The sequence below is a fragment of the Mastigoproctus giganteus genome, chromosome 6, assembly GCF_048544385.1.
Source record: "Mastigoproctus giganteus isolate SK-2022 chromosome 6, ASM4854438v1, whole genome shotgun sequence".
Taxonomy (NCBI): Eukaryota; Metazoa; Arthropoda; class Arachnida; order Uropygi; family Thelyphonidae; genus Mastigoproctus; species Mastigoproctus giganteus.
The window spans coordinates 219,783,961-220,072,318 of NC_143580.1; the positions used below are offsets into that span (position 1 = coordinate 219,783,961).

A 288,358-nucleotide genomic window follows, 5' to 3' on the forward strand; every position below is an offset into this window, starting at 1 on the left:
AACCTACATTTCAACATTTTCCAAACAACAATAGAAAAGCAAACGAAGAAACGGTTTCTTCTCATAACCCCTTCCCATATAAATACCACCAACCCTTCCAGAGGAACAAGGAGTGGAACAGAAAACAGGGGCTGGCCCATCAGGGTTGAATGCCATCCAAGTATCTGGAACTCCAACAGGAATCCTGGCTCAAGACCTGAAACCGGCTCATCAGTAATCTAACCTTCACCCTAAGGCGTCCATTTAGTCAGGGAAACCTCAAACCGGATCTTACCACGTTCTTTTATAAGGCTAGACAAGTTTTTATAGTTTTGTATTGCTGTGCAGTTAGCACAAGGCAATTACCGTATTATTTTCAGAGCCTGATATAAAACTACATTCAGTAGTTACATTTTCTGTCAACAGATGGCAGCTCTGAACCGATGTATAACTTTGGGTTTCATTGTTCGTGTCTGATAGCGCTCTCACCGAGTATTTGTGGTTAATTTAGAGCAGAAAAGAGTATTTATGCAAATGCACCATTGAGTTGAATAATGAAGGAGAAGATCACGATTCTCAGATTGCAATATGATGCAATAATATGATGCAATACGATTAAATCTATACGATTTAACTGCATAAAAGCCATTGCTGTCACTAGAACTCCTGTGCCGTCCCTTTTTTGATCCCCATTTTATATTTTAAATAATTTTATTAATCTTCTCTTAATATTAAAACTGCTTCAGAATTTTTATCTTCAAATAAGTTTAAATTATAAAATGTATTTTTATTAATAGTCGATAGATGGCAGCACTTGCACCGACTCATAATTAATCAGATTTTTATGATTTTAACAATCAATAAAAATCGTTGTTAATCACTGATTGGTTAATAACTTCAAATCTAATTAATAACAGGCTTTTTTTTAGTTTTTCAGACTCTTACTATTAAAATTTATGATATTACTAATATTTTTGTACCGAATATAATAGAATTTAATACTATGGCAAATGTCTCAAACGTCTTTGATGACTGGTGTCGCCATCTTGTATCACATTTTCAAATTAAAGATTTAAAATGTCAAATTTATTTTTTATCAATTAGGTTTATGGACGAGTTTTTCCTCTTTTACGGGATGAAAAACCCGATATTTTTTGTATACCACATTGTGGACCTTGGTCATTTAGGATAATCGAGTCTAAATGTATTATATCTATGTATAAAAGGGAAGCTGGAAAAAGATACTGAGATTGGTCCATCGGATAGCAATCTAAAGGGCATTAAACGCTTCCTCTGGCTGTTCAATGGATTGAAATCTAGTGAAGTGGAAGTTCATTGCAATAGGTTGAATTCGCTCTCATCTTCCTGGTACCTTCAGCTAACTCACTGATTCACAGACATAATTTAGTTCGCAAAATGGTAGCGCCACCGTACAACTACTCAAGTTTTGGCGAACTGTTAGTAGATCGCAGAAGAGTATTTCCAAGGATATGCTGACACAGTTGCAAGTTCTAATATATTTTCGAGTGGTTGCAAAGCGGACTTAGATTGCATGCTGGAAGTGTGAACCGTTTTGTGAGTTGCATAATGGCAGGTTTGAAGACCAATTTTTTGCTATTCTGTGGCTGACGACTCACGGTCTTCATCTCTTCTCCTGTGTTCATCCAGAATCACCTGGGCCTTTGCAATTTACTCTGGAATGGTGGAGTCCCTCAACTGCCTAGGATGCGAGTATTCAGCCACTTTGTAATTACTGCACATGTCCGAACTTGCAACTGTCTCACTAATTTCTTAGGGATGCACCCTCCTGTCATCCAGTGAGTGTATACACTAACATGTGTACACTCACTGGCGAAAAAATTAGAAACCTTTGTTCAATATTTAGCAGAACCACCTTTTGCCAGAATTACAGCCTGTGGACATCGTGGCATGGATTCCACTAAGTGTATGAGAGAGAGCGAGGAAGTCTAGCTCTAGATTTGACCATTCTTCCATCAGCATATTTGTCAGATGCTTTCTTGGTTGGTAGAGAACTGCGAAGTGGACATGCTCTTTCCATGAGATATGGAGAATTAGGCGGCCAGAGTAGATTTTGGAAATATTGGGAATGTTCCTCGAACCATTCGGATACGATTTTTACACAGTGGATAGTTGCGTTGCCATCTTGAAAGAATCCATCACGAAAGAACACATTGGTTACCATGATACCACCTCCAGCCGCTTCAGTGTTGGACACAAGACTTCTCCCATGACCGAATCCACTAAGAACCCCAGGAAAACGTACAGGATTTATGTGACACCAAGGACTCTTGATCCACGTGACAGCAACTTAAAGTTTCATACTCTATGTTTAATTGTCTGTTGACACCAATCTTAAAAGATTTCGCATTTTTTGGCCAGTGAGTGTACTTTTTAGTAGTATTAAGTAAACAATAAATTTAATTTAAAATATATTATAAAATTCTCTTCACATTAAGAGTGTGGAAATGAAATCAAAAATCGAAAGCAGCTAATCAATATTTGAAAATACCATTTCTCCAGAAGCAGCCATTGTCTTCAATTGCAATGAAGATTTTAATTGCAATCTACGAGGGGAAATCAATGATCAGAAGACACCACGAACGCTTAAAGTGCGAGAAAACGCGGGAGATGCTTACATAGGATTAATTATCACTATTAAGACAAGCAATGTTTACTTAAAGACAAAAGGGGCCATTTTATAAGATAATGGAATCCTCTTTGGAATGGTCCAAGATGGGTAATGAAAGATAAACGTAGATATACGATAGTTTGTATTCTGAGCAGATGTCGATGCTTTCCTACCCATCCCCCCTCTCTCTCTCTGTGTCTCCCCTCTGCTACCCAAGCCACCATTATGCAAATTTCCTTGTACAAACTATCTGTTCAAACAAAGTTTCTTCTGTTTTTCGCTTCTCCACCAGGTGGTCCACATGTGTTGTTCGTGTAATGACAGTTTTATGGCACAGTTCCGCTACTTACCGATAAACAGCTGCATCCCGATGAACTGCTGTAGATGTAAATCTCGACATCAGATGCTCTGTGCATTCCTAAACAGACAGCCGGCCCTTCTAGTAAACCCACTTAACCAAATGTGGCACACGTCCCACTAGAATGCTTCGGTAACTATTCTGGTGACACAAAAGTAATGTGTACTTCCTCTAGAAAAGTCTGAGGTCCCGGCACCATGGATTAATTTTACGCTCACAACAGAAATCAATAATCAGACGATTATGGAAAGAAATCGGCCAACTTCTTCCTAATGACCTCTGATCAATGCGTAGGTCAAAGTTTGAGTCAACTCCAGTTAAACAAAAAATAAATAATTGTCAGAATAAACTGGAAGTTGAGCTGTTACATGCGGACGGACATACTGAAGACAATAGGCACATTATGCATATATGCTAACGCGCATAATTTCGTTAAATAAAATTAAAGTTTTGAAAGACAAAAACTAAAAAAAAAACGCAAATAGTAAAAAAAAAACAATTAAAAATTTAGTAAAAAAATTAAAAAAGCAAAGTAAAACTTTTTTTATAAATAGCTTATTAAAAGCTAAGAATTAAAACTAACTTTGTTATAATAAAATTTTATTAAAAAGATTATTAGATAATTATTTCAGTATTAATTTTATTAAAAATTATTTCAGTATAATATATCTTAATTTAATAGTATTTATATAAAATATATAGTAATGGCATTTAGTAGTAATAATATTTAATAGTATTTATATAAAATATATAGTATATATTTTAATAAAAAGAGATAAATAATTTTATTACTTTAATTTAACGTAATAAAATATTTTATTAAAAATAGTATTAAATGCTGAGAATTAAAATAAATTTTAATACAATGAAATCTTTAAATAAAAAGATGTTTAAAACCGAGAATTAAAATTAATTTTAATATAAACTATTTAAATAAAAAGGTTATTAAAGCAGAGAATTAAAATTAATTTAAAGTAATAAAATATTTCATTAAAAAGATTATTAAAACCGAGAAGTAAATTAATTTTAGTATAAAGATCTTTTATTAAAAAGATTATTAAAAAGCAAGAATTAAAATTAATTTTAATATAATAAAACGTTATAAAACAAAGTTTAGGAAGAATAGATAGCTGAAATTAATATTTTAGCAAAAAGCTTATTAAAACCAAGTGTTAAAATTAATTTAACATAATAATATATTTTATTAAAAATATATTAAATGTTAAAGAACATTTATTACGATATATATTGCATTAAATTAATTTTAATTCTATTCTCTGTATTTTATTAAATGCTAAGCATTAAAATTAATTTTAATTTTAATATAATAAAATCTTTAAATAAAAAGATGCTGAAAACCGAGAATTAAAATCAATATTTATATTTTAAACGATTATTAAATTCGGTATTTAATAAAACGATTATTAAATACCGAGAAGGAAAATTACTTTTATTATAATAAAATCTTCTAATAAAAATTTTAGGTAGAATAAATAGCCGAAAAATTAATATTTTCGTGAAAAGTTTATTAAAATGAAGTGTTAAAATTAATTTAACAGAATAAAATAATTTAATAAAAAGATATCAAATGTTAAAGAAATTTATTACAATATTTGTTGTAATAAATTAATTTTAATTCTCAGTATTTTATTAAAAGCTAAGGATTAAAATTAATTTAATATAATAAATCTTTTAAGAAAAGATTATCAAAACCGAGAATTAAAGTTAATTTTAATGTAATAGAATCTTTAAATAAAAAGATGCTAAAAACCGAGAATTAAAATTAATATTTTAATAAAACGATTATTAAATACCGAGATGGAAAATTACTTTTAATATAATAAAATATTTAAATAAAAAGATTATTAAAGCAGAGAATTAAAATTAATTTAATGTAATAAAATATTAAAATAAACAGATTATTAAAAACAAGAATTAAAATTAATTTTTAATATAATAAAATCTTCTAAAAAAGTTTAGGTAGAAGAAAAAGCTGAAATTTATATTTTAGTAAACAGTTTATTAAAACGAAAAGTAAAAATTAATTTAACATAATAAAATAATTTAATAAAAAGATATTAAATGTTAAAGAACATTTATTACAATACATGTATTGTATTAAATTAATTTTAATTCTCAGAATATTATTAAATGCTAACAATTAAAATCAATTTATTCTAATAAATCTTTTAAGAAAAAGATAATCAAAACCGAGAATTAAATTTAATTTTAATATAATAAAATATTATCATAAAAATATTACTAAGAAGCAAGAATTAAAATTAATTTTAATATAATCAAATCTTCTAATAAAAAGTTTTGGTAGAATAAACAGCAGAAATTAATTTAAAAAAGAAAATAAAAACCGTGTTCCTCAAAGTGAGTTCTTTTATAGGGTCCTTATTGTAGATAAAGCCCCTAAAAGGCCCTAGATAGCAAATTCAGGTAATAAAATTGCTGACTGGCCAGAATTCGACCTACGCTATGGACGGGCCAGAAATGCACCAACAATACTTCTTAAGTGCTGACTACATTAAAACGTTAAGATTCTACAAGCATTGCTGTGTGCGCATTCGCTTTCTTCTGAGATGGAACAGAATAGAAGATATCTGAGAGAGAGAGAAAAAAAAAACTTTTTCTCTCTCTCTTCTTCTCCCCACGTGGAGGCTGGAAGTGAAAAGAAAGCAAATCGACCACATCCCTGTATGAGAACGAGCCACAGGGGTAACAAAAGACTCAAAGAATTGATGGTGATTTCCATGTCTTTGGTCTCAGAAGGGAGTGGCAAGAAAAGGGGAAGTAACGAACAGTTCTTCCGTAATTGTGGTGTCGGCGCGTTCGATTTGAATAAAACGTCTCCGCAGAATGTATCAACGTGTTCGTCAGAGGGGAATAGAAGAGCCAAAATAGAAAGGAATTGGCAGCGAGTAAGAGTGTCTTATTTGTCAAATATGGGCACTCTTTTTCATCTGACTCTTTGGAGACGTTTTCATCGTTTCCGAGGGGGGTGTCGTCAATGCGTTTCCAATCTGGTGTGTCGGGGAAAAGAAGAATAAAAGGAAGTGGATGTGCATTAGACACGATTCCTTACATTTGATGGCAGGTGAGTGGAATTTAATCGAATTTGGAAAGTCATTGGAAATTAGTTCGTGGGACTGTCAATTTTATTGAGTTCTGTTTTTTATACTCTAGAACGGCTACATAGGCTCGGAGGAGTTTACATAATAGCGAGAATACGAGAACATCACCATGCAACTATTCTGAATTGGCAAAGTTATGTGCTGGCAAATAAACGTATACCGTACTTTTCGGACTATAAGACACACCTTTGAGCAGAACTTTGCACTTCTTTAAATAGTTCATCTTCAGTGCCATCAAGCGCACTGCTGATTCCATATTTCTTGAAAGACTTGAAAAAAGTAGGTTCCTTTCATCTTTTTTTTTGCAATGAAGGACAGGTTCTAGTGAGATGCCTTCGAACCATACCATGAAGAGGAATTTTAGGTAACATTTCCCCAAAATAAAGGGCGCCTTACCCTCCCCCGAGACAGACTGACTCAGCCACACTTTAAAAAGACCTATAAAACTTGCGTCATTGATGCGATTCGAACTCAGTCTCTTCCATCCGATGTGGGAAGAACGGTAAATATGAGTCTACTTTGCATTAGGAACACCTACCCAATATGCCATGAGGTCATCTCTTGCCTGTAATATACCACGTACACGTTTTGCCAAGGACTGCACAAGGGTGTCCTGTGGTAGTGCTACTCATGCGTTGCCCAATGTGTCCAGGAATATCCACACATTGTCAGGTGGGGTCAGAGCATCGAATGCGCTTTTCAAGTAGGTCCCAAACATGCTCAATTCGTTTGAGATCAGATTAGTTCGGCTCCACGGGAGGATAAACAATTCATTATCATATTCCTGAAACTAGTTAGCAACATGCTGGACCTTGTGGAATTTGTCTTGTTGGTGGATGCTACAGATGTGGATGCTGGTGGATGCCAAAGGTCATGTGGCTGATTGTTTGACTACTGTTGAACAAGTCACGCTAGACTCGTGACACCACAACGGAAGCACTTATCAAGTTGGCTATTATCGAGATATCCCCATAATCATTCCACGTTCGAAGTCTTACAAATATCCCCCACAATCTTATATCAGCCGGTCCCGACTTTTAGCCTTCACCAGCATTAGAGACCAATCCATTCCTATAGAAGTGTTAAAGTAAAGCCAACTGAGTAGCTAAGTTGATCTAAAATGCTAGATATCTGAAGACCATTGATATGATGGATTGAGATTGTCAAGACAACGGAAAATTAGCTTACAAGCCAAAGAATTTTTTTCTTTTATTGAAATTAGTAAAAAAGTCATTATGTTATAGAAAAAGGTGTTAATAAGTTCCGGTTATCGCTTCAACTTCCGGTTCTGTTATCGAATCTTGGAAAGTTAGTGCCATCGATGTTTGGTCCATCGATCGTGAGTTCCCCAAAGCCATCAGCCTCAGTGGATAAAAGAAATCATATTAAAAAAATAATTAACCCCCCCCCAAAAAAGGCTTCCCCCATCGAGTTTCTGTTTATACTGCGATGAATGTTAAAAGGAAGATTCCATTAGTAGCTTATAGGCTTCCAGTATAAATGATCCATCTGTCATACGCAGTGGCGCGAATAAAAAAGGCCCCATTAATAATGTCAGGCTATCCCATAATGGCCATCAGATGAGAAGAAACGGCCCTCTTTCATTAACGAATCCTGCTTTGCTTAATGATGGAATAGTTCCTTTTTGAAATATGCGCTGAAATGTGCCCCCAACCCTCCCCACGGTTCCGTTATTTTAACAGCCAATCCATGTTTATGAGGTGGAACATGCATTTCGCTTACAGGTATTGTGCAACCTCTCCTCATTAATAATTTGCATAAATGTAATTCCTTTCAGAAAGTTTACATTCGGAATGATGAAGCAGATAAGGAAGCATTACATCTCCCTTATTTAAATTTTATTTATTCTGTTTATTTAACTTTTAATCATTAATAAAGTGAAAGTTTTTTTCGATCTTTGATACTCAGTACTCTGTTTTCAAATTGTTTTTGACGTTCTGTTAGTCAACGATTGATGATGTGATCTGCAAAATTCTGGAAAATGTCTGAAGCTGACGAAATGTGAGAGCCTTGCAAAGATTCGTACATTAGGAAAGCAGGTTGACATTGTCGCACTTTTTGTGATTTTGCCAAATTTAATGACGTATGAGTATTTTTGGTATGGTAGAATCGGCGTCCTCTCCACACCGGATGGAAAAGACCCGAATTCGAGTCCCATCGATGACGTGAGGAATTGTTATGGGCTTTTTTCACAACGTGGCCAAGTTAGTCAGCCTCAGGCGATGGTAGCATGACTTTTTCTCCCGGAAACTTGGGTTCTTTATATTGCTTCTTGTACAAAATTCAAGAAGCAATATGGCCTTGGTCGCTAATACTCCTTAAACCCAACACCACCAACAACAACATATAACAAATGACGATCTCTTTTATAAGATAAGATCTTAAGTCCATATAAGAGATCTTATATGAACTTCAAAGACACCACGTTTTATATCCTTGCTGAAATGCAAAATATTTCCATTTACCAACGCAGAAATCAAATTGATGCGTGCGAAGGAGATACAGCCATTGTGTTTGATAGCCCAAACAGCCGCACAACGCTATAACCTTATCTTTCCATTGTGCGTGGCTTTATCAAAACAACCCCACATTCCTTTACGCCAGCATGAACCGAAATCTTTGAAGCGTTAAAGAGATATGGCAGATTTAGGGATGCGTCTTCATTTCTAAACTTATGCGCACAGCGGTTCATGTTGTACACCATCAGAAGCACTTTTAATTAAACCCTACTATGAATACGAGTAGCCATAAAAATACAAAGGCACAATAAGGCGCGAATTTACTTAAATTTGCTGGAAGATTGAAGAAAAGGCAAAGAATGGCTTTATCTTCTTCGAATGATCCTCCCGAATATTAAGTGAACTTCATCTTTAATGAGCATTCTCAGATCCTAATTAAAGCAAAATATTGTTTGATATCATAAAAACACGGCTGGAAATTAATAAGAGGGCCGGTTAATGTCTCATCATTTATATGAGGTACACATCTAAGAAACCCAACCCGTCTTCTGGGACTCATGCAAGCTCAATCAGAAAGTTCGCATTCTCACTAAGAAAGAATTTTCATTTCGGCTTTAAATATTCGAGACGAAACAGTACTCGCATGTTTGTGTTTACAGGTATTTGTATAAATCATTAATCATGAGTGAGCATAATCACGAATTCATGAAGATCTTTAATTGAATCAATGGAATCATGAAAATCACTAAATCAAGAAATCACAAAAATAGCTGATGAATCAAGAACCATGAAAATCTCAAAAATAGCCGATGAATCATGGAAATCTGAAACGAATCATGAAAATCTGAAACGAATCATGAAAATCTTAAATGAATCATGAATCATCAAAATAACAAATGAATCATGAATCATTAAAATCTCAAATTAATCAAAAAAATTGCAACCAAATCATGACAACAGCAAAAACAGCCCTGATTTATAAAATCATCAAAATCATCACCGAATCAAAAATCATGAAATCATCACCGAATCAAAAATCATGAAATCATCACCGAATCAAAAATCATGAAATCATCACCGAATCAAATAATGAAGCCATAACTGAATAACGAAAACCTCTCTAAATCGTGAAATTAAAAAAATCATCTCTAAAGCATAAAATCTTTCAAAACGATTCATAAAATCGATAAATATATGTTGCTATTCAAAGTATTAAAATATAATCAAAAATGTATTTAGTATTTAGTATTAAAAGTATTATAATATAATCATCAGCGATCATAATCATGAATTCATTAATATCTCTAATTGCATCAATTTAATCATGAAAATCATCACTCAATCAAGAATCACGAAAACAGCTGCTGAATTATGAAAATCTGAAATGAATCATAAAATTGCAACTGGATCATGTGATCACGAAAAACAGCTCTGATTTAGGAAATCATGAAAATCAACTAATCACGAATCATGAAAATCATCACCGAATCAAGAATCATGAAATCATCACAAAATGAAATAACGAAGCCATAACTGAATAACGAAAACCTCTCTAAATCATAAAATTAAAAAAATCATCTGTAAAGCATAAAATCCTTTAAAACGATTCATAAAATCATTAAATATACGTTGTTATTCAAAGTATTAAAATATAATCAAAATGTATTTAGTATTAATATTAAAAGTATCCTAATATAATCATGAGTGATCATAATCATGAATTATTAATATCTCTAATTGCATCAATTTAATCATGAAAGTCATCACACAATCAAGAATCACGAAAACAGCCGCTGAATCATGAAATTGCAACTGAATCATGTGATCACGAAAAACAGCTCTGATTTAGAAATCATGAAAATCAACTAAACACAAATCATTAAAATCACCTAATCATGAATCATGAAAATCATCACCGAATGAAATAATGAAATCATAACTGAAATATAAAATTATGAAAACTTGCTAAATCATGAAATAATGACGTCGCAGCTGAATAATGAAATTGTGAAAACCTCTCCATCGTGAAATTAAAAAAAAATCATCCATAAATCATAAAATCGATTCAGTAAATCATTAAATTCGTCACGTTACCTTCGATGGGACTTAAATTCAGGCCCTTTCCACCCGGTATGGCGAGGACGTCGATTGGTGCTACCCACGAAGGGCATGAATTCATAAAAATCTATAATTGAATGAATGGAATCATGAAAATCATCATTCATCACAAAATCATGAAAACAGTTGACAAATAATGAATCATAAAAATTGCAAGTCAATCATGAAATCAAGTAATCATCACGATAAGCAAATTATAAAAATTTGCTAATCATGAATTCATGAAACTTGCTAAATCATGAAATAATGAAGTCACAGCGGAATCATAAAGGAAAACCTAAATCGTGCAATTAAAAAAAAATATTTGTACTTTTATTTAATTTTACAAGGTTTCACAGTAAAGTTCCAGGACCGGTGACGTAACTAGGGTGAAGCAGGTGGCACACGTGCCTCATCTCCAAATTTAGTGGGTTCCATTTTTATGGTTTTTTTAAAGAACAGTTTTCAAGGGGCGCCATTGTTTTATTTGTTCAGGGCGCCATAAACCTTAGTTCTGCCTCTGTCCAGGACTAACTCAATTTGAAGGGAACCAGATGTTAGAAAGGCAAAAAAGCACTTCATTTTTCAAAGTAACCACGTTGCCCTCACCTGAGACCGTCTAACTCAGCCACTTTGTGAAATGTGGTCCATAAAAGTTCCTCACGTCATCGACTGGACTTGAACTCAGGTTTTTCCCCACCGGGTGTGGGGAGGATCATAATCATACCAACTGTGCTACCCACGAGGGCCGAGGAAGTTAAATTAATTTGACTTTTTAGAAATTTAATTAATTTAAACTGTTTATTTATCAGAGCACAAAAGAACAATAAAATAAATGATACTCTCTCTCAGTCCGATATTCCAATATCAACAATTTAGCCTGGAAGTTGGGACTGTTAAGTTTAATGTGGAATTTATATTTCCTGGTTTGTAGTTTCACCATCAATGGATCGGTTAGTGAAGTAATTCTAATTGAATTATACAGAGTCCTAACAAATCGGACAATTCTCAATAGCTGCAACGAACTTAAGAACTTCAGGGACAACAAGCAATTCAAAGCAATCAATGGAGAACGAAGGGCGTTTGTGAGTATAAAATTAGCCTTATTGGCGAAAGCAGACAAATTTCCATCGTGCAATGGAACAGTGAAGAGATTTGTTCTGATATCAATTAATATCAAAGACTCACTCTGCTCACCTTTTGTTCATCGGGTCCCGGAACAGTCTCTCCATGTAATTGATGTCCCATTTGGATGATGGAATTCTCTTCTATGCTCTGTGTGTGTGTATTCGTTGTATGCACTGCCTCACGTAATTAGGACCGGCTAAGTAAACACCATCTTTTCCTTTCATGAGAGGAGAGCGTCGATGTTCAGCGATGAATTAAGTTACTCCCTACACCTGGGCAACGCATCAAATTCTCGTTCTGCCTCGCTGGGATCTATTTCATCTGACTGTGTCGGACTCCCTGATGAAAACGGACTTAATTAATTAGGAAAACAATCGATAGAAATAATCAGAGAATAGATACAGACTGGGATTGGCCTGCAGTAGCCCCAAAGAAACTCATCCCAAGAATCGTCAGTGTTACACGTAGTTATGAATACGATTCGTTGAGTTAGCACCCCTGAAAAACACCCCAGTAATATCCTTGCCTCATCCAAGGGATTTGAACTCGGATGTTTCCCAAGATTGGCGTTCAAATTCCTTAGATCAGCGTGCGCCAGCGTATATTCATAAAGCGCCAACAGAAGAATATTAAAACAAGATTGAGTGTTTATTTACCAGGTTTCGTATAAGGTCCTCGATACCTTCTCTTTGTCTCCTTTATATCTTGTTGGAATTGCTCATTTGGTTTCTTTTTAAAGAAACCAACATTTTCCGGAATGAAAAACCTACGTTGGAGGGGGAAAAATGTATCTTCCAGATCAACTTACATCCTAAATTTTAAAATTTATTGAGTAGATTTCGAATGGTACTTTCATGATTGACATCTTCCTTAAGGGTGTACCTAAGGAGTTTCAGATTAGATAAACTTAAAAAAAATGGAGTTCGTGTTCAGTACTGTTCTTAAATTTTATATTTATGTAGTCTTAGACACTCCAAGATACCCACAATGCATTCAGTGACCACTGAATCATGTCCACAAAACTAATACCTTGTTAGGCCACTGGTCTCATGGATAACAGCCGCTATTCGCCAAGGCATTGACTCCTCTAGGTGTCTGAATAGATTCCACAATGTCAGAATTGTTGGATTGAAGACAAGGGAATTTGGAGGCCAGTCAAGATGAATGATATTTACACTTTGTTCCCCGAACCACTGGTGCTTGGTGCTGGCCGGATGACACGGCGCATTATAATCTTGGAAGATCCCCTTTTTTTTTTTCGGGGAAAAATGCAACATGGTGGGGTGTGCATGGTCTCCTAAGAGCTGTCTATATCAATAAACTTAGAAGAGTTCCAAAGTTGGGTGTTTTCGATATGAACGCGTAAATTATCTCATCCAACATCCCCATATTTTTGGATAAAGAAAGTTGGGGGCATTTCTAGAAGAGAATTTGGCGAGTAAAAAGAAATAAATGCTCTGCGCGATTATTCGTTGTAAAACGAAGTACCAGAATAGAATTCTTTAACACTAAATACAGAAAAACCTCAAAAATACAGAACCTACTGTCCTTGAACGCCGGTTTTTGCCAGTTCTTTTATCTTATCAATTCTGAATCCTAAATAGATTGAAATAAATCTTTGATAAATTGTGTAATGGAAAAGCTTAAAAAACATCAATTGTGTTTTGATTAGCTGCGAATTGCCCTCCCAGTGTTAATATTTTAATGCCCCCCCTTTAACATTTCATCTGCTTTATAAGGAAGGCAAAAAACGCCAGAATTTCACTTGAACGAGCCCGATCATTTCAGGATTCATTTCTTCCATTTGCTGTAAATTCCGTTGAGTTCCCCCTCCTGTTTGCTGTCCCCCTTTCATTTTGCGCTAACGGGAGTTGAGCAATCGTTTCATATTTGTCTGTTTTTCTTTCATTCTGTCGAAGTAATTATTTCTTAATTTTGATCTCCATTCCGGCGCTATCCACTAGCTGATGTCCAATTACACTGTTCGTATTAGATAGCCCTTTCAGCGAAGGAAAGAAGAGCGCAGCAGTGAACCGTGAGTTGTGTTAAGCTTGTGAATTTAATTAAATCTGCACAGATGGAAAGAAGAGAGCGAAAAGGCATCAGAAAGCGAAATGTATTGCTTCCATTATGTACTAATGCCTTGTCAACGTTTATTATTAGAGTGTGTGACTCGGTCTCTGTACAGATTCGGATGCGAATGAATATAAAGTGTTAATAAACATCGGTTTAATGGTGTCTATCTGCTAATTGCTATTAGGGTAATGGGCTCTTTGAAGAGAGGTGTGAAGAAAAAGAAAACTTAATTATCAGAACTCCAGAAAATTATGTGGCGTCATAATCACTGCGGATGATTCTAGGATTACCTGCACACTCTTTTGAAATGATTATAAAGTTGAAATATTGACTTATAAAAAAGGTTCTGCCAAGTTTTCAGGTGTACCCGTATAAAAACCACATTGTCTTCCAGCGCATATGCTCTAGTGGGTAGCATAGGCGGTAGAATCGCTGTCCTTCCCCACCGGGTGGTAAACGCCTGAATTCGAAGCTCGGCAATAAAGAGGGGAATTTTTTGGGGCTTTTTGACAATGTGGCCGAGTTAGTCGGTCTCAGGAGAAGGTAGTATGGTTTTCCTCCAGGAAAATTGGTGTCTCGTCCAGCAAACAGAAAATCGACCTCAGAACACACGCAATTGAGAGACAATATACATGGAGGAATATTGTCTTAATTGATGAAGCTCCTTCCTAAAACCCTACTACATCAACAACCAGCACGTATTGCATGCTTCACTCTTGGATTTTAAAGTAGTGGCAGAACGTCATGAAAACGCCCAGTGTCACAAAGTACGGTAAGGTGGATTTGGGAAGAATAACATGACGAACCATTTTCTGCTGTGTCTAAACCAAAACACTGAATTTTTTTCCAGAAATCACCAAGGTATGTCCCATGTCTCCTACATGGTTCTTCTCCCCGCCTGCACGCAACTTTCATGCTCACAGGACACGGATCCATCATAGCCAAGCTCTCAACGTTCGAATTATCAAAAACCTCCCACTGCCACTGTGGAGAGCAGGAGAGTTGATGTAATTCAATGTGTGACTTTCCCTTGTACGAGGACCTTCGCTGTATCCAGATTACCAGAATTAACTTTAATTCAAAAGACCAGGAGCACTACTCGTTGGACAGCGACAGAAAGTATACAAGGTCTTCTCGCAATACTGCCAGAAGCTCTTCACAAGAAGATCTCTATCATTTGAACAACAACGACTAAGACCAGAAAGTTCAGACCAACCTCGACCCTCCAACCAGACATCTCATACCAACCAAGATCAGCAACGGGGGTATAACCCGCTAAAAGTGAACTTGCTAAGTGGCGGTCAAGGCCGAGCAACCTTGCTTGGTCTACTTTACTTTCTCCTTTCCTACACCCCACTCCCCTAATGGAGATATCTCCATCTTACCTTGGGGATGCCTCCCCTCTACATCCCAAATATTTCTAACTGTTCCCTCCCCACTTAACATCGCCTCTCCCCACATTCCAACTTTTTTTTTTAACTTGGTCTTCGTCCAGGAGACTCAGGCGTCCCTGGCGGAGACCAGCCTGGATTACACCCTAGGGGTTTGAACAGGCAACATGGGATCCCATTAGGGATTCTGCGGCCAAAAGCCAGTACACAGCAACAAGAATCTAATATAATGCTGCTCACATTTCTACGCAAAATACTTTTGTCTGGCTTCTACAGTGTATTGTATACTTCACAAGAGTACTTATGGGGTGTGGGAACCCACCGGTGGCACCCCCCTCCCAAACACTATGTACTATATCCAAACCTAAACCCAGAATCAAGCCTAAATAAAATTTTCTGGAGTACCAGTAAAAAAAATCAGATATTGAGTAGAGACATTTTGTAAAATTCCCAGTGATTAAATATTGACCACCTTTGGGATGCTTTGGATCAATAAATAAGAGACAGAACTGGAGGGAACGTCCACAGAAAGAAAGTGTACCCTCTTTGGTTGATTAATCCTCAATGGCATCGAGGATTAATCAACCAAATCTATCAACCAACTACATCCAGGATTAATCAACCAAATCTACCAACCAACTACATCGAGGATTAATCATCCATTAATCAACCAAACAGATGGAAGTCGTAGTGCAAATTTTATTAAAATTTTATGATACACGATAAAAAGTTTTGTCAAATTTTTCGGGGTACCAGTGAAAAAACTGCACCATTATGGAAGTAATCTTTGTTTACAGTAACTTTCATTTCATCTGATCCTTCATACAAATGTCCGATTCGTTTCTTAACAATTCTGAAGTGCATTAATGCTTTATTCAACCAAATCTTTGCCAAAAAACAGAGAGAATCCTGCTGCATACAAAGCTTGTTCCTGGCTGAAATGTGGAGATTATACAATCGATAACAGACTCTGTTCCAGTGTAGTCAAACAAAGAGCGTCAGCACACACACATATGATTCATAAATCACCAGAACCATCCACATTCTGACGGGTTGGAACAGCGCTCTCCTTGCTCCTAAATAGTGGCCATGATTACCCAAAAGACTTCTCCACATTTCATTGCAAACAACTACATATTTGAACGAACAGCATTTTATAGGAGACGCGATATATTTTAAACTTGCAGGAGAACAAAGAAAGCAGTTTTTCTTAAAGACAGTCTAAGAGTCAAGACCAAAATATCGACCAAAAATTTTAAATTCTGTCGATGGGAACTATTGCATAGAAGAAAATACAGCAAAGGGAAAACAAAAGGAAAAAGGAATTTAGTCCCAAATTCTTGTTCCACAAGAATTTGGGACTAATTATTGGAGTCCAAGATGAACTTGCCAAGATGATTCTTGCCAGTAACCATTTGACAAAAACTGAACCATTTTTGTCACTAGGTGGCAAGAAATGGAACAATGTACGCATGACAGATATTGCCCAAATAATATAACTGTTGGGTGTCAGTAGGCTGCGTTTCATTTAGATTAACTAATGGCGGTTATTATTTAAATCTCAGTGCTAATGGATGATTGAGTACAATATATTTTCCATAGCAACTAACCACTATGGTAACATTTATGTCACTCCTGATCAGATCACCAACACGAGGGACTGAATCACTGGTTTTGAAGTTGACTGATAGGGGCAAGGGTCGTGATCTGACGCTCTTCGAAGAGGAATGACCCTTAAATGGGTATCTGATTTGTGGAGTATTAGTGAAGGGTTGTAGTTAAGGTGTTCCAAGAGTGGACGATGCAGCAGTCGCTGGGCCAATGCGGATTCCCACGCTTCATTGATGGTCTTAGTGAAAACAGGCTGCCCCATCTTGTACGAGCCGGTAGATGGAAAACAGTGGGATGGCTCCCATTAGGGGCCCTGCGGCACAGCACACGACACACACTTTTGATATTCATAGAATTCTGTTAACTTCACACGAGAAATGATGGCGCAGTTGTAGGAAACCATTAGTGGCGCACAAACCAAAACACTATGCCACTATGACCATGGACTTTACTACTAGGGGACGACTAACAGTGTTTCCAAGACAACGATTCCTCCTTCGCATGGACCACCGAAGTATGTGCCCAGTCATGGTACCCATACTTTGGGCCACTCATCTCGAAAGACGCCTAAAGTTTACTTCTGAATAGCGTCAGCCACTGACTACTGGAAGAAAGTTTCCTTTTCCGATGAATCACGTTTCCTGCTATGCTGTGTGAACGGTAGATGGAGGGTACGGCTACAAAATGTGGAGAGGAATCATTTCAATGTCCTGGTCGAACAGAAACAGGAAGATGGCTGCAGTGTTTTCGTATGGGGATGTTTTCCTGGGAATCTTGGAGCCCTTGTACCCCCAAACCACACTCTAAAATGCTGAAAAACTACCTGTCCGATGTGACTGATCAGGTATACTCCTTAATGGTGACTGACTTCCCGGATGGCGCAGATGTGTTCCAGTAGGATAATGCGCCCTGGCACTTTGCCGGTATTGTTCCAGAGTGGTCTGTCGAACACGAAAGGGGTGTTCCAGGAGCTACCTTGGTCGCCAGATTTGAAGGATATGAATTCTGTGGTGAAGTGAATCGACAGATCCGGATTTCGGATCCTCCACCACTTGCTATCGAAGATCAACTGGTATTTTTCCATGGTGCAACATACTTCCTGCAACTTTCAGAGACCTTATCCATGCCTTGCCGCAATTTACTGACTCAGTAATTGTGTCCATAAATATCGAGTATTCTCTGGTTGGTTTGCCCGACCATAAATCCCAATCTCTGGATGAAAAACCACGAAAGCCTGTTGAGAGACCGAAAAATTCTGCCACGTTGTGAAAAAAAACCCCCAATAAAACTTTCTAGCGTCACTGACGCGATTCGAACCCACGCCTTTTCCACCCGATGTGGGGAGGAGGGTGATTATAGTCACTGTATTACCCGCGAGGGCCCTTTACATAAGACCGACCCGAAGAGATCTGCCATTTTTCAGCTGTTACTTCGATGTTGTCCATAAAGATCATTGCAAATTAATTTTATATTTCGTGCGAATTTAGCACTTTTTGTTTTTTTTAAATGTTCAAAATTGAGTTGGAGAAAATTTAATGGGTACTCTTTAAGGTGTGATCATTGAATGAAAAATGAAAGCTAAATTCAAGAAAACACTTCTTATTTCCTCTCTCTCTCTCTCTCGGTCTTTTTTTCCCTTCACTTCTTTAAGAACTTCGTCACTTTGAACTCCGAAGTTTCCCTGACTCTAAATTCATCCATCATCTCTTCCATCCCGCATAGAAGCTATCAGATCCTGCCTCTTGAAGCGCCACTTATTTTTCAGAGCCTACATGCCGGGTTTCTACGTGGTGGGTTGGCCCACCCTTCTTTTCCGTATCCTTCATTCGCTACTGCCTACTCACATGGCAATTCTATAGAGAAACTGGTGTATCAGGTGGCATTTTCGTCTACTTAAGAATTCTGCAAGAAAATCGAAATGGATCCTTTTAAAAGATTTTTTTTTTCTTCTTTTTCTTCTTCTTCTTCTTCTTCTCCCATTTACATCCCTCAATTCTTTTGGTGGTTATGGAGTTCAAAACTTTGGTAATCTTTAGTGAAACGCCCATTAATTGGAATTAAGGAAAGATTAAACTTTGATTTTGAGAGACAAAATCCAAGGATGGAGATTTGGTATCATTTTATCCGGTTGCCATGGCAACCGGATAAAATGATGCGAACGGTTTTCCTTTTAACAAATACACTTACAATGCTTTTTGGGATCGATCGGTTGTTATGTTTACGTGCAGAGTGATCAGTTTGTGTACACTACATAGCCAAAAGTTATGTCACACTTTGATTTGAATGGACACGTTTTTTTCCATTATTTTCCTCTACAGTGGTGAATATCTTTGAAAGAGAAACTATGAAGAAACTGGCCCAGCGAAGAATGATTGACAACCACAAAGAGCAACAGCGATCTTTCTGGCGATATGTGGAACTAAAAAGCTTTGATTCCATAAAAAACCAATAACTTGTTGAGTCATCATCATCATCATCATCAGCCATTTTTAATCCATTGCAGGATGAAGACCTCTCCAGCAAATTTCCAGTTCCTTCTGTTTTGTGCAATGGCCGTCCATTTGTCTTACTGTCATGTGCTGGAGGGATTGGTCTTTTCCTCTTGACGCTGACCAGGCGTCTTGAAGAGAGCCATTCTACACGTTCGTTGCCATCTAAATGACGTAACAGGGCTTACCATCGAGAAGGTGTGCATGAGTGGATTTTGGGGAGGCAGGCCAACCGGACTTCTCCTAAATCTTCTGTAATAGAAAGATATTGGATTCATCAGTGTTTTAGACAGAGTGTCTGATAACACACAGAATGCCTCTTCCCCTCTAAGCCCCCTTTTTGAGTATTAACCAATAAATTTCCCATAATTGATCCTGGAGTTATAATTTTGTATATTTTTCGGTAGCTCAGAATGTATATCTGTCCGATATACATTCTGAAGAGAATATGTGGTGGTATGTTCACTGTGTTCCTCGAACCACTCTGGCACAGTGTGAGCCCAATGACAGGCCCCATCATCTTTTTGGAAGATCCCGTTTCTGTCCAGGAAAATATGCAACACAACAGGATGCACATGGTCTCCTAATGAGCTTCCTGGACTAACGTCATCTATGAAACGTTAATCCATAGGCAACAGGGGTCCTAGTTCTTGCCAACAAAACATGTCCCTTATTAAGCAACCACCAGCACCTTCTTGGTTGGTGGGCATCCCGCATGATAAGTTCGTGGACTCGTGCTGCTTGCGCCACACATGAAGGCGTCGGGGCTGGCGTGCTGCACCAAGTAATTGGATTCATCTGACCAGCACACTCCTTTCCTGTCCTCCAGTGTCGAACTAGCGTGTTGTTGACACGCTAGTTGGACACTTTTTCCAGAAGCTTAAAATATATATCTTATGAATGATTTCGTTTTTTGTTGATATTTAGGGCATTTTATAAATAAATATCAGTAGCGGAAGTTGCAAATCGAGCATGCGCTCATTGTCACTTAGTGAAATCCTGGATATTTTACATAACGCAGTGGGGGATCCTTACAAGAAAATATATTGTAAGAGACAGGCGCATAGAGGAAGAAGCAAGGAAGTGACCCATTGATTTTTTCTTTTGTGAATTTTAACTTTTTTCTTTGGTATTCGACTTTAAACCCTCCAGCGAACATCACGTTTGAGCCAGCAGGTAGATCATAAATCTTTCGAAGATTCGAACAATGAAAAAAGTGAGACCCCGAACTAGCACACACACCTTTATTTTTGGCTTCTCCTGACTGTCCATGGCACATCATAAATCACAGAGAATTCCAGCCTGGTCTTCACTATCACTTTGCTAGCTTACAACTTCCGAAGTAAAAAAGCGATTTTACATACGCACCCACACCGGTGGAACCAATAAAAAAAAACACCCACCATCGCCATGGTAACAAGAGACACTTGTTCTCTCTTTCGAAAAGGCATCTTGGTGTTTTAGTGGAGAAAGAATTTCATCATTGACCATTTGCAAAACTTGGAGTAACAGATAAAGAATTCTTAGAAAAAATATTGACTTTTCCCAACTAGGATGCTCTCATACTTTTGGAAAGGAAGTGTAGATGTAGAATCACCGAAAGAGATCCAATTAACTGGTAAATTTTTTGACTTCGATGTCTCCTCGGTCAGATAAAACTATTTTTAATGCGTCTATTTGGAGGTATGCAAATGGGCTCTGCTCTAGTGAAAAGATTTCAGTCTCTTGTCTTCAATCGTACCATCCATCTTCATTTCCTTGAACAAAAGAAGAGTCTGTCTGCTCCCCTGTTATTTTAAGATTACGCTCTTTCGGCTGTATTTGGCTGTACAATTATTTTTCATTTGTAAAGGTGAAAATCGATGTTTTGTGTCAAGATACAGACATTTGCTAATTATGCTGAGAGAATGCGCCCAATTTTAGATCGATGGAGGAAGGAAGAACGAGGTTGAGATAAACAGATGTCGAAAAACGTGAAATGCTTTATATCTGAATTTGCAAATTTCAAAGTTGAAAATTTTAGCAAAGAATGAATCAAGACATTAGCACAGGCAAAGTGGGAAATGATATTATAAACAGGACTGGGTTCAATTGCTGTACGGGAGGCGACTAATGCCATGAGGAGTCGTATTTTGCTGACGGACGCGAAACGCTTGCCTTTCAGAGCTTTCTTCAGACGTGGAAACAGGAAGAAATCACACGGGGCTAAGTGCGGTGAATAAGGGGACTGTGGTAGAATCTCGGCACCTATTGGCAGTGATCACTGCCTGCACAATATTAGCCGTATGGAGCCTGGCATATTCTTCACGGAGCAACCACTTCACACCGGAATATGGCCATCCCATCAAGACAATCATTACCATATGCTTCATTCATCTCTTTAACTGTTTCCGATATATATTTAAGCTCCTTCTGCCACAATAACGAATCACATATTGTTGTTCAATCTGTATGTCCGACATGATGCTTGCTTCAAAACCATCGTCAGTGACACGCGGATAAAAAAAACCTCTTCACGAAACACTAGCTCGCTCGACAGTTACTGGCACGAGCACACAGAGTCTGCTCAGTAGCCATCAGGGAGAGCCCCCAGTGGCAGTTCATGCAATAAACAACAAAATCTTGCGAATTAAATTATCACCCTCGTACTACTGCGAAACCAAATTGTACCACGCTAAGTAACTCTATCTGAGGTAGATTTGATTATTCTGGTTTGTCGTTTAGAACTGCAAGTGTATCACAGGAAACCAAACTAAATAACATTAATTGTACCACAGGAGAGACCTATGGTAACAAAGAAAAATGACTGTACTACAGGAGAGACATTTGTACCACACTAACTGTACCAGAGGAGACCAAACTTAATAACATTAACTGTACCACAGCAGAGACCAAACTAAATAACATTAACTGTACCACAGGAGAGACGAAACTGAATAACATTAACTGTACCACAGCAGAGACCAAACTGAATAACATTAACTTTACCACAGCAGAGACCAAACTAAATAACATTAACTGTACCACAGGAAAGACCTATGGTAACAAAGAAATATGACTGTACTACAGGAGAGACATTTGTACCACACTAACTGTACCACAGGAGATCAAAATAAATAACATTAACTGTACCACAGCAGAGACGAATGTAAATAACATTAACTGTACCACAGCAGAGACCTATGGTAACAAAAAATTTGACTGTACTACGAGAGAGACATTTGTACCACACTAGCTATACCACAGGAGAACAAACTATGCAACTTTAATTGTACCACAGGAAACAGACTTTTGGTAACAATGAACTTTAAATCTAGCGCAGGAGCGACAACTGTACCACACCATAACTGCACCACAGGAGATAACAACTGTACTACGGGGAGACCAAACTGTCACACTAAGGAACTGTACCTAAAGTAGACTTCATTAGTGTGGTACAGTTTGGAACTCAAACTATACCAAAGGAGAGACCTGTGGCATTAAGGAAACTGAAGTGTGCCACAGAACAGATCTATGGTATCAAGTCAAGGAACTGTAACTGTAACACAGGAGAGACCAAACTGCACCACACTAACAACTCTAACTGTACCACAGGAGAGACCAAACTGCACCACACTAACAACTCTAACTGTGCCACAGGAGACAAACTAAGGAACTTAAAATGTACCACAGGAGTGACTTATGGAACAAAGAAAATGTAACTGTACTAGAAGACAGACAATTGTTCCCCACTAATTGTACCACAGGTAACCAAATTAAGGGACTATAACTAAACCACAGGAGACCAGACGAAGGGACTATAACTATACTACAGGCAACAGAACTGTGGAACTCTAATTATACTACAGACGAGACCCGTAGAACTAAGATACTTGTAACTGTACCACAGGAGTGATCTGTGGTAATAATGAACTTTAACTTTACCACAGGAGCTTCAACTGTACCACAGGAGCTTCAACTGTACCACAGGAGAGATCAAACTGCCACATTAAGGAACTGTAGAACTGCAGTAGTGTTTGATCTCTCCTGTAGATAAAGTAGAGCTCATTGATGTAGTATGTTTTGGAACTCTAACCGTACCACAGGAGAGATCTGTGGTACTAAGGAACTTGAAGTGTGCTACAGGACAGACCTTTGATACAAAGTAAGTGTAATTGAAACACAGGAGAGACTAAACTGTAACACACTAAGTAACTGTAACACAGGATAGACCAGACAGCACTATACTAAGGAACTCTAACTCTACCACAGGAGACAAACTAAGGAACTCCAAGTTACTACAAGACAGAACTGTGGTACTAAGGAACTCTGCGTAAGGTATTTTGCTCCTTAGTGTGGTATAATTTGGTTTCTGTAACTCTATTTTAATAGAGAAAATCGAAAAGCACAATCGAATAACCAGAGCTTTTCAACCAGCAATATGGGTCTAATTTGGCCTTTTCAAAACGATGACCACTTCCAGTCTAGTTCTGTATCCAGCAGGATTAAGTTGTCACCATAGTAACCCGATTACATCAAATCATCAGTTAATTAAAAAAATTAATAAAGTCCAATCTTCTGATCGATGGCATAATCACGACAGGACTTCACCAGATAATAATTGAACTGTTGCAATGAATCCCCAAACAATAGGCAACCATGGAGTAATAAATTCCAAGCCAACAATCTCGATGCTTTAATTAGATAAAAGAGAAGTACCAAACAATCTCTCCATTTACTCAATTAAGTACAATATTTAAGGATTTAATACCAAGGCTTAAGGACCTTTGTGAGCGTTGTTGAGCTGAGGTTCCATTACTTTTTTTTAAGGTAGTGCAGGAGTGGCAGATCTTGACAACGTCTCTTGGTTTCTTCGTTTATGGCAGCAATTACCATGGCCGTGTCGATAGTCGGTTATAATCACCATCATCCCACCCTGGAGTGTTCATCACTCGGGCAATCTCCATTCACCACCCACTGGCATCAGTTGGATGGCGTCATTGGGTTATCAGAATTTCGTCTGTCATCACATTGCGCGACTGAGAACAAAGTAAATTAAATTTGGATGGTTGTTTGGGCAAACAGTATCTGTAATAAGGAGAGTCTGTTGGATCTCAAGCTCCATCATCTCCCATTAAATGGCACTCGTGACAACGTTTATTAAGTACAACTGGATTCTGGCGCGAGAGACAAAGGGCCCTAATAGAATCTAATAAAGGGCGAAGAAAGATGCCTGCCCGAAAGAAAACAGCTTTACATTCTTTCGCTCATAACTCCAAGCGCCATCTTAATGGCAGTTTGCGTTTGATGGAAGTTACGTTGCGATACTTTTTGGTCGCTCTTCTGTTCAGTTTCAAGACGTTAACTGTTGCCGTTAAAAATAAATTAATTAAAATGTACACGCACTTTTCAAAATGTTAGGAATGCCTCGGTAGAGAATTGATTGACTTTGCGCATGGATAGTGGGCATCTCTTTTTATGACATTAGGGCCTGGAGGGCCTGGAGGCCCTGGTTATCCATCGTTTGGTGTTTGCATGCGTCATAGAAAAAATTATTAAATATATAAATTAAGAAAAATAAGAGAAGAAATTAAATAAACACGGAGAAAAAAGAAATAAATAAATCGAGGCCGAAAATAAATTAAAAATAAAGGGAGAAAAGAAAAAAAGAAAGAAGAAAGACAGAGAGAAAGGAAGAAAGAAGACAAAAAGAAGATAGAAAGAATTTAGAGATAACGTATAAATGAAAAGTTAAGAAAGGAAGAAAGAAAACAAAAGAAAAAGAGGAAAGAAGGAAAAAAAAAGAAAGGGAAGAAATTGGTCAAGATAGGAAACAATGCAAAAGAAACGAAAGAAAAAAAAAGAAAGAAAGTAAAGGAAAAAAGAAAAAAAAGTAAAAAAAAAAGGAAGACAGAAAGAATTGAAAAAATTGACAGAAAAAATTCTTAGAATCTAAGGAAAACGTAAAGAAAGGGAAAAGTGGAAAGAATAAAAAATGGAAACAAAAGGATGAAATTGAGCAAGATAGGCAATAAGTCGAAAAGGAAAGGGAAAAGAATGAAAGTAAATAAAGAAATTAAAGAAAAATGAAAGATAGTAAAGAAAGAAAAAAAGAAACAGCATAGAAAGAAGGGAGTAAAGAAAAAAGTGGGAAAAGAGGAAAGAAGAAAAAAGAAAGGAAAAAGGAGGACAGAAATAATGTAAGGATAGAAAATAACGGAAGAGTAAAGAAAGAAAGAAGGAAAACAAAGAAAAAGTGGAAAAAAAAAGAAAAGAAATGGAAGTTTTTGAAATTCATCGGGAGTTGTTTCCGTGTTTGCTTTTCGAGTTGTGGAAAAGTAAATCAGAGCTTTCCATGTACATGTAGCACCAATAAGAGTAAGAGTAATAAGGCAGCAATGTGTACGCTTACCGCTTTATTTACACTATGCAGAATAATAAAATGCCACGGCTTAATCTTTCAAAGAAAAAAAAAAAAACAGAAATAATTAAAGGAAAACGTAGACTAGTTCTTCAGAGATGCGAAAAATGATTTTAAAAACGGCGATCGATCTTAAATGCCGAAACAGACGGTAATTATAAGACAAATAAGATAAAATAATAAAGATCTTGCTTTATTACCTTGCTTGATCAGTACAGAAAGAGAGAAAGGAAGGGAAATCTTAGGATCAGGTGTTTTTGGTGGAGAAAGTTACTGAAAAGTTGATTATTAATCCAGACGAATTTTCAACTTTATTGATTCCACCTCTGTACCATTCAAAGTATGATGGAGACCTGTACTCTTCGAAGCTCTTTCTGTTTCAGATCTCTCAACGTATTTATTATCCCTCTAGATCTGTGTGGACTGCCATTGTCTCGATGGAAGACGCCTTTGTGTCTGAGGAGTGCGTATGGTGCTTGGTAGGATGATCAACAAATGGTGGTATGTTCGGATATTAATGGTAGGGCAATGTATAATTAGCATTAACATCCTGGAAGACATTAAATGGTAATGGTCCGAGGGAAAATCCTTGCAGAACATTTCATTGCACATTGCTAAAATGTGATGTCGGCTACCTCCAATTGGCCAGATATTGAAAATCCAATTGATCAATGCGTTCCATATTGTTTATGAATACGAATCCTTTAAGGCAGCCCCAAGTTGGTATATAATCACCTTCCTCCCCACACCGGTGGTAAAAACGCAATTCTTTAAGGGAAAAACAGTTCATCAATGGACTGGAATCTTCTCGCTGTTTGAAAATATTCCAGTGAAAATAGAAGGAAAGAAATAGATTCTTTTTCTATTCTCCTTGCAGAACTTAACACAAACCCCGACAAACTATTAGAATCTGTATAAAGATGCATCACTTCAATCTCCTTTTCTAACTTTAACACACCATAGTCGGTGTGTTAAAGTTAGAAAGTGTACCATGCCTTTGAGACTTCTCTCTATCGTCTTTTACCCCTTCCCAGCCCAGAGTACCAAAACCTCTCTCGAAGAGTTTTTTATTTATTTCTTTATCGCGATAGTTCCAAAAGAAAGCCCATAGGAGAGAATATCGTCAACAGCTTTTCTTTCTATTGCTAACACTTCTTCAGCTGTGTATTAAGAACTCCAGCCTGGTCTCTGGTTGGTGTTTTGGCACAATCCAGTACAAATGGGACTACTTTTTTACCCACCATAACCACACAAACGGAAAGGACTTTCACATAATCGCCACTCTGGTAAGCAGTTATCGAATACCCGAAGGCAGTGCAACGGTCTGAGAGATGATCCATTATTATACTGCCAGAAGGAATAGGAAAGATTGTATAACCTTTTTCGCAGCCTTTTTTTTTTTTTTTGCTCGAGTGTATAAACATGATAGAAAGACTATTAAGGATATTAAGGCGCTATAAATATAACCACCATTCGAGATTTTTAAACTTCTTAAAGCATTTCTTGTGATATGTTTTGTTTTGAATCTCGTCTACAAATATAGCTCCGTCTGTCCGTCCGCATGTAACAATTCGCAGTTTATGCAATTTTATATTTGGGCCTTTTAAAAATATTTGTGGATTTGTTCCAAATTTCATTAGTATCAGAACAATAAAAATTTGGCAATTATCATTTTTTTTTTCGCCTTCAGGTAATAACTCGACTTCAAGTGAACGGATTTTTATGAAATTTGTATTTAGACTTCTTATAAATATTTGAAGAATAACTCCAAATTTCATTAAAATTTGGTAAATAAATCTGACAATTATTATCTTTTTTTTTTTTTCGGTTCGTCCGTCCGCATGTAATAATTCGATTTTCATTGATTGGATCGTAAAAAAACTTCATGTTTACCTCTTTTGGTGCGATTTTCTCGTGTATTAACTGGATTTTATTTTTGTTGGTTGGAGGAATGAATGGATATTGATCAATTTAAATGGATAAAAGCATTACGAAGCTTTTGTTATAATAATCAGCATGGCTGAAAGAACCATTTTCATCTCAATAACCCTATTAGAGACTTTAAACCATAGATTTAATTAAAAACTCATTAAAATATGCAGCCTGTCGCTGGACTCCAGATGTTCTGAATCTTTCTTGGGTACTTAAAAAATCCTTTACTAAACGCTGAAGTTCTTAGGAGATTTTGTAAAGTATTGCACTCATGAATAAACATTAAATCTGCCATGAAATCTATCAGCCACCTAAGGACCTCCTCCCTTTTCTCCTACAATTGACAACTTAATTAAAGTAATAAAGCCTTTCGTACTTTGGTAGCAAATATCGCTAGGTGAAACTGTCACTTGAGGTCGCTATGTGCAGTTTTGCATGAGGGAGTAGATAAACTTTTATAGGAGACAAACCTACAAGAAATTACACACACAACTGTAACAAAGTGGAAAGAGGTGTCTGGGGGAGATGGTACCTCCAGTTTTGACCATTCTTCAATCAGGATGTTTGTCAGCGATGTATTGTGGTCAGTCTGGTCCAATACGATAGAAGGATATTTTTGGGAAGTACCACGACATTCTAATGGTATGAGCAGACCTATTTCATACCGAAATAACGTACCAGACACCATGATACCACCTCCAGCTGTTGAGTGGTGGACATGAGACAGTTTGGGTGCATGGTTTCATGAGGTTGACGTCACACTTTGATCCTACCATGGTGGAAAAAAAGTGTGAATCGAGACTCGTTAGACTACATGGTCTTTCTCCACTCTTCCATAGTCCAGTCTTGTGCTAGTGGACCACACCTGTTGACTCTTTTAGAGCTGCATTCCCCTTTCGTCTTCCACCTTTTTGTGTATGTTTGAGATGGTTGCTATGGACACACCAATGATTTCCTTTGTTTTCTCAATTGTGGCTCATGCTAAACTTTCTGAAAATCGGAAGGATCAACTGTCCTCATGAATAGATCGACTAAGATGTCCCATATTCATCTGATACCATGGAAATTTTGATCAAATCATCTGAGAACTAACATATGCATATCGTACCCTTCATTATCTGTTGCTATCAATTACAAAAGGTTTCTAATATTTTGGCCAGTGAGTGTATTTCAAAATATAGTTAACTAATTTTAATAAAATATTTCTTAAATATTTTATTTCATTAATTTCTGGCTCGTTTAATACAATGTTTAGAAACTTTAATTTAATCACTCATTAAAATATATTTAATAAAATACAGCAAAAATTAAATAATTATTAGAAAGTTAAATTTTTATTTCCTTAATTAATTACTGATTGTCTGAAATATTATTTTTAAAAATATTTCGAATTTGAAAAAATAATTTAAAATTTTATAATTATAAAATTTTAAAAATTTCAATGTTTATTTCCTTAATTAATTACCGATTGTCTGAAATACGATTTTTAAAAATTTTTGAAATTCGATAAAATTTTAAAATATTTTATGTTTATTTCTTTAATTAATTACCAATCGTCTCCATTATTATTTAAAATATTTAAATTTCATATTTAAAATAATAGAATTAAAAATATTTTTAATTATAAAAATTTTAAATTTTTAGTGTCTATTTCCTTAATTACCGGTTGTCTGAAATATGATTTTAAAATATTTAAAATTCGATAAAATAATTTAATATTTTATAATTATAAAATTATAATTTTAAATAAATAATTTAAAATAAAATAATTTAAAATTGTATAATTATAATTTTTTAAAAATTGTTAGTATTTGCTTCCTTAATTACCGGTTGTCTGAAATATGGTTTAAAAATATTTACAAGTCAATGAAATAATTAAAAAGATTATAATTATAAAATTTTAAAATTTTTAGTGTTTATTACCTTACTTAATTACCAATTGCCTGAAATAAGATTTTAAAAAATATTTGAAATTTGATAAAATAATTAAAAATTTTATAAATAACATTTTTAAAATTTTTGGTGTTTGTTTCCTTAAGTAATTTTTTTTTAATTTTAAGTATCAAAATCATATTTTTTTCATTTTAAATTCAAATTACGAATTTGCATTAAATTTTTTTTATTTTCAATACAAGTTTGTATTAAACTACAAAAAGTAATTGAACTTTCCTGTTTATAAGAACTAAACATTTTAAATGAATTATAATTAAAATAAATAGTTATCCAAACATCCTTACTGGTAGATGGCGCCACCATCAATTTCCATACCATCAACAGATTGTAGTCTTAAAACCCAAACGATCACATTAATTGAAATAATGCGCCACCTAATGGTCGCCAAAGGTACCAGATGGGGTAGACAATTGAAAAATGGCAGACATTAAGCATTTTTTATGTCATTTGCACTCAGTGACCACCAGAGAAGTAATTTTTCTTCAAAATAAGCTCAAAAAGCTGTCAAGTGATCTGGAATGGTGCAGCTAGATGGGTTTTTTAGACATCAATGAATTTATGTCGTCTTAGTTTGTGTAAATAAATTGTCCTTACATAAAAGACCATCGATTATTTCGTCTTTAAAACTAATCGAAATAATAAATGTTTCATAGAAGAATCACTACAAAAATAAGCATAAATTATGCAGCGCCCCCTGCATAAAGTGAGGGTTATCCACAAATTTTATTAAAGAATTCTTTATTAAAGCATTGGTAATTATAATTTTCGGGGGGTAAACTATAAACAATGATAAACAAAACTGAATAAAGACTTATTTATCTATAAAATTTCAAATATATAGTAATCGTTAAAATATATAGGGGAGACTCGATAATCCGAAACTCGATATTCCGAGTTAGACTCCCTTGTCCTCTGCTACACTTCGAAGACCTTTCAAAACTTACTCCACCATCCACAAGATATCTTTCGAAAGGAATGATGAATCCAGTGACCAGGATAAATGGATGACTTACTGGGGCACTTGGGATAATTAAGTTCAAACTCGAGCTTCTGACATGTCATTTAAAAGAGTGGTATATACTGGATTCCAGCTACAAGATTTCCACATTTACTATTGCAGAATTCCTAACAATTGTTTTTATTTGAATGGCCTTTTTGGAGAAACTGATATTAGTCACGGTTCAGAAGAGTGGCTTCTTTTCAAAGACAGTTAAAATAAAATATCGGAAAGCTACATTGCTTTGTAATGGAAGTATGCATCCACCAATGTTTTTCACTCTGTTTACGTAAAGAAAACTAAGGAGAAAACTACCCAGAAGGAACTCAATCAAGACGATTGGGTTTCTTCTAGATTTGCAAGGTGATTGCACTTTTTCTGCCTCTGAGACAGCATGCTCTACACTACAGGAGAACAGAATGCTCTTTCAGAATTGAGTTGCAGCCTGGCGCACATGTTGCAAACCTTGGTTCGAAGACCCAAATTTCTGTTTCAACCGCTCCATGTCAAGCTGGAACTGTTCAAACAATTGGTTAAAGCATTTGATTCTCAAGGTGAGAACCTCCACCATATATAGACTATGATGAATGAAATTCGTAGTATTAATTTTGCTGTGTAGTAAAGGATTTTCGTAGTAACATTAATTTTCAGAATAAATCTGGGAGATTTTAGTGAAGGGCATGGGGAGAGAGTCCATTTGAACTTACTGTCAATGGAGAAGAGGTATCAAGAAATGTAGAATGCAGGTATGATGGTTGTTTTTGTTATTGTAATAGGGTTTTGGGAGCATTGACAACTCAGACCATATTTGTCCGTATATATGTCTGTAAATTGCGAGTCTTCTGTGGTCGATTTCTGCTTTTTCTCCCGGAAACTCGTGTTTTTTGACCCGAGTTTCCGGGAGAAAAAAAACATGCTAATCTCACCTGAGACCGACTAACTTAACCCATAAAAAGTCTGCGCGTCATTGAAGGGATTTGAACTGAGGTCTTTCCCACCCGGTGTGCGGAGGACGGACAGTCTACCAACTGTGCTGCCCTCGTGGATATCACAGTTGGTAGATGGGCCACTATATCTGGTTCTGATAACGTGAGACTATAACTGGTTCTGATGATGGGCGACTATATCTGGATCTGGGATGATCACATTGACCACAAAAGAAAAGATACTGAACATTTTTTAAGGAATTTTTTTTGGTTAACTGAACAAGGTTTCTGTTTTTTTAATTTGTGATTTTTAACTCGTTGTTTAGTTGTAACAAAGATCAATACACCGTTGTACAGACGTTAAACATTGTTAATAAATTTGATATCGTCTTATGCTATTCATATTTACTTTTCTTTCATTTCTGACTTAGCTACTGATTCTCCGAAAAATTTAAGGTCATATTCGAAATTACCATGCATCTCAAATTCATAAAAAGATAGCAAGAAACGCAAATAAACAGAAGCATTTTGAAAATTTCTTGCACAATATAATAGAACGAAGTTCGCCTTATTTTCGCCTTTCACTACTTTTAAAAAAATTGAATAGATGAAATTGAGATACTGCTTTGCGAGCTTCTTTCGGGACTGACTTTTACAACGCACATTTTGTAGCTATGTACGAATTTGATAGTGCATGCCAGTGACCACTAACGTTACCTCGACACCACTCTATGAAGTAAATGGCAGTATATCCTTCACTTTCGTTTGTCCCATCTGCAGAATTAAACCAGTAATGATGAATTTCCTGGTTAATTTACTGGAAAGACAGTTAAATAAACCAAAGACAGTTGCAACTCAAGCTGTTGTAAAACCCTTGTTGGGAAACTTTCTAATTATTTATGAAACGTTGTTGATGCTCAAATGAAGCGTGATAAGAAGGAAAAGGCCGTGCATTATTAACCGATCACTAATGGAAGGCAGGGTAAAATGAAACTTATAGGACATACCTCTGTGTATTGTTAAGAGCTAAACAGGAATTCGTGCTCCATTTACGCATCCCCCACCGAGTAACCCATTAGATACTCTTAAAACTTCATACCTGAATGACATTGGTTAGAGATCGCGCATTCCTAAACGAAGCTAGAAAGTCTGTTAAAGAAAGGAACCCGCCCTTGGCACGTGGAGAAAGATATAATAGGATGAAAATGATCCTTTTTCTGCGTTGCACAAAATGCATGCATAATTTATATGTTCTGTCTTATTTCCGTGCCATAACGAAAAGTTGGATTAAAGAGTGAATAAAGATACCATACTCATCTGCATGCCACCCTCCACGAAGACAAAGAGAAGATGTTAAAGCAGCAGGCCAGCTGTCTTTTTGTACGCGTTCCTTAGAACATAAGATGACACAGCCACACGTAGTAATAAGTACCAGAGTAAGAGAATCCTGTTCAAATAAAATAGCCGTTTTTTTTATTTTTTATTCTTGGTTTCTTCTCGGAGGGGGTATCGATTGGTTATTTTACCTTTGAAAAGACGATGAAAAGCAAAATGAGGTCACTCCGATTACACTAGAAGAAAGTTCACAACTCTGACGTCCTCCAACTCCATTGACAAAGTCTAAACAATGGCTAATTAAGGTAGAACAAAGAATCCTCTTAAAAAAAACCCCAGACCTTTTAAGGTGGATAAAAAAATATTCCTCTGTTATTAAAGATTAAATGACACCTTAAAGGTGTCATGTATTTTCGTTGAGGAACGATAGGGCTATAGATAATGGAAACTTAATTATTTCGGGACAAAATATTTACTAATAGAAATAATTCAATTTTAATTTATGTATTCAATTAATTTTCTACTCCAGAACCCCTGCACTAGGAAATCGTCTGTCATTTGGGACAGAAAGTTGGAAATGTCTGACAAAACTACATATAGATGCTTTTTACTATGTTGCCTATTGTACATTTTTAAAATTATGAAAAAGGCATGAGCTAATCTTTAATTTTGGGGTTTCTAATGATGGACAATACTCGGATAAGCTCTCCATCTAGCTTCTAGTCATTTTAAAGGAACATTATCTAGTTCTGATCATTAACCACATTTCCTACCTTTAAATCATCAGACTTTTCACAACAACTTTCCCTCTGCTCCATCATCAATGTCATTAAGGAAATTAAGAAACAGAAGTGGAGTAATACTGACCCCTGAGGGACTCCACTTGCTACACTGGTCATATAAAAACCACTCCTCTCTGTGTCCTATTTTTTCAGTCCGCCCTTGATCCAACGAAGGATCTTACCAAATTGCTATAGTTTGTATAATCACAGACTCTATGTTCTTACCCACCTTACAAGACAAACTCACCAGTCTGTAGCTGACTATCTCTTTAACATCTCCTTTGTGGACTGGAGATGCTTTAGGGCTTCTTCAATTCGAGAGGATCGTTCCAGTGTGTAATTAAGGTCCTGTGGCATCCTCAATGGACTGATTCACTCGCACTGAGCCTTTATATTATAGCAGGAGCATTACTGCCAACTCCTTAACTTCAGTATCTTTTGAGTATTTTCTTGCTGTAAGGTTAGCGATCGGTTGAGTACATCTTCAAAGTTTTCTGAATAATTAATAAGAAAGAATTCCCCAAAAAACTCAAAGAAGCTAAAAAAGAGACACCAACTTGCCTAAGTTATGTTTTAGACAATGAGCAATTGATAGATCTTCTTTTTGGTTTTCATTAAAAAACTTCTTCTTCTAGGATCCATTACTCCCTGAGTTTTTGTAGCAATAGAATATTTATGCAACTTCTTTCCTCCAACAGCCTACAGAGGAACACGAAATATTGATGGAAATTAAAGCATATTTATTAAAACAAAGTGTTTTATCGCCATATGCTACTTGCGTCCCTCTTCAAGTGTTTTATCGATCGACATCTAGAATCTTGACTTTGCGACAATGGATGCGTCCATGTACTAAAATCTTTCCCCTGGGGGAAAAACAATGCGAATTCTTTCTAGAAAGACAAATATTTACTGCTGAGATTCTCATACTTCAGAGGAAAGAAGATAACAGATTTTTGGACAGAATTGGGAGTTTTTTCCAACACCATAAATTAAATGAGATCAAGGCAACACCTTATGTGTTAACAAGTTGCAAAAACTATAAGTGGTACTAATTAACAAAATTCTGGAAGAATGGACTAAGAAGTTTTTCAAGAATTTAATTTAAATTTAGTTTTTGCAGGATGTAAAAGACCATTATAGTTAATAGTGTTCTTTGGAGAGGATCAGAGTCAAAGGAGTCACAAAGATTAGGAAACCCATTAAATTAAGAATAAAAGTTTTGAATTAAAACGGATTTTACAAATGATCGTCAAGATATGAATTAAATTCGAAGAAATATGGATTAAAATTGAATTGGATTAATACGGATTAAAATTGGATTAGTGCGGATTAAAATTGGATTAATACGGTGAAATTGGATTAATACATATTAAATTTGAATTAATGTGAATTAAGACGTGTTAAAATTGGATTGGATGGGAATCGAAACGGATTTAAATTGGATTAATACGGGTTGGAATTGGCTTAATGCATATTCAATTTGAATTCATGCGAATTAAGACAGATTAAAATTGGATTAAAGGAATCGAAACGGATTAAAATAGGATTACTGGGGATTAAAATCAACATATTAACATAAAGTGATCAATGAAATAATTTATGAAAGAATAACCTTTATTTAAAAGGGGATCCATATCTAGGAGTTAAAAATACAAATTGTAATTTTGAAATTTTATACGGGTATCTGTGAAAGAGTCCACTGCTGTTTTTATTCCATAGGGGGCCCCGAAATGCGGAAGGTTGGAAGAACTTTTCATTTTTGTAATTAATATTTGGAGAGCTCTGTAATCATGATATTAAAGCCACTCTAACAGTGTTAACAGAAAAAGAATTAACCGAAGTTCAGTTTGAACTTGGAATTCCTCCAAGTTAATAATACATAACTGGAAAAAGCAGTGTCAATTGTCCTGTGGAAATACTCATAGTGCAATAAAATAATCAGGTAGCGTGCATATTGCATATCCAGGTGGTTCCATGAACCGAAAAAAACCTGCAACTGGTTGACAATTGTACACCAATGAATTGAATTGAATATCTTAGACGTAGACTTTTCTCTGAAGAGGAGTGGTTTCATTTTTCTGGTTATGCGTACGTTCAAAATATTCGTGGGCGCAGTTCTTTGAAACCCCACTCCATTTTTGAAGAACCCTTGCATCCATTTGAAATCGGAGCATGATACGCAATATCAGGAATGTTTACTGTTGGACCAATGTTTTTCAACCAATGCTGAACAATACCAGGAAGTTGTCATCCAATTTGTTATTTTGTTGGAAGACATGAAGGTCCTTGATGGTTCCAACAAGACGGCACTGTCTGCCATGTGGACAGTCCGATTATAAATTTGTTTAAACATTTTTTTTTTTGTTAGTGCATTTCAAAAAGGTTTATGGCCACAACCGTTTCCCTATATTGTCATGCACGATTATATTTTGTGGAATTATTTTTTAAAAATATAGACTTATTTTTTAAAATCAAAACATACATTAAAATCTAAATCAGAAATAATCCACATTGGACACAAATATCCACAAATAATCCCAGAAACCAAATTTTAATGCGGCATACGAATGCAGCCAATGAATAGTTTAATGCCCTTTTATGGATTTTAAATGCTCCATTTCAACAATACTTTGTTCACATTTTTATTAAAAAGGTAAGTTGAAAAAGTTTAAAATCATGAATTTCATGTTGCAATCTATGTTTTCAGTTAGGGAAAGTTAACAATCGTTCGACGAAAGCATTGTTGCAATCTACGTTTTCAGTTAGGGTAAGTTAACAATCGTTCGTCCAAAGCATTGTTACAATCTACATTTTCAGTTAGGGTAAGTTAACAATCGTTCGACCAAACCATTGTTGCAATCTACGTTTTCAGTTAGGGTAAGTTAACAATCGTTCGACCAAACCATTGTTGCAATCTACGTTTTCAGTTAGGGTAAGTTAACAATCGTTCGACGAAAGCATTGTTGCAATCTACGTTTTCAGTTAGGGTAAGTTAACAATCGTTCGTCCAAAGCATTGTTACAATCTACATTTTCAGTTAGGGTAAGTTAACAATCGTTCGACCAAACCATTGTTGCAATCTACGTTTTCAGTTAGGGTAAGTTAACAATCGTTCGACCAAACCATTGTTGCAATCTACGTTTTCAGTTAGGGTAAGTTAACAATCGTTCGTCCAAACCATTGTTGCAATCTACGTTTTCAGTTAGGGTAAGTTAACAATCGTTCGTCCAAACCATTGTTGCAATCTACGTTTTCAGTTAGGGTAAGTTAACAATTGTTCGTCCAAAGCATTGTTACAATCTACGTTTTCAGTTAGGGTAAGTTAACAATCATTGTTCGACCAAAGCATTGTTGCTACTCACCATTTAAATTCTGTAATTTGCTTCTTAAATTATTATGTGCATATATTGTTATAATTTCCATTTTTTTCTTTCGTTGTCATTAAATTTCTGGTAATAATGCAGAAGAAAATTTGTTTAGGAATATCATGAATTGCATCGAACCGATATTTTCTTTTATTCTGTAAAGCGAAAATAGTTAACAATAATGCAAGTTTAAGATAAGATTAAATCACATTTTATATCATTATGCATGATCAGCTCTGTATTAAAGACATCATCCCATCTGTCTATTTTCTAACTTCATTATTATGCGATTAAATCGGGAACCCTGAAAATGTTTATTTATCCATTATCATAACCGAAATCGAATGAAGTTAGCGAAATTTTTTTGTTGTTTCAGATTATATCCGTATTCATTTTTTCACCTTTTCTTAACGGAAGCAGACGAGGGAATGTGGGGGGGGAGGAACAGAAGATTATTCTTCGCATTTCCGATGAAAGTATACGCAGAGTATCGATTCAGGGCGCCTCCATTATGAAAGCGTGAGGAGGTAAAATGTTCACTTAACATGTTACAACAGACCTGCGTAACGTTCAGGAGCGTCAATTCTATCACCAAGTCAAAGCAAGTGCAGACGCATGCTTGCGTCGAGTTGACGAATAGAAAGATAAATATACAGTAAAGAAAGAAAGAAAGTTTGCTATGAGCATGGTTGGACACAAAGGAGTTGGAATGGAGTTTGATATCGAGTCGCTCTCCCTATCTTAAGAAAGTTGAGGGATGTTTGACTATAGAATACACAAAGAGGAGAAAGGCGATAGTAGTAGATTCTGGTGAATTTTCAAAGGAATGGACACGCTTTATAGTGAAATTCCAAACAACATACACGCTTTTGTATATCATCTATTTAAATGTAAACAAGAATTCGTGTATTTTTTATATCACCCAGTAGACTCGTCCATCTAGGTATATCGAGCATGTGACAGAGATCGTTTTTTGAGTCACGTGATATGTCTCTATTTGCCTGGGTTGATGTAGACGAGTGTGGATTGGGTTGTCTGACATCATTCGAGTTCTTGCCTTTTGTACACGTTGTACAGAAACCGCTGACCACTGCACTAGACACCAGGGTAATTAGGGGCGGAATTTGGGATGGAATTTGCAATTAGATGGCGAATAGGGATGGCATTTGTAATTACATGACTATTAGGGATGGAATTTGCAATTAGATGGCGATTCTATGAGATTTTCAATTGATATTTGCTATTACAGCTGCTAGAAATCGTCCTGGAGTACCTATCTGGCGTAATAACACTGAATGGGAGTCCAGAAGGAAGAGATTTTTAGCATTTGGCAGAGAACGTTTTTTGAGTCACGTGATGTGTGTCCATTTGCCTGGGTTGACGTAGACGAGCGTGGATTGGGTTGCCTGACATCATTCGAGTCCTTGCCTTTTGTACACATTGTGGAGAAACCGCTGGCCACTGCACTAGACACCAGGGTAATTAGGGATAGAATTTGGGATGGAATTTGCAATTAGATGGCGATTCTATGAGATTTTCAATTGATATTTGCTATTGCAGCTGCTAGAAATCGTCCTGAATTACCTATCTGGAGTAATAACACTGAATGGGAGTCCAGAAGGAAGGTATTTTTAGCATTTGACAGAGAACGTTTTTTGAGTCACGTAAAATGTCTCCACTTGCCTGGGTTGACGTAGACGAGCGTGGATTGGGTTGCCTGATATCGTTTGAGTTCTTGTCTTTTGTACACATTGTGGAGAATCCGCTAGCCACTGAACTAGACACCAGGGTAATTAGGGATGAAATTTGGGATGGAATTTGCAATTAGATGGCGATTCTATGAGATTTTCAACCTATTACAGCTGCCATAAATCATCCTGGATTACTCTTCTGGTGTAATAACACTGAATGGGGGTGCAAAAGGAAGAGGGTTTTCGAAAAAATTGAAAACACCGCCAGGATGACTGATTTTACGGTTTAAATTTGCAATTAGATAAGATTTTTGCCTGATATCAGCTATTATAGTTGCTACAGATGTGCCAGATGGATAATCCAGATAGTCCTGGATTATCCATTTGGCATCATAACATTGAATAGGAGTCCATAACCAAGGGTTTATTCGAAAAAATCATTGGCAATTTTCCAACTTTCTTCTCGCTAAGTTCAACAGTCATCCATTATTTTTGAGAGTTAGAAAATAATTTGCATCTTAATGAAAGTAATAAATTTTTGTAAATTTTTACAAAATCTTGTCAATTCTATTCCCTGTTTCATTTAAATTCATTAAAATCGGATGTAATTAAAAAGTTTATACATTAATAATGGCGTCACTGTTTCAGACTTATGTGATAGAACGAACGGATTTTGTTGGTTTAAAAAGAGAGAAAGGGTAAGGTTTTCTTTTTTGCAGACTCCACAAATTATCTGTCCAACGTATAATTACGCCACGATTCTTAATTACCTTCACATTAATAATTTGTTGCTGCTCATGACCACCTCTAATAAAAATGGATTGTCCTAGCATTGAGTAATGCGGGGAAATATATCATGTTAGCTAATTTTGAATACGTTCACAAAGTTATTTTGGTTCTAAAAATTAATAATTATTAGCGTGGATTCGGACCGATATTGACCAAGGAAACATTTGTTTTAAAATAAATCAGCCTAATATAATTAAGACAAGTTAGTTATTGTACGCAGTGCTAATTTGTGTGATTAATAGTGAAAAATATATAACTAATCATCTTGTTTCCAATTAATTACTAATTAATTATGCTTCAGAATGCACTAACATCCAAAAGTAATATTTAACTGCACTTTGAACTCAAGAAAGTGAAATGCAACAGGTATTTAAGGCTCTACGTTTTATTATAATCGTAGTATACCGCCAACGTTTTCGTAATGCAATTTACTTAGTTATGAAACACTGTTCATGCCATCGTTGGTGTCAGTCAAACCTGAGAAGGTTCAAACCTAGAAGAGTAATGTATCATAGGACTTCCAGTTAATGACCAAACGCTGTTAATGTACAGGAGTTCTAGTCATTGGGAGAAGATCATTACTCTTTAGGATAGAAAAGGTGAAATGTAAGGGACAAAAAGGGTGGACGAAATATGAAGGAGACCAGTCTATTTCTCCTAATCTTTTCTCTCATTATTTTTCTCCTGAAATATACAGAAGAAAAAGAGAGTGAAGAGCAAAAGACAAAAAATTGTGGATAAAATAAGGACAAAAAAGATCAGGCTATTTTTTACCCATTTTTTGTCCAGTATATTTATAGTGGACAGAAAAGAGTGGGCGAAATATATTGGACAAAAATGAGTGGGTTAAATTTCTGGGGCAACAACAGGCAAAACAGTGGAACATGTGAAATATGGTGAGCACGCATGCTAAACAAAAAATATACCGGAAATAAAAATGGACAAAATGTCTAGGGTAAAAAAAGTGTATGTTAAATATACTGAATTAAAATGAGTACGTGAAATTTCTCGGACAAAAAAGCAAACAGCGTGGTTCGTGAAATATAGTGGACAAAAAAAAAAGAGTACGTTTAATATTCTGAACAAAAAAGAACATGAAATATACTAGTCAAAAAGATATACTGGACAAAAAGAGCGTGAAATATACTGGGCGGAAAGAGTGGATTAAATATACTGGACAAAAAGAGTGAGTGGAATAAATATACTGGACAAAAAACAATGGATTAATATACTGGAGAAAAAAAGAGTGGATTAATTATACTGGACAAAACGAGTGGATTAAGTATACTGGAAAAAACGAGTGGAATAGGTATACTGGACAAAACGAGTGGCGAAAATATATTGGACGAAAAGAGTGATGAAATGAAATGTAGTGGACAGAAAACGCAGAAAACAGTACGTCAATATTCTGAACAAAAGAGAACATGAAATATACTAGTCAAAAAGAATGGAAAATATACTGTCCAGAAAGAGTGGATTAAAATAACGACAAAAAAGAGTGGATTAAAATAACTGGACAAAAAAGAGTGGAATAAATATATTGGACAAAAAACAATGGATTAATATACTGGAGAAAAAGAGTGGATTAATTATACTGGACAAAACGAGTGGCGCAAACATATTGAACGAAAAGAGTGTATGAAATGAAATGTAGTGGACAGAAAACAGTATGTTCAATATTCTGAACAAAAAAGAACATGAAATATACTGGTCAGAAAAGAGTGGATTAAATATACTGGACAAAAAAGAATGGATAATTACACTGGACAAAAAGAGTGGTTTAAATATATTGGACGAAACGAGTGTGGGAAATGAAATACAGTGGACAAAAAACAGTTCCTGCAATATGCCGGCCACAAAAGAACATTAAATATACTGGACAAAAAGAGTGGGTTAAACATTGATAGAAATGAGTAGGTGAAATTTCTAGGACAAAATAGGCAAAAAGAGTAGAGTACGTGAAGTGTGAAGAAAAAGAGTACGCAAAATTTATAGAACAAAAAAGTGAAATAGAAAAAGAAGAGAGTAAGGGAAAGAACGGGATATCCCAAGATAGTCCAGCATCAGTTGAAAACGTTGAGGATGGAGAGAGAGAGAGAGAGCTGACTATCCAACTGGAAAAATCGATGGACCATTTACCTATATATTATTCTGGGTATTGACATACCCTTCCATTTACGTGAGCTGTGTGGAGAGTGATTGGTCCTGTATCATTCTGTCCATTAGGCTGACCAAAGGAATATTAAACACGATTGTTAATTCTTCTCCATACAAGTTGCTGTCCCAACACTTTGGCTCTATGGTCTGCTCCTATCTTCGTGAAAATTGGAGTTTGGTTCGATACCATACTCTTTGTTGAATTTATACGGGATTTGAATTAATTATTGCTCATAAAAAGCCAGAAAAATACACTGTTCAATATTTTTATATCCAATTTATTAGCAAGAAAAAAAAGAACTTTTAGAAGTTATTCACAGCGTAAATGGTAGATTAATCATGCCAGAGAGGTGTGTGTGGAAGCAACATATAAGCCACTATGTTTAATTGCTTTTTTCACAACTACCCTCCATCTACGACTTGTTTGAGTAATTAAGCAACGACCACACCATAACTTCCAAAGGGGCAAAAAACAAGAGATTTATGATCAACTGATATATAATCATCTGAGGTTCGTGCTTTGCATTCTCTCTCTCTCTCTCTCTCTTTCTCTCACTTTGGGCGATCGAAATAACCGACTGATTAAAATAGGATAAATTAATTTTACGTACGATGAATCATTAGTGGCTATTAGCTACATCCAGCTCACTGAATCTCCAGGCAGTTCAGTTATCTACTGGAAAATCCTTTGCCATAATCGGGACTCGTGGGAACAAAAACGCTAATGGTTGTGTGATTTAAATGATTATATTGGCTATTAACTTCTAAAATTGTACATCGAAGTCTGAATCGCTGTGTGTAATAGAGAGAATAACAAACAAAGGATCAGATAACAAGATTTCGAGATTATGTTCAGAATATTAAATGCAGCTCCTTCATGAAAAGAACGTGGTTTCATTGCTTCAATTAAAATGCTCTCCAACTCAATTTCTCTGGATTCTAACCACTTTGGTGAAGATGATGTCATATGATCTAGGTTGATACTCATTTTGCCTTTTTTCGCGCATAGAATTGAGTCTTGGGATCCAGCTGCTAGTTAGTTGGATTCCATTGAATTCGTCTTCTTCATAGTGTGTCAGTTTTTTGGAACCAATCTATTGATGATACTTTTTTTACGTATAAAGCACCTGTGTCATCCCCTACTGTGTTCTTCTGGTCTCCGTTCTATTGATGGATCTCCAAGATGTGCATTTGGGTGAAGCAATTTGAAGTCCCATCGTTCGGCAATAAACTTCTCAGGTGAATTTTTTTCTAAATCAAGTTCTTATCCGAATCCAAAAGACCTTGTGAAGAAAATTATCAATTATCAATGTTATGGTTGGCTGTCAGAGAGAGAAAGAGAAAGGAAAGTTGTAAGATATTATTATATTATGCTCCTAAATTGCGTGTATATTGTAGACGACTTGTGTTCTGCTGGATGAAAAACCGGAGTATCAGGGGAAAGTTACTGTGCATCTCTTGTCAGAAACTGGTTAACTCGGGAATCGTGTGAATAAAATAAATTCTTATCATCTTAATGGCATTCTGACTCAAGCCTTTTTCATATGTGGAAGGACACGACTATAACCACTATACTAATGTGAAGGTGAATGAGAGAACGAAGAGATAAAAACAACTGAAAGGAGAAAAGAGAGACAGAGGAAGAAACAAGAGACAGATAGAGCAAGAAATATAAAGAGAGAAACTGGACAAGCAAAAGAAAGAGGAAAATGAGACAGAGCAGAAATCAAGATAGAGCAAGAAATATAAAGAGAGAAACTGGACAAGCAAAAGAAAGAGGAAAATGAGACAGAGCAGAAATCAAAAAAAAGAAAGAAAGAAAAATAGAGATTGGCAGAAAAGAAACGAGAGTAATAGAAGAGAACGGGGCAGAAAAAAAACAGAGAGAGAAAGAGAGAGAAAAGAAATAACCTCGGGGCTCACATCTGGTGAGTATGGGCATGGCAAACCCAGGGTCCTGAGCTGGATATCAATATCATCATTCTTCTCTTTCTCTGTGATTCCCTTCTACTTCTCTCTCTCTCTCTCTCACACTCAGGGTAACAGAATTTTTTTAGGCTGGTGCAGCATAAGCCTCAGACTTCCTTGCACCATGTGGCCAATAATAATAATAATGAATAGAGAGAGAGAAAAGAAACAGAGAGATGGAGAGGGAGAGAGAAGAACTAGAGGGAAAGAATGATAGAAATTGTACAAGAGGAAGGGAGCAGAACAGACGAAAATTGGAATAAACAATGGAGAAAGAAAAAAGAGTGAAAGAAAGAGGAGAGAAAGAGAGACAAAAATAAAAGAGAGAAAGAAAAAGGGTACAAGAAAACTAGAAAACAAGAGAGAAAATGTAAAAGAAAGAATGGTGAAAGAAAAAAATAAGGGGAAGAGAGAGAAAGAGAAAAGAAACAGAAATCAAAGAGAGAGAGGGGACAAAATGATAGAAGCACACGAGAAAAAATGGGAAGGAAAGAATAGAAAAAAGAGAGAAAGAGACATAGATGGTTAAGAGTGATAAGACAGGAAGGTTAAGACAGAGAAAGAGAATAGATAGGGCAAAAATAAAGAGCGAGAAAGAGAAACAGAAAATAGAGGTGAAACGAATAGAGCAGAGAAAAAACAAGAGGGGGGGGGGGAAATAGGAGAGCAAAAGAAAAAGTGGAATAAATTTCAGAAATCAATTAATTTACATATTTTTAAATGCAACGTCACTGATCATATTTAGGATAAAATGCCTACTTCGGGTCCCTAGGGCCATTTTGTGTAACGCAACAATAGCACATATTTAACTCAAAGGGAGTTTTTAAATCACGTGCTCGATGAAAGGAGTAACGAATGCGGGACACACTGACCCGAACATATGGAAGGCAATATTCACTTCAGTGTGGAATCATATTTTATGCGCCTTCAAATGCACGTGTCTGTATTTAGATGATCACGGAGCTGTCTCGAGGCAGGAGCGAACCAGTGTTGCTAAGAAACGAACCGCATTCACACAATAACAATATTTTGGCTGTTTGCCAGACATCACTTATAAGTTGCCTGTAGCTCTTTGATGGTGTTCCATTCACCATTGGAGGAAGTGATAGCTTCTTGAGCATCGGATCAAACTTTAATGCCCGCGGGGCTCTTTATTCGTGTCACTTTAGTTAAGAGAAAAAACGCCTCGAGAATGACACGACCAATCAGTACAGGCCACAGAACAGGTGAGATATATTACCGATAACATTTTGCACGTCTGATAAAAGTCTAGGGCAAAGGTTCAAGTGAGAGATTTTCTTAAAAAAAGCATAGTTCAAACTTAGAAACCTGCAACTCATCAGTGAAATGTTGAAGTCTTCGCTTAAAAAGTTAAATCATCCAAGGGATAATAGACATTAACTCAAAAGTTACTGTCCAAAATTTAAAACTTACAAAATATACAAGTTAAAAAATATATATGTAAATGAAAATATATAAATTAAAATATATTATCGATTTTAATTTTAAAAGAATAACATTTTTAATTAAAATTAAATATTTAATCTCGACATGTCCTCTTAAAAAGTTAAAACATCCAAGGGATAAAAGCATTTAAATCAAAAGTAACTGAGCAAAATTGAAAACATAAAATATACAAGTGAAAAATATATATAAATAAATGAAAATATATAAATTAAAATTAATCTTGTATTAACGATTAATATCATGATTAATAAAACTCATTCACTTTTAATTTATAAAAGAATAGCTTTTATAAATTAAAATTAAATATTTAACTAATTAAAATAAAGATTAATTAAAATTTAATTTTTTTAAACATTAGCATTAAAATATAACATTTAAATTAACTTTAGAATAATAAAAATATTGAAATTAATATTAAAATAATGTTATAATGTTGAATTTAACTTTAGAATATTATAACATTGAAATGTTTAATTTTACTTTGTTTATTAATTCAATATAACTTGTAAAGTTATATTAAAACAATAGAAATGATATAACATTAGATATAATTTGATATACATTAGATGTTGAAGTTAACATTAAAATATTTTAACATTATAATATTGAAAGTAACAACAAAATATTAATTCGGAATTAACAAGGCAGTTTAATTTTAATTTTAAAATTGATAAAAAGTATTGTTAATTTTATAGTTAGCATGAACCATTAAAGATAAAATATTAAAATCGCAATTAAATGGAAGACAGTTTTAAACATAATTTTTTGTACATTTTTTGGAATGGTTTCTGGAACATTAAAATTACTTTACATTACATTAAAGTTATATTGAAAAAAAACATGGAAAATTTGAAAATCAACTTATAAATATATATTTATTGATGAATGTATGCATAAGCATGTATAAAAATATATAAATTAAAAATGATCTTTTAATTAATATTAATTTCGTAATTATTAAAACTAATTCACTGTTAATTTTAAAAATAATAAAAATTTAGAATTAAAATTAAATATTTAACTTAAAAATTATTTTCGAAAAGTTTCAGTTATTGAAATTTCATGAAAATTTAACTTATTTTTAAATATTGCCGTATAACGTAATAACATTGAAATCAATATTAAAATAACATAATGTAACATTAAATTAGCATTGCAAAATTGTAACATTCAAAGTCACATTGGAATAATATATTATAATGTTGAAGATAACATTAAAATATCATAATGAATATAAATTATTATATTATGTTATATTATGACGTTGGATTATAACGTTATTATAATATTATAAAATATAATATATTATAATAAAATATAACGTTGAAGTTAAAATTATATTATAACATTGTAATATCAAAGTATTAATTTTGGATTAATAAACCTTGGTTAATTTTAATTTTTAAATTGATAAAAAATGTTAACTTTGCAGTTATAAGAAGCATTAAATATGAGCAGGTTTATTGATGTTATTTAAATTTGGTAAGGCACCTAAGTGTTTTAAAATTAATTTATAAATTAAATTTTTAACTAAAATTTTTAACTAAAATTGATTTACAAAAATTACACGAATAAAAAGTGCATCATTTCATTAATTTCCTATTTTATACCAGGTATGCTTTTAAACGATATTTACTCAAATGTTAATTTAATAAATTTTAAAAAGAAAGAAATATTTAAAGTACTTAAATATGAAATTCAGATATTTATTAAAAGATGTGAAAATTTGTAAATCACAAATGTTATGAGATTGCTATTTAAAAGATTTAATTATTAAAAATAATTAAAAGCTTTTAAACATTTTGAAGCAAAATTATTGTGAAAATTATTTATTAATCTATAAATACCAAAGATAAAATTAATCAAAGGAGAATAATTTAATAAAATAATTCTTTGATAAAATGAACTTTGATAAAATAGAAAAACTATCATTTTGTTTAGCAAATTACAAAAATAATGGGCTGAATATATGCTGCCTATCCAAAATATTAGGATCATTATCCAATTTTCATCTGCTTGGTGCCAATATAATATATTGTAATCAGTGATCCAAAGTGGGACAGGAAATCTTTAGATTTTAAAAAGTCAGTAATTAAAAAAAATATATGTATTTGCCATATTACAAATATTATTAATATACAAGCACACTCATCGTTGAAAGAACAAAATAAATTACAGATATTAAGATTCTGTTTCTATTTTGGCATAATATACATTTTGCCACTGTAAAATAAAAGACTAAATGGTAATAAATACGTTTCAAAAATTCAAAAATTCAATCTTCAGTCTATAAATATGTGGAGGAAGTTCTTTTGTAGGGTAAAAAACGCGTTTCTGTACTTTATTCGGAAAAGATTTATTCTGTGATGATAAAAATGATCCCTAGGGTGAAAAAAAGTTATAATTCAAAGTAAAAGAAATCTAATTGTTCCATTAATCTTTTGAATACATATTTTACTTTATTTAAAGATGTGTTTCTCGCTTGTGATAATCCCAAAATGATTCCAAAACGGAATATTATTACAACTTGCCAAATCTTTAGGCTCAGTTTTAAGAGTTCATAATAATAAAAAAAAGCTTTTTGTGCCTCAACTGCTCATTGCCATTTTCTGCGTATTAACTTATCACTACTTATCCAGTTTTAATGATGCATTTATGTCTTACTTAAACCGTTCCTGGTCCCTCTGTGGACAATGAGCATAACGATGAATTATTTCGTTCTTTAAGTGACGCATCCGTTTAGTGGCCTTGGACTTTGTAAAGAACGACAAGATTAATGCGTCCTCTAATAACTCATTTTGGAAACTACTTGGATAAAGGAGACCTCATCACAGACCACAGCCGTTTTCTCAGCCTGGTAGCATCTCCTCTTTCTCCTTCGGTTAGAAAAATAATAATTACACGTTACTTGACATTTTATACTTTATCTTCTGTACTTCATTTTGTTATTCTCCACATCTGCTCTGCTTTCTTGATCTAAAGCAACTAAGGTCGAGAGGCATCAGCATATTTCTAGAGTGGAATTCTATTTAGATATATATATCTCTTAAATAGAAATAAAATTTTCACCCTTCTCGTACTTCATGTATGGAAACACTGCTCAATGATACTTTACCTGTTCCTTCTCCAGTAAGTAGTCTTCGATAATTGGCAATCGCTTCCATGTGTTGTTATGACAACTCACCAGGAGGTAGCTAACAAGTTGCATAATCCGAATATGATTTTTATTTGTCCGTTGTCTCTCCACCACTGACATTATAAACACAGTTAAAGGCGAACGAGATTTTCTCGGTAGCTGAAAAGTTGGGTTTCGAGGCTACACGCGTAGAGTCTCCTAACGCGCTGTAACTTAGCACTAAGTGACACCAGGAAGGCACCTGTCTCCCGGTCAATACCGTGTTTGTGGGCTGTAGGAGCTTTGCACATCACATGGCTATGCGGTGTACAACCGCTAACCTCACAATTGGTAAAACTTGCGCGAGGATTGTTCACGTAGGAGACATAAGAATGTAGAGTTCTCTGAAATCAACCCTCAACTCCTTGTGGTTTGAACTCGCTTCTTTACTCCTCTTTTTCCTGGGTCTTCAAACCTTTCTTCAACTGCTTATGAAGTCTAGTATTTGACACCGATATCAAGAAAGAATCAATATCATCGCAGGAGGAGATGGTTCTTAAAATTTCTCAGGTAATGTGTTTGTTTGTATTCTACTGAACTTAATTAATATTAGATATGCATCCCGGAATGGACTAAGCACCAAATTTATCCATCTAAGGGTTTTATTAACCAATAATGCATTTTCGAATTAATATTAATGAGATAATTCTTTAAATGGAAAGTAGAGGGAGCCACTAAGAGCAAAATCATAATTGATTCATAAAGATAAACAAAACATGATTTTTTGTTTGTTTTTAAAGAGAGATGGCCAAGAATTTGGTGGTCTTTGTTGCATAATGTATAAGGCTACTTTCTGTCGCGATTTTATATAAAAAAATAAGGAGCAACATCTACAAATTGAGAATTATTATAAAACTGTGTTCGGTGGTTTTTACTACCAATCTTTAAAGAGAAAATAGTATTTATTTGGTGGTTAAACGTATATTTGGTGTAATGGTGTAACCACTTGGAGTATGTGCAACGCATTGATATCAGTGAAGATTGCGTGTGGAATACAGATTACTCCCTGGTCGCAATGATTTGAAAATATAGTCTCTTTGGAGAGTTCCGTGTTCACCTGAAACTGAAATGTTTATTTAGGGAACATATCTGATCCGAGAAAATAATGAGAGAAAGAAAGAGGTTTTTCTTGGTTAGCTGTCAGAAACAATACGATACAGTTGATTGTGAAAATGCTTTGCTAATTACTTTCGAATAACAGCGCATATCTATTGATTTTTCTGCCTTTACAGTAACTGTTCTTCGAAAAGTGTTCTAACACTTACATAAATTTAATGCTGTAGCTTGGCTAATGCTTTTCGAAATAATCAATAGCACCGACTGCAGAAATTTTTGACTTCTTTTAAATATCTTTAAAAGAAATATTCTCATTTCTTTCCATCGATTTTAATGAGATTTTTTTTAATTTTTGAGAAAAAATCACAATTTTATTCAGATGTAAAATGCTGTTTCTTAACTAAATCCAAACCAGTTTTCATTTCTTTGACACTGAAAATGTTTATGCTTTAATTCAAATATAAAGGAAAATTTTGTCCATCTCTTCCTATTCCATACGACTCTTTGTCCCATAATGGCCTTTAGTTGCTATTATGCCATTAAACGTCCAACATCCATTCCCGAATGGGTTCTTCTGCGCCATATCATACCATTCATTCAGAAGCATCACGTTGGCAAACATCCACTCCCTCTCACGTGGAGATGAGCACTTTTTTGTCATTCATGAGCAGCACTACAAAGAACTCTCCACATTTGCACAGGCAACCTTCACACAGAATGTCTCTTCTCTCTAGAAACTGAAACGAAAAAAAAAAAAAAAAAACTGCTACTCCAACACCGTTCCACCTCAATGGTCCCCCTCATCCTAAGCCTCTGCCACAGCATCACTTTACCAACCGACTTACTCTCGCCTTTCTGAGAAACCAGAAATGAGAACCGTGCAGGAATCCTCTTCAGGAGTGGAATCTGCTGTTCCGTCAAGGTTTCCTTGCACTTGTATACCCTTGGGTTGGTCAGGTGCAGCGGCCATCTGGTTTGCCAGATGTAGGATGCCAATCTGCCGCTCACCATTGCAGATCTTTCTTGCTCTGCAAGCAGTCTTCCTTTCCCTGGCCTTCGGGGACTCCAAGACCAGTGGTGATTTCTACTTCTCCCTTCCCAACTCTTTTTTCCGCTGGAGGATGCCTTTTTTCCTCATCATCCTCCTTTTGCCTACTTTGACTCCTCCACTTGTACCATAATCCCCACTCTCCCTCCCCTTTTTATGTGGTCCAGACCAGCCAGAGTATGATGAGCAGCCTGGCTCATCTCCCATTGGTGGTGGTGACGAGCAACGTAGGGTCCAAGTGGGGGCACTGCGGCCAAGCAGAGACACAACAACAGAAAAAAACACAATATTACATAAACTAGACACTACACTTTTTTTCCAGGCTTTTGCAGTAGTTCTGCATTCCATCCAGAGTACATACGGCGCAGATGTGGGAAACCCCAGTGGCCCCTGACCCTAAATACTATGCCACTATCACAAGATCAGAATTGTATTGGACTATTTCTAGGAATATGAAGATGAATTGGTCCTACTACGTCGGCTCCCTCATCATTAGATTTCTATCCAATTGATGAGGTGTAATGAACTATTTGGAGAAAAGTGAGTGACCACTTTGTTAGACATGGTTACCTTAAAATGAGTAGGTTTGCCCCATTAGTACTCAAAGATTGTACTCAAAGGTTATATATACTGCCCTCCAAAATGTATCGGGGCACGCCCATCTGATCGTAATAAGGTGTAGTAATATTTGTCGCTCCATAGAACCAATTTCCACTGCTTTCTTTGACCAGATTACAGCATACGTTGCACCATAAAGAGATCGCTGATTGTAGTGGGTAATGTTGGCTGACGTGCCACCGCTCTTTCATGAAAACTAAGGCTGTGAAGTTCCGTCTGTAGCGTATTCTTACAGAGCTTAATCCTTAAACGCCTTAAACTCCTGTTTGATGTTTGCGGGAATGTCTAACGAGATTGTTGTACTATCCATCCTTCCTAGTATCCCCTGGTCAAGTGGTCCCCATATTTTTGGCAGGTAGTGTGATTCCATGTATTATATAAAATTATCAGAAAATCATGGAGTATTTAGTACACCATGGTTAACTTGGAAAATTTTACTTAGGAAGACTTACCAAGGGTATTCATTAATCCTTAAAGATAGTGGCTATTTTTATAAGGATTAGCATTATTTATTGATCAGACTCAAGGTGTTTGAAATAATTTTTAGTATTCGGGAAGAAATATCATTTTGTTTGCTATCTAATTTATAAAACAGCTAAATGATGGATGTTCCTGAAAAGAAATCGGGAATTAACTTCGATAACAAAGAAGTTTTTTTAGATATTCAAAAACGTTCCCTTGAGTCCAAGAGCAAACTCGACTGCTTCTTCAGCTGAGATGTTCATTTACTCGGTTGCTGTCTGTGAAATATTTATAACGAATAAAAAAGAACATTTCCATTGCGCTTCTTTTTTTAATGTACATCTTTCAAAGAGCTGAAATATCATTGGAAAATATTACAGTAAACATTGTCTTGCAGCCAAATTCAGTTTGTTTTTCATCCTGCATATCGACAGAATACAAATACAGATACCTCATTATAATAGGCTGTCTTTTTATCACTTGTTTACAAGACGGATTACAATTGTCAATATAGTTTTTATATTCCTTGTAACCAATCATACTTCCTGTATGGCCTCCAAGGAGTTTACCCAGTTAAAGTTGGCAGCAATGCGAAGATTGGTTTAATGTGCATATACAAGTTTATAGTTGAAAAGTTGGGTTCAGCGTGGGTAGAAACGATACTCAGTGTTATTAACCTTTTTGTCTTAAGGTTTCTGGTAAGTAAAAAATCTAAAATTTATTTCTCGTCTTAAAAATTGAACATGGAAGGAAAATAATTTTCAGACCGAGTAGTTCTCTCTTTTAATTTTTTATTTCTCTGCAATCCCATAAGCAGGAGAAGACTCTTTCGGTTTTTTATGTGAAAGGATTTAACTTCGAAAAGGAATTATTTGATCTTTACTTTCAATAAATATTGCAATCCTTTTATAGGTGATATATATTGGATTTCTTGCTTGGGTTATCTGTTGTATTTGCTTTTTTTGCAGTGTGTTGTTTTATCCACTTTGCTATAAAAGCATGAGTTTGAATACAGCTTTGAGTGGTAAGCTATGGTAAAAAATAATAGAGAAGAATTCCTCCTCTACAGCAGTTGTTACAATCACCATCGTCCCCACACCGGGTGGAAAAGATCCGAGTTCGAATCCTGTCAATGACGCGAGGAATTTTTCAAAAGTGGTCTCGAGCGAGGTTAGCCTGATTTTTTATCCAGAAAACAGCAACTCAGCCACAGAACACACGCAATTTGTAGACATATTATATACGGCGCAATATGGCCAAAATTGTTGGCCAAAGTCCATGGGACCCAACAATTTATGGGTCATATTACACATGGGCAGATGAGTTCATTCTGGGGTTTTTATACATTGATCTTCATTTCTAAATTCATTTTAGTGGGACCAATTGGTGATGTTACCAGCTGCATATTTATTATGGGAGGCATTCCTTTCAAAGACAGTTTTTCATCTGATTATCCAAAACTGAAAAATCAGATGAAAATTTGGAATATCATAAAAAATGGTCAATTGCCAATTTGTTCCGATATCGATTAATCGAAGCAATTGATAATTTGAACCATTAGTCTCCAATTATAATTTTTAATATAGTTGAAATACTATAGATCTTCTTTGATTAAATAAATGAAGTTACTTCCCTGAATGCCTCCCATAATCAATATGCGGTTAGTAACCTCACCAATTGGTCCCACTAAAAAGAATTTAGAAACGAAGATCAATGTAGTCACCTTTATAAAAGAAAAATCTCTTCTGTTTATGAAGCAGATAGATTGGTATGTCCAGATGGTGGAAAAAGCTTCCTAACAGTGGCAATAGGATGTTTTTCGTTTATGCAGAAAATGCCTTGCCTCATTTACGCCTATTCTAATATTAATATCATATACACTGCTCGACATGATTAACAGAACACGTAAAAAACGTAGTGTAACTCGTGTAGCTTGCAATGAAGCGGGACAAAATTTGGCATGGTAGTGTACCACAGAATAATGAGGAGACAGCGAGAAACTTCTGACAGGTATAAGGGACATTTATAGGGATTGCATAAGAACCTCCAACGGCGAACCAGGCTCGATATAATGGAGTCTATGAGATTCTGTGGCAACAAATACCATTCTTTCACCAGGGCAGACTTCAGCTCATCAAGTGACAGAGCAGTTGGAGACAGCGAGAAACTTCTGACAGGTATAAGGGACATTTATAGGGATTGCATAAGAACCTCCAACGGCGAACCAGGCTCGATATAATGGAGTCTATGAGATTCTGTGGCAACAAATACCATTCTTTCACCAGGGCAGACCTCAGCTCATCAAGTGACAGAGCAGTTGGCTGTCAGCATGCATTGAGACGCCCAACGCATGCTCGATCGGATTCAAGACTAGAGGTCGTGCTGGCCACCGCAGTCATTGGAAATCTTTAGTGTCAGTATATTCTCCACCACTTGAGCTTTATATGCAGTGGCATTGTCGTGCATGAAAATCAGGCCAAACTCACCTCTAAAAAGTCGCACATTGTGTTCGAGGATCTGCTCTTGGTACCTGGGCGCAGTTTTGGTACCCCATCTAAAACATGAGGAGGGATGCGGCCGTTGATCATTATTCCGTCCCACACAAGAACATCGCGTTTACTGTAAGTGTCCCTTTCTCTGACGTTGGAGAGAAGGTATCGAATTCCTCGTTATCTCATATGAAATAACGTCTAGATCTGTTTGTATGCTAAAACGGGACTCATCAGAGAACAGAACTGCACCCTTTTTGTCAAGGCTCCAAGTCACGTGTTGATGGCACCAGTTTCGACGAGCTCTGTGGTGGTTCTGGGTTAATGGGATACAATCTTTGCGTAGTTCGAAAGGAGTTCGACAAGGAGACACAATATCTCCGAAGCTGTTTACTGCTGCCCTTGAGGAAGCTTTCAGAAGATTAGACTGGTCGCAGAAAGGAGTCAATGTGAACGGAGAGTACCTAAACCATTTACGATTTGCAGATGACATTGTGGTCATAAGCCACGATCCCAAAGAAATAGAGGAAAATCTTAATCAGTTATGCACAGTTAGTAAGGATTTTGGACTAAAGATGAATATGGCTAAAACAAAAGTAATGATGAACAAGTATGCCACGGAAAGGGAAATAATGATTGATGGAGCAGTAATTGAAAAGGTGGAGTCATATACTTATCTGGGACAAGTTATTAGCTGTAATAATGATAAATGGCTGGAAGTCAAGAGAAGAATAAATTTTGGATGGATAGCATTCAGGAAATATAGTCACATACTGAAGAGCAATATCCCAGTTTGTCTGAAACGTAAAATAATGAATCACTGTATACTCCCCACCATGACTTATGGAAGTGAAACTTGGGCACTCACCAAAAGAATGGAAGAGAAGCTAAGAACTACACAGCGAAGAATGGAACGAATTATATTGGGAATCAGACTGTTAGATAAGAAGAGAAACACATGGATTAGGCAGCAAACTCAAGTAAAGGACATTCTTATCAAAACTAAAGAACTAAAATGGTCTTGGGCAGGACACATAGCTCGAAGACATGATGACAGATGGACTAAGAAAATAACAGAATGGTACCCAAGAGGAGCTAGAAGAAAACCTGGAAGACAAAGGCGGAGATGGATAGATGAAATTCATGAGTTTTTGAGTAGTAAATGGATGGCCAGTGCTCAAAACAGAAGGAACTGGAAAGTTGCTGGAGAGGCCTTCATCCTGCAGTGGATTGAAAATGGCTGATGATGATGATGATGATGATGAACACAGTTGGAAATGTTTTCACCTGTGGCCCCAGCAACCTCAAGAAAAAGTTGATGACAGGATATTATAGAGTTCCGTCTTGCTGTTAGAGACAGATAACAGACTGTTCTGGTTGACGTAGCCCTCCAGCGACCTTGAGCTGTTCTTCTTGTAATAGTTCCTGTCTCCTGAAACTGTTTCCATAGCGCCGAGGAGACACTGCGTGACACATTAAGCCAACGCGCCACCTCTGCCTGCGACTGTCCAGCTTCAAGTCGTCCAAAGGCACGCCATCTCAAAGAATCAACTAAACGACAATGACTTGCCATTCTGAGTATTGGAGATGAGGTTATCTCACTGAGCAAGCCAAAAAACGACGAGAATTGAGTGATGTGGTTGCAATCTGTGTTTTTATAGGAATGAATAATTTGCATACTGTGCGGTTCTGTAAGTTGACAGATTTATTTGTGTTAGATACCATAATTTGCAAGCCAGGATGCCTATTATTTTAAATATTTGCCTTCGGCGACACTGTTCATAATAAAATATTCAAGAAAAACATTTTGTTCTATTAATTTTGAAGAGCAGTGTAGATACAACACGTCTGGAAATGACCTCATAAAACAGCTTGTTGTTTTATGAGGTCTATAATGTTATATGGCCTGTGTAGTGCTTTATGTTTCTTATTTCGCAAATGTTCGTCTTTATATAAAAATCCTGGAAAGATTCAGATTTAATGAAGTTTAATTGGCTTACCACTAATATGATAACCAAACATATTGGTGTTTTATACTTGATATCACTTGAAAAGCTAATCGAAACCTCCTGGAACAATCCATCTGTCGATCGATGAATCTTCCAAAAAATGATTTATACCCTCTTTGACGAGTACCTTTTGCTATTTTTGCAGAAACCCATAAGATTCCAACAGATTACCTGAAGAAGGTCGAACCACAGGTTGGCTGGTGTGCAGGTTTGCTTCGCGGCTTAACGTTGGTAAGACTGCCACAGAGTATCTGTCGCTTCGAAGGCTTATTGTAGCTGAATAGAGGGTGCGAAGGCGTCACGTAGAAAATTTAATAAAATCTGCTCTTAGACTCTATCACCGGCTGAGAATTACACCCTCCAACATTGCTTCCCGCCTACCGATTTTCTGCCTTTCTAAACCTCCATATTGTGTTCCCCGTGTAGAGGGGGGAAAGGAAGGGATTGCAAGGCACATGAAAAAGAGCTCCAACCCATCAGACAACAGATGTTTAACTTCAGGCTTCCTTATTACGTAATATGCGAGGAAGTGTGAGGGATTAGAACGTGTATGCAGATTAAAGAGAGGGTGTTGATGACCCAGCCATGGCATCTGAGAGAAGTGAAGTGTAAAATTGCTTTATTCAATTTTTTTTAAGTGGCAATTTGTAATAAGCCAAAGTGTGTGAAAAGTATCAAAAAATTCCTTTAAATATTCAGCTAATTTAATAGAGTAAATTATCATCGTTAGTGAAGTGAGGTATTTAGCTGGAAATTTAATCCTAAGATGCACTTGAATTATCCGGATGTAGGGGGCGTAATGTGTTAGAGTGCAGCTGTAAAAACTTACTCCTGTACAAACAATGGTAAATGCATGTGGTCCACAGAAGTGTCCTTCAGCTAACTGGCCGCGTGAAGCCTCGTGATGAAAAGTTTGTTTTCGTGGTGGAAAATTTCTTCGTCTGCTACACTTCCGCGTTTGCCTTTTTTGTGTAATTTTTAATTCATTTTTCCCAGCTGGTAAAACAAAATTTTTTTATAATTTTTTAATATGCTTTGTATAATTTAGTTAACTCTTTCGAAACCAAAAATATGTGTTTTTATTTATTTTGAATATTGAGCGCAGACGCTGTAGAATATATTCTATTGGTGGCGCTCTAATTGAATTTATTGAAAGCTAACCAGTAATTATAGTACTTGTCGGGCATATAAAAATTAGGGCGAATTTAGAATTTATTGAAGAAATTATAATTTAGAATTTATTGAATAAATTAGAATTTAGAATTTATTGAAGACATTAGAATTTATCATTTATTGAAGAATTAGAATTTTGAATTTATTGATGACATTAGAATTTAGCATTTATTGAAGAATTTAGAATTTATTGAAGAAATTATAATTTATGGAAGAATTTAGAATTCGAATTCAGAATTTATTGAAGAAATTAGCATTTAGAATTTAACGAAGAAATTAGAATTTAGAATTTATCGAAGAAATCAAAGTTTAGAATTTATTGAGGAAATTAGAATTTAGAATTTATTGAAGACATTAGAATTTAGCATTTATTGAAGAAATTAGAATTTAGAATTTATTAATGACATTAGAATTTAGCATTTATTCAAGAATTTATAATTTATGGAAGAATTTACAATTCGAATTTAGAATTTATTGAAGACGTTAGAATTTAGCATTTATTGAAGAAATTAGAATTTATTGAAGACATTAGAATTTAGCATTTATTGGAGAAATTAGAATTTATGGAAGAAATTAGAATTTAGAATTTATTGAAGAAATTAGAATTTAGCATTTATTGAATAAATTAGAATTTATTGAAGAAATTAGAATTTAGCATTTATTGAATAAATTAGAATTTATGGAAGAAATTAGAATTTAGAATTTATTGAAGAAATTAGAATTTATGAAAGAAATTAAAATTTAGAATTTATTGAAGAAATTAGAATTTATGGAAGAATTTAGAATTTATCGAAGAAATTAGAATTTAGAATTTATTGTAGAAATTAGAATTTAGAATTTATTGAAGAATTTAGAATTCCGAATTTATGGAAGAAATCAAAGTTTAGAATTTATTGAAGAAATTAGAATTTTTATTAAAATTTAGAAATTAGAATTTTTATTAAAATTTAGAAATTAGAATTTTAATTAAAATTTAGAATTTATTGAAGAAACTATACGAAAAAATGTTTTAATTAGATTTCAGAGATTGCCTAATTTCAATCAAATATATTAGTTGGTATTTCAATCTCTATTAATTTCAATGCAATTGCTAATTTTAAAACTTATTTTTGTACGTATCCTTTTGCCAAAACAAACGTCAAAACAATTTCGATGCTTTAACCAAAAATTCTGAAATCTCTAGCACAGAAAATACATTTTTAAAGAAACACACGCAAAATTCTTTATTTTCATAATTCGCACCACATTTATATTCATATAGGTAAATATTTATGACTTATAAATATGTATTTTTCTAAAAGAAAATCCGCAGAATATGTTTTTACAAGATAAAGAGAACGGAAACTATTTTAAAAAGAATAAAAATTCATTCAAAATGTATTTGAAAAACATGACAGTCCACTCTGCGAGAGGAATTATACTCAGTTTTGTAAATACAACAGTGCTTTTAAACCCGATTATAAATAAGCTTTTCGTTTTATTTTGACACTGTTTGATAGATGCATTAAAACAAAAAAAAAAAGTATATTTTCTATCCGTTAGGCTTAGTAAACTCCAAATGCATTTCATTCATTCTTCTCTTGAAGTTAATTTTTATTATCTATAAGGAATCAGTAATTTTTATAAAAAAATAAATCTTTGTATTAATGTGAGACGATTTCTTGAAATTAATTAATTTTAAAGTGTGTTAATTAGCTGCTTAAAAAATGTGCGACGCATTAAATTAGTATAAAAATTTCATGAGGTCCTATTAAATAAAAATAACTGGCAACCTTGATGTTTCGCCAAGAAATTGGTGTTTGCCAAATCTGGCTATGTGCCAAGCAACTGTCAAAAGTACAAATGATCACATTACAAACTAGTTTAAGGAGTAAAATGATTTCATAAACTTTATATTAAACGAGTAAAACACTGTTTACATCTTTAAACATTAGTTCTACTCGTGATACTCTTGGCAACTTGCCAATCTACGTAATGAACTAGAAAATTAAATGTAAAACAATGTTCATGTGGTTGCTATAGCAACAGGACAAAAAAAAAGTGATTTTGTCTCTTTGTAGAAACAAAATAGACGTTTTAGATTGAAATGTTGTTTTTTTGTTCAGGTCTAGGCAGTGACTGTATTATTTATTTACCTAAATACAGAAAATAAATCGAATACTTGCTGTTTTATTCTATTAGGTGTATGCATTTCCCTTTTCTTCTTTTCCTTCTGAATATTTCCAGATCGTTTTAGATTGAAATGTTGTTTTTTTGTTCAGGTCTAGGCAGTGACTGTATTATTTATTTACCTAAATACAGAAAATAAATCGAATACTTGCTGTTTTATTCTATTAGGTGTATGCATTTCCCTTTTCTTCTTTTCCTTCTGAATATTTCCAGATCATTTCAGATCCCGAAGAAAACTTTTTTTGTTCATAGTTTTCTTTCTATGGTTGGCAGAACGCCAAAATGGCAGTCAACTGGATGAAAAGGCTAAATTATAATTTAACACCGATGTAATCTTGAATATAAGGTGAAGGATAAAAGAAATGTCTGGAATTCAATCAACAGTTAGATCGTGTTTTGTTTTTAAAATTCCATTTCGTTTTATTATTTTAATTTAGATTTTCGAATGAAAAGCTGTTTCTTTTTGCTCCTTTTTTATAGTTTAAAAATTATCAAAGTTTGTTTATTGTGGAGAACAACACGTTGTCATGTTAACGAAAGTGGAACTTAATAAAAAAGAACGGGGTGGTTATATGAAATGTCATTAACTTGAAAAAGTTTTAGCAAGTTGTGGCAGTAAATGATATTAGTGATAAGTTGGCGGTTGTGTGTCATCTGCAGCAATGGAGGGGGGATGCTCAAGGCGAATAATGGTATCGTACAGAAAAGGCTTTCAAGTTTTCAAGATAAAGCTTATCTTAGCATGAAGCTTAGAGTCGCCGGAAATGGTGGAAGTTAAATTGATGTTATACACTTATCACTGTCATGCTTAAAGAACCCATTTCGCAAATCAGGGTGATAACACTGTAATTAGCTAAACTACACCTGACGCTCTCTATTATCATTATGTGTGCAGGCGAGAAATGTTGGATCTTTTTTTTTAAAAACCGGCGGATTAATTTAATCCGAAAATATGCACACAAATAAAGGTGACAAAAAGGAGGATGGGTTGAGTAAAGAGAGAGAGAGATTTGATTAAACTAATATTAAATTTTATTTGTAGAGTAGGAACATAAAGTGTTACCATCAGGTGTTCAATGTTTTAAAAAATAGAGTAATTACTCATCGGAATTTCCTAATACACTGCTCGACAAAATTAACAGAACCTTAGAAAACGTGGTGTTGCTTGAGCAGCTTGATGAAGCAGGACAAAATTTTGTACGGTGGTGTACCATAGAATAACGATGAAATGAGGAGACAGAGAAACTTCAGACAGGTATAAGGGACATTTTAGGGGTTGTATGAGAATTAGCAAAAAAGTCCCATTACAGAAGTCGAAACAAGATGGTCGCATGACACCAGTACAGCGTATGATCCCTTCCAACTGCAAAACAGGCCTCACAACGGTGAACCATGCTGGATATAAAGGTGTCTATAAGATTTCGTGGTAACAAATCCCGTTTTTCCACCAGCGTACACCAAGTGACCGAGGAGTTGGCAATCGGCGTGCAATGCAACGCCCAAGGGCGTCCCACAAATGTGCTGGATTTCAGTTTCAAAATATTCCTCCACCACTTGAGCTCTATGTGTGGCTTTGTCGTGCATGAAAGGAAAATCTGGGCCAGCCGCACCCCTACAAATTCGCACCTAGGGTTCGAGAATCGGTTTTCGGTAACTCTGCGCAGTTACAGTACCCCTATTTAATGAGTAACTCTGTCAAAATTGCCTACTAAGTTAGTTCCATATGATATTTTCTTAACAAAACCTCTTTGTCCTTCAGAATGTCATTTCTGTTTAAATGTCCTTGGATTGGCTCTTATTCATTGCACTCTTAATTCTAATTCCTTTCTAAGATTTTCCTTACCACTGTAGTCAGACTAACTGGTCACGCTTAGAACTGCCTGTACGTATTGCCGATACGTTGGGACTTCTTCAATCAAAAATATTTCTTCTGAGTCTAATGATGCCCTCAGAATTGACCTCGATGGTTAAATGAACTCTCTGGCCGCCACCCTCAAAATTCCTGGGTATACGCCATGAAGTCCAGGAACCATACTGGTCTTAATGCTCGAAAGGTTTTCTAATAAACAGTCGTCTGTAATTTTGAAATCACTAATTTTATATGGCTCAAATCACTCACAGGTCCTCTCCTCGGCAGTAAAGACAAAGGCGAAGTACCTATTCAATTCATCCGCTGGGATATCTAAGACTTTCCGACATCCAGTGTACATGGGTTCGATCCGATCCGATTTCTTCTTCTTTGTGTTCACATATGACCTTGTCCCCATTCTTTGCTGTCTTAGTGAGTGCTTTCTCTTTCTCAGCCTTAGCCTCCCTGACTTTATATATGGTACTATTAAAATCAGCGTGTAGCTGTTCTAGGCTTCAGTACTTTTCATCGCTGTGTAACTGTCCCAAGCTATGTTTTTCTAGTCTATTAGACTGGCCAGCTTTGTATTCATCCATCCGAGCATCCTCTTCCTGCTATATTTTCTTAATGGTATATACACTGTGCTGCCACTTTATTAGGTATACCCCTGCTGTGCACACAAATGGTTTGTCCCACAACGTTGCAAGTCACATGGCCACAGTTGTGAATACAAATGCAGCAATACAAACTTTCTAGTATCAGTTAAGCGTACAAACCGTAGCAAGAATGGGGAAAAGGAGTGATTTAACGGACTTCGAACGTGGCATGGTAGTAGGTGTAAGACGTGCTGGACAAAGCATCTCTGAAACGGCAGTTCTTTTGAACTTTTCACTCACCACAGTTTCAAGGGTGTATCGAGAACATGAATCCATGGACCCGTCATGTCTGACGACTACTGTGCAAGGTAGTGGGGGCAGTATAGTGAATGTTTTCTTGGCACACGTTGGGTCAATTGATACACATAGCTTCACGTCTGAATGTCACATCGTACCTAAACATCGTTGCTGACCAAGTGCATCCGTTCATGTTGACAGTTTATCCTCAGTCAGATGGTTACTTCCAGCAGGATAATGCGCCGATGCGCAAAGCCCGAATCACTATGGAATGGTTCCAGGAACATGACAATGACTTTTCTTTGCTGCAGTGCCCCGCTCAGTCCACAGATCTCGGTCCTATTGAACATCTTTGGGATGAGTTGGAAAGGGCTGTTCGCTGCAGGCCGACACCTCCGTCGAGTCTGAAGGAACTACGTGATACACTCATGTCTGCATGGTACTCCATTCCTGCACAACGCTTTCAGCATCTTGTTCAATCCATGTCTAGACGAATTCAGGCTGTTTTGAAGGCTAAATGAGGCTCAACATCCTGCTAGGTAGGTGTACCTAATAAAGGCCGCCGTAGCCTAGTGGGCAGGCGCGCAGGTGTATAAGTACACGTGCCTTGAGTGACCGGGGTTCAAGCCCGTGACTACTGAATACGGTGCTGTTTCTTGTATTCTGTCTATCTTGTGAACTCCTCTGACCGTTTGGTCGTCCCGGAGTATAAACAGAAAATTTATTTATTTATTAAAGTGGCAACACACTGTATGCCTTCACGCCTTCCGTGATTATTAGTTTGCAGATATCTCATGATTCTAATATATTCGCCCTCCTTCTACAATCCACCCAATTAATAGATGCCACATAGCGCCTTAAAATGCTTTAGTCCCCTTTTCTAATATTAAAATCTTTACTGACATAGACCCCTTTTCGGAAATTAAATCCCGTTCCTTTAACCACTGCAACATGTTTCTTCATCTTCCGAATAACAACCTGCCAATGGTTCCTGGACTTTAAACTCTGGAATGTCATCTGATTCGTGAGTAATGAGATGAAGTCTGGGATATTTTTATCCCTGTTGTTTTCTCTAAAGTGCTGGTACATACGACAACCATCTATTTATTTAAAAAATTTGTTCCCCATGGCGAGTTTCTCTTCGAATTATCCCAATCAATTAGGAACAGAATGAAGTCATCCATAATTAGACATTCGCACTGGCTTGCCCATTCCATCTGTGGGTAGAGACTCTCGTCATCTTTTCATAATCTTCTGCTCAATAACTCACTCCCAATCTCATTACACCTTTTCATCCAGGTAACCACATAGATTCTACGCTGGCAGACAAAACATCTGACTCAGCAAAAGCTCTTTTGGCGCTCAGGCTGCCTTTGATAAGAAGCATGACCCCACCTCCCCTTCAATATTCTCTATCTTTTCTAAATACATTATACACACCACAGTGGAACTCATCCTCAATTTCCAGGTTGTACCACATTTCTGTTAGCCCGTCAGCATTAGTTGTCCTAACCAGGAATTCGAATTCAACCATTTTGTTGACAACACTTCTGACATTACTGTAGACAAGTTCTATAATTTACAACCCTGACACACCCCCTTGAAGTTATTTAGGCTTCGCACATCCTGGAAACGCACCCTGGTTCTCGTCCACCTATCTTTATTAAAAAATGTTCCCTCTTTACCAGACAATAGAATCTCTGAATAAAACTAAATCTCCTTCAACCAGAGCGGTGTTCATTTGGCTCTTCTATTCTGGGACCCGAATCAGAGGTGTATCAGTTGTTGAGTCTCAAGATACTTGAGTCCCTGACGAGCTCCCAGTTACATTTATTTTTAGGGCAACCACCCGTTTCTTCAATGACTCAAATTCGTCTAGTAATACTTCAAAGAAAAGAATGGTCAGTCTCTGAAGTTATAATCTCTTCCGAGAAGAATCCCTACTGCAACGACGTACACTAAATCAGGTGGACATAAAGAGGACCCTTTTGGGAAGGAAGATTGTCTAAGAAACGAATGTTGTATCGATTAAATGATTCTTATCGGTTAGATTTATTAAAAACCATTTTCATAATGGGGTTGTCTTACATAAACCGCCATTCCTTACCCCGCGTTGTTCCCATGGCGATCATAACCGCATCGTTGCTGTTGGAAAAATATTTGAAGCAACCCATTAGTGGCAGTGAAACAAACTTTGATACACACCACCAGGGTCTGTCTACAATGTATTCAGTTGCAAGCGCAGTCAATATTCAATCTCTCTTTCTCTAAAGACACTACAATTTGAACTTCTTTGTCCATTACAAGTGACTTTATTCTAAGACACTCTTCGATGATGATGGCTTGTGCTGTTTTTGATTAGCTCTTTAAAGAAACGAAAGGTGAAACCTCACATAGATAGACAACTCTGCATTCAACTTAAGCCATCCTCAGTCTAAGCTCACACATTCTTAAGTAAACATTTCTCCAAGATGCTTGTTTAGTTCAAGTCTTTTTACTAACTCGTTCTCTCTTTCTTAACCGCTGATGGAAGTTTGCCAAGGAAAGAAAGATGGTTATTTTTGTAGAAGCATCTTATGGTGGAAGTGCTAATGTGTATACTTAGATGCCAGATTATTGTAAGCACAAACTGCGTCAAGAGTAACCACAACATCGAGTAGGATTAATTTAATTTATTATTTATACAGTGCGATGCATGCATAACTTATGGAACACACGCTTGTTCATCAATGTCCATGAGTAGAACAGTTCTGAGAGATGCAACTCTAGGGAGTACCAACTACAGTTCGTGGCAGTTATCAACTCTCGCTGCATTTTGTAGAGTAACACGGAGTCGATGGCTTCTGAATATACATTCCCAGAAGGCAGTGCGATTTCTGAGAATAATCCGACTTGCTAAATCGTTGTTGAATAATTTAAAAGACAGGACTGCATTATTCACTAGAGGTAAAGCGTTCTGAGGAGCTTTCCAGGTAGAAGCCCTTTTCCATCTAGTTTGCAACATTATTTTAGCGAAAGACATTATGACTTGTGGACAAAAGAAAGCTAGTTGAAGAGGATGGAACTGACTTATAAAATTTTAATGTAAATAGGGCTTGAGATTCGCTTTTGATGGACTTTGAAACAAAAAGAAATAAACCAAGGAAAAACATGCTGCCACATGGAACACAACTGATCATAGTCCATAATTCACAGAGCCACTCGGCTACTGTCCAAGGAGGTCTTAATAAATTGGCCGGGGAGTGTAGTTTAAGGTACACATTATGGGGTTCAATTCTGGTACATTTAATTCTGATATTGAGAACGAGTCTTAGCTGGAAGTTATGAACTTGCAACTTTTTTGACCCACTAATTTTTCTAATGTTATTTTTCCAGTTTTTATTGACTTTTTTTATTATTCATCGTGGTTTCCAATGACAGTTGAGGTCGATGTTGGAAATAGGTACCATACAATTCATGTCACGACAGCGATATAGATTTGGTCCATCCACTCGTTGCTAAGCAATGTAACCAACAGGTGAATCTAATCCATATCGTTTTTAAGAGTTGTAAAATATCTATAGAACAGGTTTAACAGATCGGTAACCATGGGTAATTGTTTGTTGACATGTAATGCAATAGTTTCTCAACGTCATTCTGGTTCTGGTCGTGAAGATTCGTATTCTATTACCTTGTAAAGAAGTAATGTTTTTGATGATTGGTTGTAGGGTGTTTGGAGCATCAGTGACTAAGGCCACATTGCTCCGTGTATACTGTCTGTAAATTGAGTGTGTTCTGTGGTCGATTTTCTGTTTCGTTAGACGAGTTTCCAGGAGAAAAAACCAAAAAACCATACCATACTCACCTGAGACCGACTGTCTCATGCACGTTATTAAGGCCCATAAAAATTCTTCCTGCCTGTCATTGATAGAACTTGAACTCAGATCTTTTCCATCCGGTGTGGTGAAGATAAATCAGAATGGTTCAGGCCTAGATGGATGTTAGATGATTAATGAGGCTCGTGGCAGAGAAGAAAAATGCATGGGATGCATATAAATTATCAGGTGATACAGAAGTCTATGGTAGATGTAATCTACTCTGTCTATAGTAGATATAATCGAGTCACCAGCGAGGACAGGGAAGCTAAAGCAGATTAGGAGAGATCCCTGGAAAAGAATATCAAAGGAGGTTCAAATGGTGACACCAATGATTACAGACCTCATAGATTAAACTCTCTTCCAGGGAAAATAATGGAGTCACTGGTTAAAGAGGTAATGCAGAATCAAATAGACAGATATGCAATTATAGTGCGCTCACAGCATAGATTTGTTCAGGGGAGATTTTGTCTGACCAATCTCAATGACAAAGGAACTGGATGAAAATAATTATTTTGCTAGCATATACTTGGATTCCAAGAAAGCTTCTGGTACTATCGCACATGGAAGATTACTCTACAAATTGGAGAAGTGTGGCATTAAGCAAAAATTACTGCTATGGATAAATGAATAGTTGAGTGGGAGAAGACAAAGAGTGGTTAATAATGGACGCTGCACTTCATGGAATATGGGTTATTATTGACAACTTTGCTAGCAAGGATAAGAAGGTGATTATCCCATTGAAAAAGGCAATAGTTAGGCTGCATCTTGAGTGATGCATACGGGTCTGGAGGCCTCACTTTAGGAAGGATGTAGAACTGCTGGAACGAGTACAGAAAAGGGCAATGAGATTGGTGAAGGGAACGAAAGAGTGAATCTACTTTACTGATGAGTAAAGTAGATTCAGTCTCTGCAGCGATTCTGTACGTCATCTAATCTGGCGAGAGGTTGGCGCACGGTATCACCCCCAAGCATCACTGAAAGGATCGATATGGCGGTCTAGGTGTTCTCGTCTGGGGAGGCGTTATCTTGGATGGACGTACACAACTCCAGATACTGGAAGGCCGTACTGTAACCGGTGCACGCTACTGTACTGAGGTAATTCTTCCCCATGTGCGTCTGTTCCGAGGTGCCATTGGCACCGAGTTCGTGTTTATGGCTGATAACGCCACAATCCATCGCATTGCAGCTGTTGATATGCTTTTGGAGAGTGAGGACATTGTTCGTATGGATTGGCCTGCCCGTTCACCGCCATCTAAATCCCATCTAACACAAATGGGACGCTGTGGGGAGACGCCTAGCGGCATGTCCACACCCACCAGAAAATGTTTACTAGCTGAAGATGGCGCTGACAGAGGAATGGACGATCTTACCGCAAGAACTTATCAACAACATTGTTGATATGTATGGATGGGCGGTACAAAGCCTGCATCGACATTAGGGGGTGGCCATATCTCCTACTAAGGACCACCTCTTCCGTTTGTTACATCTTTGGCAGTGATGCATCTATATCATGGCAGCCAGTGCTATGTTGCCATTTTTGAATAAAGTCCCTCTGTACTGGTTTGTTTCCTTCATCATTTCTGTACATCACAAGGTTCCTTTGGTATGCCTTTCTCACATCCAGGCTACTCCTATGAGAAGCTTCAGGTGAAAACCTGACTGGTCCTAAAATTTTGGACACCAGTGTATTATTAGTACTGTCACTACTACTAATAATGATAATACTCCAATCCTTTATAATACAATTTAATCTAATCCATTATAAGCTAGTGTTATACAATTTATTATAATCCAATCTAATCCAATCCACTATAATCCAACCAATTCTAATCCAACAGCAACCTATCCAGTATAATTAAACCATTAAAATCCATTGTAATTGAATTCATTTTAATTCAATATATATTTTGCTATATGCCAACGTAATACAATGTATTATAATCCAGTAATCAAATGCTTTTAATCCGGTTAAATCTAATAATTTTAATCCAGTCCAATCTAATCATTTAATCCAGTTCAATCAAATCCTTTAATCTAGTTCAATATAATCCTTTTTTAATCCATTTCGATCTAATCCTTTTAAGCTAATTCAATCCAATCCTTTTAATCCAGTTCAATCTAATCCTTTTAATCTAGTTCAATGTAATCCTTTTTAATCCAAGTAATTCGATCTGATTCATTATTATCCAATCTAATGGAATCCAATCGATTATAATCCCATTTAATCGATTATAATTCATTTCAATTTAATATTTTATAATTATTTCTAATCTACTAAATTAAATCTAATCTACTATAAGCCAATGTAACAATCGATTATAATTCATTGCAATTTAATATTTTATAATAATTTCTAATCTACTAAATTAAATCTAATCTACTATAAGCCAATGTAACAATCGATTATAATGCAGTAATCAAATCCTTTACAATCCTGTTCAATTAAATCCTCTATGATCTTGTTCAGTTTATTCCATTATAATCCACGATAATCCAATGCATTCAAATCCAGTTCAGTCTAATCCAATATAAACTAATATAGTACAACCCATTATAATGCTGTAATAAAATCCTCTATAATCCAATTTAATCTCATTCAATAGAATCCCATTTAATCCAATATTTTATAATCCAATTCAATGTAATCCATTATAATCTAAATAATCCAATAATCAAATTGTAGTATATGATAATCCAATTAATAAATAATATAATCCTGCAATTTCCCGATTCAACGAATTTCAAAATATCCTAATCCCTTCTAATCTTAATCATTTAATTCGATTATAACTGGATTATCATAATCTTTTATAATCGTATTGAGAAAGATTACACTTGGGTTCCTTAGGATTTAATTCCTGAATGTTATAATCTCGTCAGTTATACATTAATTGATTTCGAATTATCTTAATCCAATATTATGTACACTGGTGTCCAAAAAAGTTAGGGAGCAAAAATACAAATCGCATTTTTTGTTTGTTCCTTAGCTTTTCGCTTTCGTCTGTATGGGACGGGGCCCAATGACGTATTTGCTCCGGTTTAAACGACAGCAAAATTACGGACGCCCATTAAAAGCGATAAAACGCAAAATATGCCGTAGGTTTTGTTTTGTTTTGCAGCCGGAGATGGTTTTGGGCGACATGTAAACTGTTATCATTAGCGGCGTTGCACATTCGTGCTTGCACAAACAGTTTCCGTCGATGTCCGTCCCTGTTCGCCGTGACGACTCGGCCTGCATAAAACGTTGTCGGCTGATTATGAAGTTACAATTAAGAGATCAATACTCGCGCTTCGCAAAATGATCGTAAAGAGTGATCGCACGCCCTAGACGTACAGATGACACGCAGTTTGCAGGTCACGTGAATCGCTGAAAATATCTGACGACTCTTCATTTATAATCGGACGCGAGTATTGACGATATCGACGTCGTGTTAGATTCCGCGGGGCCAGTTCTCCGTGGGGCCCTTCCAGACGAAATTGAATAAAAAGTGGAACAATTAAGAGAAAGAGAAATCGTTAAAAGCAGGAAAATTCGCCACTCATTAGAAAAGGTAATTGGGGATATTGATTTCAGTTATCAACTTCTCTCTCTCTCTCTCATTCCTTGATCTCACTCTCTCAATCATTTTTTCTCTCTTTCATTATTCTTTATCTTTCTCTCTTTTCACATGCCTTTCTTTTTATAACCCACTCTTTCTACTTCTTTCTCCCTTTCAGTCTTTCCCTCTTTCTGTCTTTTCTCCTCCCTTTCAACCCTTCCCGCTTTTTGTCTTGCCCCCCTCTCTCCCTTTCAGTCCTTTTCTGTTACTGTGTTTCTCATCTCGTCTCTCACTTTAGCTCCTCTCTCTCTCTTTCTGCCCCTCTCGCATTTTGAATCCTACCCTCTGTGTTTTCTCTCTTCTCCCTCCCCTCCTTTTCAACCGTTCCCTCTTTCTGTTTTTCTTTCGATCTTTCCTTCATTATATTTTTCTTTCTGTCTTTTTCCCCCACTCTCTCTCTCTCTCTTTCATTTTTCCCGTTCTTTGTCTCTCACTCTTTCATTCTTACCGGTTCTGCTCTATCTCACTCTATCATTCTCTGTCTCTGACTCTTTCATTATTTCCTATTCTCCCTCTTTCGCTATTGTATTCTCTCTCTCTGTATATATCTTTCTCTCTTTCTATGACCCTTTCTCTCTCTTTCGCTATTGTCTTCTCTCTCTCTCTCTCTGTATATCTCTCTCTTTCTGTGTGTCTTTAGCCTTTTTTCTGTTTTTCTTTCTCTTCTCTTTCTCTCTGTATTTCTGTCTTTCTCTCTTTTCTTTTTGGGTCTCTTATTCTCTCTCTCTCTGTTTCTTTCTCTTCTCTTCTCTACATTTATTCTCTCTGCTTTTGTCTCTCTCTTTCTCATTTCTCCTTCTCTCTCTCTCTCTCTCTCTTTCCTAATTTCTTATGAATCTCAATACTCCAAGAATACCTGATTAATGGGATGAACAAATAATGAGCGTGGATGAGTGGAAGCCATTTTTGGGGTGCCACATCGAATGCATTCGTTTGTTATTTAGCGAATGCGATTAAGCGAGACCAGACGAAGACGTCTCCCCGAGCGTGTTGTTGGCGGGGGTCAGTTGAAGGCAGGCGTTTGACGAGTTTTGTGTAGCTTTTGCCCGTTTGTTCGGATACCACAAAACCCTCACGTGCGCCATCTGTTTGCCCTCTCACCCCTTTACTCCAGAGAACACGTTCGAGTGTGTGAGCCGTTACTGCCGCCCTCCCCCACCCCCGAAGAAAAACACCGTTTCCGCCACCCCGGAGACCAATACACCCGTAAATTCAATTTCTACGGGAACCGAAGCGGCTACTTCGGGTAATGAGCAACATCCCGCCAGTTCACCTCGCGCTCCCTCATCGTCGGCAGCTGCTCCACACCCGTAATCAATGTCCGCAGCAAAAAGTCCGCTCGGAGGGAACGCTGAACGCGATCGCCGCTGCTGTTGACGAAGTTAAATTTGCTGACACGGAAATTTCCGTGTTGGCCGGGGCGTTATGAAACGAGCCCGCCCCTCCTCTCCCCAACCCCACTCTTAAATAGACGACGAAAACCCTGCCGTGATCGCCACAAAGCAAAAAAACGACGGAATAATTCGGGCGTTTCACTGAAGTGCGATCGTTTGGCGAACGGTTTAATAAAAGACAGAAGAATTAAAGTACACTGAGGGGTTTCGTTGACGGTTGACCTGCGTTGAGGGCGATCACAGTGTCCTCGAAACGTACACTGTTGAGAATAAAAGACATCACAGAGAGAGAGAGAGAGAGAGAGAGATGGAGAAAGCGACATGAGGAGAGAGAAAGAAGGAAAGAGGCAGAAATTGAAAGCAAGGGGAAGAAGAGGAGCAGAGAGACTGAAAGAGACAGAAATGGAGAGAAACAGAGAGAAAGAAAGAGACAAATGGAGAGGCAGAGAGAGAAGAGAAGGAAAGAGAAATTTGGAAAAACAGAAGAGGAGAAAGACAGAAAGTGGAGGAGAGAGAAAGAGAGAAAGACAGAAATAGAGGGATACAGGAAAGAGAAAAGAGAAATTTGGAGAAACAAAGGAGGAGAAAGACAGAAAGGGGATGAGAGAGATAGAAATAGAGGAAGATAGAGTGAAGGAAAGAGAGAGAGGAGAGAAGAGAAAAGAAGAGAAGGAAAGTGAAACTTGGAGAAAGAGAGAGGAGGAAAGAGGGACAGAAAGCGGGGAGAGAGAAAGTAGACAAGAGAGAAGGAAAGAGACAGAAATGGAGAGAGAGGAAGAGAAGAGAGACAGAAGGAAAGAAAGAAAGAGGAGAGAGCCAGAGATGGAGAGAAATAGAGTGAAGGAAACAGAGAGAGAGAGAGAGAAGAGAAAATTGGAGAGAGAGGAGAGAAGAAAAGCGATGGAGAAAAAGAAACAGACATGGAGAGAAAAAGGGAGAGAGAGAGAGAGAGAGAGAGAAGAAAGACAAAGTTGAAAGCGGTAGGGATTAAGAAGAGTGAAAAATTGATACAGAGGGAGAGTAAAAAGAAGAAAGGGAAGAACAAAGGGAGAGGGGAGAAATGTATAGATAGAAAGGTAGAAAAAAGAAGCGAAGGAATGAGGAAAAGAGAAATAATGAAAAACATAGGAGGGAGAAAGAAAGAGAAATGAGAAGAAAGCGACGAAACATGAAAGAGGAAAAAATAAAGAGAGAAAGAGGACTGACAAAAGGAGATAAACAGCGGAGAGAGAGAGAGAGAGAGAGAGAGAGAGAGAGAGAGAGAGAGAAGAAAAGGAGAGTGAGAAATAGAGATATTAAAGAGGGAGAGAAATAGAACTGGGAAAAGGGGTAACAGAAATTGAGATAAATTGTGCGAAAAAAAGAAAATATATAGAAAAAAGAAGATACGGAAAAGAAAGAAAAAAACAAAGAGAAAAAGAGGATAGCGGGATAGAGATAGAGAGATGAAGAAAATAAGAGAAAGAGAGGAAATAAATAAAGAAAAAGAGAGAGAGAGAGTGAAAGGGACAAAAACGAAGCGTAGGAAACAGGAAGAGAGAAGAAAGGAAGAAGAAACAGAGGAAAAATAAAATAGGAAGGAGAAAGAAGGAAGGAAAGAGAAATGAGAAAGCAATGAGAGACAGAACGACAAAATTGAAGAGTAAAAGGGATGACTAACAGAAAGAGATAAACAGAAGACGAGAGGGGGAAACGCAGAAAGAACAACAGAAAAGAGAGAGAGAGAGAGAGAGAGAGAGAGAGAGAGAGAGAGAGAGAGAGAGAGAGAGAGTTTCTGTTCCAGTGTTTTTCGTTATTCAGTGCGGAGGTGCGCAGCATTTACCTGATGCAGATCTGAGTTATAACCGTTTATCCGGATAACGAGATTAAGCAGTGTGAGGGTGACGCTGTGGACCAAACACGCTGCCGTAAGTAGTATCGATTTATCCGACGGTGATTAGCTTACGGATGAAACGCGTCGTGTCTTTTTTTGCGTATTGTTGCAGATCACGAGGTCATGCAGGCCAGAGCACGTTTCCTCTCCCAGTCCCTCTTCATTTTCTAATTAACTTACAAACTCTTCGAGGAATCAGACTCAGCACAGCAGACACTCGTAATGGCCATTTCTTCGATAGAACGAAAAAAGAACAGATTTGCTTCTAACATCAGTTACATCCTAATTCTTCACAACTTAAATCCTGCTTCTCTTCTTGGAACCAGAAGCACCTTTCTAGGGTACACAGACGCAGAACCCTTGGCGCAGACCAAATAAAATCTGCAATCCAAAAGTCAAATCAGAGCTAAGAACAGTCCCAATCCTCCCGGGAATAATTCGCTTCCCACATTTGTACACACTTCCGAAAATACCTCCTTGAAACGCAGTCTTTGTGACATACCACGGACCCTATGATGGTGGCAGCCCACTCTCTCGACCACCAATCACATCTCAGATGTTTCGCAGTTTCAGCAATACTGTCACATTTCACACGGTACCCGACAATCATCCCTTTTCGCAGTATGTCAGATCACGTCCCTTGCCCATGTCGATCTTCTTATTCTTCTTCTAAGGAGGAGGGAGCCTAGTAAGAACCTTTTGAGGTACATCACAACATGATTTATAGCTGTATTGGACCACTATTTAGTATGCCATTTACTTTGATTTTATCTTTCGCTCTCTCTTTCTCATCACTCAAAAAAAGTAACGACAATCGTTTGTAACAAAAATTAAACAAAAAATCACGAAAACATTTTTATATGAATCAGCACCGCACAAAAATATTTTGCTAAAAGATGACAGTTAACACAAAATCTCTGATAAAGAAAAATATTTTGCAACAAAATCACTAATACCTAATTTTTTAAAAACAAAATAGCTATCATCTATTCTCTTTTAACCAAAAATCTAAATTTGAATGTCAATTGGCAAAACTTTTCTTTAGAAAAAACAAAAAATCATATTCGCGCAAAAAGTTTCAATCTTATGCAACAAAAATCAAATTCGAACACAGAATAGTTTCAATGTGCACAAAATAGTTTAAATCTTACGCAACAAAAAATCGCACGCAAAATATTTTGTTTTATGCAACAAAAAATCGTATTTGCACACGGAAATTTTCAGTCTTATGAAAAAACCTTATTCACTCACAAAATAATTTCAATCTTATGTAACAAAAAACTCGTATTTGCTCTCAAAACATTTTCGAGCCTTATGACAAAACTCCTTATTCACAAACAAAATAATTTCAGTCTTATGCAACCAAAATCATAATTGCACACAAAATTGTTTTAATATTATGCAAAAGACTTATTCGAGCACAAAATAGTTCCAATATTATGCAACAAAACATGGACTACAAAATATTTTGTCTTAAAAATGTCATATTCGCACACAAAATAGTTTCATTCTTATGCAACAAAAATCATATTTGAACACAGAATAGTTCAGTCGTACGCAACAAAAGATCATATTCGTGCACAAAAGTTTCAATATTATGCAACAAAACATCAAATTCGACATAAAACAATTTCAACGTTATGGAAAAAATCGTTTGCACAAAAAATGGTGTCAATCTTATGCAACAAAAATCATATTCAGAATGATTTCAGTCTAAGCAACAAAAAATCGTATTAAAGATTGTCAAGAAAAATAGAAAAATTGACACCAAAACGCCATTTTCAAAAGCATTTGAGTTTTTTGTCGATTTTGGGCTCGGCGTTCGTCATTCTTCTGCCTAATAAGGAGACAAGTTGAACGCGCTCACGCGTCGGATCCCCGAGATGTGTAAGCACCCCGAAAGTATGGCAGCTATTTTGACACAGGAGAACGCCTCCTTTCTTGGCAGGGGTGTGCTAAATCAACACGCTCACGAGTCTACATCGAGATTTGACGTTTCCAACTACAGCGGGCGAACATAAACGAGAAATGTTGTGTCTGCTGTTTAAAGGGCGTTTCAACCAAGGCGCACACACTGTCCGAAAAAAGTTAGTGCGCGCTGTTTATTGAAGCGCTCCTTTAGTCAGGAAATTTGCGTCGCTCTCCTTTCCAGAATTAATTTCGCGTCATACCTAAACGGTTGAAATCCCATCCCGTTTCGAATGGGACGTTTGAGGAAGGTTTGGCTAAAGAAGGAACGCTCCTTCGAGTGCCTTTCTTTCGTTGACGCCTCATTTAACTGAATCACAAACTAATGCGCTTACACATCGAATGACGTGATCGCTTCTCTCTCTCTCTCTGTTTTCATATTTTTTTCTCATTCCTCTTTCTCTCTCTCTCAGACTTATTTTGTCTTTCTCGCTCTCTCTCTCTTTCTGTCTATCTGTCTCCCTACCTCCCTATCTCTCTCTACTTTCCTCTCTTTTTCTCATTCTCTCTCACGCGCATTTTGTCTTTTTATCTCTGTCTCTCTCTCTTTAGTTCTTTCGGTTTATATCTCTCGCTCCCTATCTCTCTGTTTTTCTCATTCTCTTTCAATCTTTGTTTTCTCTCTCTCTCTTTGTGTCTCTGTCTCATTTTTTCTGTCTATTGGTCTCCCTCCCTCCTTCCTTATCTCTTTATTTTCCTGTTTTTTACTATTCTCTCTCAAACTCTCTCTCTTTCTCACCCTCATTTCGTCTTTCTCTCTCTGTCAGTGTTTTTTCCCATTCTCTCTTCACTCGCATTGTTTCTTTCTCTCTCTCTGTTTCTATTTTACTCTGTTTTTCTCATTTGCACGCAAACTCTCCCTCTCTCATGCTCATTTTGCCTTTCTATCTCTTTTGTTCTTTCCGTCTATCTGTTTTCCTCCCTCATTCACTATATCTCTATTTTCCACTACTTTTGTCATTCTCTCTCTTTCCCTCCCTCATTTTGTCTTTCTCTCACTGTCTGTGTCTTCCTTTCTGTTTGTCTGTCTTTTCCATCACTGTTTGTCTGTCTCTTTCCCTATCCCTCTATTTTCCTCTGTTTTTCTGACTCTCATTTTTCTTTCTCTCTCTCTTTCTGTCTCTGTCTCACTTTTTTTCTGTCTATCTGCCTCTCTCCCTCCCTATCTATTTTTCTTTCTTTTTCTCATTCTCTGTCAAACCTCTCTCACTCTCAGTTTCTTCTCTCTCTCTCTCTCTCTCTCTCTATATATATATATATATATATATATATATATAGAGAGAGAGAGAGAGAGAGAGAGATATATAACTTCGAGAGAGAATATATAATACACACACATATATATATATATATATATATATATATATATATATATATATATATATATGTGTGTCTCTCTTTCTCTCTTTATGTCTACTCGTCTCCCTATCTTTCTATTTTCCTCTGTTTTTCTCCTTCTCTCTCAACTTCTCTTTCACGCTCATTTTGTCTTTCTATCTCTCTCTTTCCTTCTTTCTGTCTATCTGTCTCCCTCCCTCATCCACCATCTCTTTATTCTGCGTCTACTTTTCTCTCTCAAACTCTCTTTTTCTCACCCTCATTTTGTCTTTCTCTCTCTCTCTCTGTCTCTTCCTTCCTGTTTATCTGTCTCTTCCCATCTCTCTCTCTTTTCCTCTGTTTTTCGCATTCTCTCTCTCTCTCTCGCTTTTCATTTTCTCTCTCTGTCCTCCCTATATATTTTCTCATTCTCTGTCAAACCTCTCTCACTCTCAGTTTTTCTCTCTCTCTTTCTTTCTGTCTATTCGTCTCCCTTCCTATCTCTCTATTTTCCTCTCTCTTTCTCATTCTCTCTGAAACTCTCTTTCTCATTCTCATTTTGTCTTTCCATTTCTATCTTCCTCTCTTTATTGCATTCTCTGACACACAATCTGTCGTCACTTCCTCCTCTATCTGTCTCTCTGTCTATCTGAATCTCTCTCATTCCCATCTCCATTTTCTTCTTCTTCTCATTCTTTGACCAACTCGCTCTTTCTCACTCTCATTTTTTTGCTGTTTCAGGCTCTCACTCTCTCTCTCTTCCTTCTGCCTCTCTCTCATTAGAGAGACTGCATATTCTCCATCAATCTTCAGCTGTTTTCACTTACATTTTTCTCTAGTTTATTCTCGGGACATTTTCTAAACACGCGCTCTTCCTCATCCCTCCATTAATCTGTCCTGTCATTGCAATTAATCCTCAATAATCCACGTTACTCCATAATTACAGTTTTCCTCTTCACTTCTATTTCTTTCTTTTAATCCACTACTATTTTACGTCTTTTTAATCTCTCTCTCCCAACTACAGCGCGAATAAATTTATTCTTACATTATTGCTGTATTTAATTTTGATGTCTCTTAATTACCTTCTTAATTACGTTTTTGCTTCTTAATTTTTTCTCTTCTTTCTTTCCATTCTAAAGTATAAAACTTTTGCTGTACTTTTTCAAATATCCTTCACGCAGTTTCATTTTCTGCCACAGGAAGTTTTTAAAGACTTTTTATTGCCACACACACTCAGCAAATGTAGTTGCCTCACACAGAACTTACAGCAACGACATTAGCACACATTTCAAGAGGACCTAATTAAAGTGATTCAAATCTATTAACAAAAAGATATAATTAGAAAGTAAAAGTGAAAGAAAAAAATAGAAGTCTGAATTTTTTTTCGTGCATAATAGCAATCTCCACCGAGCATCAAATACAGTTCAGATGGGCTCAGAACGTTGGTTCAAAAGAATGATATTAATAATTTGCCTTCATACACTTAGATTTCAGAAAAGGTACTGATAGAAAGACTGCTGCAGGAATTGGAGCATTGTGGAATTAAGGGCAAATTATTGCTAATGATAAAGGGATGGGTGAGTGGGAGAATACAAAGTGGTTATTAATGGACACTGCTCTCCGTGGACTAATGTTATTAGTGGAGTCCCCCAGGGTTCTGTCCTGGGCCCATTGTTGTTCTCAGTATTTATTAACGATATCTATGAAGGTATATGGCTTAATGTCTGTTTTCAGATGTTACAAAGAGTGGAAGGGTGGTTGATGACGATAATCAGGGTATGTTGCTGTAATAAGAACACGAGTTAAGAAAAGGTTTTAGTTCGATTTCTGTCTTGATGGATGAAATTGTTTTGACATCGTTATTTTCCTTTTCACAACGTGGCCAAATTAGGCTGTTTCAGACCATGGTAACAGATCTTCTCCTCCCTCATAAAGCGGTGCGTTTTGTACTTCCATAAAGGCACGATCTGTTGGACATAACCACAAGTGGACTCAAGTGGAATAGACGAGGACCGCATGGATCCAGGAGGACTACCTGAGGAGATTCTGGAATGGATTAGCTATGAGAAGAGAAAGCCGAAGGAAATAGTTGAATTGCCAGGATCGAGAAATCACGATTGCGGACATGTGGACATTTGCGATGGGCAGCAAAAAAGGACAAAAGAAGTTGGTGGCAGCTGTTGACTCATAAGGGACTTTTCAGCTTCGGTATTTCTTAATCGTAATGTTCTTTTTAGTATTTCTTTCTTTCTTTCTTTTCTTTTTCATTTCTTTCTTTCTTCGAATTTTTTTATTTCTTTATTTGTGTTTTTTTTATTTCTTTATTTGCGTTTTTCTTTAATTTTTCTCCCATGTTTCATAGATTCTCTTTCTCTGTCTATTTTTAATCTCTTTTTTCTGTTTCTTTCTATTTAATGTCTTTTTTTTTAACTTTCTCTTTCTCTTTTTCATTTTTTTTGTTTTTGTTTTTCTTTCTTTCTCTTTTTCATTTTATTTGTTATTCTTTCTTTCTCTTGTTACTCTTTTTTCTTTCTTTCCTTTTGTTATCACTTTTGTAGTTCTTTCTCTCTGTTAGTTTTAACAAAAATAAAAACTCTCGTATTCCCTTTTTATAAATCTTATTCTCTCTCTCACTCCCCCTCTCTCCCCTGTTTCTCTTTATCTGTCTGTTTGTCTGTCTGTCTCTCTCTCTCTGTCTGTTTCTCTCTCTCTCTCTCTCTCTCATTCTCCTTGTGTTTCACTCGTTCTCCTTACTTCTTTCTTTCTTTCTTTATTTATTTTCTTTTTCATTTCTTTCTTTCTTTCTTTCTTTATTTATTTTCTTTTTCATTTCTTTCTTTCTTTCTTTCTTTGAATTTTTTAATTCTTTATTTGCTTTTTTCTTTAAATTTTCTTCCATGTTTCATAGATTTTCTTTCTCTGTCTAATATTAATCTCTTTTTTCTGCTTATTTCTCTTTATTGGTTTTTTTCCATCTTTCTCTTTTTTATTTTTCTTTGCTATTCTTTTTCTTTCTTTTCCTTTTTCATTTTTCTTTCTTTCTTTTTTTCTTCTCCTTGTTGTTACTTTTTTCTTTCTTTCTTTTTTTCTTCTCCTTGTTGTTACTTTTTTCTTTCTTTCTCTCTGTTAGTTTTAACAAGACTGACAAAACTGTCGTATTTCCTTTTTATTAATCGTATTCTCTCTCTCTCTCTCCCTACCCCTCCCTTCCCCTCCCTTCCCTCTTTCTCTTTATCTGTCTCTCTCTCTCTGTGCATCTGTTTCTCCTTTTTACTCTCTCTCATTCTCCTTGTCTTTCACTCGTTCTCCTTACCTCTTTCTTTCTCTGTCTTTCACTCGTCCCCTGTACTTCGTTCTTCTTTCTTTCTTTGTCGTTTTCTCTTTATTCCTTCACTGTCTCTGCGAGTCTATCTGTTTCGTTCTCTCTCTCTCTCTCTGCGGGCCTTTTCTTTCCTTCTGTCTACGAGTGTGTGCTTTTGTCCTTTTTTTCTTTCTTTCTATACGCTCCTTTCTTTCTTTGCCTGTTTATCTCTCTCTCTCTCTCTCTCTCTCTCTCTCTCTCTCTCTCTCTCTCTCTCTCTCTCTCTCTCTCTCTCAGTTTCAATGCATTTCATTTTCTCAAGCTACCACGTTCTTTCTTGACACGAGGAATTTTTATAGGCTTTTTACACAGCGTGGCCGAGTTAGTCAACTTCAGGCAATGGCAGAATGTTTTTGTTTTTTGTTGTCCAACAAATAGTCAAATCGACCACAGAACACACTCAGTTTACAGAAAATATTAAGACGCAATATGGTCTAAGTCACTGATGCGCCAAAAAACGCTACAACTTTCTTACTGTCTTTCTTTTTTTACCGTCCTCTCTGTATGTGCCAATTACCCTCTCCTATTGCTTTAATTTCTCTGTTTCATCTCTCCTTTTCTATTGCCAGTTCTTTCAGAATTCTCTTGCTTCCTCCTGGATGAAACAGCAAAATATCACACAGAACTATAAAGCCCAACTCAACTGCAGATAACCATTAATGTTTGGCTATTCAAGAATATCACTTATCTTCCTCCTAACAGATTTCTAAGGATATTTCTGACCTAAGACAACTAATATCTTCTATAATAGAATATTCCTATCGTTCCCTCACTTTTCGTTTATTGAGAAAGCGTTACCTCATCATCAACCACACATAAAAGACTTCCATTTACACCAAAACTTTTCATATTGAGGATTACAAAAGTTTCTCATTTACAAAAAAAAAAAGAATAGAAAGAAAGAAAGATGCTGCTCCACCAAAAGGAATTTATTGATTGCCTTACAAAACATGGTTAAATATCAACATCTTTATGTGTCCAACCATTACTCGTAACCATTTATCATTCGGCACCATCTTCAGAGCTAACATATGTCTTAGAGAAGATTTTCACAGACCTTAGCCATGACACAAGAACTCAAAGAAGAAACACAATCAATTTCTCAAAATGCTCCAGGCATCACTGTGAGTTCACTCACAGTTTAAAGAGTCTTCGCAAACCCATAAAATCGATATTTCAACAAGGTTCTAATCGGTTCCAAAACGTTTAAGTAGAAAAGAGAAAAAAAAATCAAAGTTTCTCATTTAAAAAAGAAAATTCTGTACAGGAATAAACGTCCATTAACAACCGAGAATGAGCAAAGTGTAATTGATATATGTTGGTTGTCATAGAAACAAACACCATAGCAACAGTGGGCATTTTAGATTTCTCATAACTCCAAGCTTATTCTATTAAAACGTTTATTTATACAAATTTTTGCTGCGCATGCGAGAAAATAATAATTTTTTTAGGTTAACTGCTCCATTAACCAACGAACATTATTTAGATTTTGGATTTAAAATATTCTTTGTCTTTATTAGCCAGGTGGCGCTTCGGGAGCTCACGAGATGTGCATATTTCATCTCGTGTTAAACGAGAAATGAAACGAACACAATTAAAACGTGCAGCAGACGAGATGTGCTTTATAATCTCTAAGCGTGGAATTGCAGTGCCATCTATAAATTTTAGTCAAAGACGAGGAACTATTTATTTAAATGCTTCTGTTGGAGTTAAAGGAAAATAGTTATTTTTCAAGAGGGCTTTAAAACAAATTGCCATTAATGGTAAACTATGGAGTCGTTTAAATAAAGAGAAATTAATATTTTAAAATTCAGAAACGCGTTAATATTTAACTTAGCAGTCTTTTGGATATTCAAAAAAATAAAAATAGAGGTGGAAAAAAAAAAAAGAAACGGATTTTCATCCAGAGAGAGAAGTACAACCAACAGAATTGTTCCCAAGAGATGTTCACTGCGAAGAAATAGTGAAGTTTTATATCTTTGTGGTTATGTGCTTGGAAAGAGAGTACGTTAAAGAATTCAAAGCCGCGGTCTGCTTATTTTTAATGTGCTTGTTGTGGATGCAAGAAAAACACGAGTTTTTAGATTACTCCAGAAAACAATTCAAGTGGGATACGCTGAAAAGCACTGAATCTGATCTTCTATCGCGATTTTGGGTTTCGTCTTTTTTTCCTATAGCCTCTTTTCGGATCTCTTTCAGCTTCCAGCTTGTTTACAGTTGAAGTTTAAAATAATGTAATGTTTTTTTTTTTGTCTTGACTTGTGTCATTTAACATTTTGTGCTGAAACCTTTTGCTTTTATGACAGTCTTTAATCTTCGCTACCCTCTCAACCAGCTTTTTATAAATGTCAGGTGATATGTTCCTCCACTCGGCCTTTGACGCAGCCACCAGTTCGGCCTTGTTCTTTGGGCGATCTTGACGTGCACGTATCCGATGATCCACTACAACCCAAAGCTGCTCGATAGGGTTCAGATCAGCACTCTGGGCTGGCCAATCCAGCTTTTCCACACCCATGTCCTCAAACCACTCTTACGATCCGAGCAGTATGGCATGGCGCGTTGTCTTGCTGATAAAGGTATGGGCCTTCCCCGAAGTATTGTCATAATGTTTGAAGTGAATAATTGTCCTGATATTGCGGAGCATTCATGGTTTTGTCGATAACGACTAATGGGCCCAAGCCAAACCATTAATGGAGCCCAATACCACGACACTTCCTTCACCAAAATTCAATGTTGGGAGGATACAATCAGGAAGGAACTGTTCCCCTAGTATTCAGCACACTCGGAAACGGCCATCAGATTGGTAGAGTGCAGCCCTCGACTCGTGTGTCCATACTGTTTCCCACTACCAGTGCAGGATTCGCTCTCCTTACACCATGTTAATCGGCATCTAGCATTTGTTGAGGTGATCAATTCTGTTGGACTGTTGAAGTAATTCTGTTAAACGTGTCATCTTGCATGCCCACTTTTGCAATTGTCTGTTCGAAGCCCTGTGTGCATATTTATAGCTGGTTCTGTGACGTGTTACATGCAATAGGACTTTTTTCCCCATCCATGGAGGAGTACATATACACTGCCCTACCATATTAATGGTAGGGCAGTGTATATTTATTTGCATTTTCTGGAACCATCGGTTACTAAACTAGAGCTATGAATACAGCGAGAGGTGGTATGCTGAGGAAGGTTAAGGTCCGATCCCTTATAAAATTTGCAACGAAACAAAACAAATCCATGAGGATATGAAAGCTGTATATGGGGAGGACTGTCGAGCATATTAGACTATGAAAATTTGGGAAAGACAGTTCAGGGGCGAACAAAGTAGTGTGCATGATGAGCCAAGAGAAGAAAGACCTATCTCAGCCGCAGACTCTGCTATTGTGGCTAAAGCGGAACAGCTAGGTCTTGAAGATAGACGTGTGACTATGAACTTTATTGCAATTAAGTGAACATAAGCCATGGGTCTGTTTGCGCCATAATGGACGAGTGCCTTCACATGTATAAGGTGGCAACCGGATGGGTTCCGAGATTGCTGATATCTGCTGAAAAGCTCCACAGGAAATGGTTGAGATTTTGACCGAATTGTGATGATAGACGAATGCCGATTACTTCTCTGTGACCCAGAAACAAAACAGATGACCAATCTCTAAAAAAGGCAAAGTTCAATAGTCTGCCAGCAAGGTCATATTGTCAGTCTTCTGGGAGACTAAAGGTATCCCAGAAGCTCCAAACTTTTGGCCACCTCGCCGACGGTGCTGCTACTCCTAAGGCTGATCTGAACAGTGGACATTACAATCAGGTGAGAGAGAGAGAGAGAGAGAGAGAGAGAGAAAGAGCAAGTAGTCTTGTTTTCTTGTTGTAATCGTGATGACATTATCGTCGAAGTGGACATTAGCAATGGACTCCCCTAATTTTATCTGTCTTTTGACGTCTGCACCAATTTGAATGCCCATTTCTAATTGCAATCGATAGATAAGACAATTGTGTCTGTCTGAAAAGAAAAACTCAATTACTCGGACTTGTGACACTGCAAAAGATTCTACGATAGGATCGACATAACGCATTCGGAACTGCACTCTTCTGTCGATTATACGAAAAACGTTTCTCTTTTAGAGCAGTCGTGAAGTTTGATGATGGAATCTAAATTCGGACTGACATATTTGTCGCAAATCTATTATATTGGCGCAGCGAAGGCAAAGCAGGGCATTATGGGCGTGCATAAATATTGCTCTTGTTGCTTCTGCGCCCCACACAATTGATCTCAATATTTTATTTCTGCCTAAATATTTAAAAGTGTTCAATATTTCGGTTGCGAATTCCTCGCGTTTCTCAGTAAGATTTATTGACAGTTCGAAGAACATTTTCTGACAAAGTTGGGACGTCAGAAATTGCGCATTATTCTCGCTCCGAGCAAGATGGATTTGCGCGATTTCCGTCTCTTAAGAGATTGTGCGCAAATTTCTGTAATTTCCAGATAAGGGCCGGTTTCAAAGAGAGGATTTTGCCCGAAAAATCGAATATGAGTTTAATTCTGTGCATCGCGTTAAGGATTTCGGGGGAAATGATTCAGTATGCGTCCAATGCACATTTTTTAATTCTTAAGGTTAGCGTATTCGGAGAAAAATATTAAGAAATTTCTGGAAAAATATTAAGAAAATTATGAGAAATCCCGTTTGTGTTAGTAAGCAATTTGTCGATGTCCGTAACTGTTGGTTTCTTATTCTCATCTTTCCAGTGTCAGTATGATGAAAAAAATTGTACTTTTTTATGAAAAGAACAAGCCAGAAATGTATAGAGAAGAGAAGATAGTAAGATAAGGAGAAAGACAAAGAACGAGATAAGGAGAAAGACAAAGAACGAGATAAGGAGAAAGAGAAAGTAGGAGAGTCAGATGGAGAAAAGGATATAGTAAGATAGGAAGAGAGAGAGAGAGAGAAAGAAGATGGCAGTAATATAATTAAAAAGGAGGAGATAGTAAGATAAGTAGAAAAAGAAGAGGAGCATTGAAAGAATGATGGACGTTGAGTAGTTTGGAAGAGAGGAGGGAATTATAGAAGCCAATCACAGATTTAAGATAAGGAGAAAGAAGAAGATAGTGAGATAATAAGAAACCGAAAGGAGATGATAATAATATAAAGAGAAAGGAGGAGTAATAAATAAGGGGAAAGGAGAGCCAGATGGAGAAAGGGAAATAGTAAGATAATGTATTGTAGATGGTTTTGAGAAAGGAGCAGATAGTAATATAACGAGGAGGAGAGGGAGCAAGATAAGGAGAAAAAGAGGACAAGATAAGGAGAAAGAGAGAACAAGATAAGGAGAAAGAAAAAGGAAAGATAGATGGAGAAAGGAGGAGATAGTGAGGTAAGAAGATGAAACAGAGCCAGATGAAGAAAATGAAGATATTAAAATAAAGAGAAAGAGAAAGAAAGGGGAGAGAAAAAGAAAAGATGAGTCAGAAAGAAGACGGAGAGAGAGAGTGAGAGAGAGAGAGAGAGAGTAATACTCTTGATCTGGTTATCAGCAGTGATCATTCGTGTATTAAGAATTTGCAGATAAAGGAACCACTAGGTGGCAGTGATCACAGTGTGCTGAAGTGGGATTTACTCAAAGAGGTAACTACCGTCAGGGGTAAAGGAAAGGGTTTTTGCTTCCGTAAAGGGGAGTACAGTGGTCTCAGACAGTTTTTAAATTCTGTACAGTGGGATCGACTGACGATGTTACAAACAGTAAATTCTAAGTGGGAAGCATTCAAGGAATTAATCGTGGAAGCTACTAGACTTTTCATACCGATGAAGAAATATTGTTCAAGGTTTAGGCCTAAATGGTTATCAAATGAACTAATGAGACTCGTGACAGAGAAGAAAAATGCATGGGATGCATATAAATTGTCAGGCGACGCAGAAGCCTGTAGCAGATATAAGCTAGTCTGTAATCAGGTCACAAAGGAGGTTCGGCAGGCAAAGGCGGATTACGAGAAATCTTTGGCAAAAGATGCTAAGAAAAACAGCAAGGATTTCTTTACTTATATAAACTCTAAAAGGAAGGGGCTGAATATGATTGGTCCACTTGACATCGATGGTTCGACTGTTGATGATCCTGCTCAGATAGCAAACAAACTGAATGAGTATTTTGCATCTACATTCACACGTGAGGAATTATTACAGTTTGAAAATGGAAGAAGGTTATCAAATTGTAGCAGTGTGCTTAATGATTTTGTAATAACTGAGAGCAAAGTGGAGGAGAAATTGTTGAAGTTAAACATAAGAAAGGCACCTGGGGCGGATGGGATCTATCCAGTTATATTAAAGGAGGCGGCAAAGCAACTAAGCAAACCCTTAGACATAATTATGAGAGCAACCTTGGATTCAGGGGAGGTTCCCAAGGACTGGAGATGTGCAAATGTATCCCCAATTCACAAAGGAGGTTCGAAGGGTGACACGAATAATTACAGCCCAGTTAGTTTAACTTCTGTTCCGGGTAAAATAATGGAGTCACTGGTTAAAGATGCATTGCAGGATCATCTAGACAAGACTGCAGCAATAATTCAGACACAGCATGGGTTTGTTAAGGGAAAGTCTTGTCTGACAAATTTGATTGGTTATTATGATGTGGTCACAAAGGAACTGGATGCAAAAAATAATTTTGATATCATATACTTGGATTTCAGGAAAGCTTTTGACACTGTTGCGCATGGAAGACTACTGTACAAATTGGAGCAGAATGGTATTAAGGGTAAGTTGCTACAATGGATAAAAGGATGGTTAAGTGGGAGAAGACAGAGGGTGGTAATCAATGGGTGCTGCTCTTCGTGGACTAATGTTATTAGTGGAGTCCCACAGGGTTCGGTGTTGGGTCCACTGTTGTTTTGTATATTTATCAATGATATTGATGAAGGTATATCAGGCTTAATGTCGAAGTTTGCCGATGACACGAAGGTTGGCAGGGTTGTTAATGACAGTAATGGCAGTGTGCTACTGCAACAGGATCTAGATAATTTGGGCAGATGGGCTAAGAAGTGGCAACTGAAGTTTAACCTTGACAAATGCAAAGTACTGCATATGGGTAAAAGTGACCCCAGAGAAACGTACCAACTGTGTGGTACTACACTTAAGGTGGTAGAAAATGAAAAAGACCTGGGAGTAATTGTGCAGTCAGATATGAAGTTTTCTGAGCAATGTAGACAGGCTGCTAGGGCAGGTCATGGGGTTTTGTCAATGATATATAGGAATTTTGCTAGCAGGGAAAAGGAGGTGATTGTCCCTCTGTATAAGGCAATGGTCAGGCCACGCCTTGAGTACTGCGTACAGGTCTGGAGGCCTCATTTTAGGAAGGATGTAGATTTGCTTGAGCGTGTACAGAGAAGAGCAACACGATTGGTGAGGGGAATGAAGGGATCCTCTTACCAAGAGAGGCTTAAGTTCTGCAAATTGCAGTGGCTGGAGACTAGGCACCCGCGCGGTGATCTGATTGAGGTCTATAAGGCCTTGAATGGGTTGAGCACGCTGAATTCTGATGGGATCCTCCCACTTGTTCAGAATACGAACCTACGGGGACATAAGTTCAAATTAAGAAAGGACAGATGTAGAATAGATGTGCGGAAATTTGCCTTTAGCCAGCGGGTGGTTAATTGCTGGAACAAACTTCCATCTGTCGTTGTGGAAGTTGATAGGTTAAATAAATTTAAGGAGGAACTGGACAGGCAATTGGAGGGTATGGTGTGATTTTTTTTTTTTTTTTTTTTTGGCTGATGCTGCATAAGCTCCTACACTTGCTTTCTTGCATCAAGTGCCACTACTACTACTACTACTACTACTACTGCTACTACTACTACTACTAGAGAGAGAGAGAGAGAGAGAGAGAGAGAGAGAGAGAGAGAGAGAAATGACGGAGACAGTGAGGGTGACAATGATGATGGTGAAGAAAGGGATAAATGAGGAAGAGAAAATGTTGGTTTTTTTGAGTTTGGAGTTAAACAATGAATGGATGTTGACTGATTTGGAAGAAAGAGAGAGAGGGGCTAGGAGGAACTATAGAAGAACAGTGTTCATGGAAGTATTCTCGATAAGACAGAGAAAGGAGATTTTCTAAGAGATGGGTCGTCAATTAACCTGATTACATCCTTTGAATTGAGTCGAGAAGCCCGAGTGACATTTTGGGAGCCAAACCTGGATGTGGGAGGAGTGTTTCAAGAAGGAAGTTGATATTTACTCAACGAGAATAGTTGATTCCCAGTATTTTAGATGCGGAGGAAGCAATATTTGTGATGTATGCCAAGAGAGATTAGAAGTCAGGGTAATTCCATCCCAAAAAAGATACGTGACCTTGTCTAGAAATTTTGTCGTCAAGGATACACATGGGACCATAAAAAACCTTTCTGCGACATATGAGACAGGACTGAGTTCTAGAAGGATTGAAATCAACTAAGTTATCTTTGCTCCACTGGAGGACTGGAGATCAGCATTTAAGGAGTTTGTGGTGGATATTCGAGAAGTTGAAGGCAAGGTTTTTGAAATTCAAAAGTTTATATACAAGAGGAAAAGAGTGGGAGAAAGAACCAAACCTTGGGGAACACTAGTATTAATGGGGAAGTTAGAAGACAGAGAACTGTCTGCTATCATCCCCACTATTCGACCCATGGTAATGTTAAGTGAATCTTCGTAGAGAGTGGGTATCAAGCTTCGTTCACAAAAGACAAGGGACGATTGGATCAGATGTTGATAAGTTGTCTTTTTTTTTATAAAGGACCCCTTGAGTTAACTAGACTAAACCAGACGATAGGACCTGAATATTTCAGTTTTTTCTCATTTCAACTATGTATATTTATTGCATTCAGTGAATACTTACATGGATGCCTGATGCAATAGCCCAATACCCGTTACAGCGACAATGCTCTCTCTCTCTCGTTCTCTCTGTTTGGCTCTTATGCCTTTTTTGCAGAATATGGCTGAGTTAGTCGTTTTCAGGAGATGGTAGCATGGCTTTTTCTCCAGGATTTTTCTTCCAGCTAGCAACAAATCACCACAGAACGCACGCAATTTACAGACATACTAGAAATATAGCGCAATTTGGTCTAAATTGCTGACGAACCTAAAACCCCTACAACAACAACAACATCAACTACTTCTTTCTCTCCATTTTCATCGAATTTTTATTGATCATGTTATTTTTTATAAGAACCAGCATTCTTAAACATGAATATTATTTCGGAGTCTCATTAATCATTTTCTTTTTTATGTAAGTACGTTTGTGCCCTTTTGTATCAGTTTTGAAATTTCCCCACATAGTTCCAGTTTCCGGTTTCAGCCTTCATTTCCTTTGGACAAGGTTTTCTCTCCATTCGCGTCACCCAACATGATAAATGAAATTCGCTCGTGATTTCCGCTAAGAAGACCATAAACCTTCAATTCCATCAACACTTTCTTGCACTCTGACAGCTAACGAAATAAAAATTATCATTACGTGGTCACTGCAACAAAGGTAGATGGGTATACTCAGCGCTGGACCGCGAAAATCTTTTTAAGACAGATCCGAAACTTTTTAAAAATACGATTAAATTTTTGATGTTTACCTTATAACCATGACGTAGTTCATAATTAAAATGGAATTTATCCATTTCCCACTCTTTCAGGAGTCAGGCTGGTACCCACAAAATTCGTCTCCAATCAAATTTTAATGTCTCATCTTCAATCTTCAAGAGAAGATTTAATGTTGTTTACATATTTGTGCCATCCGAGAGAGACAGCAAATCCCAACTTCATTAATAAATTCTGTAAATGCTGAAACCCCAGAGACGAACCCTGTGGAAACCAGGCTGACTGCTTCACATATTAGATCTGTAGGAAAATTGCCAGTCCGAACTAAAGGTGGATTTACAGTTCCATAACATATTGATTAGTACGTAATTACAAACGCTGCCCACGATTTTAGCGATATTTGGGTACAGAGCATTTATCTTGTTGAGAGCATGATGATCAGTATGCAAATAATTTGGAACACTGCAATGCAATAGGGTTATCATACCTTAATGCAATAGGTGAAAACAGTTTTTAAATTCTTATCTGTTTCCTTAAATAGGGAAATAAAATGTACACTATTTTGTTTGACCTCATATAAAAAATATTTAAAATTATTTTTTCAATGCTCATCACGTGATCAGCGAAACAAAGGTGAAATGTTTATGAATAACATGAACCATTTTGTGGCATAAACATTAAATTTTTGATAACATAAACATGAAATCTTAATTAAAAAATAAACATGAAATTTTTCATAAGCATTTCATGTTTATTCCAAAAGTAAAAAAAATTTTCATGATGTAACCATGAAATGTTACAAACATTGAATTGTTATTCCAAGAATAAACATGAAATGTTAATCCAAAAATAAACATGAAGTGTTAATCCAAAAATAAACATGAAATGTTAATCGAAAAATAAACATGAAATGTCAGTCAAAACAAACATTGAATTGTTATTCCAAGAATAAACATGAAATGTTAATCCAAAAATAAACGTGAAATATTAATCCAAATAAACATGAAATGTTAATCCAAAAATAAACATGAAATGTTAATCTAAAAATAAACATGAAATGTTAATCTAAAAATAAACATGAAATTTTTCGTGGCTCAAACATCAAACGTTAACCCAAAAATAAAGTGCAATATGGCCTAAGTAATCATTGCACTTAAAATCCCATCAACAACAAAAAAATAAACATGAAATTTTTTCATGACATAAACATGAAATGTTAATCCAAAAATAAACATGAAATGTTAATCCAAAAATAAACATGAAATGTTAATCCAAAAATAAACATGAAATGTTAATTAAAATATAACCATGAAATTTTTCATATGCATTTCATGTTTATTCCAAAAAATAAAATAAACATGAAAACTGTCATAAGAATATCATGTTTATTCTAAAAATAAAATAAACATGAAATTTTTCATGACTTAAACATTAAATCTTAATCCAAAAATAAACATGAAATCTTAATCCAAAATAGTGCAATATGGCCTAAGTAGCCTTAAAACCCATCAACAATAAAAATAAACTTGAAATTTTTCATGATATAAACATGAAATGTTAATCCAAAAATAAATATGAAATGTTAATTAAAATATAACCATGAAATTTTTCATAAGAATTTCATGTTTATTCTAAAAATAAAATAAAGATGAAATTTTAATCCAAAAATAAACAGGAAATGTTAATTAAAATATAACCATGAAATTTTAATCCAAAAATAAACATGAAATGTTAATAAAAATATAACCATGAAATTTTAATTCAAAAATAAACATGAGATGTTAATTAAAATATAACTATGAAACTTTTCATAAGCATTTCATGTTTATTCCAAAAATAAAATAAACATGAATTGTTTACCGTGACTTAAATCCGTGAAATGTTTATAGGATAAACATGAAATGTTAATCCAAAAATAAACATGAAATGTTGAAATGTTAATCCAAAAATAAACATAAATGTTCATTAAAAAATAACCATGACATTTTTGCGACATAAACATTTCATGTTTATTTTTAGGCAATTCATTATATACGAATTGCCTAAAATATAGAGGCAATTCATATATAATGAATTGCCTATATATTGGTCAATTCATTCCTAGAGAGTGATGCTTTCAAGAGAATTAAAAACAATACAAAAAAAAAACATTTAAGCAAACTTCTGAAAAGTTTACATAAATGTTTTTATTTTCAGTACAAAATCCATCGAGATTCTTATATTCAGATGACAATGATGACCATTTCCATCGACTTCGTCCCTGCCAATTGTACAGCTGTCCCGGATAGCTTCCCTCGTTTAATTCTGGCGACTCTCAACCTTATAGATCCTCTTGTCAATAGCCTGGATTTTAAACTTTGAAAGTAGTATGATCACGGTACCAGAAGAGCAGGCGCAATAAGCGGGTTTGCACATATTCAAAGGACTTGTTCTCTTCAATTTCTTTCCTCAATAATTAATCCTTGGTATTGTCCTCATTTCTAGATTTTGAAGATATTACTTGCACAGTACCTTCTATTTTAAGACATTTCATAACTAGGATTCAGAACTATTTCTGAAATTGAAACTGTTCTTTTGCGCACATTCTGAACGAGACCTCTTCCAAATATTTTGTTACTCAGATGAATACTTTGCTCTGTAGACGTTCCAAAGGACTCTGTATAATTTTTGACTATGAAAGAGATGGACAGAAACAACTGGGTTAAACAAAGTGGTAAATTTTCTCTTTGCAATTATAAAATGCTAAGGGAAATCTTGACATTTATAAATTTTGTTTAGAGGCGGAAACTTGGTGATTATTTATTCTGTTTGGCCACTCTATCCGTGCAGTAAACAGGAATACCCAAATGACAAATGAGAACTTTTCCCCAACACTTCATTCCAGCAATATGTTTGATGGTGATATTACTGTCAGTTTTAGAATAACACGGCGTAAAACAAATGAGTCCCTTTACGAAGAATGCGTTCCTCTTTCTATCTATTCGTGCGGTCTCTGTAGGGAGGGCTCCTCTTTGGTCTGAGAACTCATTAAGACTCCATCAACCGAATTAAAAGTACCGCTGCATTAGTCGCTTTAAAACAAATCTTTTTTGCTCGTTTACTCCACATTGTAACGATCCCCTGTTTGGTGGCAGCTAACTCCGTCCCTGACAGTCTGTGACTGATAGCGTTTAGATTGCTGCCGATTAAGGCGGAAGCGAAAAAAAGCGAAATCCGTTCTCAGCGAACAGCTATCTGATGAGATCGCAACGGTCCAATGGCTCATAATGTTGTCTTTAGTAACAGGAATGGAATTAAAATGAAATTGCGATGGAAATCAATGGTGGTCGCCTTCACAGCTATTAAAGAGAGACGTTTCACGTGATGCACTGTTTAAAAATGTCCATCTCTCGAGTTACCGTTGAAAGAACGTGTTGACATACAATACATTATATGTAATCACTTTTCATAGATTGCGAGAATTTCTCCTCAGGAAATAAATGCCTGGGGGTTCGCCTTTAATGATCATTATTAACTTTTCCAAGCTGTCTAGTTTAGAAGTAAACACCGTAATTTAAATTTATCTGAATTTCTGTTCATTTTATGTGTTCAGTTGGGATATAAACAAAAAGTTTGTAATTAAAACCAATAAAATATAATCTTTATTATTTTTTTTATTATAAATTTGTGGATAATGACAATATATTTGTGGATAAATGATATTTTAAAATACATGACGAAATAATGCAAAACTTGACATTTTCAGTTTCAAAAAAATAAAAAAAATCCGCACGAGACCTCTGTAAACATGACAATTTCAATTTCAACAACAATATGAAAAATTGGGATGTCACGAGACCACGCAAAACATGACAATTTCAACAACAATATGAAAAATTGGATTTTGTCACGAGACCGCGCAAAATATGGCAATTTCAATTTCAACAACAATATGAAAAATTGGATTGCCACGAGACCCTCGAAATATGAGAATTTCAATTTCAAGAACAATATGAAAAATTGGATTGCCACGAGACCCTCGAAATATGATAATTTCAATTTCAACAACAATATGAAAAAATTGGAATGAAATATGACAATTTCAATTTCAACAACAATATGAAAAATTGGATTTTGCCACGAGACCACGCAAAACATGACAATTTCAACAACAATATGAAAAATTGGATTTTGTCACGAGACCGCGCAAAATATGGCAATTTCAATTTCAACAACAATATGAAAAATTGGATTTTGTCACGAGACCGCGCAAAATATGGCAATTTCAATTTCAACAACAATATGAAAAATTGGATTGCCACGAGACCCTCGAAATATGACAATTTCAATTTCAACAACAATATAAAAAATTGGAATGGCACGAGACCACGCGAAACATGACAATTTCAATTTCAACAACAATATGAAAAAATTAGAATGCCACGAGACCCTGGAAATATGACAATTTCAATTTCAACAACAATATGAAAAATTGGAATATCACGAGACCACGCGAAACATGACAATTTCAATTTCAACAACAATATGAAAAATTGGATTTTGCCACGAGACCGCGCGAAACATGACAATTTCAATTTCAACAACAATACGAAAAATTGGATTGCCACGAGACCCTCGAAATATGACAATTTCAATTTCAACAACAATATGAAAAAATTGGAATGAAATATGGCAATTTCAATTTCAACAACAATATGAAAAATATGGAAATTTCAACAACAATATAAAAAATTTGATTTTGCCACGAAACCGCGCGAAATATGACAATTTCAATTTCAACAACAATATGAAAAATATGGAAATTTCAACAACAATATAAAAAATTTGATTTTGCCACGAAACCGCGCGAAATATGACAATTTCAATTTCAACAACAATATGGAAAATATGGAAATTTCAACAACAATATAAAAAATTTGATTTTGCCACGAAACCGCGCGAAATATGACAATTTCAATTTCAACAGCAATATGAAAAAATTAGACTGCCACAAGACACTGGAAATATGACAATTTCAATTTCAACAACAATATGAAAAATTGGTATGCCACGAGACCACGCGAAATATGGCAATTTCAACAATAATATGAAAAATTGGATTTTGCCACGAGACAGCGCGAAATATGACAATTTCAATTTCAACAAAAATAATATATATATATGTATTATTATTAGTTCATCAAACTTTGTAATTTTGAGAATTTTTCTGTTTAAAATTTTAATTATCAAAAAGATTTTAAAAACCTCTCTGATTAAGTTTATACCAAACGATCGATGGAGTATTAAAATTTTTCGAAGAATTGAAAGCAATTTTTCTTCTGAAATAAAGCCCTCTAAAATGATTGAAAAATCGTTTGAATCTCCTTTAAAGGAAACATAATTCCATGGTGTGCTTCGTGTACTCTGGATGCCCTGAATTATGCTCATCAGACGATAAAATCTTATTTTACTTGAAGTTCTATACGTATGAAGGGAAGTTGTTCCAGAAAACGAAAGTTAAAAGAATGAATGAGGAATAAGAAAAGTTGGTTTTTCAGTTTAATATTAGACCGTAAAAGGATGCTGACTGGTTGTGCCACTAGTTCAGAGTGGTCTGCAAGATAGAGGGAAAATTATAGAAGCCAATTCAAATGACTGCTCATGGACGTATTTACAGAAAGGACATGAAGAAGAAACAGAGCGTACATAAGACAGAGAGTGGAGAGATTTTGCAAGAGATGGGTCATTAATTAATCTGACTGCCTTCTTTTGAATGAAATCAAGAAGCCTGAGATATTTTTGTGGCAATGCCCCAGTTGTGGGAAAAGTATTCCATGGTAGGGAGGATTTGCGATTTATACAGAATGAACAATTGTTTGGAAAAAAAGTTAGTTTTAGAAAACTGAGTTTTTAGAAGACAGAACTGAGTTTTTTAGAAGGATTGAAATCAACTACGTAATCATTGCCCCACTGATTTCAGAATTTAAGGAATTGGAAGTGGTCGGAAAGTTGAAGCTACCTGTGCAGAGCAAGGATTCTGAAGCTGGCAGGTGGAATACAAAGTGCTATTATCAGCAAAACTAGGGATAGGAATTTCATTGAATTAAAAAAGGTCATTAATTTACAAGAGGAATAGAGTGGGAGAAAGACCTAAACCTTCAGGAACACCTGAATTCGTGGAGAAGATAGAGAGCCATCTATCATCACACATACTGAGCAGCCAGAGAGAAAACTGGATACCCAATTAGAAAAATTAGATGGCAAACCATAAGATTGATGCTTATTTAGAAGATCTTTATGCCAAACACGATCAAAAGCCTTTAAAATTTCAAGAGCAACTGATTGAGTTCCATCAAAGCTTTCCATTGAATTTTTTCCACGGATGAGTAATATATCACCAGTGGATCGACACTAACGGAATACAAGAGCAACTGATTGAATTTCACCAAACCTCACCATTGAATGCTTTCCATAGATGGGTAATATATCACCAGTGGATCGACACTAACGGAATACATACTGAAGATCATTTATCAGATGAAAAGTTTCTAGATAGTTGGCGGTTAATAGATTTCCTCATTACTTTAGAGTGAGTAGAAGTAAGTGCAATGGAGCATAACTGGATTGGAGGGATTTTTCACCCTTTTTAAGGACTGGCTGTATATGAGCAAATTTCTAAGCAGAAGGTGGAATACGAAACCTGTGGAATACGAAAGTAAAAAAGGTGCACAGAACAAGAGTAAACACAGGAGCACAGATTTTTAGAACAATTGTAGAAATACCATCAGGACCTGGAGCTTTCTTATCATCAAAACTGTTCAAAATTCTTCTGATATCCTTTTGACGGAAAACCACAGGAGGTTTTGAATTGAGTGTACTGGGATGGTAGGAGATGGTTTAACTAAATAATTAGTACACGAGTTAGAAGAAAAGTGGTTTGCTAGCAGGTCGGCTGAAGTGGCAATAGAGTCATTCGGTTTTTTTACAGGGGTGGGAATGGAGATGAGCAAAAGTTGAGTCCAATAGCTTTGGCAAGAGACCAGAATGCTCGAGTATCATTTGGACAAGAAGCAAGTTTTCTACTAAATGAACAATCTGTGCGAGATCATTAGTAATTGCAAAAGCCTCAGCATCTTGACCATCTGGGTCCGTGTGACTAGAAAGCAGAAGCCAGCTGGAGTTGTGAACATTAAAACTACCAAGGAGCATTATCTCACTGTTAATAAAGTGGGACTGAAGAAAGTCAAGTTTAAAGAGAGGAAGTCAAAGGAAGGTGGAATTGGGGGAACGATAGAGGCAACAGATGAATTTTACAGAACGGTAAAGAGAGATGTTTAGCGAAAGAAGATTCCAAATTACTAATTTCTGACAGGGAACATCACAATGGACTTATGTACAAGTACCATCTTTGAAGCGGATGGAATCATATAGCGAATAATTCGGACAACTGAGATGGGCAGTGGTTGAATCAACCAATAATTGAAATTCTGTCAGAAAAAGCACGTGGGGTTTGACAGCCTGTAAATGTAAATGGACATCATTGAATTAAAACTGAGAAACGTATACAGTATACCACAAAAATAGGCAAGAGGGCTAGATTCATTGTTCCTGGAGATATTTTAATGATGGTGACTTTTTTAAATATAAATATGTCAAGATGGCTAGGTTGGTTCCATGAAAATCAGAATTGCCATCATCTGACGCAGCTGAGTGGTTAGAGTAGAAGACAGCAGTACACACGTTTGAGTTGACCGTAGTTTGAGCCCCCGTACCCGGTTTTTGTTTTAGGGTTTAGATTCGTCAATAACTTAGGCCATGTTGCACTGACCATATATCTGCAAATTGAGCGTGTTCTGTGGTTGATTTGCTGTTTTGTTGGAAGAAACCAGAGTTTCCGGGAGATAAAACCATGATATCTTTGCCTGAGACCAACTAACTGAGCCACTTGTGAAGAAGACCCATTAAAATTCCTTGCATCATTAATATAATTTAAACTCAGGTCTTTTTCACCCAGTGTGATGAAGATGGTGATTATTCCCACTGTTCTATCCACGAGGATCTAAATAATAACAGATATTGTATATCAATGCCTTATGGAATATCTAAAATTTATTTCTTTTTATTGTTGTCTGCTGGAAAAATAAAGAATGCTCAGCAAATCGAGTACCGTTCAGTAATAATCAAATTTTTGACCAAAGATGGCAGAAATGCTGGAGAAATCCATCGAAGAATGCCACTGTTATGCTACCGTTGCAAGATGGTCGGCAGTGTTCCAAAGAGGATGGAAGTTAAGGATGATCCAAGTCAGTCACAAAAGAAACAAAAATATAGGAGAAAGAGAAAGAAGAGAAAGTCCATAATGTTTTCCATGGAAGCATTCTAATACATGAGTATTTCGGAATGTTCACAGTTTGTGCAAGATGGGTTCCCAGACTCTTTTCCATTCATGACAAACATCTGAGTCACTTAAAGAACATTTTAACATTAATTTTTGCCAATCCAGATAGATTTTTATTCCATTTGGTGACTGGTGATGAAAGTTGGCTCCATTTTTATGATCCTAAATGTAGCGGAAACAGAAGGGATTCTATCTTCTAGGACTCACTATCAGTTGGAAAAGCGTTGCCATCAAATTTTTCAAATTTCTGGGACACAAAAGGATTGTTGATTGATTACTTTTTACTTGAAACCACAGTAACACCCATATGTCATAGTTAAAAGGTGAAATTTAAAAACAAAAATAGAATGAAAGTTGGGACATTGAGTTTTGCTTTTTATCGCAATGCATCCATGCATAAAGTAGGGGTTTCACATGTTAAATTCATGAACGCATTGTATATTTATCAATGATATTGATGAAGGTATATCAGGCTTAGTGTCCAAGTTTGCAGATGATACAAAGTTTGACAGGGTTGGTAATGACAGTATGTTACTGAAACAGGATCTAGAAAAGTTGAGCAGATGGGCTGAGAGGTGACAACTGAAGTTTAACCTTGACAAATGCAAAGTACTGCATATGGGTAGAAGTAACCCCAGAGAAACGTACCAACTGTGTGGTACTACACTTAAGGTGGTAGAAAATGAAAAAGACCTGGGAGTAATTGTGCAGTCAGATATGAAATTTTCTAAGCAGTGCAGACAGGCAGCTAAAGTAGGTCATGGAGTATTGTCAATGATATACAGGAATTTTGCTAGTAGGGAAAAGGAGGTGATTATCTTTTTGTATATGGCAATGGTCGGGCCACGCCTTAAGTACTGCATAGATGGAGGCCTCATTTTCTGAAGAATGTTGAGTTGTTCAAGTGAGTACAAAGAAGGGCAACAAGATTGGTGAGGGGAACGAAGGGGTCCTCTTACCAAGAAAGGCATAAGTTCTGAAAATTACAGCGTCTGGAGACTAGGCACCAACGAGGTGATCTGATTGAGGTGTATAAGCCCTTGAATGGGTTGAGCACGCTGAATTATGATGGGATTCTTCCTTTGCGTTGATTGCTGGAACAGACTTCCATCTGTTGTTGTAGAAGTTGATAGCTTAAATAAATTAAAGGAACTGGACAAACATTTAGAGGGAATGGACGTCTGAAATGTTTTTGTTTTTTCTTCATTTTTGGCTGATGCTTCATAACCTTGCTTTCTTTCATCAGATGGCTCTGCTACCACTACGTGGATATGAATAATTAAACCAGTTTCCTTTGGGCCAGATCTGGTTCCAACTGACTTATATGTTCAGTTACCTAGTTTCGTTCTCGTGGAACTAATTTTAAAGATGGTGAACAGCTAAAAGCAGTTGTGGAAATCTGGGCTTTCACATTAAATACAAGTGTATTGAACTTCGAAGTGCATACCTTGATAAATAATTCCAACAAAAGATGGAATTTTGTGCTCCATCCTCAGAACTCTTTGAACTGTGTGCATTACAGCCATTATTATTAAGGAGATTTAAATAAACATTTTATCCATTACTGTATCCGAACAATGGAGTGGAGTTTAAAGTTAACTCAGAGACGAAGCAATTTCCACTCGGAGACCTCCAGCGATAATAAAGCGAAGCGAACATCCAAAGACCTCCGGAAACACGTAAATACCAACAAGAAAGAAAAAAAAAGGAGAGGGCATTGTTAATCGCCTCGAGTTTGACAATAACCCGGGAGCTCTTTGCTACGCCAACTAATTTGACTACGGTTTCCCACCCGTAATATCATCGCACATGTGCGCGTGTACCCCCAAAGGTCCTACGATCGTTTATCAACGAGGCAGCGCGCGTGCGGACAGCGAAGCCCGCACTTCCCCCATCCACCCGTGTGGCGAGAGGAGGATTGGGCGTTCCCTCAGGCAAAAGCGAACCAGAGAGCGAGCGACGGTAGCGCTTGGGGCGCATGTGATCAGTTCCATCTGGAACGATGTGAGAACCGCGCGCAGGTTCGGCCGAGTTTCCCGATTCTGCCCCTCCGCTTTCGTTTGTACACAGGTGAGCGGCGAAATCAAGGGGGATATCGTAATGGAGTGAAGTGGGTGGTGTGAAGGACAACTACCAGTGTCAGGGGTCACTTAATGGGGCCTTGAGGCAGACGGTGCGTCTATCGACTGACGGCTTCAAGGCCATGGGTACGACAGTCGGCTGCTATAACGGTGTGCTGATGTCTTACGGTTCGTATGGAGATCGGCGGATTTAATGGCAGAGGTAAGGTTCTTCGCGTTCTTAGATGTCATTACCTTCAATGCTCAGACACCTGTTAATGTGGGAGGGATGTTCTTAGGTTAAATGGATTCTGTACATCTTTCTTGCCAATCTTTCATTGGAAGGGATGTTCTGTTAGCAGAGAGCTGTTGGATCGTTAGATATGTGCTTGGTATGCATGTCTTCTGTTCCTCTCTCTCTCTATCGATCTACCCCTTTCTCTAATTGTCTATGGTACATGTATATTATCTTGCAAAACTATTGAAAAATTATGTAGATTAACGTATACTGAATAAAACATAAATATTACCAGTTGGAGACGTTCGTGGTCTGATTACAAAAGATTATGCAAGGCCATTTGTTTTGTTTGGAAAAATTCTTGCCACACCGTGTTCAATGATTCCACCATGTTTATATAAACATTGGAGGATATGCCTGTCCTCAACCGCCCTTGTTGTCAAAAATTTCATCCAGGAGCTTCAGGACAACTTCACCTCCTAGTGAATGCTCTAACCAATTCTCTAGATTTTTCTCTAAAAGAGTATTGGAAAATTTGAATCTTGCGAAACTCCAAATAAATGAAATAATAGAGCGAATAAAAATTCATCCTGTATATCCAAATGATGTTTTGTTTATTTATTTCATTCAATGTATTCCCTCAGTTTTGGAAACAAGTAGAAGTCGTTAACATTCAGTTTGGTTAACTGTGCTAGATTCTTAATAGTTCTGATGACAACTTTTGGTTGAGTTTCCGTGTTTTATGGACTTTTCTTGACTCCTTCAAAAGCCTATACGAAAGAAAGACATAAAAGGAGAAAAAGAATAAAAATTAAATTAGATGGATAGAAATTTCAAAATACCTGTGTTGTATGCAAAGGAGAATTTAAGGGTTTTCTATATTTCAAGATAATTGAACATTAGTTGTAATTGTAATTGAACATTAATTGAACAACAGTAATTGAACATTAATTGAACAACAGTAATTGAACATTAATTGAACAACAGTAATTGAACATTAATGACATTAGTGGAAGAAAGTGACTCCCAAGTCACTTTCTTCTCTCACCATCCCTGAAGTCTGTCTAGGTCACTCTGGAGAAGCTCTGCTTGGCCGTGATCATTAACTACTCTACCAATCTTTACATCATCTGAAATTTAACCCATCTATTGGATTCATGGAATACTGTTTCCATTAAATGTACAGCTTGGTCAGTATCCAAGGATGATATCCACAAGCTGATTAGTAGAATCTTCTCAATCCCAAGAGAATTTCTTCGTAGATTGCTGAAGGCATAGTCAACCAATTATTTCAAAATTCTTATCTTACTGTTTGGGTGTGAAATGACGATCCTCAGGTCTCAGTTTTTGTCTTTAAGAAAGTATCGGTGTGAACTGATACTTTTCTTGAGTTTTTTGAACTAGCAGACCAATCCAATTTATGAGTATTATTGATACACGGTTTAAAAAGTTGTAATATGTCTTCGTAGTCACTTGGAGCGTGCGAAGACATGCACCATTATAACTCCCAACACGGCAACGCTTCGTGTCACCATGCAATGATTGTGAATACGTGACTTGAAAGGAAACACATTGTAGTGGCCAGCACAGACACAACCTCAACCCAATTTAAAATCTTTTGAATGGATGGGAACTCAGAATTAGGGCAAAGCCAAGACGTTCCCCCTTTCTTTAATGGAGCTCTTGCATGCTTTAATGGAGTGTAGTGCCACCAGCTATCAGAAATTAGTTGAAAGTCTTCGATGCACAGAAACAGTCCATTAAAGGTAGTATCCATAAATGTGCAATGTAGTGGTATCCACAAATAGTGGCGTAATGATTGATTGGGAAAAACCCAAGCATCTGGAAGTAGTATCATGGGGAATGTTTTGTTGGTACGGACTGGGTCCATTGATACCGGTGAAAGGCCAATGTCATTCAGAGAGTTCTACTAAGTAAACTTAGTAGTAGTACTATACTTAGGAGTACTAATGCTTGGGCAAGCATGTCCAAGATCCTCTGCATTGACAAAAATGGAATCTTGGATCCATCATTTTCTGCTGGAATCTGGACATGCGTCAGTGCAATGGAAACATTCTAGTTCATCCCTAGCAAAGAAGTTGAAAGCTGTACTGACAGCATAGGTGATGTTTACTTGCTGGAACTGTCTGGTGGGGGGGGATTCCTCTTTGGCATTTTCAAAGGCCTGAAGGTACGGTAAATACTGAATGGTACTGTTCACTTCCAAGGGACCAAAATCTCAGCAATCGGCCTGAACTGTTGAGACGTGGAGTACTCTGCTATCGCATGAAAACCAAAACAAATTGTCATATTAGGACCACCAGAGAATATTTCTCATCTACCGTGTGTATTATGTCTGTAAATTGCTCTCTGGTCGGTTTGGCATGTTTTATGGACAAAAAAGCTGAATTTTTGGGGGTGGGGAAGCTGCCCTTGCTTAATACCAACTAAATGAGCCATTTAGTGAAAACGCCAATAAAAGTTCCTCCTCTTATCTACGGATTCCAATCCGAGCCTTTTCCACCCTGTGGCGAAGACTGTGATTATAATCACTATGCTGTTCGTGAAGACCATGGAAACATTATGCTGCATACCATAAGTGCAGCCCTCAGGGGTAACAGAGTTGATATAATCACCGTCCTCCCCACACCAGGTGGAAAAGACCCGAGTTCCAATCCCGTCAAGGATGTAAAGAATTTTATGCGCCTTTTTCATAAAGGGTTACTGGGTCTTAGACGAGGATAGCACGTTTTTTCATCCAGGAAACAAGCAAATCCATCACAGAAGACACGCAATTTACAGACATAATATGCTGAGACTTCACAGCCTCAGCTGCATTCATCCTTAAAACCACCATTACCTTTCAGTTTAATAATTCTGCTGATTCTGTTTTACAACTACCTTTGTAGTGTTCCTTTCCTGCTCTTTGGAAATACGTAGTCCTCAAAATCGTATGGAACCCAACAAACTTCTAAATTAATGGGAGTCTAAGTAACCAATGACGTTGCATTTTAAATTGGCGTGATCTTTAAACGACTCCTGGGTATTGTAATTGGAAAAACATGCTAATCAAATCCTTTCTGAACTGAAAATTTCTCAGAACAATCCAAAATCGTGATTTTTCAAACTAAAATTCTTCTTGACAGATACATCTAGAGGTTATTGTGATTGATCACTTCTCTTTTACTGAACACATACGAAATATTACACAAAAAGTCCAGATTTTTACTGCCATACCGCTCTGCATATTTCACTAGAACTGGGGATTATCAAGACCCTTCGGATGATTTACAAATCAGTCATATTCCAGTGACTATCTTTTCTGTTAGCCTACTTAATTGGATTTTGGACTTGGTAAGAGAAATTTTCAGTTGATTATAGTGGTTTAAGAAATGTGTTCTGAAAGGAGTTCATTAGCATGCTTTTACAGTTCTAATAGCATTGAGTCGTTCAATGATCTTTGCTAGTAGAGTCAAAGAAGTGATTATCCCATTGTATAAGGCAATGGTATGGCTGCATCTCGAATACTGTATACAGGTTTGGAAACTTCATTTTAGTAAAGATATAGAACTGTCGAAAAGGGTGCAGAGACTACCAACAAGATTAGTTAGGGCCACAAAGGTATATTCTTACCAAAACAGACTGGAGTTCTGTTAATTGAATTGCAATTTTTGGAAAACTGGCCTCTGTCCAAAGATTAAAGAATATGGTAAATAATTTACTGACTACCTAATAGAATTATTAGCTACATAAGCGCGAGTAGATTTTCTCCTGGACTGCTGTCATTCTTATTGACAAGACATGGTTGGCTAAATGCGAAATTAATCTTTCAACGTAAACTTTCTAATTCTGTTTCTTTCTTTAGTGGCGATCTGGAAACTTCGTATTCTCTTCTCTACCCGTTGCATGTTGATCCCCGTCAACCATTTGTCACTTATCACTAACTTTTCTCCTGGAACGGAAACTCAAGTACCATCTTCTGCCATGAAAACTTTAGTGCCCTTCAAATTTTTGCCAATCCAGTCTTGAAAATCACTGCTCGTCAACGCCATTGAGAACCTCTCTTCTGGTTTTCAAAACCAAACTGTATTTCATCAAATTATGAACTTTTCTCTTGCTATTTCTTCAGCAGCCGAGCACCTGCTTGAGTCTTCTTTTATCTGGAGTTCTTCTTCAACTGCTCTGAGTTCCTGGGGATCCTTTTCCAATTTTGTGGAACTTCGTTACTCCACTTTCAATTGGATAAAACAAGGACAAGATGTTGTGTTGTTCTCGTTTCATTCAGCAAAATCTGGTTCATCTCGGACTGAACTCGGGTTGAACAACTGTATAAATGTTTTTGGAGTAAATATTGAAAAATAAATGCTACGTTTAAGCTAGGTTCTTGCTTCCTTTTTTTAACCTTATTTTGTGACACATTGAGTTCCCAGTTTATTAAGCAATTGTGCCTAATAAATTGGGAACCGAATTAATTCTTTTCGATGATATCTTCTAAAAAGACATCGAACGAAGTTGTCAAGAATCCTGGCTCTTACTGCTGTAGACATACGATTTCTGTAAAATACGAAATGTATAAAAATAAAACAGATGTATTGATCAGAATGTTCCACCAGCCTTCCTATGTGCCAACGCTATGGATAAACTCGCCTAAAATCATCCAGTGAAGAGCATAATCTCCAGTTACAGATTATGCTTGTTACTGGACCAGTCTGTATCGACTCTAAGAGGATCTCGTGTGTTATAACTCTGTTTCCTTGACGCGGTAAAAATCGTCAGAAATATTTTTGAAATTTGGCAGAGAACCTGTTGAAATTGTACCTGTAGATTTTTGAGAAGAGACACTCTTTATCTAAACCTCTACTAAGGCGGTTCAGAACCGTTTCAATCAATTATTATTTCCACTTCTTTTGGACACAGATATATTCATTGGTCAAAAAATTAGAAAGTTTTATTGAGTGAAGGAGAGGCATTTTTTGTCCAAATTACAGCTGGTACGCGTCTCGGCATGGAGTCCATTAGGTGGGAGTCAAAGGAAATCTAGCTCCACTTTTAATCATCTTTAATCATTCGAGGCACATTACCATGTGCCTCGAACTATACAGATAGAATGTTTGTATAATGGGTAGTTGCCTTGTCGTCTTGAATGTATCCATCGCAATCTGAGTAAAATGAAGCATTGCAGAGTGAAGTTTCTCCAATACCATAGCGATATTCATTGAAGGTACAGCTTCTGACTGTATGAGCGGACTCAGTACTCACCAATCGAACATACCCATACCATGATACCACTCCAGCCGCTTGAGTGGTGGACACGAGACAGTCTAAATGCATGGCTTCACGAGCTCACGTCCACTTTCACTGTGGCATTGGTCTAAAAGGTGTAAATCGAGACTCGTCAGACCACGTGATCTTTTTTCAGGTGAAACAGTAGAAATACGACACCTTACCAAAAGTAGGGTTGCGTATTTCTATTATTTGAATCAAAGTGTGTTGATCAACCTTGTCCTTCGGCCGTTTTTTTTTTTTCTTAATGGCTTCAATGGATGCAAATGGGTTCCTTTACGTACACTTTTCAGTTTAGGGAAGAGAAAAAAGTCCCAAGGGACTAGGCCTGAAGAGCAGGGTGCACCTTTACACACACAGGGATTTGTCTTTTGGATAGAAACTGACGAATGGAGACGCGTTTTGTGCTAGTGCATTCTCGTGATGGAATCGTTTGTCTAAGATATTTTAAGTTAAAATTTGTAAGATAAATGTCCTTACCCGGTCCATATTTTCATCAGTTTTCATGGATACCTGACTGCCTGGTTGTTCTTCGTCTCCAACATTCTTTCTTCCTTCTAAAAATCTTTTAATGCCATTCTACCAGAATCAATTGATTAGTGTAATCAGGAGACAAAACATTGTCTCCCTGTTTGCTTCCAGTTGTAGAGGCGTTGACTCAGAAGTCATTCAAGTGAGATCTGAGGTTGGAGACGGAGTTTTCCTGCTGAGGTCCTGGATGTGTTATGAAAAAAATCGTATTTTAAACCTCTTTTGACGGTTCTCGATTGAAGATTATCGACTAACTTCACAGATTCTGACTCAACTAATAATACACAGGGAATTGTGTTTTCAGTTAGCTGGATAAAAGGGGGATAAAAGTGCCATAAGTCGTAATCAGCGAGTGGCTGCTCTTCATTTGCTGTCTTCTAGAAACAAGCAACCTCGAACAGGTTCTTTGGAAAATTGAGGCATATCTTATAGTTCTGCAAAAATAATAAATCTAAATTATTACCTGATAACTGCGAAATAGAAGACTTTCTATGATCATTGGTTGTTGTAAGGTTTTGGGAGAATCAGCAACTCAGACCATGTAATACGTCTGAATTGCGTGTGTTCTGTGGTCGATTTGCTGTTTGCTGAAACCGACTAACTCAGTCACATTGTGAAAAAGACCCATAAAAATTCTTCGCATCAATGATGGGATTCAAATTCAGGTCTTTTCCAACCGGTGCGGGAGGACAATGATTATACCAACTGCTCTACCCACGAGAGCTTCTAGGATGGACTAGCATATAAAGGACTTTATGGCTTGAGAGCTCAGAAAAGTGGTAACTCGATAAGTATATTTTAAAAAATCGATCTTTGAGGACCACAAAATCCACAGAGTAAGAGAAAAACCATGCAGTCCTCATCCGAGACCGAATAACCCAAACAAGTTGTGAAAGAAAGCCCATAAAATTACTAGGTTATTGACAGGATTCGAATTCAGACCTTTTACACCCGGTGTGGAAGACCTTGGTTATAACTACTGGGTTACTAGGGCTTTGTGGGAAGACTGAGGTAAGAGTCTATTACAAGTACATAAGATATCTTAGAGGTCTACTAACAAGTGATAGAAGAAGTGGTCAGGAAATTAAAAGAATGGAAGCTTTTCAGATGTGGAAGACGCTTGAAAGGATAAAATGAATAGAAGGAGGTATTAATACAATCATTTCTACGATGGAGGTCATAGTAAACTCTCTCAGAATCCTGTCTGTAATTAAAGACATAAGAAAACTCTGATAATTAGGAAACATTGTAATTTAGTTTAACTGAAATACTTGATCTAATACTGATAGTTTTAGCTAAGAATTACTGCGAATTAGGAGTATTGATCGATCCAATTCTCTTAAGGGAATTAAGGATTGGAAAGTTAGGAAATACTACAGTTAGAAAGTTGATAAGGCACGCTAATTAACTTAGAGATGTTATCATTATTAGCTGATTTTAAAGATTCAAATGAGTTCCTTTTCTCTTAGCGAATTCTGAATTATTCATGTTAGCGCATCCAGAAATTTCAATTAAATTGCTTGACTCAGAAAGAGGGCATTGGGAAATTTATATAAGATGTTTTAACCTGAGATTTCTTTGCTGTATTCACTAAACCGTTGCTGAACTTTTTAGACTCTTTGATAGTTTCTAGTCTCCTGGAACACCTTCCACAATTTTTGTAAATGTCCTCCAATATTTTCTACCATTTGGTCTTAAAAGTGGTGGCTAGTCCAGCTCTGTATTTTCACACTCAATAATTCAATTCATCCCAGAGGTTCTCTGTAGGATTGAGGTCAGGGTTCTGGGTCGGCCAATCCAACTTTTTGACACACAGGTCCTCAAATCGTCGGTCATAATGCGAGCAGTACGACATGGAGTATTGTCCTGCTGTACAGATATGGGCATGCCACGATGTCCCGCAACAATGTATGTAACCCATTACTGTCCAGTACCTCTAGACAGACCTCAGCATTGTCCAAAACAATGAATAGTCTCAAGCCTTAGAAAACAGCCACAGACCATCACGCTCCTCCGCCAAAGTTCATTCTCGGGATGATAGAATCGGGTAGATAACTTTCTTCGAGCATCCACCACACCCAGACTCTACCGTTATACTGGAAAACTGTGTACTGCGACTCATCCCCTCAAAACACCGCTTACCATTAGCCTACAGTCCAAAGACGGTGTCTGGCATTAGTTGGGGTGATCAGTGGCTTGGAGATTCTTGCATGACAGTGGTAACCGATATCAAGTAGCGTCCTACGCACTGTACTGATGCTGACACATGTCTGAATCATCTCACTGAGGTCCTATGCATGCGTCGACCTGGAGCTTGAGTGGAAGATCTATGGAATCCGTTAATTCCATAGATCGCGGCATCTTGCATTTCTAATTGTGCTCCTGGTTCCTCGAGGGCCCATGAGGATATTTATAGTGGTGTCTGACCCGTGGTGCTGGGTGGGAAGTGACCAAGTATCAACGGAGCGGTGTCTGATATTAATGGTAGGGCAGTGTATATACAGCAGAAGTATCCAGTGTGAATCCGCGAATAATAAGATGTATTATTTAGAAGAATGGGAAGATAATCTCTTTCTGATAATTTAATTTTTTAAGTGAAAACCCTCTCAAATTTTAAGTAAACTTCTTAAATATTTCTTTTCTTGCAAACTTAAAACTATTCCAATGTTCACTACGAGGGGATACTTACCTGACCATGTAAACAACGAGATGTTGACTAGTCCGCTACCCTTGGGATAGGATTTAATTGACGTTTCCCTGGAGGGTGTTAGGAAAACAGAGGCGAAAGAGGTTAGCCATGTTCCTTACGTATTGCTCTCTCTCTCTTGAACTTTTGTCTTGTTCCATTAGCCTTGCTATTTCCCCTTCGCAACCACCCTGAGTAAATTAGCTATAACAGGCACTACACAGTTTTCCTTTTCGCAATGTCTTGTACAAACTGAAGTGTAAATTATTTCCTGCGTGTCCTTGTCTTAATTAACAAGAAAGCAGTCTTTTAATAGGAGTGATTGATTCCTCCAGTGGAGAATAATTTTAAACTAAACATGGTCTCTTCATTTGGTGATGAGAAAACAATGCGTCTTTAAAATTTCCTTATGATGAAATAATAACTCGGAATAATTCTCAGGGGAACTCCTCCTACTCCCTCCACCTGAAGCTAGCTAACTACAGCCTCGATAGATAAAAGCCTTTAGAAATTCCTGCAGTCCACGTGGGACTTAAACTCAACTTCTCGAAACGAATGACGAGTGACAAAACCACTGTATCATCATGGAGGAGTTGATGGGAAATGGACTTTGTTGTAGTATGTCAATTAGAGTGCGCAAGCCAGTTAAATATATAGGCCTGTAATCTATCCATCTCCCGAGGGCAGTAATACAATCGTTGAGCAAAGATACAGTGGTGACCAAAATATAATGCAAGTTACAACCGTTCTGTATTTTGAAATGCAGGTATCCAAATACTTTTGGCAATGTAGTGTATTTCCATTTTTAAAAATTTTCTCTCTTCAATGGTAGAAAATTCAGTAAAGATTTTAACCCTTTAACTAATCATTAAACTAGTTCATAATATCAGTCCTTTTAAAATCATTTACCAACCTCTGCATCCGCCATTACAGACAGATATCGGTGGAACAAAATCCTCCATTAATGGACTTATTTACCTTACAAAAAATTCCATCCACTGCTCTCAGAGATTTGTAAACAAGGCATCCAATTTTGTGATGTCAATGGCAGATCTGTTTTCTTCTACGCAAACCACATTGCTACATCGACGAGTATCTAAGTAACCGGAAATTACATTGGTGTGCTTGCAGGAAACACAGGGATGCTTCTAACGACAAGAAATATGTGGTCCAGTAATCTTTGTAGCTACAGAAACAGGGGTTAGTGGATAGGGAGCAGGTCAGCTGTAGAGATGGTACAGTGGATTCTTTTTCTTTTAAGAATGAAAGAAAAGACATCAGAGAGGTAGACATTAATTTTAAAAATAATCCAAACTATCAGTCCTATTGTGTTATAATCCTATTAACCATAAGTGCCTCTGGAGAATGTATACTAGCTTATCAAAAATATGCAGACAACGCTCCCAATAAAGATTCGGACCTGAATCTGAATGTGGTCCAATAAAGCGCCAAAAAAGCTATCAGGCATCAGTATCTCTTGTAGTCCAATATTCTGGAAGATGATTGAGATATGGAGAATTGGGAAGACACGGTAGATGTTGGAAATATTGGGAATGTTCCTCGAGCCATTCAGATACGATTTTTGAAAGGCGAATAGTTGCCTTGTCGTTTCGGAAAAATCAATCTCAATACGGGTAGAAGTGATGCATCGCAGGTTGAAACTGAAGATGATACGAGAATAAGATATTTATTGGAGGTAAGCTGACCTTCTGACGGTATGAGCAGACCCAATCCGTACTGGAAGAACATACCGGTTACCACGATACCACCTCCAGTCGCTTGAATGGCGGACACGAGACAGAAGACTGGATGCATAGCTTAATGAGTTCATTCTACACTTTCATCCAACCACTGGTGGAAAAAAAGTATAAATTGAGACTCGTCACACCACATGATCTTTTTCCACTGTTCAACAGGTCAATCTTGTCGTTAGCGGCACCAAACTGGATTCAAATCTAAAGAATTAAGCTGCCAGGGTAGGTATAAATCTTGGGAATGTTTCTCGAACCATTGAACACAATTGTTGCACAGTAGATAGTTTCTTGCAAGGTCGATTTTTTCATGATCATAACACCATGCGTTGTCGTCTTGAAAGAATCCATCGCATTTTCGGGTCCAGTTGTTCGAATACGACGGAAATATATTCATTGGAGGTAACAGAGTGAACTTAATCTGTACCAACACAATGTACCCCAATACCACAATGCTATGTCCAGCAGCTTGAGTGGTGGACGTGAGATAGTCTGGATGAATGGTTTCATATGGTTCAAGTCACACTTTACCCTACCATTGGCGCAAATGAGTGAAAATCGGGACTTGTCAGACCGCATGAATTTTTTCCACTGCTCCAAAGTCCAGTCTTGGCGTTGTCGGGATCAATCCACTGGATTGGAGGCAAAGAAAAAGAAACAATATTCAATTCAGTCAACACATGGTGCAAAAAAAGTGAGATTGGTTGGAAGGAAAGATGTTGACAGTATATAAGAAAAGTTTCTTTTATCTAAAGGGTTGTTTACTGTTCATTTTAAATTTCAACTAATCCGATAGAATTAGAGAGCCTATGAAAATTTAAGGAACCGTTGGATAAGTATTTGAATGAACTCAGGTGAAGAGATTTTCTTTAATTTTTTGAAGGTTGGTACAAAGAAGACAGGCTTATTTTCTAAATATATCTGGCTTCTTTCCTTCATTCTATCTTCATCAGTTCTAATATAAATAAACAACAAAATTTCTTCAGACTTGTGTACGCATCTTCTAAAAAAACAGAATTTTCGATCAAATTAAGTTACAGTTTCTTAGATATTTTTCTAATGTCAAAAGTTTGAAGAAACTTGTTTAGGTAAAAAAAATTACCGATATGTCTTTTAGGTGGGACTAATGAAGACATGAAGTGTCTTTTGGTTGGGTAAATTATACGCTTTCTTAAGAAGTTAATTTGGTTAGGGATGCTGAGACCTCAAACTTAAGATGGGAGGGGGAAACAAGTGTATTGATGTCTTTGTCTGCCACTCTAGCATAATTAACTCTAAGTGTTTCTATGATATGTTAAATGAAGACTAATAACCCCAAAGATAAAACCTTCTGACAGATTCTAAATTAAAAACAACCAACAAAATTTCACAAAAAGTAAAATGAATCACACAGAAAGTTTGAAGTCAATTATAAATTCTATGTGAATTTTTTAGGATTATTACAATGTATCTTAAGAGAAAGAGATAGAAGAAATAAAGACACAGAAATCGAGATAGAAAAGAAGAAAAAACGTGTATAAAGATGGAGGAAGGAGAAAAAAGAAAGCATAAATGTGAAGAGGAAAAAACAATAGAAAAGAAGAAAGTACGTATATAAAGATGGAGGAAGAAGAAAAAAGAAAGCATAAATGTGAACAGGAAAAAACAATAGATAAAGGAAAGGGAAAACTACAGATTAAAGGGAACAGAGAGAGAAAGAGAAGAATTCCTCGCTTGGTTCAACTTTAAATATTTCTGTGCATGCGCGTAATATTTAAATGGAAATTATTTAATAATCAGCCCTCGTACAACTCAACGTACTTCATATTTTTAAAAATGGAAATTACGTTGATTATTGGAGACAGGATGCGTATTAAGAGAGCCTGTTCAGAACAAAGTTAATGAAGGGATGGCATACTGAATTCGAATTAGGCATGGCGATTACTCCTGAATATAAAATACCCGCAGTACACTCTTCAAATGCAATGTCTGGAGCAGGAAAATTCCCCGTATTTCAATCAGAAAACTTTTGTTCGAGGCAAACAGCATCTAGCGTGATGCACGCTATTAGCTCGTGCCCGTGACCTCCACTCCCTCTCAACCATCACAACGTCTATAAGAATATAATTGCTGAGATAGATAAAGGATAAACAGGCAGAGAGAAAGCGAGGACCTTCCATAGGCAACATTTTCATCCGTTGTTGTTAAACCACTACCCCTGTAAATCCATCTTCCTCACCAAACACCACAATACTACAGTGAAGCCTACTTTATGGATTTTATTCGAGTGTTCTGTGGGGGTGGGGCGTATTTATGTGGGGTATTATTGTTTTTCTTGGTTGCCCTAATTTTCTTTATATTTCAATTATTATAATTTATCCCCTTTTTTTTTATATGTATATCCCCGTAGTCCAATCCTCCCACTTAGCATCTGACTTGTTTGTTCTCAGAAGATTACCTGACTCGTAGGGGACCTTAATTATTTTAAGTATTTCTCCACAGGATTGGCTGAGTTTCGGAATGACAGACTCCAACACTTGAATGTAAAATAAAACAATGTTTATTAACATATCATACAGAAATTAGCAATAGTATTTGGCCAAACTATATTTGGCTGGTGACTTGTTAATTCATTAACCTTTATATGTGTAAATATCTTGTTCAAACTCAATTGTCTCATCATCAGATAGTCTATTCTAATACACATTATTATTCATTATGACATGGTGTCTCTTCATGTTCTTTACAGGGACTTCAATAGGTCGTGTCATACACCTTACATAGATTCTTCCCACTCTTCTTCTGAACAGTCTGTATAATAAACCAACAACTACCAGCCAATGAACTGGCTCACAAAAACCTTCAGAGTTCGTGTCTCAATTTGTAAAAAAAATTGCATTTATTCAATTAGACACCCTTTCTGCAATCAGGTCAACAGGAAATATTAATCAATTCAATTTAACATTACCCTTCTGAACAGTTAATCCTCTATACCTTTATATATCACTTATTAATTAGCCCCTACTCAAATCAGAAATACTCTCCACAAATCAACTCATAATAAATTGAAATTTCAACCTTTAATTTCATATATATTATAAAAACCTTTCTCAACTTTAAACAATTCTCAGTTATCTATTATAATCACTCCTTCCAGCAAGCATATATATATGAGGAGCTTCACTTCAAATTATAGGCTACGTCCGTCTTAAATACCTTACACTTTTATTCATATTTTCATTACTTAAACCTCCCTCCTTAACCATATATGTCTAGTTATCTTAAAGTCCTCTCCTTAATAAATTAAGTACACCTATGTCGGTAAACTCTCTAGCACTTACGTGTTAGGCCTGGAACTTCCCTCTCTGCTCGGCTTCCTTTCATATCGGTCATTCAGGTACTGGAATGCGGGGGCGCTCATTTGGGGATCTCGGTGATTTATGGTGTTCCCTACCGGGTACTGCACGGCTGGAATCAATCAGTGTTGCATACTCTTTACAGGTCAGCATTTCTTCTTCCGTGGATAGAGGGGTTTTTGAGTAGGTCAATGGTTCGACCACTCATTCGACTGGCTTTGCCTATATAATTCTCAGGGTGTGATTCTTCCTCACTATGGCTTCCATGTTTACAGGTGAACATTCCTACTGGCTGTCGGGATATGCAGAATTTCTATCACTGCTTCCATCTACCTCAGGTCTGCAGCTATCACCCAAACTAGACTGCTGCTCTGCTTTGTATCGTTCTCCAACTCCTTCAAATCATCCTCCAGACCGCTCCGAAAACTTCTTCCGATTCTCACGAAGACTTCTTCCGAATCTCACGAAAACTTTTTCAGAATGCCACGAAAACTTTTCCAGAATCTCCCTCTCAAAATTCCCTCTATTTTCTTCCTGGCCAATAGGAGATCTGCACATCCTTTTTCCTGTGTTCTCATTTGTCTCCTCTCCTCTTCCGTGGGCGGGTCTTCTTTATTCTTTGTGCCCCAACTTCCGTGGACCTCGCACATACCAGAACAATCCAGAAAGAGAAGCGGAAGTTCAGGTCAACTGAGAAGCGTCACAGCTCCTCCCGTGACCTCACGCGCGCACACCTGGTGACGTCGCCCACCTCTAATAGCGTTTCACCGTGAAATCTTTAACAGGGCCAGCTTAAGCACTCTTGGCCCTTTCTATGGTGCATCTGCCTCTGTCTTAATGGGGGATTTGTCATGGTATATTACTTTCACTGACTCGTCAAAGAACTTCCATACAAACAAGCTACAACTACACAAGGAGTGACTGGAAGGTATTTTTGAATTCCAGTGCTACTTAACCCATGTTGTTTTTACCAGAAAACCACTATTCGTACTACAGTTAAATTCTCATAATATTTAACCATTTTTATTAATTAATGTAAGGACGGGTCCTTACAGTTCCTATATTTTTGACAACAGTCAGTAAATAACATTTATGTGTTCCCTTGCAGTTTACAACTTAGCTAACTCTTATTTACAATGACATTGTAGTCATTGTATGAGCGAAACAACCATTTTTTAGTTTGCAAGCAAAGCTACAATTTCTAGGAGAAAAATTTCTGTCTTACCTATCCATGGTACAAGTGATAAATACTCCCACAGTGCCTCCATGGGTTGATAAGCCTTTTGAAAACCACACCTCGTGCTGGCTGCGATAACATACCGTCCACATAATTGTCCCCTTGAGACTGACAAGCATCTAGCATCCCTTATGGACTTCTGGGCCAACCGTTGGCTATTCAACACACATCCTCTTCATTCTAATTGTAATTCCGCTCTCAGAGGAGGAAAGTAGGCCCTTCGTTGTTTTCTTCAACGCTCCTTCTATTTTTATTCTTTTGCTTGAAGTTATCTATCAATCTGTATGAAAATTTTAGAGAAAGTTTCATGCATAGGCATAAATTACACATATAGAATGTGCCCTTATAAGTAAGATTTAATATTTTTATAACTATCATCTTCATTTTCAGATCGTTCTCATCAATTCCCTGTTATTTTCCGTTTTAATTTTGTCTTCAAACCATTTATCTTCAATTTCCATCTTCACTTTTATCTTTAATTCTCCATTTTGATATTCATTTGCATCTTAGAACTCCATCCTAATGATCATATTTACATTCATCTTCAATTGCTGTTTTCGTCTCAATTTTAACTTTGACGCGATTTTATTATCATGATATTCAAATGTTATTTTAACTTAATTTTTGTATATAACTCTTTAACTTCATTTTGTTTTCGCTCTCCATCTTTATCTGCATCGTCAATTTCCATCCTGATTTTCATTTTCATAACCATCTTCAACTGTTGCTCATCTCATCTTCAACTCTACATCTTCAATACTTTCGTTATCTTCAACTCTCCATAAGTCCAGCTCTCTACCTTAAATTTTATGCTACCTTTCCATTTTTATTTTGAATTTTCATCTCTCCATCTTCATTACTCTCATGATTTTAACTCTCCATTTTAATTATTTTAATTATCTTTAACTCTCCATCTGCAGTACTTTCATTATCTTCAACTCTCCATAAGTCACTTTCTATCATAAATTTTATGCTACCCTCACCACCTTTATTTTGAATTTTCGACTCTCCATCTGCATTACTTTCATTATCTTCAACTCTCCATAAGTTCGACTCTTCCATTTTATGCTACACTCTTCATCTTTATTTTGAATTTGTCTTTCATTCGCTGTCATTCTCTTCATTTAGTATTCATCTCTCAATCCTTATTTTCAATTTCATTCCATTATAACCTTCATTTTCCTATTCATTATAATTTTACCATTGATATTAATGTTAATCTATTGTTTATCCATTTTACAAATCGACCATCTACGATGAATCGATTCATGGGCACAAAAGATGGAATTGGGAACTCCACCAGCAGAAAGAAACCAGTCAAAACCTGCATGGAGATGAAAAATGAACTTGGTTTGCCATTCTGTTAATGAATTCACTGAGCTTTGAGAAAATTTCTGGAATTTTTGAAATAGAGTTTGTGATGGAAGCTCTTCTATAACAACTACGATTACAAGACACAAATCTTTGAAATCTTGTAGATTACCAAACATACTGCGAAAGATTTATGGAGCACAGTATAGTATTATTGTACCTTAAATGGTGATTCTGAGAATAAAGGAATAAATCGAAAAAAAGATACGACAACAGAGAAGAAACTGTAAGATGTACCTGCTGTATGGATCCAAAGAAAACGTGGATTACAACAAATATATAACTTGGCAACACTGCCATATAAATGTGATTATCAGAAACTGATTCAGAAAGAAAGATTTGTTGAAACTTGGAGAAGTAAGGGTACGTTATGCGTATTGTCTTTCATTCGCCTAAGAAGTGACTCAAGGAAAACAGACTAACAATCGAATCAATAGTAAAGTTAATAGTGTTTGAAGTTGGACAGTAAGAGGGTGCTGATTGGGGCCGGTGTTTGGACTGGTTTGGAAGAGAGAGAAAGAGAGGTAGATAAATTATAGAGCCCATTTCAGAAGAAGTGTCCATGGAAATATCTACTAAAATCATGCAGCAGAAACAGAACTTCTATGAGACGGAGAGTGAAGAAACTTTCTAAGAGATGGGTCATTAATTAATCTGACTTCACTCTTCTGAACGGAGTCTGGAAGCCTGAGAGAGGTCATTGGAGCACTGCCACAGTGTGGGAAAAGCGTCTATTAATTGAATGGATTGCAGAGGGATGAGCGAATACATTAGAATCATGAATTACCTTCGAATAAATTATCACGGAAGCCATGAACACATAAATACCATTAAGAAAGTACAGCAAGAGGAGGAACATTCTGGGATGGATGAATACGGAGCTGACGAGTATAATATAGTAGAAAAAGACAGCGTGGGAAAGTTACAAAGCGATGAAAAGTAACGCAGCATAGAAGAGCTACAAGTTGATCTGTAATAGTACCACAGATAAGGTCAGTGAGGTCGAGGCTCAGTATGACAGAGCAGTGGCTAAGAGAGCAAAGAAGAGGGACAATGAGTTTCTATCTATGTAAATAAAACAAAGAATAAAACGAATCGGTTGAACCCTTGTACACTTGGTGTGAGAAAGTCTTAGAGAACACAGCTGATGGTGCTTATGAATTGAATAGGCGATTCGCATCAATCTTTGTTGGCGATAGACCCTTTATGCTGAGGAGAAGATACGAGTGAGGCTGAACCATTTCGAAATTACAGATGACTGTTTATTAGAAAAACTTTTCAGCTTAAAGACAAGTGAGGCTCCTGCAGTTGATGGCATATACTCAATAATTTTTAGGTAGGCGGCAGAAAGTGTATTAAACCACTGAGGTTAATTATTAGTATTAGTATTAGTAATGGCCGCATGGTGCAAGAAAGCCTATGGCTTATGCTGCACCAGCCAAAAAAAAAAAAAAAAAAAAAAAAAATCCGAACAAAACAATGATAAAAAAATAATAATAATAAATAAATAAATAATAATAATTAATAAAAAAAGGAAATTAAACCTATCATCCTATGCGCTTCGCTTACCCGAAAGTACTATCCAGATGACCTTTGAATCTCCCCAAACTGTCGGCCTCTACCACCCATGAAGGCAACTTATTCCAGTAATTTATAACTCGCTGGCTAAAATAAAACTTCCTGCAGTCCAATCTAAACATTTCCCCCCGTAACTTGAATTTATGTCCCCTAGTTCTAGCATCATTTATAATCTTGAAAAATTTGTCCTCATTCATTTTACTGATGCCTCTCAGAGCCTTAAACACCTCAATCAAATCTCCTCTGCCGACCGGGCTAGCTGGGTGGGTCAAGTGCCTGCCTAGCAACCCAAAGGTCGCGGGTTCGATTCCCGCCTCGGGCTTGGATCAAAGTACTGCAAAAAAACCTTGGGAGGTGCATTATGGCCACAGAAGCCTATGCGCCAACAACTACCAAAAAAAAAAAAAAAATCTCCTCTAAGGTGTCTAGTTTCCAAACTCTGCAACCCACATATTCGAAGTCTTTCTTCATAAGGACGCCCTTTTGCCGATCTCACCAGCCGAGTTACCCTTCTTTGCACCCTTTCAAGAAGCTCCATGTCTTTCTGCAGGTGCGGTCTCCATACTTGAACACAGTATTCCAAGTGTTGTCTAACATAAGCCTTATATAATGGGATTATCACGTCCCTATCTCTACTTGCAAAAGTTCGATAGATCATCGATAGGACACCATGGGCCTTCCTTGCAACCTGTTTACAATGCTCAGAGAATTTCATGTCTGACCGTATCGGAACACCCAAGTCCCTTTCCTCCAGTACTGGGTTTAGTTGAACTCCACCAAATAAATAAGTTATTTTGGGATTACTGTTTCCCAGGTGTAATACCTTACACTTTGTTGGATTAAAGCACAGCTGCCATTTTTCTGACCATTCCTGAAGTCTATCTAGGTCTCTCTGAAGAAGCTCAGCTTGACAGTGATCATTAACTACTCTACCAATTTTAACATCATCTGCAAATTTAGACATCACGCCCTCTATCCCTTCATCAATGTCGTTTATGAAAATTAAAAACAACAGTGGTCCTAATACTGATCCTTGGGGAACCCCACTTCTTACATCAACCCAATCTGAGGAATAGCCATTTATCACAACCCTCTGCCTCCTGCCCTGAAGCCATCCTTCTATCCATCTAAGGATTTTCCCAGTGATTCCAACCTGTTCCAGCTTATAAAGCAACCGCTCATGTGGGACTGAGTCAAAAGCTTTGCTGAAATCTAAATAAACAATGTCGAAATTATTCCCTAAATCCAGCTCGTGAGTGACCCTTTCGAAATAGCGAACCAGATTTGTTAAACATGATTTTCCCTTTACAAAACCATGCTGAGTATCGTTGAGAATTTCAATTCGATCCAAATGATCCTGAATTCCACCCTTGATCATTGCCTCCATGATTTTCCCTACTACTGAAGTCAGACTGACAGGTCGATAATTTCCAACTTCACTTTTTAGAGCCACCCTTATGTATGGGAGATACATTGGCACTTTTCCAATCCAAGGGAATCTCCCCAGAGTCTAGTGATGCTCGCATAATTAGCCTCAATGGTTCAATGAACTCGCTTGCCGCCTCTCTTAAGATTATAAGATTATATTCCATCAACTCCAGGAGCCTTACTGGTCTGTAGGCTCGAAAGTTTTTGCATTAAATAATCTTGCGAAATTTCAATATCATTAATTACATATTTTTAACTTCGCTCCCACAATTTCCCATTGCCACAAAAGGCTTTTCATTTGTAAATATCGATGCAAAATAACTGTTGAGTTCATCTGCAACGGCAGCTGGTGTATTTATTACTATCCCCTTTCCCTTACGTAAAGGTCCGATCTGGTTTGTCCTAATTATGAGAACATCTTTGGACTCGGGAGAAATTGCTTTGGATTGGGGAACTGCCAATGAATCTGTATTGCATAAAGGCGCTTCTATGACTGAAGTCGGTAACTACAGATCAGTTCTTTTGTCTTCAATCGTTGGAAAATTCTTAGAGGCAATGATTAAGAGTGCAATCCAGGGACATTTAGAGAGAAACTACATCTGAAGGACACATAACTTGGTTGTTTTAAGAGAAAATCATGTTTTTCTAACCTATTAAGCTATTTTTATACAGTTACTCCTGGGCTGCATGTGGGGAACAATTTTGACATTATTTATTTAGACTTTAGCAGGTGAAGAATGAATCCCTCGTGAGAGATTACGGTATCAATCGGAAAATATTGGGATTACTGGAAAGATTCTAAGATAGACTGCAGAGAGAGAGAGAGATGGTTGTGATTAATGAATATTCTTCAGATTGGTATTAGGTCAGAAGCAGGGGTTTCCCCAAGGATCCGGTCTTGGACCACTGTTATTTCTGATTTTTCTAAATGATACCACAAAGAGATAAAGGGCGTGATTACAAAATTTGCATACGACTTGAAGATGGGGACAGTCGTTAATGATCAGTACCGTGCAGTGTTCCTTCAGAATGGCTTTAGCAGGCTTCAAGAATGGTCAGAAAAGTGGCAGCTATGATTTAATGAAGCAAAAGTCAAGGTCTTAACACTTGGGGAAACAGCAACCCCAAATTACTTATACACTTCGTTGAGTTGAATTAGAACAGTAGAGGAAGAATGGAATCGGAGTTACAGAGAGAGGTTAAGCTTTCTGAGCAGGGTAAACAGGCGTCCAGGAAAGTCCATGGTGTGCTGTCGATGATTAATCGAATATTATCCTGTAGAGATAGAGAGGATGTAATCCCACTGTATAAGGCAATTGTAAGACCACATTTGGATTTATGTGTTCAAATATGGAGAACTCATCTGAAAAAAGATATTGAACGCCTGGAAAGAGTCCAGAGATGGGCAACTTGAATGGTGAATCAATCAGCAGAAGGACAACGACATGAGTCAGGACTTCGATTATGTGGGCTACAGAGCTTGGCAACCAGACACCATAGAGGGGAACTGATTAAGGTATATAGGACTCTGAGAGGGGTTAGTAAAACGAATTAAGGCAAAATTTTCACTGTTATAAAGAATTCCAAATGTAGGGCCTTATGATCAAATTACAGGCGAATGAATTTAAACTAGATTGTAGGAAGTTTTCTTTTAGCCAGCGAATCGTTGATTACTGGAACAAGTTTCCTCCGCAGGTAGTTGAGGCTGACAGTTTTAAGAAATTCAAAGTTCAACTGGAAATCTACGTGAGGAGTGAAGTACATAATCTGCATTTTCTTATTTACTCTTTTTGGGCCGGTGCAGCAAAAGCCTGTGGCTTCGTTGCGTTATATGGCTAATATTAAATCATGAGAAAAGAATGCAGAAGTAACTGAACCTTGCAGGAACAACGTCATTAGTGGTGAAGTTAGAAAACAGAGAGCCATCTACTATCACCTGCAGTGAAAGTTTATCTAATTAGAAGACCTTAATGCCAATGGAGATCAAAAGCATTTGAAATGTGAAGAATATTTGCTTGTTTCTCCAAACTTTTCCATTGAGTTTGTCCATAGATGGATAACATAAACCAGTATGCAATTGGATCGACACTGACGGAATCTATACTGGCGATGATTGCTCATATGGAAGGATCTAAAAAGTTTAGGAGTTGGCGAGTAATGGCTTTCTTCATCACTTTAGAAAGAATAGAAGTGCGTGCGATGGGATGATAATTGGATGGGAGGAATTTGTCTCTATTTTTAGAATCTGGCTGTATATGAGCAAATTTCCAAGCAACAAAAGGAACATCAGTGGAATAGGAAAGTGCAAAAAGATGACACAGAACAGAAGTAAGCTAAGGAGCAGGTTTTGAGAACAATTGGAGAAATACTATTAGGTCCTGAGGCTATCTTGTTATCAACATTGTTCGAAATTCTATTGACATCCTTTTGAAGGAAGACCACGGGAGTCATTGAATGGAGTGTGCGGGAAATAGTAAGAGGTGGGTTACCAAAATCTTCACTCTAAAAGGTACAAGAAGCAAGTTTTCTAGTCTTGGTCTGTTCTAAATCTGTTTTGCAAGCTTTGTTTAGGCAGAAAGTGAACTTGGAGATTTGGACGCAAGCCAATTGCGATATGCAACATTCTTATCCTGACCAGCCTTAGCATATTTATTGGAAAACCAAAGTTTAGATAAATGAAGAGGTTTAAAGGTGGAGTGTGGTGTGATGTGAGCAAACATTGATATCAGAAGATTTAACTCAGTAATCTAACAAATAAAGAAGAATAGAAAACTCGCAGGTCATCCCATTTTGTATTTTTGTAATGCCAAACAACAGGAAGCAGAGAATGGTCACGAGAGAAAGGCTTCCATTTGAGAAGAGATTATCACCAAGTTGTGCTTTGAGTCGTCTAGTAGACCACTGGCCTTGACCATATAATTGGAAGGTTTATTTGTGAGAAAAAGACCGAGAGTGTTGCCTGTGTTTAGTCGGTATTCTTATAGGTAAACGAAGTATCTGAGAGAATTCATTAGTAATTGCAAAAGCCTCAGCATCTCGACAGCTGGGTCCGTGTGACCAGAAAAATGGAAGCCAGCTGGAGTTGCAAGCATTAAAATTACCAAGGAAAATTGCCTCACTGTTAGGTAAATTGGACTGCAAAAAGTCATATTTCAAAGAATGGAGTCAAAGAGTTTTAGAGAGCTGTATCCTCTAAATGTAAGGAAGATTGGATTTCGCCATGATATCCACCATAAACTCAAAAGATCAATCACTCTGCATGACGATGCTGATGTAAGGAAGATTGGATTTCGCCATGATACCTACCATAAACTCAAAAGATCAATCATTCTGCATGACGATGCTGATGATCATCATCATCACACGATGGTAATCATATTGCGGGGCATATACAGACCCTATTTATTCTTTCACATTCAAGACCAGGAACAATTCAATTCCTGATTCGGCCTGATTTAATTCCTGATTCAACCATCCTTTATAACATCAGATAGAGCAGATAAACAGTATTCATATATCAAGAAACTAGAAACACTTTTATATTAAATTAAATATTATTTTTTATTAAATATTTATTTGTTTTCTTTTTCATTCCATCCAGAAATCCTCTCTAAATCATTATTTCTCAACATATCAAAGTCACACGATAGTTTGCAATATCTACCAGACATGGCAGAGATGCACATTGCATCTTAACCAATTCTATAGATTTCTTCTGAGATATGAAACCACCTAAATATCATGTTTCCAAAGTAGGTTCTTTCTTTGCAAACATTCCACCAGGGATCCGTGACTATACTTCTGTGTGAGGTTAAGGCTGGAATCTTTGATACGCGATAGCTTTTAAAATTCTTTAGGTGCCACAAACTTCTTTTCAGAAATCGAAATATTGAGTTACGATGCAACTTCTCTTCTTGATAGCTTCTGCGCCCAAAGGGAAGTTCAGAGTCCCCTTTATAATTCAAATTAATTAACCCATTTAAATTAATGAAACCCGCGACCTCGGTAATATAAAATTCTTTAGGAAGGAATGAAAACTTTGTGGATTTACGAGTTACGCTTTTTATTTCCTTCCCTTTTATGCAAATATCTGAATATTTTATGTCAATGAAAGAAGATTTAAAATACAAAGTCCATAATTTGAATTCGTATTTCGCCTTTAAATTAATGGATTTAATTCTTCTATAAATTCGCACGTTCTCCTTCTTATATAAATCTTTTAGTTATGTTATCTTCACTTCTTAATGGATTTTTCTGTGAAAGTTAATACATTTCTTTGTTTTGAGTTCTAATGGTCACCATAAATTATGGACAGAGTTGTATAATTGTTTCTAATACCGTGGGTCATCCACAGTAAGTCATTTTAATGATACATTGCCTTATCAAAATACACTGTTGGACTAAAGTTATAGTTCCTTGGGTGATCTTATGAAAAAGGCCAGCCATTTCTGGAATATACAAATTAGCTCAAGGGTTCCTGAAAATCAGCATCCAGAAGAGGTGGTAGGACTTAACAGGGAGTATCTGAGACATCATGACAATATGGGCTAATGCTCCATCAACGAGTATTGAAGATATCTGTGATTTTACTCGCTGCTGCCCTTGGATGTTTTGCTTGAATCCTGATTTGTTTTCCAGAATAACGATTTCACAATTCATCTAGTAATTATTTTTATGCTAAGTATTCCTTTATTGTCCACAAGTTTACATTTCTCGATACGTACACTGCCATAAAGATAAATGGTAGCAATTTATGTTAATAGTCAGGAACACTTGTGGATTCGAAACCCCATGGGGTTGAATAGGTTATTACAAACTCCCTAGATGCCTACATTTCAATCTTCTCATCTTTCCTGAGAGCTATTCTCCAAAAATACCCGAGTAATGATGATTGCGGAGGGTTGATGTCAGATGTTCCCAGGAACATGTCGAGAAGAGTGTTCTTGTGACAGAGACAAGAGAGTAACATTAGTAATTGAACTACATCATGAAAACAGACCTCGAACAGGAGGCAGAGGCACTTCCTCTCCTTCTATCGATTGTTCTGTTGAACTCCTTTACAAAATGGCTCACGCCCATTAAGATCATTGCAGCGAAGAACATATTTAGATCTGCTCTTAATGAACTATTCTCAGCTAACCCCATTCCTTTGTAAGCAAAGGAAACGAAAGTGTGAGAGATTACAAATATTTTAAAAACCTTGTATTGGAGGGGATTAAATGACTCAAGAAATGCTGAAGTTATAACTAATTGTACTCTCCTTGAATGACCTTTCATGACCTCTGAGAGAGAAAGATGTCTTTTAACACAGAAAAAGTTGGAAATGGTACATTCAGCCTTTCTGAGGCTGGAAAGTTTAGTAGATTGGTTTATTTATGATGCAACTTAACCTATTTTATATAAAAAGCAATCCTTTAATAAAATCTATCAAAACTTCTTCTAAAAACTTGCTTATGTCTTCATCTCTACTCCGAACAATTCTTTGGTTACAAAACTAAATTATTGTGGATTGTAAAGAAAAATAAACAAGCCATCCACATTCTCTTGCGTTTCTTCTTGAGCATCACCTGTTTTCTGAGAAAAATTTCTCAGGTGTTCTAAGCACAAAGGTACGTTGTGGTATTGATGCTCTTAGCGTTTCTTCTCAGTCTAGAGCAGCAAGCTGCCAAATGTAGAGAGAGAGAGAGAGAGAGAGAGAGAGAGAGAGAGAGAGAGAGAGAGAAAGAGAGAGAGAGAGAGAGAGAGAGAGAGAGACACTGAATTCCTATGAGGAATTCAGTATCTGTCTGCACAGTTGGCAGCAAAAGAATCGTCACCATGGATACCAGCCATCTGCATTATAGCACGAGAAGGGTTTCAAGTGGTTATTACAGCATCTCAATTATACTTTGTGGTAGACGTGTTAGATGTTCCAGTATTACCGATATTCTAAAAGTTGGTTTAACATTTCTGTTTTCTTAACGCTGTTTGGACTTTGTATTAACAACGTTATAAAATTTCATCAAATTAAGAACTGTAAAATAAGATTAATTACCGAAGGTATCTGTGGTTTAGGATGACTGCTAATAGAGTAGTTGGAAAATATTCAAAATATTTAAATTAAGTATCAAAGGTCCCAGAGGTGAGCCCTGCGGGACTCCGTAGCATAATTTAAATAAGTACAATTCAGTTTAATCTAAAATAACTTCAGTGTTCCTCTTTTGGATAAATAAAAGACCAGTGGTGATTGAACACCTTGCTATAAACCCAAATTGAAGTTCGTCTTCGATTTGTTCGCCAATATGCAAGTACCTCTCCAGAGCCTCTATATTTCTGTTAACTGCTGATTATTATTGTATCCATAAGTAGACTCATTAGCTATTTTATTAGGTACACCTACTTAAAAGCGTGCAGAACCCATCTTTTGAGTAGAATACAGCAGCGATTGCATACTGGAACATGAACTTGCAATTCCTGTACAGTGGATGATATCGTTTCTCGATGCCAGATGACCTTTTGATGTCAACTTACACATGCTCTGTGGAATTGCAAAACACTGTTGTTTTTGGTTTTTAAATGCATCAGCAACATAGGCTATATTACTCTGTCGTACAATGGCTCTTTAGATGTGAGTATTCATGGACGAATCTGCATGCTGTGCAATATGAAACTCTGGAATAAATCACGAGAACCCTACTCCCTCGACAGAGATCTTCTAACTAGAGCTTCAACTTAAGAGGCGTTTAAAAACCTATCGCAATAGGACCACCCCACCCAATATCAGAAAACTTTTATTCGTCACTCATAAAACAGATTTTAAACAGTCCAGGAGCCAATTACGATGGGTTGTGCACCAGACAAGTCATCAATGCTCTACTTTATGTAGTGTGATGTTTGGTCTTTGGTTTCTGTCTTTCGTAAAATTGGATTCAGTGTTCTACTTAATGTGATGGTGTTTTTATCAGTTGCTCTGACCTCTTTGAACTTCTTGTTGATAATATGCAATTCCACATGTCCATCGCTCTCTTTCTATCAATTTCTGCAGTCTAGCCGAAATTTTCTTGATTAAGATGTTTCCATTTGACAACTACACTGCTCGACAAAATTAACAGAACACGTACGAAACGTGGTGTAACTCGTGTATGAAATAAAAAACGTAAATTAAGTGATGTGGTCGCAACCCATGTTTTATAGGCATGAATAATTTGCATACTGTGCGGCTCTCTAAGGTAGTAGATCGATTTTTATTGGATACTCGGAATTTGCATGCCAGGGCGCAAACAGTTTGTTCTGTTAATTTTGTGGAGCAGTGTACATCAGCTACTGTTGATCTGGAATTGCAGTTACGATGTAATGGCGTGAATATATTGATTGTTAACGTGGACTCCTCTTTGGAAGTCTGTTATCTATCAGCGCGACCTCTGTATTGCATTTCGTTAATCCGTCCTCTTTTATAGACTACTAGAGAGAATTATACAAGGAGTGAGGCCAGCAGTGGGGAAGATGGATCACAAATTAGCAACATATACGACATACCTGATATCCTTCCTGATGAGCAAGAACATGATTTGAAGAAAATGAAGCATCAGAAATCCACAGAGGAAGATGAAGTTACTGTAGAGTTGTTAAAATTGGGAGGAAGAGACATGACACAAAAAATGGCAAGACTCTTCACAAAATGCATTAGAAATGGTGTGGCACCTAAGGAGTGGAATAATGCAATCATAGCTTTTCTGCATAAGAAAGGAGATAAATTGGAAATTATAGACCAATTAGCTTGTTATCCCACATCTACAAGTTGTTCACAAGGCTCATTACTAACAGAATAGAAAGAATAATTGGTGAGAATCAACCGAAAGAGCAAGCTGGCTTTAGGACAGGATTCTCAACTATTCTCAAGCAAATGAATATAAAACACCATTATGCCTCGCATTTGTCGATTAAGAAAAGGCATGTCACTCCAATAAGGCAATGTTTTGGGCATTGGTAAGACAAGGCATAGATACCTCATATATTATGATTTTGAAGAAAATATACGAGAGTGCTACCTCCTTTATTAGACTAGACAAAGACAGTAGCAAATTTAAAATTGAGAAAGGAGTTCGACAAGGAGACACATCTCCGAAGTTGTTTACCGTTGCCCTTGAGGAAGCTTTCAGAAGATTAGACTGGTCGCGGAAAGGAGTCAATGTGAACGGAGAGTACCTAAACCATTTACGATTTTCAGATGACATTGTGGCCATAAGCCATGATCCCAAAGAATTAGAGGAAAATCTTAATCAGTTATGCACAGTTAGTAAGATTTTGGACAAAAGTAATGATGAACAAGTATGCCACAGAAAGGGACATAATGATTGAAGGAGCAGTAATTGAAAAGGTGGAGTCATATACTTATCTGAGACAAGTTATTACTGTAATAATGATAAATGGCTGGAAGTCAAGAGAAGAATAAATTTTGGATGGACAGCATTCAGGAAATATAGTCACATACTGAAGAGCAATATCCTAGTTTGTCTGAAACGTAAAATAATGAACAGATGTATACTCCCCACGATGACTTATGGAAGTGAAACTTGGACACTCACCAAAAGAATGGAAGAGAAGCTAAGAACTACACAGCGAAGAATGGAACGAATTATATTGGGAATCAGACTGTTAGATAAGAAGAGAAACACATGGATTAGGCAGCAAACTCAAGTAAAGGACATTCTTATCAAAACTAAAGAACTAAAATGGTCTTGGGCAGGACACATAGCTCGAAGATATGATGACAGATGGACTAAGAAAATAACAGAATGGTACCCAAGAGAAAACCTGGAAGACAACGACGGAGATGGAGACATGCAATTCACGAGTTCGTGGATAGTAAGTGGATGGCCATTGCACAAAACAGAAGGAAATGGAAAGTTGCTGGAGAGGCCTTCATCCTGCAGTGGATTGAAAATGGCTGATGATGATGATGATGATGATGATGATGATGATGATGATGAAACGGTCCTCTGGTTATGTCTTGGAATATGTTACTCAGCCTTGGATAAGTTCTGTGAAAATCAAACAATTTCTCCTGACATTACCAAATATTTTGATCATATTTGGCATTAAGGTCTGCTAAACGTGGTTTGTCATCCATATTTTGCAATTGGGCATATCTAGTTTTATCTCCGACCACTGCGGGTGAGAGTAGATGGCTCCCTTCTAATATTTTTTCATCTAATGCTAAAGTTCCCAAGGATAATTTCTTTCTCCCACTTTTCACTTTTGTATATTAATAACCGTCATATGCTAACTAGAAATCTTATCCATGGTTTTGCTTCATCCCATCATCCAGTATATCAACAACCAGTTCCTTAAAAAAAACTTAGTGAACTTCAATCATTTTAAAACTCAGTCCTGACTTACCGTATTTCTCACAAGAAGGAGCCCACTGCTCCCACTCTATAAAATCACAAATTCATCCTATCATGAATTTCCCTCCAACCTGGGGTGTAGCCCAGAGTATTTCCTCGCAATCCTAGACTCCATTGAAAAGAGCGCAACCAGACTAATTAACGACTTACCTCTTACAACATCTCTCGACTTTTGTCTCATGGGCCATCAATTCGTACTGCATGCTTTTCCTTAGATATTTAATTGGGTACCGTTCTTTTAGCATCTGTAATTTCAACGCTCTATTCCAAACCAGTTCGAACACGTGCAAAATTTAATCACTCTCCAAATCTAAATCCACAGAACTAACTTTTTGCCTTCCTCATTTATCCCTTCTGTTCTGTGGAACAATCTTCCTTTGCATGTATTATCTTCAAAGTCTAATGTCATCAAGTCTGTCTTAGGATCTTGCAATCATGGTCTTAGTCGCGGATGCTCGGAAAACACTAAAACAACAACAACAACAACAACAACAACAACAACAACAACAACAACAACAACAACAACAACAACAACAACAACAGCATGGCTTGTTCTAAAAGTTCTAAAGTTGTTAGTATTGTTCTAAAGAATTAAGATTAATTTATATTTCTCTCTCTCTTTAAAAATATAGTTCTATCTAAAAATATATGAATATTGAAATTTATTTCGGTATTATTATTCTAAATTCCTTTACTCGAACTTTAATAAATACCAGATAGATAGATCCAGAGAGAAGAGAAGAGAAAAGAGAGAGAATATCGAAGATCTTATCGATACATCTCTTTGCTTTACTCACAAATACCTCACATAATAAGAAAAGTTCTACAAGTAAATGGTATCGGCTTCTCTCTCAAAAGTAGTGAGGATCTTTGGGTGGTTAAGGCATGTTCTGTAATCTTAACACGTTCTCTAGCTCTTCTCAATTTATTGGTCAACACACGTGACCAAACTAAAGGATAGGCTGCGCATTGTTCTTTCACACAAAAGTTTCGACACAAAAACAGACATTCCCCAAACTGTTATTTAGTCTCCAATTCCACACAGCCAACGAACATTTTCTTTGAAGTACTTGGTGGCCAAACTTCAACTGAGCCGATGTTGAGGCAAACACGGAGAAAACAATCGAAAAAACAAAATATTAAGAACAAACTCACCCAAACTACCTAGTCTGGGTGAATAAACTAATGGAAAAATTCAGTAACTACACTCCTCGACAAAATCAACAGAATACTTAGAAAGCGTGGTGCAACTCGTGCAGATTGGGATGAAACGGGACAAAATTGGGCACAATTCTCTCTTCTGATGAGTCCCGTTTTAGCCTACAATCAGATCCTGTACGTTATTTCATCAGGGGACAACGAGGACTGAGGTACCATTACTCCAACATCAGAGAAAGGGGCACTTACAGTGGAGTCGTTTTTCTTGGAATTGTGATCAACAGCCGCACCCCTCTTCATGTTTTTAATAGGGTACCTTAACTGCGCAGAGGTTTTTAGATGCAGAGGAAGCAATATTTGTAATGTCCTTGTGTCAAAAGAGATTAGAAGTCAGGGTAATCTCCAAAAGAGATATATCAACTTGCCTAGAAATCAAAGTGCCACCAAAGATACGCATAGGAGCAGAAGAATCCTTTTTGCGAGATATAAGACAAGACTGGGTTGTAGAAGGATTGACATCAACTAAGTTGCCTTTGCCCCACTGGAGAATTACCTGGAGATTGGCATTTAAGGAATTGGATCTGTTTATGAAAGGCAACGTTTCTCAAACTGGAAAGTGGAATGCAGTGTACTATCACATCATCAAAACTATGGATGGGATTTCCATTGAATGAAAAAAGGTCATTAATATACAAGAGGAAAAGAGCCTTCTACCATTAACTGCAATGAGCGGTCAGAGAGAAAATTGGATATACAATTACAAATCACAATTGCAACCCATAAGAAGAAACTTATTTAGAAGTCCTTTATGCCAAAGGAGATTAAAAGGCCTTTGTAATATCAACAGCCACTGCTTGAGTTTCACCAAACGTTTCCAGTAAATTTGTCCATAGATGGGTAAAATAATCCAGTATGCACCATCGGATCGACACTGATGGAATCCATACAGGCGGTAATTAATCAGAATGTAGGTTTCTTGATAGTTTAGATGTTGGAAAGAACAGGAATAAGTGCAATGGGATGACAATTCGACGGCAAGGATTTGTCATCCTTTTTAGGAACTGGTTGGTTATGAGACAATTTCCAAAGAGAAAGAAAAAACACCAGTGGAACAAGAAAGTTTAAAAAGACGACACAGAACACGAGTAACCTCAGGAGCATGTTTTGAAAACATGTGGAGAAATACTCTCAGGACCTGAAGCTTTCTTGGCATTAAGATTGCTCAAAATTCTGACATCTTTTGGAAGAAGACTTTTGAATTATTGCAGGTGGCTTACAAAGGTCTTCAATACAAGAGTTGGAAGAAAAGTAGGATGCAAGCAAGTTATCTTTATCTTTAGCTGAGGCAGCAATGTAACCATCATATTTAAACAGTGGTTAGAGTAGATACGGGAAACATTTGGGGCCAGTATCTTTGGTAACCGACTAGAATCGATACTGTATGGAAAGAAGAAAGCTTACCCTCTTCAAAATCTCTTTTGTACTGATTAATAACTGCTTTACAATTGTTGCGGTCTTTGGTGTAAGCAGAAAATGAACTTGAAGGTTTGGATACATTGATCAGCTTTAACAAATTTATTGGAAAACCAAGGTATAGATAAGGGACGAGATTTTAAGGTGGAGTGTGGAATAAATGATTTCAACCTTACAAGAATAACTTCACTAACACGATCTGAGAAATTTTACATCCGAAGACTTCAAACAGTAATCCAACCAAGAAAAAGAGGAATAGAAGAATCTAGACAATCATCCCATTTTGCACTCAAACAACACGAGGGTGAGAATGGCCCACGAGAGAAAGGCTCCATTGGAGAAGAGACCATCACTATCTGAGGTTCCTAGAAGACCACTCATCTCGACCGTGTACTTAGAAGGGTTGTTTGTGAGAAAAAGATCAAGTGTGTTGGCTATGTAATTAGGATTGTCTGACATTAAAATCGCCAAGGAAAATTACCTCCAGTAGAAAAGTTGGCAAAAGAAAGTAAAGTTTCAGAAAAAGGAAGTCAAAGTATTCCAAGTGATTAGTGGAGTTCAGAACGATAGAGGAACAGATGAATTTGTCAGATGGGGTTGGTTGGTTGTTGTTGTTCGGTTTTCTAGGAGCTTCGGTGACTAAGGCCATTTTGCTCCATATATAGTGCCTGTAAATTGCATGTTTTCTGTGGTCGATTTTCTGCTTGTTAGACATAAAACCCGAATTTACCATAGAAAAACAATACTACCCTCGCCTGAGACCGACTAACTCAGTCACGTTACGAAAAAGGTCAATAAAAATACTTCATGTCATCGACCTAATTCAGGTCTTTTCCACCCAGTAGGCAGTGAGATTACACCTGTCTGACTATCACTAAAGGTTATTTAAATCGTCCAGAAGAGGGATTGCTAGGCGAAGATTATTAATTCTCCATCAGTCTTGACATCATCTGCAAATTTTGACATCACGCCCTCTGTCTCTTCGTTAATTCATTTTTAAAAAATCAAGTACAATAAAGGTTCCAGATAATGATACTTGGAGAAACCCACTTCTTATATTGGCCCAATTTGAACAGTAATCATTAATCACAATCCTTGCCTCCTACCTGCAACCATCCTGAGATCCATCTAAGAATTTTTCCTGTAATTCCAATGTGCTTCAGCTTATATAGTAATCGCTCGTGGGGCCCTGAACCAAATTATTTGTAATTTAAATCCAAGTAGACAATGCGAAATCACTTTCTACATCCCACTGATGGATGACTTTATCAAAATAGTTTACCAGATTGGCTAAATATGATTTTCCCTTTAATAAGACATGCTGTGCTCCATTCAGAATTCCATTTCTCCGAATGATTCTCTACTACACTCCTGATCATTTATTCCATGATTTTCCTACCACTGACGTCAGACTGACTGTTAGATGAAACGTGTCCACAGATATCCTCACAATTTATCTCAATGGTTCAATGCACTCACTCTCTTGGCTCCTCCTTTAGTAGAACTGGATATGAACCACAAACATAAAGAGCCCTAAGGCTCGAAAGTTATTTTAATAAATAATCTAAAATTTCAACATTTCTTAATGGTATAGATTTAGCTATAATGATAAACTGGTACACTGGTGTGCAAAATTTAAGGACCAGTCCGGTTTTCAGCTGTAGCTTCTCTTAGGAGTGACCTGGATATGGGAAAAACAAGCCAAAGGAACCTCGTGAGGTACAAAAATGATGAAGGAAACAAAACGGTACCGAGGGACTTTATTCAAAAATGGCAACATAGCACTGGCTGCCATGATACAGATGCATCACTGACAAAGATGGAACAAAGGGAAGAGGTGGTCCTGAGTAGGAGATATGGTCACCCCTGATGTCGATGCAGGCTTTGTAACGCCTGTCCGTACTTAGAACAATGTTGTTGATAAGTTCTTGCGGTAACATCGTCCATTCCTCTGTCAGCGCCATCTTCAGCTGGTGAACATTTTCTGGTGGCTGTGGACGTGCCGCTAGGCGTCTTCTCAGAGCGTCCCATATGTTTTCGATGGGATTTAGATCGATGGAACGGGCAGGCCAATCCAGAGGAACAATGTCCTCACTTTCCAAAAGCATATCAACAACTGCAGTGCGATGGGGTGTGGCGTTATCATCCATAAATACGAACTCAGTGCCAATGGTCCCTCGGAACAGACACACATAGGGAAGGATTACCTCAGTACAGTAGCGTGCACCGGTTACATTACCGCCTTCCAGTATCTGGAGTTGTGTACGTCCATCTAAGATAACGCGTCCCCAGAGGAGAACACCTCGACCGCCATATCGATCCCTTTCAGGTGATACCTTGTGCCAACCTCTCGCGAGATTAGCTGACGCCCAGAATTGCTGCTGAGACTGAATCTGCTCTCATCAATAAAGAGTAGCTTAAGTAGAGATTTTGTGGTTGTAACCTTTAGTGTTGGTCCTTAAGTTTTGCACACCAGTGTATAAGTTAAAGCTATCCCACACTTCTAATGCATTCACGCTCTGTGTGAAATTTCTTCAGTTGATAGCAGCCTTGCAGCACCTTAAGCTCTTATAATCGCCTTTCCTGAAATCAAAATTCATTCCTTTAACTTTAACAACTGCTACCCCTCTCCTAATAATCAGCTTAAAATTCCGTGATCACTCCCTGCTTGTGGGTTCTGTACTGTCAACCCTATGATGTCATTTGTTTGGTGGTGGTGATAAGGTCTAGCATATTCTTGTCCTTGGTACTTCTAGCATGCTACAAATAGCAATCATCAAGTTGATTTAAACATTTCGTTTAGCATGTGAGTACCCCTCCCACTTGCTCCAATCAATAAGTGGCAAATTGAAATCGCGCATAATAAGACATTCTCACTTGCTTGCCCACTCCATTTACTTGTAGAAGCTCTCGTCATAATCTTCGGTTTTCTGGTCTGCAATCCAGCGTAGGATCTTATGAATAATTCAATTTCTTCCAGTTTGTACAGCAGCCTTGATAGTATCACAAGCCTTAATAAAGTCTGGATATATAATGTCGAAATTGTTATTTGCACCAACTGCTTAGTCATTATATCATAAAAGTTTACTAGATTCATAAGGCATGATCACGAATCCATGCTGGGACCTACTCAAATACTATTCTTGTCGAGATGGTTCTGAATTGCATTGTTAACCAGAGACTCCATGTTACCCAACTCCTCCTCCTCTCCCGCCTTTGTTGGATTTGAAATATATTAACACTTCTCATGTCCATGGGAATCTTTTCGGAGTCTACTCTTGACACAAATTGACTGACTGCAGCGGTCCCATTCTTGTTTCTTTTTCTCAATTAAAGTTTCATCCTCATCCATTTTGGAATCTTACGATTACGGAACTTGATATACTGGTACAAAAATGTCTTTGGCTTCTGGAGGGGCATTAATCGCTTGAATATTTCCTACAGAGCATTTATGCTCGACACCACACGAGAGTCTCTACAGTCAATCGAGTCCAAAAAATTCTAATTCCATTATAGACCACTCTCTTAAAATTGAAGCTTTTGCCTTTATGGTATTATGGTCACAGCGTGGTAATAGTTCCTCCAATATCAAGTTTCTCATCTTAGGCTCCTTGCTAAGGAACTCCCTGGTCTAGGATAGCGGAGCCCAATGTACTCCCTCACACATGCTGGGATCAGACAGCAAGGTCTTTTCCCGGGGAAACTCGAGTTTTTTATCCGGCAAAACAGTCAAATCAACCAGAGAACACAAGCAATTTATGGGCATAATGCACTTAATTCTTGGGTGGCCCTAATATGACACTTTTCCTTTGGCATTACTGTATACACAAATTAAGATTGATAACTCTGATACATCCATTCTACTTACTTAAAAAGGGTCTTTCCATTGCTGTCGGATTTTGCTTCTACTTAAAGTTTGCTCCTCAGAGTTTAGGGTAATTGATCGTTGCACAGAGCCCTGTCAACTTATGATGGTCCATCAACATAGGGAATTTACAAGTGGAAGAGCAAAATACGATGGGAAAAAAAATCCCTAAATCATCCAAGTACATCCGTCATGCGCGGTATAGTAGAGAAGCTAAGAAAGGCTTTCTTTGGCCAACTTTTGCTATCAATCAAGACTCCAGAGTAGGTCTCCTATAGAAACTGCAGGGTCTATAGTGCGCAGCGTCAATTCATGCTCCCGTCTTGGCTGTCATCCTTTGTGTATGTCATCTCTTACCAGTTTATTGGTCTTCTTACGTGACCAGAGTTAAGAGATGCATTGGAATTGTTGTGCTAGTAGAGTCCCTGAGTGTCCAGCAGAATATTTCGTGGCTTATTATTTTTCTTAGGACACCATAGTTATATTAACTTGACATAGTTTAGTGCTGGTTTCCTGAATAGATAGAGAGAGAGAGAGATGGAACTTTCATAAAGAAGTGTTTCATTGAAAGTGGTTTATCAAAACAAGGTTACAGAGTTCCCGGTATCAACCCCAGACAGGATAATCAATTTTGCACGGATGCGGTTCTGCGCATCATCTAGTGAATGGTTACATTATTGAATGAGATACCAAAGAGAACAGGTATGGTACTTCTCCTTTGAGAGATGTTTATTTATAATGTAGTAATGAAACATCTCGTTGTGCAAGGTCACCTACAAGATACTATTTATGCATATTTCTTCTTTAATATTCTTTTGTTTTAAGCCAAATAGCGTACCAACCATGCTATTAATAATATAAGCTATCCTCTCAAAAGTATTTGGACAACATCCGAATTTGATGGGGTTCCTTGAGACCAGTGGAGAACCATTTGGCGTCCAGATGTTTCTTCACTTGTGTCAAGTGGTATCATCCAAATTCCATTTGCGAATGGATTCTTTCTAAAGGATAATACAACAAATCACCAGATTCGCAGATAGAATGTTCCATGGAAGTGCATTCCACGTTCGATTCATTCCATCAGTGGTATGAGATGGAATGAACTGTTTGGAATAAAGATCAGCAACCATCCAATTTGTTACAACTGTGGACAGCAGTTAAGTCAATAAAGAACATTGTCTATGGTTTCGAAATCTCGTTGAGCCCATTTTTTGTGTGTGCACACGTTCTTACCTGCGTTTAGCGTCAAAGCAACTATGGCTATGAGGCGTCAGTATATTTATTGTATCTGTAAGTTCAGTTTATTCTGTGGTTGATTTGACAATTTGATGGATGAAAGACCAACTTCTCTTGAGACCCACTAACTCGGCCACTTTTCTCTGCTGTTCTGAAGACTAAAGGGAGATCTTCTTGCTATTAGGTCGGTGTACTTAATGGGGCACAGAGATAGATATATAGATTGTATGAAATATTTCTGATAATCGTAAAATGAAATCCTCTGAGAACTCCCTGAAGTTATAACGCAATAAATTTAGCAAACTTTATAACAATATGTTACTGCTGTCCCAATATTTTTAAGAGGAGTGTGTACAAGAGTATATTTGGGACCTGCCACTGTCTAACGAGACAGCAATATAATCGAAACAGCTACCTTAAATGGCACCATTTCACTCTTGAAAAATGTACTGCTGTGTTCGGCCATTACTACAGAAATATATATTTCTCTGGTCTTGCATGATGGAACTTTAGAGGCCAGAAAAGAAGCTGGGAACGAACTCTCGGTGGAGTATTTATTCAGTCACATTCTGACGTATTATGAAGAACCTGCACCACGTTACGTTCTTTGCATTGCTGGACTAGCTAATTAAATATTTGAACCAAAAATAGCTACCCTAATGATTCCATCATCTATAGCTAACGACTCAACAGAAAAGAGGACGTCAGAGATTTTTAATTTACCTCGAGATCATTAGCGTAGGTGTCTTGTGCTGTCTCGCGCTGTGTAGGTAATGGTTTCCCAGCCCAATGGACCGTGAGGAATCTGAAATATAGTGCGGTGGATGCGAACGCTATCTAGCCTAAGAACTTACACCACGAGTCAAAAGGTACACAAAGTTTTCTATTTTTGGCCACCCATAACCTCATCGTGCACTGTTCAATATCGCACAATGCGTTCTTATAGAAAAGCCCGGGTTCGCCATCTTCATATGAAGCTCACCCATGCTTTATCTTTTCAAAGTGTTGGCAGAATATTGAACTAGAAAATTTCATTAAGTCTTTATATGTGTAGCCTCTTCAGCTTCCTTGTTGCCATGGAGACTTCGGCCCAGAAATGTGTAGATGCTATTGTTGCCTATTTTGTAGTCTCCTTTCATAACTTGGTGTGTAGCTATGGGAAGATGGAATGGAACGTGCTCTGGTAGTTTTTCAGTGCATCTCGCTCTAGGAGAATTTTCTTTTGCTGGATATTGAAAAAAAAAACAACTCCCTCCTTTTAACTTTTTGCGTATTTCTGAATATATATATCTGAGAAATTATTTTTATATAATTTATTTTTTATTAGAATTTTTAAAAATGATTTGACCATCTTTAAATGTAATGTATTATTTGCAGTCAAATTAATTAATTGTAATTACTGGAAACTCAGTTCATTCCATCCTCTCTTTAAAGAATGGTATGTCCCCAAAGAATCTTATAGAAATTTTGGCAGATCAAACTTTATTTGCACTTCTTTATGAATATGCTGATTGTGGATATGATCTTAGATTTTGCGTCGTCAATGGTTTGTCCAGGAAAAAAAGAAAGTAATATGTTTCTTTTCCTATTAAGAACACTGTTTATTGGATTTTGGATAGATCATTTATCCATCTTCTTGGTATTTCTGTACTTCGCCGATGGGTCTCCAGTTCTTTAATATTTTTGTCCACCTACCATTATCCATCATATATGTTGGATAATGGAAGAGAAAGTTTAGAACAAATCTTTTTCTTCCATTCTTTAAACCATATCATTTTCTCCCATTCTTTGAGACCAAATTTTTCAGACAACATTTGGTTTAAAAAATCCAAAGCTCAAGCTTGATTGACATTCTGCATTAGACTTTTCCGTATTTTTCAATCAACTTTGTTTTAACAATTGGATCAATCCCAGGTTAATGTGGAGTGATGGAAACAAGAATTTGTTTCATGGAATTAAGGAAGTTCCAAGACACAAATTCTAAGAGAGTTTACCATACACAGTTTAGTAAAGTTTCTTAAAATTTGGCTGCAACCCAATTCTGGCAACCCACTCTTTTAGTGAAACCACCCAGAAGGAACCTAAACATCTTGACGTCGCCACAGAGATCCCCTTTTTATTGGTCATACTTGATCTTCCCTAATACATGCTTTACATTTCCCAAATGTTCTTTAATACGAACTTATCTGCCCTCTATATGTCCATGAATTGCGTGTCTTCTCTGGTCGGCTTGTCTATTTTAATGGATGAAAAACCCGTTTTTCCAGAGGGGACGACTTTACTGTAAATGGAGTGAAAAAAAAAGCCCACAAAAGTTCCTCGCGTCATTGATGGGATTCTAACCCCGGTCTTTACCTCCGGTTTTGGAGGAATGATTATAACCATTCTGCCATCCTCGCAGACACCTTTTAATTTGAACAGAACACGCAACAGAAATAGATGGGTAGAAATACGATTTATGGACAAAATATAGGTGTGCGTATAAGTTCGGTCTTGAGTTTGGTCCAATTTTTTGGTTCTTTCTGTATAGTCTGACATTTGATCATAACATTGAAATCCTTTTCTTCAAGCTCAATTAATTACAGTAGAATTACTGAGAGATATAAAATTATTCTTGTTCTTAAAATAGTGGTGGATCCCTGCAATGTTTCTTCCTTCGTTGATCAAGTAATCCGATACTCTGAAAACGCGCCCTTTATTCGAAGATATCAGTCCATGTTTGAAATGTTTTGGCTGTAAAATGTGGAATATAAAAAAGGAAAGTACTGTAGCTTGAAAAGAGGTGTTGTTGGTGAATAAACAGTAATATGGCGCATTTGTGATTTATGTTTTCCAAGTCTGCTCCACGCATGCACTAATTGTAGTAAAAGATGTGTACAATTTCCACTGGTGCACAGCCATATGTTCAGTACACTTTGGGGAGTAATAAAATGCCCCAGTGAAGTCGTAAAAGGGGAGGACGCTGCCAACATGTTGGAAATGTAGTTCTACTTCCTCTTCGAATGCATTTCGATGTTTGCTCTGCTCCAGCTGAAGAAAATGCCACTTCTTTCGTTCTCTTTACATCATATATAATACCCCGATTGATTCTGATCTCAATTATTTGTTTAATATTATTATAATTAGTTTACCTTTTAATAAACAAATAAATTTCCTAGTATCAATTTGTTTCATTCTTCGAGTTTCAAATTTGAAGTTTCAAACTGGAAGCATTAACCTTAAACGGATATTATCATGAATGTGGTTTGAAATCCTAAAGTACTAACCTTGAAAGGGAAATTCGTCAAAACTTCAAACCTGAAGTATTAACCATAAACTAGAAATTCGTCATAACTCTATAATAACTCTAAAAGTTTACAACCGGAAGTATAGTCTTAAACTGTAAATACGCCATAACTGTATCATACCTGCAACGTCTCAAGCCGGAAGTATTAACCTTGAATTAAAAATTAACCACAATTGTATCCTAACTGTAAAGTGTCAAACCGAAAGTTTGTAACGAAAAATAAATTTGAAATTCATCATAATTCTAGTTTCAAACTGGAAGTATTAACCTTAAACGAGAAATTCTTCATAACTCTATAATAACTCTAAAAGTTTACAACCGGAAGTATAATAACTAAAAGTTTACAACCGGAAGTATAATAACTCTAAAAGCTTACAACCACAAGTATAGTCTTAAAATGTAAATACTTCATAACTGTAGCATACCTGCAACGTCTCAAACCGGAAGTATTAACCTTGAATTAAAAATTAACCACTATTGTATCTTAACTGTAAAGTGTCAAACCGAAAGTTTGTAATGAAAAATAAATTTGAAATTCATCATAATTCTAGTTTCAAACCGTAAGTATTAACCTTAAACGAGAAATTCGTCATCTTTAAACTCAAACCAGATGTATTAACCTTGAATGAAAATTCGCCACAATTATATCATATCTCTGTTTCAAACCGGAAGTTTGTAAAGAAAAATAAACTTGAAATTCTTCATAATTTTTGTTTCAAACCGAAAGTATTAACCTTAAGATAAAACACGTTATAACTGTATCATAACTCCACAGTTTCAAATCGGAAGTGTTAATCTTAAACGACGAGTAATTTGTCATAACCGTGTAATAGCTCTAAAGATTTAAAAACCGGAAGTATTAACTACAAACAGGAAATTTGTCATAATTGTGTTATTGTAAGTCTAAAGTTTTGAATGAGATGTACTAACTTTAAACGGAAAATTCATACTTTATCATAACTTTAAATTTTCAAACCGGAAATATTAATCTCAAAAGGAAAATTAGCCATGATTGCATCATAACTATATTTTGCTGGAAGAAAAACCGGAGTTTCAGGAGGAGGTAACCTTAACCTTAAATTTCAAACTAGCAGTTTGAAGCGGAAAATAACCTTGAACAGAAAATTCCTCCTGACTTTAGTTGCAAACCGGAAATTCGTCATTATTCTATCATAACTTTAAAGTTTCAAACCGGAAATATTAAACCTCAAACTGAAATTCCTCATAACTGTACCCAAACTGTAGTTTCAAACCAGAAGTTTGAAACAGAAAATAACTTTGAATGGAAAATTCGCCATTATTCTATCTTAAACAGGAAATTCGTTAAAATTGTAATTTCAATCCGGAAGTATTAATCTTAAATGGGAAATTCGTCATAACTCTAAAGTTTTAAACCGGAAGTATTCAGCAGAAGTTAACATTAGACTGGAAAATCTTCATAACTCTAGTCTCAAACCGGAAGTATTAACCTTAAACGACAAATTCGTCATAACTCTAAAGTTTACAACCGGAAGTATTAATCTTTAAACAGTAAATTCGTCATAACTCTAAATTCTCCAACCGGAAATCGTTAAACGGAAATTCGTTTTAATTGTATCGTAATTCTAAAGTCTGAAGAGGATGTACATACACAAATATTGTATTATAGTATTATTGTATTTGTAGACTCAACCAGGAACAGCTCTTTGGTCATTACTCACGGATCCTTCGATCCCACATCCCAAACAGAACCTTCCACTAGCTATCCACTAGTGCCAAATCGAACAACTATCGCAATCTCGTCCACCATGAACAGAAGAATAGACTATCCACCCTGAAGGAACCGATAGTGCGACCTCACTCAAAATCGTTCAGTTGACAAATTGGCATACGCTGCTGATGCACTTGGTCTGGACATCTTAAAAGCCTTCCGGACAAATTGACTCACCAATATTTGGTCGGTTCTTTTGCGAATATTCCATTGGTGATGCTGGCCACTCTCATTCTCTTGTACGTTGCTTATTTTCCTTCAACGTACAGCCTATTTGATGCATTCAAATATCCCAATGGTTCTGTAAGCCTTTATTGGTTGGCAAAATTTTTCTGACACGACTGTACATTAAAAGAAAACAACACAAATATGCTGCTGACGGTCTCAAGAGTCAAACAGTTCCTAAATGCCTTCGCAATTAAAGAGGGAGAGAGAGGAGAAAGAGATACAAAGCAAAGGAAGAGGAGATATAGGAAGAGATAAAGATAGAGAGAAAACGCCTCATTCCAAGATACTGTCCCGGCACGTTTGGCGGAAGTTTGCCGGACAATCGATTGTCACGCTCTGCTTGACAACCCATCGGGATTGAGTGTCGCGTAAATGGTGCCGGTCAGTCGAATAGAGGAACAGCAGCATTTTCCAAGAGAGCAAAGAGAGAGAGAAAGAGAGAGAATCTCTCTTCTCTACCAGATATTAATTCCACCTTGGCTTTTTGATAATTGACGACCTCATTCCATGGATTCTGATTTATCGCTCCAGAAAGAAAGGGGGAGACTACGAGAAAGCGATGGGCGAATTCCTCAAATGCACACACCATATATGCCAGAGAGAGAGAGAGAGAAAATAAAAGTGGGAGTTAAGAAAGTATCTTTTTATGTCTTTCGATCAATCACATCACCTTATTGGGAAATGGTTTCATTCGTTTCTAAACGGGGTGGTTGTTTGTGGGATTGGACCCTCAAGACACATAAAAATGAATTAACTGATATATCGTATCCCACAAAGCACCTCGAGGTACGGGTAATGCACTATCGGTGGCGTGAGAGTGTAATAAATTCAATGATAAGTACCCCTGTTCCATAATTTCCAGTGTTCTTTCACTTTTGGGAGAGTAATGTATACGTATTTTTTATAAATAAACTACTCCGTGACATTGGTTTCACAGAGATGAATAGAAACTAAACTCGGGCTATGGAATAACCGCTAGGTGGCGATGCGATCACTGGCAGGTTCGAACTCAGCTTATACGGCGCGTCGCTTCAGGGTCTTTTCAAAGCTTGTATAAATCTTCACACAATGTGCAAAATTTGCTACTGTTTTTTGTCACCCTTTCCTTTCCAGAAAAGGATTTTTCATCCCTCAAAGTAGAAAATAAAACTGATAAATTACATACAATTCGCAGACAGAATACACTGACACTCATTGTCTAACTGTGTCATTTCCCTCTGATGGTGAATTTTGCAATTAAATTTCCAGTTGCATCATTTCCCTCTAGTAGTGAGTTTTGGAATTAAATCTCTGCTTGCACCATTTCCCCTCTGGTGATGAGTTTTAGAATTACATGTCTGATCGTGTCATTTCCCTTTAGTAGTGAGTTTCGGGATTAAATGTCTACCTGCGTTATTTCCTTCTGGAAGTAAGTTTAAGAATTAAAAATCTAATTGCGTTATTTCCCTCTTGTGGTGAGTTTTAGAATTAGACATCTTGTTCTGTTATTTTCATTTGATAGTGAATTTTAGATTAAAACGTCTAGTTGGAATTAAATGTCTAATTGCATCATTTCCCACTCTGGTGGTGAGTTTTGGAATTAAATGTCTAATTGCAACATTTCCCTCTGGTGGAGAGTTTTAGAATGAAATATCCAGTGTCATTTTCCTCGATGGTGGTGACTTTTGGAATTAAATGTCCAATTGCGTCATTTCCCTCTGGTGGTGAGTTTTGGAATTAAATGTCTAGCTGCATTATTTAACCTCTGGTGGCAAGTTTAAGAATTTAATATCTAGTTGTGTCATATCCTGTCAGGTGGTGACTTTTGGAATTAAATATCCAATTGCGCATTTTCTCTTCTAGTGGTGAGTTTTCTAATTGAATGTAGGGGGGTTACGTCATTTCCCACTGGTGGTGAGTTATGGAATTAAATGTCTAGCTGCATCATTTACCTCTGGTGTCAAGTGTTAGAATTTAATATCTAGTGTCATTTCTCTCTGATGGTGGTGTTTTATGATGAAATATTTAGTTGTATCATTTCTCTCTGGTGGCAAGTTTTAGAATTGAATATCTAGTTGTGTCATTTCCCCTCAGGTGGTGACTTTTGGAATTAAATGTCCAATTGTGCCATTTTTTCCCTTCTAGTGGTGAGTTTTGGAATTAAATGTAGGGGGTTACGTCATTTTCTACTGGTGGTGAGTTTGGGAATTAAAAGTCTAGCTGCATCGTTTATCTCTGGTGGAAAGTTCTAGAATTAAATGTCGAGTTGTGTCATTTCCTCCTCTAGTTGTGACTTTTGGAATTAACGGTCCAATTGCGTCATTTTCCCTTCTAGTGGTGAGTTTTCGAATTAAATGTAGGGGTTACGTCATTTTCCACTGGTAGTGAGCTATGGAATTAAATGTCTAGCTGGATCATTTACCTCTGGTGGCAAGTTTTAGAATTTAATATCTAGTTGCGTCATTTCCCACTGATGGTGGTGTTTTAGAATGAAATATCTAGTTGTCATTTCCCCTCTGGTGGTAACTTTTGAAATTTAATATTTAATTTCATCATTTCTCCTCTAATAGTGAGTTTTGGAATTAAAAGTCTGGTTGCATAATTTCCCACTGGTGGTGAGTTTTAGAATTAAAAGTCTGGTTGCATAATTTCCCACTGGTGGTGAGTTTTGGAATTAAATGTTTATGTGCATCATTTCCCTCTGGTGGAAAGTTTTAGAATTTAATATTTAGTTGTGTCATTTCCCTCTGATGGTATTGAGTTTTAGAATCAAGTATCAAGTTGAATCAGTTCTCTCTGATGGCAAGATTTAGAATTAAATGCCTAGTTGTGTCATTTCCCCTCTGGTGGTGATTTTTGGTATTAAATGTCCAATTTCCTCCTCTGGTGGTGAGTTTTTGAATTAAATGTTTGGGGTTACGTCATTTCCCCTTTGGTGGTGACTTTTGGTATTAAATGTCTAGTTGCATCATTTCCCTCTGGTGGAAAGTTTTGGAATTTAATATCTAGTAGTATCCTTTCCCTCTGATGATGGTGGTGAGTGTTCGAATTAAATCTTGAGTTGCTTCATTTCCCTCTGGTAGTGAGTTTTGAAATTAAAAAAATTCCCATAAGCATTTTTTGAGAATTAAGCTTCTTCACTGTCTTAAATCCACTTTCAAATCAAATTACGATGACCTCCTGAAGATGAGTCTAAAACTAAGAAATACGTGTGGAATAATTCGAAAGCTTTTATTGCTTCTTCCATTAAAATATGATATAGTTACTTAACTCCCTCCTTTCTTCGAAGAGTAATCAGCATCATAGGTCTGTGCTTTGCTCATTAAAATTTAACTTTCTCTTCCAGCATTATAAAATATCTGATGATAAAAGCAAGCTACTAATTCAATCAAAAAAAATAGTTCCTTTTTGGACAGTACACCAACTCCATTAAGTTTACAACTAATTGACAATGTGCATTTATGCCCAGCTCTTATTCAAATGTAAGAAATATTTAGTTCTCAGACTACTCGCTAGGGGTTTGAATAACATAAAAGTCATATCGGAAAAGAAATGAATAAAAAATGTTAATTAAAATCTTATTTATGGCAGTTAAAAAAGAGTTAAGGGCATAATGAGTGGACTGCATCTTTATTCATAATTAACAAAAAATAAAAGAATACTTAAATTAGGTAGTTTATGGATAGCGTTTTTGATTCGCGTTTTTTTCCCTAAAAACAAAGTGCAATATTACTAAACTGAAAGAATTTCTAGATCAAATAATGAAGTACTTCATTAAAAAATTAACATTCTACTTGCACGAAAGAACTTTTAAAAAAGAGAGAGAGAGGGAGAGAGAGAGAGAGAGAGAGAGAGAGAGAGAGAGAGAGAGAGAGAGAGAGAGATTTGCAATTTGTGAAGGAATTATCCAATTCAATAACATGGCACCCCCATGGTTGAATATTAAAAACATTGAACATTAATTACATTGGATAAATGTCGAACATGTTATTGTAGACAGGTTGTTGTCTGTGGTCTCCGAAAAGACCTTAGGAGTACCTCAAGGCTCATCTTTGGGCCCTTTCTTCTTTATCAATTTAGTTTGTCAAAAAACTAAACAAGTTGCAACGTAAAGATAACAAGTACTCAAAATTGGGTGTATGCGCTAAACGCCAAAGCAGCTAAGTCTATGAGGCATCAGTATTTTGCGTCTATAATTGACTATTCTTCAATAGGTTTCTGTTTGTTCGAGCAAAACATGCCCCATGTTAAGCAACCACTGCCACCTCCCTAGATAGTTAGCACTATTCACGATGGGTCCATGGACTTGTGTTGCTTTCACCACACACGATGGAGTCCATCAGCCTGTTGCACCAGGTATTTGAACTCATCCACCAGTACACTGGTTTCCAGTCCTCCAGTTTCCAACCAGCGTGTTATTGACACCGCAACATTCGCCATCGACGATGATCAGCAGTGAGCAGAGGGTGTGTGACTTGGGTTGTTTGCTATGGTACCTCATACGTTTGAGTGTGAGGAGGTGTTTTGACACCATTTTTCATACCCTTAACCACAGCGGACCTTGAGCAACCGAGAAGACATGCCGTTTCCGATACGGAAGCACCCGACGCACGTGCTCCCACAACCATGCCCCTTTGAAACTCGGTGATGTCCGTACTATGTCCCATGATTGCTAATTTATCACTTTGACTTGCACAACCAGATGCAAATTACCACTGCTCTTCAGTCATCACTGAGTATGAATTACTGAATGTATCATATATGCACATGCGTATTTTCTTGATCGATTACCACGTTGTATGTGCATCCTGGAAAAACTCACGAGGGAAAGTCTACTCCATCTACCTTAGATCAATTAACTATGCCCCGATTGAAGAGACCCTTAATAACTCCTTCAGTGTTCTTGGAGATTCTAATCTGGACTTCGCTAAACGTTCTCTGGTGTGTGCTTTTTTAATATGTGTACACTTCCTTATCAAAAGTTATTTGTTTGTTAAAACTCATGTTTTTAACCTCAACGACTACTTTTGGTAGGGTGGAGTACATATAATTAGCTTAATCTGAAGAAATTGGAACTGATCCATGAGATTTCTGAGAAGATGGGGACATGTTCTACAAAGGGTAGGACTGATAATGAGCATTTTGTCTCGAGTATGTTATTATAAAGCTGTGAACATTTCAGAAAGTTAGGAAAACCCGGTAAAAACTTCTCCCAGATCGTGGTATGTTAATTTTGTTTTCTGAGTCCAACTCTGAGTGTTTTTCCTTGCTGGAGTTATCCAAATAAATCTTACTCTGTTTTAAACTCATCTTGTGGCCATTTTTCATTGCGCAGTAAATCCACAGGGGTTGCTATAGCTTCACCTCCCCCGTTTTGTCGGCTCCACCTATCATGCTGGAACTTGAGATAATAGGTTTACCTCTGCTGTCATAACCGAGCTCCAAAAATAATTACTATCTTTGTTGACAGGGGTGGATGATAGCATGTGCGTGTGATATGGCAGACAAAAATTGTCTCCCTGTCTTTCTCTCCACGAATAGATGCAGAAGGGTGTAAGAATACGGAAATTTGAAAGGATTAAATGAGATCTTTTTCGAAATTGGTAACAGTAGGAGAATGATGGTATTTTCAACACATTTTATTACTACATAAAGGTGTCTGTGAAGTGGCAATCTTTTAAAGATTTAAAAGAGCAGCGAAGATGGAAAACAATCATGATTTGTTCGGCGTTGGGTGGATTTGAGCAATCTTTTTCATTTTCAGAAGGCATCAATTTTTTTTTCAGTTTTTATCGATTGTTTTTGTCAAGTAAATAAAAAGACGCTCACATGCTCTCGAATTTAAAGAGTTTTACTACCAAAAAAATTCCACACACAAAACAGATTTATTAATAACTCCAACTAGTTCAATATTTGACTTCTTTGGAGGGACCACTCTCTGAAGAGCTGCCAAAGTCTAACGAATGCTGTATGGGTTAGAGCGGACTATTTAAGGACCTTGACGTGACATGGATGTATTTGCTGATAGAAAAACTAAGGAAGGACATGCTTATTGACTTATCTGTTGTGTCCACAAAGAGTTCTACCATTTGTCACTCGAAGTTGTTGTTGATTGAGTTCCTATTTGTGTTAAGAGAACATTTTTATTCTCTTCCCATTTACTTTGTTCAAATATAATACGTCTGTAGATTTAGATAGTTATATTTCCTCTATCTATATTACGTGTCAAAATTAATAGGCGCAGTGAATTGCTAAGAACATTCCAGTGAACTTCGATGACTTTTGCGTGAAGGGATGTTATTGTTTATGTTTGAATAAGTTGAATTAAAAACATGTGGCATTCTCCAGTAAGGTCTCTTTGGCCAACTGAGCTCTGATAAACCGAATTAGGTCACCATGGTTCGTGTTGGAATCCAAAACTAGATAAATGGCCCTATTAACATGAGCTATAGTGGGCAAACGGACTTGTCACATACAAATAACTGGTTGTTGTGTTAGTGACAACTGAGAGTGGAATTGGAGCAAAGTTATTAATTTTCCCAGCTCACTTCTGCCACTTTACAGCTGAGTATTTATTGGTTGGTTTAGTTCCAGTTGTTGCTACACAGACAAATGTTTGGTATTAATATTAAGCATTCTGGAACCGTTCCCTCATTTACAAGTCAAACTAACACTTACACTGAGTGGCCACTTTATTAGTGGCCACACAATGAAGTCCATCTTCAGTAACAGAATCGTTTGTTCGTACCATGGGTCATAATGCAAGTAATTTGTGTAAATCAGTTCAAGAACGAGCAAGACGAAAGATTAAAGTGATTCTAAGCAAATTATCAATGACAGAGGCTCATGGAAGCTGACAGAACTTATTCAGGATGACAAAAGGGCTTGGGTCAGTTAAAGATTCCAAACCAGGTTCCACTCCTGTCAGCAAAAAAGAAGAGGATAAGGTTAAAGTGTGCTCAGCAACCAACACTGGACAATAGATGTTTCATACAACGTTACCTGGTCCCGAGGAACCTTCTTTTCTTCTATGTCAAGCTGATGGAAGACCAAGAATGATGTGGTGAGTTTTATGGTGCACATTATGTCCTTTGATGGCAGTGAAGCAACGTTTGGATGCCACAGGTTCTCTGGAAATTGTTTTCCACCAGGAAATTGTGCAAAACTAGTTTCATGAAAATGACAGTAAATTCAAACTGCTGCAGTGGATTCTTCAGTAACCAGATGGTTGGTTGTTGTAGGGTTTAGACGCATAGGCGATATTGCGCCATATATAATATATCCGAGTTTCCTTGAGAAAAAACCATGCTACCCTCACCTGAGACCGGCTAATACAGCCACGTTGCGAAGATGGCCCATAAAAGTTCCTCTAGTCATTGATGGGATTCTAACTCAAGTTTTTTTTCCGCTCGGTGTGGGGAAGACGATGAATATATCAACTAGGCTACCCGCGAGGTCCAGTCGCCAAATCTCAATCTAATGAAGCCTGTGAAACAATATAGATCAGCATTTGAAGGTTCTACTCGCTATTAGGGTCGGCTCGCTATTTGCGTTTATTCTAAAGGCTGCTTTTGCTTTGTAGGGATATGCTTTAGAGTTATCTTAAGAGGTACTCATTCTAAAATCATTCAGAGATATAGATAATTTAGTGCCATTTCATTTAAGATCTAGAAAGTATCTGTATTAATTTTCCACAGCTTAATGTAACCTGATAATTCTCATAGAAATTGTTGGTCTATTATTTTTCGCAGAACAGTATATTCATTCGCATCCCTTCCTCCATCCCTCCTCCCTCCCATATTCCTACACACTCTGAAAGCTTCATTATGTGAGTGTGTTATGAAAGGTGATGTAAGGACGATCGCTGGTTGAGGTTGATAGTGGCGATCATGCTAGAGAGCTCTTCTGAGATCATGCAAGAACGGAAGATGGTGTAGCTAATGATCCCATTAGGAAACCAGATGGGTAACAAGAGATAATATTAATGACCCACTACGTTGTCGGCAACCGCTTATTTCATTCGCTAATGATACGGCACGTTCTGTAGATTGCTTTTCGAGATGACTGACATGCTTTGTACAAAACTTCTTGAAAGTTTTTGGCTAAAGTGGACAAGAGGAGAGAGAGAAAAGACCAGACTGCACACGGGCCATCAATATACCATGATATTGCATTAACTACACTTAGTATGCCAATAATATTAAGTTCTTTCACTGCTGGAATTCTGTAGCTTCGAATCCCAATCGACAAGTAACACGTTCAACTTGCTTCCTTGGATATATAATCTACACTGCCCTACCATTACTATCCGGACACCTGCCTTTAGACAAAAAAATAGCTTTTATTGTGTCATTTAATATTTTGTGCTGAAACTTTTTCCTTCCATCACCAAGAATGTTGCTTATCAGTACCCGTCCACGCCACGAGGAGGCGGGCCCAACTATACACGAACTAAACTAAATGTAATATTTCCAGCACCCATAGGAAGAAGCGCAAGTACTGTGGATGCAGCAGTCTTCTATAATCACGTACGGTGGTGAATACCACAAAGAAACCCGCATCCACTGGAGAAAGTGTAATAGCAGTGGATGCCAGCAGTTCCCGTACCCAAGAAGCGCAAATCTGTGTACAAGCAGGTGAAAATCCCGTCTCTAAGGGGCTAGCATAAAAAAACTGTTCCCAAAGTGGCTAGCATAATTACCAATTTTAGAAAAAAAAATTTAACTTTTCCGCACCCATGTTCTGAAACCACTCTGTTGCGACCCGGGCAGTATGGCATGGCGAGTTGTCTTGCTGATACACGTATGGGCCTTCCCCGAAGTATTGCCATAATGTTGGAAGTGCATAATTTTCCAGGCTGTCCTGGTATTGCACAGCATTCATGGCTTTTTCGTTAACAAGTAATGGGTACAAGCCAAACCATGAAAGGAACCCCATACCATGACCCTGCCTCCACCAAACTTCATAGTTGGGAGGATACAATCAAGAAGGAACTGTTCCCCGCATTAGCCACATCCAGGAATCGCTATCAGACTGGTAGAGTATGAGCCTCGTCTCATTTGTCCATACGACTGTTTTCCACTGCTGTCCAGGATTCGCTCTCCTTATACCATGTTAATCGGCGTCTAGCATTTGTTGAGGTGATCAATTTTGTTGAATGTGTCATCTTGAATGCCCACATTTTTGCAATTGTCTGTTCGAAGCCCAGTGTCCAAAGACCATGAATCAGCAGAAAGTACTTGCCAGATGGCAAATAGCACAATCCGAGAATTTGAGAGCTACCTGGATTGCATCGGGCTCCGTATTAATGCACAGAAGTCTGCCCAAATGACCATAAGTTACAAGCAGAATAAAAATGACATCTCAATCTCTGTGAACGGGTCTAGTGTGGAAAAAGTGCACTCTCACCTGGACCTGGGTCTTAAGTGGGATGACAGACTCACCTTTGCTCAACACTTCGCCCATATGAAGACAAAAATATTCGCCGCTTTATGGGCTACTAGGCAGGAACTGGTAGGAATTAGGGATCCTCAGCTAGCGACCAAGTACATTTTAATGTGTGTCCTGCCAATTGCAATGTATGCCTCGCAAATCTGGTCTTCAGCTCCAGATTCACATTATAAGTCCGTCCTTGGGATCGAGTACTGGTTCTTGCGATGGCTTAACAGAGTTGCTGGCCACCCTTTTACTATCTCAAGGGCCATTCTCTACTCAAACCTTAACATCACACCCTGGATGCAGCGGACAATTAACAGGAACATACACACTCTCGCACAAATGCTCACAGGCAGAGTGGATGCTCCAGTCCTGGATAATATTCTAGTTAAACCGCGTGCCACTGCTAGACGTTGCGGAGAACTAAATAATCCACTGCGTTCAGTCCTGAACAATCTTAGTAGCCTGCAAAGATTCTTCCCATCAAATGCAGCGAGAATATTTAACTCACTACAGATAGATGCCGAAAAACTGTGTGAGGATGCAACATACCGGAAAGAGATCTTCCAGGATTCGTACAGACTTACTGAAATATGAATCGGCTGCAAAGTACTAAAGAATTGTGAATAAAAGTGAAGCTTTCTGCTTTAAGAACAATAATAATCTGTTGACTGTAAAAATATACCTTCTGTAACAGTTGTGTTAATATGTAAGTTATATGTGGAATTATTAATGAATTGTAAATATATGAGCTGTATAATGTTTGTACACAATCATAAATGTGTAAATACTGTATGTATGTATTAAACATAAAATGTGTATATAATATTTCGGGACGAGACTACGTGTTCAGTATATGTAACCCACTGCACGTAGTATCTCGTACCCTGATATGTACTTAGCACCCTCCTGGCACTTTGCCGTCCCGGGGTGGTTTCCTTATGGAAATAAACAGATAATAATAATAATAATAATAATAATAATAATAATATTTATAGCAGGTTCTATGATGTGTTGCATGCATAGGACCTGTTTCCCCATCCATGGAAAGGTGTCCGGATATTAATGGTAGAGCAATGTAGATATATAGACACCGCCCAAAAAATTACTTAATTAATGAATTCTCATCGATGGGGATTCAATTAGACCCCTTAAATAGCTCATATCATATCAGGCCATTCTGAAAACAATTGAGTCGGTAATTGATATGTTCTTCAAAGGATTGAAATCTGGTGAATTGGCTGGCTGATTTAAGTGCTCGACTTTCCTCCCCGTTCCTTGTTCCAGTTTAAAACAGTAGAGGCGCTGTGAATCGAAAAGTCCTCAACCTGAAATATAGGAGTGTCGAAATCATGATTGTCACTCAAATCTGCAAACAATAGAACCTGATCTTCCAGAATAATTATTATGAGCTTGATTCATCCTGGTTGGTATTTCAACTAGAGAACCCACTTCTAGATAAAACATCCCCAAATTATTGACCCAATACACACCCACCACCACCAACCTATACGACACTTTGTACAGGCTGGATAAAAAGCCAGGCACCGAGTTCCTTTTTTCCTATGTGAATTCGTTTATTAAGTGCTTCGATCTAGTTCCTTAACTTATTCCAAAAGTGAATTTACAAAATATTTACCGGCTTCCATCATCATTGAATCCCCAGCACTTTCGTGTGCCAAGGGACTATAAAAAATTCCACTGAGTTTAAAAGCAATCAATCTTCAGGCGTTCTAAATCCAGTATATTCTACATCCTTTTCACTCCGATGTAAATCGAGTAACAAGAGATTGGGAATCAGTGATTAAATATACTATGAAACTCCAACTCACTAATACTTTACTAAACTCTCCGCCTCGATCACCTTAGCAGATAATTTATTAAAATGATCCTCAACACGTTGTCCAGAGGTAAACTTCATGAGATCCAGTATCATGAGACAGTGTTTGAAAGCAACATGCCCACAATGACTTATGCCCAATTGCAGAAAGTTCCATCATTTTCTATCTACTTTAATAATATGTCTAATTCTTTCTTAAATTTATTCAAACAACACCAGATGGAAGTTTGTTTTAACAATGAACCACTTGATGGCGTCATCCAAGAAAGAGGAGGAATACCATCAGCATTTCATTAATTAAATCCATTTAATGCCTTAAGCACTTCAATCAGATCACCTCGCAGGTGCCTACTTTCATGTAATATGCCTTGGTAAGAGTACCCATTGTGCCTCTGACTAACCTTGTTGATCTTCTTTGCACAGTTCCAACAGATTCACCTGTATTTACCCCAATCCTTTATCTTAAACGACTTTGTCTTCAACTTACTGTTTAAGTTAAAGTATACTAACGCTACATGGACTGGAGTTCCCTGAACGATTATTCTAAACAACGTTACCCTTGCTGATTCTTTAATGGTCTTGGCTAGCCATTCTCTCTGGATTTAGTAATTTAAAATATATTCTCCGTCTTTTCAATATCAAAAATTTCTTATAATTTACAAGAAGCTTGCGCTCGCTACTTTTCCATGATTAAATACTTTTATTTGAGAGAATGTTTGTTGTTCTGTCTGGTCTGGTAAACTTCATTTGCTCACGTTAGCTGTGCTTGTCTACAAGTTCATTAACCCATGGTCTTTCATATCTGGTATTTTTATCTACATTCTCTTACCTCATTACATTGCCACAGCAAATCTCCCTGGCCATCATTGTTCGCTACACTTTTTAAATGAATTCTTAGGTTCTGAAACCCTCTTTTCTGGATTTTAATGCAAAAGAAGATTTATTTTGTCTCATCCGAAATCCACTCTTTCTAATTCTGTATAAAACCCACTTTAATTTGCATGCCTTCTGCCTTTTGATTTGCCTTATCTACGTTAATAAGGCAATCTCCTTATTTCAATTGCATTTTGCTCTCCAAGATTCTTGTTTGGATATTACATACTCCAGTCAGGAGGGACTGGACCTATCAGGTTGTTAAATCTGCTCCTGAAATGTGATATTGTTGTAGAAGGGTTTTATGGGCATCAGCGACTAAGGCCATATTGCGCTGTGTATACTGTGGTCGATTTTCTGTTTGCTGGACGAAAAACCCGAGTTTCCGGGCGAAAAACCATGATACCTTCCTCTGAAACTCGAACTCAGGTCTTTTCCATCCTGTGTAGGGAGGACAGGAATTCTACCAACTGTGCTACCCACGAGGGCCCGGAAATGTAAATACTCGTCAGACGACATGATCTTTGTCGCTTGTTCCACAGGTCCACTCTTGGCGTTGGCTCAACACTCCAGTCGAAATTATATAAATTCTAAAGAAAACATTGATCTACCCTCGCAGGATTTTCATCAAAGAAAAGACACATCTCAGGATATCAACGTTTTCAAAGGATGAAATATAAACTATTTTGAAATTAATTTTAAAATGCGGCTAGATACCGGGCGTTATTTTTAAATTGAATCCATGGTAAGATTGGACTATCTTTATGGAATACTTCAGTAAATGTTTTTCTTCAAAATTCTGCAGTGGAGAAAGTTCATATCAAAGAATATGTGGCTAAAAGTTGAATAAATGTTATTGATTATAAAATCTGAAGGACCCATTTTACGAAAATTAGAACATCTTTTACCATCTTACCCTCTATAATTTTGGTGAGTATTAATCTACTGGCTATTCACTCATTTAAAAAGAAAAATCCCAACCCGCTTGGGTAAATTACCCGAATGGTAATGGGTGGGTTAAGGCAAAAATAAACATGTCTCATGGTGAACAGGAAGGCAGAAAGAGAAAGAAAAAACGGAAGAGAGAGAGAGAGAGAAGAACAAGGAGAGACTAAGCAAGTTCCATTCTTGACTTTCAGACCCGTTTTTCCGTAACCTCCCCAAGTCTTTGCTGCATTCTCCGTCATTCGCTGACAGCCGTTGAAGACAAGTACACTTGATAAGATCGATTACCCCCTCACTGCCAAAAGGTTGACGTTCAGACAGCATGGGGGGGTGTTACGACTCCCTTACTGCGTGCAGGAGATAAGGGACTAAAGCCAGGGACGTTGTAGCCGATGCTTCGGCACTTCTGACGTGCTCAGTTGAAGAGAAAGCCGCTGGACATTGAAGTGACACCAGGTCTTGAGCTGTCGAGAGTCAAGACCCACTCCATGTCACGCCTCTCGTCAATAGACTATTCAGTACAGAGAGAGAAGCTATTAGCAGACAGTTGGGATGACTGTTACATCCTTCTGTCACAAGAGGTTTCCCAAATCCAAAATTGTTGATGTTAACAAATTAAACAGAAGGTCACCTGCCAAAGAAGGGGAAGGCTGTTGCTTAATTTAAAAAAATACAACCACAGAGTGATGGAAATATATTTCTCTCTTCGATACCTTCAATATCTTTTAGAGTAAAAGTAGAAAATATTTCTTGACGATGGACTTATTCTGTAGATTGAAATTTTCGCAAAGTACATATGAAGGAAAGGTTGTTCCAGAGAATAGTAGAAAGGAAAAATGAGGAAGAGAAAAAATTCGTTGTTAGCTTCTGGCCAGTCAGTTGATGTTAGCTGGTTGAGAAACGTATTAGGGCTGGTTTGAAGGGAATGGGGGAATTATGGAATTACAGATAGGACACCATGTGTCTTCCTAGACGACTGTTTATATTGCATGGGAAATTTCATGCCAGATTGAATCTTAATACCAAACTCTTTTTCGCTTTGAACTACATTTGAAATCGATCCAAGTCTTTTTGAAGCATCATGGATTGACTCGGATTGTTAACTACCATTCCGCCTTCAAATAGGCAGCAAACCTTGACAGCTTACCTTTGGTACCCTCATCAATAATCATTTATGAAGTCAGGGTAATCTCCAATTGACATATGCGATCTTATTTAGAAATCTGGGTGTTATCGAAGATGGGAATGTGAACCACGCACGTTTTACGAGGAAAAAAGGCTGAGTTTAGAAGGATTGAAGATAGGTAAGTTTTCCCCCACTTTAATGAACTTGAAGATCTGCCATTTGAGTAACTGGAGGGGGATATTCGTGAAGTTGCAGCTGTTTGTTCATAGCGGGTTTTTCAAAGTGGAAGGTTTGATGCAATGTGTTATCATTGGCTGAACTATGGATAGGATTTCCAGTGAGGAATGCGATTAACATACAAAAGAAAAGAATCTTGGGGAACTCCAGCAATGAGAATGAGAAAAGATTGAATAAGTCGGGGAGAAGGAAAAAGAGAGAAGGAGAAATAAAAGGCTTAGGACTCGATGGCCTAGAAAAGGTAAATGCAAAAGAAAGAAAGCAAGAGAGAAGACAAATGGATAGAGAGAGAGAGAGGTTACAAGCACAACGTGTCATGGAGAAAAAGACAGAGATAGAGAAAAAAGAAAGAAACAATAATAGTAAGAGGGGATATAGATAAAAGAAATAAACAGAATGCAATAAACGAAAGGAAAAAAGAGAATGATAAAAGATTGAACAAGTCAGAGAGAGGAGTTTGCAGAGGCCTGGAAAGGGTGAATGCGAGAGAAAGGAAGAAAGTGGGAAGGGGAACGCAGAAGTGACTACTTGGGCGGGGAAGAGTGAACTCCTTGAGATTCCAAAGGCAGGTGATGACAGTGTTTATCTTGCAAGCTGCTAATTTGCTTCTTTTGGCTGCCGGCAGACAGAAAGGTCTCCTTTTGTCTCGCTCTAACGAATTCGCATCCTCATTTGAATGTTGCCCATTTGTACACTTCCATCTCGGTGCATTACCTCGCATTCTTTAATTACACACTGTTAGCCGTGTAATTAATTGCCTCGCCTCGGTGTATTGCCAGCCTCCACCTTCCAACTATGATCTATTACTTCCGTCACGAGGCGTGGAGCCCGATGACGTCACACTGTACGCTTTCGCGACGTTCGTGTGTTGAACAGGCTCGAGACACGTGTATTAATCTGTTTTACATATTCATCTTCACGGGCCCGAAGATTACCTTCGATTTAAAAAGCGTGAAAACACAGTCGGTAATTAATGCGCGATGGATGGAGAGTAATTCCCCGTTCTGCACTGCCTCTCCCTCTCCCCCACTGCACTTCTCCAACGAACGTGAGATTTGAAATGTGAAATGCGTCGGTGCAATGGAATTACAAATAAAAACGAATATCATGAATACAGAAAAGCGGTTCGAATCAACGCAGCCCACCATTAGAAAAGAGTGGACCGTAAAAACGGACTCGTCTCAAGCAATAAAGGTGACCAATGCTGGAAAAATGAAAGGATAACTTTTTAAAACATGATGAGAAGAAGCTGACTGAAGCGTTCTCCTTTTTTTGATCTAGTCAGTTTGCTCCGTGAAATCAATGTCAGTGGCTCTCGATCAGATGTTTTGACTCTTCAGTAGCTTTCGATCAATATTTTATTTTTTGTGTCAATTCAAAGCGGCTTTCTATCACTTGTTTTGACCTTTGTGTCAATTTCATTGGTTTTCGATTACTTTTTTTGACTTTTGTGTCAATTTTAATAGTTTTCGATCAGTTATTTCGAAATTTTGTTTACATATCAGGAGCTTTCAAATCGCTTTTTTGAGTTGTGTTAATTTAAAAGACTTTCGATCACTTTTATGAAGTTAAGTGCGAATTTAAATGGCTTTTGACAACTTCTTTTTAGTTTTTTATATTTCAATGGCTTTCGATCACTTATTTTGATTTATGTGTCAATTTCAGTAGCTTTTGATCAGTTATTTTTTCGTTTGTATACATTTCTTTCCATCACTTATTTTGAACCATGTGTCAATTTCAGTAACATTCAATCAATTATTTTCACTTTTGTGTCTATTTCAGTGGCTTTCCATCGCTAATCTTGACTTATGTGATAATTTCAGATTTTTGATCACTTGTTTTGGCTTTTGTGTAAATTTGAATAGCTTTCGATCACTTGTTTTGATTTATGTGTCAATTTTCAGATCACTTGTTTTTATTTATTTGTGGATTTCACTATCTTTCATCACTTATTTTGACTTTGTTTCAATTTTAATGACCTCATAACTTGTTTTGACTCCTGTGTCTATTTCAGTGGCTTTCGATCCCTTATTTTGACTTTTTTGTGAATTTTATTAGCATTTTTTGATCAGTTATTTTGACTTTTTTGTACATTTCTGTCAAGCATTTGCTTTGACTTCTGTCAATTTCAATGGCATTCGATCTTTCTTTAGACTTTTGTTTTTCTTTCTTTTTTTTTTTTTTTTTTTTGGCTTTTGTATCAATTTTAGAAACTTTTGGGGACTGTTTTCATTTTTTGTGTGTCAATATCAGTAGCTTTCCATCTTGTTTTGACTTTTCATCAAGTTCATTGGCTTGTTTTGTTTTGCTTTTGGCTTTTTTTTTAAATTTCAGAAGCTTTCGGGCACTATTCTATTTTTTGTGTCAATTTGAATCGCTTCCAATAATTTGTTTTGATTTATGTGTCACTTTCACTGACTTTTGATCTCTTCTTTTGACTGTATGTCAATTTAAAGGACTTTTATAACTTGTTTTGACTTTCGTGTCCATTTCAGTGACTTTCGATCACTTTTTTTTGATTTTTTTTTGTGAATTTTAGTAGCATTCGATCATTTGTTTTGACTTTTTCGTACATTTCTTTTGACTTTTCTGGGGTTTTTTTTGTTTTTTTTTTGGCTTTTGTATCAACTTTAGAAACTTTTGAGGACTGTTTTCATTTTTTGTGGAAATATCAGTAGCTTTCGATCTTGTTTTGACTTTTCATCAAGTTCAGTGGCTTTCAATCTCTTGTTTTGACTTTTTTTAATTTCAGTGGTTGCGATCCCTGACACCTATTTTAAACAGTTGTACTTTTTAACATTTTGATAAAGTAGGTAAATGTAATTTTCTAATCGGAATGAGTAATTTAAAAACTATATTAAAATTAAAATTCTTGCTAACAACATAATCGGTGTACTTCTGAAATGAATGTAACCACATTTTATTTAAGGAAAGCAAAACAAAAAAAAAACGTTGTGGGATGTTCGCTTTCAGTATAAGCGTGTTTAGCTGAGACTTTAAGATAATTTACTACCAAGAATCTGTAATTCACGATCTAGTCCGACTAATGGTGCACTTATATATTTAAAATTATAGTTAAATAATATAAAAACTATTCATTATAATAGTAAATAATATTCTATTATGTAAATTGCACTGTAGGGTATTACTAACAATTTGAAATATTATATTATTTTGTAAATTTAGTTTAATTTTTTAGTCGCGAATATTGTTAGAACTAGATTAAGCAAAGTCAGCACAACTCAAAAAGATAACTCGTGAGCCGACCGGGCTAGCCGAGTGGGTAAAGTACCTGCCCGGCAACCCAAAGGTCGCGGGTTCGATTCCCGCCTCGGGCTTGGATCAAAGTACTGCAAAAACCTTGGGAGGTGCAATATGGCCACAGAAGCCGATGCGCCAAAAACTACCAAATCAATAACTCGTGATCACGTAACCAGTTCTCCTCCTAAGGTATTATTAGATATAATAGCTTCACAGATGATCATCTCAACTTGTATTAGAAAATGAATCAAAAACTTAAATTTTGATGGGCGAGATTGAGTTCCCGAAGAAAGGAGTTGATGCAATGGATTGACTCGGTCTGGTGTGATATTATAGATGGGAACGCAAAAATATTCCAGTATAGTCGAATTAAAACATTGCAGAGAAAGAGTACACAGCAATTGAATGAAAATAATGCAATATGAAGTAGTACAAATAGTAAACTACTAATGCATAAACAATCAATACACAACACTGCGATCCAGTATACCAAGCAAAAATCAATAAAAATATTTTTTCTCATTTTAGTCTCTGCAGCGATTCTTACAGTTGCGATGTGCTTCTACAAGAGGGATCAACAAACCGGTAAAAATCCTCTTTCTCATTAGACTCTGCCCCAGCTATCTTCTCTTCGTTCACCCGGTATTTGTTCCTCCGCTACTAGCACACACACACACAAAACTCAGCTGTATCTGGAAACTTCGAAATAGTTTAAATTTTAAACAACCTTAGCCATTACTGTTGGATTTTTTTCCGCAGCTAGCTATTACCTGTTGGATGGCTCACCGTGTAAGGAACTCACGGATGTACACGCGCCTCTGCGTTTATTTCTCCTGCATCTCTTCCTCTTGGTGCATTTATTGATCGTAGTCCAGAAACCTGTCTCTCCTTCTCTCTCTCTCTCTCTCTCTCTCTCTCTCGCCTAGACGTATTTCTTGCGGAAGTTAAAATAAGGTGTAAGATATTCGTGCATAACACAAGTAGAAGTAAAGTTCAATGATAACTTAAAAAACCACATAACTTTGTGCTTTCTTACTATTCGATGTTACTTCCATTACTTAAAAAAATCGTATTTTTAAATTTGCCAACATATCAATATATTCGTCGGTGCTGTTTACTAAAATATCAAATAAAACACGTCTGCTCCTTATTCATTATTAATACCTGCAAACATTCATTTTTTTGCATTTGCTCATTGATTTCTCCTTTTGACGTGGGACGTCACTATATGGCTTGATATGTTGTTGATTTCCTCACTGAAGTGATTTTGAAATTTCCGAATTTTTTTACTGATTGTTTCGTTCATTGATGAATAATTGTTAATGATTTCATCGTTGAATGATTATCGGTGTTTTCATTGTTGAATTATTGTTGGTGTTTTCATTATTGAATAATTGTTTCTGCTTTCATTGTTGAATTATTGTCTCTGTTTTCATTGTTGAATGATTGTTGGTGTTTTTATTGTTGTTTTCATTATTGAATAATTGTTACTGTGTTCATTGTTGAACGGTTGTTTCTTATTTCATCTTTGAATGATTGTTGTTTTCGTTGTTGGATAATTGTTAGTGTTTCATTATTGAATGATTTTTGGGTTTCATTGCTGAATAATTGTTACTGCTTTCATTGTTGAATGATTGTCGGCGTTTTCATTGTTGAATGACTGTTGGCGTTTTCATCATTGAATGACTGTTGGTGTTTTCATTGTTGAGTGATTGTTGGTGTTTTCATTGTTGAATTATTGTTGCTGTTTTCTTTATTGAATGATTGTTGGTGTTTTCATTATTGAATAATTGTTGCTGTTTTCATTGTTGAATAACTATTGGTTTTCATTGTTGAATAATTGTCGAAATTTTCTTTATTGTATAATTGTTGCTGTGTTCATTGCTGAATGATTGTTGATGTTTTCATTGTTGAATTACTGTTGGTGTTTTCATTGTTGAATCATTGTTGGTGTTTTCTTTATTGAATAATTGTTGCTGCTTTCATTGTTGAATAACTGTTGATGTTTTCATTGTTGAATTACTGTTGAAATTTTCTTTATTGGATGATTTTTGATGTTTTCTTTATTGAATGATTGTTGGTGTTTTCATTTTTGAACAATTGTTGCTGCTTTCATTGTTGAATAACTGTTGGTGTTTTCATTGTTGAATAATTGTTGATGTTTTCTTTATTGAATGATTGTTGGTATTTTCTTTATTGTTGGTGTTTTCATTGTTGAATAAATGTTGCTGCTTTCATTGTTAAATTATTGTCAGTGTTTTCATTGTTGAATGATTTTTGGTATTTTTATTGCTGTTTTCGTTATTGAATAATTGTTGCTGTGTTCATTGTTGAATTGTTACTAATATTTTGTACATATATTTTGGTATGAGACGGTTAAAAATGTGTAAGTTTTTATTTAAGTAATCCATAATATGATTTAAAATAATGCGAGATCATCTTCGTGATCTTTATTTAAGAAGTCGTAATGATTGTAGTCAAAAATTATTCATACTAGATGATGCTGATCAGTTTTCATACTGATCAGCATCATCGAGTATGAATGCCGATTTTTATATCTCCCGGATAATTTTCCATGAGGGGTTTAGTTATACTATCACTCTGTCATTTACTTATTCAACATGAATCAACAATACTCAATAACTGGGATTAAATCATGAAAACCTCCGCAATAAGGATTAAAGTAGAGTTGTGTAGCTACCCTTCTTGGTATTTGATTTTATACTTCACTCTTCTTGGAGAGGGCGCCACTTGTAGGGCACTTATTGACCAGGTAACATAGATCATTCAAGAAAATGATGCTGATGGCGCTCTTGGGGTAGAATAATTAAACAGAAAATACGATCAATAAATCCAGCACATGATATATTTTGTTTTTATTCCTGAAGAGCTATTGTTTAAGCAGCCAAAGAACAACAGGTAATTAAGTTAACTGTCGGTTGTGGCAACAAAATGGTGCGCCATACATAAAACGTTTTAAAGTGGATTACGCGCAAAAAAAAAAAAAACGAGACCAGTTTCTTTATCTGAATATTTCGCTGGTTTGTGAAACTGCTTTTGTTAAACAAAATCAGCCTACAAACCTCTATAAACATAAAATTATATCAATTATTTTTGTTGGGCAGTGTACACTTGGTTTTCTTCTACTTTAACATAGACGAATCTGTGTCATAAATTATTGAAAACAATCAGTGAGACAGAATTTATCGTACTAGATGAATTCTGTATTGGTGATTGCTGTTGTGATGTCATAGCATGTCTGTGACGTCATTTTTTCCTTTCCAATTCTCAATACAGTATTTTCAATTTCGACAAAACTCATTTTCTAGTAGAGTGAGGAAAAAAGTTGCATGGGACAATACCTGGATGAGTCACCTTTGGTTTCTTTACCGCTGACTAAACCACAAAACTCCAAAGTTATCTTAAATATTTTGACATCTCTTTGAAGGGGTTTAGTAGAGCGCATCCAGTGCATCTACAATTGGTCTTTGCTGGTTCTATTTGCCTGGCGAAATTTTGTTTTTTTGCACACGAACCGACGACAGCAAAAATTCTCTTCAGCAAAATCTTTACAACCCTGCACGGTTTAGGTAATGTTGCGAGCATTTTGAGCACGAGGGTAAAGAGATCGGTAGGAGTAGCAATCCGAAATCTGAATAACCAAGAAAGTGGAGACTGCACATAAAGAACACATATTTGCGATAAGACATAAAAAGAGGATTATCGATTATTTGTTTTTTGGTTTCACCTCCCTCTGCTGGCCTGCATTGGAAGTATGTATATTAAGGTAGAGGCGATAGAAAATTCTATCAGTCAGAGATTTAAAAATTCTGGACCAAAAATTCCAAAACACAGGGAAAGATTTATCAACCAAAATCCATAGTATTCTTATAGATTGTAGTTCAATGTTTTGTTCAATAACCATTAGTCATAAACTGACTGAGCCAAAAAATTAGAAATCTTTAATCAATATTCAGAAGGGCCGTCCCTGTCTGGGGATGTCTAGCTAAAGATTTGGCCATTCTTCCATCAGGATATTTGTCGGTTGCTGTATTTTGGTCAGTACAGAAATGCTAAGCCCTTTCCAGTGTATCTCAGACATTCTAAATTGGAGTCAGATCTGAAGAATTAGGCAGAGAGGCTAATCTTGGGTATGTTCCTCGAACCATTATACAATTTTTGCACGGTGGATAGTTGCATGGTCGCCTTGAGAGGATCCTCGCAATTCAGATAAAAATGAAGAACTGTAGGGTGAAGTTGATTATACGATAGAAAGACCGTTGTACTAAAAGAACATATCCCATACAATGATGAAATTGGATACATGGCTTCATGAGGTTCACGTCACATTGTCAACTTACCATTGGTGAAAAAAGTTAAATCGACTCCTCAGACCACATGATTGTTTTTCACTGTTCCACAGTCCAGTCTTAGCTTTGGTATCACCACTCCAGTAGAATATTTCTATTTTTTTTTTTTACAGAAAGAAGCGTTTATATAGGCGCACAACTGTCCCCAGATTCTTCAACTCCCATAGTTCGCATAGTTCTATTGGAAATTGGTCTTTTTATGGGCCTTTTTCACAACGGCCTGAGTTAGTCGGTCTCAGGCGAGGATAGCATGGTTTTTCTACTGGAAACTCAGCTTCTTCTTCAAGAAAACGGCAAATCAACCCCAGAACATATGCAATTTACCGATATGCTATATACACAGCGCAATTTGGCCTAAGTTGTTGATGCGCCTCAAATCTTAACATATCCTCATGACCTTGACTAAGAAGCACCAGGAGAGCGTACAGTAGAAAAACCATGCTATCCTCGCCTGAGACCGACTAACTCAGCCACAATTGCAAAAATTATTTATTATAAATTCCCAACCCTTGAAAAAATCGCCCCCCTTCCATCCCTGGAAGCCCAATACATCCAAATTACCAAGCTAGATGCTGGCATAAGTTTTATACTCCAAAGGTGGACTTAGATTATTGACTGAATCTAAGAAACTCTAACAAGAATTATGTAATACGCATCTTAGAAGAAACAGTATTCTGTTCTTGTCATGGTCCTGGAAAAGACAGAAATGAGGGTAGGTGTGCATCTTAAGAGCCAACAAACGAAGACCGTGAGGCGTCAGTAGCTTGTGTGGAATTCCCGATCAGTTTGCTGAAGAAAACCATACAATCCTCACCTAAGATCCACTGAACTTCCAATGAGGACAAGGCTGAAGTTTTGGCTTTTACCAATCATTTTCTTTAGAAACTCGTTGAGGACATGTGACGACTTTTTACGAGAATTTTTCGCAATGCGGAAGAGTAAGTCAGTCTATGATAAAAGTGGTTCAAAATTGTGGTACGCTCGTCTAGAGATGAATCGATAAGACAACAAAAAGATACTATTGACCCAATCCAACTTTTCCTATCTCAAATATTAATATTTCATCTTCCCCATTAATACCCCTCCGAGGCTTTAAAAATAATCGAAGAAGCATTTTCCAGTCATTAATTCATTGAACAATCTTTGGTTAAAATAGCTCCACCAGTTAATTTAACTTATGGCCATTAAAGGGAAAGAAACATTTTCTATTGGTAAAGCGTTAATTAAGTTCAAGAATTAGCTTCGCGTAGCCCTAATTAACTAACTTAATTGAAACTTATAATTTATTAAGAAAATTTTAATGAGGACCCTTTCTCAAGAATGTGGAAGATTACTTCAATAGGAAGAGCGGATGATCTGCATGTTTAAAATAAATTTACATATTCCAACAAAGATTTCTGGTAACCTCACCATAGATCACCTTTCAATGTAGCTTAGATTAAATATTTTTACACCTTAAATTTAAGGGTTCTTTAAAAATTTTCTGATTTTTTTTTCCAGGATGACAATCTATCTATTATTTGGAGAGGATGCAATGATCAGGAAGGAGTTCTGCTGTTACAAAAGTAGGTACTACTATTTTATGCTCAATTGCCTATTCATAAACAGTATTTAAAGTATTTTTTATGTAGTTTGACTTTTATTCTGACTGCGACTGCTCTCAATAATTTGCTGAGGATAGTACATTACAGTCCACAATTTAGCCAATTTCTTATATGTAATGTAATTATTTCCAGGCTGTGTTGGCAAAATGATTTTCTGATGGTGGCTCACTGGTCATGGTGCCGTTGCTGTTATATTCGATGAGTTGAAAATAAATCGAAGTGGTAAGTTGCAGTTCAAACTTGCTCCAATAGATGATGGTGGTACAGAGCTTGTCCAATTGGCTGCAAAGTTGCAACATTCAGTTTCGTTAGTAACGTCAAGAAACGAACGAATATCCAGACTTGCCACGACAATCCTAATTTCTTCAATTGTATTTTCAATAGAGATGGACGTTGGGTGTTTTAATACGACCCAAAAACGAAGCGTCCGAGCATACAGTGGACTTCAAAATCTTGGACTTTTCCAAAAACATGATCAGCAAAGTACCAAAAGTTTCGTTTATAGAAGTCCAGGTTCAAGATGGTGGTGATCATGTTTTTCGAAAAACCGATTGTGATTCCCAACGAAATTTTATCTGAAGAGAGTCATTGCGGTATTCTACGTGCAGGTGCTTCAAAGACTATTGAAATATTTCCCAGATGAGGACGCAATTTTCAGTGAAAGGTAGCGAGTTCTTTTTGAACAACGTCCCCGCCCATTTAGCACTTGTGAAGACATTTTGATGGAATATGGCATTGTACAGATCAACCATTCACCCTGCTCCTCCAAGGAAAAAGATTTTAAGAGGTTGAGGACATAATCATGAATTAACCATCATCTATTTAGACGCCTTCGCTGACTCTTTTCAGAAACTTTAGGACATTCAATTTGGTGATGACTACTTTGCATAAAACTAAAACCATTTTTGAGCTCTTTCACTTTGTGTTCTTTTTATTGCACCAGTGAGGGAACTTTATTGCCACACCTCTAACGTCATCAAACCTCGAGCCTACGAACAACGTAGCCGAGTTAGTCGGTCTCAAGTTCTGGTAGAAGGGTTCTTCCTCCCGGAAACGCGGGTTTTTCATCCAACAAACAGAAAATCTACCACAGAACATACAATTTACAGACAATATACACGGAACAATATAGCCTTACTCCCTGACGTTCCTAAAACTTTACAAAAAGAAGGACATCATATATTGAGCACACATTGTGTCAAAATTTTTAAAAATAACGAGCAGATTAATGCCATCTATTGGAGAAAAAGTAAAGTAAAGGTTGCCATGGAAACACTTCATTACCAATCGTATTGAAGCAGTACCTCCAAAATGAGCTTAAGGAATGCGATACAAGGTTTTATTCGGATTTCGATAAATCAAGGACAAGTCACGCTGATAGAGACATCGACAAATCCAAGTTCTTCAACCAAACGTATCTCCTCTCAAAGAAGAAGGCATCATAATAATGTCTTCTTCTAGATAATAAGATAATAATCTATAGAAGATAATAATGGAGATTATTATCTTTAGATTAATATATGACTCCCTATTTGATAATGATCTTCTTAATGGGTGCTTTGTAAGTCTAGTCAATTGATTCATGGTAATGTATCAATTAACTGTGGTTTGTTGGTTTTTTTATAGTATTTTAGGTGCATTAGCAACTTAGGCCATATTGGTTGGTTTCCTGGATGTAAACCATGCTACCCTCGCCTGATACCGACTAACTCTGCCACACTGTGAAAAAATTTCCATAAAAGTTCTTGGTATCATTGATAGGATTCGAACTCAGGTCTTTTCCACTTAGTGTTGCGAGGACTACAGGCCAGGGCATAATTGTTATCTATAAAAATTATACATAGTTGTTTATTATTTTTTATTGAGGATTGATAGATGTAAATCTACCAACCACCAAGATAAATTTGGCTGAGGGTAGCCAAATGAGCCACTATCTGACTTCAACAACAATGTGGTGTCAATCACAAGGGTAACTAAATGAGCCACCATCTGAATTCAACAACAATGTGGTGTCAATCACAAGGGTAACCAATGAGCCACCATCCAGAAAAAATCGCTAGCCAGTGCAATGAACCACCATATGGGACACGTCACTATATAGGGCAATGAATCATGACGCCAGACAGTTGTTAAGGCAGCATAATGAGCCACCATTTAGATCAATCATTAAAGCAGCACAATGTGCCACCATCCAGGATTAACCATTAAGGAAGCATAGTGCGAGCCACCATTCAGAATCTTTCGCTAAGGAAGAATAATTAGCTCCCATTCAGGATCAGTTACAAAGGCAGCATAATAAGCCATCATTTAAGTTAGTCTCTAAGGCAGCACAATGAGCCACCATCTGGAATCAACTATCTAGCGACTATCACTAAGTAGCCAGATGAGCCACGATTTGGAATGACTCAATTACTAGTGCAAGGAACCACTGTCCAGGATGATCACCTATTGCAATGGACCAACATCTGCAATGAGTTACTAGGTCGTGTAATGAATCGCTATGTGGAATGAGTCACTAGATAGATAGCGCAATGAGTCACTAAATAGCGCAATGAGTCACTGCTCAGGATCAATCACTGAGACAGCATAATGATAAACCATTTAGATCAGTCATTTAGGCAGCACAATGAACCACCATTCAGGATCGGTCATCATTTAGAATTATTCTCTAAGGAAGCATAAGAGTCACCATCTGGATCAGTCACTAAGGTAGCAAAATGAGCCACCGTTTATGATGAGCCACTAAGGCAGCACGATGAGTAAACATCTGGAATGATTCACTATCCAGTGCAATGAACCACCATCTGAATGATTCACTAAATAAGACGATGAGCCATTACATAGAGCAAAATATTATTACCCATTACGTAGAGCAAAAAATTATTACCCAGGATTGTTCGCTAAGGCAGTATAATGAACCCAATTCACGATCAGCACTAAGGCAGCATAATGAGTCATCATCCTGGATTAATCGCTAAAGGAGCATAATTAGTAATTAGTCACTAAGAGGCACAATGAGCCTCATTTCAGGATCACCATTCAGAATCAGTCATGAAAGTTGTAAAATGAGCCACCATCTAGGTTTAGTCACTAAAGCAGCATAATAAGCCACCATCTAGGGTCAGCCACTAAGGCAGCATAGTAAGCCACCATCTAGAGTCAATCACTAAGGTTGCCAGTTGAGCCACCATCTAAAGTCAATCACCAAGGTTGCCAGTTGAGCCACCATCTAAAGTCAAACACCAAGGTTGCCTTTTTGAGCCACCATGTAGAGTCAATCACCAAGGTTGCCAGTTGAGCCACCATCTAGAGTCAATCACCAAGGTTGCCAGTTGAGCCACCATCTAGAGTCAATCACCAAGGTTGCCTTTTTGAGCCACCATCTAGAGTCAATCACCAAGGTTGCCAGTTGAACCACCATCTAGAATGAATCGTCATTTTAAAGAGTCACAGAGATAACAGAATGAGATTAGGCTAAGGCAGCGCAAGGCTGGTGGCCTGAAGCCTGTAAAAATTGCACAAGGACCAGATGGAAGCTGTCCATCTCTGATTATTTGTCCGCATTTCACCTCCCAATTCGAAGTAGTTGTTCGCGACAGATGGCGCCACTGCGCCCAATATTTATATTAATTAAATGCGGCGTCGCCCACTACCGAAGAAATACATCTCGTTTGGTTTAAGGTGATTTGAAGAACCCTTCGTCCCCTCCATGATTAGAGTTCATTTAGCGACATCCATAATGTACGCCTTTTGACTCCTGTTTTGTTTTTTCGTCTGCCTCCTGCGTCGCTGGCTTCTTTGTTAAACATATTTCTCAGGTAGAAGGACCGGAGCAAAACAAAATGCTCAGTATTATCGGTCCAGATCTCTCTCTCTCTCTCTCTTTCTCTCTCTCGCTGATTATATCGATCTTTCTGTACGTAGAGAGAACGCAACAGCGCGAGGGAAATGAATGCGGAACTGGCTGTGGTTTGATGGAATTGTTACTGAAACAGGACCGACGGAATTACAGTGGCGGAGGAGGTGGTGGATTGGGGAAGGTAGGGAGGGGAGGGGAGGGGGAGGGGAGGGGGAGATGAATAGGTATGGAGCGGAACGTTCACCGGTTGGATGTTGATTTGTGGTATCGATTTCGTGTTGCACGTCACCAATCGATCGCGTCGCTTTTCAAATGAATAACCCATTGTCCTTTGTCGTCACCGAACACCACAAAGTTTCCACCCCCGAGGAAGGAAGGAAGAAAGAAAGAAAGAAAAATTAAATAAAAACGGAAATGTGCGCTTACTGCGCGCGTGTTTCGCCACTGACTCGTGTTTGTCTCGATGTAATCCTTTCATTACACAACGGCTTTCTTCTCTCTTCGTCCAACTGACACGACATCACATCTCGCTTCTTCTGTCTTTCCCTCTCTCTTTCTCACGCTCTTTCTATCCATCTACTTTTATTTTTCTTTTTATCACTCTATTTATTTCTGTCTCTCTTTCTGTTTCCATGTTTTCCTTTGTTGTTTCTTCCTTTCTCTTTTCTCTCTCTCTCTCTCTGAGTTAATTCGTTTCTCACATTTTCGCTCTCTTCTCTTTTGTAGTTTTATTTTATTTATTCTCTTTATCTTATCCCGCCCTCTGTAAATTTCTCTCTTTTCTTTATCCTTTCTTCTGTCAGTTGTTCCCTTTTCTTTCTGTCCTTTCCTCTGTTTGTTTTTTTAATTATCATCTCTCTCTCTCTCTCTCTCACATATAAGTTCTCACATTTTCTTTGTCTTTCTTACTTTTTATTTCTGTCCTTTTCTTTATCTCTTTCACTTTCACTTTTCTAATTCTATCTTTCATTCTGTCTTTCCCATTCCTCCCTGTCTTTCTTTCCCCTTAGTCTCACTTTCTTTTCTCTCTCTCTCTCTCTCTCTCTCTCGCCTCACTCACACATACGTTTCTCACTTTCTTTGTCTTTCTCACTCTTTCTTTCTATCCTTTCCTTATCTATTTCTCTTTCTCATTTCTATCTTTCATTGTCTTTCCCCTCTGTCTCACTATCTTCTCCTCTTTCTCTGTCTCTCTCTCACACACACACATACGTTTCTTACTTTCTTTGTCTTTCTCACTTTTCTTTATATCCTTTCCTTATCTTCTCTCCTTCTCTTTCTTTTCTCTCTATCATTACTTCTGTTTCTCTAATTTCGCGCTCTCTCTCTCTCTTTGTCCTTCCGTCAGGTTCGCTATCTTCTTTTTCTCACTCATACACATTATACGCTTCTCAGTTTCTTCATCTTTCTGGCTTTTTCTTTCTATCTTTTCCTTTTCTTCTCTCCTCTTTTCTCTTTATCTTTACTTCTGTTTCTCACTATTTCTTCCTCTCTCTGTCTTTTCCATCAGTTTCACATTCTCTCTCTCTCTCTCTTACACACATTATACGTTTCTCTTTCTCGCTTTATCTTTATATCCTTTTTCAATCTATTTCTCTTTTCTAACTCTACCTTTAGTTCTCACTTTCTCAATCCCCCACCACTCTCTCTCTCTCTCTTTCTCTCCCTCCTTGTATTTCCTCTATCTTTCTTTTCTTTCTTTCAGACATTATACGTTTCTCACTTTTTTGTCTTTCTTTCTATCATTTCCTTGTCTTCTCCCTTCTTTTCTCTTTATCTTTTCTACTGTTCCTCTAATTTCTCTCTATCTTTTTTTCCTCTCCCCGTCTTTCCCTTCTGTCTCACTTTATTCTCTCTCTCTCTCATACACACATTATACGTTTCTTACACTTTCTTTGACTTTTTCACTTTTTCTTTTGTCCTCTCCTTGTCTATTTCTCTGTTTTATGCTGTAATATCTCTCTCATTTCCTTCTATCTTTCTCTCTCTGTCTTTCCCTCTTTCTCACTTTCTTTCTCTTACATTATGCTTCTCACACATTCTATATATACCTGCTCTTTCTCGCTCTTTTTCTTGCTTTCTCTTTATCCTCTATCTTTCCCTCAGTGTTTCTTTACCTATGTTATCTCTTCTTTTCTTTTTACCTCTTTCTAGCGTCTCTCTCTCTCTCTCTCTCTCTCTCTGAATAAGCATGTAAGGAATAAATGGGAAAAAAAGACTACCCTATTTGGCAAAAGTATGGAACGACTTAGAATTCTTCTGCCAAACTTTGGGAGCGTGCTGAGGGTGAAAAATGATTAAAACAAATTCGTGTGAAAATACGCCGGTAAGTACACTGTGGCTTAGTTAACCATCTTGAAAATACGTACTCAATGCCATAGGATATCCCAGGAGAAGAGAGACAGAACGAAAGAAAGAAGAAGAGCGAGAGAGAGAGAGAGAGAGGGGGGAATTTGAATAGGAGAAAAAGAAAGCAAAAATAATTAGGGTAGAAGCCCGAAAAAATCAAAGATAGAGAAAAGATATGAAGAGAGAAGAAGGGAAAGGAATGAAGGAATTTTAGAGAAAAAAGAGATTGACAGAAGAAGCGAGAGAAAGCGAAAGAGAGAGTGGAAAGAATGAATGGGAGAAAAAGAAAGAAAAAGATTGGGTGAGGGAGAGAAAGGAATAAAAGAATGATGAGTAGAGAGGAAGGTGGAGAATGAATAAACGAATGAAGTGAAAATAAATTAAAAGGAGATAGAGAAGAGAGAGAGAGAGAGAGAGAGAGTGAGAGAGTGAGAGAGTGAGAGAGCAAAAGAAAGAATGATGAAAAAGTGGGAAATAGAAAGGGTAGATGGAAGCGAAGAATGAATGGGAGAAAAACGACAGAAAAAGATTGGAAGAGGGAGAGAAAAAGAATGAAAGAGAGAGAGAGAGAGAGAGAGAGAGAGAGAGAGAGAGAGAGAGAGAGAGAGAGAGAAGGGGAAGAATGAGCTGGAGAAAAAGAAAGAAAAGATTGAAGATAGACATGAGAAGAGAGGCAGGAAAGAAAGAAAGAAATTGGCGGGAGTGAGAGAACGAAAGAAAGGATGATAGAGAGACTGAAAGGGGAGGGAAATTGGAGAGGGGAGCGAAAGAAAGAGAAAGAGAAAGAGAGAGAGAGAGAGAGAGAGAGAGAGAGAGAGAGAGAGAGACAGAAAATGAACAGAAGAAAGAGAGAGTGAATGAAAGGAAAACTGCATCAAAACCACCACAGCAGTTTTCTGCTCAGGTTGTGCACAAGTACTGCCCTCTGGTGGATATTACGAGTCATCTACTTGGTAACTGCAATTTGATGGGGTAATCCAGCTTGATTATTTCCGACTTTTACGCTTCCAACCACCTCCTACGTACAAATAAACATCCCTGTTGCTCCTCTAAATATGCTTCCTGTAGTGGCACACGTGCATTGTCTGAGAATTGCCTACCACTTTCTCTCGCTTCACGTGATATCTCCTACAATAAAATTCTCTTAATGCAAGTCTCTGAATGTGCTCTTCCTCGGAGATGTTTATTCTTTCTTACTCCTTTAAAAGAAATGTAAAAAACACCAACCCAAGGCAATTGCACAACATCCATCATGGATCAATAAATAACGAAAATCTAATATTTACGAGTGCTCATCGACATCTGAACTTGTTCTATGCCCTATATACACTGCCCTTCCAGAAAATAATGAACACACATAAGAATATTCGGACCGGAAGTAAATTTATGTTCCTCCTGTGCTTGTGCACACAAGCAATGTACACAGATGACCTTTACTTTATCGAGACATAAAGTAAATTTGTGAACACACCCTTCCAAAATAGCACAAATCCCAACTGCGGAGGAAGGCATTTTACTGAAAGAAGGTAAAAGGGATTAAGGGTCATTGGGAGAGAGAGAGAGAGAGAGAGAGAGAGAGAGAGAGAGAGAGGCGATAGTGATTAAGATTCAGTTACAAAAGCAGCCTCATAATGGAGCTGAAGAAACACAAGAAATTAATCCCGTAATTTATAACCCCTGTAGATTAAATTTCATTCGCTGCGCTCTCAAGGGAGGGACAGAAGAAAACAGGGAAAGAAAGAAGTCTCAGAAATAAAGAAATTATCTTCGTGAACAAAACAGGGTTTTTACCGTAATTCACTTAATGGGGTTTTGGAAAGAGCTGCTGATGTTGGCACAGGCTGAACGAACCTAAATAATGGTGATTGATTGTTGGGACCCGGGTGTTCATTTCCTTCAAGTCTACTTCCCTTGCCTGTTTAGTATTAGTATTAGTATTAGTAACGGCCGCATGGTGCAAGAAAGCCTATGGCTTATGCTGCACCAGCCAAAAAAAAAAAAAAAAAAAAATCCGAACAAAACAATGATAAAAACAAAAAAAAAAAAATAATAATAAATAAATAACTAAATAATAATAATTAATAAATAAAAAAAATAAAATAAAAAGGAAATTAAACCTATCATCCTATGTGCTTCCCTTACCCGAAAGTACTATCCAGATGACCTTTGAATTTCCCCAAACTGTCGGCCTCTACCACCCATGAAGGCAACTTATTCCAGTAATTTATAACTCGCTGGCTAAAATAGAACTTCCTGCAATCCAAACTAAACATTTCCCCCCGTAACTTGAATTTATGTTCCCTAGTTCTAGCATCATTTATAATCTTGAAAATTTTGTCCTCATTCATTTTACTGATGCCTCTCAGAGCCTTAAACACCTCAATCAAATCTCCTCTAAGGTGTCTAGTTTCCAAACTCTGCAACCCACATATTCGAAGTCTTTCTTCATAAGGACGCCCTTTTGCCGATCTCACCAGGCGAGTTACCCTTCTTTGCACCCTTTCAAGAAGCTCGATGTCTTTCTTCAGGTGCGGTTTCCATACTTGAACACAGTATTCCAAGTGTGGTCTAACATAAGCCTTATATAATGGGATTATCACGTCCCTATCTCTACTTGCAAAAGTTCGATAGATCATCGATAGGACACCATGGGCCTTCCTTGCAACCTGTTTACAATGCTCAGAGAACTTCATGTCTGACCGTATCGTAACACCCAAGTCCCTTTCCTCCAGTACTGGCTTTAGTTGAACTCCACCAAGTGAATAAGTTTTTTTGGGATTACTGTTTCCCAGGTGTAATACCTTACACTTTGTTGGATTAAAGCACAGCTGCCATTTTTCTGACCATTCCTGAAGTCTATCTAGGTCTCTCTGAAGAAGCTCAGCTTGACAGTGATCATTAACTACTCTCCCAATTTTAACATCATCTGCAAATTTAGACATCACGCCCTCTATCCCTTCATCAATGTCGTTTATGAAAATTAAAAACAACAGTGGTCCTAATACTGATCCTTGGGGAACCCCACTTCTTACATCAACCCAATCTGAGGAATAGCCATTTATCACAACCCTCTGCCTCCTGCCCTGAAGCCATCCTTCTATCCATCTAAGGATTTTCCCAGTGATTCCAACCTGTTCCAGCTTATAAAGCAACCGCTCATGTGGGACTGAGTCAAAAGCTTTGCTGAAATCTAAATAAACAATGTCGAAATTATTCCCTAAATCCAGCTCGTGAGTGACCCTTTCGAAATAGCGAACCAGATTTGTTAAACATGATTTTCCCTTTACGAAACCATGCTGAGTATCCTTGAGAATTTCAATTCGATCCAAATGATCCTGAATTCCACCCTTGATCATTGCCTCCATGATTTTCCCTACTACTGAAGTCAGACTGACAGGTCGATAATTTCCAACTTCACTTTTAGAGCCACCCTTATGTATGGGAGATACATTTGCACTTTTCCAATCCAAGGGAATCTCCCCAGAGTCTAATGATGCTCGCATAATTAGCCTCAATGGTTCAATGCACTCGCTTGCTGCCTCTCTTAAGATTATAGGGTATATTCCATCAACTCCAGGAGCCTTACTGGTCTGTAGGCTCGAAAGTTTTTTCATTAAATAATCTTGCGAAATTTCAATATCATTAATTACATATTTTTTAACTTCGCTCCCACAATTTCCCTTTGCCACAAAAGGCTTTTCATTTGTAAATATTGATGCAAAATAACTGTTGAGTTCATCTGCAACGGCAGCTGGTGTATTTATTACTATCCCCTTTCCCTTACGTAAAGGTCCGATCTGGTTTGTCCTGCTCTTCTTGGCATTTATATATGTGAAGAATTTTTTATCCCCCCTCTTTGCTCTGTTTGCTAGTGATTTCTCATAAATTGCCTTTGCCTGTCGAACCTTTTCTGTGGCTCTATTACACATCACCTTGTAGCTGTTATAGGCTTCAGTACTTTTTATTGTTCTGTAACCTTTCCATGCCACCTTTTTCTGCTCAAGTAATGCGGCAACTTCACTAGTCATCCAACTTGGAACCCTCCTCGTGGAGTATTTTTTTAATGGTATATACGCATTCAAGGCATCTGTGATTAATGTTTTAAAAGCGTACCACAGTTCAATTGTATTCATTCTCTGCGCGATATCTACCCAGTTAATAGAGGCCATGTAGTACCTTAAGGCATCGTAATTTCCTTTTCTGAAATTAAAACCCATTCCTTTGCCTTTTACTTCTGCTACCTCTCTCGTCATCATCCACGGTAGAACTCCGTGATCACTTCCTGCTACTGGTTCCTCTACTGTCAGCCCTGTTATGTCATCTGATTCATGTGTGATGATGAGGTCTAGGATATTCTTTTCTCTAGTATTTTCCCTGACATGTTGATACAAATAACAGTCATCTAGTTGATTTAAAAATTTTGTTCCCCATGTCGAGTTTCCTTCCCATTTACTCCAATCAATTAGAGGCAGATTGAAATCACCCATAATAAGGCATTGACGCTTACTTGCCCATTCCATTTGCATGTAGAGGCTTTTGTCATAATCTTCACAATCACCTGGTCTGTATATTACTCCTACTCGCATTATACCTTTGTTTCCAACTATCTCACACCATACAGACTCTATACTAGCATGTGAGACGTCTGAATCCGGGAAAGCTATCGTCGCACTCAGGCTGCTTCTGATAAGAAGCATTACCCCACCACCCCTTCTATCTAACCTATCCTTCCTAAATACATTATACAAGCCGTACTGAAACTCATCATCCCCAATTTCCGGGTGGCACCACGTCTCTGTAAGCCCTATTATGTCCGCGTTACTTGTTTTAACCAGCAGTTCGAATTCGCTCATTTTATTGACGACACTTCGAACGTTACTGTATAAACAATTAAGATTTACTGTTCTTGTATATTTAACAACCCTAACACAACCCTTGAAGTTTTTTAGGCTCTCTTCCCTGGCATTAGCTACCCGCCCACGTGAAACGTTTGTGCCCCCAGAACATCTAGATAATACGTCCAGTTGGGGTAACAGATAAGAACTCTTGAGGTATGTGCAAGAGTTACTTTGACCAATATTATCAGATAAACGCGTGTCAGTATTACCCACATCCCCCCTAACTAGCAGTTTCCCTGAACCTTTAAGGTATCCTCAATAATACTGGCAAAAACTTTTGCACCACCTTTGTTTAAGTGTATCCGGTCTCTACAAAACAAATTCCTTCTACCTACAAGTGTGGGCCATGCTGATAGAAATTTACCCCCTAAAGCCTTGCAGATTCCTTCAAGTCTTGAGTTAATCCACAAGGCTCTTAACATATAATCCCTCCTATCGTGTCTGGGCAGAATTGCAGACACATAGACATTATGGCCTAGCTCGCGACATTTCCTCAGCATGGTCCTGTATTTTTCCAACAAATCGTCAGATCGTGTACGTTTAATATCGTTTGTCCCCACATGAATAATAATATTTTCTTTACCCCCTTTAAAATCTGACAGTCTGTTGGTGACATCATCAATAGTTGCTCCCGGCAGACATACCCTGGTTCTCCTCCACTATCTTTATTACAAAAAATATTCCCCGTTTCCCTGACAATGGAGTCTCCTAATAATACAATGTCCTTTTTAACCAGAGTAGTTTGCACTTGGTTTTTCTGTTTTGAGGCTCGAATCGGGTGTGCATCACTTGGTAGATTGCTGGAGTTTTGTGTCCCTGACGAGCTCCCAGATGCATTATTTTCGAGGGCAAGCACTCGTTTTTTCAGGGACTCAAATTGTTCCCTCAGTGCACCAAATTGTAATTTAAGATCGGTGCACTCCTTACATCGATCACAAAGAAAAGAATCCCCAGGTGAGGTAGGATTAGTCACCAGGTCGACCTTGGAAAACATTCCACAGGTTCCACAACGGATTAAATCATGACTCACCCGTAAATCGCCATCTGCTATTTCCGTGTGAGTCACGATACCCTGTGACGTGTTTAAGGCAGATCTCGTAACTACCATTATAAAATTAAATAAATATCAATGAAAGTAACTTTAAAAAATTATATCTATAATATTATTAAAATCAAACAGTTACAGGAAAACCTATAACAAAATAATCCAACAATATTTAAATAAATCAAATATTTAAAAGCACTATCCAAAAGTAAACCACTTAACTGAGGAGCCCTGTCTAAGCGCGTCCGCTCACCTCGAATGCCAACCTCGAACTGTTGCCTGCTCTCTCTCTCTCTCTCTCTCTTTATTCTTCTCACTCCGATCTATTGCCTCGAACTGTTGCCTGCTCTCTCTCTCTCTCTCTCTCTCTCTCTCTCTCTCTCTCTCTCTTTATTCTTCTCACTCCGATCTATTTGCTCTTTTCATTCTATTTTATTTCTATAATTCTTCTCTTTTCATTATTCTCTTTCCATTCCCTCTCTTCTTTTTCTAATTATTTGTCATTTCTCTCCTCTTCTCTTTCTCTCCATCTTTTTTTACCTCTCTCTCTCTCTCTCTCTCTCTCTCTCTCTCTCTCTCTCTCTCTCTCTCTTCTCTTTTCATTCTTCTCTTTCCCTTCCCTCTCTTCTTTTTCTAATTATTTGTCATTTCTCTCCTCTTCTCTTTCTCTCCATCTTTTTTTACCTCTCTCTCTCTCTCTCTCTCTCTCTCTCTTCTCTTTTCATTCTTCTCATTTCTCTCTGTTTTCTATTTATTCCTATCCCACTTGTTCAAATTTTCTTTCCTCCTCATTATTCTCTCTTTATTTCCTCTCTTATTTTTCTAATTTTCTCTTTTTCTTTCCTCGTTTCTAATTTTATTTCTCTCTGTGCCTTATTTTTCTAATTTTCACTCTTCTTTTTCAATTTATCTCTCTTTTGTTATCCATTCTCTCTCTCTTCTCTTCACTCTCTCTTTTCCCTTTCCCTCTCCCTTGGTTTCGGTCTTATTTTCGCGCTTATTTTTCGATTTCTGTCTTCTTATTCTCTAATTCTCTCTTCCAATTCTCTCTCCTTTTAGTTTTTCTCCCTTTTTCCCTTTCAATATTCTTTTTTCTGTTACTGTTCTCTTTCAATATCTGTCTTTTCTTTCTGTTTCTTTCTTTCTCTCCCTTAACTCTTCATTTGTCCCTCCATTCTGTTCCAACATATCTTCATTTTTCTATATTCTCTATATTCTTCTTCTGTCTCTTTTGTTCCTCTTTCCCCTTCCCCAGCTTTTGTTTCTTTCTCTTTCTTTATTTCTCTCCTTTTAACTTGACTTTCTTAATTTTCTTTCTTTCACTTCACTCTCAGTCCCTCTTTTCTGTCACTTTACTCTTCTTTCTCTTCTCTCATTTCCCTTCTCTCTCTCTCTCTCTCTCTCTCTCTTCTTTATCTTTCTTCACTCTCTTCTGTTTCTCTAATTTCTCTTGCTCTGTTTTTTGACTCTTCTCACTCTCCACTTTTTCTCTGATTTCTCTTCCTTTCTTTTTTTTTTCTATCTTCTCTTGCTCTCTCTCCCTCACATCACCAAATTTCTTTCTTTTGTTTCTTTTTTTCTCTTTCTCTTACTATATTCTATTTCTCTCTTCTCCTCTCTTTCACTTCTGTCTCTTCTTTCACTCAATCTTTTTCTCTTTAGTTTTCTCTCTCTCAACCTCTCTTATGTTTCTTTCTCTCTTTTACTTCATCTTTTTTTTAGTCTTTTATGTACTTCACTAACCCTTCTCTCTTAATCCCTATTTTCAGTCACTTATTTCCCTTCTCTCTCACTCTCTTCTATATCTTTCCTCACTCTCTTCTATTTCTCTCATTTCTCTTCCTCTCTTTTTTGACTCTCCTCACTCTCCACTCTTTCTCTGATTTCTCTTCCTTTCTTTTTTTTTCTATCTTCTCTTGCTCTCTCTCCCTCACATCACCAAATTTCTTTCTTTTGTTTCTTTTTTTCTCTGTCTCTTACTATATTCTATTTCTCTCTTCTCTCTTTCACTTCTCTCTTCTTTCACTTATTATTTTTTCTCTCTCTCAACCTCTTATGTTTCTTTCTCTCTTTTGCGCCATCTTTTTTTAGTCTTTTGTGTACTTCACTAACTCGTAATCCCTTTTTTCAGTCACTTATTTCCCTTCTTTTGTTTCTTTCTTCTGTTTCATTTCTCTTCCTCTCTTTTTTCGTCTCCCCTACTCTCCACTGTTTCTATCATTTCTCTTCTTTACTTTTTTCCTCTCTCTTCTCTATCTCTCTCACTATCACCCAATTTCTTTTGTTTCTTTTTCTCTCTCTCTCTTACTATCTTCTATTTCTCTCTTCTTTCTTTCTCTTCTGTCTCTTCTTTCACTCGTGATCTTTTTCTCTTTTATGATTTCTCTCTCTCTTACTATCTTCTATTTCTCTCTTCTTTCACTCGTGATCTTTTTTCTCTTTTATGTTTTCTCTCTCTCTCTCAGCCTCTCCCTTATGTTTCTCAGTTCTGCTCTCTCTCTTTCTTTTAGTCTTTTGTTTCTTTCTCTAATTCCTCTTCCTCTCTCTTCTCTTGCTCTTTCTCTCATTATCACCCAATTTCTTTCCTTTCTTTTTCTCTCTCTCTTACTATCTAATATTTCTCTCTTCTTCTTTCTCTTCTGTCTCTTCTTTCACTCGTGATCTTTTTCTCTTTTATGTTTCTCTCTCTCTCTCTCTCTCTCTCTCTCAGCCTCTCCTTTATGTTTCTTTCTCACTTCTGCTCTCTCTTTCTTTCATTCTTTTATCTATTTCAGTAACCCTTCTCTCTTAATTCCTAATTTCTGTCACTTTTCCCTTCTCTCTCACCCTCTTCTGTTTCTTTCTCTAATTTCTCTTGCTCTCTCTCTCTCTCTCTCATTATCACCCAGTTTTTCTTCTTCTCTCTTACTATCTTCTATTTTTCTCTTCTCTTTTCTTTCATTCGAATCATTTACTCTTTTATATTTGCTCTCTGCCAACCTCACTCATGTTTCTTTCTGTCTTCTGATCTTTCTTTCAGTCTTTCATCTCTTTCTTCTTTCCCCTCTATTTTCTCTCTTCTATTCTTGTTTTCTCTTCCCATTTCTTTTTCATTCTATCTTCCCCTCTCATTCTTCTTATCCTGCTTTATGTTTCCTCTCTTCCATCTGCTCATTCCACCCCCCCTCTCTCTCCCTCTCTCTCTCTCTTTTCTGGTGCATCCGAACCATTATCTAAGCGCTTTCAGAGACAGAGAGAGAGAGAGAGAATGGCACTCCCTCCAGGCCAAGTGCCTTGTTGTCTGCTACAAGTATCGCATCTCCACAATTGTTATGACTAGATTAACATTGATGTAATAGATGCACAGGTGAAGAGAGGTTGGAAGATGAGGCGCTCTCATGCACTATGCATTCCATTCTCGCTTCATCCTCTAAAGTAGTACTCCTACACGAACTACAATGGAGTTGTTTGGTATGCAATCTACGAGCTCCCCCTTTCCTCTTCGTACGCTTCGAATTTCCAAAGAACTATCAACCAAATAACACCTTGTCAATGCATTGTAAAGCCTTCTCCTTTGCTGCTTAGGTAATTTCGTATCGATCTGGAAGATTCTTTATGCAACAGTAATTCTCAATTGTCAGAAATATTACGTTTTCCTACTCTGGGCCTTCTATTATTTATACAATTGCATCGAAGCGGATGTTAAGGAACGCATCTGCTGTTGAGCCCCCTCCAGGAACGCAGCTACGGATGAGATGTGACCTCAAACATTCACTCTTACTACGTTAAATATTTGAACATTCAAATTATTTCGATTATCAGATTTCGTGGTTTATTGATAATTATGATAATAATTGGACACATTCAGAGTCTTTCATTCAAAGATCTCAGAATTTACAAACAAATTCAAAACAAAATAAATCAGCATAAATTAAATATTTATTCTACTGAGTGACATGCCTTATAGAGGCACACTTTCCACAGAATAAATTACAACAAACAGAACAGCTAATAACATCATCAGCTTCAAAACACAGATAACATCATGATCAGCTTCAAAACACATGCTTAAAAAACATCATCAGCTACAACAATTATTTTTAGGCCACCAGAATAATTAAATTCATCTGTCATGCTGTGTGTCTGTAAATTGCGTGTGTTCTATGGTCGATTTGTCTGTCTGTTTTGCTGGACGAAAAACTCTACTTTCTTGGGAAAAAACCTTGCTCTCAAAGCCTGAGGCCGACTAACTCAGCCATGGAGTGAAAATCACCAGCTACAAAACACAAACTTAAAAACATCGCCAGTTTCAAAAGGCAGAGTCAGCAACATCATCTACTTCAAAAAACCGAAGACGTACGAGCATAATCAGCTTCAAAACAAGCACAGCGACTTTATCAACTTCAAAACACAGAGAGCAACATCACCAGCTTCAAAACAAAGACTTATCAACGTCACAGCTTCAGAACACGGACTTGATGAGCAACATCATGAGCTTCAAATCACATACTTAACAATATCATCAGCGTCAAAACACAGACAACAACATGATCAGCTTCAAAACACAAGCTTAACAGCATGATCAGCTTAAAAACACAGATTTAAAACATCATCAGCTTCAAAGCACAGACTTGCACACATCAGCTCAACATCCAGGCTTAACAGCATGATTAGCTTCAAAACAGATTTAACAGCATCATTCAAAACACAGACTTAGCAGCATCATCAACTTCAAAACACAGACTCGGCAACATTGTCAGCTTCAAAACACCACAGGCAGCAACATCATTAGGTTTAAAACACAGGCCTAAGAGCATAATCAACTTCAGAACACAGACTTAACAACAAGATCATCTTCAAAACTCAGACAATAATATCACCAGCTTCAAAACACACACTTTACAACGTCATCAGATTCAAAACACAGACTTGACAACGTCATCAGATTCAAAACACAGACAGCAACATCTTCAGTTTCAACACAGGCTTAACAACATGATCAGCTTCAAAACACAGACTTCATGACATCGTTGTTCAAAACACAGATTTAGTAACATCATCACCATCTTATTCAATCATTCATCACCATCAATATAAATTCAAGTTACGCGGGGAAATGTTTAGATTGGACTGCAGGAAGTTTTATTTTAGCCAGCGAGTTATAAATTACTGGAATAAGTTGCCTTCATGGGTGGTAGAGGCCGACAGTTTGGGGAAATTCAAAGGTCATCTGGATAGTACTTTCGGGTAAGGGAAGCGCATAGGATGATAGGATTAATTTGCTTTTTATTTAATTTTTAATTTCATTTTATTATTTTTATTTATTTATTTAATTTTTGTTTTTATCATTGTTTTGTTCGGATTTTTTTTTTTTTTTTTTGGCTGGTGCAGCATAAGCCATAGGCTTTCTTGCACCATACGGCCGTTACTAATACTACTACTAATACTAATCTTCGAAATACAGACTTAGTAACATCATCAGATTCGAAACACGCACGCACACACACACACACACACACACACACACACACACACACACACACACACACACACACACACACACACACACACACACACACACACACACACACACACTAGCATAAATTGCTAATAGCATGATCAGCTTCAAAACACAGGCTTAAAAAACATCGTCATCTTCAAAACACACTCAGCAACATCATCAGCTTCAAAACACAGACTTAGCAACATCATCAGATTCAACACACAAAATTAACATTAACACCTTCAACACACAGGCTTAACAGCATGACCAGCTTCAAAGCTCAGACTTAGCGACATCTCATCTTCAAAACACAAATTTAGCAACATCATCAGCTTCAAAACACAGACTTAACGACATCATCATCTTCAAGACACACTCAGCAACATCATCAGAATCAAAACACACACTTAACAACGCCATAAGCTTCAAAACAGGCTTAAAAAATATCATCGGCTTCAAAACACAGGCTTAACAGCATGATCAGCTTCAAAACTCAGACTTAGCGATATCTCATCTTCCCAACACAGATTTAGCAACATCATCAACTCCAGAACACACACTTAACAACAACGTTTTCTTCCATAAATTATCTTTCTGTCAATCCTAAGGCGCGAGATTAAGAGAAAATTACTGCACGCAGAATGAAAAATAATGGACTCCATTACAACTCGGCTGTTGGAAGAAAAATTTTTGCTGCCATCTGTGAAAATAGGCATCGTGAAAAGTAACGACCCCAATGTGCCAGGCTGAGTAATTAGTGGATTATCGAGAAAGATGGGCTGTGAGGAGAGCTAACTGATACCAAGATTATCTGCCTCGTGGTAGGCGTTCTATTCGCTTCACTTAATACTGTCACAGTTTGTCAATGAAGGAGAATTTTCGCCTTTAGCTTCGAGTGTGTAGTTAGCAATTGATGTCCTCCTTGTGAAGGTGTAAATGGCTTCCCATTACTTATTTCTAAAACCAGAGTCCCTAAAAGAAATTCATTGCAGAAGTTGAACTGAATCGAGCATGCTGGTGGAAAGAGACTTCCACTCACTCTCTCGCACTCTCTTACTCCGTCTACCACGGATTAAGGAAAATATGGTCTTTTCCTTAATCTATGGTACCAAATATATTACGATTAATAACATGTAACTCCTGTTTTCACCAATGAATTGTGGTTGGTTGAGACTCAACTAGAGCACTTCAATACGAGGGGAGTTCAAAAAAAGGTTTGTATTCACCAGACGTAGTTGTGCAAGAAGATATGTTGTTCTGTTTGGCAACCTTTTTTCCTTTTTTTGGAAATCTTTATGGCAATCACAAAAATTTTGGTTTCAATCTGAAATCTCTTTTTTTTTATTTGCAATGGATAAATTGAATGCAGATCAGTGATTTGGTTCCTATTTCTGCAAGAGAAAACACGCAAGCAATCCATGAAGAAATGGTCGCTGTTTATTGCCTAAGTTACAGTTGTTGCATATTGGTATAAACAATGGAAATGTGGAAGAATCACAGTGTATCATGAAGAAATCCCTGGATGCCCAGCAACTGTTGCAATGGAAGAGAGTGTTGCAAAAAATGGAGACATGAATTCTGGAAAATCGCTGTATTGGCTTCAACGAACTAGCTGAAGAGCTCCAAATTATTGATAGCGTTTTTGTGTTTTCACTTTTTTAAGAAAGTCCCTATAGGATTTAAGTCTGTTGACTTTGCTAGACGTTTTAAATTCCTTTCCAATTCGTCGCGTTTCTCCTGCCAGTTTAAAACAGCACATGCCCTGTGAACTGTAATTTGCCTTCCTGGAGGAATACAGGAATATTGAAATCACGAGTTTTCCTTAAATGTTCAGAAAAAGGGAAAACCTGATAATCCAAAATATTGGTATGGCTAGTCTCATTTATCTTTATTGTTAATTCAAGTAGGGAACCCCTTCATAATATTTATAGCATCCCCAAAAGCACCACATTTTTTATCAATCGGATATGATCTGTTTGTACATCCTCGAATTCACCCATACCAAACCTGACTTCGAACATCCAGAGGTTCAACAAGACTATCTACACTATCTTGGTGTTCATGGAAGTGCTAGAAATCTCAAACCCTTCTGTAAAAGCAGCACGCTCATTTATAGCACAGCGTTTTACTGATTTTCTACTGATGTTAGTACCATTAGGATAGTAAAATTTAAATTCTTTTTAAAATTTCAATCCAGGGCAGTAAATTTTAAATCCAGGATAAAAAATTTAAATCCAAGATAATAAGTTTTAATCTACAATAGTAAAATTTTAAATACAGGACAGTAAAATATTTAAATCCACGATAATGAACTTTACATTCTTCGTAAAATTTAAATCCACGATAATGAACTTTACATTCTTCGTAAAATTTAAATCCAGGATAGTAAGTTTTAAATCCAGGATTTGAATTTGAAATCCAGGATAATAAACTATAAATTCTTTGTAAAATTTAAATCCAGGATAGTGTTTTAAATCCAGAATGGTAAAATTTTAAATCAAGGACAGTAAAATTTAAATCCAAGATAGCAAAAATTAAATCCAGGATAGTAAAAAATTTAATCCAGTACAGTAAATTTTAAATCCAGGATAGTAAAATTTAAATCCAGTAGGGTAAATTTTAAATCCAGGATATTAAGTTTTAAATTCAGGATATAATATTTAAATCAGAACAGTAAATTTTAAATCCAGGATAATAAACTATAATTGCTTTGTAAAATTTAAATCCAGGTTAGTAAGTTTTAAATCCAGAATAGTAAAATTTTAAATCAAGGGTAGTAAAATTTAAATCCAGGATAATAATGAACGTTTTTTGTTTTAATTTTTACATTTAGGTTTTAATATTTAATGTTTTTTTAAAGTTAAATTTATGATCATCAGCATAACCCTGAAACTTTTAAGTTTTTGGGGGTCCATGAGTCACCCTTGTTACAGACATAGAAGGACTACAATCTAAAAATTGGGTTCGAAAGATCGTTCTACAAAGGAATATAGAATTTCTCAAATATAATTCTAAATAAAAAATTAATTAAATTTTATTATATGCTCGAATTTAGAATTTATAATCAAAATGATGCTCATATACAGAAATTAAACAAAGAAACAGAATTTGAACTAAGTATGGTGTTCTGTCCATCTCTTATTGAGTATTAGAAATATATTCTTTAAGAAATTAAGTAATCAGGTGTTGCTGAATGATTCCCGCGATGATCTTTCTCTTATGCAACTTGAGTTCCACTAAATCTGGAATGAAGGACCAGTTTCAATTTAAAAGCATGCATTGTATCGAATTCCGCACTGAAAAATGACAAGGATCCTATTGGTAACTCTTTATCCACGCTATTAATTCTTAAAACCACCCTGGTCCATTAGAGTATCTAAATTACCGAGTCAATAAGAGAAAATTGCTTTATCAAACGACTTCCACGTTCCATGAATGGAATTTGAAGGGAAGATGATTATTGAAGTGTTTTTATTAGAATGGAAATGACGCGGGTCTCGATACATTACTAAAAATAGCCCTTGGTGAGAATTGGTGTGTTGGAACAGCTGGAGTTGAGTCATAAAAGACATTTACAATGCATTCAAAATTGTAACAAAATTCTCCTGCCAAGTCGGTCCCTTTTTTGTCGAATTTCGCATTTAAAAATCTTTAAAGCATTTCTTTTGAGTCGAATAAAACATGGAAATTCCATCTTAAGATTGATAATGCTTCTTTCGTTTTGAAATTCAATCGCCGTACTTCGACATACCTCTTAACCAATTATATTCCACGAAATTTTAGCCAGCGTTCGAATAAAAAGGACCACGAACTACAAAATCTAAAATTTACAACTGGGAAAGTAAAAGTTTGTCCATTTTAAAACAACTTCCATGGGAACGCAACTGAACACCTTTTTGTATTTTTACCGATGGAAGGTTTTATTTGCATCAACAGAGTACCTGAGATCTTCAGTCAATCCACACTCGGCCCAGAATTTTTCACTGCAGCCAGCCCAGTCAGAACCTTCTCTAAGAAACAAAATCTATTAAAGATATTTTGTCTAAAACAGATGGAAGCCTGTTTCAACAATCGAACACCCGCTGGCTGAAGACAATCTTCTGCACATCTATCCTGCAGCCATCCTTCTTCAACTTCAATTTAATCCCCTCATGTGTGTAATCTCGGCAAGTGGAAGAATGCCTTCAATATTCAGCTTACTCAATGCATTCATGTCCTTAAACACCTCAATCAAATTTCCTCCAGGTGCCTGGTCTCCAGACATTACAATTTGTAAAACTGAAGCCTTTCGAGGTAAAAGCACCCTTTTGTTCCCTTCACACTCTGGTTGCCCTTCTCTGCATCCATTCCAGCAGATCAACATCCTTCCTATAGCGAGGCCTCCAGACGTACATAGTACTCAAGATGCGACTTAACCACGGCTTTGTACAAAGGGATAATCACCTCCTGATCTCTCCTAGCAAAGTTCCTGTATATCATTGACAAAGGCTTATGAGGTGTTCTGGTAGCATGTCTGCACTGCTCAGAGAATTGCATGTCTGACTGCACAATCACCCCCTGATCTTTTTCATTCTCCATCTCCCTGAGTGTGGTACCACACAGTTGGTACTCTGGGATTATTGCTACCTATGTGCAATACCTTGCATTTGCCAATATTAAACTTTAACTGCCATTTCTCAGCCCAACTACCAATTTGATCTTGTTGCAGTACCTTACCTTGATTACTATCATTAACCACCTTGCCAACCTTCATACCATCTGCAAACGTAGACATTAAACCTTCATCGGTATCAATGATAAATATTAAAAACAACAATGGACCCACCAATGAAACCTGGGGAGCTCCATTAACTACAGTATTCCAAGAAGAGCGGTGCCCATTGATAACCACTGAGATAGAATGAGAGTGGAAGGATAAGAAGGAAAGAGAAAGAGTGGGAAAAGAAGGGACACACAGAGAGAAGGATGTAGTAGAAATACGGGAGTAAAAAGAAAGACAGTGAAGAAATAGAAGAGAAAAAGAGTGGGAAAAAAGAGAAAGGATTGAGATCAGGAGAAGTTTTAGAGAAAGTGTAATAATCAATGATGGAGAAAGAAAAACAGAGAGAAGAAAGAAAGAGAGAAAGATAGAATAAAAAGGGAAAGAAAGAATGTGAATGAAAGAAAGATTATGGGAGAGAATACAATGAGAAATATAAAGGGAAGAGAAAGAGCGAGAGACAGAGAGAAAGTGGAAGAAAAGGAGAGGACAAGAGAGACAGTGGAAGAAAGAGAAGGAAAGAGAGTGGGAAAAGTGGAAAGAGAGAAGGAAAGAGGCAGAAGAAATATGAGAAAAAAAGAGGCAGAATAATTATGGAAGAAAAAGAGGCAGAAGAAATATGGGAGAAAAAGACAGACAGTCGAAATATAGGAAGAGAGAAAAGAGTGAGTGGGACAAACAGGCGAAGATTGAGGGAAAGTGTGATAATGATGGAGAAAGAAATACAGAGAGAATAAAGAAAGAGGGAGAAAGGAGAAAGAAATACAGAGAGAATAAATAAAGAGAGAGAAAGGAGAAAGAAAAACAGTGAAGAGATGGAGCAAGAAGACATAAAACCAAAGAGAAGAAAGAAAGAGAAAGAAATAAAAGAGAGATTAAAAAAAGAAAGTGAATGAAGAAAAAGAATATTGAGAGAGAAAGGGGGAAGACAAGAAGAAATACAAAGGGGAAAGGGAAGAAGGGGTAGGGGAGAAAAAGAGAGAGAAATAAAAAGGAAGAGGGCGAAAGAAAGTAGAAGAAAGAGAGTGAATGAAAGCGAAACAGGGCAGGAGGAAGAGTATTGAAAGTGATATAGAAGAGAGAGAGAGTGGGAAAAAGAGAAAGGTAGTAGGACTAACAGGCGGAGATCGGAAGAAAGTGTGATAAAGCGTGATGGAGAAAGAGAAGAGATGAAAGCGAGAAATACAAAGAGAATAGAGTAATAAAACAGAGCGAAAACGAAAGTGGGAGAAATAAAGGAGAAGAGGGTGGGAAAGAAGAGAGAAAAGAAAGAAAGAACGAAAGTGGGAGAAATGAAATGAGGAGGATGAAAGAGAGTGGGAGACAGACAAGGAAAAATATCAGGAGAATATCAAAATACAGATAATAGGAATATTAGAAGGAGAAGAGAAAGGAGTGATGGAGAAAGAGAAAAGAGAGATAGAGAAAAAGAATGAAAGAAAGTTTGAGAGGGGTATCCACCTTTTATAGAGGGGTATCTTATTTTTGTACGAGTAACAAATTATCCTTCCTCGCGTATTCAAACCTCAGTGGCTGTTCTCCATATTCATTCCCCAGGTGGCGCTGTGTTCGTCATTCCAAAAGATATGTCCGCGTTACCGCCTAATTACTTTTGGCTTTTTTTACCGACTTTCTACACCATAAGCGGACGTTGGCATTTATTCATTCGTTCTCTCTTCTGTCTGGCCCTCAACAAATATGTACTGCGTTCGACTTCGGTTTGGAAACTGTTTCAATCCGTTCATCAACGCTTACTTTTCCAATTAGTTTTTCTCTCTCTTTTTTTTTTTTTACTTTCTATTATCTGGAATGGCGTTGCGCGATGGCTCGCTTTCCGATCATTCGTTGGCGTAAAATAATTACGGACGTCGTTAATTATTGTCGTAGCGATGACGGAAATCAGCCGCGTGTCACTTGGTTCAATTTTATCGGCGGGGATCTGCGTCCGAGAGTGCGTTGTGTCCGCGTACGAGGGAAAAGTGTTCGCGGTGCTCGTCCGCCGGTAAAGGGGACGAATATTCGCGCGCGGGCGATTCTAATCAATAAACGCCGTGTAATAATTATCGGAGGAAGATGCGGACGAATTTGCCTAATAATGTCGCGTTTAGTTTCCGAATTAGGCACTGTTACCATCTCTCTATCCTTCCGCGGTGTCAACGGCGAACGTATACATCGGCGGACCATTCTTAATCCAATTACGTCGTCTGCTGTGTGGTCAGCTGTTTCCACGTGCACAAACACGAGCGGACACAAGTGGGCAGACGACAAGAAATTATTGGCGATGATGTAAGAGGGTGCGGATGTCTCACACCATCCCTAATCGCTTTTCTACAGACATTCTCTGCTCCATTAAGCTGTGCGCCTCCTTCTTTTATCTCCCTCTCTCTCTCTCTCCATATGTTTTGCTCTTTCTTGTCTTACTCTCTTCTCTTTCTGTGTTTTTAATTTCTCTTCTTTTGTATAATTTTCTCTCTTACCCTCAATCTGTCTTTTATTTTTTCTCTGTCTCATGTCTTCTCTTTCTGCATATGTTTCTTTTGTTCTTTCTCTCCCTTCTTTCCAACTAATGTCTCTTTCATTCGTCTCTTTTATGGTTTCTTCTTGTCTTTGTTTTCTTTCTCTTTATTCCGATCTCGTTTTCTTTTTCTCATGTTTTTGTCGCTCTTTTAAGTTTTCACCCTTAATTTTATTCTCTTTTGCTTTTATCTCTCCCAACTATATTTTCTTACTTCCTTTATCTCTTTCTCTCTTTTTTCTATCTTTTCCTCGTTTATCCTCTTCTCTCTTCTCCTCCTTTCTCCTTTCCTCCTTCCTCTTATTCTCTCTCCATATATTGTGTTTCTTTTCTTATCCTATCTTCTATTCTCTTTTTTACTGCGCATGTGTCTTCTGTCCATTTCTTTCTCCTTTTCTGCTTTTCTTCCTCTACTTTTATCGCTTTCCTCTTTTTTATCTGTCTTTTTTCATATCTTCCTTTATTCTATTCTTTCCCTCTCGCTCTCTCTCTCTGTTTATCTATCTGTTCTTCCTTTCTTTCCGCTTTGTCTCTCTCTCTCTCTCTCTGTTTCATCTTTTCCTCCTTCATTCTATTCTCTTTTTATATTTTCTTCCTTCATTCTATTCTCTTTTTATATTTTCTTCCTTTATTCGATTCTCTCTCTCTCTCTCTCTCTCTCTCTCTCTCTGTATTCATCAATTTTTCTTTCCTCTCTTTCCTCCTTTTCTCTGACTCTTTTTTCTTTTTCTCCTTTATTTGGCTCTCTCTCTTTCTGTTTATCTTTCTTTTGTTCTTCCTTTCTTTCTTTCCGATTTTGCTCTATGTATCTTTTTCTCCTTCATTTTACTCTCTCTCTCTGTTTATCTATTTTTTTCTTTTTTTCCCTTTTCTCTATCTCTTTTTTTTACTCCTTTATTCTATTTTTCTCTTTCTGTCTATCTTTCCATTGTTCTGTCTGTCCCTTTTTTATCTTTAACTTCTTTATTCTATTCTCTGTCTCTCTCTGTATTTATCTATTTATCTTTCCTCTTTTTCCTCCTTTTCCTTGTCTACTTTTTCTTTTCCTCCTTCATTTGGCTCGCGTTCTCTCTCGCTATCCCTCCACACGTCGTGTTTCTCTTTTCATCCACTTTTCTATTCTCTTTTTCTCTGTGTGTCTCTCAATGTCTCCTGGACCACTCTCATTTTCTCAAATGGCATCAACGATGGGTCAGATGGCATGATGTCAAAATTTGCTGATGACGTGAAGATTGGTAGAGTCATTAATGATCAGTGTGAAGCAGCCCTCCTTCACGATGACTTGAACAGACTTCAAAGATGGTAAGAGAAGTGACATCTATGTTTTAATGCTGCTAAATGCAAAGTCTTACACTTGGGGAACACCAACCCACAAATAAATTAAACACTTTGTGAGGTTGATTTGAATTAAAAACAGTGGAGTAGGAAAGGGATCTGGGAGTTCCAATATGGGCAGATCTGAAGTTTATTGAACACTATAAACAGCCAACCAGGAATGGTGTCCTGTCCATTGTTTATCGAACATTATCCTATAGGGACCGAAAGGCCATAATTCCACTGCAATTGTAAGACCACATTTGGAGTTCAAGTATGGAGAACTCATCTTAAAAAAGACATTCAGCTCCTTGAAAGAGTCCAAAGATGGGTAATTCTCAGGTGAGGTTGGAGTGTGTCAGCGCGTAGGAAAGACACGCTATCGAAGTAAGTTGTAGGGTGTCTGAATGGTGTACATGGAGGATGGTGTGAAAAGTACTCAGGTATTATTGAGCTAAGTATTTGCACATCCCAAGAGGTGGTTGTAACAATCTTTCTCTTCCGCCTGGTGGTGAGTTCTGCAACTATTATTTTTTTTCCAGTAAGGGTTTGAGGCGTATCCCTCGCTAACTAATTTCCCGCGAATCCTTTAAGCTGTTTCAAGATGGCAAATGCAATCAAAACTACGCGGCTTAAGAAACTCGGAGCAAATAGGGAAACAACACAATCAGAAGTGGCCCCGGGGTGCTTTTCTGTACCACGAGGTTGTGTACTCCGCGTCCATTATGAAAATGTTCCAGCGCTTAGTTTACTACGCACTTCGCCAACCCATTACCGCCTTCATTAAGACAATGGATTTTTCTGCTAAGTGAAGTTCTACTTTAATGAAATCCAAGATCAAGTAAGGAGACGCAGACGCTTACTCAGCGATTCTTATGAAATTCGGTGGCGCCCCCTCTCGTTGTGTCGTTTTTAGAATCACGGCAAATTGCTTTAATGGCCTCAGAGGCCACTAAACTGGAGGGAGAAGACCAGTTTATTGGCTTCAAGTTTTTTCGAGCAGTTGGAGATGAAATCAGCTCTTTCCCGGGTTTAGAGCACTTGCTGTAAGTCTAACGGTTGTTATGGAGACCAAAAAAAGCTTTACTTTCGATTTATAATACATACATTATCCTACCAAAAGTATTGAAACAACTATCTGATTGCATGGTTCGTTGAATCATGCAAGGCGAGACTGCTGATTGCGGTTATTGATGTTTGGCTTATGCTCCACCGGTCTTCCAATAAAACCGAGCCAGTGGAGTTCGATACATAGTGCCTTCATACAAATTTCAACCCTGTTAAGGCCTTAAACTCCTGGTTGATATTTTCAACATTCTGTGGCACCAAATTAATTGCTTCTGTTCAAATAGGAGGCAATTTAAAGGCTGCTGCTTAAACTGGAATGTCTTATTCAGGCTTTCGACTGTTCACTCCACAAAAGACCAAAGGTATTCAGTTATTCGGAACCGGACTTTGAACATATTGATACAAGGGCCCCCTCTTCAAAAGAACTGCCGAATTCTTAAACAGCATCATAAGAAACAGCTGTATTCATGGCTGCATCTATGGCAAGCAGCAGTCCAAGCTCAAACTATAAAAAGCAGGTCCATAACACCACATCTATTGGAAAAGATTTCTATTAAGAAATGGCTTGGGCTCGAATCTCGTCAATGGTGCTAGGAATTTTTATAGGTTTTTCACACCATGGCCCAGTTATTAGGTCTTACACTAAGGTAGCAAGCGGTCTTGAGATACTAACATGGAAATGTTTACTGATTATCATGATGTTTACAATTCTACCAACTGTGGTACCCATGAGGACCAAATACAGAGTGGTCCAAAATTAAATCCTTCATAAAAAGGCAATGCTCAAATTTCGTATTGGACTGCATTAATCGAATGAGTTTGTCTTTTACCAGTCTCAAGTAGCTTTCTCCATCCATGGCCAAAAAACATTTGGCAAACACCCATCTTCATCTGGGTCAGAGTGTGCACCACACTCTCTAAGTACGTACTTTTAATTGCAATTACTGTAAAAAATAAACCCAAAAGGGGGCAACTGTTTGATTTCTACTATTCCAAGAATCAGTTCTTTTATTGTCCTCTCCACACCGGATGGAAAAGACCCGAGTTCGAGTCCTGTCAATGATTTTAGGAATTTTAATGAGACTTTTTTCACAACGTGGCCAAGTTAGTCGGTCTCAGGCGAAGGTAGAATAGCTTTCTCTCCTGGGAATTCGGGTTTTTCATCCAGTTAACAGAAAATCGACCTCAGAAATAATATGGCCTTAGTTGCTGATGCTCCAAATGCTCTACAATAACAACAACAACAGTTCTTTTATTGGGCTGTTAACCGTTGAAAGGGTAAACGATTTCTAGAAGATCCAGGTGATAGCTGTCCTCCCCTATGATGCATATTAGTATTACGTAAATAAAAAGAGTTCCAATATATCGGTAAGCTCCCCCTGGCTATAAACATGTTCCAACATAATGCACAGCCGAAGTTTTCCTTGAGAATAATGACCCATGAGTGATCAGAAGAGGATAGAGAGTCTATTAATCTCTTCTTTCAGCTTCCAGTTTCTCCCAAATATCCATCTTTATTCTACCCATGCGCCATTAACCTCTTTAAGAATGTTCTGATACGAGTTCATCTCACTTTTAATTAGGAAGGCGTTCAAATTAAACTGTTTTTAGTTGGTGGCCATCATCAAAGAAATTCTGAAGTTTCTTTAATGAAGAGAAATTGCATTCTCTTTTCCCGTGGTGGTCTTCAATCCTGCGAAATGGATAACTCATCTGGTTGCGAATAGCCGAGTTCTATATCACGCTCTCTGTAGTCGGTGTGTGATGCTGATTGCACTTTTCCCAAGGCTCGTGTCTCAGCCACCGGTCCCACATCAATTCACGCTCCTAATTCACCTGGATTAGCGTTGCTATTAGTAATTAAAGGGGTCACCAGTGCGTGAAATTAGAGCCATTTGGGTTTTGTGCACGCCTCAGTAAGTGAGAAAAAGAGTGGTTATAATTACTGTTACCATCACACCAGATAAATATTGGAAACTATCCTTCGATCTAATCTCAATCTCTCTCTCAGTGCAAAAAAAAATACAATTTTCTAATAAGATGAGTTGGTGCATTGATAAATGGTGAGTTTCCTCGTGGAGGCTTTTAACCTCCACGTTATCAACCCCTATTGAGTAAGATCTCCCAGAAGTCATTAACAACATTCAAATATTTTAACAATGTCACATACAGCAGTCAATAGTTTGGAGAACAGGGATCCAGAGATGGAAAATATCTCACCAAAGAGAACATGGTTAGAATTCCCCAAAGAGTATACGGACCTACACTGGTCAACAAAATTAACAGAACACGTAGAAAGTGTGGTGTAATTCGTGCAGCTTGCAGTGATGCTGGACAAAATGTGGTATGGTGGTGTGCCAAAGAACAGGATGAAATGAGGACAGCAAGAAACTTCGGACAGATATAGGGGTTGTATAAGAATTACCAAAAAGGTCACATTGAGAAGTCGATACAAGTGCTCGTAAACCAAACTATGCAAGGAGGCCAGGCTTTTGCTGCACCCTATAAGGAAAAAGTAACCATATACAACTTATATCCACGCATATCATTCTCTTCCAACCACCAAACAGTACCAATTGAGTTCTCTCTTTAATTTTGCTAACCTCAACCACCCAGTGAGGAGTTGATCTCACCATTAACTTGTATAATGGAACTATAATCTTTTCCTGAGATGCAAAGGTACATTGATAAAACAAATCATTGATAAGACACCGTCCACTCCATACCGGGTGGAATAGACATTGTTTTTGTTGTTGGAGGTTTTATGGCGCAATGGCTTCTGAAGGCCATTATGCGCCAAACAGTGGTAGAACAAAAGACCTGAGTTCGAATCCCATCAATGACGCGAGCAATGTTTATGGGTCTTTTTGACAAGATAACTGAGTTAATCGATCTAAGGTAGAGTAGCGTGGTTTTTTCTCCCGGAAACTCAGGTTTTTCTTCCTTAAAACACCAAATCGACCACAGAACACACACAATTTACTAATTTTATACAACCCCATATTGCCCAAGTTGCTGATGCGCCTAAAAACTTAAAATAACTAACCAGCCTACATATGTGGCCGAGGTGGAGAGGATGGCCAAATTCAAGGAGTAGGATAGACGCTTTCTGACAAGGAGAATTTTCTTCTCTTTCTGGTATATGCAGAATAAGCTCACTTCCTTGGCTGATTATACCATTCGAATATTAATACTAATATTAATCTCAATACCTTCCAGTTGGCAACTTTCCATTTTGTATCAGTATGGTACGGGCATGCGTAGACGCGTGTGTTTGCTCGCTCTTCGTGGAAATTCTTCTTTGGAATAAGATGTTTACAAGGGACTTCCTCTTCCAAATGGTCCATATGCGAGCATTTCTCTTCTGAGATGCTTCAAGGAGCTATAGGATATCTGTTTAAGCTCATCACTCTAATCTCGTCTTCCAGTGCATAACTTCCATTTGTATACTAATAGAGTTTTATGCAAGTGAACATCTCGCTCTCTATGCTCTACTCACCAAACTGTTGGTAAAACGAGATCAATCCGTTCTGAATGTGTTCTCCCTACAGTATTTTTCCATGTAAGATTCACGATTTCTACCAGTCTTGATTCTTCGAAAAATTAAATGGTAAGAATGGACTTCCAGGATTCAATAAGCTGGACATTTAATTATTTCTAAATGACCTTAATAATCATAATGATTAAAAACTTCAGATTTCTGATTTTCAACTTTAAAAATATCCATTCCTTTACAGCTGGCTTTTGGTGCATTATTATGAGGATGGATTTACTTCGACTCAAAACATGAATGTCCTTACAAGAAAAAATTATTACAACTTGAAAGTTAACCCACCAGGATGCATTAAATTAAAGTAAGTCGAACTCAATATATTTAAATATACAATTTAATAAACTTAATCGGTCTAGAAAATTCTTTGGCGAATTCCAATGGATTGTTGTTGGGTTCTAGAAGCCTCAGGGACTAAGGTCATATTGCTGCGTGTATATTGTCTGTAAATTGGGTGAGGTCGATTTTCTGTTTCTGGATGAAAAACCCAAGTTTCTGCAAGGAGAAACCAGTCTAACCGCCTGAGACCGACTAACTCGGCCACGTTGTGAAAAAGTCCATAAAAGTTCCTCCAGCCATCAGTTGGATTCGAAATCAGGTCTTTTCCATGTGGTTTGGGCAGGACGGCGATCCTACCAACTGGAACCAATGAGGTTCCAAAATTGTTCTTCATCCATTGGACCTCCACGAGGTTCTGATGGGTGAAAGAAGAATTTGGTGATGACGTCCGATCTTCTGAAAATATAACGTTCTTCACTTAAAGTTTGTTTAAGAAATGTTTAAACTTGCTTAACTTTCAGGAGTTTCTTGGTACTCAACTCAAAACAACCACAAAAAGGTGAAATTCATACAAAAACCCTCAAATTTATATTTCCAATTAGAAAACTCTAGATTTTAATTACCTAAATCAACGTTAGTTTTGTTAAAGATAATTGGTCACTTAAGAAAACTTAGCAAAGTTCTTTACGAGTTGAAGAGCTAATGAGGGCAAAAATTAAGATTCTTTAATATCAACTTTTCCTTTGACTTTCTTTTTAGCTTTAAATACTGGGGTCGTTGGAAATAATGGAGAGATAAGAGAGACAAGACAGAAAATTAATCAAACCACAGAAAATTTCTAGCTTTTCCTTCCCCCCAAGTTAGTTGCTTATTGGAGTAAAGATTTTATTCGTTCCAACCCCCCCAACTGAGGGACTTTTATGATGTGCAGGTTAGTCTTCACAACATCGTAAATTATACTCGAATGGCACTAAGCTTCCTCCTTAGGATGCTGCCCAAGATGAAAAGTCATTAAACTTATAAGATGTACATTTAGATAGCATCTTATTCGCTTCCACTGGTAGTAAATAAAGCTTAAGGTTTCAGTGAGTTGCTTACTCTTTGGATATAAATCTTGGGCAATTTATCAGACGGGTCTGCCTAATTTTTGTTAGTAAAAGAAGTTTTGCTGAGGAAAGAAACACCATTAGTTATCGATACGTCTTCGACGTCAGTCTCGATTATTCGAACCCCGTTAATCCGAATCCCGCATAATCCCGGATCACCAAAATCAAAAAAAGAGGAAGTAATAACATTTTAAAATGCTCTTTTGATCATTTATAAAATATTTAAATTTTTGTTAAATTATAAATAAAACCCGCAATTTGATTAATTATAATCCAAGTTTCCTCAGTTTCCTCCATTTTCCTCTCTCTCAAACGACTGTGAACCGATAAATAAAATCGTTCCATACACCAAAGACGCTCTCCATAACAGAAGGTATTTATTTTTACAAAGATAGGTGGCGCTTTGGTATTTCCAGTTAGCCAGTTGCCATTCTTTTCAACACGCCTTGGAGAGGAAATAATCTATCGATCAATAAAATAATTTTGCATTCACACTGAGGAGGCGCCATCAGCGCCATCTAACGGTATCTTGTGGAAGATGCGATGTTGGCTTCCATCTACTATTTTATTATCCACCAACCACAAATTGTACATAAATGGATGTGATTTATTATTAAACTAAATTTTATGCGCTATAAAAGGGAAGATATTTTTTCTTCTCTTCGTCTCTTTGCTGAGAAAGTGTCTTTTTATTTTTGGGATTACTTTTCACCTCTCCTGTTCTGATTGATTTTTGGGAACACTATAACAGGGCCACTTTGATCACAGAAGTGCTTTTCAGAATGATTTGTTCTTGGACATGCCTCGATCAATACAGCTTTCAAGGACAGATGTTGGGCGGACATTACACTGCTTTAACGTGTTCAGACTCTTCCTGTTCGCCTTGGAACAGGAAATAGTTCCAGACCGGGTAAGCAATATCGGTGAGAAACCATCTATTTCTACTCTACCAATTTACTTTGTTTAGACTTGGGCAATTCCACTTTGTGGACTTTGGAGTGAAAGACAATTCGCATAAAAAAGTATTAAAAATGTAGACAGAAAACAACTGGATCCAATCACACCCAAAAATTGATTTATCTTCGTCCATCCTTGGGTCTAACTTAAATTTATATAATCGGTGTAATAGACTGAGAGTACATTTGATTAAATACAGGGACGGGCAAATAGGCTTCATCTAGAAATATTTTAGTTAGGGATTTGAAATTGGCTGGCAATTTCATCTTTCTCTAAGCAGCTGTCTTCTAGGGACATTTTTTGCGTCTATGGTTAACTCTTTCAGGAGTCTTTGTTTGCAATTCCTCACTTTGAGCAGAAAACCAGGTTTCCACTTCATTAAATTACTACCTCGTCATTCTGAAAGATGAGGACTCAATGGTTCCTTCATTTTAGAGAAGAGGAAGAAGTATGATATTTGGGACTATAAGGTGGATGCTGCAGATTTTCAAAGCCACATTTAATTGAAAAGTCCAATGTGAGAGCAGTCTAATGAGCAGGAGCATTGTTGGATAGGAGGCGATAGCTTTCTGCCTCTCTTAGCTTTCCCAGGAGGTTTTTGTAGTACTTCCCAGTGTTGCCTTTTAGTATTTTATAGGTGGACATTTGGGCAATAGACGTGTTCCAGTTCTAGAGGCTCCATACTGATGGTAAGAATTGGGTTAAGGTACGGTATGACGATCAATCCATGGATAACACGACTCTTTCATGTCCAGCATGATTTTAGAATACTTTTGTACTTTGTAGAGTCCATACCTGATGCCCTCGTGGGGAATTTGTGGGCCTTTTTCACAACGTGGCTGAATATTCGGTCTCAAGCGATGGTAGCATGGTCTTTTCTCCTGGAAACTTGGATTTCTCATCCAGCAAACATAAAATCGACCTCAGAACGCGCAATTTACAAACAATATGGCCATAATCGCTGATGCTCCCGAAGCCCTATCCTGATGTACCTAATAAGCTGACCACTTAGTGTATCTTCCTTCCAGGGCAAATTGCATCATGGATGATGGAATATGATCGATTCTGTAAAAGAGTTAAGGAGTAATATGTATCTACAAGTAATTTGATGATGTAATAAAGCATAAATAATCGCACGAGTGTTAAAAAATAAATTAACTATTAATTAACGTGATCCTGCATGCGTCTAAGGGGCGGCGTGTTATAAGTAGGCAGCACATTTCTTTCTGCCCGAGCTTTTCTTTCTCTTAGTGAGTTATTACCAAGGCAACGGGATTCAAGACATACAATAATAAAAGTTTTGTGAACATTTACTTCGCCCTACTATATCAAGGTAGCTGTAGGAGGGACGGCACAATGCATGGTGCAATTTCACGCACACTAGTGTGATCAAAGGTGTCTGGTAGGAGCAGAAGCATAATATTGTACACGCAAGTGGATGAAGTTCATTTATCCTTTGGTTGTGTCACATGATGTTTGGAAAGCGAAGGATAACACAAAAGGCATTCATTTTAGGCTATTTTTAAATATCTCCTACTGTAAATAAACATGCAGAGAGGAGTTAAAAGTGGTGGAAGCAATTTAATAGATGGAGCATGCGCGGTTATGATGATACTATAGCAGAGGTAGACAAAGGGTGACACCATTTAAGGGTAGAGTACAAATTGAAGTATGTAATTCAAATCCTTTTATTTATTTATATAATTTTAATGAGAATTTATTTTTCATCAAAAATTGCGACCTCCCGGTAGATTGCGATCTTCAATTCGTAAACTATAGATATAAATCTCGAACTGTGTGAATCGAATGTTTTTGAGTACAATCATGCTTGCACATGATTGTATTCAAATCATGGTAGGGCAGTGCATACATTTCCACCTGCTTCTTCAGAAAATATACAGTAGTGGGCCAAAAAATTATGACCACCTACCTAAAAGCGTGTTCGGCTGCCTTTTCCTGTGATCCCCGTTTGCACTCCGCGTGACATCGACTATATGAGACCATGGAAGGTGTCCTCACATATCGTGGACCAGCTGGACGGAAGGACGTCCCAAAATTTGTCAGCATGGGAGGCACTGTCTTGAACTGGCGAATGCTGCATTCCACTGAATCCTACAAATTTTAGATGGGACTGATGTCGGGGTTACAATTTCACACCCCTAAAAGGTCGCGCGTAGGATTTGTGGATGTATTCTTGGTACCTTTGCGCAGTTACGGTGCCCATATCAAAAACATGAAGAGGAGTTCGACCATTGACACCGCCTTCACAGTAAGTGTCCCTTTCTCTGACGTTGTAGGAATGGTACTACATTCCTCGTTGTCTCCAGATGAAATAACCTCTGGAATATATTTGTTGGCTAAAACGACTCATCAGAGAATAGAACTGCACCCCATTTGCCATGCTCCAAATCACGTGATTACGGTACCATTCTCGACGAGCTCGCAGTGGTTTGGGGTTAATGGAATACAAACCACTGGCTTCCTTGCATAGATTCCACTTGAGTTGAGCCTTCTTAACACAGCCCCGTTGGAAATGGTTTCACCTGTGGCTGCAGCAACCTCAAGAGACAGTTGATGACATTCCATCTTGCTGTTAGAGCCAGATAATGGTCAGTTCTGGTGCAACCTTGGCCAACTCTTCCTGTAATGGTTCCTGCATCTTGAACCTGCTTCCATAGTGCTAAGACGGCACTGCGTGACACATTAAGCGAACGTGTCACCTACATCTGCGAATGCCCAGCGTCAAGTTGTCCAACGGCCCGCCATCTCAAAGAGTCATCCTGAGTACTGAAGATGTGGCTGTGAGCAAGCCAAAAAACGGGAATGAAGTGATGTGGTCGCAACCTGTGTCTTTATAGGCATGAATAATTTGCATAATGTGCGTTCTGTAAGGTGGTAGATCGATTTCTATTGGATACTCGAAATTTGCATGCCAGGATGACTATTATATCAAATATCTTCCTTCAGCAATACTGTTGGACAACATTCATGAAAGGCTTTGTTCTATTAATTTTGTCGCGCAGTGTATAAAGACGCTTAAATGGTATTTGTCGTCCAATACCAATATAATTAACTCTTAGAAAAGTCTTCTCTTGTTGAACATCCTTTGTTTACTTCAATTTACAATTTCTTTTCCTCCACGACTTATTCCATACATAATTGCGCAGAATTTTATGAGTCAATTAAATCTATCTTATTCGTTCTCTCCACAAATCCTTTACGAACTTGTTAGTCAGAAAATAAGATTCCATCGTCTATTTTCCAAAGTTGCAAACACTCCAGAGCGCGAGACATATGATAGGTTTACTGTAGAATCCGTATCTTTGAGCAAGTCTCTCGTCAACAATCTACCAATGTTGCAAAGTTCGAAAAGAAGAACAATAAAGCATCGGTCTTTTGTTGGAGATGCAAATATTCCTTCTCCATTTCATCCTTCCACCCCTCCCCTTTTACCTTTTCTGCTTTTAAGGCAATTTGCGCTCACCATCGTAATAAGATTTCTATCAAAACCACCCCAATGATGAAAAGCGAATCTATTCTTGGTCGAAATCCTACAAATTCCATCTCTTCTGCCATGCAAAGTGATTAAATTTTACTCTTCAAAAGGTTTCCTTTTTATCGATGTAATTCTCCGCATTTATTTTAGCCTCGAGCCCAGTAATTATGGTACAACTTATTCCTCTGGTGGGCTTTTATAGCACCCAGTCTTTCAAACCCCAAAGGTGTTCCTTTACAGAAATTGCATTTCATAAAGTATTGATAAGAGAAAAATGTTTAAAATCTTGGATGGAATTCTTTTAAAAGTTGAAGGTGTCGCTACTGTTCCATTAACTGTTTGTTGATATCTTATCTTGATAACCGAATACGTTTAATGGTCTTCAAGGTAGCAAGTAGTTTTGTAACTTTGCATGGTTAATGGTTCATGTCCTCTCTTTTTTTTTGCGATGAAGAATATTGTTAAAGATTCTTCCTATACATCTTCTTTGATATTAGATGACCAAACGGACTAAGATCCTAGATATTCAGTAGTAGCCTGAACTGTGTTGATCCATTAGTCTCTCCAAGTGTTTACCCATTAGGGACCCCACTTCTGACGTTACATCAATTGGAAGAATATCCATTAATCACAACCCTATCCCTGCAGCCACCCAATTTCTAGTGCATCAGTTCAAGGGCTGTAAACAAACACCCCATAGGTCCAACCTTGCCCTTCTAATTTTCATGTGGCATTTGAAAAAAACATCTGGAAGAGCGAGTAGGTGATGATGATGGAGTTAAAGATTATATTGAAACCTGGTTAAATGGGAATGTCCCTAAATTTTAAGACTATGGTACGACTCCCCACTCATGGAACGGATGATTATGTCGCAAAGTAGTGCTATAAAGTATCTTGATTTACTTGTTTTTCCAGGCGCCTCCGTAGCCAGGTGGGAAGGAGCAGCAGTGTGTAGCACACGCTTCTTGATTAGACCGGGGTTCGAGCCCGTCACCACCAAATACGGAAAGGTCAGGGAATGACCATCGCATATCCCGGAGCAATATGGCCTTAGTTGCTAATGCTCCTAAACAACAAACAAACTTGTTTTTCCTTAAATCTATTACCTTACTTTTCAAACAGCCCTCGTAAGATACCAACTTTCTGAAATAAAATTTTTGATTTGGGGTAGCTAATTAACCAAAATCAAAGATTTAACTTATTATTCAATAAAAATTTTTGATTTTGGTTGGCCTATTGTTGGCCAATATAGATTTCAAATTTTGATTGCCATATTTTTCAATATACATTTCAATTTTAATTATCTTATTATCCGGCGTAATTTTTGATTTCCATTAGGGTAGCGTTCAACAAATTTTTGATTTTGGTTGGCCTGTTCTTGAACGCATGCACCATTTGATTTTAGTGGCCTATTCTTCAAAATGTTTTGAATATTTTGATTTTGGTCAGACAAATTACAACAAATTTTGATTTTGCCTAAACTATTGCTCAAAACATTTTGATGTTGATAAACTATTGTTCAACAAATTTTAGCTTTTGTTGGCCTATTCTTCAAAATAAATAATTGCGCAGAATTTTATGATTTCCATTAGGTTAGAATGGTTAGAACTTTGTTCCAACAAATTGTTATTTTGGTTAAACTATTGTTCAACAAATTTTGATTTTGTTGAACAATAACAACAAATTTTGATTTTGCCTAAACGATTGTTCAACAGATTTTGATGTTGGTTAGACTATTGTTCAATAAGTTTAGCTTTGGTTGGCCTATTCTTCAAAATGTTTTGAATATTTTGGTTGGCTAATATAGATTTCAATTTTTGATTGGCATATCTTTCAATATATATTTTTAGTTTGAATTAGCCTATTATCCGCTGTAATTTCTGATTTCCATTAGGGTAGTGTTCAACAATTTTTTGATTTTGCTGCTCTTCACCGCACACTATTTGATTTTAGTTGGCCTATTCTTCAAAATGTTCTTGAATATTTTGATTTTGGTTAGACCATTGTTCGGCAAATTTTGATTTTTGTTAAACTACTGTTCAACAGATACTAATTTTGGTTAGACTATTGTTCAACAAGTTTTAGCTTAGGTTGGCCTATCCTTTAAAATGTTTTGAATATTTTGGTTTTTGTTAGACTATTTTTGAACAAGTTTTGTTTTTGGTTGGCCTATTCTTCAAAATGTTTTGAATAGTTTGATTTTGGTTAGACCATTGTTCAAAGATTTTTGATTTTGGTTATACTATTGTCCAACAAATATTGATTTTGGTTAGTCTATTGTTCAACAAGTTATAGCTTTCGTTGACATATTCTTCAAAATGTTTTCAATATTTGGTTTTGGTTGGCCCATTGTTCAAAATATTTTAAGAGTTTGGCTGGCCTCCAATATTTAGTTTATATTTTTGATTTGTATTATTCCATTAGATTTTTAATTTTGCTTAGACTTGATGCCGACTACAGTTAAAAGTTGGCCACACTTCCATTGGAGATGCTGTCCTGTTTCGAAGGATCCATTTCGCTGATTGGTAAAGTTGATATGACTTCGTTGGGTCTCCCACCCAATATAAACAGGTGGGTGGAGAGGCTTAGTAATTAAATTGTCTCCTACCTATGCTATTGATATCTCAATTATCAGCCATGGCCGGGTTCTACAGTGCAAGACGCATGTGCTGTTCAATCGATAACAAAAAGAAAGAGACCGGGAGGGGGAAAAAGCAAAAGAAGGGAGTGAAGTCACAAGTGTTTGCAGCAAAGCAGACGCCCTTATATGAAGATGGGTTTTGTGCACGCCTGTAATTTCCTCCTAATTCTCTTTGTTCCCGGCGTGCAAAATGCTATACATCACTCGTTGTAACGGGATTGTGAGAACCCTTACTGCTCTCTCCCGACACTCAGAACACTGTATTGATCCGGGCGAACGACAGCCGACATCAATCACTGCCAGCGTTCCAGTCACAGACCTCCTTTGGTGATCACGTCGCCAAGAAGGAGGCTCCTACTTTTCGGAGATTATTGTGTGCGCTCCGGCCATGTTGCTCTAAACAATTCTCAATCCCATACAGCGAACAGTATGAAGACTTTATTCGAGGAAAATCATGGCCAGCCCACAGTTCCCACTTGAATCCGATGGAACACATTCAGGGTGAATTATGTCCGGCGTGACCAATATGCCCCTTTCTTTGACTAAACTTAAGCAGGAATGGACGCAACTTGATGCCGACTACAAGAAACTTATCGAAGGTGTTGAAGACAGATCAATACTCTTATCAGAGACCTTATCAGTATATCTTATCGATATTTTTGTTTTTCCAAGCGTGCTGGTGTCCGCATACTTTTGGTAGGGTAGTGTAGACTTATCTCAGTTGAAGAGTTGTAAACAGATGCGCTTGGCTAGTCGAAGGAAACCGGTGTTAGTTGTTCAACAAAATAACTTTGAGGGCTTGCTTAAAACATGGATTTCTTAAAACTTGGAGTAGTCATGGATAGGTTGTGGGGTGGGAAGAGAGAAGAAGCTCTCCACCGCGATTATTGAGATTGTATTATTACGACAAGACTCTTAGAATTTCTCATGGAGGACAATGGACGCAGAAGAATCATAAGAACTTAATCGTTTCCATAGTAACCTCTTATTCCAATACCAGGGTAACCTAAAGCAGTAAGATATTACATTAACTAGAAAATTGCGCTAATAAGTCACCAATTAGCTGCTTTGATCTTGATTTATGAAAGTAATTAGCAAGATCCTTGACGACAATCGTAATTTAGTGCTAATTACAATGTGTAATTAATGTAGTTAACTGATAAAGTGATTTTCCTTTAGCAATTAAGGGATATTCTAACGAAATAAGACTCCATTCTGCTGCATCAGGTTAAAGATGCAACTGCAATGGATTGTTTATGCGTCTCTCCAAGGGGCCCATCAAATTGTGTGCAAATCCAACGCGGTACTTAAGGATGGAGCATGAGTGAAAAGAATACCACTTTCTCCTAAACCACTTTAATTTTACCATCCTATTTATTTCTGTTTTTCTCTCACTCTCTCTGAGATTCTTCGCACCAAACTTATTTTATCCATGCAGTAAAGTTAAATAGAAATGATTTGCACAATGTGCTTCCATTCAACCCCCGGACTACATTACCCATGCTATAAAATCTCTCTTTTTTTTGGACTGGTGAAAGATAACTCATTGCCTTCTGACTATCGTATCTTTTTCTTCCTTCTCTTGTTATTTAGCTGGAGGTAGAGTGCGGAGGAGAAGAGCAAGTTCTTTAAACTGCAAATGACTTGTTCTTAGAGATGAGCTTGAGAAAGCCCATCATTTATCAAACTAGACGCTTGCGAACTTTATAAAGACCTCGTTTTTCACACCATTAAAGCCACAATGAGTGGAGTAATTTTACATTACGATCAATCGCGATTTTGAAGCAACCAAATTCGATTCCTCTCTTTTTCTCTCTCTCTCTTTTATTCACTGGAACAGTGGATTTGAAACGCCTCCTATTGCCACTTTCTTTCAGTGACACCAGAGAGCGTGCGGATAAATATTCCCACGTCTTCTGGTCAGTTTTACTTTCTTTTACTTCTCTGAAAGTAAGAAGAATCGGACATTGGCTTGGTTCTTATCATCCCAATTGCACAACTCGGTTCTTTCGGTCTAACGGACGATAGATCAAGCGAAATGAATCGCGACGCGTCCTTTCCTGATGGTATCTGTTCGGAAATTCTCTTTCTTTGTTCTGTCGAAGAGGTAAGGTGGCATTCGTTGATTTATTTCCAGGTTTCTTTGTTTTTGGAGTCTCTCTGCTGTCTGTAATGGAGCATGCTTTATGGCGTCCCATCACCTTTTTCAACTGCTCTTCCAGCTGTACAACACCTCGCTCCACACTTCCCTTCCTTCAGACCAGTCACTATTATTCTCGGCGATAGCAGGAGAGTCATCCTTTACAATTCCCGACTGCAAGGAAGGGAGGGAGGGAGGGAGGACTTCCTCATTGTTCCACGGGACACACAAAGAGATGAACATCTTTGTTGTCACTGATTGGAGTTGCTCATATAACACATTCGAAGATTACTATTTTCCCAATCTGTCTTTTAATCAGTTAAGCTGTCAATCAATCTATCATTCTGTCTGTCTGTTTAAACCAATTAATCAACAGCGTATGCCATTATCTACATTTAATACAGTTGATCCAATCTGCTTCCAGAGCTAAAATACTCTGGTTAAAACAATTAAGGGATCACTGCAAGATCTATTGGACAACGGCTTCATCCATTGTAGCAGAAACTTATCAATCGTTCAAGGACTGATGTAAAGATGTGAATTACTCTTCTCCAACAAATAAAAGCCGAGAACGCACAAAGTTTGGCATGTGACCACTTCGTAAAATGGTTGACCATGTCACAGACGCATTTAGTAAGCTACAGCTGCACCTTTCGATTGAAGCATCTTAAAATGTCATCAGAGACGGACTTGATGAAACTTAGACGGTTAGTAGCTGTCCAGGACAGGGTCATAGACCATCAAAAACACCCAGGAAAAATCGCTCTTTTTCTACTTGCCGTCTTGCATCCAATATTTGAATCCATCCAACTGCTCGGATCTTTGCAGCAGCGACAGGAACTTTGACGTCCACACAATTTATTCCAAATCTTCACAGACACGGACGTTATGTGAGAAGACCTGTTGTGTGTGTTCCATTGAGTGCCCGGCATCATATAGCAAGGTTACTCGACTTCAGGTGAGGGTTGCACTGATTGGAGTTGGACGTATTCCCCGTTTTGCTTGAGTAGCATCTTTCCTCTTTTTTTTTAAACGTTTTCTATTGATGTCAAGGTGTCTTCGGCTCCCTTCTGTTGTTGGAAAATTGCGAATCTTTTCGAAAAAGGGAAATTCTGTGCAATGGCTTTTAAGGATCATATTTATTCGTTGGAAAATCTGCTAATTGCAAAACTGTAGTTAAGGTTGATCAGTTATAATTAATTCGACGAATCAATAGCTCGAAATCCTCCCAAAGCTGTAGCTATTAATTAATTTTGATTAGAATTTAATGGTGGCCAATCTTATGTGGCATCGTATTTTCATTCCATGCTGGAGGTCTGTAACTCTGTCGATCGCGGAATCTGGCATTGGCATTCTTACTTGCTGTCTCCTTCTATATTACTTACTGTCTCCTTCTATGAGCATATTTATAGTTGTCTGACTCATGGTGCTTCTTTTGATAGTTGATCAACTGTCAATGGAGGAGTTTCCAGGTATTAGTGGTAGGGCATTGAAACCATAAAAATTTCAACGGGTAAACATGAGTCCTCGCTTTTACTTCCATAATGGATGGAAAAGTCCAAAGTCACAAGGAATTTCGTGGACTTTTTTCTCAATGTTGCTGAATTAGTCAGTCTCACACGAGGTTTATCTCCGGGGTTTTCATTTATAAAACAAGCAAATGAACCACAGAAACCACCCAATTTGGTATAATATGGTATAAGTCTCTCGTGCACCTAAAACACTACTCGCTATACAACGTTGCCATACGCATGCTCATTACCCTCCAAGTAGTCCTTGAGTGGAAATGTTTGAGGGTTTCTCAATAAAATTTTTTGAGCTTGTTTTAAACAACCTAAGTGCGAAAGATTGAAAAAAATTTACTTATTTTCAAACTTTTTGATTAGTATTATTTTTCTTCATCCAAGGAGGTGTTTCTTTATCATGTGACTCTTTTTTGACTCCAAGTTATCTGGAAATTTTTAAAACCGCTGGTTTTCAGATTAAGAAATCTTTTCAGGTTTTCCATAATTATATATTTATATCAACCCATACAGTTTTCTATTAAAATTTCATGAATAATATTTACATATTTCTGAAACGTAATATCCATTTCATTAAGAGGTGATACAATTTGTAATCGATCGTTCACTCCTGGACATTTAGATACATAAAATGAAGCCCATCTTTAGCATCTCTGCAAACAGAGACATTTTTATTTAATCCCTGATTAAAAAAACTTCACTTATGGCGCTATAAAAAAAGTCAAGTGAAAGCTGCATCTGAGCCGGCCCTTAAGTAGCGTTTTCTAAGAATTGACGAAGTTAGTAACAAAGCAGGAACATCAATTTATCTACAAATATAAACACATTTTGTACAGTTGTGGAAGTTAATTTTCAGAAAGAAGGAGTTAAATTGGAACTTTAGAAACGTTTATATACATTAAATGCAAAAAATTAAGGAATTTCAAGATGACAACAAAATTATCCACTGTGAAAATTTGTATCTGAATAATTTGAGGAAAGTTACCAAGATTTCCAACATCTACTGCGCACATCTAATTCTCCAGATTTGAATGGAATTGAGAAAATCTTGGATGTGTTGGAAAGGGCAATTTGCCTTCGCATTTCTCTACCAACAGCAGTTCACAAATACCCTATTGAAAGCATGGTCAAATTTGGAAGTAGACTCCCTCAGACACCTGGTGCATATAGAAGAGGTAATCCAGGCTGCCTATTATTCGCTGGCTGGTCTCCTGGATTGTTTACCCTGAAACATCCATAGTAGGATCCCCTTGCCAACCCAGCCACATGGCTGGATAGGATCTCACCTGACCACACTAAACCATGGGTACGATGCTGCTAACCCAGTCTTCGGATTGGGTTCGCCTGAGCTTCCTGGATGAAAACCAATTTAAAACAATAACGGGAGACAGAAAGGGAGGGAGAAAGAAGAGTAAGGGTGAGGATATGTAGATGAAGCCATCCCCCGAATTATCGGTGGGACTTTGGCTATAATAGGTGAAAGAGGGAGGAGTATTCTCAGGGAGGGTGAAGAAAACCACCCAGCGAGGGTGCTGGGTGTTGTCACCTGTTGGCATTGGAGTAGTCTTAAACCACTAGATCCTACCAAATCCGAAGACTGGGTTAGCAGCATCGTACCCATGGTTTAGTGTGGTCAGGTGAGATCCTATCCAGCCATGTGGCTGGATTGGCAAGAGGATCCTACTATGGATGTTCCAGGGTAAGCAGTTCATGTAGGTGGCAGTAGAAGGTCAATATGAAAGTCAGTCCAGGGAAATACTTCAAGACACTGTAAGTCCTAGTTAAGGATAATAGTAGAGCCACACTCGGTTGAGGCGTGTCCGGTTTAAGTCAAGTCCAGGTTCAGTTGGCAAAGGTTTTAGGTGAGGATGCCCATTTTGATCCTGAGGTTCGGAGAAAGGTGCATAAGACATTAGTCGCGGACAGGAGGTGTATGGTTTTCTGTGGCCATTATTGTTCTTCTGTGGGTGAAAAACGTCTGAGCGAAGTTGGGAAAAGCTTAGTAGAACTGTTGGTCTGTTATGAAAAGCTGATCTCTATCTTATGGAAAGTCGTGTATATCTGTGATTGGTTGGCTACAAAGATCCTCGTAGCGGGGGCAGATTCACTAGACATGTAGTGAATTCCATGCCTACGCGCGTAAGGTAGCCCTCCTAGATATTGAATAAAAGTTTCTCAATTTTTTGCCAGTAAGTGTAAACGCAAATGTGTACAAAAACACTTGCATTAAATGTAGATTGTTGGTATTGTTATAAAAGGTCTGCATTACATGTGGATTGTTTGTAATGTCATAAAAACTCCTGCATGAAATGCGACATGGGTAAAAAGGAGGGGATGGGTGACCCCAATAGAAAACGAGTGCCCCCATCAGTACACTTTATCGTAATCCGTGCCAGTTTGGAAAACAGAAAGATGCTCGTGCATTTGTTCCAAGAGGATTTGTCGAGCAGTTAATTAGCAATGAGTTAACTTTATCTCAGTGCGATTGAAGGATTCCTTTAATGAGATGTCGCCAGGGAGAATTAGTCCCGAAATAATCAGTCGCAAGTTTAATTACTTTTAATACTTAAGATGAAAAGAATTTGCAGATCTCGTTTTTGTGCGATAATTGCTAACTCCAATGGATGCGTTGGGACATCGAGAGTTAACCACTCCAGTTTGGAGACATTGGAAACATGGGGAGTTATTACGACTCCTTGAGTAAGATTTTATCCATTTATTGATCGTTTTTGTGAGTTTTTCTAATGAAGTGGGGGCTTAGTTAGCACGTGTCGAATATTGAAAGCGGAGCAGTTTCCTCCAGAGGACAGTAATGTTGCCAGGTGGAGGGTCATCGGATTTTAATTTAAAATGAAGAACGAGTTGGGGTTTATCATCGTCAAGGTGAAAGAAAATCTTTGGGGTCTCTCTCTCTGTCAAAATGGTGATTTTTTTTTCTTTTTCCCGGGATGTTAATTTGCATTTGATAAATAGATGTGTTGGACCCTTCTTTTGCTAATTTTGCTGTCGTCAACACTCAAGCAGGGACTGACGCATCAATCATTTCTTATCGGGCCGGCGACACGCGCAACAGCTACCTGAAAAGGGGGTCACACGCGAAGATAAATCCTCCCTTTTCACGAAGAAATTAATTATTTATGACTTCGTGATGCTTCATGAGTTAATCTCTCTCTCTCTCTCCTCCTTCCCTTTCCTTTCTATCTCTATGTACTCCGATTTCTTCATTTCTCTAGGTCTATATACTATACTTTGATTTGTTCATCTCCCTCTGTCTTTCTCTCTATGCTTTGATTTGTTCCTCTTTCTCATTCCACACGTTTAATTTCTCATTTATTTCTCTTTCTCTGTCTTTGATCATTTATCTCTCTGTTACTCACTTATACACTCATACGCTTTCTCCAAAACACACTCACATCTGAACAATTACATTTTTATTTCTCTCTTTTCTTTTCTGTTCCTGTTGTTTGCGTCTCTCTGTTGAATTAATTATTTCTTTCCATCATGGAAAACTGAAGAGGAATGTGTGGCGTTGTTGTTTAAAGGATTGTATAAATTATAAATGACTCAAATCAATTAAGAATTCATAGAAGATGGAAATGTGAATATTCTACAGACGAATTGTGTTTTATCTTTGAAGATTGTTATCTTCAACCACATCTTGAATTCCCAACCACATTTTCAGATCGTGCAATTTTAAAAGAGAAAGAATTAAAGAATTTTAGTTTAAATTATTAAGCACTCGTCAATTCTCAGTTCTTATCCAATCTAACAGAGGTTGCTTCAAATGGACAAAAACGAGACAATTTTTGCAATTCCACTTCAGCAAGATAACTGTTGCTGGAGCTTGGCAGTGTATTAATGATCAGTGCCCTTTGAACCCAATTCGTACCACATGATTGATGGTCTCGGCGTAACCAGCGCCCTCTGGCAACACCAAAGACGGACCACAATTAGCTTTTACTTCTTCGTGAAGGGTTTGTTCAGAATAATGGCGCCTTCGAGAGATTTGCATTTATTAGCGCAGACTTCAGCATAAACAGGGATAAACTGAAGAAAAGTGTCTCAATTCTTCCTGAAACGCAGAGAATGATAGAAAGAGAAAGAGAAAGATTGATGGACGATAGAAGAAAAGTTGGAATATACTAATAGAGGGAAAAAGAAACAGGAAGGGGATGTTCTTGGCGAAAAAATAATTTTTTTGCGCAACCGCGATCAATTTTGTCTTCTAACTGTTGCACTGAGGTTAGAGTCAGGTACTAATCATCTGTGCTCTTTGAACCAAGTTGATAACTGATGATTGATGATCCCGGGTGTGCTATTACATCCTCTGTAACACATTCAGAAAGAAAGAGAAGAAATTTTTTTCCACGCCACTACAGATCACTCTGATGGAGACAGTTTTTTCCCCATTTACTCTAAAAATTGCGTGGATTTATTTAATTCCACACCTTTCATGAATTCCTTGAGATAATTATCCATTATTCTTTCCGGGAAGGTTTCTTCAATTAAGCAAAGACTTTTTCTCTAAATGCATCGAACAGAGATGAAAGATGATGTTAGAATCATTAAGACATATGCACTTGCCAAAATATTAGGACAAAACTTTGAATATCACGTGCTAAAAAAAGCCCGAGTTCGAATTCCATCAAGAAGGGAAGAGTCAGTGGCTGTTTTACACCGTGTCCAACTCTGTCGGTCTTGGGTAAGGGATTCAGGATCGCCCCAAAAAGAAACTACAGATGTTTATCCAGTAAAAAGGACAAATGGACCACAGAATATACACAATTTTATGGCCTCCTGGAGCTTCATAATCTTACTTGCCTTGGCAAAAACCAAGGCAATCTGCTTATTGAAATCAGTTCAGATTGTTTTGCGCCAAGGCAAGTAAGATAAGGTTGCGTCAGTACTGTATCTGAAAATTGTGAGTATTTTGCGGTCTCTTGATTCGTTAAAATGGATGAAAAACTCCAGTTTCTTCCAATAATTCAACCAAATTATTCTCTACAGGTAGAAAGTAATTTGGATGAATGAAACTGTATTGGACATAGCACTGATTGAACACTTCAGTTTGTCACTTCGTGCCTTCATCTATTTTTAAATCCTGACACTTTTCTTCCCGGATTCCTTCTCAGCAGTTTATATTCACTTGCTGTTTTAATCTGTGTTTTCAATTCTCAGCGTGTCACACATCAACCGATTCCTTAGCAAGAACGTTCCCAAGTAAATGAATTGATAACCTCCTAGGAATGGCAAAGAGGGTCACCTTCATTAGTGTAATTGCAATGTCTACTAGCATCCTGGTAACATTCCTTGCCCATTACTACTTAATTAAGACCAATGGCATGACGCTGCGACATTTCGCGTATAGCGAACACTTCCATCAAGAAGTGTCAACGTATTCAACTCTGCGAAACTGCCTTCTTGATTGCCAAAGCGTATATCAGCATCACCAGGTTTCCATTAAAGTTTCAAAAACATATTACTCCCTGTTGAACAGTTGTACATAGTACCTTGATCTATCAACTGGTGGCAGTGAGATTGTTAAAGAATTTATCCGTACTATCACACATAAAATTATGGCTAAGATTGAAGCCTCAGCGTATTCGTGAAGTTGTTCGTATATTAACAGGAATATACACTCACTGGTGAAAATATTACAAACCTTTATTCAATATCTGGTACTTTTTTACCCATCGTGGCATGGACTCTGATAGGTAACTAATTAAGCCACGCCTAGAAAATCTGTTTCTTCGAACTTCACCATCATTTAACTGCCACCATTTACAAACATGGACCCTTTTGTCAATGAGAGGGTACCAGCCCTCTCATCAGGTGGAAAAGACCTGAGTTCGAGTCCCCTGAATCACGTGAGGAATTTTTATGTGCCTTTTTTTTCACAAGGCGTGGGTACATGGTTTTTCTCCCAAAAATCGGGTTTTTCATCCAGGAAAGAGAAAATCGCCCACAGAACACACGCAATTTACATGGCCTTAGTCACTGATGCTCTTAAAACCCAACAACAACAACAACAACAACTCCCGAATAATGTATCTAATAAAGTGGCTACTCGGTGTATACCTCACATATCTGAATTCTTATTATTACTCAATATTTTTTTCTGTATCTACTATTTGATGACTTTTTCTGCTCTTGAAAAATCATCCGGTATAAAGAGAATTGACATCCTTAAGAAATAACAAGTACATTCAATTGATGGCAATTTCTTAGAAACAGTTAGAAAGTGGTGGAAACCAAACGAAGATTTCGAGCACGGACACGCGCAGACAAAAAATAAAATCAGTGACGCCTGGTGATTATTTTTTTTCCTGCCTAGACAAAGATTAAACGATGTCGATCGAAATCGATAGATATATTCTATTTTTGATACATCCTGTTGCTACTCTGAAAGCTCTGATCGTTAAACTGATGCTATATTTCATCTGAAAGAAGCCACTTCAAACTCCCAACTGCTGATGAAGCTCGTTCCTGGCCATTCAAGTTGCAACAGCATTTTACTCCCCTTCGTTCCCCCTCCCCCAACTGCGATATCACATAAAGAGATAAAAGATTCTCGGCAATCTGACAGATGAGTATTCATTCTGTCTCTATCCACCCGTTTTTGATCCATTGATGGACATTACAAACCTGTGAATTCCAATGAACTAAAATTTATGGGCAAAGAATCAGTTAAAGGAAAAAAATCTCAGTTAATGATCTTGCTTTGTACATGTTGCTTTCTAAATTGCATTTAGAAAATGGATCGTTGCCAGCAGTCGAAATGACACAGTAACTGTAGATGGCCAAGCATCACGGCTGATGTCAGCATGTCATGCGATTGTAAAGAGCTTACAAGGTCAGGTGAAGGAGATTCCGACAAATCTAAGTAGTTTCAGCAACAGAAGTGACCTCTGAAATCTCTCTGCACGCTCTGTGGCTGGCTTTAAATTATTATTATTATTATTATTATTATTATTATTATAGGGAATAGAGAGAATAGGGTCTTAATTAACAAATGCTAATTGGGATCGGTGTAACTATTGGAATAAAAATGCATAAATATACGAATATTTGTTTAAAATATTCGAATATTTGTACATTTACGAATGCATAAATATACGAATGATACTTCTCGAGATCATTTTGTTTCCATGACAACTAAATTGGGATTTCACCCTTCAAAATTACATTTTTCGAGATCACTGCTTCTCCATGACAACTAAATTGAGATTTCACCTTTAAAATTACATTTATCGAGATCACCGAGTTACCATGACAACTAAATTGAGATTTGCACCCTAAAAATTACATTTCTCGAGATCACTTAATTTCCCTGACAACCAAATTGAGATTTCACTCTGAAACTTACATTTCTCGAGATCATTACGTTTCCAAGACAACTAAATTTAGATTTCAACCTTAAAATTACATTTATCGAGATCACCGAGTTACCATGACGATTAAATTGAGATTTCACCCAAAAAATTACATTTCTCGAGATCACTGCGTTTCTATGACAACTAAATTCAGATTTCACCCTTCAGTATTACATTTATCGAGATCGCCGAGTTTCCATGACAACTAAATAGAGATTTCACCATAAAATTTACATTTCTTGAGATCACTTAATTTCCACGACAATTAAATTGAGATTTCACTCTAAAAATTGCATTTCTGGACATCACTACGCTTCCATGACAACTAAATTGAGATTTCACCCTAAAAATTACATTTCTCGAGATCATTGTGTTTCTATGACGACTAAATTGAGATTTCGCTCTAATTAATTATATTTCTCGAGATTCTCTGAGTTTCCATGACAACTAAATAGAGATTTCACCCTAAAAATTACAATTCTCGAATCACTTAATTTCCCTGACAACCAAATTGACATTCCACTCTAAAACTTACATTTCTCGAGATCGTTACGTTTCCAAGACAACTAAATTGAGATTTCACCCTTAAAATTACATTTATCGAGATCACCGAGTTACCATGACAATTAAATTGAGGTTTCACCCTAAAAATTGCATTTCTCGAGATCACTGCGTTTCTATGACAACTTAATTCAGATTTCACCCTTAAAATTACATTTATCGAGATCAATGAGTTACCATGACAACTAAATTCATATTTCACCCTTCAAAATTACATTTTTCGAGATCACTGCTTCTCCATGGCAACTAATTGGGATTTCAGCCTTCAGAATTACATTTATCGAGATCACCGGGTTTCCATGGCAACTAAACTGAGATTTTCACCCTAAAAATTACATTTCTCGAGATCACTTAATTTCCCTGACAACCAAATAATAACTCCTCTGACCGTTTGGTTGTCCAGGAGTATAAATAGAAAATTTATTTATTTATTTATTTAAATAGAGATTTCACCCTAAAAACTACATTTCTCGAGATCGTTACGTTTCCATGACAACTACTAGCTCATTTCAATCGTTACTCTGAAAGCAAAATTTTTATTGCCGATTACCTCATTAATTCTAATTGATACCTTTTTTTACAAACCACGTTAATTTCTCAAGGCGGTTTGTCCTCATCTTTCTTCGAAGGTTGATTGAAAGAAGGGAAGGGGGAAGGGATGGAAGTTTATTTGCGCGCGCGCTTTGAATATCTACCGCAGCTGCGACTAATGGCCCCAGAGAGAAGAAAGCACAATCTTCTAAATGTGTTTAGATCCATGGAGAGATCATATTCTCGTGTAATCGTTAGAACTGCAACTGATTACATCACAATAGCGTTGGCTCAGACACGCCCTGTGGTGCCTTGTTGCCAAGGGAGTTAGATGCGTTTGTTGCTTATATTCTGGATAAAGAACGCTTCCGAAATCTTTCTTCTGATAGCAACACGATGTCCGGTACGTAAGTAATATGGAAGAACAGAGAAATCTGCATTACAAATAGGAAAAAAGAACATATTCCACCTTGAGAAAAACTTTTCCTCTTAACGGGGGAAATTTTCTATACATTTCTATGGTGTCGTGCACTTTAGGCCATCAGCAATCAGGACTGCCTTGGACAAAATTTAAATTCTTACCTATACCTTTCTGTATTATAGAATAACCCATTGATTGCAAACTGCTAATTATACGTTCTTCAATAACTGGAGTAAGCTGAACTCAAAAACGACATTCATTTTTAATTCCATTGCCTTCCAAAATGTCAATTCTTTTTTTTTTTTCTAAAATAAAATAAGCAAAAATTATATCTGTTTTATTATTACAAGATTAATGAATGCTGATTGCTGATTGATTTTTCTTGCATTATCACAAACACAGACCCTTTAATCATCGACAAATTGCTCTATCGGTAATTTATCCTGGATCGATGGATCACGTTAATCTTCGCATCAGACAGCTGAGTGTGAATTCGAAGAATGTCTGGGAACAGTAATCCAGAACCGGATCTAGGAGTGAAGTGGGCGCAACGTACCTCGATTGAAACACCCTAAAAACCACTTTCCCTGAGCTGAGGGGTTCTCCTCAGCACATGAAAAGTGGACTGGATAGTCTTGATATTACTTCTTGCACCCAGGCTCCCTCAACTCTAGTACTACCCCTTCCATCACCGAATGAAGTGCTTTGTACCCACAATGAAGTTATGAGTGAGCGAGTTGATGGAACTGAATCTAAACCAATTCTGTACCACTTTTATTGGTACAAACACTTTGAGGGAACGAAAACCATGGTTCAATTCTAAGCGTGGATTGGATTCAAAAATGTTTTTCAGACATTTATGAAACGAGAAAGATGGACATTAGGAAATATGCTCGATAATTTCCTCGTATCAGATGTACGATAAGCCTGAAGGTTCATTTCCTGCATTCCAACACAGACTTCCTCCCAACTAGGATATCTTGGTTCTGTCAGTGAAAAAAGACTGAAAACTTCCATCAAGACATAAAGGAGATGAAGAGAATATACCAGGGATGAGAGAACGTAAACGTGATGGGTGGTTGCTGATAATTTTTATGAGGGAAACCTCACAAAAATTATTAGCAACCACCCATCAATGAATTTTTATACATCTGTATAAGCATTCATTCTTCTATTGATTGTTAATTCGCTGAATGGAAGTGCCACCGTACAACCATTGAAGATTCAGCAAACTCCCGGTAGATGGCAGGAGAATGTATGTCCAAGATTACAGGGGCATAATTCCAAGTTGTGATATTCTGTCTTGTAGTTACAAAGTGGCTTCAGTTACTTGCACTAAGTATTAACCTTCTTTTTTTTTTTGTGAGAAATTCTAAGGAAGATCTCGGGAATCTGCAGCTCATACGTCTCTCTCTTTCTCCCATTCAAACTGCACTCTAAATCAGATATCTCTGATGAGAGTGAATTTGGAATCTCGAGATTGTACGAATGTAAAATCTCCAACCACAGATGGTTGAAGATGGCTTCTTTTAAATCCGAATCAAAATTGGTCCAATGGAAACTCCAAACTGCAATTACCTGTACTTCAATTACCTTGAAATAATTTAAAATCATTGAATACGCAAATTTAAATTCGATTTCTTCATTCTGTTCTCTCTCTCTCTCTCTCTCTCTCTCTGTTTTTACTTTTAAATAAAATTATTTCCTGAGTTCAAACATTCAGGAACTATCCCTTTTCTCTCTCTTCCCCGCATAAGATATTCATCTTCGTATAGATTTTAAGAAAATAACCAAAACAGAGTCTGGAATAAAATTATCTGCAGGTTCTGCATCGTGTAACTCGCTTCTCGAAACCATATAAGACAACCCGGATGATTCTTTCTTTCTTTTTCTTCTTCTTCTTCTACTTTCAGTATCAGTCATTCGGAAAGTAGAATAAAAACTACTTTTATGCAAACATCGTCTAGGCAGGATGTTTGTCTAAGTTTATTATCCAAAGGTAAAAATTAAATTTTATTCAACCACCCGGAATCTAATAGCAACGCAGTAATTAGGTTTGAATCTTCATGCAGTTTCCTGTAGGGAAAAGTGACTCTGGCACATGTTTGGTCTTCCAGTAAACTTGTGAATAAGTAAGCACGTGGGGGTGGAGGGCCCGGAAGGGGAAGAAACCCAGGCTTTCAGATGCATTCGAGAAAAGATTTCAGCTCACTTGTGTAGACTACAAAAACAATTTTCCGATAACTCAGTTTCTACATCCATTACTAGGATGGCGAGCGCAGTTTGAAAATATGGTCTGTGCGTTGTAGAAGACTGGTAAAAATACACTGAGTGGCCACTTTATTAGGTGCATCTATCCTTTTCATGAAATGGAGAGATCCTTCATTAGCAAGTACTATTTATTAAGATTTATTTATGGGGGAAACTCATGTCCCTCCATCTTAGAAGTTTAATCCCACAGTTCGAGTATTATCCACTAGTCTGCGCTGAGATGCCATTACTGGAGTCGTAATGGTGTATCAAAAAGCTCTCTCATCTTCTGCACACTTATCACCACTCATTTAAATAGATGGAAAAGGTAAATGGGAAGGTACCTTCTTTATGTGGCTCGCTCTGAATACGTAGTTTACTGCAATATCTTTTGAAAAGCATCTTCTCAAATAAATGATCAATACCCAACCAGCATATTTACCATCCTATACTGTTTATTTATTTAAATAAATTTCTAGACACCACCAACGTTCTTCTACTCCACTGATTTCCCAATAAAACAACAACAAAAAAACCTTCAGAATCAATCCGCCATCTTTAAAGTGCCTTTTCTTGCTTTGACAGAGAAAATATTTAAGTTTATCACCATTTTCAGCATTGTCCTGGAAAAGTTAAGTTGCCGAATGTCTTTTTGCACTTTGCAAAGCTCTGGTGGCCACGGAATAAATAAGAAATTTGTCTGGATTCATCTGGAACACATTTACACACTTTATTTAATGCTGCGATGGCATCTTTTTTATCATTAGGATTCTTCTTTTTATGTGGCTAGATGATATTTCTCAATAAATATCTTTGGATGTTTTCAATAACACAAAGTTTACTTAAAATAATGATGCAGCCTCATAAGTTAATGATAAACAAGACAGGTAAGGAGAGAAACTTTGGATTGATCTATTGATTTGCGAGGGAAAGGGACATTTTGTTTAAGACAGGAATACGAAGATCATCTTCGCAGATCATGAAGTACCCTGTTTACACGAAGGTCAGGTGACTTCAGCGATATTGATGACTACGCATGCGTTAATAATGTTTAAATTCTCGCCATTTCAACCCCCCCAGTTGAGAATGACGGAATTAATGAATATCCTTCTTCATCTAGATACTAATTGGAGTTTTATGTGTGGATGTTTCTTTAGTAAATGAGATGTAAATTGGAATAAAATTTCGACTCCCCTGCCATGATTTTTAGAATGATTTCATTGCACAAGACTGAACTCTGTCCATCCTAATTAGAATCACCTCTAAATCTGGATGCAGAGAAGGTAGTCTAACGACGTAAACATTTTCAGTTTATAAAAATATAAATGAGTAGTGAACATTAAATATGGGACGGAACGCCTGGGTCCCTCTACATGATCCAATTAGGCTTATTGCAGATCTGTTTGCAGCCTACTGTCTCGAAACTTCTCTTTTGATATTTTAACTGAGCAGCTGTAAATTCTGTTAACCCCAACATATTTCTACTTTAATAACTTGGAAATGCACAGAGAAAGTTTTCATATGCATGGATGCAGCTGTGCAGAAACGCAATATATACAAGTGCTTTTAACTGTCCTAAGATGCTATTTAAATGCACGTGAGTGACGTTGTAAGTTACGCTTGAAGTATTACACGAACTTCGATTGTTCACTTCCACATTACAAAGACATCTAAACTCGTACAATCAATAAGAATATTTGTAGGATTTTCTTTGATTATTCTAATATATTGTGCTATCAGTATAGTTTATCTTGAAAATAGTGGTTTGATACATGCGTTATATATATTTATCTACGTTTGAATCTTTTTTTTTCCGAATTCTAAAGCACCCAATAACAGAAAATTCATCAAAAAGAAAATTCCAAAGAACCTAAGAAGAGGAAATTCTTTTTCTTTTATTTGTCGCTCATGCTAATCTGTTGACTTCATTATCATTTCAAATAGCCCAAGTTCTTTCAGTGGCGCAGCACGGGCTAATTCACCCAACATCATTCTGTAGATGACATTTGGTTAAAGGTTTCATCGAAGAAAATTACTTCAAACATCGCTTACACGTTTTTTTCATTCTTAGTATAATGATTCTTGAGTATTTTCTTGGAAACTATAAAACACCACTTCATTAAAGAAAGATGTACGTAAGAACACAGAAGTTTATTGAGTTCCTTACAAGTCCCATTACTTCGAGATTTGTGCGAAACCGTGGAAAGATCTGTGAAAATAGAAAAACAACAACAAAAAAAAAACACTCTTACATCTAGATAGATTTTTTCTTATTTTTAAGTCGAAAAACACGCTACAAGAACAGGCTACCAAAATCTGTTAATTACTGTTGAAGCAGCCTCAATTTAATTATCCATTTCGAAGGATTTCATGAAATAATTATCTCACAATTCCTTCTACAATTTTCTACAATTTTCCTTTAATTAATTCTTGAAATTTTGTAGCTTTCCTTTTCGAATGAAATAAAATATTGTCTCATTAGGTGGCCGCCATTTTGGAATGAACTGTTACCAATAGCAACCGGATTGTTGCTATTGGTAACATGATTAAGTCACTTTCAGATCACGTAGTCCATTTCCACGCGCCAAGTTAATTGTTACGTTGTAACGCACACGTGCAGACGCACACGTATCTACGCAGCATTGTTTGTCGATTTCATCTAGACTCGCATGATTTTTAAAAACATGATTCACATGATTTTTAAAAACATGATTCGCATAATTAAAAAAAATATGATTCACATGATTTAAAAAAACATGATTCGCATGATTTAAAAAAACATGATTCACGTGATTTTTTACATGATTCGCCTTATGACTATATTTTTATCTGTAAATTTAAAAGGCAGTAAATCTTATCGATGACTTTTTGGATTTAATTGGTTGCAAGAAGTTCAAGAAGGTGTTTTGGAACCCATAAGAACTCTTTATTACTATTCTCAACACGCTCCCGAAGTTTTACAGAAGAGTTTTGGATCCCTGTATATTGTCAAAAAATTATACTTCATAAAACTCTTTCATAAAAAACACACGGTGCTCAACAGATGGCGTCATTTTGTTCCCATCTATTTCTTTCTAGGTGTTTCTTATATGTGATCGTTGCCTGGCCAAGAGCTCATTTAAATTTTGGATACTTAAGTAAACATTGAGAATCATAACCTCTTGGATATTTAAGTAAACATTGAGTATCATTCCATCCCTTAGACTTAAAAGACTAGGGAGGGCTTTACAGACTTTATAGACTTAAAAACATATGGCGACTTGAAGAAGAGGTAAGTAAATGCCATTGCTAATCAGAAACTTGCTCCATGGTAAAATCTTGTCCAAACTGTTGGCAACTCTAACCCATGGGGGCCTATTACATAATCTCAGAAAAAAATCCACTCTACAGAGGTTAACAATACCGTCTTTAGCAACAATTTAGAAACTTGAAATTGTCAGGACACTGTCAATGCTCTACTGGACAGGCTACTTCCACACGTTTATCTATCTATTTAGTCCCCTGAGCATTGTCCCATCAAAAATAACAACTGTTTATACCAACCCCTTGAAGACACGGAACTCTTTACCATGAGTGATCTAAAATCAGCCATCTCAAACCAGAAAAGTCTTCAGAGGTGTCCCCAAGGTTCTGTCTTGGGGCCCATCATTTAGAATATAGTTCTAGCCAGTTGGCTACTTCGTAGATTTGATAAGACACACGGAATATCATATGCTGACGATTTGACTCTCATCTATGCAGGCAAATCTCGCTCGGATCTCGAGTCCCGCGCCAACATGGTCCTCTCTGATCTTCCTTGGGCAGCTGCTAATAACCTGAGTATATCTGCTTCAAAGACCAGGATGATGACTTTCACGAGAATATTTGACTATGGAAGACCTCCGCTCGTTAAAATAAATGAGAGTTCCATACCAATGGTTTCATAACATAAATATTTTGGAGTTATTGTGGAGAATCGATTAAATTTTTGTGGCCTACTTCAACCATCTGACTTCGAAAATCAAAAAGTATACAAACGCTGTAATCAGTATCATCAAGACCGAATGCGGATTAAATAGGGAAACTATTTCCCTATATTATAAGGCTAGTTATATCCCTATGGCCACATACGCCTCCTCTGGTGCGTGGTTTCACAAGGCAACAAACATCAATTTTAAAGCTAACTGATCACACTTTAAAGATCTATGCTCTGGTATTTCCAATGGTCCTTCATCTTGTGTACAAAGGTCTCTGCTATTGAATAAATATCTAGCAAACCAGATGGAATACCAGCCACACACTGGACACGTAAAACGAAACTTTTTACCAGATGTTAGTTTTGTCACCGGAAGGGATGAGAAGAAATGGTTCAGCCCCACTCTTTACTCTTCACCGGAAGGGATGAGAAGAAATGGTTCAGCCCCACTCTTTACTCTTCATTGTTAATCACTGGTCACGGATCCCTAGTTCCAAATTATTTCAATTCGACCTTGTCAACTCACATCCTTGTTATTTCTGGTCCGAGGAAACTTGGGCTCACGTGATTTATCAATCCTCCATATGGCGCCTCCGTAGCCAGGTGGGCAGGAGCAGCAGTGCGTAGAACACGCTTCTTGATTAGACCGGGGTTCGAACCCGTGCCCACCAAATACGGAGGATGCGGAAAGGTCAGAGAATGACCACCGTATACCCCGGAGCAATATGGCCTTAGTTGCTAATGCTCCTAAAAACCAAATAACAAACAAACAACAAACATCAATCCTCCAACTATAATGATCAAAGATCAACAATAAATTCGCACCATAATAATTTTTGCTGAAGGAAATCAAGCTATTCTCGTGGACAATGAAGAATCCTTTCAGGCATTCCAAAGATTTCCACTAGAAGTATTTACAAAAAGAAAACAGACATTGAGTGGTACACCCCTGCTTCTTCTCCAATTGTAGGACATGATGCGAACATCAAGCCATGGAAGAAAACTCATACTGATACTTCATTTAGGCTCTTAGATTCTACTGAAACTGTTGCGTACGAATTCTCTTTAAAATAATAAAATAGAGTTATGAGGGCGTACCTGGAGAGAATACTTGCTAGATATTTCTCTTTTCCTAGAGCAACAGATTTCTTACTTCACCATATGGATTTCCTTTTTCTTTCCATGGATCGGAGATTTTCTTTTCTGTTTCTTGGCAGCCCCTTAAGGGGCAGAAATTGTGGTCTCAAGAGGCAAACTCTTTGGCTGGTACCAAGGATTTGGTTTCCAGGATTCTCCTGTGGTACGGAACTGCTGATACTCACTGGTTTCTATCAGTGGGTGAGGAATTTTAATTTTTTCCCGCTTTTCATTTTTGTGCAGGGACAGAATCTTTCGCTGGTACATTTAATTGAATCTCAATTGCACGGGAATGCTGGCACACAACGACTTTCACAACTACCTGTGGATGCGGGATTTTCTTTTTGCTGGCCTCTTGCCCTTCGCACGAGGCGGGATTTTGCTGGCACATGGCTTTGGGATCCTTAGGTACAGAACCGTGGAAATCCACTAGTCTTCCATACCACCAGTGGAAGTGTGTAAAGTGTGTTTTTGGGTCAAACGGCACCAGGGGTTTCCCCCATCTCCGCCCCCCCACAGTGGAAGTGTGATGGTTCTTTTGTTTTCTTTTTTTTTTTAAATGATCCCAAACTCGTTTTGGACATTCAGTATGAGTTAGTCGAGGTCCGCCACAGTACATGCGCAGTTGTGGCCCACCTCCACGTTGTGTAGAAGAACACTGGGCATGTGATCGCCTTCCTGGTGTCTCTGTCTTTCCTTTTTTCTTTCCTCCTGTCTTTGTTATTTTTTCCTTTTCTCTTTGTCTCTCTCGCTGTAGCTCTGTTTATCTTTCTCGCAGTCTTGTCTTTTTTCTCCTTCCCTCTTTCTCTCTCTGTCTTTTCATTTTCTTTCCTCTTGTTTTTGTCGTTGTCTCCTTTTCTCTCTCTCTCTCTCTCTCTCTCTCTCTCTCTCTCTCTCTCTGTACCTCTATCTTGTTCCCAATTTCTCTTTTACTTTTTGTATTTTCATTTTCTTTCCTCCTGTCTTTGTCTTCCACGCCTTTTCTCCCTTTCCCTCTCTCGCTTTTTACTCTTACCTTCTGTCTCATTTCTCTTAGTCTCTCTCTCTCTTTATCTATCTTTCTTTATCATTCTCTGATTCCTTTCCTCCTGTCTTTGTCTCTTTCTCTCTCTATCGCTATCACACATTTTTCCTCATTTCTCTCCCTCTTTCTCTCTTCAAATTTTCACTCTTACCTTCTCTCTCTCTCTCTCACTCTGTCTCTTTTCTTAGTTTTTCTGTCATTCTCTGATATTTACCCTCCTGTCTCTGCCTCTCTCTCATAGATATTTTTTCCTCATTCCCCTCTCTTGCTTTAACTTTTCACTCTTTCCTTTTCGCATCTTTCGCTTAGTTTTTAGTTCTCTCTCTCTCTCTCTCTCTCTCTCTCTCTCTCTCTCTCTCTCTCTCTCTCTCTCTCTGTCATTTTCTGATTTTTGCCCTTCCTGTCCACGTCTCTCTCTCTCCTCCCTGCCTCACTTTTGTTTTCTTTCTCACCCTTACCTTTTCTTTTTTCTTCTCTCTCTCTCTCTCTCTCTCTGATTTTCTCTCTGATCCTCATTTTCTTTCCCACTCTTAATTTCTCTCTCTCTATCTATCTATCCTTCTCTCTCTCTGTCTCTCTCTTTCTCTCTCTCTCTCTCTGTCCATCTATGTCTGTCTCTGTCTCTCTTTCTATTACAACGTAACAGAGAAAACTCTGTCTTTCTTTCTTTCTGTTATCAGCGTAACCGAACAGAAACGGTCCTTTCCCCACCCCTCGACCAGCAATGAACTCTTTTCAAAGCAGTAAAGCAAGGATCGATTTTCCGATAGAGAACTGATAGTTGAAAACAGCAGGAGAAAATGATTCTGAATCTCTCTCTCTCTCTCTCTCTCTCTCTCTCTCTCTCTCTCTCTCTCTCTCTCTCTCTCTCTCTCTCTCTCTCTCTCTCTCCGACTCCTCTATTTTCCTTCTTACGAACTTTACTTACCGAGTGGGATTAAGAATAACTAGGAAAGCTATCGAGGCGACCCCTTAAGTAGCTGGCTGCTACTTTCCCGAAATGGATTTATACCAGTGCGGTAGAAGGGCTTTTTCCATCATTATATACAGCAATTAGCGAAATCCTTCGGTTTCTCATTCTTTCCATTTATCTCTTCGCCTCTCGTGCATACCATTGCTGATGTCTATCATTAAGATGCCTTCTAAAGATAGTTCTTGCGCCGAAAGGCCCATTTAATTACTACCCTTTAGCGAAAGGGAGCTTAAGAAAGTTCTAGAGAAATATATCCCAAAGGGCTTTGCTTTTTGGGTTTGTTTACTTCCAGCGCACTTTCTTCTAAATCGCCACAAGAATCCTCCCGAACCACTTTTCAATTAAAACTATTTATGTCAGAAGTTTTATTGCTACTTCGTTTCATATATAAAACTAATAGGAAGGTACGTGTCGGTTAAGTAATTCTAGTCCTTCTTCAGGTTGTATTGAAAAAAATACAAAGTTCCCTATAATCACAATTCATTATGACTATTTTAAATCATAGTTGCTTGCTGCAAGCATCATCTACTCTGAAGATATTTTATTTTCCTTAACGATGTCCCCCACGGATCACCTCTAGGTCCTTTTTAATTAAAATATTTATAAATGACTTTAATTCGACCGCTCAATCTTACATTCACAACCCTACTACTCTCTCCTCAAAGGCTTACAACCATATTTATAGTTGTGACCGATAGGTGGTGCTTGGGTAGGACATGATGAACTCTCAAAGGAGGGGTGTTCCGATATTAATAGGAGGGCAGTGTATTTCATTGTTTTTTATGCATGTCCACTTCTATTCTTATCATTTTTATTATTTGTATGGACTCAGTGATCATTGAATTAGGACGACCCCATCAGTAATGGACTATTATATGCTAGAGCAATGGCAATTTGCATCTGGTTGTGCAAGTCAAAGTGATAAAATAGCAATTATGGGACATACTACAGATACCATGGAGTTTCAGAAGGGCATAATTGTGGGGGCTCCTGCGTCGGATTCTTCCATATCGGAAACGGCACGTCTTGTTGGTTGCTCAATGTCCACTGTGGATAAAGTGCACAAAGAATGGTGTCGAACTGGTCAAACCACCTCCCGTCGACAGAACTGTAAAGGGTTATGCAAGTTGGATGTTCGTGGTGAGCGAAGGGTGCGCCGCGTTGTAAAGGCTCAACAGTAGGTCAGTGTGCGACAGGTGATGTCCCAATACAATGTGGGCAATGCAAAAACGATATCTCAAATGATGATGCGCCACACACACTAGGACGTATGTGGTTCCACAGCAGATGACCCAAGACACATCCTCTCCTCACTGCTGATTATCGTGCAAGCGACACGAATCCATGGAACCATTGTTCATGGTGCCGACTGTCCACGCAGGTGGCGGTGGTTACTTAATACGAGGCACGTTTTGCTGGCAAGGACTAGACTGGGGTATACACCAACGTTTCAATGGTGAGGTCTACTGTGATCTCATAGGAGACCATGTACATCCTACCATGTTACATTTTTCCCAAAGAGAAATGACATCTTACAAGATCATCGAGCGTCATCGAGCTCATGCTGGACCACATTGGTTCTAGGAACACAGTGAAGATATCACCCATGTTGTTTGGCCTCCAAATTCGCCTGATATCAGTCCAATTGAACACGTGTGGGATGTTTTGGAACGGGAAATGAGGCGCATGGACATGCAGTTCTCATCTCTTCTGATTGTGGAAAACTTTGCATATAGCATGGCTGCAGATCCCTGCGGTCGTCTCAGACATCTAGTGGAGTCAAAGTCCAGACGGTCATAATTCAATGATCACTCAGTATATATCAACAGTACCTCAATGAGGATCATTTTTTTGACTCTAGGATAGAATCAAAATTAAATTGATGTTTTTTTTTTTTTTTTTTAATAATAATGCCCGAGAACTAATTACATATAGAGTTAATTGGGATTTTTGTTTCTCTTTTAGGATACCAAAACCTTCTCTTCCATTTAGCGGTAATACAATCATTTAACTGCAACGGACTTCGGCTCCTTTTTCAACGATGGCTACTTCCATGGGTGGATCCAAGTGGAACAACGATCAAAACTCGGACACTCCCACAAAATGGATGGTAGTTTTGGATGCCACGATGGAAGTGATTTCAACAACCTCTTGGGAGGAGGATTCAACCACTCCTCACGCTCTGTACAACGAGTCTGATCTATCTTCCTGGAACCTGCATATCAACTCAACTCTGAACGATCACGACGAAGAAGCGGTTAGAGGATCACCGTATTCAATTCCAGAAGTGATCATCATCGCATTTGTTGCCGGACTTCTCAGCCTGTTGACCGTGATTGGTAACATCATGGTCATGATATCTTTCAAACTGGACAAGCAGTTGCAGACGATCAGCAATTACTTCCTTTTAAGTCTGGCCGTCGCTGATTTTTCCATCGGTCTCATCTCGATGCCGCTGTTCACGATGCTTCTCCTGTACGGTCACTGGCCCCTGGGAGCCTTCATCTGTGATACGTGGTTGGCACTGGACTACCTCAACAGCAACGCGTCGGTGTTAAATCTTCTCATCATCAGCTTCGACAGGTACTTTTCCGTAACACGACCGTTGACCTATCGGGCCAAGCGAACAACGCGTAGGGCGGCGTGTATGATCGCGTCTGCCTGGGTGATATCACTGTTACTATGGCCTCCATGGATCTACGCTTGGCCGTACATCGAAGGACAGCGGATGGTCAAAGATCACGAATGTTACATCCAGTTTTTAGAGACTAATATTTTCGTGACCTTTGGCACTGCCATAGCCGCTTTCTATGTCCCGGTAACTGTTATGATCATCCTCTATTGGAGGATCTGGAGGGAGACGGAGAAGAGACAAAAGGATCTTACGCATTTACAAGCTGGCAAGAAAGATGACAGTCGCAAGTCGACCTCTAGCGACGATCCCCCAGATGGAGAGGAGTGTCAAAGGTCACGTAGCGGATCGTGTGTGCTAGAGGAGGCAACCGAAACCACCTATGTACCAACATCTCTATGCGTGGAGACATCCAAGTACATGCCGGCAAACCACAAGTCAAGACCCAAAAGATTAAAAGAACTTCTCTTATCACTGTGCAAATTGGACCGGGAAGCCGAAATTGCCGATGAGGACAGTACCAGTCACGGATCTCCGGCAACTACGCCCGCTTCGGCCGAAACCCCAATTCAACCCTGCTCACGCACAACAACCATGAGTTTTCGCTCAGACCATCTCATTCAGATTCATCACCCCTCTCATCCACGATCCACCGAACCCCCAATCCCGATGACAGACCGCAATGGCCCTCGGAGATCAGAAGTTACCCCATCGACTTCCAAAATTCCAGCCACCAGATCTTTCTCTTCCGATCTGGTGTGTACCATCACCATCAGACTACCCTCCCACCCATCAGTTGACGGCGAAGGCGAATCGCAAGCTTCGATAAAGATGATCGTAGAAGAAGAAGACTTGGAAGCCGAGACAAGCATGGAACCCTTGATGGAGTCGGATAGTCCAAGCATTCATTCCGATCAGAAGCCGACAAACTTGGGAAGATGTCGCCACGGATCTCTAAGACCACCGGATTCTGCAATGGACATCGTAAGACTCCCTCTACATGCAAAGTTGGTACACAAGCAGGTTGCGAAACATCGGGCTCCAAAGAAGAAACGCAAGCAGCAAGAAAGAAAACAAGAGAAGAAGGCAGCGAAGACTTTAAGTGCCATCCTGTTGGCTTTCATCATCACCTGGACTCCGTACAACGTTTTGGTGCTCATAAAAACTCTCAGCAGATGCGAGAAAGATGAATGTATCCCCCAGGGTTTATGGAACTTTGTTTACTATCTGTGTTACATTAACAGCACCGTAAATCCCCTCTGCTATGCATTGTGTAACGCCAATTTTAGACGTACCTATATTCGAATTCTTTCTTGTAAGTGGCATAACAAGAAGAGTAGTTTAGTGGGCCGAGGATATTTTAGCTAAAGACCATTTGTTCACATATCTTTGTACACCACTGTATACTACACACAAATGAATGTCATACGATGACTTAGGTTATGTAATAAAAAGGTCAATACTATAAACACCGATGTCTTTCTATAGTTAAGTGTACATTCGCTAGATGGCAGCACAAACTTCCGTCGGAAGGAAAAAATTATAGAGCAGTCTCCCATTTCAATTTAAGGCTAATTCACATTCGAAGACAATTTTCAGCGAAAGAGAAAAAATTCAGGCTCATTCCCATTTTAAGGACAATTTTTGGTAGAATAGAAAAATCAAGGCTAATTTTCATTTTAATTCCAGGCTCATCCCTATTTTAATTGCAAGCTAATTTCCATTCTATTGACAACCTCCAGCAGAAGAGAAAACTCCAGTCCAATTCCCATTTTAAGGGAACTTTACAGCAGAATAGAAAGACAAATCAAGGCTAATTCCCATTTTAATTCCAGGCAAATTCCCATTTTAAGGGCAACTTTAGTCAGAAGATAAAAAATTCTGGACTAATCCCCCATTTTAATTCCACGCTAATTCTCATTTTAAAGGTAACTTCCGCCAGAAGCGAAAAAAATTCCAGCCAACATCCCCATTTTAATTCCAGGCAACATCTCCATTTTAATTCCAAGCTAATTCCCATTTTAAAAGCAACTCCTGCCAGAATATAAAAAAATTCAGGATAATCTCATTTTAATTACAGGCTAATTTCAATTTTAAGGGCAACTTTCGTCAGAAGATAAAAAATTCCGGGCTAATCTCCATTTTAATTCCAGGCTAATCCCCCATTTTAATTCCAAACTAATCCCCCATTTTAATTCTGAGCTAATCCCCCATTTTAATTCCAAACTAATTCCTATTTTAAAGGTAACTTCGCCAGAAGCGAAAAAAATTCCAGGCAACATCCCCATTTTAATTCCAGGCAACATCCTCATTTTAATTCCAGGCTACATCCTCATTTTAATTTCAGGCTAATCTGCATTTTAATTCCAAGCTAATTCCAATTTTAAGAGCAACTCCTGCCACAATAGAAAAAAATTCAGGATAATCTCATTTTAATTACAGGCTAATTTAAATTTTAAGGGCAACTTTCGTTAGAAGATAAAAAATTCAGGGCTAATCCCATTTTAATTCCAGGCTAATCCCCATTTAATTCCAGGCTAATCCCCATTTTAATTCCAGACTAATCCCCCATTTTAACTGCAAACTAATTCCTATTTTAAAGGTAACTTCCGCCAGAAGCGAAAAAAAATTCCAGGCAACATCTCAATTTTAATTCCAGGCAACATCCTGATTTTAATTCCAGGCAACATCCTGATTTTAATTCCAGGCAACATCCTCATTTTATTTCCAGGCTAATTCCATTTTAATTCCAAGCTAATTCCCATTTTAAGAGCAACTCCTGCCAGAATAGAAAAAAATTCAGGATAATCTCATTTTAATTCCAGGCTAATTTCTATTTTAAGGGCAACTTTCGTCAGAAGATAAAAAATTCTGGGCTAATCCCCATTTTAATTCTGGGCTAATCCCCCATTTTAATTCCAAACTAATTCCTATTTTAAAGGTAACTTCCGCTAGAAGCAAAAAAAAATTCCAGGCAACATCCTCATTTTAATTCCAGGCTAATTCCCATTTTAATAGCAACTCCTGCCAGAATATAAAAAAATTCAGGATAATCTCATTTTAATTCCAGGCTAATTTCAATTTTAAAGGCAACTGTCATCAGAAGATAAAAAATTCCGGCTAATGTCCCATTTTAATTCCAAGCTAATTCCCATTTTAAAGGTAACTTCCGCTAGAAGCGAAAATTCCAGCCAACATCCCCGTTTTAACTCAAGGCTAATGTCCATTTTAATTCCACTTCCACGCTAATTCTCATTTTAAGGGCAACTCCTACCAGAATAGAAAAAAAATCAGGATAATTCTAATTTTAATTCCAAGCTAATTCCAATTGTAAGGGCAGTCAGAAGAGGTAAAAATCAAGGCTAATTCCCATTTTAATTCCAGGCATATTTCCATTTTAAAGACAACTTCTGTCAGACGATAAAAAAATCCGGGCAAATCCCCCATTTTAATTCCAAGTTAATTCTCATTTAGTGCAAACGGCAACTGAATTTTAACACGAAAATGGACAGGCATTAACCTCTTGTGCCTACAGTGCAACTTTATAATCAGTTGATGCACGAGAATGGATGAGCAACGGGTGAACGTGGCTCATCAGATTTTACAGTACAGAGTACTGTAGAATACAATAGGAAACATTTAGAAAACACAGAGATTACAGCAATCATTACCTGTTATGAGCCAAAACCACGGTCACTTGAACGCCTGCACTTCTCTACCCTCACACTCGGCTATAGCCACTACGCATGCGTATTATGACCGTATCCATATGCATATTAGTGCATCAGAGGTCATTAGAAAAACACATCAGTACTTCCTAAGTATGACGTCTTCTGTTTATGGGAAATGAAACATTCTTGGGGGCTCCTACAACCGCGCAAATCTTATCGAAAAATGGGTCACGGAAGTGACGTCATCGGCGGCTTCGGTCCAGAGGCGCAATATCGCTGCCAATAACCTAATTACCCATTTAATTGTAGCCATTTGTTGAAAACTATGACGTCACAATCATATTTCCTGCAGTTACCACTGCAAGATTGCAACAATACAAGTATTTGTCAACAATTATTTTTCGTCACGCATTTTCGTTACATTCCATCGTTATTTCGTAATTAATATATACAATGCAAATCCAAATAAAAGAAACGCGAAGGATGTTTCATATAAAATCTACAGCGCCATTTTTTTAAACACTCCAATGAACGCTTTTAAGACAGGCTGTACACTGAGTTGCCAGTTTATTAGGTACACATGCGCTATTAGGTAAGTGTTCCTAATAAACTTATCACCAGTGTATTTGCACCAATTAAAACATTCTGGATGTTTTAAAATATAAAATTGTTTTCGAATATCTTCTGAGATTGATATACAAATACGCGTTTCTCACTTGTGTACGTAAAAGAAAAGTGTAAGGAATGGGCTCGGAACGTTCACTTAACCTCTAACCCTCCGTCATATTTCTCCGCCATGTGATGCTAATGACAACATTACGGAACCCCTCGTTTAGCGTGGTCTATTCCCGCTGTTGTGCGAGTTGTCATAAAAATCACATCAACTTTTCTGGACGAAGACGCAGCTGCTGATGATCTTTAGTTTTTTCCAGGCTTACCCGACGCTCCAGGACTATCTTCCTCAAACTGCGTAATGGAAATCGGTAAGTGAGCTTTTGAAATCAAGAGCTGAAAGAAAGAGAGAGGGAGAGAGAGAAAGAAACAGCTTTTCGTTATGGCTCAGATGACAAATGTACTCAAAGATACTTGAATTCTGTAATATTGTCTGATAAAATTGGTTGATAAATGTCCAATTTTTTTGGACTCAACACTTATTGCCATTGGTACTGAATACAATTTCTTTAGTGTCTTTTGCTGTCCAATTCGCTATTTATTTTTACTTTACCTCTATCTTAAAAAAAAATATTAAAAAAGAATGAGAGAAAGATGGAGAGGATAGTTGAAGGCGTTCCTATGGAAATAGGAAGAAAAAGTTATGGAGTATATCGATAGTTAAGAGTAATGGAGAGTAGATCCAAAACTCCTGCCCCCAAATGGGAAACAGCAGTGAAGACCCTGCCCCGAATTAGTCCGGGGTCAGCAGTGCAATTTGCCAAGGTGTATGGTCCCTATAACGGTGTAGAGTATCCATTGGAAGATTTCAACAAGAGTGATATCCTCCAATGGACACTCTACATCGTTATAGGCGGTCTTTCACTGTGCGAAAAGTCTGGTTCAGGGTGGAAGTCACAGGTTGGGCTGGAGAGTCTGGTCCATGTGATTCAGGAAGATATCCAATGTCAGCAAGAACGCCACATCCTTCAGGGAGGTAAGTTTGGTCTATGGAGGTTAGTTGTCAGCTTGCCTCCATGGTGAAGATATGCTATTATGGTGGAGACCTTGTTGGAAGTCAAGTCACATTGCTAATGGTGTTGTCATGATTATGTGCGGTCTTATACAGGAAAACAAAGGTCACATCAGGTTGTTCTTTGCCATTGGTTGCATTAAGTTCAAGGTTCCACCTGTCCTGAGGAGAGCTTGTCTGCATATCTACAGAATGATGCTTAGTTTTCTTTGGTATCAATGAGCGATGGTGTATCATCTATAGTGCTGCAGCCTATTTCAAGTTCCATTTGCTTCCTTACATCAGTATACGGTATGCAATCACACCTTACTGGGTCTCCAGGTCGCCCTGGTTCACATGTGCAGTCAGGGGTATTACTGAGCCCCATTTGATGCAGCTTGCTGTTAATGTTGCCATGTTCTGTCAATATAAATGGTGTATGAAGTCTTGGGTGAACCAAGTGGTTTTCTGCTTGTGGTTATTGACGACATTGGGGAAAAATTTCCTCGTTGTCTCCATGTTGGTTGTTTGTCCAGGTGTGCTGCCATCTGCTGTTAATTGTTGAATCTTTCATAAAATGGTTTGTGGAAGTACTTGGTTTTATGATATAAGACTTCAAGTTCCACGAAGAGTCTTCCTCTTAAGACCTGCATGGTCTTCAGGACAGTCTCTTGCTCTACTATATTATTAGCTCGCTGTGCAATATCGGCCATGGAGCTACCTCCATCAGCATAGTCAGATCATTGGAGTATTCTGCAAAGCTAACATCCTGGTACTGACTTGGTAGCCAGGTGTCGAATACTATGTTCCAGCAAAGGAGCCCAAGGATGGACCCCTGTGCACCTTTTCTTTTGACTACCTCTGGAAATTTCTAGTTTGTTTGATCTTGCTAGTAGTGTGCGATTTGAGTGGCAGTGGTGATCAGCTTGTGGATAGGATTAGAAACTTCTGGTACTCAAAGGCACTCTGCCACCATAATGTGTCAAAGTCCTTCGAAACCTATGAACAGCGCACCCGGCCTGTATGAATCTGGGTTCTTCAGAAGGATTTTAAACAGAGCCTTCTTCCATAACTAATCTCTGCAATACCCAGGGAATATTCCTTCTTCAAGGGATATTCCCTGGGTATTGCAGAGATTAGTTAGAGTCTCAAGACATTAACCTCGATGCCATCTATTCATTGATACTTACTGGATCTGATGGTACTTAGAGCGCCTTCGATCTCAGCCGGCGTGAACATTCTTCGTGGAAGGGCACAATCACATCCAAAAGCTTTCACATAGAATCTTCCCAAGTCATAGTTTCATTTCGTTGCAGAGCAGGAGGTAGAGGGTTGTGGTTAATTGCTTCAGATTGGTGTAACGTTAGAAATGCGGTCCCCATGGATAGGTTCTTGGACCTGCTGTTTTTGATTTTCCTAAATGACATAAAGGAAGGGTCAGAGGGCGTGATATCAAAATTTTCAAATGATGTCAAAACAGTAAGAGTTGTTAATGATCAGTGCCAAGCAGCATCCTTCAGGATGACTTGGATCAGGCTTCAAGGATGGTCAGAAAAGTGGCAGATATGGGTTTTTGAGATCGACAACTTGATGGAACGCAAAGGTCAGTTGACTACATAGGTGTTGCAGCAAAAGCTTGGAGATTCCTTTTACCATATGACTGATACTAATATAAATTACCACAGTTGATTTGTTTCTGTTATGGCTGAAAACCCGAGTGTCAGAAGGAAGAGGTAACTCAACGTGGAATAGCATCCGAAGAGAAACTACACGAAAATATATCCTGTGGACACTCCCTAGATGGAATGTCGTTACCTGATCATTCTGATGACATCTGGTTAAGAACCTGATATATAGGAGGTCTCAGTCGCACATGCATTCAGAGTTGAAATAAATTGCGTTATTTCATTGCCTTGAATGTCTGCGATCAAAAGATCCTTCAGGGATCAAAAGAGATCCTTTGAGAGACAGGGTGGACAGTGAGTATATACCTATTTCAGCTCGATTCTTTTCCATACTGTAACCAGATACGATTATTTATTTTTGTAACATACCTTCTCAGTTGAATCCTATGCTTTTCCAGCAGCGTGAATTGGTTGAAGGTTGGAAAGCTAGAAGAAAATTACAGGCGTAGAAACCAGGTGAATGGGACAGAAATGAAGATTATCATTGTGAAGGTTGTTAAAGCCATACGCTGTTTTAGTAACATGGGCTGGTTGAAGATTGCAAAGTCAGAAGAAACTGACGAAAATTAGATTATTCCAATTCCATCACAAAGGAGGAATTTCTATGGTGGGTACTTGATTCTCTCCTCCACCTGGTAACTCGGGATTTCATGAAGCAAACAAAGCAAACAGACAATACAATATATGCAATTCATAGGCATTATACAGAAGCCTCAACACTTTAGGTGTTTTGTGCAAAAATAAACACCCTGCTAAAGAACACCTCACTGAACCAGAGGGCTTTCCATGTAGGGAACTCGGCCTCCAATTCTTATCAGTACACAATCTCAAGGGGAGCTTACCCACCTACCCTTAACCCAACCACGATAGTCGCCTACTACCAACCTTTATCAATAAAAACTATAGCGCGGGTTGCAAACCGAACGTCAGATGATTCATATTACTCAGCAAGCATCTATCTTTGATCCCTGGTCTCTAGAACCTTTTGCTACCTGGAACAACTCCCCCATAAGTATTTCCTAAAATGCAACCTACAGAAGTGAAAGTAAAGAATGCGAATTGTCTTGATCCCCATCCGGTCTAACCATCTATGAAATTAGGCAAACAGATCATGGAATTCAGGCAGTTAAAAAACACAGAGTACCAACTCTTCTTGACCTCAGTTTTTAAAGTTAACCGATCTACTAGATGGAGCACAAAAGAATCAGTCAGACTATCGTAGTTCTAAATACTTAATATCCCTGAGATATTGAGGACGTTGGGCAAAATGGATTTCTCCTTGGATTCGTTAAGTATTGCTGGCAATCGATAGGTGGACGTCATCGCTCGATAATCCTCCATTGCGCATTCAATTACTGTTTCAGTTGCTTATTGGTAACGACACTGCTGAATATTTAACCTACAACTAATTAGGCACGCGCACGCACACGCACGCACACACAGACACTTCGCGAAATATTAAATAGCATAATTAACCACAACTACCTCCGATTGCAAATGAGATGGATCCTAGGAAACGTTGTAGAATTTTCGAGTTATTGAACAAAGTTTAGCAAGTCTTCAACTTGCAGTAATCTACCAATTGTAAATTTTTGATGAAATATTTTGTTCATTTGCTAATTTTTTCTGAGATCACAAAAATGTTAATGAAAACATACACTGACCAGTCAAAATATTATGACCATCTACCTAACGGTAGCTATGTCCTCTTCTTTCCAACGTGCCACAGCCAAACGCAAAACATGAACCCTATAAAGTCTCGAAATGTGTCAGATCACGTCCCTTGCGCATGTCGATCAAGTATGGATCGCATGCCACAAACCTGCAGTATCACATTTGCCGGTTCTCACCGCGATACGTGTACCACCAAGCGGGAAGAAATTGCTAAAATACGAGGATGGTTATAATGCTTTGACTCGATAGTTTATGTACAGTACTGGACAAAAAAAAGTGCAACACGTAAAGTAACTTTTAAGATGTTTATAAATATTCTGTTATTATTTTAATGCTGCATCTTTAAAGATTAATTAAAGACGAAGGTCTTTAATGGTCATTCAACTCCATGATTTAAATTCCCTCAGTGGAATTGAATCAAATCATATTTGCCATTCCATTTATCGCGTGGTGTTTGTTAAACGCACGGACCATAGATTCTTATTACGTATTAGTTCGGTGAGCCAGATACCGGTAATGTGCGACTCAATGATGATGATCACGTGGTACGTTGGTAATACGCGTTCGAATTATGGCTGGAGGAAGACGTTCGGTCACTAATGAATCTGTAATGGGCGCAATTAGGGCCGGTTGCAGAGCGTGGATTATGCTCTTGGCAACCAATAAGCCACGTATTCCTTTGTAACTATTAAAACAGCGGATATCACGTGATCAACCACATTCTATCCTAAAATCCAAAAATATCACGCTATTTAGGTCTACTGGTATAGTGGATAGAAAAACACCAACAGGTGGCAGCACTCGTGTAGTTTTTAATTAAAAACTAAGGTACGGGATATAAGAAACGCCGGTAGAGGGCAGCACTGGTATTAAAAGAGAGCTTTTCCACACTCTATGCAAGAGACTTGAACATAATGTATACTACCCTACCAAAAGTTATGGGACACTGCTAGTTATGAACAAAGCGTATCGCCTTTGCATTGGCCATAATGACAGCATGATGGAAGCTTTACTAATTTCTAGTGGGATGCTGGTGTTATTCTGCTCTACCTTCCTTTTAAGAACTCATGCGCTTCACTAATGTTCTTACCCTAACTCTGCATTGTATTTCATCCTAGATGGGTTGAGATCTGTTTTCTAAGCTGGCCTCTGCAATGTTCCGTTATTTATTCTTTTCAAAACCACTCATTCGCAGTTCTTGCTTTCTGACATGGAAGCTGGAAGTCGTATTGGCTGGTTTCATAAAATTGCCACAAAGTAGGGCACAGAACCGTGTCCTACCTTGAAATGAATTCCCGGCCGACCCTTATAGAGACCAAAAGATTTATATAATTCATAATCATTATTTACTGCAACCTGAGGATGTTCCTGTTACTTTTGGTAGGATCGTTTATATTTTGTATACGACAGACCCCACCTAAGCGCATGCGCATAACTACTCAATCATATCTGCTGTGGATACATGGTATTAGCATTTCAATTGAGTTGGTGAAAACTCCTTGACTGGTGAATAATTAATTCACCAGAATAATTTCAAGAAAAGTGGAATACCCAGAGAAAATTCTTGCCTCTCCCAAAATGACACATTACTTTGAAGTACAAGAAGAATATTAAGGGTAGCGTCTTCTCCCACCCTAAGTTAGGGGGAAGTATTGTCCTTCTAAGAACAGGACAATACTATAAATCAGACGCGAGTGATATTAAAAATCCCACGCCTCAGAAACGTTTTCTGGTCCTGTTCTTGAGGACATCATCAATCACTTGCTAACTCAGCCAGACTCCGTTTCACACTAATAATGAATGGTGCGCAAGCGTCTGACACACCCGATGATTAAATATCAGTAGGAGCTGGGGGGGGAAGGAACTCCCTCTTCTGTTCATCGCGTCTCTAGAAGTTTACTGGCGTTCTCTTCACCGTGAAGATTTTCACTTACTCAATCATTAAGACGCAAAAGTGATTCTACCTTTTTTACACTTTTTGCGATATAAAATTGGCAACATTGGTAGCAGACACTTTTCAAAATGGCTGCCTGCTTAGATTGCAACATAACAATGACACGTGTTCAACGATCCATTGAATTAGCTTATGGTTACTTAAAATTGGACAGGTAATCACAGAGAGGATGGACTTTGACCCTTGGTAGCATCAACTTTGAAGTGGTTCTGGGAACTTGAGTTAACTGAGCACCTCTGAAATTTGTTGTTGTTGCTGTTGCTGTGGGTTTTAGAAGCATCAGTGACTAAGGCTATATTGTTCTCTGTCTTTTGTCTGTAAATTGCGTGTGTTCTGTGGTCGATTTTCTGTTTGCTGGATGAAAAACCCGAGTTTCCTGGAGAAAAAACCATGCTACCCTCACCTGAGAAAGACTAACTCAGCCACGTTGTAAAAAAAGCCAAAAGAAATTCCTCGCGTCATTGACGGGATTCGAACTCAGGTCTTTTCCATCCAGTGTGAGGAGGACAGCAATCCTACCAACTGTGATACCCATCAGGGCCACCTCTGGGATGAGGTGGAATGAAGGGTTTTAGGACCATTGGAAAGAAGATGGAGGAAGGACGCCACCCTACGTTTCCCTTTCAGGGAAAAAGTTTCAAACAGTCGAGATAACTTCTAAGGAACAGCTTCCTACTTTGAAAAATTGCTTTGATATTTTGCTTACCATGTTATTATCCCATATTGTCCAAACTTTTGGTAGCGCAGTGTACACTAAGTGGCCACATGAAAATTGTTTTTATGCAAAGAATGTAGAGGGCAGCACGATAATTCATGTTTAAACGACGCTGACAGTGTGGGTTTTTCAATCAATGTGTCTAGCAGAAACGAGCATAAAATAAGGGACGGCCACAGATTCTGCTACCCTAGTGTAGACACGGGAGCAGACTGGAAAAATTTTCTACTTCCATGTTTTTGAAATAAAGTTTTTTGCATTAATTTTAAACTAGTGTAGATGTCGCTAGCAACCACTAATCTTTGCAAATGCCAACCAAACGTACAGAATACATATGTGCCATGGTGGTGTCCCTCTTGGTTCTGCACTGGGACCGTTTTCTGTTTTATATTTATATCAACGATATTGGGCAGCCCCAAAATATTAAGAACGCTCATCTTAAAAATTTCACTTCTTTTGACAATTTAGCGCGTTCGTGTAAATTTCAACAATGTATTCGCTAAAACCAAACGACATTTTAGACGAAATCGATTTACGTTCATTTTGACAATTACATTATTATTACGTTTGGACATCTATCTTTTGTTCTCTGTTGTCATGGAGACAAGCAACGTTTTCCCACATCCCAGTGCATCAACCTGCAATATGATTAATGTACCTTGGAGACAAAAGATGCTACAAAAATAATTAATGATGCCTTAATGCAGATAAGAACTCCATCTATGATTAAATGCTTGTCTGTTTACTCCACCTGGTGACAGGAAGGATACAACGAGAAATCATCCATTTTGAGATTCTCAATAATATGTGGATAATTTGAAGTTTTATTTTGATTTTTACTTTTTTTTTTATTAAAACTGGGACTTAAACCTCCTTAAGAACTAAGAGAACGTAGGCATTCTGTAAATAAAAACTTGGCCCCACAGGAGAGGCGAAAGCATCAGCTAATTAAGCTGAACGTGAGAGGAACCGCACTGATGTGGGCCAAAGTTGTGTGCCTGCATAAAGAGTTTCAAAACCAAAATGAGATGTCAGTGACAGAAGAAGTTGAGAATGGATTATGTGCGTTAAAGGCCAAGGGAAGTAAGGCTATGAGGCATCGTTATATTATAACTATAATTGTGCGTGTTCTTCGATTTCAAGAGTGACCTCTTTGGAGAGTGTGCTGAAGCTCCAGTGTAGAACACAAGTTCAGGATTCGATGGATTTGTATTTCGTTGTCTGGATTTGAGTAAGAGTGTACTCAAACACTTTCTCTCTATCTTTGTTTTCCTTCTTGCTCTCTCACTCCGTTTCTTTATTAGGAAGCAAAAGGGTGCTCTCAGCAAGAAAGGCTTCAGTTGTGCAACTTGCTGCGTCTGGGGAGTAGGCACCTGCTGGGAGATCTGATTGAGGTGTTTAAGGCCTTGGGTAGATTGCGTCAGCTGATTGTTAATGTCATTCTTCCTCGTGCTGAGACTACACACCAGGGGGCATAAATTGAAGTTGAGGAAGGATGGTTGGGGTAGATGCGCGCAAGTTCGTCTTCAGATATCCAACTATCAGCCAGCGGGTGGTTGATGGTTGGAAGAGGCTCCCATGAGTCATTGTGGAAGGGGGTGGTTTGAATAAATTCAAGGACGAACTAGACTTCTTGAAGGATATAGGTGGATGAAGCATGTGTGTGTGTATGTGTGTGTGTGGGTGCTTGTTTACTTGCATCATTTGCCACTATTACTACTAATAATAACTTTCTTTCGCTATTTTTCTCTGTCACCCTCTCTCTCTCTCTCATTTTTTCTTTTCTCCCTCTTTCTGTTTTCTTCTGTTGCTCTCTCGCTCTCTCTCTTACTTTTTTCTTTTTTCCTGTCTTCCTCTCTCCCCCCCCTTACTTTTTTCCGTCTTGACTTGTAATTTTTTCTGTCTTCCTTTTTCTTACTTTTCCTCTCTCTCTCTCTCTCTCTCTCTGTCTCTCGCGCGCGCGCATTCTCTATTTGTTTTTCTTATTCTTTCTCCTTCTCTGTTTCATTATCTCTTATTTTATTTCCTTTTTCTCTTCCTTACTTTATTTCTCTTTTTTTCTTTCTCTCTCTCTCTCTCTCTCTCTCTGTTTCATTATCTCTTACTTTGTTTCCTGCTTACTCTTATTCTCTCTCTCTCTCTCTCTCTCTCTCTCTTTCCGTTTCTTTATCTCTTATTTTACTTCCTTTTTCTCTTCCTTACTTTATTTCTCTTTTTTTCTTTTCTCTCTGTCTTTGTGTTTCTTTATCGCTTATTTTATTTTCTCTTTTTCAGCCTCTCTGTTTCATTATCTCTGATTTTATTTCCTTTTTCTCTCTCTCTGTTTCTTTGTCTCTTATTTCATTTCCTTTTTCTCTTCCTTACTTTATTTCTCTTTTTCTCTCTCTTTCTCTGTTTCTTTATCTCTTGCTTTATTTCCTGTTTTATCTTTCTCTCTCTATCTCCTTCTGTTTCTTTATCTCTTATTTGTTTCCTTTTTCTCTTCCTTACTTTATTTCTCTTTTTTTCTTTTCTCTCTCTCTCTGGATTATAACTAACTTACGTATATTATATACTCTCTCTCTCTGTTTCTTTATCTCTTATTTTATTTTCTCTTTTCTCTTTTTCTCTCTCTTTCTGTTTCATTATCGCTTACTTTATTTTCTCTTTTTCTCTCTCTTTCTTCGTTTCTTTATCTCTTATTTTAATTCCTCTCTCTCTCTCTCTCTCTCTCTCTCTCTCTCTTTACCATTCCATCTTTTATATTATTTTATCATTTCAATCCGAATCCTTCTTTCTGTTTCATTATATCTCTCTGTTTCTCCCAACCCCACTTCATTTCCTTGCCATTAGTACGCTTTTCTCTCACACTCAGTGTCTTCCTTCGTTCTTTTTATCCTTCGTCACCTCTGAAAGAACGAGTTTTCGAAGTTACCAAAACGAAGGGAGGACTTTTGTCCATCAGGGCCGGCTTTAAGGGCGCCACAGTCGAGGCTACTGTTCTCCGTCATTAAGCGCGAGTTAGTAATTAGGTACTTCGCCATAATGACCGCGTTTACCAGCCACCATATGCGTTCCACACCTTGTCGCGGCATATTACATTTTATTATGTGGGCCATCCCTGCAGGGGTCGTCAGTGGGGGTGGTTGCAGAGATTAAACCACAAAAGTTCAAAATTAAAAAAAAAAAAAAAATGTGTGCATTATTGTCGACTTCTTCGCCATAAATTGCCTTAAGGAATGTCGGCATTCATGAAACGACGCCATACTAAGCGAGCTTCCAACCACCCCTTCTGGTTCTAACCACCCCTTAGGGAAAAATTAAAAAACAAAAGAATTTAGCGAATGAGAATCTGATACATTGTATAAAAAACAAAAACTATAGTTTCAATAATTGACACAAGATGGCAGCACATATTTTCAATCAATCCCAATAGATTGTAGCCTTTCCAATTTTTTTTTTTTTTTATTATAGCAACATAAACGCGTCGCAAATAAGCAAAGATTATCTTTCTTAAAAGCCCTGACTGTGAGTGCGCGCAGATGAAAGTCAGTTACGTGAAGAATACATCCATCATTGACACTTAAAAGTTATTTTTCATTTGGATGTACAGTACGTTCCAAAATAAATCACGTTCTTCTCTAAGAAAATCCCATTTTACGCACTGCACTAATAACAGCGTACTGCTCCTCAAATACGATTACTGTCCCTATGAAACTGCCTTCTTGCACCTTGACTAAAATTACCTCACTTTGATGATATCACGTGCTGTCTTGTCAATATTAAAATGAAAACTAATTCTATTGATTACTCACAATAAATGCCCCAACGAAAGAGTCCGGTTTTTCATCCAGTCTAATCTAACACCACATAGCTTTAGTTTCCTTAGCTTAAATCTAAAATTGCGACTAGTGATGACAATATTAAATTTAAACGTCAACTAAAATTCTAATTCAACACAAACATACAGCTCTATTAACTGCTGAGCTTGCCTCTTTTGTATACACTCACCAGCAAAAATATTAGAAATCTTTTTGCAATTGAATGTAAGGTATGGAAAATTAGATGAATTCTACATGGTTTCAGCAATAGTAAGGTGAAAGGACAGCCACGCATCCAGACTGTATCGAGTCTACAACTCAAGTGACTGGAAGTGGTATTCTGTTATGGGATATGCTTTGTTGGTAAGGACTGGATTTGATCACACCATCGATTCTTTCAAGATGGCAACACGACCATCCACTGAAAATGGTTCGAGGAACTGAATACGATCCAATCGATAATGTATGGGATACGTTGGAAAGGAAAGTTCAGGTTCAGAGTTCTCTACCGACCACAGGACAACAGCTGACAAAGATCCTGATAGCAGAATGGTCAAATCTGGTACCAGACTCCCTGAAACACCTAGCACGGGTTATAATTCTGGAAAAATGTGGCCCTACTAGATATCGAATACGGTTTCTAATATTTTGGCCATTGAGTGTAATTCTGTGTTGTGCTACTTGTATATCCTCTAGTTGTGCAAGTAGATGAACACGACAAAGATCACCTTAGAAACGGCTAAAGAAAACTGGACGTTAGAAGAGTTTTGTCTCCTTGTTGGCTGTTTCACTTGACCTTAGGACGACAGATCCCTCCTATCTCTCCATTCACGACACTTCTACCTGCTGCAAGTTTCATCAATGGGGACTTGATGACCACCTGAAGAGTCTAACGAGAAAATAATGATCCTTCGGGGTCACGTTGGTCACCTTTCCGAGCTTTCTAAGTGATTTGGCACCTGTAAAAGTCACTTCTACCAATGATACATTCCTGTTGCTGATATAGCAAAGAAACATCATTATGAACACCAACCATCAGATCGCATTTGAAGTCCAAGAGCTTTTTATCGAAGAGCATTTTAGGATTTTCAGAAAATGTTTTTTTTATAGCCGAAGTCTGTGCAATGGAGTTTATTGGAAAGTCGTATTATGAGGGAAAATGTAAAAATCGATGCGTTCCAGTTGTATTACTGCAGGTGAGTGACGAACGCAGTTTCTGTCTTAAAGCATTTGGCTGTCCAACTGCTACAGCCTTGTCGGACCATAATGATGTAGTGTGGTTTTGGAGATGAACAGCTGGGCTGGCTTGGAGAAAACATGGCGAGATGTCCTCATAATTCCATTTATTTCTTTCCTGAAGAAACTTAAGATCGAATTTTTGTTGGCTGAAGACCAATGGACCGAACTTAAATCAATCTGAAATGAAAATAAAATTTTAGTACCACCAAAAACATTTGCGGGATGAAAAGTTGTTGTGTTAACGGGTAATTACTGAACCATTTTAAAATTCATTCGCTGGAAGATTCTGAGAAAATCCTCAATTAGAAATTATAAAACTTCAAATGAGTTGGTGTAAATGATGCTGGTATCGGTACACCTTTATTTAAATATTTTATAAATATTTACGCGAAAGAAGTATTTTGGTCGGTCTTGAATTTTTCATCCCGAAAATCAAATTAAAGTCTTGAATTTTTCGTTTAGAAAATCAATTACGGTGTTGAATTTTTCATCTGGAAAATCAAATTACGGTCTTGAATTTTTCATTCCGAAAATCAATTAAGGTGTTGAATTTTTCATCCCGAAAATCACATTAAGGTCTTGAATTTTTCATCCCGAAAATCCAACTAAGTTTTTCTAACACTTAAATCTTAAGATTCTGTGATCGTCAATATTTTTGGTCTAAATATAGTAGTGACTAGAACCGACTTGGAAAATTCTAGGGGATTGAAAAATTAAGAATGTAGTGCAGTAACATATAATGAGACCTTCATCAGAGGGACCAGTTAAAATACTATTATTAAAAATTTACATTAAAATTAGTTAATTATTAGATTAAAATTAATATTAAAAATAATGAAGTTTACTATCATAATGGCTAATTTAAAGTGGATTTTTTCTGCATCTCCTAAATAAAAAAAAAAAAAAAATTCCATCGTTCATGCAACGATAAAATATTCGTTATCCAATTCCTCTTTGAACTTTACCAAACCATCCGCCTCAGCCACTGGTTTATTCCAGTAATCTGCAACACCTTTCACCCTTTATTGTCACAAAACCAAGTTTCGAAATTTTTTTTATTTTTCCCTGATTTTTCCAATTTGTTGCTTTTTTCGATTATTTTGTAGATTTTTTCTCTTTTTGTCTGTTTTTTCAGTGATTTTTATTGTCTTGTTTTCGTTTCTATTTTCGCTGATTTTAATGTTTTTTTTTTAATTTTGTCTTTGTATTTTAGGTAATTTTTTCGAATATATAATGATATCTTTTGAACTTTAAAAATATTCCTTATGAAAATAGAATACAGATAAATATCCCGAGAAAAGAACCATTTGGAACAAAAAAATCACCTTTTCTTGTTACAAAAACGATTTTTTGATATTTTTTTGTTTTTCTCCATTTTCCGAAATTTTTGTTTTTCCCAGTTTTTCGAATTTGTTTATTTTTTCGATGATTTTGTAGATTTTTTGTTTTTGCTTTTTTTAGGTTTTTTTTGTCCGTGCTTGTCTTTTCAGTGATTTTTCGATTTTCTTGTTCTTGTTCCTCTTTTGGGTAATTTCTTTTCTCGAATATTTTTGTATTTTTTAGATATTTTTAGAACATTTTGATTATTTTTTTTTTAGATTTTCAGGTATTTCCATTCGGATTATTATATATTATAATATATTTTAAACGTTTAAAAATTATTTCTTATTAAAATAGATTACACAGATAAACCCAGAAAATAATCATTTGGAACAAAAAGAATCAAATTTTCTTGTTATAAAAGTGAATTTTCGATAAAAGCGATTTTGTTTATCTCCACTTTTTTGGAAATTTTTTGTTTTTCCCCGATTTTTCGAATGAGTTTATTTTTCGATGATTTTGTAGATGTACTGTTTTTGATTTTTTTGGATTTTTGTCTGTCTTTTCAGTGATTTTTTAGTCTTTTTGTTTCTCTTTTCGCTGATTTTTTAGATTTTTTTTTTTAATAATTAAGTCTTTTAGGCAATTTTTTCGAATATTATGATATCTTTTGAACTTTAAAAATATTCCTTATGAAAATAGAATACAGATAAATATCCCGAGAAAAGAACCATTTGGAACAAAAAAATCACCTTTTCTTGTTACAAAAACGATTTTTTGATATTTTTTTGTTTTTCTCCATTTTCCGAAATTTTTGTTTTTCCCAGTTTTTCGAATTTGTTTATTTTTTCGATGATTTTGTAGATTTTTTGTTTTTGCTTTTTTTAGGTTTTTTTTGTCCGTGCTTGTCTTTTCAGTGATTTTTCGATTTTCTTGTTCTTGTTCCTCTTTTGGGTAATTTCTTTTCTCGAATATTTTTGTATTTTTTAGATATTTTTAGAACATTTTGATTATTTTTTTTTTAGATTTTCAGGTATTTCCATTCGGATTATTATATATTATAATATATTTTAAACGTTTAAAAATTATTTCTTATTAAAATAGATTACACAGATAAACCCAGAAAATAATCATTTGGAACAAAAAGAATCAAATTTTCTTGTTATAAAAGTGAATTTTCGATAAAAGCGATTTTGTTTATCTCCACTTTTTTCGAAATTTTTTGTTTTTCCCCGATTTTTCGAATGAGTTTATTTTTCGATGATTTTGTAGATGTACTGTTTTTGATTTTTTTGGATTTTTGTCTGTCTTTTCAGTGATTTTTTAGTCTTTTTGTTTCTCTTTTCGCTGATTTTTTTAGATTTTTTTTTTAATAATTAAGTCTTTTAGGCAATTTTTTCGAATATTATGATGTCTTTTGAACTTTAAAATTATTCCTTATGGAAATAGAATAAACAGATAAATATGCCAAGAAAAGAACCATTTGGAACAAAAAATCACCTTTTCTTGTTACAAAAACGATTTTTAAAAATTCTTTTGTTTTTCCCCGATTTTTCGAATTTATTTTTTCGATGATTTTGTAGATTTTTTGTTTTTTGCTTTTTTAGGTTTCTTTTGTCCGCGCTTGTCTTTTCAGTGATTTTTCGATTTTCTTGTTTTTGTTCCTCTTTTGGGTAATTTTTTTTCCGAATATTTTTGTATTTTTTAGATATTTTTCGAACATTTTTATTTATTTATTTTTTTAGATTTTCATCTCTTTCTTGTCCATTCGGATTATTATATAATTATAATATATTTTAAACTTTTAAAAATTATTTCTTATGAAAATAGATTACACAGATAAACCCAGAAAATAATCATTTGGTACAAAAAAATCACATTTTCTTGTTATAAAATCGAAGTTTCGATAAAAGCAATTTTGTTTTTCTCCAATTTTTTTCTAAATTGTTTTTCCCCGATATTTCGAATGAGTTTATTTTTTCGATGATTTTGTATATCTACAAAATCATCGAAAAATAGTTTTTGATTTTTTAGATTTTTTTGTCCGTGTTTGTCTTTTCAGCGATTTTTAAGATTTTTTCGGTTTTTATATCTTTGTATTTTCGGTAATTTTTTTGATTTTTTTGATTTTTACTAATTTTCTTGCAATTTTCAGGTCTTTGTTCCCCATTCCGATTTTTTTAGATATTTTCGACGATTATAATTTTGTAATAGATGATGATCATGATCATCATTTTAGATTTTAAAAAGAAAATTTCGTTGCCAACTCAGGGACTCAGGTCCACATCTGTCACAAAGTGAGGAGATGCGGACCTGAGTCCCTGAGTTAAGTAACAAAACAGAATAAAGAATAATTAGTTTTAATACTCAAACTATATTGCATTTTGACTAAAATGTCCACTGGCACAACAAGCGAAGAGACCCCTTGAGGCCCAGAGTTTGCAATAATTTTTCGCGTGTGTGTGTGTGCATGCGTCTGTGTACTGTCCAATGTCTTGAATATCTGTAATATGCAGTTAGGAGTGCTAAACACTGAAAGATTGCAATGCCATACCGCATGTCGTAATAAATGACAGGTTGTCATCCATCCGACTCTTACAAGAGGTGGTGCCTTTTAGCTCGCGACAGATAGAAGCTGCCAAGCCCACGCTCATCCAGACTCCCACTCCGACATTTTCGCGAAGCCTATCTCGTTCCACAACTATCGGAGTCTGCATTTCTGACAGCTGCCACAGTCTCCCCCTCTTCTATCGTCTCGCAAACATCCTCGCAGTAAACGCTATCTGCCCCTCTTGTTGTTAAAGTTTTCGGTTTGCTGGAAACAGGAAGTATGTCAAACCAACGAGACCTGTCATGAATGTTATTCCATTCTCCACATACCTATAAATATGGCCGCAATGATTTAATTCGTTATTCTGGTGTCAAAATTAATATATCCAAGATGGTAAGTCATTGCTGTCAAGAGAGAGAGAGTGGAGGATGGAAGGTACCATCCGTACTGGTATCAAACCTAATGTGCTCCACAATGCATTAAAAAAAATCGAGGTTCATTTATTTTTCTACTATAAAAATGATAATTGCAGTGCATAGTAATCCGGAAACTCTGATTATCGGGATTGATTTCTAATCTTCCACAGTCTGGACGTTTTCTGCGGACTACATCCTAATTGCTGTAGGCTAAATTTAAAAACAAATGCCACTTCAATACCAATCAATTAGATGATCTACCACTTGATCATAAAATTGAAGATGCCATCTTGAATGGGTACAGTCATCCAAGGATCTTGTAGTATACTTTTCCTTTAGGTTGGGTCTACTTGTATATTAGTGCTACTACAAAGATTGCCCTACCCATTGTGCACTCACTACGAAAAAATTACAGACCTTTATTCAATATCTAGTAGCCATCTTTGCCCTAAATCATAGCAAGTACACGTCGTGGAATAAATTCCACTAGATGCCTTCATCAAGTTATTTGTCAACTGCCGTATTGTGGTTTGTGAACTGCCCTTTCCAGCACTCTGCAAATGTTTTCAATTGGATTCAAATCTGCAGAATTAGGTAGCCAGGGTAATGTTCCTCAAACCATTCAGATATAGATTATTTGCATGGTGGATAGCAGCTTGAAATAATCCATCGCAAACCGGGTAAAAATGGAACATTGCAGGAGGTGAAGTTGGTCACATACTACAGAGAGATATTCATTGGACGTGACACGTCCTTCGAACGATATGAGCAGATCCAGACCGTATCAACAGAACATGTCCCATACCATGATATCGCTTCTAACCACTTGGGTGGTGGAAGGTGGTAAAAATCCGGGTTCTTCGGGTCTTTCGATTCTTTTAAAGAAAGAAGAGGCTCTCCTGTAGCCACACGACTACCAAATCCAAGATTCTTCAACTCCAGCCGCACAGTTGGCTTTTAAATATGTCTTTCTTTGCCTAAATTGAATTCTTTAGTCATTTCCTGCACGCTTGACCTATTCTGTTGCACACTTCGCTTTAAATTGTAAGATCTCGTTCTTTGAGTACTTGTTGTTTATGGTGATGGTTTGAGTACTTGTGATTGTTGTTGGAGTACTTGTGATGACTTACCACTTTTGAGATGGCTGCTTTCGACACATGGTGAATTTTTTTGTTTTCTGAATTTTAGCTCCCTAAACGTGCTCCAAGTCCAATAACAGCTTTCCAAAATTATCACTCGTCTTCCCCATTAGCAAATCGACTAAGAAATCCCAGGAAAGTGTACACTATTTATCTGATACCAAGGAAGTTGTGGTCTTACCTGTTGACGCCAATTGTGTAACTGTTGTAGATGACTTATTTCCTCCTCCCACACCCTAAAAATGTAACTGTCCTGCTCCAACTGATGGATCAGGACAGAGTTGAAATTTCTAAACGCCATTACAGAAAACTTCTAAAAGAGAGAGTTTACCAAGCCTAGAATGATAAATTTACTAAAAGATGGATTTTAGAACTGTGATTTATGTTAGCCACTTCTTGGGTTCAAGTGAGTCAGTCTACGCTTGTCAAATCCCAGAAGAAACTTTTGTTCGAAATTGATGAATTATAAAGAAACACACGATTGGTACACCTGCTTTCGTTGAAATTTTCGGAAGCTTGTCAGTCGTTAAGATGTGGAGGAGAATTAAGTTAATAGTCGAGTTGCACATCAGGTGGCGCCTTTCCAAATGGTGGCATGAGAGGCAAAAATGGAAACAGAAGTACTTATTTGATAGGAAAAATAAATTAAAGTTTATTTTATTAAAATAAGTACATTACTGCAGTATTTGAAATAACAAGGAATTTAAAATAGAATAATTTTTTTTGTACCAGTTTTCATTAAAATTGGTACAAAAAAATTATCTTCAATGCCAGCAGTATGAATATTTGAACCACTGTATCGCATTTTAGCAAAATAAAAATTTAACGTTCCTCACTTGCTGATTTTCTACACGTGCATAAAATATTGGCTTGAAATATGTATAAAATATCTTGAAATTTACAGAAATATTGGCTTGAAATGTGCATAAAATATTATCCTGAAATTTACAAAAATATTGCCTTCAAATGTGCTTCAACTATTGGCTTGAAATATGCATAAAATACTATCTTGAAATTTACAGAAATATTGGCTTGATATTTTTATGCATATTGTAATATAATATATTTTAATATTATAAAATTTTAATATTATAATAAAGATAATATTTTATGCAATATGCATAAAATATTATCTTGAAATATGCATAAAATATTGGCTTGAAATATGGAAAAACTAGCTTGAAATATGGTAAAACTGGCTTGAAATGTGCATAAAATATTATCTTGAACTTTACAGAAATATTAGCTTGAAATGTGCAAAAATCGGGCCTGAAATGTATATAAAACTTCAAGCAGTTATTAATGGGACCGAAGGCGTATTTACTAGTGGGGCGCAATTATCTAAAAACACGTCCCTTTAATTATTTCACACACCACCAAAGCAAAAATTACAGATTAAGGAGCTAATTGAATCTAAGAAGGGTTTCGTATGCGAGTGAACTTAACCCACAATGCACAGAAATTATTCTCGACCTTATTGGAAAACATGCAGTCGGCGAACTCTAAGCGACGAAATCGCAATGTGCACCGCGGCTTCGTGTCGTTACGTTCGAAATTACGAAAGTGCATCTTGAAAGGGACTTGACTTCGCGGCATGTGGTGCACGTCGGGAAGAATTAGTGCCATTATAAGCATCTTTAATTTTATACCCCGAGATTCCGTAATGTCTTAGTGATGTGACCCCTACTCCGTATATCGCAACGCCGTAATGATACGAGTTCCCATTCCGCCGAATTCGTAGCGTTATACCAGGAGAGAGAGAGAGAGATCGAATTTAGCGAAGAGGCAAATTCAGTCTCTCTCTCTCTCTCTCTCTCGTTATGACATGTTCACTTTCGTCTATCCATCCGTATATTCTCCGGAACAAGGAGCGTAATCTCGCGTGCGTCATATCGCAATTGCTGTACCCGTACGCATTGCCCATCGACCCCCCTGTTTAATCGTGTAATAAGGAAACGATGGTGGAGCTCGGAGTCGGTAGCAGTCGCGTGCATGTGTTGCTTGCTGGAAAGACTCGAGTGAAATAGCTGCAATTAATAACGAGTCCATAATTGAAACACAAAGACCTTCTAAAACTGTTTCAGCTGCAGAGCCATCTGGCGGAGTCATACTCAGTGTTTGATGTACTGCTTTTTACTGAGAATATTGGCCCGAAATATGCATAAATATTCGCTATCTGGCTTGAAATGTGCAAAAATATTCGCTTGAAATGTGCAAAAATATTGGCTTGAAATGTGCAAAAATATTGGCTGAAATGTGCAAAAATATTGATTTTAAATATGCATATATATCTGCTGTCTGGCTTGAAATGTGCATAAAATACTGATTTTATGCACAAAACATAAAATATCGCCTTGAAATGTGTGAATAAAATATCGGTATGAAATATGCATAAATAATTATTATGCACGTTTAATTTCATAAATAGTTATTATGCACGTTTAATTTCATAAATAGTTATTATGCACATTTCATGTTAAAATAGTGGTTGAATGGAGCATAAATATTGGCTATGAAATTAGCTATAAATATTGATTATGTGGCTTAAAATCTGCATAAATTGCGAAATTGCAACGTGCCTGCCTTGAAACGTTAATAAAATATTAGCACGAATGTGAGAAGAAATGTTTTTGTCTGGAGCGAAATGTGCATAGAATAGAAAATACTAAATTCGAATGTGCATAAATATAGACTTTGAAACGAGCATAAATATTGGCTTGAAATGAGAATTAAATATTGGCTTTAAATTAGCATTAATTATTGGCTAGAAATGTGTATAAATTTTTGTTGCCTGATTTGCATAAACTACTGACTTAAAATGTTAATATTAGCTTTAATGTGCCTAAATATTTTTTGCCTGCTGCGAAATATGCGTAAAATAGAAAATGCTAAGTTGAAATGTGTATAAAATAAGGACTTCAAATAAGCATAAAATAATACTGACTTCCAATATGCATAATTATTTCTTGAAATGAGCTTAAAATATGGGCTTGAAGTGCGCATAAAATAGAAAATATTTACCTTAAATGTGCATAAAATGCTGACTTTCAATATGCATAAAATATTGACTTCGAATATGCATAAATATAGGCTTGAAATGAGTATAAATATTGGATAGAATTGGACTTAAGTGTTGACTGTCTAGCTTGAAATGAGAATAAAATATGAACATGAAATATGTTAAAATTCTGGCTTAAAATGTTCATGAAACATTGACTGTAATCTGCATAAATTGGTGCTTGAATATGCATAAATTGGTGCTTGAATATGCATAAATGATTGTTGCATATCCCGAGATATACGTAAAGAAGAAAAAACTTAACTTTAAATATGCATATAATAATATTGATTTTAAATATGCATATAATATTGATTTTAAATATGCATAAATATTGGCTTGAAATTTGGAAAAATGCTAAAATGAATGTATAAAATTGTAAATAGCTTCTGTTACTGAAAATGTCTAAATTTTTAACTGATTTAATAAACAATACCTGTAAATAAATGTAAAATGGATAACCATGATCATTTTGAATAACACAACAAAATCTATAATTACTTCTCGACGAGAATTTCGGTAAGAAATAGCCAAAATATTTGTCCCTGTTTAAAATATAAAAAGTGTAAATATAAATAAATACGTTGCTTATCTTAAAATATTTTATAAACAACATTTCACCGTTTATTAATAAAGTAAAACAGATTACTTGCTTGTCAATAAAAGCATTTCGATTTTCTGGTCGATTGAAGTTTCCGCTGACTTTGAAAAGTTTGAAATTATTGCTTGGATCCACCACTAAGCGAAGCGATGGAAGGTCTTGAGAAGTATTGTTTCATCGACTATATACAAGTGAAATCCGACGATAGAGAGAAAGAATCCCACCGAGAGCCATCATCATGCATGCGAATCGAACTTGGATGGCAACAGGGCGTGCAATCTTTGAAAGTTGAAAACAGAAACAAAGGACTCCTTTGATGGTGTGAAATAGATGACACAGAACACAACCGAGGATAAATAGATGGCAGTTTTATTCTCTTGGCAATTTCTTTTCTTATTACTCCCTGCATGTGATGGTATATGGTTCTCTGTGTTCAGACTTCTCAGTTAATGCCAGAGTTCTGCCAGGTTCACCTACATTAATGACCTTCATCCACGGAATGGAAATCTGTCCACAGGTTTATTAATGATAGCAGACTACATTCCACCTTCTAATTTGACAAACCATGGCTTACGCTTCCCCAATATCCACACAAATCCCTTAAATGCTGATATCCAATTATTTGTCCAGTGGGGAGAAAAAATAGTTAATTCAGTCTCTATAAAACTCAGTCCTGTATTGTTTATAACAAAACAGAATATATCTTCCATGCATTTCTTTAATAACACTCACATTTCTTATTTAAAATTACTCTAATTATATTCGTTAATTTTATGAAATTAAAAAGTATTAATTTATCCCTAAAAATGATATTTTATACTTTAATAAAACCTGTTTATATAAAAATAATTTTTATGTTCAGTCTTTCAATACTTCGATATTTCCCTAATATTTTTATAAAAAATTTACATTTTTAATATAAATTTATATAATTTATATTAAAAATAAATTTCATAAATGATATCTTACAATATAGCAATGCATATTTGTTTATATATCTATTATTTTAAAAAATGTAATTATATTTTTAAATATATATTTCTAAATAAATATTTTTAACAATTTATTTTAATTTTTTATAAAAATGATTAAAGGTTTTAGATTAAAAATTATTTTCATTAAGCCTTTTTTCATAATTATATTTTGTGATTTTTAAACATTTTGAAAATTGTTTTTTTGTAATTTTTGAGTAATTTTATAATAATAATTTAAATTTATAATTATTAAAACTATAATTAAAATACATTAATTTCAATATTTTTAAATAAAAATTTTAAAATATATTTATTGGTAATTTATAAATATACATATTTACAAATTATAAAAATATATTTTATAAGATTTTATCGATTTGATATTGTCTATAAAAATAATAAAGAGCATCATTAAATATTACTTTCCATTAAGCCCATTTCGTAATTATATTTTGTGATTTTTAAAATATTTCTTAAAGTTGATAAAGTCATTAAAAATTTTAAAAACTATTTAGTGTTGAAATATTAATAAAATATTAATTATAATTTTATTTATAAAAAAATAATTTACTCGTAATAAAATTATTTTAATTAAAGTTAATTAATATGATTTGAATTAACATTGATTAATATGATTTTAATCAACATTGATTAATATGGTTTTAATTAACATTAATTAATATGATTTTTAATTAACATTAATTAATTAATATGATGTTTTGATTAAGATGGATTAAGTTTTACGATGATGTCATTATAATTAATTAAATTATACGAATGAAATTTCATTAACAAAAACTCAGTTATGTCAAAGGGTCAGAGGCTACTGAGTCAGATGTCGCTTATTTTTTTTTTTACTTATATACACATATAATTTTCAAATCACAAAAAATAAATAAAATTCGAAAATGCTGATTTTCGGTTGATGTTTAATTTTAAATATTAAATTTTTTCACTGCGCGTATATGCGAGTATTTTAGCTTATACATTTTGCATAAGGCGTGGTAGCAGCGTGGATGAGATGTTTTATGCGTATTAAAGTAATCTCTACTATAAGGAAGACTGCTGCAGGTTACAAGACATTGCAAGACGCGTGGAAAGAAAGTTAGAAAATAAAAAGGAAAGACAATTCTATCAGTGATCTGCATGCATCCCCTCTCCTATAACAAAAGATCTGTTCCTGTTTTCCCTGCATCCATGTTTGCTTTCGATGAGAACAAAAGCAATCATTTTAAAAGCTTCTCCAAGATCTTAATGACCTCCCTTATGGACAGACTTGTAACACGGTCATCCCTGGTGTAGGAGAATGATTAAATGTGTGTAGACAGCTTGCTGCTCATCCTCTGGCCTGTGTTTATTAACTGCGTCTAATTGGCCCCTTTTGTATTGGCTTCGTTCTAAGGGAAAACTCCACGCGTTCCACGTCAAATATTTCACCCGGCATATGGGAATAGGAATGAGTGGAGGATAAGATCTAGGCGGAGTTGGATATGTAATTAAGAACAGAAGTCTTGAGAGCTTATCCTCAGAGGAAAGTAAATTTGCCAAGGACAACTATCAGAAGTTTTGAGGTGTATTAATCCACTCCATGCACGATAGTAAGCAGCGTGGATTGTTATTGGGGCAGCAAAACTACTCGAAAAGTTGAACTCAGAGAGAAAGTGAGAGAGACAGAGAAAGAACGAAAGTGAATAAAACAGATAAATAGGATAACAAAGAGAAAGAGTGAAAGAAAAACAGAAAAAGATAACGGGAATGAACATAGAAACAAAGACCAGGAAGGAGGAAGAGCGACAGAGAGAAAAAATAAATTAGAACGAAATATAGAGGAAGACACAGATAGAGGTAGAGAAAGAAAGAGAATGAGAGAAAGTATTTGAAACAACAACGGGCGAGAGAAAAAAAGAAGAGAGAGGTGAATGAGAGGGATAAATAATGTGAGAGATAAAAGAAGGAAAAAACAGAAAATGAAAATATAAAGAAAAGCAGAGAGAAAGAGTAAAAGGGAAAAAAACGTAAATGAATGATTCAGAAAGAAAGGGAGGATGAAAGTGAAAGGTTAAGAGAGACAGTGTGATAAAGAAAGAAAGAAAGGCAGCTGGAAAACAGAGAGAGAGAAAAAGAGAGACAGAAATAGATCAATAGCGTGATAAAGAAAAAGAAAGAGGCAGACAGCAGGAAAAACGGAAAGAGAGAGAGAGATCGATAGCGTTATAAAGAAAGAGGAAAGCAAGGGAAAACAAAAAGAGAGAAAGAGATTAATAGCGTGGTAAAGAAAGCCCATGAAAAACAGAAAGAGATCAGTAGCGTGATAAAGAAAGAGGAAGGCAGCAGGGAAAACAGAGAGAGAAGAGTCAGTAGTATTATAAAGAAAGTGAAAGACAGGAGAGAAGGAAAAAGAAAAAGACAGAAAAATAAAAGTGAGAGGGAGGAGTTAAAGATAAAGAGAGAGTAGCGACAGATAAAAAGAGAAATTACAAGTGAGAAAAACAGTAAAATGTGAGTGAGAGACAGCGTAAAAGAGAGATGAATGAATGAATGAAAAAAGATAGAAAGAAAGAGAGAGAGAGAGAGAGAGAGAGAGAGAGAGAGAGAGAGAGAGAGAGAGAGAGAGAAAGTGTGTTAGAGGGAAAAAGAAAACAGAAGGAAGAAAAGAGAGAAAGATAGAGAAGCAGAAAGAGAGAGAATCAGGGGAAGTTTGTGAGAGAAAAAAGACAGCAGTAGAGATAAGGAGAAAGAAAAATAGATACAAAAAGAGAAAAGGAGAAAGAAACAGATACAGAAAGAAAAAAGGAGAAATAAAAATAGATTCAGAAAAAGAAAAAGAGAAAATGAAAGTAACAGCGAGAGTAAAAACGCAGTGAGAGAAAATGCAGGAGTGAAGAAAAAGGAGAAAGAAAGACATAGAGAAAGAGATAAAAAGAGAGAAAGTAAAAATGAAAGCAAAAAACACAGTGTGAGAAGGAGATATTGAGAGATTGACTGAATGAAAAATATAAAAGGAGAGATGAGGGAAGAAATACGAGCGGTAGAAAGAAAGAATTTGTGCGATCCAGAAAGAGAGAAATATAGAAAGAAAGATTTTAAGCCAGGTCATAATGGAAATAATCATTTCCTGCAAATGCTATCCATTGCGCCCTTCTGGGCATTTGAAAGTTTTCTCTTTTGATGATGTAATAAGAGAAAATAGGATCCCTCTGTTCTTGTCTTGACCTGTCTCGCGCCAAAGGTCGCATATTCCGAAACCGGCAAAGATAAGAAAGACAGAAGATGTCACATAAAACAGCTAATCGAAATTACGCTGTTGCCGGACGACCCGCCGTCAAAAAGATAAAGCGCAGTCAATACGACGCTTGAAGATCTGATATCTCCTTCAGGTTCTTCCTTCGATAGCTATTGGCTCCTTTGTGAGTTTATCTTTATCAAGTGCATTTTATACCAAAACGGGTACTTCCGGCGGCGCGCCATCTTTTTTCGGCGCTCACAATTTATTCTAGCTGGCTGGCAGCTGTTATCTGCGTTAAACAAATCACAGTTTGCGGACAGGTGGCGTTGTGTTACATTCTCTCCTGAGTTATGGTAATTACCCCTTCAGCAGTAACGTTTACACTAAATTCTCTCATATAATTGCAGCTGTTCGGCGTATTTCTCGCGCAAAAGGGTCCCATTAATACCCACTTTTTACAAGTTCACTGTCTGGAAATAGGGATTGTAGAAGAAAAGGGAAAAGAAAAGTAAGTAAAAAATCGTATATTGTATGGAATGATTCGAAAGAAATGACCAAGTTTCATGACTCGTATCACGTGATTCGGAAGAAGTGAATACACTAAATCTCATATCACGTGATTTTGCAGATATAAAGAACACTGAAACTAATATCACGTGATTAGAAAGAAACTACACAAGCGAGTCGTATCACGTGATTCGGAAAAATTAACACACAATCTAATATCACGTGATCTGTAAGATATGAACAAGGCTGAAACTCATGTGATCCGGAAAAATATGGCGCACGTACCGAGCACGCGCAATAGATGGTTTCATACAAAACATCCTTGAATTGGAAGATGCTAGCAAAATCCATTTTAGCGTCATTTAGAAAGTGACGTAATTTGCGTCATATCCGTTTCACATTTTTGTGACAAATGAGTACAAATTCGGTAGAGTAAGTAGCGAGCGTGAATTGGCCATATTACGGCTAACATAAATAGTATGACTTCAGAGTCATGCTTCTTACAGTTACTATGGAGTGTGATTGCAAAAATACATTTGTATTGTTGCAATGTTTCAAAAGATGTTGCAATCACAAGCATGATTGCAACAATAAGTTAAAGTAATTAGCCTGTGGCAAAAGCTGCACTGATGATGTCACTTCCGCGTCGCATTTTTTATGACCGATCAGGCTTACTCGGTTGAGGTGCCCCAGAAGATGTTTCACATCAAACATTAACACTACTGAAACTCATATCTCATTATTCAGAAGAAATAAATAACACTGGAACTCATATCGTCTGGCTCGAATGAAATTCACGATGTTGAAACTCGATTATGTGATTTGAAAGATATGAACAAGACTGAAACTCATCCGAAGAAATTAACAAGCTTGAACCTCATATCAGTGGTTCGAAAGAAATTAAGATTGAAACTCATATCACGTGATGAGGAAGAAATCAACAAGACTGAAACATATCGTGATTCAGAAGAAATTAACACGCTGAAACTCATATCACGTGATTCCGAAGAAATTAACACGCTGAAACTCATATCACGTGATTCAGAAAAACACGACTTTATCACGCGATTTGGAAGAAATGAACACGATGAAACGCACATCAAGTGATTCCGAAGAAATTAAGATTGAAACTCATATCACATGGTTCGGAAAAAATTAAGATTGAAAGTCATATCATGTGATTAGGAAGAAATGAACAAGACTGAAACTCATATCACGTGGTTAAAAACAAATTAAAACGAGTGAAACTCATATCATGTGATCAGGAATTAGTCAAGATAGAAACCCATATCACGTGATCAGGAAGTAGTCAAGATTGAAACTCATATCACGTGATCAGGAATTAGTCGAGATTGAAACTCATATCACGTGATCAGGAATTAGTCGAGATTGAAACTCATATCACATGGTTCAGAAGAAATAAAGAGTGAAACTCATATCACATGGTTCAGAAGAAATTAAGATTGAACCTTATATCACATGCTTAGGAAGAAATGAACAAGACTGTAACTCATATCTCATGATTTAAAAAAATTAAAACTGCAACTGATATGGGATTCAGAAGAATTTAACATGAGTGAAGCTCATATCACGTGATTCAGAAATTAAGACAGAAACTCATATAATTCGAAAGAAATTAACTACTGAAAGTATATCACGTGATTGGGAAGGAACTAAGACTGAAACTCATATCACGTGATTCAGAAGAAATAAACAGTGAAACATATCACGTGATTCGGAAGACTGAACATGACTGGAATGATATCACGTGATTAAAAAAAATTTTACTTGTACGTGTGACACGAGAGAAATTAATGCTAAAAATCATATCACGTGATACATAAGAAATTAACAAGCACCAAAATCATTTAATTGTAAAAGAAAACCTGTAACTAAAAAGAATGCAATCTTTTTGGTTTTAAGTTAATCATTTTTAAAAGAATTTGGCGAGTCAGATTACCACTTGAAAAAAAAAAGAAAGGAAAAAAAGTTAAAAAAAACGCGCACTTACAAAAGAAAAACATGCGATAAATTGATGTACTTCTAAAAAGAAGTCGCAAAACGTGAAATCATGAAAAAATCGATTGAGCTTTTAAGACTCAGTCTCGCATTTCCCCGACTTGAAACAAAGTTTAAAACACGCTTAAAAAAAAAAAAAAAAAAAACAGCCTTCTTTATCTTGTCGTTTATACTGCGGTCTCCAGAACTCTTTTGACTACTCCTCCTAAATGTAGTCTAGGAATATTTCTTAATAGCGTCTAATACTAAGTGCACAGGCGTATTAAAACACTCATGCGGATCTTAACAGTTGTCAACCGTTATTGATTCACACAACAGTTACATCACACCACCAAATGACGTCACTAAATGACGTCACCCAAAACTAAAGGCTTTGTTAGTTGTGGAAATTGAGAGATTTCCCACATCCGAACTCATATTTCAGGAGGAACAAAGCGCCAACTATTCAATAATATCCCCACACAACCGTCTTAAAGTGATTTTTATACAACGAGCAACTAGTGAGTTTTTTTATTTTTTTTTTTCTTAAAAGAAAGAAGAAGATAAGAGTGCTACCGTCTGTAGTTTTAACCTCGCTTTGGCTTCCCGTGGGATACACCCAAAGCGAGTCGATATCGCTTGGAAATCTTTAAAGCCTCTTCTCCACTGTACAAGAGAATGTTATTTATATCTCAGCAATACCTGGAGGGAGACAAAGGAACAGGAAATGAAGGCCCCAAGTCTGTTAGAGTACCAAGGTAAAACTTGACGCTCAGTTACTTTTTCACGTAATAAACCTTTCCCTCAGAGATTTGCGCGAAACACGTACACACACACACACACCAATGCGATTGTGGCTACCTCTGGTCCACTTTATTAGCACCAAAAGTTGAAAACTATTTGGGGTCTAAACAGAGAGGTGGTAGCTTGAGGGAGAGATTTCGGATAACAGAAAAATCAAAACAAAATAAAAAAACATCTGGAGGTTGCTGTGGCTAGAGTGGCCCTTTTTTTCCCAAAGAACACCTTAATGTCTTGTATTTGAACAAGAATAAAAATACGCTGTAGCAACTCCACCATCGAATAAATGTGTAGCTTTAAAGATCTATGGAAGATCTTTACAAATAATAATGACCAAAGCATAGAAATCAGAAGCAGAATTGGTATGGCCAAACAGGTATTTAAGAATCTTAAGAACTTCCTCTGTGACAGTGGATTTCCAGAAAAGATATCGAATGGCCAAATGCTACACATGGAGCGCTCTCCTCTATGGATGCGAGACCTGGGTTACGCGGAAATCAGGAAACTGGAAGTCTTCAAGATGTGGATGCTCAGAAGAATGCTCAAAATTCCATGGACAGATCGGGTCACCAATGGTAAAAAAAAAAACCGTAAACTGCAGCCATTATCAATCCACTGCAGGATGGAAACCTCCTCAACAATTCATGTTGAGAGGAATGGACCATAATCTGCCACACTGGTCCAGTGCGGATTAACAGATCGACCGTATTTGTTAGTCAGGGGCTTGACCTCCGGTCTATTCAAAGAACGTTTGCTACTACACTCCCACTCCTGACCACTCGGCTGCAGAAGAATGAGCGGATCCTTAAGAGGGCAAGGATCACAAGCACTCTACTAACCACAACTGCAAAGAGAAAGACTGCTTACCTCAAGAATAGTATATGACCTGCAGAGACTAATCCTGAAAGGCAAAAGAGCAAAAGGAAGACGAAGAAACGAGTGGCTTGCTAACATCAAAGAATGGAGAGGGAGTCTTACGACACAAGAACTATTTCACAAAGCAAGAGACAGCGTTGGCTGGAAAATGTTGGTCTCCAAGATTCAAATTGAACATGGAACCTGAAGAAGAAGATTTGAACAGGACATTATGGGTGTATGGGAGAAGTTTCAAGAGACATTCTCTTTTATTATGGTATTTTTAATTAATCGTTTGTTTTTCTTTCTTGTGGTAAGAAGATAAGAAGAGGCTGTCTCTTTAATCTGTCTATTATCTGGTACTACCTGGCAGGCAGATGTCCAGCACACGTGTCTATTTTCAAAACCAAGTCCTTTTGAGGATATCTCCATTGATTGTTCAGCCAATCGACAAATACATTCCGAAGAAAATCAAGGTGTGTCTCACATCAACGACCAATCCATAACGTGCTTATAGCACGGTGCATGGGTTAGAGAGAGAGAGAGAGAGAGAGAGAGAGAGAGAGAGAGAGAGAGAGAGAGAGCAAGAGCAAGAGAGTACCGCTAAAAACGTCTACCACGAAGATATTAATAGCAAGGCAGGTAAGTACTCAGAGAAAGTGCGCAATTCAGCCTCAAACTATGGAATAAGAGAGCAACCTATTCCCTTATCACTTTGTCGGCAGCATGGTCTGTGTGAGGCCCAAATAACATGCCATTACGTGTTCAAAGAGAAGCCCGTTTCCATGGCAACAAAAGGCACCAGCTTCGGCGAGTCCTTTATGCATATACTATCGCGATGGGCTACAATGATGGATCTTTACATACGACCACAATTCATTAGGAGTAAACGGAAGGCAGATCTCGCGCAAATGGGCAGTCCTCGTTTTTAATAGTAATCGCATTCGCGAATGGTACGTGGACAACTTAGCATAGTGAATGGGTTGAGGATTGGAAAGAGAGAAGAACATATTTTGATTCTTAAAGAAAGTAATTTTCAGTGAACATTTTTTGAGAATCTTTTAGGAGATGTTAGTCCCACATGCATGCTTGTTATTTAGTGTCCACATCAGGTAACTAAGGCAGTAAGGAATCAGAGAATTGTTCCTGCAAATAGGGTGTATTATATGGTCAGTTGATTGGTTTACTGGATGAAATATAGGTTTCCGGATGAAACAATAATTCAACCTCTTCCAGACCTATTAAGTTGGCCACAGTACGAAAAGGCACATAAGCCTAAATCAAAATTTTAAATTAATTAATTAAATTACACCTAAAGATCTTATTACTATCTGTAAAAAGTTAAGCTGCTGATTTAAGTCCTAGGTTTTCAGAATTTCTCCCAACCAAGGAATTTTGCTTATCTTTCTATTCCAAATTAGATTTTTTTGAAAAATAACTTCTGTTTAAATTTAAGAACCTTGAGTCTGCTTAATTATCTCTGCAATTCTGTTTTTGTGGACTTTGGAGTTACGTAGAAATCCAGTCTAATTAAATTATACGAATATCTTAGATACACTCCCAAACATCAATCTTTTACTAAATCAAAACAAAATCCTTCTCGTGTACTTTGTACGGCGTTCACCACCTTGACTAAGGATATTAAAGAAAGATCATTTTTCATGGCTTTATTTTAATTAAAATGTAATCCTGTCTTTCCTTCAAGCCCTTTCCTACCTCAGGCTAGAATCCAGTGCAGACAGTTTCTGTGGAAAATAATTTTTATTTATTAAAACTGATAAGTCTCTAATGTCTTCGGATTTTACTTACTGTTCATTCATAAGTTATGAGTGAGAATGAAAGAAAAGATTCAGACTGTGTTATTACTGCTGTTTTCAATGTGCTATGTATAATTAATGTAGTGATACAACAAACTGTTTCTTCCTCTCTTTCTTTCAAGAAAAGTCATAACTTAAAAGAAATTGGCAGCTAGAAAATCGTGAAATTTTAAGATAAGACAAATCAGAAATCATGAAATACACTTAATAGTCAAAAAACTTAAAAATCTTTAAGAGGACATGTCTTGGCATGGATTCCACTATATATTTCCGGGAGTTTCAGATTTTACCATTCTTCCATCAAAATATTTGTCAGTTGCAGTGTTGTGGTTTGTAGAGAACTCAAAGCCGACCTGGATAACGCGACTTTCTAATGGTACGAGTGAACCCAGTCTGTACCAACAGAGCATACCTCATATCATGATACCATCTACAGGCGCTGGTATTCAGTTCTGAAGAATTAGGTGGCCGGGGTCGATGTTGTAAATATTGGGAATGTTTTCTTTGTCTTTTTTAGTTGACTCCTGCTAAACGTTTTCCAGCAATAGCATCTTTCTGAAAATCGATAAGATCTTCTTTCCCATGACCAGACAGGCTAAGAAGCCCCAAGAAAGCTACAATATATATCTCGATACCAAGGAAACTTTGATCATACCATGTGACAACGCACATTTGCATATCACTCGTCTAATTGCCTGTTGAAGATAATCGAAAAGGCATTCTAAATTTCGGCCAGTGAGTGTATCAATTAATTTTAAAAGAAAATGGACACGCTAGAAATTATTAAAATTATTTTTATCCTCTGAAAGAATTAGAACAGAGTAGAGCGCAGTTTGTTCATATTTTACTCGATCACTTCAGCTAATTCTTTTCTACTTCCACTCTATTCTTCTTTCAATCTGTCCATTATTGTACAGTTAACACGAACCTCGTCCAGCCTTCAAAACATCAATAATATTCCTTTATCTCAAAGGCATCTGTCTTCTTTAATTTATGACTTCCAAGACAAAATGAATGCAAATCATTATTGTACCGACACCGTGTGGCATTTACAATTACCATTGTATCGATTCTTTTTTATTCTAACAAAAGTACTTTAGAAAATAAAAATCAAATGATGTGTCACGTGATAATTGAGACAAATGACCTTATTGAACATTACTTTCGTGGATCTAAAATAATGATTTATCGATCGTGACTATGGTATTGGAAACTATAAAAGAAGCATGTGCTTATTTTACCTCTAGTAAAATAACCACGTGCGCATTCACATTATTCTGAGATTCAGAACCGATGTCAGGGTTAACAGTATCTTAAGCCATGAAAGATGACATCTATCTCTTTGGCTTCGACGCATTTGTGGCAGAAATATGTGACAAAGAGAGGAAATGGGGATAAAACCAAAAAATATCCTCCATTCATTGAAATCCACGCTAGACTCTTTGAGAAAGCACATAAAATAGACTGAATAAACTGAATGTCAAAGCCTTGTTTAGTTCATGGTATCTTCAAGACCATCGAATGAATTCTAGAGAAACATCAACGTGAAAAGCAATTAGCCATTATAAATTTCAGAAATTAATATCGTAAACATTCTTCTGATTGATGAGATGATGCTTTCCTTCCAAAATAAAATCTGTCTCCAATAAGACATACTCCAATGTTTTAGATATCTATAATTCGTTGATCGTTTTAAAAATGAATATTTTCTAGAGAAGGAATTAACCATAATTGCAAAGGCTTAATCATCTTATATTCCCTCCTTTAAGTACAGCAATGCTTCTAATATAGTGACACGAATGATATTTTATTTCTTTAACGACGCGAATTTGTATGCAACTAACTTTTCACAGGACAGTGTGTATGTGCTAGCAGCTTTTGGCACTTAGCCCAAGTTCACTGATCGCATCTGGAACTACACTGCTAATCGCACAGGTGAACTTGATATCCATCGGCATTGAAGCTTGCCTGTAAGCAATAATTTGGCTATTAGGATGATAATAGGGTTAATTCGAAATAAGTTAGTATGTTGGAGAGAGTGTCCATCTTCCTACCAATATTAGGCTGACTCAGAGAGATTTAATTAATTATGTAATTAGAACATCGTTGTTTCTAAATCTTGTTATCCCAATTAGAAGTTCCGCTGCTAGCTAGCAACTCGATGAGACTTCTAATAAGGTTCGCAGTTCAACCACAGTTTATTAATATCTATGTTTCTCTGCCATTATTGATTTCCTCTTTTACAGACATTGGAAAATTAAATATTTTGTTCCATCATAACTAATCGTGAGAGAAATAGAGTCCACTTCAAAATATTTCATTTATTTAAATATATATGTAATATTAAATATACACTTTTTAATTTAAATTAAGTTTGCTATTTATTTCATATTTATTTTAAATTAAATCTGCTATTTATTTAATTTTTGTTTTATTTAAATTATATAATTATTAGTGCAAATATGAATTAAGTATTATTATTTGATATATTTAATACATATATTATTTTATATATTTAAAATTAGATATATTAGATATATTATATATATTATATTATAGATTTAAAATTAGATATATTAGATATATTATTTTATAGATTTAATTAGATAAATTAGATATATTAGATATATTATATATATTATTTTATAGATTTAATTAGATAAATTAGATATATTATTTTTTATATTTAATAGATATATTAGATATATTATTTTTTATATTTAATAGATATATTATTTTTTATATTTAATAGATATATTATTTGATAGTTGGATAAATTGTAGGATTCCTTAGGGTACCGATTTATAACTTATCTTGAAATAACTTATCTTGAAAATTATTTGATAGTTTAATACATATATTATTTTATAGATTTAATACATATATTATTTATATATTTATTAATTATATATTATTAACATTTTTTAAATTGTTTACATTATTTATTTTAAATAATAATTACATTATTCTACTAAAACTTTATTTAAATTTAGAAAATAAAAATGAAAGGTTTATGCTTTTTACTTATGGATTATTTAAATTATTATCAATTTAAATATTTCATCAATTATTACAATAATTATTGATTTAAATAAAGTTTATTTTATAATAATTAATAATCTTAAACTGTAGTTATATATTTAAATATTTAAGGAAATTAAAAATGTATATATTTGTATTATATCTTTAATATTTACACATTTACACATTAAATTATATTGATTTTATAATTTAATATTCTATCATCCATTTAATTATTAATAAACAAAATAATTGTTAAATTAGATTAATTTAATATTAACCTATTACTAATAAACAATTTTCTATTATTAATAATATTACCAAATAAAATCCGAATTCAGTAAACCCTGCACAGATTTTACAAAATTCACTTTTAAATGACTAGTTTATTTTGTAAAAATATAAAATGGTAGAAAATAAATTTAAAATGCAACCTCACTTACTCGGTAATTACATTCTCTTGAAAAACCAAGGTCTGAGTTTTGTAAAACACATGTAGCACTAGATAGTTTTATTGATATTGCTGCAAAACATAGCATCAGCTAGGAAAATCACACTTTTAATATTTTATAAATTTAAAATTTCAAATATTAATACATTACATTTAATATTTAAAAATTATTTAAATTAAATAATGTATATATTAATGCATTTTAACAATTATAATCAGAATAATTATTGCAAGTTAATGATAACTATTAAAATTTTAAACATCATATTAAATATACATCAATTTAATGTTTAATTAACATTACTGAATATTAATGATTGACAGGTCATTCTTTTTTAAAATATTAATTAAAATATAATATTTTAATGTAATTTTTAATGTAAAAATTTACATTAAAATATATTTTAATGTAAATTTTCAAGCTGTAGATAGAAATTCCATATTTAATATCTAATAATTGTTTGAATTAAATATTTTAAACATGAATACATTAAATTTAATATATAATAATTTAAATATTTATATCTTATATTAAATTAATTATATAAAAATTATTTTCACATTTAATGACAACTTATAATGTTTTAATAATTAAATTAATTAAATATCAATTTAATGTTTAACATTCCTGAATTATATTAATACTATAAATGTCAAATATTGGTTGATATGCAATGTATTATTAATAATAAGTAACATTTAATATATTTAATGTATATTTTTGATTTTATAAGCTTTTACTGGACATGTGCTAATTAGAATCTTAAATAACTGATACTGCAGAAACTTTCAGATGAAGATGTCAGGCATCATGTTGCTATTTATCAGCAACTGGATAATAAATGTGCCTCTTTAAAAGACCTTTATTATTTAATGTGTGAGATAGACTGGATCCAGGGATAAATTAGAAATTATCTTGATATGTAACTGTAGTCTTCCAAAAGACATGACATGAACTCTTCATAAAACAAGAGATACAAACTTTCAGAAACTTCGAAATCATATCTTTATTCGCTATCGCCAAAAATATGTGTTATGGTGAAGATGTTACCTCTTAAAATACTGGTTCAGCATTGGTAACTTCCAAAGAATGCAGCAAACTCCTTTGATCAGTTTAGCCAGCTAAACAAGATAAACCTACTAGGTTATCTCATAGAGGAATGTGTCATGACAGGGAAGCGAAAACAATCACCAATAGTGTTGCTGATGAAATCCCATGAAAGAAACCCACAACATAACTTCTCAAGGTGAAGGGCTAGAGAACTCAGAGATACGATGACTTTCAGCGTCTCTTGAGAGTAAGTTACAAAGCAATGTTTCTCACTCGGGATTTAGGGTCAAAAGTGTTGCATGCAGCTGATTTCTTCGATATTGCAACAATACCTCTCACATTGCTGAGTTTTGTGGTACTATTGCTGTGTGGTACAGTTCAGTATTCATTTGCAATGAAAATCTGATTCTCTGCAAAAATTAGTTTGCTTAGATTTCTTCTTAGAAATTAAACTGAAATTAAGCTTAAATAAAACAATACACTAATTTGGATTATCTTCATGTGGCATCATGTGAACTGTTGGGTTATGATTTTTGGTTTTGAAGATGGTCATGAGAATTATTATATAATATTACAAACTGTAGAGCATATTACCCGAAGGATATCCCATAGGCAAAAGATCAAGCAACATAACAAAATCTACAGTAGTGGCACATGATCCAAGAAACCAGGTTTATGAAGCATCAACGAAGAAGAAAAAAATTCTCACATCACCTGTCCACCCCTCCGACAATTGTCTAGATCTTCTTTTAATTTATTAAAAAACTACTGAATTCCACAACAGCAGATGATTTGTTCTTTAACCAAAAAATAATCAGCCATCCGCTGGCTGAAGGCCAAAATATCTATCTCGCAACCATCCTCCCTGAATTTGAATTTATGTCCTCTTGTGTGTGTACAGTTTAAGCAATAGGAAGAACGCCATCAGCATTGAGCTTGCCCAACCCATTCAAAGCCTCAAACATAGAATCAGATCACCTCGTAGGTGCCTAGTCTCCAGACACTCAAATTTGCAAAAATAAACATTTCTTGGTAAGACCACCCTTTCGTTCGCTCCGCTAATATCGTTTCCTTTCTCTGCATCCTTCCAGCAAATTTACATCCTTCCTAAAATGAGACCTCCAGATCTGTATGAAGTACTGAATATGGGGTCAAACCATCGACTTTTACAATGGGATTTTACAATCACCTCCTTAACCCTGCTAGTAAAAGTCCTGTATATCACCGCATGGGCTGTTCTGGCAGCCTCTCTGCATTGACCAGAGAACTTCATATCTGACTTCACAATTGCCCCAAGTCTTTTTCATTTTCCACTACCCTGAGTGTTTTACCTACGTTAACTGGAATTTCTGCTACCCATATGCAGTACCTTGCATTTTTCAATGTTAAACTTGAATTGCCATTTCTCAGCCAATGTGCATAACTTCTCTAGATATTTTTACAGAAGTAATCCTTGATTACTGTCAATAACCACCCTGTCAACTTTTGTATCATCTGCAAGCTTAGACATTCAGCCTGATATATCTTAATCACTATCATTAATGAATATAGAAAACAACAACGAGTCTAGCACTGAACCCTAGGGTACTCCACTAAAAACATCAGTGCACAAAAAAACAGGGCAGTGTTCATTAATAACGACTCTACGTCTTCTCCCACTCAGTCATTTCATTATCGAGAGCAGTGACTTGCCCTTAATGCCACACTCAGATTGATCAGACAAGATCGCCCCTTAACAACCGATGCTGTGACTGCAATATTATTGCATTTCTGTCTAGACAGTCCTGCATTACTTATTTAACCAGTGGTTCCATTAATTTTCCTGGAATAGATGTTAAGCTAACAGGTCTGTAATTACTCGTGTAATTTTTGATCCCCCTTTTGAATTGGGGATATATTCCCACATCATCAATCCATAGGGATCGCCTCTGAATCCAAAGATACTCTCATAATTATGGCTGATCTCCTTATCTCCTTTGCTGTCTCCATTAATATAATTGAAGATCCCATCCAACACACGAGCCTTTTTCATCTTTAGTTGTAACAGGTTTTTTCCCTACTTTCCTTCCAGTTATCATAAAGTCATTTAGTTCTCAGTTGGAGTGTTATAAACTTCTGGCATCGCTCGTCCCTAAAGAATTTTTCATGTGTAAATGTAGATGCAAAATACCTATTCAGCCTGTCAGCAACTGAGCAGATTCATTAGCATTTAAACCATCGACATAAAATGGACCAATGGGATTCAACCCTTTCCTTCTACTATTAATATAAGTAAAAAAGACTTTGCTGCTTTTCTTGGCATTCTTTGACAGCGACTTCTCGTATCTTCCTCACCGTGCCTAACCTCTTTTGTGACTTGATTGCAGACTAGTTTATATCTTCAATAGTCTTCTGTATCACGTGATAATTTATATGAATCCGATGCATTTTCTTCTCTACCACAAAGCCTCATTAGTTCATCTAGTTCATGAAATCCCCGATACCTTTCTTTCTGCTGCATGTTCCAATAGAATGAGCCCAAGAATCATTTTCATCTCTGGTTAATCTATTGGTCTGCGTTTCTCCCCCAGACAATCAGCTTTCCGATCCACCTAACACTGCCACGATAGCATCCGCAAATATTCTTAAACCCATTCTAAGTGTGTCCCACCTCTTTAGAAACAGTCTCTCAAGCACAGACCGCGCTGAGAAAAATTTCACCCTTGAGTCTTCTGGAGTAAATCTTCCGAATAACTTTCAACCATTACCAGTATCAAATTGAAAATTATCAAACTTCCAGTCTCATAATAGTAACCAACTTCATTTAAATTTCATCCTATAAGCATTTATCCTATTTGAATTTAAAACTTTCCTTCAGATTGCAGACTGTATGATATCATTACTGTCTGAAATCCTCTGACCAATTTAAAAGGATTATTGCCGACTAAGCCTAATGAAACACACGTGTATATTAGAGATGGAAGAGGATTTATATAGAACTCAGGGTAATGAGAAAGATTTCTTAAGAGGTTCCCATGAAAGCTCGTAATCCGCACTGGGAAGTAATTTTAAAAGTCTTAAGTATGCATGTCACTGCTTAGGATTAAGTAGATCCCACAGCGGCAATGTTTACTAAATATAGCTGATATACCTAATTATCTGTAAATTATCAGACCAATAAAATGAACGAAGTTTAAATTCACTGAGTGCATTGACATCAACTATGTATTTTATCCAGCAAATTTGAGTTGGATAACATATAGTTTTATACTTATTTTCCAATTATCTCCTGTTTTTCGTTATTGTTAATGTCTACTGTCATTTGAATGGAGTTTGTTTAACTTATTGGTGATATCTATAGACTTTCAGGGAAAGCAAAGGTGATATAATCACCGTCCTCTCAACATCGGGTGGAAGACACCCGAATTCGATCTCCTCAAGAAGGTGAGGAAACATTATGGTCTGAGTTTTCTTTCAGAAAAATTTCTTCATGGTTAAGGCTATTTTCCTACTTGAACATTCCTCTGGATCTTCAGAACTGAATCGCCTGAGCATATCTGCGATGCTCTAGGGTGACGTTTAACATCTTCCATTGCCTCCCAGAAACACGAGTTATGAACTACTTGAAGGCATGTCCAAGAAGATTGAGCTTCAATACCAACTCTTAAACACTGTCATTGGCAGCGTGACAGCCTTCTGTGAATGTTGCCTTACTAGAGACAATCATACCATTACGTTGTACATACAACCTACTTTGCCAAATAGTCATTTACAGGTATGCACCTGTCCTTTTGTTATAGATACCATAAATTTTGTCATCAGTGTATTTAACAAGTAGTCCTTGTTTGTGTTTTGAAGATTGATTGGCCAAAACTCATTTTTTCGTAACTTAGATGTCAGTACTCTACACTACCCACAAGAAATTATATCACTCAGTGTGTTATCCCCCCGTGGTCACTGTGATACACTTTATCTTCCTGGATAGGCATTCAACGAAAGGAACGATAGATGCAACGACTATAATCCGCCATTTTTCCCTGCAGAATAGTGATCAGTTGAGCTACCGATGCAGGATGTGTTGGCATGGTCTTCACCCGACATTCCAGTTTATTCCATAGGTGTTCGACACGGTTCAGATCGAAACACATGTCCATGTTCCTACCATTCTCGAAAAGCACCAGGTATAGCAAGCCAGGCGTTATCTTGATGAAACAAATGTGGGTCCGTGCCAAAAAACACGAGGAGTGAGCTTACATGGTCCTTCTTTGAGTTGCAAGAAGGTTGTAGTATCCTCACAGTTCCATTCCACGATATCATCACCGACAGTCGATTTTGAATTATGTAGCTTATCAGCAATGTGGCATCCAACAGTAACACCTCCCTCTCGAAATTAGTAACTCGGCTCTTGAGTGTCATGGTGAGAAAAACTAACTTGAGTAGCTCATACACCGGTCTGAGTCACTTCCTTATCTTGGAAGATCCATGAACAGAGGTCCGGATCCTTTTTGGAGAGTAGTATACGCTGTGATAAATCAGTGTTAATCTATGGACGGTTTGCCCAATAAAAAAACTCCAAGTTTCCAGGAAAAGAAAAGCTTCGAATCCTCATCTAAACAACAGAACCAGAATCACCAACTATTTAGCATTTTTATGCTATTTGACAGTGTGGACACATTTATTATATTGCCACTATTTCATTCTCAAAAAAAAAATTCAAGAGCACAACGGGTGGGAGAACAAAAAACATCGAGAAACATATTTATAATTTTAAATAAACTGTGGAAAATCCTACTCACCAAAGGTGAACTATTTTCGCATTTTCTTTTCAGTGAAGACATTTAAATGATCGATTGTGTGTTGTAGGTAAAGATAAAGAGACGTCTTTTTGGTGATAAAGCATACTTACATATTTCATTCCTTAAAAATAGTCTTCTCGCACACTGGTCCCTATCTATTGTCATGTTTTATTTATAGACACGGTCCTTTATCAAGGATAACAGTCAATAAAAACAAAATGCATTTGTCTTTCTGGATTTCATTCGTGTAGAATTCAAAATTACGCACGCCAACTCCATTATGGGAGCCCCTAACTTCAGTGGCCTCAGCAGACAGGTGAAATTTTTAAATAAATTAATAATATCTGCTATTTTTCCATAGGAAACAATATTATTATGGTAATTGGTAACGTTTGATTACTTACTATCAATCCAAAATCGAAATAACAAAATTAGTTTGAATGTTTGATGTACATTAACTAGATAAATAATCTTTACCATCGCTGAACAAAAACGTCACGTGACAGAGAATGCGGATATTTAACCTTAATGATCACCTGGTGGCAAAAACTTTCGCTTTGTGAAATCTGCATAAAAAAAAAAAGTACCAAACGATTTCCTCATTTTCTGTTTTCAACATTAAGATAAAAAAAAAATGTCGTTTGGTTTTAATTTTTTTATTCGTCTTCTGTACTTAAAGAATCACAGCTTGCACAGCAGATTTTATCATGAAAGATTACTCATAAATCATGTAAATAGGTACTTATCTAGTGAACAGCGCATTCTGTGAGTTATATCTTTCAGAGCTATTATTGGAACAAACTTCATTTGGTTAATGCTCAGAAAACCATATCGAGAAAGATGAATGGATTGCACGACCAGGAAGGAGTGAACGATGAAGTCTGAATTTATCGATTGAAGAATTATGGTATTTATTATTCCTTGATTTGCTGTAAAATCTAAATAGAATTTTAAAATTTGAATTATCTTCCCGCTATATTTCTCTAAATGTATAATTCGTTAGCTGGGTACCTTAAAGAACAAAAACAAAAACAAAAAATGGCTTTTTTTGTCATGCATAAGAGGTGAGAACGGTGCTTCTTTTTGCCAAAACCTGCTTTAAACAGTATTTAATTTAGTATTAGCAATGGCCACATGGTGCAAAGATGCTGCACCAGCCAATCCAGCTGATCTTTAAATTTTCCCAAACTGTCAGCCTCTACCACCCATATAGGTAATTTATTCCAGTAATTTATAACTCTGGCTAAAATAAAACTTCCTGCAATCCAGTCTAAACATCTCCCCCAGTAATTTGAAATCATGGCCCCTAGTTCTAGAATTAACTGTAAAAATTTTGCCCTCTCAGAGCCTTGAACACCTCAATCAGGTCTCCTCTAAGGTGCCTAGTTTCCAAGCTTTTCAACCCACATTTCAAAGTCTCCTCATATGGACGCCCTTTTGCTGATCTCACCAGGCGAGTTCACCATCGATAAATAAAAAGTAGAGCGAACAGCATAAAATAAGTACAGTTCTCTGAATGTGGGATGTTTTGTGCTTTGTTTTGGCTACCATAATAGATTCGTTACATTATAATATTTGCATATGAATGGAAACATGAATAAACATCCATATTTGATTTATCGATTGCTAAGTTCATGGCTTAAATGCTTCTTAATTTTCATAGAGAAAAGCAGAGAGAAAACGCCAGCGAACGCTCACACACACACACTATGGAACTAAAGATCAATGCTATCCAACCAGGCGAAGACACAATGCGTCAAAAGCATGCAAAAGCGCTACCAACCCCCTTTCAACCACTTCCCGAAAGGGAGTGGTCAGGTGGTTGGCGCGCATTTCACTACAACATCCTCCTTCTCCAACAAGAACCGACGACAGCAACAGGAGATAAAGCTGTCAAAAGTTTTTCCATTGCGCTTGGCTGCATCGATGAGGAGCAAATCTGGTGGAAAGCAATGCTCCTCTTTGGTGTTTTATTTTTCTCTCCTTCCTGAAAAGTCTGCTAACAAAATGACTTTCTGTGCAGCTTCAATGGCATCTTTTATACCCTAAGATGCATAATTAATATGTATTCCTTGCCCATTGAGGTAATTCTGTTGCTTTTAGATTATTAAAAATAATACGGTTCTCAAAAGTTGTTGTGTTTAAATAATCAAAAGCATAATAAAAAAAACTGTAAAAATTATTAAAATATAATGCATTTATTTTATTTTAATTTTCTTTCCAGATAAATCCACTCTGATAAGCATCAAAAACGAAATCCCAATTTCTGTGCATCTCGTGTTCTCGTTGTCTTGGTAACGGTAGTTTGCGAATTGACTGCAAGAGGGCGCTATAAAAACATTTTATCCAAATAGCAAACGAATACAGTAATTTCTGTTATGATTATGCCAGGAAAAGGAAATTGCATTTCTCCCTTCCTTTTACCCCCTGGTGGTAGAAATGTTGAGATTTAAATGTCAAACAGCGATATGAGTTGGTTGGTTCGTTTGTTTGTTTTTAAATTGACAGAAATTAGGTTTTAAAATTGGATTCATTTTAAAATTAATTATATATAATTTGATCAGCGTAATGTTGTTTGTGCAAAAGCGAACTTAGTTTTAAGTATACGGTGCGGATTACAAAGTGAAATTTGGATACAAAATTTTAATAAATATATAGAAATAGTAATTATATTTTTTAATGCGTATTTTAGAAAAAATGTGTACTTTTTTTGGATATAAAAATATGGGTGAAATAAAAAAAAAATGTGGATATACCTGTTGAGGACAATGTGTACATATTCAAATTATTCGCTGATGATCAGGTGGTGATTGCACAAGACATGGATGACGCCAAGTCCAGGAAATTAGTGGAGACATAGAGGATGGTGATTAAATATAAATTATGATAAGACGAAATGCCTAACATCGAAAGCAGAAGTTCTGGAGATAGAAGGATATGAACTTAAAAGAGTACATAACTTTAAATACTTGGAATCGATAATACAGGCTGACTGCATTATCCATCCCAAGTATTGAAAGTTATGTACTGCTTTCCAAACTGGACGTTGAGAAGAGAATTAGCGAGGGAAGAAAATTGATAGGTAAGCTGAATGCAATCCTGTGTGAGTAGAAATATACCTAGTAAGACAAAGAGACTTATCTACCAAACAACAGTAGTACAGAGCATTATGCTCTATGGGGAAGAAACATGGACGATGAATAAAAGACAACAGGAGAAATTGCTTGCAACAGAAATGGACTACTGGAGAAGAGCAACAAGAAAATCGAGACTGGAGAAAATAAGAAATGAATACATTCGACGAATGATGGAAGTGAATACTGATATAATCCAGGTAAACAAAGATATTGAGTTTCTTGAAACGGTCCAAGATGGGTAACTCGCCTGTAAATCGGAAAAGGAGCTTTCATATGGGGAAAGACTTCGAATATGTGGGTTGGAGAGCTTGGAAACTAGACACCTTAAAGGAAACTTGATTGAAGTATTTAAGACTATAAGAGGCAAAAGTAAAATGAACAAGGGTGAAATTTTAACGGTTATAAATGATTCTAGAACTGGGGCCATAAATTCAAGTTCTGGGGGAGTTGTTTATACTGGATTGTAGGAAGTTTTACTTAAGTCAGAAAGTTATAATTTACTGAAATATGTTACTTACATGGATGGTAGTGGCTGACAGTTCGGGAGAAATTCAAAGGTCACCTACGGGAGGAGGGAAACGCATAAATATTTTATTCTTTTTCTGGGTGGTGCAGCATAAGTCATAGGCTTCCTTCCACCATGTGGTCATTGCTAATACTAATACTAATTCAAACAAAAAAGAATGGAGAAGATAGACTTCCAAAAGTGATTATGAATTGGGTGGCACCAGGAAGAAGGAAGAGAGAAAGACCAATGGAGGTGTTGTAGTCCGAAAATGCATGGAAAGGCCTGGACTGAGAGAGGAAGATACTGGAAACAGAGAACTGTGGCCAAAAAGAGGAGAACAATAAAAGTTTTTTCTTTAGGTCGAGGAAAACTCATTGCGTGATAGAAAATTCCTACAGAAGAAGAAGATTTTTATAAATGATATCTATACCTAATGTGTTAATTAAAAATCCAGTTTGTTGTTTATGAATAAGGTTAAAAAAACATTCTCTCCATTTTATTTAAATAAAACCATTCAACTTTCTCAAAATACATTACGAATAATAAAAAATATACAATTTCAAGAAAACAAATATTCTAATTTTAAGTATTTTAAATAAATATTTTTTAAATATTTTGAATGGATATAATCCAATGTTTCTATTTTTAGTCATTCGTGATTAATCTCTAAATTCAGTTTAAAAAATTAAAAATTGAAAATTGCTACAATCCACACAGATAACGTTCGCTGTGTATCTTTAACTTTTGGAAAGGAGCAGTGCACGTTTCAATGTACATTGAGAAAGCTTTCCATCTGCACAAATACTTTAGTTGTGCACTTAAAGCTGACAAATGAAACATAGCACTAGCAATTTATTTTTCTCATTACAAGTACGCACCTCACTCGGACTCAACTAATGCACTTTCCCAGAAATCTTGGCCATACGATTAGCGCAGTTTTATGTCTGACTTGATCAATCAGAGCTGATTCAGCAGGCCACTTGCTCTAACCACCATCTGTATTTGGTGAATGGGCCGCTTACAGCTCTATCATTTTAAAAATATTTATTTCGTTCTTCTCGACCAGATGGGGCCAGCGTCTCTTCATTTTTCAAGCTCATTTGCTGGAGTGAAGGGTGAGCGGCAGTTCTGGAAAGCCATAGATCACACGTGCACAGGAACGCTCAATTCTCATCTCCTTGAATGTCTCCTTTCTGTATTGTAGTGTCGATTTCCATCCTAAAGGAAGGTCGTTTGAAATTCTCTTTCGCAGCGGCCACAACGTCGCCAAACGCCTGTACAGCGTCTCTCTCTCTCTCTCTCTCTCTCTCTCTCTCTCTCTCTCTCTCTCTCTCTCTCTCTCTCTCTCTCTCCGAGAAAACACATTAATAAACATTTAGAAAAAACATTTTGAGAGTTTCGGTGGTTGCACTATTTAAGTTTATTGCTCCAGTTTCCTTTTCGGTTTAAAAATTCCTTGACTCTGTCCCTACCATTCACCTCACGGTTCTTGCTATAACATACGAGGCAACCTTGCCTTTATGTAGGACACTGCTTAATAAGTGCGATTGAAGCAGTCTTTAAAAAAACGTTTCTTAAAGTAAAGTCCGCAGAGACGCTTGGAATTAAGCAGAACAAGTGGCAACTGGAAATTGAACCTGTAGCAGCCGCATGCACAGACAGAAATTTTACCTGTGCTGGTGATCAAGAAAGGTGAAGTATCATTAGGTGATAAAATCCATATACATTTGTAAAATCTAAGGAAAGATACTTAAATTTTTTTGCATATACGAGGGAGATTTGAAAATTTCGTGGCCTGTGTATGAGTGTATGAAGGGGTAAGGGTACAATGTTAAAACTTTTGTACTTAATGTATAACACTTCAAATAATAACCCACCAAGTTTCATGCAGTTTCAATAAAAGTATTTTTTTTTTAATTGCAAGTGTTGAACACAATAAAATTGTGTGAATGACGAAGAATGGACAAAATCATTCACCATGCAGTCATCCAATATTTGGGAAAAAAATGAACTAAACCAAAATAAATTCATGAGGATATGGCCGCAACGTTGGGGGAGGATGCTCCTTCTTGTTCCAAGTTTAAGAAGTGGGCTGCAGAATTTAAACAAGGAAAAGAGATTCTGGAAAAGGACCCAAGCTGTGGAAAGACCTGCAACATTCATCACTCCAGAAATTGCTGACAGCGTGCAGGACCTGGTGATGTGATGAGTGATCGATAAGTGACAGTTCGGTGCATTGCCAGTGCCTTGGGCATCTCATCTGACTGTGTGTACCACATAATAAGAGGTTTGCGCTATAAAAAGGAGTCGGCACGATGGATCCCAAAGGTGTTGACAGCAGATCAGAAACACACAAGAGTTGCGAAGTCAACTGAACGTCTACATCGTTTTCAAGCAGATCCAGCAAATTTCTTTGCAAGGTTTGTGACCATGGATGAGAGGTAGATCCTACGCTATCATATAGAGACAACAAAACAATCCAAACAGTAGAAACATTCCAAAGAAAGCCAAGTCGATTCCTCATGCTACCAAGGTAGTAGTAGCGCCGGTGTTTTTGGAATGCCTAACGGAGTACTGCTTAGTGCTCCGTTACCTTCCGAACAACCAGAACAGTCACAGAGGCATATTTCAGAGATCTCATGAAGATTTTGAGTGAAAACATCAAGGATAAACACCGAGGAAAACTCAGCAAAGGAGGCTTGTTCCACCAGGACAACTAACCCACTCACAAGTCTATCATTGCCTTAGGTGTGCTGCTTTGAAATCTTTGACCGTCCCTCATATTCATCGAAATTCAACTTATTTCCTAATTGGAAAAAATACCTGGCTGGCATCCATTTTCCCACCGACAGTGACGTCATTTCTATAGTGGATGTATCGCTTTGGTCCAAGAGAAAAAATCTCTTCGTAGCTGGAATCAACGCATTGCAGTGTCGTTGGCAAAAGTGTATTGACTCCAAAGTGAACTATGTTGATGAAATGTAACATGTTACCAGACTCCTCAAGTAAACCCTTCATACTGGCCACGAACTTTTCAAATGCCCCTCGTAAAAGATACACTTATTGATAAATTTCATTTGAATTTTATGCGTCATTATACTGAAAGAGAATGGGCCTGTGGCACTGGTTTCCATGGTTTAGAAGAAGATAATCCAACAGAGCCAGTGGAAGCAGTAACTAAAATAAAACCATATTAAAACTTATTTATTTTAGTTACTGCTTCCACTGATTCTGCTGTATTCTCTTCTAAATCATTATAACTGTTGTGCATTTGATTTTTCTAAACTTTGTCATAGTCATTTTGAAGAATTAAGGTGATGAAAAACACACTAAAGTATTGCAATTTGGTTATGGATAGTTTGAAGGTTCGGAAGTCAGTTCTCAATTAGTCCCCGTTTGTTTCCCCTTTTTTTTATTTTAACCACTGGCTTCCGTTGTTCTCTCTCTCTCTCTCTGTTTCATCTTGTCATCTCTTCCAGTATTCATTTTCCTAGTCTTCGATCATCCACTTTCATATTCGTAGCTTTTCTGATGGCTTCTTTCTCTTTCCTTTCCAACACGTGATGTACTAAAATACACAGACTTTTCCTTCAGTTTTAAGAAATTTATGTCCCAACTGTTTTCTTTTTTTAAATTTAACTTCAACAGTGTTTCATTCTAAAGATCTACCTACTATCTACATTCCCATATCTTTTTGCATTTGATGTTTTTCCTCAACATGTAGAAAATACAGTACTGTATCTGGTTTCTCCTTCCGTCTCAACAGATGGAACATTTATGGACTACTTTTATTTTAATCACGCCTTAACTGGGTTAGTCTGTCTCGGGCGATCCGGGTGGAAAAGGTTCGTGTTCGAATTCCCTTCTGGGGTAAGAATTTAAGGGCTTTTTGCACAACGTGGCCGACTTAGTCGGTCACAAGCGAGAGTTGCATGCTCTACCTTTCTCAACTCAGTTTTTAAGTCCAGCAAACCGAAAAATACATGTAGTTATAGTTACAATACAGTAACACCTCCCTAGTGGGTAGCGCAGTTGGTAGAACTGCCGTCGTCCTCACACCGGGTGGAAAAGACCTGAGTTCGAGTCCCTTCAATGAGGTGAGGAATTGTTACTGGCCGATAAAAATAGTTCTACTTTTAAATGCAATATAGCCTACAGAAGAGTGTAGCCGCACTCTGTATGGAAGCCAATAGGTTTTACCATACCGGACAGACACAAAAGAACTCCCTATGTTTCATTGTTTATAGGTCCTATACAGATAACCATAGGATTTTCCCAAGCTGTTAACCTCAACTACCATTGTAGGCAATTTATCGTTGCGACTAGCAAATAACTAGTTAAAAGGAAACATTCTTCAGTCCAGTCTATAACTCCTCTCTCCTGGTTTGAATTCATGGCTTCTAATTATAGTATCATTAGTAACCGCAAAAATGTCGCCAGCATTCATTTTCTGTTCCGTCTCAGAGCCGTGTACATCTCACTCGTCCTGGTTGGTAGCACAGTTGGCATAATCACCGTCCTCCCCCACACCGGGTGGAAAAGACCTGAGTTCGAATCCCGTCAACGAGGAGAGGAATTTTTATGGGCCTTTTTCACACAGTGGCTAGGCTAGTCCGTCTCAAACGAGGGCTTTCATGGGTAGCATAGTTGGTAGAATCGCCGTCCTCCCCCACGCCGGGTGGAAAAGACCTCAGTTCGACATACGGAGCTGTTGTTGTAATAACGTTTTCAGAGCATCAGCGACCAGAATCGTTTTGATCTATTTTCTGCTTTCTGAATGAAAAACTCCAGTTTCCTAGATAAAAAACCATGCTACTCTCGCCTGAGACCGACTAACTGAGCCACGTTGTGAAAAAAGTCTATAAAAATTCCTCCTGTCATCGATGGACCTCGAATTCAGGTCTTTTCCATCCAGTGTTGGGAGGACGGTGATCCTACCAACTGTGCTAGCCAAGAAGGATGCACGTTAGTAGCATGCGGTCCATACAGAGTACATGATTAACATGGCAATGAGACATAATCTTTATTATTATGTTTATTATTACTAGTGGCATATGATGCAAGAAACAAAAAAATAAAAAAACACATTCCCACCATCACCTGTCCATCCTCTACAATAGTTTTTCTAGTTTTTTCCTAGAATTTATTCAAATTACCCACTTCCACAACACTTGGACGTTTGTCCCAACAATCAACCACCTCCTGGCTGAAGACAAACCTGGTTGAAAATGTAAGGTTTAATATAAAAAACAACACACCACAAAGTATTTTAAGATTTTTTTTATTAACCATTGAAAAATTTACGAAAAAAAATTGAAATGATTAATATTAACAACTATACTGATTTTTCATCAAAATATTCTCCAAGGAATCTTCTACAATGTTCTACCACATTCAGAAATCTTCTGCAATATTCTACCACATTCAGGAATCTTCTACGATGTTCTACCACATTCAGGTGTCTTCTACACGTTTCTAGAATATTCTCGATATTTCTTAAATATCATTTAAGATTTTTTTTTATAAATAATAAAAAATATGTTAATAAAGATTGGGAAACAAATTCGTCCTATTTTAATAAAAACTTTGAAAATTAAGTAAAATGAAACGCGATTCCAAACTTTTAGGAAGGAGTGTACATCCACTTATTATGCATCATCTCAAAGTGATATACAGGGTGGTTATAAGGTCTTTTCTCTCTTAAAAAATGAATAACTCGAAAACTACAGGTAGTCTTGAAAAAATGGGATTACAAAAGCTGTGACTGAATCTGCAATGCAGCAAATTTGGGAGGCTAATACTTAAGATACCTTTATTACAATGTCTTCTTTCGAGGCCCTCACTATATCGACAGCCGTCCATCTGATCGAAAGAGGATGCGGAGAGATTCGTGACTCAATAAAAACGATTTTCATTGCTCTATTTACCAATTACAGCGTTAGTTGAACCATACAAGGTGAGACCGCTGACTGCGGTTCGTGAAGTTTGGCTTAGGTGTCGCTGCTCTCATGAAAACTGAGACTGTGGAGCTCATACATTGTGTGTTTGTACAGCTCTCAAACCCTATTGAGCCTTAAATTCCTGGTTCATGTTTTGCAAAGATATTTAATGGATTGTCATGCTAATCTCTGGTCACATGTAGTGAGCTTCTGTAATCTTCCTGGGTGTTGCTACTCTGCTCTTCCATTTCATGTTAACATCACTGATGGCCGACTTCCAATAAGTTGTTGTTGTAATAGGATTTTAGAAGCATCAGCGACTAAGGCTATATTGCTCCGTGTATATTGTCTGTAAATTGCGTGTGTTAGGTCCATTTTCTGTTCGCTGGACGAGAAACCCGAAAAACCATGCTACCCTCGCCTCAGACCAGATAACTCAGCCATTGTGAATATTGCCCATAAATATTCCTCACGTCATCGATGGGAGTCGAACTCAGGTCTTTTCCACTCGGTGTGAGGAAGACGGCGAGCCTAACAACTGTGCTACCCAAGAGGGCACAGCGCACGGAAAATAAAAAGGTGCAAAATACTTTGCACTTTGCACAAAATTATCTGAGGTGGAAACAGACGACTTGACGTACAGAAGTTAAAGACCAATAATGCTATCCGATATCGTGGATGAAATTGCCAATCAATATATCAACAGGTTGCAACAGCAACATGCGAACAACCAGCCAATGTCTTCTTTCCCCGACCATAATTATGTCTTCCTTAATTATTCCTTAATTATGTCTTCCTTCCCCGACCATAATCTTATTTTCAGGCCTGAACTCCTTTCTGAAAAACCTTTACGAATTACTCTACAGATTAAGCTATTTTTCTACCAATGCTTACACACCCTCTCTTACCTGTGATTTCCAATTCAACTGTTCCATCCGTTGCCATGGAAAAAGAAAAATATATATTTTTCATGTACACGTATTCGAAATGAAATGAAAATTTGTAGACATTTATACTATTAAATACATAAGTAAATAAAATATTTAATGACGAAAAAAAAAAATGATAATTACAATAAAAACAAATTGTTAAATAAATATTCAAATAAATCAGTATAAAATCAACATAAAATTACCTTTTTTCGTGACACTAAGATTGGGCAGAGCCAGGAACACGCATTCAAATTCACATAAAAATGTATAAGCTGTGTAACCTGTAATTCAGTTGAAATATAGTAAACGACTCCTTTACACAGATTGACATGTCCTGCCATCTAGTGTAAAGACTTGTAGTTACAATAACGTTCTCACTTAACTTATTATTTTCAAATAACCAACAGCCCAAATAACTTCGCCATTTTAAGCAAATATTATTTACCTAATAATCTGTTCAATTAATAATCCAACTAATAATCCGTTCAATTAATAATCCAACTAATAATCCGTTCGATTTATATTTAGCAAAATTGTAAACTTTATGTGAAATCATCTTTATATTTTTAAATTTAGCTATATTAACATTTATTAGTATTAGTTTTGGAAAATAACGCAAGGAGGCCTTCTTTTAAAGCAGGCGTCAAAAAATAAATGAATAAAAAAATAAATAATAATTATTATTATAATAATGGCCTGGACATAACAACTGCCCCGTGTACTGTGTACTGTGTACCCATCGCTGGGATGGAAAGATTATAATAATAATTAGCATTAGCATTAGCATTAGTAGAGGCATATGATGCAAGAAAGCAAGCTTATTCAGCATCAGCCAAAAAAAAAAAAAAAAAAAAAACCCTCTCCCATTTCACCCATCCGTTCGTTCGAAATACCTGTCCAGTTGAGCTTTAAATTTGTTTAGGCTATCAACTTCAACAACAAGTGATGGCAGTCGGTTCCACCAACCAACCACCCGCTGGCCAAAGGCAAATTTCCGCACATCTATCCGACATCCGTCCTTCCTCAATTTGAATTTATGCCCTCTGAGGTGATTATTCTGAGAAAGATGAAGAATCCCATTGGCATTGAGCATGCTCAAACCATTCAAAGCCTTATACACCTCTATCAGATCACCTCGCCGGTGCCTAGTCTCCAGACTCTGTAATTTGCAAAACTTAAGCCTTTCTTCGTAAGAGCAACCCTTTGTTCCATTTACTAATCTTGTTGCCCTTCTCTGTACCCGTTCCAGCAGCTCTACATCCTTCTTGAAATGAGGCCTCCAGACCTGTATACAGTACTCAAGATGTGGCCTAACCATTGCCTTATACAAGGGAATAATCACCTCCTTATCCCTGCTAGAAAAATTCCTGTATATCATTGACAAGACACCATGAGCTACTCTTGCAGCTCGTCTGCACTGCTCAGAGAACTTCATATCTGCCTGCACAATTACCCCCAGGTCCTTTTCATTCTCCACCACTGTCAGTGTAGTACCGCAGAGTTGATACATTGCTCTGGGGTTACTGTTACCCATATGTAGTACTTTACATTTGTCAATGTTAAACTTCATTTGCCACCTCTCAGCCCATCTGTTCAACCTTTCCAGATCCTGTTGCAGCAGCATAGCGTCAGTAGTGTCCTTAACGACCCTGCCAACCTTTGTATCATCTGCAAACTTAGACATTAAACTTGATATCCCATCATCAATATCATTCATAAACACCGAAAACAACAATGGACCCAACACTGAACCTTGAGGAACTCCACTAATAACATTAGTCCACGTTGAGCACTGTCCATTGATTACCACTCTCTGTCTTCTGCCACTCAACCATCCCCTTATCCATAGCAGCAATTTGCCTCCAATGCCACACTGCTCCAATTTGTGCAGCAGTCTTCCATGTGCAACAGTATCAAAAGCCTTTCTAAGATCCAAATATATAATATCAAAGTTATTCCCTGCATCCAGTTCTTTTGTGACTACATCATAGTATCCAATCAAATTGGTCAGGCAAGACCTGCCCTTAACAAAACCATGCTGCGTCTGAGCTATAACTGAATTCTTGTCTAGATGATCCTGCAGTGCTTCTTTAACCAGTGCCTCCATTAATTTACCTGGAACAGAAGTTAAACTAACGGTCTATAATTACTTGTGTCAGCCTTTGATCCTCCTTTGTGAATTGGGGTTACATTTGCACATCTCCAGTCTATGGGTACCTCCCCTGAGTCCAAAGAAGCTCTCATAATTATGGCTAGGGGTTTGCATACTTCCTTTGCTGCCTCCTTTAATATAACTGGATAGATCCCATCCACCCCAGGTGCCTTTTTTATGTTTATCCTCAACAATCTCTCCTCCACTTTCCTCTCAGTTATTACAAAATCATCCAGCTCACTGCCAATGTTTACTTTACCTACATCATTCTCCTTCCTGAATAACTCCTCATGCGTGAATGTAGATGCAAAATACTCGTTTAGATTGTTAGCCACCTGAGCAGGATCCTCAACTGTTGAACCATCAATATCCAGTGGACCAATCTGATTCATCCCTTTCCTTCTCGAGTTCAAGTATGTAAAGAACTCCTTTCTGTTTTTCTTTGCATCCTTTGCCAAGGATTTTTCGTAGTCTGCCTTTGCCTGCCTAATCTCCTTTGTGACTTGGTTACAGACCAACTTATATCTATCATAGGCTTCCATGTCACCCATTAATTTGTATGTATCCCATGCATTTTTCTTCTCTGCCACATGTCTCATTAGTCCATCTGACAACCATTTAGGCCTAAACCTTGAACAATATTTCTTAGTTGGTATGTAAAGCCTGGTAGCCATCAAGATGAATGCTTGAATGCTTCCCATTTTGAGTTTGCTGTTGGTAACATCATCAGTTGGTCCCACTGTATAGAATTTAAATACTGTCTCAGACCATCATAGTCGAGGAATCGAGGTTGGAATTCGAGGTGAGCGGACGCGCTTAGACAGGGCTCCTCAGTTAAGTGGTTTACTTTTGGATAGTGCTTTTAAATATTTGATTTATTTAGATATTGTTGGATTATTTTGTTATAGGTTTTCCTGTAACTGTTTGATTTTAATATTATTATAGATATAATTTTTTAAAGTTACTTTCATTGATATTTATTTAATTTTATAATGGTAGTTACGAGATCTGCCTTAAACACGTCACAGGGTATCGTGACTCACACGGAAATAGCAGATGGCGATTTACGGGTGAGTCATGATTTAATCCGTTGTGGAACCTGTGGAATGTTTTCCAAGGTCGACCTGGTGACTAATCCTAGCTCACCTGGGGATTCTTTTCTTTGTGATCGATGTAAGGAGTGCACCGAAAAAAATAATGCATCTGGGAGCTCGTCAGGGACTCAAAACTCCAGCAATCTACCAAGTGATGCACACCCGATTCGAGCCTCAAAACAGAAAAACCAAGTGCAAACTACTCTGGTTAAAAAGGACATTGTATTATTAGGAGACTCCATTGTCAGGGAAACGGGGAATATTTTTTGTAATAAAGATAGGTGGAGGAGAACCAGGGTATGTCTGCCGGGAGCAACTATTGATGATGTCACCAACAGACTGTCAGATTTTAAAGGGGGTAAAGAAAATATTATTATTCATGTGGGGACAAACGATATTAAACGTACACGATCTGACGATTTGTTGGAAAAATACAGAACCATGCTGAGGAAATGTCGCGAGCTAGGCCATAATGTCTATGTGTCTGCAATTCTGCCCAGACACGATAGGAGGGATTATATGTTAAGAGCCTTGTGGATTAACTCAAGACTTGAAGGAATCTGCAAGGCTTTAGGGGGTAAATTTCTATCAGCATGGCCCACACTTGTAGGTAGAAGGAATTTGTTTTGTAGAGACGGGATACACTTAAACAAAGGTGGTGCAAAAGTTTTTGCCAGTATTATTGAGGATACCTTAAAGGTTCAGGGAAACTGCTAGTTAGGGGGGATGTGGGTAATACTGACACGCGTTTATCTGATAATATTGGTCAAAGTAACTCTTGCACATACCTCAAGAGTTCTTATCTGTTACCCCAACTGGACGTATTATCTAGATGTTCTGGGGGCACAAACGTTTCACGTGGGCGGGT

At 37.0% G+C, this 288,358-nt stretch overlaps 1 protein-coding gene across 4 annotated transcripts; it reads left to right on the top strand.

Annotated features, from left to right (window-relative positions):
* Window positions 1-48,475: 48,475 nt before the first annotated feature.
* On the top strand, window positions 48,476-230,134 carry LOC150085001 (muscarinic acetylcholine receptor DM1-like). Of its 4 annotated transcripts, none has more exons than XM_090375706.1 (4): window positions 48,476-48,846; window positions 164,825-164,889; window positions 195,955-196,071; window positions 228,100-228,247. In XM_090375706.1, exons 1-4 carry the CDS (start codon window positions 48,826-48,828, stop codon window positions 228,143-228,145), a joined length of 249 nt encoding a protein of 82 aa, XP_090231832.1. In that variant the 5' UTR covers window positions 48,476-48,825; the 3' UTR covers window positions 228,146-228,247. The 4 variants fall into 4 exon arrangements, with proteins under 4 accessions (XP_090231832.1, XP_090231833.1, XP_090231831.1 ...); XM_090375707.1 differs by lacking the exon at window positions 48,476-48,846 and adding an exon at window positions 99,381-99,661; XM_090375705.1 differs by lacking the exons at window positions 48,476-48,846; window positions 195,955-196,071 and having other exon boundaries at window positions 164,823-164,889; window positions 228,100-230,134.
* Window positions 230,135-288,358: the final 58,224 nt, after the last annotated feature.

What these genes read in the sequence shown, in the direction of transcription:
- LOC150085001 (XM_090375705.1), top strand. Translation starts at nt 228,176, where the DNA reads ATGGCTACTTCCATGGGTGGATCCAAGTGGAACAACGATCAAAACTCG.